Source organism: Oryx dammah, unplaced genomic scaffold (assembly GCF_014754425.2).
Source record: "Oryx dammah isolate SB20612 unplaced genomic scaffold, SCBI_Odam_1.1 HiC_scaffold_22, whole genome shotgun sequence".
NCBI classification, from domain to species: Eukaryota; Metazoa; Chordata; class Mammalia; order Artiodactyla; family Bovidae; genus Oryx; species Oryx dammah.
This window is the reverse complement of record NW_024070206.1, coordinates 31,090,301-31,378,658: the sequence shown is the minus strand read 5'-3', so window position 1 is coordinate 31,378,658 and position 288,358 is coordinate 31,090,301. Positions and strand designations below refer to the sequence as shown.

The 288,358-nt window shown below is 41.2% G+C and overlaps 3 protein-coding genes, 1 long non-coding RNA gene, 1 other non-coding gene and 1 pseudogene across 9 annotated transcripts in view; 2 read left to right on the top strand and 4 right to left on the bottom strand.

The window, feature by feature from the left end:
- Positions 1–48,397, top strand: part of KCTD1 (potassium channel tetramerization domain containing 1) — a 207,589-nt gene extending 159,192 nt beyond the window's left edge. For 3 of the 4 annotated variants that reach the window (XM_040264773.1, XM_040264774.1, XM_040264772.1), the window contains exons 3-5: positions 25,087–25,231; positions 42,805–43,110; positions 47,477–48,385. In XM_040264773.1, coding sequence (XP_040120707.1) covers positions 25,087–25,231; positions 42,805–43,110; positions 47,477–47,635 — 610 coding nt within the window. In that variant the 3' untranslated portion in view covers positions 47,636–48,385. Of the gene's footprint in view, positions 1–25,086; positions 25,232–42,804; positions 43,111–47,476 lie in introns of all 4 variants that reach the window. The other variant, XM_040264771.1, reaches the window with a different exon arrangement.
- Positions 48,398–65,527: 17,130 nt separating this feature from the next.
- Positions 65,528–65,646, bottom strand: LOC120881220 (annotated as a pseudogene).
- Positions 65,647–112,797: 47,151 nt separating this feature from the next.
- On the bottom strand, positions 112,798–215,424 carry TAF4B (TATA-box binding protein associated factor 4b). The gene is made up of 15 exons (XM_040264770.1): positions 214,634–215,424; positions 205,421–205,566; positions 195,371–195,478; positions 188,973–189,134; positions 188,748–188,870; positions 186,749–186,838; positions 183,641–184,282; positions 176,944–177,079; positions 176,131–176,233; positions 163,072–163,241; positions 158,437–158,567; positions 154,006–154,131; positions 149,171–149,227; positions 136,953–137,063; positions 112,798–114,638 (listed from the first exon to the last, which is right to left on the bottom strand). Exons 1-15 carry the CDS (start codon positions 214,974–214,976, stop codon positions 114,471–114,473), a joined length of 2,616 nt encoding a protein of 871 aa, XP_040120704.1. The 5' UTR covers positions 214,977–215,424; the 3' UTR covers positions 112,798–114,470.
- LOC120881221 lies at positions 162,202–162,365 on the bottom strand. The gene has a single exon (XR_005725254.1). It is a non-coding gene; the product is annotated as a U1 spliceosomal RNA (small nuclear RNA).
- Positions 215,425–215,593: 169 nt separating the features above from the next.
- LOC120881158 lies at positions 215,594–240,644 on the top strand. The gene is made up of 2 exons (XR_005725232.1): positions 215,594–215,807; positions 239,818–240,644. It is a non-coding gene; the product is annotated as an uncharacterized LOC120881158 (long non-coding RNA).
- Positions 240,645–248,640: 7,996 nt separating this feature from the next.
- On the bottom strand, positions 248,641–272,089 carry PSMA8 (proteasome 20S subunit alpha 8). Of its 2 annotated transcripts, none has more exons than XM_040264769.1 (7): positions 271,934–272,089; positions 262,454–262,580; positions 260,777–260,934; positions 257,843–257,965; positions 251,120–251,239; positions 250,944–251,006; positions 248,641–249,244 (listed from the first exon to the last, which is right to left on the bottom strand). In XM_040264769.1, exons 1-7 carry the CDS (start codon positions 272,033–272,035, stop codon positions 249,152–249,154), a joined length of 786 nt encoding a protein of 261 aa, XP_040120703.1. In that variant the 5' UTR covers positions 272,036–272,089; the 3' UTR covers positions 248,641–249,151. The 2 variants fall into 2 exon arrangements, with proteins under 2 accessions (XP_040120703.1, XP_040120702.1); XM_040264768.1 differs by having other exon boundaries at positions 260,777–260,901; positions 271,934–272,083.
- Positions 272,090–288,358: the final 16,269 nt, after the last annotated feature.

The window sequence follows — 288,358 nt, the reverse complement described above, 5'->3', positions numbered from 1 at the left end:
CACAAAACCACAAGTTTTAGTAGCCAAAGATATAGGGAAGAAATAGTTCTTCATGCTTTTTTCCATAGAGGTCAGATGTTCCTTCCAAATTCTAGGAAAATCTCATCTGTATCATCAATGTTTTGGGGATACATTTTAGGATATTAGGTTGGTCGTGGCCATGCAATGACAAATAATAATTCCAAGCAAGTTCTCTAGATTCTAGGGTGTCTTGAACCCTTCTCAGCCTGTGGGACCTTTCCCAGTCCCCTGGTTCCTCTCTTACCCATCTTTTCCTTGGTGTAGCCCAGAGGGGAAGGGGTTTTTCCTTAGTTTTCTTTTCAAGGATTTCAGGAGGAGACCTGTAGTATAAAAGTACAAAGCTGTTTGTAACAAGTGATCTTAAAAGATGTGATGTCTTTCTATAAATTCAAAGGTCCTGCAAGAGTTTTTACTTCATTTTGAAATATTGTAGGTGATTTTTTATTCTATTTCTATTTACTGTCTTCTAGACTAAAGATTACCATTAGAACAGTGGTCCCCAACCTTTTTGGCACCAAGGACAGGTATCATGGAAAATAATTTTAACACAGACCAGGATGGGGAGGCTTTGGGGTGATTAAAGCACATTACATTTATTCTGCACTTTATTATTATTGCATCTGCTCTACCTCAGATCATTGGGCATTAGATTCCAGAGGTTGGGGACCCCTGCTTTAGAATATTGTCCCCAGGAAGTGGTAAATTGGACACAGGTAAACATTAGAAGCACCTGGGAAGCATTAAAAGACCATGCGAGACCCCAGACCAATGAAACAAGAACCTCTGCAATTTTCCTAAGAGATCCTGATTTTCACCATATGGCTCTATATGGTCCCTCCAAGTGAATATAGGTCTTTTACTCAATGAATATTTTGATATTTTGTGCTATATCATTATGGCCATTCCACCATTGAAAATACATCTTCATCTTCATTTCTTTAAGGTTCCCTGGTTCTGCGGTATGCACCCATGTGCCCTATTTTTTTTTTTTTTGGTTTACAAACCCTAAGTAAGGATTCAGTAAGCGAGTTGACTTTTACATTTTACAACAAGGTTAATTACTCACATTGTTATTCACTTTTATTATCAGGTGGTTTTCAGCTAACAGGACTGGACATAAGGGTTCAAATTAACTATAGTACTGCATATATCTGTGATGTGGTCTGTCTTTACTAGTGTTTCATGTAAGATGCAAAACAGGTCTTTGGAGGTGTTTATGAGACAGAGGCTGATCCATACCACCTCAGTGATTAACACTGTTCCCTTTCAGGGGAACCTTGCATGTGTCGTTTCTGACTCTATTGTATCTGACTCTTTGTGACCCGATGGACTGTAGCCCACCAGGCTCCTCTGTCCATGGGATTCTCCAGGCAAGAATACTGGCATGGGTTGCCTATGCCTTCCTCCAGGGATCTTCCCACCCCAGGGATCAAACCTGAATCTCCTGTGATTCGTGCACTGCAGGTGGCTTCTTTATTGTCTGAGCCACCTGGGAAGCCCTCAGGGGAGCCTACAAGTCTCCAGTTCTGGCTGCTTTTTGGAATTGGAAGGAATCACCAGGAAAACCACCCAGTTCGGATCTGTAATAATTTTACATCAAATAAGTGAAACCAAAAATTAAAAAGACTCAAGAAAAAATATTATCAGCATTAAAATACTTTAAATAGATATACAAAGGAGATAGAACACATTTAACAGTTCGTTAGCTTGATTTCTAAGTTGTAAATATTTAGACAAATGGGAGGTGGACCTCACTTATAATCTTGCCTTGTGCCCTGCACAGTTGAAGAACAGACCTGATTATATCTAACTCAAAAATCCAAGGTCCCCACTGACATCATTGGTAACAAAAATCTAGGTATCTAATTTGTCCTAAGTAAGTAATATTGGTAACAAATTACATGGCCTTTTTAAAACCTCCTAATGCACTCATCCGGAGAAGGCAATGGCACCCCACTCCAGTACTCTTGCTTGGAAAATCCCATGGACGGAGGAGCCTGGTGGGCTGCAGTATGGGATCACAAGAGTCAGACACGACTGAACGACTTCCCTTTCACTTTTCACTCTCATGCATTGGAGAAGGAAATGGCAACCCACTCCAGTGTTCTTGCCTGGAGAATCCCAGGGACAGAAGAGCCTAGTAGGCTGCCGTCTCTGGGGTCGCACAGAGTCGGACATGATTGAAGCGACTTAGCAGCAGCAGCAGCAATGCACTCATCTCACACGTTAGTAAAGTGACGCTCAAAATTCTCCAAGCCAGGCTTCAGCAATACATGAACCGTGAACTTCCAGATGTTCAAGCTGGTTTTAGAAAAGGCAGAGGAACCAGAGATCAAATTGCCAACATCAGCTGGATCATCGAAAAAGCAAGAGAGTTCCAGAAAAACATCTATTTCTGCTTATGCCAATGACTTTGACTGTGTGGATCACAATAAACTGTGGAAAATTCTGAAAGAGACAAGAGTACCAGATCACCTGACCTGCCTCTTGAGAAACCTGTATGCAGGTCAGGAAGCAACAGTTAGAATTGGACATGGAACAACAGACTGGTTCCAAATAGGAAAAGGACTATGTCAAGGCTGTATATTGTTACTCTGCTTATTTAACTTTTATGCAGAGTACATCATGAGAAACGCTGGGCTGGAAGAAGCACAAGCTGGAATCAAGATTGCTGGGAGAAATATCAGTAACCTCAGATATGCAGATAACACTACCCTTATGGCAGAAAGTGAAGAGGAACTAAAAAGCCTCTTGATGAAAGTGAAAGAGAAGAGTGAAAAAGTTGGCTTAAAGCTCAACATTCAGAAAACGAGGATCATGGCATCTGGTCCCATCACTTAATGGGAAATAGATGGGGAAACAGTGTCAGACTTTATTTTGGGGGGCTCCAAAATCACTGCAGATGGTGACTGCAGCCATGAAATTAAAAGACGCTTACTCCTTGGAGGGAAAGTTATGACCAACCTAGATAGTATATTCAGAAGCAGAAAGATTACTTTGCCAACAAAGGTCTGTCTAGTCAAGGCTATGGTTTTTCCAGTGGTCATGTATGGATGTGAGAGTTGGACTGTGAAGAAAGCTAAGCACCGAGGAATTGATGCTTTTGAACTGTGGTGTTGGAGAAGACTCTTGAGAGTCCCTTGGACTGCAAGGAGATCCAACCAGTCCCTCCTAAAGGAGATCAGTCCTGGGTGTTCATTGGAAGGACTGATGCTGGGAGGGATTGGGGGCAGGAGGAAAGGGGGATGACTGAGGATGAGATAGCTGGATGGCATCACCGACTTGATGCACATGAGTTTGGGTGAACTCCGGGAGTTGGTGATGGACAGGGAGGCTTGGCCTGCTGCTGTTCATGGAGTCGCAAAGAGTCGGACACAACTGAGCAACTGAACTGAACTGAATGTTGGCACTGAAATATCTACCTAGCCACACATGTCTGTGATACTAAATAAATGTTCTAGGCAAGAATACTGGAGTGGGTTGCCATTTCCTTTCCCAGGGGATCTTCCTGGCCCAGGGATCAAACCCAGCTCTCCTGCATTGCAGGCAGATTCTTTACCATCTGAGCCACCAGGGAAGCCCATGCTTTGAAACCGTGGTCCTCAATCTTTTTATCACCAAGGACCAGTTTTATGGAAGAAAATTTTTCCATGAACCGGGCTGGGGATGGGGGACGATGGTTTCAAGATGATTCAAACACATTACATTTATTGTGTACTTTATTTCTATTATTACATCAGCTCCATCTCAGATCATCAGGCATTATTAGATCCTGGAGGCTGGAGATCCCTGCTTTAAAAGAAAACATAAATCTGAGTTCAGAGTTAGGTCTATTTCAGCCTAATGGTCACCTCGATCAAAAATAATATTAACGGCAGTTGTTATATGATGGCTATTCTGATGTGGACTTCTTAAAACCAGGAAGTGAGCTGATACAACTGATTAACCAAACCTGTCAGGTGGCAGTGAGGCAAGGCCTAGCCAAAAGAGCTGCTAACCTCGAAGTGAAAGACAAGATCTCATGTTACAGTCCCCTGAGCCATCCTATCTGTGTGCTTCACAGAGCTTTTGTATCTTTTAAACCGAGTATATGAGTTAACTCCCACATAAGGAGATTATGCTGCGTTGGTCTCTTCTAAATAGCAGCAGAGTTACTAAGCACACTGGCACATGTAGCTAATTGCAAAACCCAAGAGACTCAGCTTTCAGCCTTGCGGTCGACACCCATGGCCACCCAAGGGGTGTGTGTGTGTCTGGTGCTTTAGGATGGCAGTGCCAGGCATGTGTGCCTTGCCAGCAGGGAGCTGGCTCTGGCAGGCTTCACCCCCAATGTGCTGGCCATTCCACAGCGCTTCACCTGGAGCTGCACTGGAGGGAGGGCCTCCTGGTAAGTTGCATTCAGTCCCTTGGTCGGGCAGGTCCCCTGGAGAAGCAAATGGTGACCCACTCCAGTATTCTTGCCTGGAGAATCCCATGGACAGAGGAGCCTGGTGGGCTACGCTACGGTCCATGGGGTGGCTAAGGGTCGGACACACTGAGAGACTAAACCAACAGCAGCACTGCAGGGAAGGTTGGGCACATGCAACAGGAAGAGGTTGGTTTGCAGTTTCAGGACAATTGAATTCTCATGTGTGGATTTCCGAGTAACTTCTGTGTGCCAGCCTCGGGAGTTTTCTGTAATCCTATGTCAGGGCTGGGAGTTCTGTGCTCTGACTGTGACGTCAGCAGTTCCAGTTCACACTGCGGTCCCTAGACACACACAGTGGGTCCCCAGGTGTCATCTCACAGGCTCACACTCTAGGATCTCAACAAAAATGCCCCCAAATTAATGTACCCTGTTTCTCAAACTGTTCCCTAAACATTCATTTGGAATTACTGCATGGCACTGAATATAACTCAGCTGGTTAAGAATCTGCCTGCAATGTGGGAGACCCAGATTCGATCCCTGGGTGGGGAAGATCCCCTGGAAAAGGGAAAGGCTACCCACTCCAGTATTCTGGCCTGGAGAATTCCACAGACTATATAGTCCGTGGGGTCGCAAAGAGTCAGACACGACTGAGTGACTCTCACTTCACTTCACTTCAAATGGAAAGAGACAGCTGCTGGGGAAATGCCTGTGGACCTTCACACAGTGAGGACAGTCTAATGGTGAGCAGTTCTGATTGGCAAGATTGGTTGATCTTTTAAAAGAAGGGACTTCCCCAGTGGTCCCCATTCCAATGAGAATCCTCCTTGCAATGCAGAAGACTTGGGTCTGATCCTTGGTCAGGGAACTAGGATCCTGCCTGCCTTGGAGAAAAAACCTTCATACTTAGGCAACTGCTGAAACCATGTGCAGCAGCTAAGACCTGATACTGTAAAAAATAAATAAATATACTTAAAACAAAAGAAAAAGAAATTAGTTTATGGGGTGACTCAAAAGGAGGAAAAGCACCTGGTCAATGAACAGTGGAAAGTCTCTCCAGGATAATAAGGGAAATTTTTCCTCTTCTCTGCTTCTTCTTTTCATCTTACAATATTGCTTTTCCAAAACTGCTCCTCAGTTATATAGGCAAAGAGTAAATAAAACCAGCTTCAAAAGACTGTTTGTTTTTTGTTTGTTTTTCAAAAGCGATGAAGCTGGATTTTCTGTTTAGGGCTGAAAACCCAGCTTCAGTATCTTAGACTAGCAGATTCAGCCAAGTTGCTTTGCCACTGGGAGCAACATAGGCCTGAGTTTTAAGTAATCTAGCTCATCAAGTCTTACCTTAGAGCATTATTCAAAGAAAAGTGCAGCCAAATTACAGGCACTGGCCTGTAGTTTTCGCTGTCATATTCTTTTATTCATTCCACAGATGTAGTCTGTGTTCTCTGTTAACTGTGGCATACACTAGGCAACAAAAACTCCTTGCTCTCTTGTCGTTTACATGGGAGTGGGGTGGAAGACAGACAGTAAACAAGTACACAATCAAATAATATTTGAGGTGGTAGTAAGTGAAGTAGGAAGAAAAATAAAACAGGGTAAATGGCCTTGGGATATAGTTTGCTTCCTATGCTAAGTCTGCAGATAATTTTATTCTGTGGTCTCTTTCTTCAGGATACATCTTTATTTGTTCATCTACGTTTTTCAAGACAAAATCTAGGTTACATTTCAGGGTCGATGCAGAAGCAGATTGTTGTGACTTTGGTATCACAGATCACCTTTGATCTGTGATCAACAGCCTGTCCTTTTTTTTTTTTTTAAGTTTAAGTAATTCTATTTTTTATTTATTAATTTCTTTGACTACACTAAGTCTTCATTGTTTCACACAGGCTTTCTCTAGTGCAGCGAGCAGGGCCACGCTCTAGTTGTGGTGCACGGGCGTCTGATTGTGGTGTCTTCTCTTGCTGTGAAGCACCGGCTCTAGGGATCCAGGCCTCCAGGAATTCAGTAGTTGTGGCAGTCGGACTTAGCTGCCCTGTGGCATGTGGCATCTCCCTGGACCAGGGATCAAAGCCCTGTCCCCTGCATTGGCAGGCGGATCCTTTACCACTGGACCACCGGGGAGGTCCCAGTGGCCTGTTCTGCGTTCTGTGATTCACCTCCTGTTACCTAATGTGTGGCAGATAAGCACGTTCACCCTTCATCTCAGCGGGGGAAGTTCAGGGTCATGTCTGTTGTCTGGGCCGTGCCGTGGGTACGGAACAGCTCCAGCCCCTTCCATCATGTCCTGATTACCTCGCTAGTTATGTTAACCATAATGCTGTTTCTGGTACATTTTCTATATTTTTGCATCTGGTGGTGATTGAAGTTTTATTTGGTGTTAAACGAAGTAGAGAGTTAAAAGATGGTCAAAACAAACGTGGGCAGAAGGCCCTTGCAGGCAAATAATAACAAGGCTGGGATCCCTTAGCCCAATCCTTAGACACAGAAGAAGCACTGGAGCCTTTGATGGCAGAGCAGTGACAGTGGGCAGAGAGTAACACCGGGTGTTTATAGAGTGAAACAACTCGGGTCAGGGCTGTAAGCCCCATCTCAATTTTTAATAACTTCTCACTTGCCAAGCACTCAGCCTCGACTTAGATGGAAACCTCCTCAGAAAGCTCCTTCTAACTTAGTTCTCACGCTTGAATCCTTGGTACCTAGTATCAGGTGAGCCACAGTGGACATTCAAGAGTTTGCTTAATATGTGAATTAATTATTGGGTAAAATACTGTACCCAGAGGCCAGAGCTTCAAAACAATGAAGGTCAAATAATCAAGTGAAGCTTTTCAAAATAGAAAATTACATTTAAAGCTGGCCTGGGTTCATTACCTCCACCATTCCATATGCTGTCTTAACATTATAGGAGGGCCTGTTATTGACCTCATTCAAGAGATAAGAACACACAGCTCCACAAGGCTCAGCAGTGCATTCACCCTTATTCAGCAAATGGGGGAAGGACCAGGATTCCAGCTCCCTCTGGCTCCAGGACCTTGGTTTTTTATTCTTTTATTTATTTATTTATTTACTTTTGCTGACAAAGCAAGGAAAAGGCACCCGGGCGGAGAGCAGGAGGTTAAGGGAACCCAGAAGAACAGCTCTGTCACATGGCTTGCAGTCTCGGGTTTTATGGTGATAGGATTAGTTTCCAGGTTGTCTTTTATTCTTTTAAAGTCATGGCTGAAGAATTGATGATTTTGGATAGCTGTGCTGGAGAAGACTCTTGAGAGTCCCTTGGACTGCAAGGAGTTCAAACCAGATAATCCTAAAGGAAATCTACCCTGAATGTTCATTGGAAGGACTGATGCTGGAGCTCCAATACTTTGGCTACCTGTTGCAAAGAGCTGACTCACTGGAAAAGACCCAAGACCCAGGCTGAAAAAAGCCTGGCGTGCTGTAGTCCATGGGGTCACAAAGAGTTGGACATGACTTAGCAACTGAATAACAATAACAACACAACAGAGCCATGCTTCTCAACCTTAGTGGCATGTTAGAATCAGCTGAGACTTGCAAAAGAAAACCTGGTCCTGCCCACAAAGGTTCTGATTGCATTGGCCTTGAGCAGGGCCTGGGCGTAGGATTTGCTAATGCTTCCCACCTTTAGCCATGCAGTCCATCTTTCCACCTTCTGGAACTGTGTTCTAAAGGTGGGCTTTGGCCAAGGGGACAGGTCACCTACAATATCTCAAGCTCCTTTATTCTCAAGTGGCCTTCACCCGGCATTAGCTGGGCATGTGGGACCCCTGGGTGCTGGAGCTCCCATGAGGGTCTCCTGCTGTGAGCATGTGGCCCAGGATTGTCCAAATACCATGCCATCCATTTCTGTGTGTCATGACTTGAAGAAGCCTGAAAAGCACCACCTTAGATGGGATAGTGGGATAAACGAGTCTTGTTCTTCTTTGCTGCTGGGTTTCAGGAGGCTCTTTTTTCCATGCCCTATGTCCAGCATACACACCCTTCCCACAGCAAGGGGCAAAGTTGGCCTTGGACCAGTGACGTTGCCACCTGCTGATGGCTGCTGGGTTGTCCCTGTGAAGAGAAATCCATTAGGAAAACTTTCAGGGACCAGCTTTGGCCCTGGCATGCTGTGCCAAGGGGGAGAAATGGTCTAGGGGATGCCAGGACAGGTAAGGCTGCTCATCAGGTTAGGGGTCTCTAAGCCCACTGATGCATTACTCACCACCTCTGCTGGGCTCCTTCTTGTCTGTTAAAGCAGTGAACCTGAGTACAAGATGCTATAGACTATCTCACATTCACACCCCTATGCAAAACACGTGTGTGCACCCATCAGAAACATCATTTTAAAGATTTTTAAAATGTGTTCCTAAAACATGCCCCCTAAGCTTACCCTTCAGGTTTTAAGTAAAATAATAGGTCTACCAGTAGTCTTCAGCTACTTGCACTGTGCCTGGCAATGCTGGGTAAATATTTGTTGAATGAGTTTTGCTTTGTTGAGTGGCATGAGTTTTGCTCTGAGCTGGAGCAGCTTAACCACCTCAGGGCTGCTTCAGCTCAACCACATTTTGAATCATCAGATGCTACAGTGATGTCAGATCTTAACAGCAGGCCTAGTCCAATCTGGGCAGCAAAGATTAACATCCCATTCTCTTCAAAGCAGAGCCTAGAAAGGGATTTTCTAGTCTAATTACCCTGAATCGAAAAAGTAAGAAGAAGGAGAAGGGAATCCATCAGTCTGGTCATAACCCAGACACCCATGAACCAGATGAACAGAAGGGTAACCCCTGCCTTCAGAATGTGTTCCTCCCACTGATAACTTCCTCCCTGAACCTCTCAGATCAGGGTCATCTCCAGATGCTTGGGGAAAAAATGGTACAGGTTCCTCTGCTCCGCCCATGTGTATCCCAGGATGTGAGGGAAATGAGCAGTTTCCACTGACATCCGGGTGATCCACCTACATCTCAGAGTGTGGGCCCCAGATCTGCAGAGGATTGTAAAACATGAACGCATCCACCTGCAGCCTGGTGGACATGGCGGTGGCAGGGCCAGGGACACGTTGTTAGCACGATGCTTTTCTTATTGAGTCTTTCTTGATTCTCAGCACTTGGGACTATAATACGGACTGTGCTCGTTTTCATCTGTCACAATGAATAATGTCCTTGAGCAACACCAATGTCGATTTTGCTCTGTGTTTATAATCATATTTTCCTATTTCCTGAAGAAAGTACTTTTATAATGAACTATATATTCTATTTACTTACTTGAAAAAGTTAATTTGTAGGTATTTCACAGGAGATTCCTGTCATCTCATCCAAGGTTAACGTGACAAATATGCTCCGCTTTACTGTGTTGTTGAGAACAATTCCATTAAAAGGGCTTAAAATTATCAACATTATTTTACACAACCCAGCTCACAAATCTCCCACGACTTTGGTTCCCCAAACCCTTTAGTTTCTGTTGGTTACATAATTCTGATTCTGGTTGAGTGCTTCGAGAGCTTTTTCATGGCAAAGGAGAACCAACATTAATTTTAGGTGAATTTCCAAAAGACAGACTACATTTTGGCTCCATAGGGAGCTTTGTCAGTAGAATATTACACCCCACTGCTTGTGTCTACCATATTGGTCTTGATACCATCTTCCGAAATTGCTGTGGTCTACAGAGAAACTCTCTGTATCTCCCTGTATCAGAACACAGCAAGGTGTATATGCTATATGTATTCTTGGCTGGAATAAGCAATGTATAAGTCATTCTAAAGTTGAAGGATCCTTTTTTATGAAGCCAATGCAGAAACTAAACTTTTCTCCCCTTCCAAAGAGAAGCATTTATTCAAAACAAAAGCACATGGTGTTACAATTTGCATGTAAATTCTGAGGACTTAAAAACAAAAAAAAATTTGAAAGTCACAGTGAAGGATCCTTTATGGGTCCACTGGACACCCACATGTCCTCGGCCGAAGCCTGAGCTGTGGTGCGAGATGTGTCCGTTTCCATGTCTGGCAGTTCTTTCTATTATTGATATATAAATAACTGATATTAAAATGCCATTTCTTTTCATTAGAAATGCAGGATTCATTGTCTCAAATCGATGAATTATTAATATTCTGCTTCCAAATGGTAACTCTCAAGGTGCCTGGAGATAGAAAGTTGTGACAATCTGTCTGCAAAGCAGCAAGCTGAAGTGGGTACATAAGGCTTTACATGTGGCTTCCCATTGTGCCCAGGGTGGTCCTGGTGGGAGGATGAAGGGTGTGAGAGGTGGCGAGGGATGAGAAGTCAGCTGTGCCCTTACGGGCATATGCTTTTCCTGTAGGCTTATTCCCAAGGCAGACACCTAGGAGTTCCAACTGGGTGGCAATTCCGTTTGCCAGAAAAACATTAAAAAAAAAAAAAAAATTGGTCCCACAGATGTAACAGGGTTTCGCTGGACTGTCTGAATCTAATCAAGACAGAGTCAGTAGAAATGATACCATCACTTGGATAACGTTCTGCTGCCACATAGACACCGTGTGTCGGTTTGCTTAGTAATGACCTCACTGTGTATCTTTTTTGGTGGTAATGATTATTTTCACTCCTGCGCAACTTCTCTTACTGTGTCCCATATTCAGAAGATAAATGACCACTGTGCACATCAGCTAACCGCCACTTTCAAACAGTGGCCTTCCTCACCCGACTCACAGGGCTTCATAACTAGAGGTAAATCTCAACTTGCCCAAACTTGTTTCAATGATTGGAACCAAACGTGCTTCAGAGCTCCCACCTGGCCTTGTGAGGGCTTAGGCCCCGGCCACCTCTCCAAAAACTGACTTTAAAAAAACACAGCTTAGGAGGCCCTGAGGGCTTCAGACCTTACCTCAGAAATGAAACTTCTAGTCTTGAAGCGGTGCAGAACAGTCAGCGTCAAAGAAAAAAAGAAGGATTTTTTTCCCCTTCTATTCACTGTGAAATAATACTTATTCATTTAGCCTAGTGACAGTAAAAGATTTCAAAGGCAAATACAGACTACTTAAAGGTAAAGAAATTTTATAATCTCTTATAAAAAGCAGATTACTAATACAACATTGTAAATCAACTATACTTCAATAAAAAGGGGAAAAAATCAGATCAATAGTCCAAGAAAACTTTGTCCTCTTGACAGAAAACCAAATTCTAACTTTGTACCACTTTACATATTAAAATGTGTTCCAATCTTAACCAGTTCTGACAACATATAAAGCTCCTTTATCAAGGTTTTTTTTTTTTCCATAAAACTTCTACAGATTCTCTTCACCTTCAGATTTCTTCCTTTTCTCATTTTTTCTTTTTTTAATCCGGGGAAAGAAAAAAGGAAGGATATACATTTAAGTGTATCTGGCTAACCCATAATCTTAGGGACGCTGAGGAAGGTACTTCCTCACAACATAATCATTTTGATGATACATTGCAAAAGGAATAAGGTGGCATGAAGGATGGAATTCGGAGAAGATTGCTGGACACGTTAAGTGAAAGTGTTAGTCGCTCAGTCATATCTGACTCTTTGAGATCCCATGGACTGTAGCCGCCAGGCTCCTCTATCCATGGACTTTCCCAGGCAAGAATATTGGAATGGATAGCCGTTTCCTTCTCCAGGGGATCTTCCCAACTCGGGGATGGAACCCAGGTCTCCTGCATTACAGGCAGATTCTTTACTGTCTAATCCATGTTAAAATGAACTAGAACAAGGTTATAACAGCCTAATGAACTTAGGGAGCTGTGAGCAGTGCAATTGAAGTTGGTCTCCATTCTAGCAAACAATCTGTGATGCTTACAAAAACCCAACAGTCATGATACAGTTTGTATTTCCAAGTACATATCCTGCCAGGCGCTTAAAGAACACGTTTGTAATACTTCACGTAGATTTTTTAAACTTTGAGAAAGTAGTTATTTGTAAAAAGCAGCTTTGGTTTTAGCGCACTTTCCCTCAAGACTCGAAAGTAAAAAGTTATGGGAGCAACAGATATGGGAAACAGTGGTATCAAGTGACTTCTGCAGTTTGTTCCATTTATATGATCACAGTAAGGAAGAGGAAACATGAGAAAATCTTGTCATTAGCAGAGAGACTTTTTTTTTCTTTAAATGTGTTGTAGGTCAGGACTTGGTTGTGGTTTGTGTTGGAAGGGATGAGGAGAAACATTGGTAGATACACCTACCTCCCAGTGAGTCTATGGACCGGCTTGGTGCCTTTGGGTAAATTCTTAAACTGTGATAAACCAAGCCTGAGTCCCAGAAGGGCGTAGCCAGTTGCACAAGACACACACACCTATGACGACGCATTGTTGACCCTGGTGCAGCCAAAGGCAGGTGCCGTCAGTAAGCACCCTCCTGATTTCTCAATTCCCCACACCCGAGAATGTTGTCTTTGAATCATGAGCTGATAAAAACTTCATATTTTTCACATGTCACTTTTGATTTAGTGACTGTGTAAATAATCTTACAACATAAATTCAAAATCTTAAGCCTCTCAGAGTACAAAGCTAACCAGGCACCTCATCCTTCATGATTTGAAGAGATAATTGAACGGTGTTTTCAACAAAGGGTGGTATGGATATTTTATATATTCTTTAAAAGGTTTAGATGCTTTTGAAGCTGTGTAAATATGGCTCTTGTCCGGTTAGCAGCTTTCTTTCCTTCTTAGCTTCTGAGGTGGCATAACTCACAGTCCTGGGGCTAAATCTCCTCCCTTTTGGCTTTATCATCTCAAAGCCTAGTTTGTGAAAGTGTTTTTAAGCCTCCTAGTCACTCTGAAGTCATACAGTGACAGAATAATTCATTTTCATTCATCTAACCACCTTTCAGTCCTCCTGAGTTTTTGAATGATGCTGTTATAAGACCTTTGAACACTGTCAGGAATGGCTCTCTGTGTGTGTGGAGGGGGTGTATGTGTGTTTGTGTGTGTGTGTAGGAGCAGGAAAGGGGTACAGAGGAGTCAGTATAGATTCACTTACTTTCTTCCGTACATCTCTTTTTAAGTTTTCACAAAGCATTTACATAGAAAATTGTATTTTTCATCTTTATTTTCTGTTTTATCCAGCACTGTGTGAAGCCTCTGGTTTTTCCACATTTAGGTACTATGCAAAATATGTAAATGCTTTGTTGTAAACTGCCGTTTTGCTGGCCCCATTACAAGTAGGAAAACACTGTTAAATTGAATTAAAAAAAAAAAAAAAACAGCTGGCTTCACCATAGCCCTCTCATAGTATCATATAATTAATAAGAGGCTTTTATTTGAAAGGATTGCTGTGATATACTATGAGCCAGTTCCAACAGGCTGGGGTAGTAAGACAGCAGAGGAAATGGGAAGAGGCTCCAGTCCACATCCTGTTGCTGATAGTCTCCAAGTATGCTGGAGAGAATGGGGGGCCACTGGGGGGCCACAGTCACAGGGGGCTGGGCTGAGTCCCTTCCCCATATGAGGGAGACTGATGACACAGATGGAGGAGTCAGTCACAGAGGAAGGCACTCCAGTAGTTGGGGCTGCTGATACTCAGAATCCTGGGAAATAAGATCACTCAAAAAAATGTTAAGAATTTCCATGATGGTCCGGTGGTTAAGACTCCACGCTTCCATTGCACAGTGTATGGGTGGGATCCCTGGTTGGGGAACTAAGATCCTGCATGCTGTATGGCACAGCCAAAAATTATTATTATTATTTAAAAATAAATGTTAAAACAGTAGGTTAAGTTCAGCAGGAACATATGCCAGGGTTTGCTTATGTTACGAGAAACCAGAAAGGAGAAAACGAGTGGAGCAAGATGCAGACCGGTTGGCAGAAGGTGCCGGAGCTGGAGTTCTGGAACAGACGAACACTGAGAGTTGGGGATGGCAATGAGAGTGGGCAGGCCCTCACTCTTCCAGGATGGGAGGCTGCACAGTTCAGCCACCCTCAGCTAGCGATCTGGTGGCTCCACGCCTCAGCATCTCCACTACTCACATCACAATATCACCTGTACATACTCTCGAGTTGTGGTGAGGATTAAATCAGCTAATCCACAGAGTTTTTAGCAGCATTCCTAACATAAACTTGGGCTTCCCTGGTGGCTCAGATGGTAAAGAATCTGCCTGCAATGCAGGAGCCCAGATTTGATCTCTGGGTCAGGAAGATCCCCCTGGAGAAGGGAATGGCAAACCCCCTCCAGTATTCTTGCCTGGAGAATTCCATGGACAGAGGAGCCTGGTGGGCTACGGTCTGGTCCATAGGATTGCAAAGAGTCAGACACAAGCGACTGACATTTTCACACTTAACAGAAACTCAAATAATGTTAGCTATTATAACCTTTTTTTCTCTGAATAGTAATTATATTTTAAACTGAAAAACATATTCTAGAGTCTTAAATCAAGAGAAAACAGGAGTGTGTCACAAATATCTCTAAATATAGAACAGCCAGTGGGGAGGAGGGTGAGGGTGGGCTGGGGAGAGACCTCTGCACACGTGCAGGCTTGCCTGCCCCCAGAGAAAGCAAGGGGAAGGTGAAGCAGAAACCACTAGAGCCGAAAATACCAAAGTGGGCTCCCATGAGACACAGTGATGCTCTAATCCAGGCCTGGTCTTAAAAAGTAGTGGTAAACCCCAGAAACCATTTGAAAACAGACACTTGTTCAAACCAAAGAGCAAGTGATCTAAAACATTGTCTTCCAAATCAAGGTGCTCAACAGGATTTTCTGTGCAGTTGGATTCTGTTTTGGCATTGCACATCTTGTCCAAGGTATGAAAATCTGTCAGCACTGACTGAGCCCAGGCTTGACCGAGAAGCAGAAGAATCACTGGGCAGGAAGAGAGCCGCTCCGAGCGGCCCTGCTGCCTCCACACTGGTTAACTGACTGCAGGGTCCTCACTTGTAAGATGCCAAGTGATGGTATCTACCTAGCAGAGCTGGCGCCCTGCAGGTAGTGGACACTCAGTAAATGTAGCTCATGTCAGACATCCATTTTTTCCTCATAAAAATCCTTTGGATGGGCTATTATTCCCTTCCTCAGATGAAGAAATCGAAACTCAAACCAATTTGGTCTTGAAGATGGTAAAGCCAGGATTCCAGCAGGTCTGTTGAGTCAGAGCTGAACTTCCAGGGGCTCCTGAGAGATGACTGAAAGCACGGCACCCAAGCTGTTGTGCCATCACTTGCTCCACTCAGGCCAACGCTTTGAGAGAGGCGCTCTTCACGCTGTTTCTCTCCTGAAATCCCTCCTCCAAGCCCTTGTGCCCTTCTCTCTATGCCTGGCGGTCCTGAAGACCCAGTACCAGCCTTGCTTCCTACAGGAAGCCCTCCCTGCCTGTCCCAGGCTGGCTAGACCCTGTCCTTTGTCCTTCTGTAGCACCCAGCTGGCCCGAATCATGCTCATCTGAGTAGGCTCTAGGACTTTCCTGGTGGTCCAGGAGTAAATTCACCTTCCAATGAAAGGGGTGTAGGTTCTATCCCTGGTCAGGGAGCTAAGATCCTGAATGCCTAGGGGCCAAAAAACGAAACACAAAACAAAAGCAGCCTTATAACAAATTCAATAAAGACTTTAAAAGGGTTCCACATCAAAAAAAATCAAATCTTTATTTTTTTTTTTTTAATTTATTTATTTATTTCTAATTTTTACTTTACAATTCTGTATTGGTTTTGGCATAGATTGACATGAATCCACCACAGGTGTACATGCGTTCCAAAAAAAATCAAATCTTTAAAAAAATTAAATTAAAAAATAAGAGATTCAGCAGAGTACCCAGGAACATGACAAGCATTCAATAAATGTAGGAATAGAAAGCCTACTTTGGTAAATTCCAGTGGTGTTTTTTCAAAACAATCAAGTTAATTATAATACATTTTTTATAGTAAGCAAATAAAGTAACTCTCTAATTTAAAAAATTTTCCCTGTGCGTCATGAGAAGGACTAGCTCCCCCTCCCCCACAGTGGCCCTGGGCTCCCCCGGAAGCCATCGGTATTGCTGTCAACTAGCAATTCTCCAAAACGCTGAGTGCCAGAATTGCTGGTGCGCTCATATTTTTTTTTTTACATTTTAAACTTGCCTTTCTTTTCTCCCCTGCTTTCTTCAGCTCTGTGAATCATTTAAGAAAATGATGCTGCCACAGGGAACAGGTACTGGAAACATTACTTCCTCATAAGTAGATATAATTTGTTTTGTTTGCCTTTCCTTAGAAGGTATTTTCTCTCTTCTTTTAAATTACTTCTGTCCATTTCTGTAACAAGCTCTGAATTCATTTTTATCTGTGTTCCTGAAATATCGATGAAACTTCCCAAGTGTGGAAACTCTACACAACTATTTTTCAAATTTTGTAAACAATTATATGCAAATTAAATGCTGTTCAATAAGTAAGGATTCTCTAACAGTGAGTTGACTGGTGTTTTTCATTTTTTGGGATTTTTTACATTATAATAATACCCAGCATAGCATCGCCTCTCCCCATTTTAAGAAAAACTTTTTATTATGGATATTATTCTTTTTTTTGGCCATATGACTTGTGGGACTTTAATTCACCAACCAAGGATTGAATCGAGGTCCTTGGTAGTGAGACAGCAGAGTCCACTGGATTGCCAGGAAATTCCCTATTATGGACATTTTAAAATATATGCAAAGCAACTATACTATAATAAAAACTAATTTTAAAAATATGCAAAAATAGAATATGAAATGAAGACCCCTGCATTTCAAAAGGTTTCTGGTATCAACCCAGCATTTCTCTTCCCTTCTACCTGTTCTGTTTCCCTACTCTCCCATCCCAGCAGAAAGGAGGGAAGGGGATCCTTTGGTTGCAGGGCTGATTTTTCTTTAAAAAAAAAAAACAAAAACCACAAAACTTTTAAAATTTATTTGGCTCTGCAGGGTCTTAAGTTTTGGCACGCAGGATCTTTAGTATTTGTTGTGGAATGGGAACTCTTAGTTGCTACATGTGGGATCTAGTTCCCTGACCAGGGATCGAACCTGGGCCCCCTGCACTGGGAGCTCAGAGACTTAGCCACTGGCCCACCAGGGAAGTCCCAGTGCTGATTTTTCTCTACTTTTCTTTCCTTCCCTGCTGTTCCAAGTCTAGGTTCCACTGCAGGGACAGCTTCCTATACACCTCTCATTCATGTACCCACACCTACAAATACAGACACTCACTCCCACCCACACACTTACACATCTGCACAAACACACATCTTCCCCCAGCCCTCTATCTCATCTGCTGTCTTCCTTAGGTATCAAATATTAGGACAGAAGCTTGGTTGAACCCAGGTCTCCTGTATTGCAGGCGGATTCTTTACCAGATGAGCCACAAGGGAAACCCAAGAATACTGGAGTGGGTAGTCTATCCCTTCTCCAGCGGATCTTCCCGAGCCAGGTATCGAAACATGGTCTCCTGTGTTGCAGGTGGATTCTTTACCAAATGAGCTATCAGGGAACTTGGGTTAGTAGGCTCAAAAAAGTATGAAGCCACAGTGCTTCTGAAAACAAAATTATTCAATAGAAAAAGGCTGTAAATCAGGTTTTTTTAAAAAGTAATATCCTACTGATTGGTGGACTCGTCACAGATTGCTTTTCTATTTTGCTGCTTCTTCATCCTCTGTGCTTTTCTAGTTTTTAACAATGAGTAGTTATTGCTTTTATAATTTAAAAATGCCCACCAAAGGTAATGCTCAAGAGGTCACTTGGATATTGCCTCTGAAACGGTTCACCAGCAAAATAAATCTGGACTGAAAACTAAAGGAAACCTTTTCCTAAAGTTCAAACCATATATTCCATGGCTTGGAAGCCCAGAGGTGGAGAAGAAAAGGCTTTTCTTGGCAAAGGAGAGCTGAGTGGGTGAAAGGTTCCACAACCCGTGTCCTGCCTTTTCTCACCATCTTTATCCCTCAGTGTGTCTTTGGCACTTAGCTCTCAACCCCACCCCTGGGCAGGGTCTTCTCCACCCTCCCTGAGCAAGTTAATCCTACCATGGGCACTGCCCACAGGCCCCTGTCCTCCCTCCTCCCTCCCCTGTAATTACCATGTGTCCACCAGCTCCTCTGAAGAGCTGAAAGGATTAACCTGCTTGCCTCTGGTAAAGTAGGGCCAGGTGCTCTGTTGCCTGCCATGGTGCTTCATGTGGCGTGGGGTTCACCAGACAGCACAAGGACCACTGGGTGGATGGAGCTCAGAAGAGTTGGAAGCATCTCCAAGCTCAATTTCTTTAGCTGTAAAGTGACTGTTCCCACAGAGGGGTTGGCAGAATTAAATGTAGGGGCACCGCACGTAATGGGACGCAAGAACTCAAGGTAAATGGAGTTGAAATACGCCATTTCAGGTATACGCCTTAACCCAGAAGTTTTCGTTGTCCTAAGAATCTTGACTTTCCCATCTATTCTTATGCCCCTATTATGTCATAGTTGTACCAACAGTTTGAAAGTAACCTCTGAAGTCTTGGGGTGTTTTGGTTCGGTTTGGTTTGGTTTGGTTCAATTTCCCTGAGCTTCAACTTTTTCTCAGCTGTTAAGTAAATGATAACTTCCCCACAAAGCTGGTAATAATCAAGCTTTCTTGAGATAACATGCAGCACTAGCAGAGTCTTATTGAATTATATAAAAACTGCATTTCCCATTGGATGTTGTTCATTTGTTGTCTTCTTGCTTGTTTTAGGGTTTTGTTTTGTTTTATTAGAAATGAAAAGGAGAACACAGGCTTTAGAATGAGACCTAGGTTGGAGCCTGAGCCAAGTGATGGCCATTGTGGGCTCAGTGTTTTCATCTGTGAAATGGGAATAATATGGTCACCTTACAGGATCATTGTAAGAATGAAATGAAATGAAGCCCATAAAGCAGGCAGCTCCTTCTTTGGCATATAGTAATATTCAATTGATAGTAACTAGCATTAGAGCAGGTATCCTCATAGACTTGAATGTGACCATCCTCTGTCCATCCCCCTCCTCCAGGGGCAGGGCAGTATGGTGGGTCTGCCAACTCTGTCTAGCCAGCTGTGCATTCTTGAGTCATTTCTCCATATGTAAAATGGGAGGTTGATCTAGGTCATGCTGGTGATCCTTAACCTCTAAAAATGTGGCTGGCTAATTAAGAAAACATGCTGTGACAGTTCAGGGTGACAGAATGACCAACTTGAGATTATTTCAGATTGACAACATTGACTAGCTCTTCTTTATTCTCTCTGCTCATCTGCCTTTGCACTGGTTCCCAACTCAGCAGTTCATTAAACTTCCTCGGGGAGCGTTTTAAGAGATGCAGATGCTTGGGGTCTAAACCCTGAGCAATAGTTACATCAGAATATCCGGCACTGGGCATCTGTATTTTTTAAAAGGTCCCTAGGTAATTCTACTGTGCAACCAGGGTTAAGAAGCACTGCTCTATACAAATGACGTAGTCAGAAACAAGGGAAAGGAGACAGGACTTGGATAAACTGCAAGCTGCCTTTGTGGGGAGATGTGATCTCAGAGATAGTGTTTTGATTTTCTCACTTCTAAATTTGCTCTTTTCCTAAACATTGCTGAGAGCATAGCCGGACATCAGTCCCCATCGCCCTCCAAACCAAACCCAAACTCCTTGACCTGGTAACACAGCTCTTCATGGTCTGATTTCTGCTGCCCGTCTCATTTTTCAGTTGGCCCGTCTCTGTGCCCTAGTGGAGAGTAATCATATGGCAGTGTTTTTTTCCACCTTCAAGCCTTTGAGTCTTCCCTACACCTGTCTTTTCTTATCTAACCTTAGCTCCCACCTCTGTACCAGCTTCTGCTGATCATTCAGGCTCTCCTGTGAACTTTCTTTTTCTTCCCTGAGTACTCCCACAGCCCACTCTGCATACCCACTGCACACTCAGTCACACCACTTGATCTGCATTCCCAGCCCCACAGACTGTTAAATTCCATGAAAGTCAAGAGTGTGGTTTATTCACCGCTGCATTCCCTGTATTTCACATGATCAGGTTGAGTGAGTATTGGTGGAAAGAATGAACAAATAACTGAGTGACTATACAATTAAAAAAAAAGAGAGAGAAATTCTTTTTTTTTTTTTGGACCATGCAGCATGGCATGTGGGATGTATAGTTTCTTAACCAAGGACTGAACCCATGCTGCCTGCAGTGGAAGTGGGAAGTCTTAACTTACTGGACCGCCAGGGAATTCCCAGGAAAGCAAAATTCTTAAGGAACTGAGTCACAGTTACATTAAAGAACTTAAGTCCTATAAATGATTGAATACACAAGAAAAAATAAATTCTTAGTGACTAATATTCACACTAAGCTAGGTCTCTTTCATTTAAGACCACTCTTTAATGCTGGAGAGAAGGGAAGCCACAGTGAGAAAGCAGACTAACTTTTCACCAAAAGGAACTTAATTTCCTTGGTGGTTGGGCTGCATTATTTGCAGCATAATCAACAGACATCTAACTCTAAAAAGCAAGAAAGAGGAGCACATTTGAATGTCTATTAATGTGTATTTTAAGTGAACCTTTATAATCCTCTACTCTTTGTGACCTGTAACCTCTGTTCATGGAATTCTCCAGACAAGTATACTAGAGTGGGTTGCCATTTCCTCCTCCAGGGACTCTTCCTGACCCAGGAATTGAACCTGGGCCTCCTGCATTGCAGGCAGATTCTTTATCATCTGAGCCACCAGGGAAGCCCAATCCCCTAGTTAATGAATTATTTGCACATAAAAATGATAGGATCCTTACAATTTACTTTAAAAATCCCAGAGCGGGGAGAGGGATCCAGAGAGGTACAGGTGAAATAAGACTGAACGAGAATTGATAGCTTTAGAAGCTGGATGGACACATGGGAGTTCATTATCCTATTTTCCCTGCTTTGGCATACAGGGAAACTGTCCAAAATAGAATGTTAAAAAATAAATGTCAAAAGAATAAAACTGTGGGAGGAAGTTTTTCTCAGTACTGCCACTTGGTTCAGTGAGTGGTTTTTTTTTTTTTTTAAAAAGGCAGTCATACATCATCTGGAGCCAGCCTGGTCTTGGTCAGTTGAAAAACAGGAATGTTCTCCAAGGTTAGTAAACTGTAATCAGGTCCACAGAGTTTTCAGGCACCAGTTTACAAGTCACAACAGTTGATTTGTAACTCCATTCATGTGTCCACAAGAAATATAGCCTGTGTCGATGTTCCTCTCTATTTGCTTAGCCAAACAATGCTTTTCCCCAGCACATTCAACCTTGAAACCGACCCAGGACCCCAGTTTACGATCGCTGGCACCACCCTGCCCTTCCGCTTTGTTTTCACAAATTTAAAACCTTCCTCCTATTAAAGGTAGCAAAAATCAGCCCAGTGTCTCCTTTTTTTACTTGTAACATTTGTTGACTCAAACGCAGGGACTCTCTTTTCTGAGGAGCCTTTCACTGCAGCCAGGAATGTGCATGCATTGACTCGGCCACGAGCTTTTCCTTCCGAGACTGCCCTCCCCCGCCTCTCGGCTCCCGCTCAACCATGCTGCTTCCACCTTTGGTACAGGAGGCACCAAAGGCGGGGAGGGTTTTCCCACCAATTTCAGGCCACGCCCTCCCCGCCTTCGGCTCCGCAGAGTGCGCCCTCGCTTGCCTGGAGCAAGCTGGAAGCGAAGGTTCCGGGCCATGCAGCTTCCGGGCCTTGCTGACCCGCACTCCAGACAGCTCCGTGGAGGGGTTTCTAATTTGTCAAGTAGCATCCTGTTCTTCCTCCCAGCTTCTCTTCTCCCACTGCCTCGCCCAAGGGCCACAGCCACCTTCCTGTCCCCTTGCTGAGTCTCCTTTCAGACTTCCCCTCTTCTTGCCTTTGCATCTTTTGCTATTTCAGCTAAATCAGATGTAAAGGCGCTTCTTAACTGCAGCTGTGCAGTTTCTTGTTATCTGCTGGTGGTGGGGTTTTTGTTTTGATAGTATCCTAAAAACCACTTCAGTTCAGCTCAGTCGCTCAGTCGTGTCCGACTCTTTGCGATCCCGTGAACAAGCAGCACGCCAGCCCTCCCTGTCCAGCACCAACTCCCGGAGTTCACTCAAACTCACGTCCATCGAGTTGGTGATGCCATCCAGCCATCTCATCCTCTGTCGTCCCCTTCTCCTGCCCCCAATCCCTCCCAGCATCAGAGTCTTTTCCAATGAGTCAACTCTTCGCATGAGGTGGCCAGAGTACTGAAGTTTCAGCTTTAGCATCAGTCCTTCCAAAGAACACCCAGGACTGATCTCCTTTAGAATGGACTGGCTGGATCTCCTTGCCACTTAACATGACACTTTTCTCCTATCTTGGAAAGGTCTGTAACAATACACTTCAGCCATGATTGTTCCTTTTACTCCTTTAAACCCTGTACCCTAAACTGCCCTCAGGCTTCAAAGAGCTGTTTTCCTAGAAATTTTTATTTGCTATTTTGGGGTACCTTCTTTTGCTGTCTTTTTGAGCATGCCATGACCCCTTTTGATTTTTCATCAACCCCGAGAAAAGGGGTAATTTTATAAAAGAATAGAGATGTAGAGTTGATTCGCTCAGATTACAGCTAGTAACTGGCCAAGCCTCATTCCTCTCCTCTTTCAGTCACTCCTTTACTCATTCACTCCGTGAAGATTTATTTGATCGCTTTCTGTGCTGGCTCACTTCCAAGCCTAGATTTTGAAAATGAGCTGTTAAAAATTAAAAGCCTGGGATTTATTTAAGAATAAAATATTTACTTTTCATCTCATTAGTAAAGTGACTTGTAATCATTGATATTAATTTATCTCAGGCCACAAAAATAATCAGTGTACACATTTGGATTTCATTATAAAACTCTTGACAAACAAATCTAAGACAGACATGAAATCTCTAGACCTAAAGTGTTCATTCAGTAGTGGTAATTCTTTTCATTCCAGTCATTGTGGGGAGGCCCCTTTAAGATCAAACAGACTGTACCCGACTCCCCCAGGTGCTACTTAACTAGTTGGGCAAGTTACTCATCATTTTGAGCCTATTTCTTCATCTTTAAAAGGAGGATAATGGATTTGTTACATAAAGTGCTTAGATGAGGGCAAGGTATATAGAAAGCAGTTAATAAATATAGCTCCCTTTTCTTCCACTGTCAACTGTAAATTTATCATTAACAGTGAAGAGTAAAATGTTTTAATAACAGGCAAACAAGTCTCATTCTTTACCATCCTGCACCAAACTGTCCTGGAAACACTACAAATAAGTGACTGAGGGTGTTTTAGTTTTACTGCCTCTTCGTTGCCTAGTCTACCATTTGATTGATGTGTTTATAAGAAATGAATGACAAGGTAGCATGCAAGGTAGAATCCTTGGATGATTGTAATCTACACCCTACATGATCACCCTCAATTCATGGAAAGTTGGATGAAAACAGTAGTTGAGAAAAATATATTGGGTTTTAAGGATATGATCTGACTAACTAGTTGCTTTCTTCTTTGCACCTACTACCTTCAGGTAGGACAGGAGTTTTCTAATTATCCTTAAAAGATTGTTATTGAAGCACATTCACAAGTCATTCTTTCTTGGGAAAGAGGGGAGCAGCTTTCCTATTTGTTGGTTTGTTTGGTGTATTTTATTAAGAGGGATGGAATTATCAATTTAGCATTATATCTGTCCCATTTCAAAAATAAGACTAGGAAATGAATGATTTCAAAATCATCATCAGAGCAATAAAATCGTGTTCCAAATCAGAGAGAGACTTGTTATGAGTTCCACAAAAATCTTTTCTTTAAAAATGGAACCATTTTCCTGCCTACACTTTTAATGAAAGTCAAATGTACCTCTTGGCAAAGGAAGAGATTTCAAGTGTGTAAATTCTATTTTCTGATACAGGATATTTATGTTTCACTAGCCAACCCTCTAGTTGTTCATAGTATAGATGTGACCACTTTCTATTAACTGAGTGTATACTAAAGTGTATAGGTTCAGCCTGCCTTAAAGAGATGAATGATATTGGATACAAAATGCTTTAACTATAGCACACTTTTCAAATGTTAACTGTAAACAGGAAACACATATTATGGATTCCTGTTTTTAAAAATTACCCATTGCCACTTATGTTCCAGAACTAGGTCATATTTTTTGGGTGGTCAAATGATTATATTTTATAATGATTCCTGGCTGTTACAAATGATTTTTGCTGAGACCTAGGAAACTAGACTGCATATTGTTAATGAAAAACATATACTCTTAAATGAGTGATAGTCTCAGTGATTCATTTTTATAATTAAATGTAGATGTTAGCATATAGACATTGCTTTACTTTTAGAAAATATGGGACTTATGGGTAGGGAAATCTCAGAAAACAGATTTCTTAAAAACAAAAATGCACTTTTTTTTTTTGTAGACTCTGTTTAAAAGACACTTGGGAGCAATCACACTTTTTTTTTTTAATGGCAGAGAAGGTTGTTTTAAGTAACACAGAGGGAAAGACATGATCTTCCATTAAAGTGACAGCACTTAGCCATAATCACCATGTCAGGAACATCTTCTTTACAGGTAAAAGACACTGAATAATAGAATTTACTTGAGAAAGCCTGCGACTCTTTTGAATTGTCTGGTCTTGAGATATTTATCAAGCAGGGGCCAGCACTTCTCAGGGAACCATAACTATGTAGTGGGTGATTTTCCCTGACTGCCATCTTCAAAAGTGCTGCCTTTGACAGTGACACAAAACAGTAGCTTTCAGTCTTAGTGGCCGAACGATTGATTCTAATTGTCTTCACTGTTCCCTCTTTCCTATCACAGAATCGGAAGACTTTTTGATGGTACAGAGCCCATTGTTTTGGACAGTCTCAAACAGCACTATTTCATTGACAGAGATGGACAGATGTTCAGATATATCTTGAATTTTCTACGAACATCAAAACTCCTCATTCCTGATGATTTCAAGGTGAGGGATTCATATTAAATTAACAACAGCCTAAATATGTGCTTTTTTTTTTTAATGTGCTCCCCAAAATATTTCTAGCTCTACATTTTTAACATACACCAACTTTAATGGCATCAGAGGTTTCTGATGGTTACACCATCTATGTGGAATAAAGTATATGGTCATTGATGTTTACAGCCAAAAGAGGGTGGCTTTTATGTGAAGAATAGAATTACAGTCTATTTTAATACATTGAAAATGAATTGATTATATTCAAAGGTTATCTCTGATAAGTCTTAGGTAGAGAATAAAAGGAAACCTCTTTAGCTTAATAAAGACTTTTTCTCCCAGAAATTTAAAGCAAGCATTATGCTTACCAGTAAAATTTTAGAGTTGTTCCCTTTCAAAATTACTAACAAGTGTTAGACTTAGTCCTACAAGGTGCTGGAAACTCTAAGCAGTGAAATTAGACAACAAAAAGAAATAGAAAGGGTTAATATTAGAAGGGAATATATAAAAATGTTATCTTTGCAGCTCCTTAATACTTCTCTGAATAGAAGATTCTAAAGAATCAACTAAATATGATTAAAACGAATAAAGAACTCATTAAAGCATCCATATTCAAGGTCCCAGTATACTGCAGTTAATAGCTTACTACCAAAGCCAATCATAAAATGTAATGGGAAAATATACCACTTACAGTAGCAACAAAAATTATAACACCCAGGAATAAACTTAAGAAATATGCAAAGTCTGATTAAGAAAACTGTAAATCACTACATGCAGGTTTAAAACAAGAATAAATGAAGGGACATTCGTGTTCTTGGATGAGAAGCCTCAATATTGCTGAGCTGTCAGCTATGCTCAGACTATCTTATACATTCAGTGCAAACCCACTTAAGTCATAGATTTTTTTCAATGAAATTTGACCCATTTATAAAATTTATATAGAAGAAAAAGGCTTAAGAATAGCTTAAAAAGTGATATTGTACATCAGAAACCAACACAACATTTTAAAGCAGTTATCCTCCAATTTTAAAAAAAGAATAGCTAAAAAATATTTGGTGGTGATAGAAATGGTGGACAATGGTGGATGTTTCATATCAGACATCACAACATACTACAGTGATACAGTGATAAGAAATTGTGATCCTAATAGATGCTAAAATACACATGTAGATCAATGGGAAAAACCAGGATTGGGAGAGAGATATGTGTGTATGTTGGAATTTGATATATTATCAATGTGGTATTTCAAATTGGTGGGAAATGAAAAGAATAGTCAGTAATTGGCACTGAGACAGCTGAAACCAAGACCTTTGGAAAAAATGTAAAGCCAGAGCCCTGTCTGTATCATAAGTTAGTAGAAATTCCAGGGATAAACATAAAAAGTAAAGCTATAGAAGTATTAGCAGAAAATAAAAATTCCACAAAAGTATAATTGTTAGGCAGAGAAGACCTACTTGAGCAAAACTTAACTACCCAGAAGGCATCCTTAAAAAAAGAAAAAAACTTGCTGATTTAAAGACACTATATACAAATAAAACACAAGTGTCAGATGAGAAATATTTACAGTGAAAAATTAATATCCATCATAAAAGAGCTCCTAAACATCTACAATATTCTGGCCACCTGATGTGAAGAACTGACTCTATGGAAAAGACCCTGTTGCTAGGAAAGACTGAAGGCAGGAGAAGGGGACGACAGAGGATGGGATGGTTGGATGGCATCACCGACTCAAAAGACATGAGTTTGAGCCAACTCTAGGAGTTGATGATGGACAGGGAGGCCTGGAATCCATGGGGTCGCAAAGAGTCAGACACGACTGAGCAAGTGAACTGAACTGAAACATCTACAAGAAACATGGAAACAACCCAATGGAAAACATTTAAAAATATACACAAGTTTCTCAAAAGAATAGAAATTGCCACTAAATGTTTGAAAATATATTCAATCTCTTTAGTATCAAAGAAGCAGAACTTAAATATATATCAGATTGGCCAATCTGGCAAAACTTTATATCAGGTTGGCAAAAATTTAAAACATTGGTAATACATAGTATTGAGGAACAGTGTGGTTGGGAGTGAAAACTATTAAATGTTTTTGGAAGACAATTTAGTGGTAGTGCTGTGTGCTTATTCACTCAGTCGTATCCGACTCATTGCAACCCCATGGACTAAAGCCTGCCAAGCTCCTCTGTTTATGGTGATTCTCCAGGCAAGAGTACTGGAGTGGGTTGCCATGCCCTCCTCCAGGGGAATGTTACCAATGCAAGGGTCAAACTCAGGTCTGTCTCATTGCAGGTGGAATCCAGGGAAGCCCAAGATATCGTATTGAGGAACAGTGTGGTTGGGAGTGAAAACTATTAAATACTTTTGGAGGACAATTTAGTGGTAGTTTCAAAATTTTTAAATTATAGCAATTTCATGTCTATTCATTTCTAGAAGTAACACATAAATATTCAGATGTATGTACTTGGAATGTTTAACAATTCCATGTCTTTTCATTTATTTCTAGAAATAACATAAATATTCAAAGATACATGTACACAGAACATTTACTATAGTTATATTTGTTATAGCAAAACTGGACACAATTAAAAATGCTTAACAATGGCAGATGGTTACAAAATATTATAGAATATTCATACTATGGATTAGTTGATGTGTGGGGAAAAAAACCAAGGTTTTATTCAATGAAAATATTAAGTTGTAGAATACGTATAGTATGTTTCTATTCATGTAAAAATTATGCATGCTGCTGCTGCTGCTAAGTCACTTCAGTCGTGTCTGACTCTGTGCGACCCCATAGACGGCAACCCACCAGGCTCCCCCGTCCCTGGGATTCTCCAGGCAAGAACACTGGAGTGGGTTGCCATTTCCTTCTCCAATGCATGGAAGTGAAAAGTGAAAGTGAAGTCGCTCAGTCGTGTCTGACTCTTCGAGACCCCATGGACTGCAGCCCACCAGGCTCCTCCATCCATGGGATTTTCCAGGCAAGAGTACTGGAGTGGGGTGCCAAAATTATGCATATATGTGTATAAATAGATAGAAAATGATCTAGAAGTGCCAAGTCATGTCCAACTCTGTGCAACCCCACGGACTGTAGCCCACCAGGCTCCTCTGTCCATGGGATTCTTCAGGCAAGAATACTGGAGTGGGTTGCCATTTCCTCCTCAGGGGATCTTTCTGATCCAGGGATCAAACCCGGATCTCTTTCATCTCCTGCACTGGCAGGTGGGTTCTTTAGCACTGCACCAAGAGAAGACTAGATCTTACAATTAACAGGGATCTGAAGGGCCTCTCATCCACCCTCTCCTTCAGGACTTTGAACAGCGGGGCCTGTGCCAGGCATGATTAGCCATATGGAAAAGAGTATAGAAGAGTCGTGTCATGCACACGTCGCTTCCACGAGAACAATACACGCTTGGCAGAAAACGAAGAGTAATAACTGCAGTGAGCGTGTGGAGCTCCCTGCAGCCCTGGAAGGAGTTGGAGGAATTCTCCTGGCCCTGCTGCTTCCCAGTCAGTGGCAGTTCCTGGGAACCTTCCAGAGCCGGCCTCTCTTGGTGTTGAGCCCAGTTCCAGCGTTTACAGATGTGGGAAGTTGGTTTGTGCAACGTGGCTCCTAAGTGAAAGTTGGCAGCTTTATCAGTGATGGTCTCTTCCAACTCGGAAAGGAAACTGTCTCGCGGGTCTGTAATATGGCGCCTTACTAGGCGGTTTTCAAGGGTGCTCTTCACTGTATACATGCTTCTCTCCGCGTGCCCTTTCCTGCCAGCCCGTGAGTCTTTTTTCTTGGCGGGGGCCAGGGGATAGTTGGCCATGAGTCATGCAGGATCTTACCTCCCTAACCAGAGATTGAACCCACAGCCCCTGCATTGGAATGTGAAGTCTTAACCACTGGACCACCAGGGAGGTCTCCAGAGGGCAAGTCTTCTGTCTCCAGCCCTGTGCCTAGAGCTGGGGACACACCTGCTCAGCCAAGCAGAGCCAGCCAATAGATGGTAGACAGCAGGCCTCGTGTTTCCGGGCCCACCGGCTGCAGAGTTGAGCATCTCCACCCGCTTCCCACACCAGCTGCCATGGAAGAAGGTGAAAGAAAGAGGAAGACGGTGAGGGCTGCTGCTAGAAAGCAGGCAGAGGCCCCCGTGGAGACGCACAGAAGTGGAGGGAGGAGTGGGGGGGGGGGGCTGCTCGAGGGGGGGGGGGCTTTGGGGGCGGCCTCAGCCTCTGCAGACCCAGAGCCCCAGGTGGCAGGCCTTAGGGCTGGTAGAACAAGTCGGGCCAGTAGAGAAAGGACGCCAAGTGTGATACCCAGGCAGCCACCGGACCAAAGGTGCTTACTCTCTGATGTTTTCCTAGAAGGAAGGCACCGGGACTTGGGAAGGGGGTAGAGCAGAAATGTCACCTTTATTTCTCTTTTTCAGAACCTTTACCTAGATCGTTCATGGCCTCTTTAACCTGAGCTGCCCACCCAGGAGCTGGCCAGGCCCGCCTCCTCATCCCCACTACCAAACCAGGTCCTCCTTGTGTCCTATCTCAGGAAAATGCCAGAATCTGCCTTTCTGCTCCAGTCCCTCCCCTCCCACATCCATCCGTCCATCGGCCCATGGAACGCTCCAGATACTTCTGGAATCAATCCACACCTCTTATCCCGCTCCCTGGTCCAAGGTCCAGCAACTCAGATGACTCATCACTGGTCTCCTCTCTTCCACCCTTACTCCTTCTCCTCCACTCTCCATGTTGAAACCAGGAGACACTTCTTTTCATTAAACTTTCTGGGATCATTATGGATCCTCATGAAGTTGTCAGAAACAGTAGAGGGATCCCAGTTCCCCCTGGTGTAACTTCTTGCTGAATCTTACCGCAGCCTCGCAGCGGGATGTCGACCCTGATGCGGTCAAGGTCAAAACACTTCCATCATGGCCAGGCCCCTTCCTGTTGCCCTTCTATGGCCATGCCTTTGTCCCTGTTCCCTCCCTATATCTCCCACCCCATCTCTCACCTAGAGACATTTATAAAAAACAAACTGTATTGTGACTTGCTCCTGCTTCAGACTCACTCTGCATGGGCTTCCCGTTCATTGTTCATGGAGCAAAGCAGCACAGCCCTGTCAGAGCCCCCGAGACCCCTGCCCATTTGGCTCTTACACCCGTGCCCCACCATCTTCTTGTCCCCCTTCAGAGCAGACTGCTCCGTCTGTCTGATGCTCTTTCCCTGACCTTGATTTATCACTTCTGGTTGTTTAGTCCCTAAGTCCTGTCTGACTCTTTTGCGACTCCATGGACAGCAGCCCGCCAGGCTCCTCTGCCCATGAGATTTCCCAGGCAAGAATACTGGAGTGGGTTGACATTTCCTTCTCCAGGGGATTTTCCCGATCCAGGGATCAAACCTACATCTCTTGCTTGGCAGGTGGACTCTTTATCACTGAACCACCTAGGAAGCCCTGTTTATCACTTGCTGCTGCTGCTGCTAAGTCGCTTCAGTCGTGTCCGACTCTGTGCGACCCCATAGACGGCAGCCCACCAGGCTCCACCGTCCCTGGGATTCTCCAGGCAAGAACACTGGGGTGGATTGCCATTTCCTTCTCCAATGCATGAAAGTGAAAAGTGAAAGTGAAGTCGCTCAGTCGTGTCTGACTCTTCGAGACCCCATGGACTGCAGCCCACCAGGCTCCTCCATCCATGGGATTTTCCAGGCAAGAGTACTGGAGTGGGGTGCCATCGCCTTCTCCGAGCCCCTACTCATCTGCAATTAGTGAATCTAGCACAGGGATCGTCATATTCATCACTAAGCCATCCTGTGCCTAGTCTAGCTTAGATTTGCCTGTATCCCCGATTTTCCATGGTCACACACAGTGTATTTGTAATTACTTTTCTCTCTTGTTTATCACTATGTACCCAGCTATATGGGCTTCCCAGGTGGTGCTGCTGCTGCTGCTAAGTCGCTTCAGTCGTGTCCGACTCTGTGCGACCCCATAGACGGCAGCCCACCAGGCTCCCCCGTCCCTGGGATTCTCCGGGCAAGAACACTGGAGTGGGTTGCCATTTCCTTCTCCAGGTGGTGCTAGTGGTAAAGAACTCACCTGCCAATGCGGGAGACTTAAGAGATGTGAGTGCTATGACAGTCACCTTGTGACCCTGAGGTGACAAGCATGAGGCCAGAACGTCAACACTGAAGATGACAAAACAAAAAGACAGCGTCCTGTCCTTGATAACATCACTGGGCAGATACCACTGCCAACAGCCAGGGACCTCTGACTTCTCATGTGAGAAAAACAAGTCTCCCTTAGTTTAAGGTGCTGTTGACTGGCTATTTCAACGCTTGTGGCTGATATTTAATATCACAGTTGTGTGCACGCGCATGTGCTCAGTCACTTCAGTTGTGTTCGACTCTTTGTGACCCAATGAGCTGCAGCCTACCAGGCTCCTCTGTCCATGGGATTTCCCAGGCAAGCCAATGTGCCTCAGGTTGGCTAGGCCCTCATGCCACAACTGCCAAGCCCAGTCACCTCAACCAGAGATCCTGTGTGCCACAACTAAGACCCAATGCAGCCAAAAATAAAATAAATAAAAGTATTTTAAAACCTTACAGGACTAAATGGAAAATATAAAGCCTGTACGTATGTAACATCATCCTAAGCTACTTGTGTGGCTAACATATTAATTTATAATTTCCATTATTAAAAGAAATACAGATGCCAGGGAATATAAAGCAATTTATGGTGAATCACAGTGAGAACCTGGTAATAGCCATGAGTTTCTAGTTGCAATCTGTTCCAAAAACAGAGCTAGGCATTTTAAACACATTTAAATGTCGCAGGCATTATTTTTCCTCCAAGAACATTCAAGTTAGACCTTCAGAAAGACTGCATGGGAGTTAAGCTGTGACCTCTTCCAGAGGACAGTTCCTTGAGGACTCAACCTGTCACCCCCCTGGTGAGGATGGGATGGGTGCTTCTCTGCACCGTGGTGCTCCCTTGGGATTCCAGAGCCCTGGAAGACCTGTCGTTCATCAAGGCTAAGCACAGAACACACCCTTTAATTGCCTATGGATTCAACTGTAGCCCACGCTTGGGGGAAGACAAAAAGTACTTCAGATGAACCTCACGTGTCCCAGAGTTCTGAAATGTTTCCTGCGGAACCTCTGGGTGACAGGCTGTAAAATACAGGGAGTCGGGAACCTGGTGGAGCAGAAGGAGAACAGGAGCTGTCCTGGCTGATGATGGGAGCGCGTGTACCGCAGATCCTGTGAATCACAAGCGCGGGCACACACAGACGGCTCGTCCTGCCCCTTCCTGAGCAGTACAATAGTGCTTTCTTCCTCGGCAGAGTTTATTTCCTGACCCTGGGAAAGGGACACAGCATCCATCTCTCTTCCTGGTTTTGCGGGGAATACATTCCTTGATTACCTGCCCCCATACCCCCTCAACCCCCCACCCCACCACCCCACCCCACCACCCCCCCGTCTCCAGCTGTTTGATGCTGGCTTGAGCACATTCCTGCGATCTCGAAATCACAGCATCCTCAGCCCCTGAAAATCTCATTCTGCAAATGTGCTGTCTGAGCCAGATACCCATTTAACAATTTAGATAATTTCATACTTCAGAACACCACTTAAGTGGCAGCTGCTTGTGCCTTGCTCCCAGTGAAAGATGTTGGAATCTCTTCTCTAGATAAGTGATTGTACAACTCTCTGCTGGGTTTTATTGTGAAGACTGTCTGTCTTCCCTTCATTTCCCGCCCCCCACCTCCATTCCACTGACTCATTCATCATTGTTCTCTTTTCTGCTCACACCCACGCATGCATAGGTGTGTGTGGGTACACACATGCAAATACACACATGCATGCATGTACATAAGCACACACTTGTGATCCTGCTTCATCAGGAGTCCAGAGCTTTAGTTCCTTTTTTTAATGGGGAACCACAAAATTATCCCTCTCTAGGCTTCTATCTTGAACATCTTTGGTAAGTGTCCACCATGTTGCTGACATCTCTTTTGGTATGTGATGAATGTCTAGCCTTCTTAGATAAAGAAAAATTTGCCAGCTTAAATCCCCAACTTACCTCTTCCTGGCTTAAGTTCAAAAGTCTATTAGTTGTTTCTAATAGCTATTGAATATTGTAGAAAAAGCATATGTACATTGTAGACAATTTGAAAATATAGATAAGCAAAAAAAAAAAAAGTTTAAACAGTATATCCCACTCAGAGATTGCTGATGTTACTGATAAAACCTGAGTGCATAGACTTCTGGGTCTTTTTCTATGCTTATTTCAGATAATATCTCTATCTTTTCATTTTAATAAATTTTATTTCCTCTAATTTTGCAACCATATTCACATTTCCATGGTTGACCCCAAAAATGTGCTTTCTATTTGGTTTTCCTGAGTTGATATCTCAGCCAAGACTTCACTGAATCTAGTTATGTCCGTACCTTTTTATTATCTCGTATAATACCATTTTGGGGGCTTCGCTGGTGGCTCAGCAGTAAAGAATCCACCTCCCAAGCAGGAGACACGGATTCAATCCCTAGGTCAGGAAGATCCCCTGAGGAGGAAATGGCAACCCACTCCAGTATTCTTGCCTGGAGAATCCCATGGACAGAGGAGCCTGGTGGGCTACAGTCTACGGGTTGCAAAAAGTTGGACACAACTAAGCGATTGAGCATGCACGCACATAGTTCCGTTTTTATATGATGCTGACTTGCTAAAGAGACTGGCCAGTTGCCCTATGGAATGTCCCACCATCTGAATTTGCCTGGTTGCCTGATTATGGGAGCTCATTACTCTAGCTTCTCATTTCTCATAAACTGCAACGTGTATCTAAAGATTTGATAGGTTTAAGTGTACACTTTAGGCTTCCTTTTGGAAAGTTAGAGAGTTGAGAGTGGAGATAGTGGCAGGGAGAGAAGGGACTTCGCCACCGCCTGTGTTTCCTTTACTGGCCATCGTTTAAATCACAGGCTGGGCATCCTTGCCCCAGGAAAACAAGAGTGGTCAGAAGGAGCCAGAAGCCAATGGCACTGAACAGGGAGGAAGCCTCCTGGCAAGAAGTCCCAAGTGGTAGCAAGGGAAATGGAGTAAGTGGACCAGTCCTTCCAGGCTTTGAGGAAAAGAAAGGCGTATGGGGGTGGGGACGGGAATAGGCGAGGCACAGAGGGGTTTTTAGGGCAGTGAAACCGCCTTGTATGATATTATAATGGTGGATACATGTCATCAGACATTTGTTTAAACTCACACAATGGCCAACAGCAAGAGTGAACCCTAATGAGGACTTTGAGTGGGTATGTGGGTCAGTGTAGCTCCATAGATTGTGACACATGGTCCCCTCATGAGGGATGTCGAAGTTGGGGGAGGCTGTTCATGTGTAGGGTTAAGGGGACACACGGGAAATCTCTATACTTTGTGCTCAATTTTGCCCTGAACAAAACTGCTCTAAAAAATCAATATGGGGAGGGAGGGTTGCAGAGCCAGGGAAATTAAGAATTTTAGAAGTCCCAAACCTCCAACACTGAAAAAACTGTGGTGGCCCACACTCTCAAAAAAAATATTTTTAAGGAAAGTTTTATGGGGATCTGTTTTTTGTTTATGATAACTACTGCATGAATGCTCTTGATGAAATGTAATATAAAAAATACTTTCATTTCCCCTCATTTTCTTGGCACCTCCTCTCGGCAAGTGCCCTGATACATACATGCCCTGCCATCTTGGGAAGCAAGCCAAGGGATCCCATGGCCCAGGAACAGGATCCCATGGCCCAGGAACAGGATCCCATGGCCCAGGGCAAGATTTCATGTCCCGAGCATGGGTAGGAGGAGGGCTTCTAGATCTCTGTGGGGGGAGCTGGGCACATTTCCCACCAAAAAGCCTTCTCAATGCCCACAGTGCCTAGCTTGGCAGCTGCACATAGACAAGTCTTAAAATGCATGAATGAGTGGCTGAGTTGCCTTTTGAGTGGAAGGACCCATAAAACTTCAGGTGCCTTAGGAGTGAAATAAGCCTTTGAACTTTTTTCTGGAACTGGAAGCTGCGTGTTGAGGCTGAGTAATGGCCCCCAAAGGTGTCTGCATTCTAATCCCCAGAACCTGTGAGTGTCACCTTACCTGGCATAAAGAGACCATGCAGATGGGATTAAGTTTAAGAGCCAGTGAGCTGGGGAGATTATCCATGATAATCCAGGCGGGCCCAGTGGAACCACAGGAGTTTTCAGAAGGGAAAGAGGAAGGCAGGAGGTCAGAGTCAGAGAAGATGTGAGGAAGGAAGTGGTGTGATGGCTGGACAGGAGCCAGGGGGACAGGGCTGCCTCTGGAAGCTGGAAAATATTTTCCCCTCGCCTCCGGAAGGAAAGTGGCCCTGCCAACACCCCGACTTTAGCCCCGGGAGACCCATTTCAGACTTGTGACCTCCAGAACTCTTAAGAGAATAAATCTGTGCTGTTTCCAACCAGCAAATTTGTGGTAATCTCTGACGGCAGCGGTAGGAAAGCAGTGCACTGCGTATATCACTTTCCTCCCTGTAGGAAAAATGTCTTCTGAATTCAAATATTTAATCAAGGAATAAACTTTTGAAACATGGCCCATATGCCTCTTAGAGTCTGCTCACATTTACTTTCCTGTTCTGTGTACCTCTCTCCAGGGTCTCAGGGAAGCTCAGTGGAGTCACCTGTAAAATGAGATCTTGATCTTTCTGCTTCTCAAAACTATTGCAAATCTCAGAAAATTTTTTTAATTTAAAAAATGTGTGTTCTAGGACTTTAAAATTATTTCAGCATGAAAAGGTCTGTGAATAACCTCTCTTTTACTGAGAGATATGAGAGATACTGAGAGGCTGAGAGATATGGTTGATGCTGTCTTAATGAGAAAAGGTAACATCGGCCTGGGAGTGGAGAAGGTGATGGCATCTAGAACATTCTGGACTCAGTTTGCTGAAAGCAGAGGCGATGCTTTGGATTCGCTTCCTTCATAAGAAGAACTGGGACCAAACCTGCTGTGGTTCCGTAAACACCTGCCCGTCTCCAGGAGGCTGAGTTGTCCAGAGTTTGCAAGAGTTGACAAAAGGAAGGCAGACATCAGATAGGAACTGAGGCTTCAGGGAAAATGACTTCAAAAGAGATTGAGAGACCAAAGAGATAACCACAAGGCCAGAAAGCCTAAAAGGAAACAGGATAATCTCTAAAAAATGTGAAATTGAGACAGTATAATTGTGTGATTGCTATTGAGGAAAGAAAGGAGAGTGGCGGTGGAGGCGGGCTGTTCTGCAGGGAGTTCTCTGATGAGATGGGAGGCAGCGTTAGGAAGCAAGGAGAAGTGAAAGTCGCTCAGTTGTGTCTGACTCTTTGCAACCCCATGGACTGTAGCGTTCATGGAATTCTCCAGGCCAGAATACTGGAATGGGTAGCCTTTCCCTTCTCCAGGGGATCTTTCGAACCCAGGTCTCCCGCATTGCAGGCAGATTCTTTACCAGCTGAGCCACAAGGGAACCCAGGAAGCAGAGAAGGACTGATACAAAGGAGCCTGCCTAGAAACAGATGGCAAGCGTGAGCTTAGCCATGCAGGAGATGGTAACAACAGAAGCGACCTTTTTGCTTCTAGGGCTGACTGAGGACCATGCCGGAAGGCAAGCTGGCCTGGGGAGCAGATAGCTGCACCAAGCGCATGTGCTCAGCCTTTCTGCAGCCTTCGCTCCCCCAGCACGAAAGGTGGCTCCGCCCTGCAGATCAGTGGAAAAGGAAGAAGTGGAGCCAAGGTAGTCTAGAGAGACTAAAAGAACACCAGGCGGCTTGAGGTGGTTCAAGGCTAGGTCCGTGAGATGACATCCCGTCTGCCGGTTGACCTTCAGAGGAACCCTTTTAATCCTTCACTTGAATGACCCCTAGCAGGATCCTTGAGACATCACTGAGCAGGGCCAAAAACCTGATAAGGGCCAGTGTTTCCCTAATTTTCCCAGAGCAGATAATGATAACTGTGAGCAATGGCACCCCACTCCAGTACTCTTGCCTGGAAAATCCCATGGACAGAGAAGCCTGGTAAGCTGCAATCCATGGAGTCGCTACAAGTCGGACACAACTGAGCGACTTCACTTTCACTTTTCACTTTCATGCATTGGAGCAAGAAATGGCAACCCACTCCAGCATTCTTGCCTGGAGAATCCCAGGGCCGAGGGAGCCTGGTGGGCTGCCATCTATGGGGTCACACAGAATTGGACACGACTGAAGCGACTCAGCAGCAGTGAGCAACTTAGGTAGAAAGGGGCTGTCAGTCCTTGGGCAGATTTCAGAATGGATTATTACACCCCTGGCTTGTGAACTCAGAGATAAAAAAAGAGGCAGTCCAAGTCAGTGTAGGGGACTTGTAACCCAAGTCCTTTAGTCTCATTACTTTGGGGTTATGGTAGACAAACTTGCAGGTCTGGGCTTTGTCATGGACACAGACTCATAGTTTAGCAGGGTCGGAAGCAACTTGAATGCAATTGATCCCCCTCATTTGACAGATAAGTAGCCTGGAGCCCTAAACAGTTACAGGGAGTCTCTGGCAATATGGCAGCTTGGAGCCCCTTGCATACCTCCAGCCTTCCCCATGAATTCCCACCCAAATGCACAGTATTTCCAAAAGGTGTCTAATAGATGCCACAGTTATGAGCTGGATTATAGGTTGTATAACCACTTGGCATTCTGAATCCAGACACTAAATTTATGACCTAAGAGTCAGCCTGAACAAAGGCCTGTAGGTAGCCCTGTCCTCTCTGTACTTTAAAAAATGATTCACACATAGAAACAGAACACCCAGTTCAAAATGACACCAAAAAATGAGAGGGAGACCAAGAACGTTGGGTAAAAGAATCTGAATTTTCTCGTTACACTGGAACAAGTCCAGAATCTCCAGTATGTAACTTAAAGAGGGATAAGTAATAGAGGATTTAAAATTGTTCACAAATGCTGAATAAGGGAGATCTAACTGTGCAAAAAAAGGTGTAGGAATTGCACTCTGAGGGAATGTGAATAGAGTAATGGGACTTTGGGGCAGCCAAGAAAACTAATAGGACCTTATGCTGTGTGGAGGGCAGAATAAGGCCTCCCAAAGGCATCCATGGGGACCTCCCAGTGGTCCAGTCTTAACAACTTCGCCTTCCAAAGCAGGGGGTATGGGTTCCATACTGGTTGGGAAGCTAAGATTGGTCAGGAAGCTAAGATTCCACATGCCCTGGGGCCAAGAAACCAAAACATAAAACTGAAGCAGTATTGTAACAAATTCAGTAAAGACTTTTAAAATGGCCCACATCAAAAAATCTTTTAAAAAGATTTTTTTTTTAAAAAGATATCCATGTCCTCATTCCTGGAAGCGATGAGGATGTCACCTCACATGGTAATAGGTCCTTTGCAGGTGTGACTAGATTAAGGATCTTGAGATGGGAATATTATCTTGGATAATCCAGGTGAAGCCAACATATTCAAAGGTCCTTACAAGTGAAAGAAGGAGGTGAAGGGTCAGAGTAAGAGGAGATGGGACAATGGAAGCAGAGCGGGGCATGGTGCTGGACCGGAAGCCGGGGGTTGCAGGCCGCCTCTGGAAGCCGGAAAAGCCAAGGAAACGGATTCTCCCATAGAGCCTCCAGGATAAACACAGCTGTGATGACCCAACTTGGACTTCTGACTTCCGGAACAGGAGAATAAACAAGTGCTGCTTTAAACTACTAAACAGGTGCTAATTGTTACCACAGCAACTGAGAACTAACGCAGACTGAATTCACAGCGGCTTCAGTGTCCAGCCAGGTTGTACGAAGGTTGATGATGCGCTCATTAGAGCATGTCTGAAATGTTAGGTTCTGTTCTGGTCTGGGTTTTAGGAAGGCTGTTGACAAGTTCAAGTACAATTGAGCCTTGAACAATGTGAGGATTAGGAGCGCCAACCCTGCATGCAGCTGGCCCCCTGTGTCTGTAGTTTCACATCCGCAGATTCAACCAAACTGCAGATCATGTAGCATCATGGTACATAGTTAGTGGGAGAATCCCATCTATAAGTGGGCCCCATGTAGTTCAAAGCTGTATTAAGGGCCAGCTGTAGCTACCAGACGTTGAAGAACTTTGAAGTCCTAACAAATGATTAGGAGCTGAAACAATTGGGTATTTTCAGCCTGAATAATATTAGGACATAACAGTTACCTTCAAATGTTTGAAGGGTTAACTTGTCAAAGATTAAGATGGCTGAAACTCCAGAGGGTGGAATTAAGAACAAGTAAGTTGAAGTTAACAGGAAATTCAGGTCATTCTAACGAAGACATTTACAGCAATCAGAGCTGCAAACAAAGTAAATACTGTGCCTTATTAGGTGATAAGCATCAAATATTCCGTCAGGGGTTGAGTGGTCATGACTCAGTGATATCAGAAAGGATTCCTGTGCAGGGTCAAGGCTGGTCAAGAAGACTGCTGTGAGCACCTTTAAGATCTGAGGACTTGGCCTTTCCTGGTGGCTCTGTGGTAAAGAATCCGCCTTCCAGTGCAGGAGACACGGGTTCGATCCCTGATCCGGGAAGATCCCACTTGCCACAGAGCAACAAGCCCTGTGCACCACAGCTATTGAGTCTGTGCTCTAGAGTCTGGGAACCACAACTACTGAGCCCACGCACAACTGCTGAAGCCTTTGTACCCTAGAGCCCATGCTCTGCAAGAAGAGAAGCCACTGCAATGCGAAGCCCCTGCACCGCAACTAGAGAGTAGGGCCCCCTGCTCACCACAACTACAGAAATGCCCACACAGCAGTGAAGACTCACAGCCAAAAATAAATAAAAGTATTTAAATGAAAAAAAAGATTTAAAGACTTCATGGCATCCTTTCAGAAGTCCAGATTCTTTCTTGTGTTAAAACTTGTAATTAAATCTCACAGGGAAATAAAAAGCAGTAGCAGAAGTTCTCACTTCTATCGCTTGTGTAACTAACTCTCAATAATGTTCTTAAATTTCCTTGAGGGCCGTCATCTTGATGAGTAAGTAGAGTACTAAGGTTGGTATCTTGCAGTTGGTGGCCTTCAAAGACGGCCAGGGCATGGTAGTGGAGACCCCGGGTGGACTCGGAGGAACCTGCAGACCCCACTCCTACCCTCAGGCTGGGCTGGGCTGAGGGGCTCAGCTCTGCCCTAAGAGCGGCCACGCCTCAGCTTGGTTCTCAACACCAAACTAAACAGCAGCTCCTGTGAGTCAGGAGGCAGAGCAGGTGAAATGAGATGATGGGAGAAAAGGGTGGCTCCCCTAGTGATGGGGTTGCTAGGAGACGACAGTGGAGCAGCAGCCCCTTCTGCTGACCTGCGTCCGCGGTCGCAGTTTCTACCCGGCCCGAGTTTCTCTCTTCTGAAGGCAGTGATCCAGCAGGAGCTCACTTGTTCTTTCCCTGCTCCAAACTGTTTTCTCTGGAAGGCTTGAATAATGTCACTGCTGCTATTTGCAAAAAAGAGCAAAGTGCCAAATAAAGCAGTCCCCTGTGGCTACCCTCCCTCCTGCCCCGCCCCGTCCCGAGGCCTCTGGTGGCACTCCATGCAAGGCCCCAGGCACTGCCTGCCAGCTCCAGCCTGTTGGAAGGAAGGCAGCATGCCTGTCAGTGATTAAAATGTTCTCAGCTAGCATGTCTGGACAAGCATCCACGTATCTTACAGCCAGAGATGATTGTGGCCATAGTTACGTTTAGACATAATATTGACCTGCTTGATAACATTGTTCCTAAGCTTCTGCCTCCCGCTCGGCCTCTCTTGTCCTCCCGTTCCATGGCTTGTATGTATTTTAATAGAGTTTTTAAGACAAGAGAAAAAGAAACCACTCCCGAAGACTGGGTGCCTGTGCTTTCAGAAGTAGGTTAGTTTCCTTTCCTGCACTGCTGTCTTTTTTCTTTTTTTTAACTTTTTATTTTATTCTGGAGTATAGCCTATTAACAGCACTGTGATAGTTTCAGGTGGACAGCAAAAGGATTCAGCCGTACATAGACATGTATCCGTTCTTCCCCAAGGGCTTCCCAGATGGCCTTAGTGGTAAAGAATCCACTCGCCAGTGTAGGAGACTTAAGAGACTCACGTTCGATCGCTGGGTCAGGAAGATCCCCTGGAGAAGGGAATGGCAACCCACTCCAGTATTCTTGCCTGGTGACTCCCATAGAGAAGAGCCTGGTGGGCTACAGACAATGGGGTTGCAAAGAGTTGCACATGACTGAGCGTGCCCATTCTCCCCTAAACACTCCTCCCATCCAGGCTGCAACATAACATTAAGCAGAGTTCCTGTGGTATACAGTTGGTCCTTTTTATTTATCTATTTTAAATATAGCAGTGTGTACGTGTCCATCCCAAACTCCCTAACTATTCCTGCACCCCATTTTTTCCCCCAGCAACTGTAAGTTCATTCTCTTAAGTCTGTGAGTCTGTTTCTGTTTTGTAAATAAGTTCATTTGTGCCATTTCTTTTTTAGATTTCCTCATATAAGGGATGTCAGTTGATATTTCTCCTCTGTCTGACTTCACTTCACTCAGTATGACAATCTCTGGGTCTCTCCACGTTGCTGCAGATGGCATTATTTCATGCTTTTTAATGGCTGAGTAATGCTCCATTGAATATATGTGCCACACCTTCTTTATCCATTCCTCTGTCGATGGATGTTGAGGTTGCTTCCATGTCTCGGCACTGGGGCCTGCACCACCGTCTTGCAGGAGTCCAGGCCGGAGGTTGTTTGCCTCTCTCACTTTGTGATGGGGGCACGGAGAGCTGGCAGAGGTCAGTGCATCATCCACCAGCCTCTCTCAAACCCTCACCCATCCATAAGGAGAAGCAGGCACCCATTCCCTAGCTCTCCACCCCTACTTGTGCTGTGGCCCTGCCCTCTCCCTCCTCGAGAAGTTCTAGAGCTGCCACTGCAGGTGACGAGGAGCGTAGACTCTGGGTGAACAGGGCACGGCTATGCCTCTGTCCCCCCAACACATACGCATGCCCCATCCAGAGGCTATAACGTGGGTTCTCAACAACACAGTCAAACTCTAAATGCTCAAAGGCATTTTCCTACAAAAAGACAAAAGTCTTGGTGAATCCTTTCACACACTAGTTTTCTCATCGGCAAAATGGGAATAAAAATGATTCCCAAATCACTGGGTAGCTATGGGGATGGTAGAACTTAACTCATGGGAAGTGTCCCACCTAGCCCGTATTACCCTTGTGTGGTGTCCCTCAGTCGTGTCCAGCTCTTTGTGACCCCATGGACTGTGGCCCGCCAGGCTCCTCTGTCCATGGGATTCTCCTGTCATGATTACTGGAGTGGGTTGCTATTCCCTCCTCCAGGGGATCTTCCCAACACAGGGATCGAACCCTCGTCTCTTACGTCTCCTGCATTGGCAGGTGGGTTCTTTACCACTAGTTTCACCTGGGAAGCCCAGTTATTACTCTTAACTCCTGTTATAATCACTGAATTAATGAGTGGATGCAAATTGTCTCTACAAAGAAAAAATTCACACCCAGATTTGAATATCAAAATAACCGAGGTAAGAAATTCACCCCCCTATATGCGGACATCCTCAGTACCTTAGGTTTGCATTTTTAAGTATGAGACACCTTTTTTTTTTTTCTTTTAAGGACTACACTTTGTTATATGAAGAGGCAAAATATTTTCAGCTTCAGCCCATGCTGTTGGAGATGGAAAGATGGAAGCAGGACAGAGAAAGCGGTCGCTTTTCAAGGCCCTGCGAGTGCCTCGTGGTGCGTGTGGCCCCAGACCTCGGAGAGAGGATCACGCTCAGCGGAGACAAATGCTTGATCGAAGAGGTGTTCCCGGAGGTCGGCGACGTGATGTGCAACTCCGTCAACGCGGGCTGGAACCACGACTCGACGCACGTCATCAGGTTCCCGCTGAACGGCTACTGCCCCCTCAACTCGGTCCAGGTACCGTGCCGTCGCGCGCCGGCGGCTGCCGGGGCCCCTCTCGGTGCTGCTTCCGCACCCTCGTCTGCATGGCGTGCGTTTCCTCCAAGGTGCTGGAGACCCCTCCCGTGGTAACACTCCTGCCGGGCCGGTAAACTCTTCACCCCTCTACAGCAGGGGTCCCCAACCTCCAGGATGTGAGGTGGAGCAGATGTAATAATAGGAGAAATAAAGTGCCCAGTAAGCGTCATGCGCTTGAATCCTCCTGAAACTGTCTGCTCCCCCAGTGAGGGGAAAACCTCTCTTCCACAAAAGCAGTCCGTGGTGCCGAAAAGGTCAGGGACTGCTGCTCTGTGGCCTTCACTCAGTCATGCCACAAACATTTACCGAGCGCCTGCTGTGTGCCGGGTGCTGGTATGAGCACTGGAGATGCAGAGGGAAGAAAACAGGCCACAGCTGTCTTTTCACGGTGGCCGGGCAAACAGTCACCCTCCTAAGTGTTGAGCAGGTAGTGAGAAGAGGATGCCTGGGGCTGAGTATCCTGGAAGGGTAGGGGGCATCTAGTCCTGAGGCTCCCCAGGTAGGGGCACGTGCTTGATGTTTTGAGGAACATCGGGAAAACCAGTGAGGCTTGAAGGCAGTGGAGGTGGGGTGGGGAGTGCCGAGACCCCCAGTACAGACAGTGGAGGGCCTCACAGAAGGTGGGAAGCACTCTGGATTCTTCGTGTTGGTTGTTTGGGGGCTTGATTCCCTCGCTTGTGTGAGTCAAACGGAAAGTCATTTGAGGATTTGAGCAAGTCGACATGTTGTAACTCGTATTTGAAAATGAATACTCCAGCGGCAGGTAGAAACCAGGGCGAGCAGGGGGACCAGTTAGAAAGTGGGTCCAAGCAATAACTGAGAAGTGTCCGACTCTGAATGTCTTTTTTCCTTTTAGCTGTGCCATGCAGGTGTTCCAATGCGCGTTCCCAATCTAGTCCACTCTTTAGCAAAATCAAGCAGGCACACACTTGCCATACCACATACCTGTTCACGAGTGCCATTATGGCTTGATGAACAGAATACTGAATGATGTCTTAAAATTGTTGTGTGGGGGGCGCTTCCCTGGTGGGCCAGCATTTAGGAATTTGCCCTGCATTGTGGGGGACTCAGGTTTGATCTCTGGTCAGGAAACGAAGATCCCGCATGTGGTAGGGCAACTAAGACGAGATGCAGCCAAATCAATAAATAAGTCTTTTTTTAAAAATTATCCCATGGCCTTGAACAAATTTCAGCTTATGTTTTCATTTTTATTTTTAAAATGTTTTTGGCCTTGCTGCAGGCTTGTGGGATCTCAGTGTCCCAACCTGGGACTTCCCCATTCAGTGGAAGTGCAGAGTCTTAACCACTGGACTGACAGGGAATTCCCAAAGTAATTTTTGTTTGTTTGTTTGTTTTGTTTGAGGGGCAGTCCTCCCACAGCTTAGGGGAATCTTAGTTCCCTGACTAGGACTTGAACCCAAGCCCTCAGCACTGAGAGAGCGCAGTCCTGACCACTGGACCACCCTGAATATCTTGAACGTAGAGCTGGCAAGGTTTTCTGATAATGGCTGCGAGCTACAGGCTAGAAGCCAAGGATGACTGTGATTTTTGATGGAGAAAGGGGATGAATGGAATTAGCATCTTTTGAGGTAAAGATGTTTATGGGAGGCGAAGATGACTTAAGGGCAGAATTCAGAAGCTGGGTTTACACAGTGTGAGGGGCCACGTGCCTTAGACGCTGGTGGGTGTGATCACCGTCGTAACTGATGTGTGCCAGCCCTGGGCCAAATGCTTTGTCTTTTTACACCAACCCTAACAGGTTGGCACTATTAATTCCATGTCTTGCTGATGAGAAAACAAAGCACACCTGGGCCTTGACTCCAGGTCTGTGTAACTCAGTGGAAATCTATGGAGTGATTTCATTGGAGTGGACCCATGACTTTATTCAGTATTGAGCCAACAAAAACTCCCCCCCAGACTCCAAGACTAGAAGCACCCAATACCATTCTGCCTCTTGAGGATGGTTTCCCAGCTATTTATAGTTTTTGAATTTTGTGAATAGATGGCTGCGAGCAGAGCAGCAGGAGACTGGCCGACCCTGAGCGCTGGGCGTGCAGGAGGAAGGTACACACCCTAGACGGGCAGCCCTGGGCTGCACAGGTGCAAAGGTGAGGCCGAGCCACCCGGTGCCGCTCCTGAGCGGGGCCTCCAGAGCCTGAAATCTCTCCCACCCGTGCCCTGCCCCCGGCCCTCTCTAGGCAGCATTTCATCACTTCTCCAGGGCCCCGCCCCTGAATAACTATCAGACATTCACAAGCCTGACATGTTGCCCCATCATTCGAGTCTGATCAGAGGTGGGTTTTCATGTGGGTTAACATCATCATACGACATGGCCATACTAGCTCCTGCCCCATCTAGGGATCAGGCCCAGTCCTCTAGGTGTTCAGAGGCTTCGGGCTAACGCACAGGAGCAATGTATTTACTGGAGTGACTTCAATATTCCCAGATGATCACTGACTCTAAGGAATTTTGCTGTTAACAAGTTGACACTTAAAGAAGAATGGCCAAGAAGCATAAGCTGTCTGCATTACATGGGAATAAGTTTTACCACCTCCAAGGTAACCTTGGATCGATCATATGGAATAATTATCATATTATGCATATTAGATCCTCTGGGGAGGCAGCTTAGGAATGTCCTTCTAAGAGCAATCCAACAACCTAACAACACTGAGAGACAGATGATATCCGAGATAAGTTCTTTATTGCTCAGCTTCCTCTACCTTCCTAATTCCTCTCCTTATCAAGGTGAATCCTTTCCAGGGTGGTGGTTTGGCCGAGCAAACTAGTGTGTTTCTTGCTGACAAGCTACATTCCTGCCTTTACTGGGGCGATCTTAGAGTGAGCTGTTCTTCACCTTTTTATTCACCTGCCACCAAAACACATCTTTATGTGCTTACTTTTAAACTTAGAGATTGTTTTCTTTATCGTGTCCTTTTGCTGCCTGGTGTGCATATGCATTGTAAATTTATGTACAGAAGTAGATGCTGCAGGAAAGAGTGTTCATTTTGTTCTCATAAGGATTTGCTTGGGTTTTTTTTAATTTGCCAGCATTTGAAGTTTTAATTTTTAGAAAGTATATTCTTGCTTTCCAATCTCATCTAATTAGCTGTTTTGCAAAATAGCAGATTATATTCCATGTAAAAGTAGGCACCCCAAAAAATAATAGTTAAAAAAAAGACATAGTAAGGGATCCACGGTATATCACATTTTGAAAGTTATTTGATAGTATTTCACTTAACTCCAAAAATAAAAAATTTGAACCAGGCATTTTTTTAAAGTTATGATTGAATCATCTTGCCTTTAGAGTGGTGTAGAAATAATTTAACTATATCCAGAATTCTGGCAGGGAACATTTGCAAGTCTAATATTTGTTAGATTCCTAAAGAAACATACTGCTGTAGATCAGTTTCCTGTATTTTTGTGTATGTAAGAGTTGCAAGAACTCTTCCCTGCATTCAAGAGTGTCAGACAAGTAATGACAAACCCAGGGATCTTTCTGGCATTAGGTATTTGGTTTCAAAATTAGATTCTATTATAAATATCTATTGATTATATGAGAAATTTTTAGATGTTTTCTAATATAGGACATATATAAATAACCATTGCATTTATTCTTGCCTCTCTGGATGCACATTAGGCAATAAATCTGTTTCAAATGCCACAACTTGAAAAGCTGTAGATAAACCTTGACTGTCTATAATAGTCCATTTCTTCTGCGGTTGAAATTGTATCGGTCGTCCAGGCTGAACTCAGTATCAGGCAATTAGAACAGTGGCTGAATCAAGAGTGGATGAGTTGAGGCTGAATCACTGATGAAGTAAATTCAGATAATATCACTGTCTCTCCATAGTCTTTATCATCTCATCAAATATGTTAGTGGTAAATGAGCTTTGAAATGTGAACCCTCTCTTTCTGCAGACAAGATGGGACTGCAAAAAACATGGGATTTGAGGCCAAAGAGACCTGAGTTGGAAACCCAGTTCCATCACTTACTAGGTGCAAGCCTCAGTTTTCTCATCTGTCAAGTGGACCAACTCCACCCGTTAGGTCAGGTGGTTGTAATGAGTGAATAACTTGGCACGTGTGGAGCTAGCTTATGAAGGCACATTGTAGGTATTAGAAACGTTTGCTCACTCCCTCCTGCCTTTGAATCCAGAGTCTTTGAAAACAGAAACTCCGAGAGACTTAGGGCTTGGATAAGATGGATTCAAGCTGCACATGATGTTGTGGGACAGTCTTTGGGCTGTTTACGTGGCCAAAGGACCTAACTGGCCCCTAACCAGATGCTTGTCTCGACCCCTCACAGGTCCTCGAGAGGTTGCAGCAAAGAGGATTTGAAGTCGTGGGCTCCTGTGGGGGAGGCGTGGACTCATCTCAGTTCAGCGAATACGTCCTGCGGCGGGAACTGAGGCGGACGCCCCGTGGACCCTCTGTCATCCGGATAAAGCAAGAGCCTCTGGACTAGATGGACATATTTCTTCTGCCAAAAGGAGAAAAACATACACCACAAATAACGCAAACACAAAAAGGGACATTCATGTGCAGTTGGGACAGCAAACCGAGTCTTGGACCTAAAGTTGAATAAAAGACACATTTATATCCAGTAGAGACCACACCTGTATTCATATGGGAACAATTGGAATAGTGATATCCTCAAGGTGTAAAAAATATATAAATATATATATATATGTCAAAAGGTAGGAAATGCAAAAAGAAAAAAGGTGGTAGCCACAGTTGGTGCTGTGATGGCCGTGAAGTGTCCTGGGCCTCCCGAGGCCTCTGACCAATTAACAAGCCATGAGCAATGAGGACGAATCTCCCTACGGTTTCCATTGCCAACAGCCATCCATTGTTTCTTTTTCCTTTGTCTGTCTTTTTCCTTTGAAAACAAAAACACCTAGAATCGAATTTCTTTGCATATGGAAGTTTCATGTCTCTCTTTAGATGGGGGACGGAGCAGAACTTCAAAAAAAAAAAACAAAACTCTCATGAGCACACTGCATTGGAAAGACGCGAGACATGAAATTTTAAATGTAGTTTGTACAGAAGTCACGCTTTTTTGTCCGCCTCACCGATGTGAACATTACTTTGTTTTTAAACTGATCAGTTTTGCAAAGGGGCCAGAATTATTCCTTGTTAGAGTTGCTCCAGTTTGAGTCTGCTGCTTTCCTACAATTTTTCAAATTTTATAATGTATTAAATACAATAAACTCTGTTTAAAAAATAAGGTCTGTGTGAGACACACGTGTCGGGGTGAGGCTGTAATCAAATGAAATTTTTCTATTTTAAAATTTTCTGTGTGGAATGTCAAAAAGAGACCTAAAAGCTGAAGCCCATGTCGAGATCAAAACCCACTCGAGAATAAGGATGTTGACCCTTGTTCTGAATGGTTCTGTTCCCATGAGTAAGGTTTGGGTCCCATGCTTCTGCATTGGTGAGCAAGATAAACCTTTCTTGTGAGTTTACCAATTCCAGTCAACTCCCAGAGCAAACTGCACCCAAACATAGCAGCCGACAGCACCGTTTTATTCTCTCTCCAGATTCTGGGCTCCTCTTGTGTGGACTGGCCTGGCCTGGGCTTCTTGGGCTGCACACGATGTCATCTGGGGCATGGATAGCTATGATGGCCACCCTTGGGGCTGCCAATCCCTGCTGGCTGGCCATGGGCCTCCCTGAGTGGCTTGGGCCCCAGCCAGCCTGGGAGCTGGGTTCTAAGAGGAGGGAAGGAAGCCATGGTCCCTTGGAAGGCCAGGCCTGCAGCTGCTCGATGCACTTCTGCAGGGATGTGTTAATTTAGCAGATACGGAGCCAGCCCCAATTCAAGGAAGGGAGGGGAATGAAACCCACCCTTGGTCACTGGGGAGGCAACCAAGAATTTGTAGCCAACTAAATCTACCATAACACCTGTCCAAAAAAATCCTCAAAGTAGGGCATTAATGGCTTTGGAAGAAGTAGGGAAAATCTCAGGTTCAGAATGATCAGTTTCTTATCAGCCAGGGAGGTGAGAAACCCGAGATGTCGATACCACTTCGGAATTGAGCCCTCAGCTTTTCCAACGTAGTAGTGATTCTGGAGGCTCCTCTGTCAGCCCTGCCATCACCTTTCTTCCCCACTTCCTCCTCCTCATTCCAGACCCTCAAAAATAAACCTGGCATGATGGATGATAAGATTGACAGGTAAACTATAATGTGTTTCTGCTGCAGAGATGTTCCTGTGGTGATGGACTATTTCCATCCTGAACTTTCCTTCTTTTTTTTAAATTAAAAAGTCTATGCCTGAGGACACTAGTAATGAAAATATCTGTGGCTTCTGAAACTAAAAGTAAGCTGTTAATGGCTCCAATCACCAACCCCCACCCCGCCCCAAAACACAGAGGCAGCCCAAACCTGGAATTACTCTAATGACTGCCAGCCAGGCTTTCACATGGTTGTTTCATTTCTTCTTATTTGAGACTAATACACCACTGTCTCAGATGGAGACAGCCAGGGTTGCTCCCACTGGCTGCTTGGTCATCCACGTCTGCTGAAAGGAGAATGAAATTGCTCTATGATTTTTACTGGTAATCCACTCTCCATGGGTAAAATTTCCTAAAAGCAATAAAGCAAAGGCTCCGCTTTGGGACTTTCTGCTGGTTATTGTCATCACTTAACATTTACCCAGCACTCTCTCCGGGCAGTTAGTATTGTCCTAACCAAACCCTGCATGCAATTCTGTGCCCTTTGTTCTTTTCTGAGCTCTTAGGCCCATTTATACAACTCCAACCCAATTGCACATTTTTTTCTACAGAAACTCTGATCCATTTCAACAGAGCAAACACATCACATGTTATGTTCACAATTTTTGGTCTTACAGTGAAATAGAGTCCTGGATACCAAAGTACTTCAGCAGAGAGCTGGTCAATCAAAATGTAATGGTGTTACAATCTTATTTTTTCCCTGCATTTAATTATACAATGTATGTAGTTATCCATATTTCACCTGTTGTCCCAATAAGGACTTTATGGTGGTGGTGTTTAGTCACTCAGTCGTGTCTGACTCTTTTGCAACCCCTTGGACTGTAGCCTGCCAGGCTCCTCTGTCCATGGGATTTCTCAGGCAAGAATACTGAAGTGAGCGGCCATTCCCTTTTCCAGGGGATCTTCCTAACCCAGGAATCTGCATCTCCTGCATTGGCAGGCGGATTCTTTCCCACTGGGGGCAGGGTGGGGGGTGGTTAAGCAAGGGTCTATATAGCTATGTTTGTTTTCTCCATAGAGGGTGAGATCAAGGCTCAGTACTGCTTTGATTACTAATGTCTTGTAGACTCTAATTTAGAAAGGTTTCCCCATCTTTTCTTTCCTTCTTTTCCTGTGTTCCATGAGATTGATTTTGAAGAGAGTAAGTCAGTTGTTCTGGAGTTAGTTGCATAATCTGGATTTGTCTGCTTGGTTCTTCACTGGTAGAGTCAGATTAATTTTTTGCAAGAAGACTACGTAGCTGATGTTACTTCCTCAATATATCACATCACAAGAGTCTGTCTGGCCCATGATGGTGATGATAATTTTATTTCCATTTTTTGTTTTTATTTTTTGCTATTATAGATCTTACTGCATGTCAGTTGTGGTTTCCCTTTGTTGGTGGTAATTCTGAACACTCAGTTGAGGTCACAGTCACCAGATTTCTCCAATGTAAAAGCGTCTCTTCCCTGTGTAATCGACAACTAGTCTATGGGATGAAACTGTGAGATTGGAAATGCCCTGTACTTCATTCACACTTTCACATAATGGTTTTAACATTCATTGGTAATCTTTTCCTGAATCAGTCATTACCTTGGTGATTATAAAAGTGTACTTCTCAAAAAGCTACTAGCCAGGCAAAGAGCTGAGTCCAAGGATGTACAAGAAAATAAGACATCACTTTGGGTGTCAGGGTGACAAACTCAGATGCCTACAAGGGCCAAGTGAGTCACAGGAATCAGGAGGCAGACAGGCACCAGCATGTGTGACCGATTCAAAGGGACAGCCCCTCCTCCACTCCAGCAGGTTCTCCAGCAGAACAAGAGGCTTGTATCCTTAAACCTCTCATTTTCCTGGAAAAACCTGGAAATCTAGATTTTTATGTGCAATCTCTAAATGTATATGTTAGAACGAACTGATTTTTCCCCCCAAAATGTACAGACCATGCAAGACATCTGTGCAGTTTGTCACTCTGAATATTATGAAAATAAGGAAACGGTTTGAGATATTCTAGAAAAATTCCATTTAGGTTGTTTCATAAGTGATGGCACCAAAACTAAATTGTGTGAGAACATGACTTTTATAAAATCTGGATGTTTAAGGCAAGCTTTTAGTCATAATATCATTTGACCATAAAGATTTAAATCCTGATGTGTAAATGACAATTGTGATTAAATCTACCTCCATTCCAGCCTACTATATGCCAGGCACTGTGCTCAGGGTTTTATAGATGTTCTTCAGTCCTTGTAGAAACTCAGTAAAGTCAGCATTATTATCCCAGTTTTACAGATAAGAACATTGATATGTTAAATGCCATAAGACACTTGTAACAACACGAACACACACACACACACGCATTTGATGAGTACCTTAGACTCAACTCTTTCTGGTTTTCTAATTTATGCCAAAAAATTACTTTGGGGCTACCCTGGTGGTTCAGTGGTTAAGAATCTGCCTGCAATGCAGGGGCATGGGTTCGATCCCTGGTCCAGGCACTAAGATCCCACGTGCCTTGGGGCAGCTCAGCCCGTGTACTACAACTTCAGAAGCCCACACACCCTAGAGCCTATGGTCTGCAACAGGAGAGGCCACTGTAATAAGAAGCCAGTGTCTTGCAACTAGAGAGTAGCCCCCACTCACCACAATTAGAGAAAGCCTGTGCACGCAGCAACAAAGAGCCTGTGTGTCACAACAAAGAGCCAGTGACAATTAGTTGACTAATTAATTCAATTAATTGATTAAAAAACCTTTGCTCTTTCATTGGCAACTTCAGTAAGTTCATTATAAAGGCACTAGACAAAAATATGGCTGCAGTAACTTACTATGTGTGCCGTTCAGTCGTGTCTGACTCTTTGGGACCCCATGGGCTATAGCCTGCCAGGCTCTTCTGTCCATGGGATTCTCCAAGCAAGAATAGTGGAATGGGTTGCTTTGCCCTCCTCCACGGAATCTTCCCAACCCAGGGACTGAACCCATATCTCTTCTGTTTCCTGCATCGCAGGCTGATTGATTCTTTACCACTGAGCCCCTGGGGAAGCCCTATTTACTGGCTATAGGGTAGAAATTACTAAGCCCCGGGAAGATGCTGTTTCTGACTCTGTAACCATCAGGGAACAGTTCTCAGAAGTTTACATTGGTTTCAGGTACCCCAAACTTGCCCATTCTTAAGACACAAGAAAAGGCATTTATTAAAGCTACTATATCCAGTCCCCCGCCCCCAGCAGTCCCCGACTCCCTTTCTGCTCACCAATGTCCTGAATCTCAGTCTCTAAATGATGAGCCTGCCAATCCGTATTTTAACAATGCCCATCACAGGCGACTCTCCAATCAGCAAGTTTGGAAAATACTGAGTGAAATTACTGTGTCTGTCAACTTAGACTGAGAATAGTAGAGGAGAACCTTCTGGGGGAACTTTTTGACTTGCCTTTTTATGGCTTCATTGATGTTGATTAAACAATAGTTGGCTTCTCCTGTTTGCCTGAAGGGCCAGATTGAATACTCCCAATAGAGTTACTGGGGGGTGGGGAAGTACTTAACTGAAATTTAACCAGAGGGCCCTCATCCTTTCCGAATTTGGGAGAGAACTGCCTAATCCTGTGGAATTAGTCTAGCAGCTACAGAATCCTTTCACTGCCTCTTAACAAGTTATCAGAAACTTGAATGAACCTTACAGCAGAGAATTACTGTAGCATCTGCCACTTGTAACAGTAGCTGATGACAGGTGTGCAGGAATCCAACATTTCCCATCTATTTTAATTTGTGTGAGTTTCTTTGAAATGTAAATGAAGCTTTGACCTTCAGAATCTGAAGAAGTATGTACATCTATAACTCTAACCATTTTAACACAAAACTCCTTGGCATATGCTTTAAAAATGCCAGATTCAGAGAGCTCAGTCTGACTCTGTTCCACATGACTTCAGGTTCATTCTCTCTCTCCCTCCCCCACTCCCCGTTCCCCTTTCTCCCTCACTCTCAGTGTGAAGCACAGTATTTCACTCTTCCCAATCTGTCGATCAGATCCTGCTTGTCAGAATTAGGAACAGACAGTACAGGTATTAAATTATACTGTTGGCTAATAGGACTAGGCTTCCCAGATGGCTCAGCGGTAAAGAATCCAGCTGCCAAGGCAAGAGACACAAGAGACGTGGGTTCAATCCTTGGGTCAGGAAAATCACCTGGAGTAGGAAATGCAACCCGCTCCAGTATTCTTGCTTGGAGAATTCCATGGACAAACGGGCCTAGAGGACGACAGTCCATGGGGAGACTCTACAGTCCACAGGGAGTCAGACACGACTGAGTGAGCACACACACAAAAGGACGTAAAAGCCAGAGGAAACCTTACTGTGCATTCCACTCTGGAACTTGACTCAGAAAGCCTGTTCTGGAAGCTGAAGACCAAATCTTTGTCAGGAAGCCTCACCTTAGTTGGAAAAGAAGCAAGATCAGCAGAGACAGTTTATTACATCAAATGAGAATATTCAAAAGGATCATTTGAAGATCTGCAGATTAAACCATCTATTTGATGGCACTGGTTTTTTGGGGGCCACACTGCATGGTTTGCAGGATTTCAGTTCCCCAACCAAGGATTGAACCTTGGGCCCTCGGCAGTGAAAGAGCAGAGTCCTAACCACTGGACTGCCAGGGAATTTTCTCCACTGGTTTTCCTATTAGGCAGCAGTAATGGACAGCTGGATTGGCAACAGGAAATGGTAGGAGATGGATTGCCTATGGGCCATAACATTTAAGTTTTGCATCCATTGAAAGTGAAAATGAAAGTCGCTCAGTCGTGTCCGACTCTGCGACCCCACGGACTATACAGTCTATGGAATTCTTCAGGCCACAATACTGGAGCCTTTCCTTTTCCAAGTGATCTTCCCAACCCAGGGATTGAACCCAGGTCTCCTGCCTTGCAGGTGGATTCTTTACCAGCTGAGCCACAAGGGAAGCCCAAGAATACTGGAATCGGTAGACTATCCCTTTTCCAGCAGATCTTCCTGACCCAGAAATCGAACTGGGATCTCCCGCATTGCAGGTGGATTCTTTACCAACTGAGCTATCAGGGAAGCCATATATTTGAAATGGTATTATATGATTTAAAATATTGTTCTATAGTCATATTCTCAAATATGTGGTCTCTTAATATACATAAATGGGCTTCCCAGGTGGCACGAGTGGCAAAGAACACCCCCTGCCAGTGCAGAAGACATAAGAGATGTGGGTTCGACCCCTGGGTCAGGAAGATCCCCTGGAGGAAGGCATGGCAACCCACAAGTATTCTTGCCTGGAGAATCCCATGGAAAGAGGAGCCTGGAGGACTATAGTTCATAGGGTCACAAAGAATTGGACATGACTAAAGTGACTTAGGACACAGTATATATAAATACCAGAAAATTTGGAATTTTGTTCAGTAAGTTGTGTATTCACAAAAATAATTCAGTTATAGGTCTTACTTTAAGCCTAGTAGATGTATTTCTACAACAGAACATTGACCTAGATAGTCTTTTCCTTACTACCATCATAAGTGCAAAGCCAGAGCTAGTTCCTACAGCTCCGGAGTTGGGGGAACTACATACACACACCCCAAATCCTTCCTTCCCGTAGCTTTTTGCCTCTCTCCAGTCTGCATTAACTATCTCCACCCCCAAGCCTGCTCCTTGGATCTTTTCACTGAAGCAAAGATAGTCAAGTGAAAGATCAAAATACTTCTATACAATCACTAGAAGCTTTTGTATTAATCTACAAAGAAAATGACTTACTTAAACCAAAAACACTGACAAAGCAGCTGGTATTTCTTGGGGTCCATGGGAAAGTTCCGTGGCAGTGCGAAGCCAGGTCACTCATTTCTCAGTTTCTCACCCCAAGGTGTGAACATCTTTTTAGGGGGTGTCATTGCTCCTCTTGGCCTCCTCTTTCTCCCTGGATGATCTCAGCCATAGATGGGTTCCCCATCACCTGTGCTTCAGGCTCAACTTATCCCAGAGCTTCAGGCAGGGTAGCCAGCTGTGAGGATACAGTGACAAGTAAGATATGGTCCTGCCATTCGACTTCAGTTAGGCAAGTGAATAGCATGTAATCAGATCACTTTAATGTATTCTGTGATAAGCTGTGACAAATGTAGGGTCTGTACAATGTTTCCGTTTTATGATCTAGAACTGATCTTGTTTTTAGCCATAGCCCTGTCCTTTCTTCCGTTAAATTTCTTATCTCAATTTAGATGCTCTCTTCCATCCAAACCAGGGATCAATTTCCTGTCCTCCCCATATTAGCTGGTCACCAAGTTCTACAGAAAGTATCTCCTAAGCATTTCTCAAATCAGTCTCTTCCTCTCCATCCCTTTTACTACTTCTCAGTGTTATATTATCAACTCCTCTTGTTGGGCCTGTGCTTAGGCACTCAGTCATGTCTGAATCTGCAACCCCATGGACTGTAGCCCTCCAGGCACCTCAGTCCATGGGGATTCTCCAGGCAAGAATACTGAGGTGGGTAGCCTTTCCCTTCTCCAGGGGATCTTCCCAACCCAGGGATCAAACCGAGGTCTCCCGCATTGCAGGCATATTCTTTACCAGCTGAGCCACAAGGGAAGTCAAAGAATACTGGAGTAGGTACCCTAACCCTTCTCCAGCAGATCTTCCCGACCCAGATATTGAACTGAGGTTTCCTGAATTGCAGGCAGATTCTTCACTGTCTGAGCCACCAGAGAAGCATCAACTCCTCTTATGTGGACAATTTCCATAAGGTCTTTTTTTTTTTTTTTTTTTAGAATTTTTTTGATGTGGACCATTTTCAAAGTCTTTATTGAATTTGTTACAATATTGCTTCTCTTGTTTATGTCCTGGGTTTTTTTGGCCACAATACATTTGGGAGCTTAGCTCCCCAGCCAGGGATCGAACCCCTACCCCCTGCATTGGAAGGTCAAGTCCTAACCACTGGACTGCCAGGGAAGTGCCTCAATAAGATCTTAATAGGTTTTTTTGGCCAGGAATTGGGTGTGTCATTCCTAAAATGCTTCTTCCACATTGCAGCTTCTCACTCCCCTGAAAAAAGCTTGAACATAGCTTCCTCATTGCTTTCAGAGTCCTCTTGTTTCCTTAGCATGGTATCCAAGGCTCTCCTCCATCTAACTCTCAGCCTTATCTCCTACAGAAGTATGGGAGATTTTAGCTCTCCCCTGTGTCATATTGGATGGGTTTCCCAGGTGGTGCTAGTGGTAAAGAACGCATCTGTCAATGCAGGAGAGGTAAGAGATGCGGGTTCGATCCCTGGGTTAGGAAGATCCCCTGGAGGAAGGCATGGCAACTCACTCCAGTATTCTTGCCTGGAAAATCCCATGGACAGAAGAGTTTGGCAGGCTATAGTCCATAGGGTCACACAGATTTGGACACAACTGAAGCAACTTAGCACATCTCCCTGCTTTGGAATACATATATCCTCTTACCTGCTTAATCACTTTCCTCTCATCCTTGAAGATTCCCTTTACACATTCCCATATGTCCCTCAGCTGGGCAACCCCTCTAAAGCATCCTATTTGTATTTTATTATGACACTTATATCACATAAAATTGAAGTATTTATTTATATGTCTATATCTAATGGCCAAACTTAAGGTCATCAATGGGAGAAATCTGACTTATTTATATTTATGTCACACCTAGTGGGTGCTAAAGAAATTATTTGTTGATGACAGATGAAATAAGTGATGTCTATTATGCCTAGAAAAGGCAGAGTCTGTGTCTCATATTACTAACTGCATCACTTGGAGAGATTGTTAATCCTCATAAACACTAGATTAAATGAAAAGTAGATGTAAAGGAATGGACATACAATAGGGAATCCATTATTAGTAATATTAAATTCTTCAAGCACTGTAGATTTTTTAAAAAATATTTATTTATTTGGCTGTGTTGGGTCTTAGTTGAGGAACGTGGGCTCTTTGTTGTGGTACGCGATCTTCTCTCTAGTTGCAGTGCTCAGGTTTATTTGCCCCACGGCATGTGAAATCTTAGTGCCCCACCCAGGAATCAAACCCAAATCCCCTGCATTGGAAAGGGGATTCTTAACCAGTGGACCACCAGGGAAGTCCTCCCACTGCTGCTGCTGCTGCTGCTGAGTCGCTTTAGTCATGTCCGACTCTGTGCGACCCCATAGACGGCAGCCCACCAGGCTCCCCCGTCCCTGAGATTCTCCAGGCAAGAACACTGGTGTGGGTTGCCATTTCCTTCTCCAATGCATGAAAGTGAGAAGTGAAAGGGAAGTTGCTCAGTCGTGTCCGACTCTTAGTGGCCCCATGGACTGAAGCCTACCAGGCTCCTCCGCCCATGGAATTTTCCTATTGGTGTTTAAATGTGTACTTTGGATTTTGCCCAATTAAAAGGCTTGGAGGACTTCCACATTTGACCAAGATGGAGTAACAAATTTACTCTCCCACCTGAAACAACTGAAAAGTCAAACCAAATACACAAAACAGAGGTTTTCAAGACACTAGATATCAGGCAATAGAGGACAATGATGGCTGAGAGGTGGAAAACAAACAAGATGAGCCCTTCAGTCACCCAGGCTAACCAACACGCATAGTACAGGGAAAGGTAGCCCAGGCAGAAGCCAGTGGTCTCCTTGAGTTGAGAGCTGGAAGCCAAGAAATCTAGAATTTATAGAGCAGAGTAATGGAAAGCAGAGAGCTACACACAGAGAGAGAAAACCAAAGAACTGAAAAGGGTCTTCAGCTGAGTACTGATGAGTGCATGTGGCTGAGGAAACTGCCCGAGGCTAAGCAAAGACCATGTAGAAGGATTAGAAAGGCTATTGCAGACGCAGAGCCAACCAAAGTTCCTATTCCCACCAGTCAGTGTGGAAAACCTCATAATTAATGGCGTATTGGCTAGAATATTAGAATGCCTTAGTGGTAGGAAAAAAATCAGCCATAAACTAAACATAGCTCTGATCTCACCTAGCAAATCTTAAAACCAGATCCCAAAGGGATCAAACTATTTTCGAGTAACTCAACCTCAATGCTAAAACAAGTTCAAGAATATTTATAGGAATACAAATATATCCAGCACCCAACAAGGTAAAATTCACAATGTCTGGCATCTAATAAAAAATTACCAGGCATGCAAAGAAGCAAGAAAATTCAACTCATAGTAAGAAGAAAAATCAATCTATCTAAACCAACCAAGAAATGATAAAGATGATAGAATTAGTTGACAAAGACATTGTTGTTTGGTCACTAAGTTGTGTCTGACTTTTTTTGACCCCATGAACTGTAGCCTGCCAGATTCCTCTGTCCATGGGATTTCCCAGGCAAGAATACTGAAGTAGATTGCTATTTCCTTCTCTGACAAGGGCATTAAACTATATTCCATATGTCCAAGAAACTAAAGTAAAAACGGAACATGTTAACTGGTGACATGGGAAACAGAGAAAAGAACAAAGTCAAATTTCCAGAAATAACTGTTATCATGCCTGAAAAACAGACCTGATAGAATTAATAGCAGATTACACACTAGAGAAGAGAAAATTAGTGAACTTGAAGATAGAGCAATAGAAGCTATCTAAAATGAAGCATGGTTTTCTTAAAGAAAGTGAAGTCGCTCAGTCGTGTCCAACTCTTTGCGACCCCGTGGACTGCGGCCACCAGGCTCCTCTGTCCATGGGATTCTCCAGGCAAGAATACTGGAGTGAGTTGCCATTTCCTTCTCCAGGGGATCTTCCTGACCCAGGGATCAAACCCAGGTCTCCCACATTGCAGGCAGGCGCTTTAACCTCTGAGCCACCAGGGAAGCCCCAACAGGGCATTGCTGAGCTGTGGGGCAACTTCAGTCAGCCTACTAGAAATGCAATTGGAGTCTCTATTAAGGAGTATGGGGAGAGAAACAGAAAAATATTTGAAGTAACAATGGTTAAATATTTTCCAAGTCTGAAGATGACTGTCAACGCACAGACCTAAGAAGCTCGGCGAACTCCGAGGAAAAGTCAAGCCAGATAGTCGGTACCAGGGATGAGCCGGAGTAAATGGATGAAGGAAGGAGCCCACATTCCAGCCAGGTCTGGCCACCCATCACACCCAGGTTCCACAGACTCTATGGGGTTCTGGGAGGCTCACCAGATTGACAAACAGGTTGGACGAGGCTTGTGTGAAAATGTCCTGGGCCCCTGAAAGTATCTCTAACAGGTTGAATTACCCTCCAAATTACACGTTTGCAACCCAAACACTTCTCAGCAGTACTTTTAGGTTAAAAAGTAAATTATATTTTGTTCCTCTCTAAGTGAATTATAATAAATATTTTAAAAAACACTCCTTTTTTGACACCATCTGACTTTCAAAATTAACTTTTTAAAATAGATTGTTAAATTCTGTATTTCTTTTAAACTAGGAGCATTTGCCAGAAAGTTAAAAATAATTAGGGCTTGTATTTCAAAGATGCTTTATGTGTGGCAACATGCGGGAACACTGGCTGTATTAGCTTGAGGTCGGGCTGCTTTCTCTTAAGTATCAAGAAGTAACTATAGGGTTAAACAGAGCGATGCAATAGGGGTGGAGGAAAGAGACTAAACAGTCTGATCTTTCCCTCTGCCTCTCCAGTCTGAATGCACTGATAAATGAGTTCAGCTACCACACAAAATAGCCTTTGTTTTATTCGGTAGCTTACTGGCTTTCCACGGCTAAAGGGAGAGGTAATAATGGTTTGCCTTAACTTGCCTACTCACCACTGGAGCTTTTCATTTTCAGGCTTATAATACAGCAAAAACAGTTCTTGAAATTAGCCAAATTAGCCTTTATTTCAGTGTTAACCCACCCTTGCCTCAGCTTTCATCTGAAAATATTCAAACCTACAGAAAAGTTGAAGCAATAGTACACATAATACCCACACTCTTCAGTTAGATTCATCAGTTGTTAACACCATATCTGCCCTTCCCACTTGTCTCACTGTGTGTGTGGTTTCTGATGAACCATTTGAAGATAAATTGCGACCTTCGGGACAATTCACCCCTAAGTACTTCAGCATGGTATCTCCTAAGAAAAAGAACATACTCCTACATAGCTCTCAAGAAATGTAACACTGATGCGATATCTCACATGCAGAAACAGATACCCACTCCCATCTTGACCTCCAACAGGAGGGGAATCCTGTAACCAAATGAAGAAATTGCCATTAGTCCCAGTGAAACTGCATGGGATTGGTGTCTCTCCTTCATCCCCACCCCACGGGTGCCTTGGCAATCCTTTGTCTGTCTCCAGGAAGCTCTTTGCCCTCTTTCCAGCCTTAGTTGTGAGAATTCTGTAAGTGTGGCTATTGCCAAAATCATGACTCTCCATCTACTGATGCCCACCCAACGGAAGTATGGACACAGAGTTTGTTTTTTTGTCAGGCAAAAGGGAAACGCAGCAGGCTAGCACCTCAAGAACTGTGCCCCACTTTCTCAGGAATAGGGGCGGGGGTTTATATCCTCTTGAAGGTCTTGCTTTTTTGTTTTTCTCCTGCCAGTTTTCAAAACAGCGACAGCTGGCTCAGGCAACTCAGCAATCGGGTCTGGTGTCCCTGAAGTTATCGGCTCATGACCTTCTTTCTGAAATGCAGGATGCTACAAGAGAGTGTAGGGGGAGAAGAAGGCCAGGTGCTGAGTATAATCTATATGGAGTCAGAGAGTAATTAGCCTGGTGAAGGATAAGTCCAGCTCCAAGTGTATGTTAGTGCGTGCATGCGTGTTTGGTTGCTCAGTCGTGTCTGACTCTGCGATCCCATGGACTGCAGCCCACCAAGCTCCACTGTCCATGGGGATTCTCCAGGCAAGAACACTGGAGTGGTTTGCCGTGCCCTCCTCCAGGGGATCTTCCCCACCCAGGGATAGAACTGGGGTCTCCTGCATGGCAGCTGGATTTTTTACCATCTGAGCTACCAGGGAAGCCCGTTTGTTTGTGAGTAGTAACAGCTAAAGAATAACCAAGATTGTTTAACTCTTGAAAGCCTGTTTGGCTGATATGTGCCAAAGGCTGTTCACTCATTTCTGTTTGGCTGTGACATGGCCTGTTCGTTTTCCTTCAAGTCACAAATGTCCTTGTCCCACTGAAGCACCATCTAAGTTTTCTCTCCAGGAGGACGCCCATCTACTAAGCGGTGTTCTGTGGATCAGCTATCTTTCCCTAGACGTCACCCTAGACGTCACCGAGCGGGACACAGACCCCACTGCTGCTCCTGCTTTCCCCAGGCCACAGAAAGCAATGCCCTGTTGGCCACAGAAATAAATGTTACCTCCCAGGAACCGTGGAAGCTGCCTCAGCGGGGCTTTTCAGACAGTTAAGGTGGTTCTTACCAGTGAAATCGTGGGGGAGGGGGAGTGCCTCACAATATCCAGGTCCAACAACCTTGGTGGGCGGCAGACTTGAGAAGCCTTACGTGGGAGGTTCTGCCGTCTTTTTCCTGTTGCTCCTCCTCGATCTCTCCTTAATTTTCTGCTGCTGAAAGAAAAGTAAGAAGTGAAATAAAATGTAGCAAAACGGACTGGGAGAAACTGGGAGTCCTAACCAGAGCAACACTTACAGACTCACTGGGCTTTTTCTAACTATTAGCACTGCCGATGGCATCATTTGACAAGCAGTGCTTGAAATATTCTTATATTTAAGAATAAGTTAAGGAGGAGGAGGAAGGGAGGTTCCTTCTCTTACTTGATGGACACCAAGTCAGAACAGGGGCTGCTGTGCCAGGCACGGGGAGAGGCACCAAGGACGCAGGCAGGAGACAGTGTCCTGCCTTTCAGGAGATGCGCCCAGCAAGACAGGCAGGAGGCTGATCATACAGCAGCAGAGTTGAATAGATGCCCTGATGAGGGCACGTGCAGACTGCCCTGGGGGACACAGAGGAAGGGACAACTCATTCACCCCAGGGAAGCCTGAGAAGACTTTGCGGCAGCTTGGCAATCCCACCAGGAAGACGGGGGCGCGGGAGTGGGAAGCAGAGAGTCTTCCAGGCAGTGACAGAGTCTGCAAAGCACAGAGGCTTGAACAAGCAAGATGCCAGTGTACTAAGAATAGCATTTCCTGGGGGGCAGAAGCAGGGGCAGGAAAGAGAGCTTCTAGAGCGGCCTGGGGAAGCTAGGATCAGAGCACATTTTACTGCAGATAGCCAAGCCCCACCTAATGACTCAGAATTCCTGGGGTGGGGCCCCAGGAATCTACCTCCAGGTGACCTTGAGGCCTGGTGCCCTGTGTGGGAACCAGCCATAGGCAACAAGGAATCAGTGACATTTTAAATCCTAAGAGTGATGCAACTAGACTTGTTTTTAAGAAGTACTTTTTTTTTTTTCTTTTGGTGGCAGAATGGAGAAGGAAGTAGATCAGGCAGAGACTGAGAAATAAATCAGGAGATTATTCCAACTGTCTCGTGGAGCTCTGATAAATGAAAGCAATTGGAAGGTAGAACAGGGGGTAAATTCAGGAGATATTAACAAGGCAGAACCAACAGAACTTGATGAGCAATTAGATGTGGGTGGTGAAGGAGAGAAAAGAATCAAGGATAATTCCCAAGTTTCTAACTCGGGTTCTTAAGGGTTGGGGAGCCCTGAAGAGAAAAATGGAATGGAGGCCAAGCAGAAGCTTGTATTCGTAGGGCAGGTAAAGGGGACTCTAAACAGGCTTTGGTTTTGAGCATGTGATGGGGCGGTGCCTGTGGGCAACCGGAGGTCCAGACTCGGGGTAGGGGGAGTCAGTCCTGGGGGGAGGAGCTGAGCTTAAACCCGTGGCTTTGGAGGGGTGCCTCACAAGAAACTGCTCACGAAGCCCAGGTAGGGCCTGTAGATGGGATGTGGTCACCACATTATAGAGAGGCGACCAACATTTAGGGGTATTTGGAGACTCAGAAGGAAAGCCGAAGATTCCTGTGGACACAATGAGGGAAGGAGAGGGCGGGATGAATTGAGGGAATCGCATTCACGTGTATACCGCACCATGTGTAAGATAGAAAGCTAGCGGGAAGCTGTTATAGAGTGCAGGGAACTCAACTCAGTGTTGTGTGATGACCTAGAGGGGTGAGATGGGGGGTGGGGCGGGAAGAAGGCTCAAGAGATAGGGGATATTTGTACACATGCGGCTGATTCACACTGTTGTAGAGCAGAAACCAACACAACGTTGTAAAGCAATTCTCCTCCAATTAAAAAAAATTAGAAAAAAGAAACAGCCAAGAGGGAGAATGAGAAACAGTGTGAGATGGGGTGGGAAATTGGGGTGAAGAAAGAGTTTCAAAGAAAAGAATGAATGTGTCCAGTGTCGGAGCAAGGGCCAGCAGGTACGGTAACTGCAAGACCACGGCTGACCCTAGAGAAATGCATCGTGAAGTTCTGGGCCCTGAAACTAGACCACAGCAGGCTGAGAAAGGACTCAGAGGCAAGGAGGGAAAGACAGTGATTGTCCATTATTCTTTTTAAGAACCTGTGAAGGAAAAGAGAGCCCAGGGAGCAACCAGAAGGAAATGGCAGAGTGATACCCAGAGATCTTTTTCTTTTTGGAACTTTTTACTGTATTAACATGGCATGCCAGAACGTGAACCATTTGATATAGTTATTGTTTTCTACATTCTGTAGACCAAGAATTACAAGAAATATTTTCTATCCCAGCAATTCCTAAGGTACTGACTGACAGGCTCAGCGAGTTAGAGTGATGCTATTTTTTCAGTTGGAATACTTGAGAACTGTATCTATTCATATCACTTCATATTCTCGCAGTGAAAAAAAATTAATACCAGGGTTACAAGTGAGCTTACTTAGGAAAAGGGATGTAACTGATAAAGATGAGGCTCAAAATCCATGTTCTTTGCATAAATCTTGCATCACAAATGTGTTGTTCTAAGCAGAATATGACCCATTTAATCCTCACACCAGTTAAATAATAATGTAAATAACAGCAAACACTTATACAGTGTTTATTGCATTCCAGGCAATATCCTAAGTGCCTCAATATATAAACCTAATCATTGTAACTTGGGTATATATTCATATGAATATATGAAATATATTTTCCTTGTTTTTGCTGTTTTGGTAATATGAACTGAAAGAAGAAATATTAACACCACAAAGGAAGACCCCCTAACCGATGAAATCTGAAATATAAAGTAAGTGCTTTTCCCTCCTTTCTTCTTCATCTTAGATGCTGGTACTAAACTTCCCAGCGTCATGACTGTAATAAACTTTATGCCCTTCTTATTTGTTTCTAGGATGAGGGGAGGATAACATCTTTTCCTTTCTTATGTGACTTTCTTTGAAAATATGCACATGAAGTTCCTCAAAGTAAAAATTATACCCTTGAAAGAAAAAAAAAATCATGTCTGACTCTTTGCAACCCTATGGACTGTAGCCTGCCAGGCTCCCCTGTCCATGGGATTCTCCAGGCAAGAATACTGGAGTGGGTTGCCATTCCTTTTCCAGGGAATCTTCCTGACCAAGGGATAGAACCTGGGTTTCCTGAATTGCAGGCAGATTTTTTTTTTTTTTTTTTTTTGCAGGCAGATTCTTTACCATCTGAGCCACCTGAGAAGCCCTATGAAAAAAATACTATTGCCCAAAACAATACCTGAAAAAATATTTTTTAAAGATACTATTATTATCTCATTTTATACTTAAGGAAACTATAGCTAAGAGAACCTAAGAAACTCACTCAAGTTCACAAGGTTAGTTAGTGATGGTGAACTTTTTTTAATGATTTTATCATATTGAGAAATTAAGGGAAACTGCTAAACATGAAAGTTAAAAACAGAAAAGGGCCAGGGCCAGAAACAATGCAAATGTCTTCTAATGAGAAAGTTGGTAAACAAATTTTAGCTCATTCAAACAACAAAATACAGTAATCAGAAAGAACGAGCAACAGGTACATGCAAGAGCACAAACGGATCGCAAAAGAGTTACGTTGAGTGAAAAACTGAGCTACCAAAGGAATCCGTGCTGTATGGATCCATGTATGTGAAGCCCCAAAACTGGCTAAACTAGTTTCCAGTGATAGAAGTTAGAATAGTAATGACTCTAGCTAGGGTGGAGGCAAGGGGATGGGGGCTCAAAGAACTTTCTGGGGTAATGAAAATGTTTCCGTTGAAGGTGGTCATCCCAAATGTAGTCATATATAAATAAATTTTACTTTATTATCATTTTTATTATTTTTAAGCCTAAGTACAGCACCTGATAGTCCCAGGTGATCTCCCATCCAAGTTCTAACCAGGCCCGACCCTGCTTAGCTTCTGAGATCAGACTAGATCAGGTGCATAAGGGGTGGTAAGGCCAATAGGAAAATGTCCAGAGCTAATTGATGAACCAGAGCCAGGGAGCAGGCTGAAGGGCTTGGTTTGAAACCAGAGATGCAGGCTTAGCTCCAGACAAGCCTCTAAGTCTTGAGAAGGAGGACCAGTGGGCTCAAGGCCTGGGCAAGGGCCAGCTGCGGGGCTGGCATCCAAGGCTCATGTGTCATTTCAGCTGGAGGGTTGAGCAGGGGAGAATTCTTTTCCAAGCTCAGAGGTTCCTGGGCTTAAGAATCCCCTCTTTATAGATAAGGACTCTGTGAGTTTTATTCATGGTTCCACAGCTGATTATCCACACAGCTGGGATTAGCACTTAGTACTTTCAGCATCAATAGGATAAGGCAACTGGAGGAGTATTGTCGATCTCGTCTCCGTGGCTAATGAGGGCTCTGACCCTGGCTTACACGAAGCGAGGATTTCTGATCGTTTCCTTCATTTAATAGACATTAATTAATCACCTCCCATTGACCAAGTGCTTTTAGGTGCTGAAGATCCAAAAATAAAAAGCCACTGCCCCATCCTCAGGTAACACAAGGTTTGGAGGCCCACGGGAATAGACAACACACAATAGTGTGAAAAGCATTAAGAGGAGAGAGGGGATAAGAGTGACTAGTCGAAAAATTCTGCTGAAGTTCTGGGTTGCAAAGTCTTCACGTGTGCTCCGTCGCTCAGTCGGGTGCAGCTCTTTGCAACTCCGTGGACTGTTGCCCACCAGGCTCCTCTGTCCAAGGGGATTTCCCAGGCAAGAATACTGGCGTGGGCTGCCGTTTCTTTAAGCTTCTGAGAGGATGGGGCAGGCTGAGGATAGGGAAACTGAGGGAGGAGTTTAAGAATAAAATGATGGGCCTTCCCTAGTGGTCCAGTGGTTAAGAATCCATCTTGCAATGCAGAGGATGCCAGTTTGATCCCTGGTGGAGGAACTAAGATCCCACTTCTCACAGGGCTACTAAGCCCCCACGTCTGGAACCCATGCAACACAACTGGAGAGCCCTGGTACCACCACCAAAAAGCCTGCATGATGCAATTAAGACATGATACAGACAAATAAATAAATATTTAAAAAAATTAAAGCTGCCTATCACTATTTTTTTAAAAAGAATAAAATCAGGGAAGCCCATGTGCAAAGACCTGAGACCCTTGAGACCCCTGCCCCCTCTTCCTCCCCACCCAAGAGTCCAGGCCCCAAAGGCAGCCCTTAGCCAAATGCACCAGCCAAATGGACCCATCACATCCATTAATGCCAAAAGTACCCACCAAGAGACTGATTTATATACACCCCACCCCCCAAAGAAATACAACAGAAGTGGGACCTTATTCTACAGTTAGCATGTCCACGATGGAGTTAAGACTGAGTTTTGGTGAGTGGAAACCTGCTATTTTTAAGCACGTTGCAACCAGCAAAATGGTCTTAGAACAGTCACCTAAACCAGTTCCACAGGCAGCAATCCTGGCAGGAAACTGCAGGTTTTATCAACCACTATCTCCTGAATCCAAGAAACATGCACACTGGCTGAAAGGCAGGCTACGGCTCCACCAGTGATGGATAGCAAAGCGAAGCCAGCGCTAATGAAAAATTAATGAAAGCAGTTACTTCCATAAGAAAAATGATCTGTTCTCTTCCACCTTTTGTATTGATTTTTGACCAGTCCTGTAATTGGAACTGTATAATTTTATCCTAAGGTAAAGGCAGGCAGAAGGGCAGAGCGTGGGAGGCTTTCAGCCACCTGGCCAAGCTTCACCCTGGGAGAACAGTCCACGTGCGAATTCCCATCTCTGTAATGGGAACCTGATCCTCCCCAGCCCTGGCTAAGTTGCCTTAGCCCCAAGTCATTTGAAGGTTACTGACAATAAATGACACACTAATGTCCCCATGTCCACCAGCCTTCTGGGATCGCCTTTTCTATGTCATTCGATTAAAATAAATACAGCCTCAACCTACATAATGCAGGAAGCCCCACCTCTCTCTCAGTTTTTTAGGAATTCCTTGAGAAGGTATTTTTCCTTTATCAGATGGTCACCAGTCACATCTCACTCAATTCTATCATCACCTCTCCCACCTCTTCTGAGCTCACCTGCCCTACCACTCTAGGCCACATACGTGGATACACCCACTCCTTGCCACACCAAAGACACTGACCAAAGGCAGTACCAGGTTAGATTAGTTAAAGAAGACTTTACTGGGGGTTAGAGGGTGGAAACCTGGTTTGCTTTGCTCACCACTGACTCCTAGATGCCAAATCACCCCCCTGAGTCATCATAGGAGCTAAAAATAATTATTGACCTTTGGTAGTCAATTCATGGAGGCAGAAAGTAGAATGGTGGGTACCCTGGGGGATGGGAAGTTACTGTTTAATGGGTACGGAGTTTCACTTTGGGGGGATGAGAATGTTCTAGAGATAGATGGGGGTAACGGTTGCACAATAGGGTGAATGTGCTTAATGCTACCAAACTGTACACTTAAAAATGGTTAAGATGGTAAATTTTATGTTATATATATTTTGCCACAGCTTTTTAAAAAGTTGAATGGAGTACTGATATTATGAGAGAGGGCTGCAACTCAGGATAAAAAAATACCTAAAACAACATTTGACCTCAGAATGCCGAACTTTCCCAGCTTGTAGGGTGGCTGGTCCAGAATTCTCCAATGAGTGCTTCGAGTCTATTTCTAATACAATCCAACTGGAAAGAGGCCCCAAAATATTAGAACTTCTGTGTTTATATTTGAATTCATTCTTTAAATTTTTCTATTTGGTGGTAGATTTACATATACATGGGGCTTCCCTGTGGCTCAGGTGGTAAAGCGTCTGTCTGCAATGTGGGACACCCGAGTTTGATCCCTGGGTTGGGAAGATCCCCTGGAGAAGGAAATGGCAACCCACTCCAGTATTCCTGCCTGGAAAATCCCATGGATAGAGGAGCCTGGTGGGCTACAGTCCATAGGGTTGCAAAGAGTTGGACACGACTGAGGGACTTCACTTTCTTAAATATACATAATATAGAATAGCATAGCTAAGTTGGTTCAGTTATATCCGACTCTTTGCGACCCTATGGACTGTAGCCCACCAGGCTCCTCTGTCCAGGGGATTCTCCAGGCAAGAATACTGCAGAGGTTGCCATGCCCTCCTCCAGAGGATCCACATGTGTGGCCCAGGGTGGTAGGGGTCAAATCCTCATCTCTTATGTCTCCTGCATTGTTGGGTGGGTTCTTAAGCTCTAGGGACACCTGGGAAGCCCATAGACTAGTGTCGAAGCACGTGTATACAATTTATAAATAAATATAATTATAGTGAAGGAACCGTATCAAAGGCTTTGTACGCCCGGGTTGTTCAACAAACTCTGAAGACCACCATTAGGATGACTTTGTAGTGTCTGGCTCACCCACTGGGCTGTGAGCTCCAGGATGTCTGGCTCACCCACTGGTCTGTGAGCTCCAGGAGAGCAGAGGTCTTTGTTTCATTCGGGTGTGTGTCCTGTACCCCGTGCCAGGCACATGGTAAGTTCCCATTCAGTAGCTGGATGAGCCATGGCTGCTGTTACTGACCCACTCCTTATGTGCAGGTGCTTTTAGCCTGTATTGCTGGGGGCTCCAGTTTCCCTGGACCATCTTCTCTTCTGCTCCTCCTCCTCTTCCTTCGTTGCCACTCCATCTCCCAGGTTTTTAAAAACTATTCATTTTTTGTATTATGTGTGTGTGTATTTATTTGGCTGCCCTGGGTCTTTGTTGCTATGTGTGGGCTTTCTCTAGTTGCGGCCAGTGGGGGCTACTCTCTAGATGCGGTGCACAGGCTTCTCATTGGAATGGCTTCTCTTGTTGCAGAGCATGGACTCGGGGGTATGGGCTTTAGTAGTTGTGGTAAACCAGCTTAGCTGCCCCTCAGCTTGTGGGATCTTCCCTGAGTTGGGGTGGAAACTGTGTCCCTTGCATTGGCAAGAGGATTCTGAACCACTGGGCCCACAGGGAAGTACCCATTTCCCAGTTTTTAAATCTGTAAAATGAGGACATCAGAGCAGAGTCTTCCAGAGTTCTTAACCTTCTATAATGCCTAGTTCCTTGCACAAATGCCAACTGCCAGACAGAAGTCATTCTAAGTGACAATGTGCTTCTGTGTCAGGGATGGAGGCACCTCACCCTCTGCTGCCCCAGCTTCAAGGTGACTTTTGGAACTTGGTCTGACTTTCATCTCAGCCACTGACAAACTGCCAACACCTCCCCTAGAACACCGAATGCCACATACCCTATCTAAGGTCACTGGTCAGTGCATTTCCAGTGTTCAAAGTAGGTATTATGAAGGCTGGCCCTTTTGGGGCTTTACGTCAAGTCTCCTTTAAGGTCTTATTCCTCTAGAGTCTGGGTCTAGTGAGAAATCTGTGTTTTTGAGGACTTGGCCCAATGTTGGCTTTGCAGTGAGACAGTCCTGGACAGAAGTCCCTTGTCCTCCACATGTTTTCTAGGCAGCTCCAAGCAAGCTGCCTGTCTAACTGTCCTGGGTCTCAGCTTCCTTTTCTATAAAATGGGGCCTGTCACGTGGGACCATTGGGAGAATAAAAAGATGAGTACACAATAATATATAAATAAAATTAAATATAAGCACAATTACCACTGTTATATTCAGTTTCCCCTGTAAGTGAAATGAGAAATTAAATCAGTTTTCAGAGGAATTGAAGAATTTTGAAGGGCTACCAGAACTATTCAAGGATGGAGCTCGAGGTAACTCACTCTCCAAGATGTTTCTGTTTTTTAAATATTTATTTATTTTATTATTATTATTTATTTGGCTGTATCAAGTCTTAGATGTGGGCTGGGAACTCTTGGTTGCTACATGTGGGATCTAGTTCCCCACCCAGGATCGAACCTGGGCCTCCTGCATTGGCAGCGAGGAGTCTTCACCACTGGACCCCCAGGGAAGTTCCCAAGGTGGTCCTTTTTTCCAGCTCTGCTTTTCTTGGATGTATGAATTCTTATTTATTTGGAGGAAAAAGAATTCTAAAGCTTTTTTTTTTTTTTAAGCGCTTTAAAAATTCTGGACTAATCAGATAATTTTTAATCTTATAAATCTAATTAAAAGACAGTAAGACATGGGAGCTCCAATCAGACATAAGGTGAGGGATCTTGCCTGGCAGGGAGAGTGTGACAGCCTGACCCCAGAATTCCAGAGCCCCACGTTTCTGTAAAGACTGTGCTGTGCTGTGCTTAGTTGCTCACACGTGTCCAACTCTTTGTGACCCTATGGACTGTAGCCCGCCAGGCTCCTCTGTCCATGGGGATTGTCCAGGCAAGAATACTGGAGTGGGTTGCTATGCCCTCCTTCAGGGGATCTTCCCAACCCAGGGATCGAATCCAGGTCTCCCGCATTGCAGGCAGATTCTTTACTGTCTGAACCCCCAGGGAAGCCCCTGTAAAGGGCTAGTTTTTGGTTAATCTCCAGGCCAGTTGCTCCTCTGCTGGACAAGTGGTGGTTAAACCCCCTCCTTGGTGAAATACCTTACATTGTCATCTCTGCCTGTGACCACTAACTTCACAAACTCTCACATTCATGAAATGGGGGAGGGGAGAATTAGTTATTAGGAAATACTTCTGAGTACACTTAGGACTGCTGTGTGCTGTTTCTTGTCTTTTCAATCTAATTTCAGCCCTGGGCATGGATTTAAAATGAAATTCTTCTGGAGGTGGTCTTCAGATGCTTGGTGATTAACGTTCATGCTGTCCTTTGATGCCATGGGCCACCTTGCAAGCTGCTGCTAATCTGGGCTCAGAGTGTGGTAGAAATAGCCTGGCCCAGAAGTCTGGAGCAGATTCAGCTCTTTCATTTGTTGGCATTAAAAACCACCTGGGCAAATAATGAGCATTCTTATGCCTTGGTTTCCACATCTTCCACAAAAACAAAGCTCAATAATATCTGCTTTGCCCACCTCACAAAACCTTTCTAAAGATCTCATGAAAGAATGGATACAAGGGACTTCCCTGGCGGTCCAGTGATTAAGAATCCACCTTCCCATACAGGCGACACAGGTTCAATCCCCGGTCTGGGAAGATTCCACAAGTGGTGGTGGTTGTTCAGTCATGTTCAACTCTTTGCGACCCCAGGGACCGCAGCATTCCAGGCTTCCCTGTCCTTCATCTCCCAGAGCTTGTTCAAACTCATGTCCATTGAGTCGGTGATGGCATCCAACCATCTCATCCTCTTTCGTCCCCTTCTCCTCCTGCCTTCAATCTTTCCCAGCATCAGAGTCTTTTCTAATGTCAGCTCTTCACATCAGGTGGCCGAAGTAGTGGAGCTTCAGCATCAGTCCTTCCAGTGAATATTCAGGATTGATTTCCTTTATATGTGAAGGAGCAACTAAGCCTCTGCACCACAACTGTTTGGAGCCTCGGCTCCTAGAGCTTGTGTTCCACAAGAGATGCCCCTGCCCACAACTGGAGAGCAGCTCCTGTTTGCCACAAGAGGAAGCCCTTAGGCGGCAGTAAGGAACCAGTTTGGCCAGAAATAAATAAATAAATAATAAAAAAGAATGGATGCAAAAACTTTTAGAACAATACAGAAGGAGGTCCCAAGGTTACAGAGACCCTCTGAGTGCGCCCCTCAATGAAAAGGGTCAGCTTGGCGGGGAGAGTCCTCGACTTAGACACACCTGGGGAGTTCTTGGTCCTGGGGCGTTCTGGAGACGGCCAGCCCACAGGGACTGCAGATCAGCACACAACTCTTCATGTCTGACCGGAGCCGCTCACGTTCACAGCTTGCCCAATGTTGGGCAGTTTAGGATCAAAGTGTCCTGGCTGGGGTTCCATCCAGATACCGCTGGTTCCTCCATGATTAAACAGATAGTGGCTCTGACACCCACAGCTTCCCCTAAGGCAAAGCTGGCCTTTGGCTCAGTGGGGCTCAAGGCAAGAATGGGAGGAGGGTGGGGCCCCTCCTTCACTCCTCTGCCCGGCCTCCCACCCGGGAGAGGTACGGGCGAGGGATCTGCAGGAGTAGCCACTTATTTGGGGGACCATCCAGGATGTGGGAAGCCAGAGAAATCAAGAGAAGAGGGCTCATGACATGGGCCAGGAAACATGTGTGTCTGAGCTGACTCGGGAAGTAAATGACATAGAGAAGCGAAACAAAATGAATGCCAAGTTCAGTGCAAAGTACATTTGGAGGTTTACCCTGTACTCCTGGACTCAGGCTCCAGAAACCTGGCTTGGCTCCTTATTCCCAGGTTCTTGGGCAAGTCGTGTCTCCTCCTCAGGCTCTATAAATCTGGAAACTGACAGGGTTGGACCAGAATCCCACTTCTCGAATGGGTACATTCAACCATGGCCTACTCAATAGTGAAAAGCTACAAGCTACTTATCCTCCTGGAATGCCAACTTTACATGAAGTTTGGGAGGGACTATTTTTTATTTTTAAGCAGTCTTATGAGATATAGGGGCGTCCCAAGTGGCGCTAGTGGTAAAGAACCTGCCTGCCAATGCAGCAGATATAAGAGACGCGGGTTGGATCCCTGGGTTGGGAAGATTCTCTGAAGATTCCACAGCAACCCGTTCCAGTATTCTTACCTCCTCTTGCATGGAGAGAGGAGCCTTTGCAACAGTCCATAGTGTCACAAAGAATGGGACACGACTGAAGCGACTGAGCACACACACAAGTGATATAATTCATATCACATACAATCCACCCATTTAAAGCATACAATTCAATGATTTTAATATATTCCTGGGTTGTGCGACCATCACACAATCAATTTTAGATCATTTCCATCACCGGAAAAAGAAACCCTGTACCCTTCAGCCATCTCCTCCATGTCCTCCAGCTCTGGGAGCTCTGGGCAACCACTAATTTACTTTCTGTCTGCACAGATTTACCTATTCTGGGCATTCCTTGTAAGTGGAATTAATATATGGTCTTGGGAGGATAATTTTTATATGAAAACAAAACAGCTATGTTATAAAAAGCAAGCAAAAAATTACATTAATGTTTAAGTTGCAGAAGATAATTCAAAACAATTTCCCTTCTATCTGGCGGTTTCACGGTAAATCTGTCTCCTTCATGGACAGTGATTCATGGTGCTCTGCCCCTAGGGCCACTTGGTGGAAATTCTGGGGAGCACTGGACAAAATGATCATTTATTCCCATCTTTGCTCCAATGTTTAGAAGATAGCAAGGCCCAGCCTGATAAACCTACGAGAATTTTTTTCCAGGAGAAACTGTTAGGAACTATTACCAGTTCCTCTTTCATCTCTTTATCGGTCCATCTTCTCTCTACCCAGAAGTCTGCATTTAGAATAACTGAAAAGAATAATAAGTTATACCAATGTGGCAGATTTCTGTATGAAAGAATGATGGAGTGGCCTGCCCACTCACCCCATGCATTCCCCCAGCTCTTGGAAAGGAGCTTCTTCTTTTTTTAAAATTAAAAATATATATTTCAATGTTTATTTGGTGGCACTGGGTCTTAGTTGCATCCCATGGGATCTTTCATTGTGGCACATGGACTCTCTAGTTGTGGAATACAGGCTTAGTTGCTCCACAGGATGAAGGATGTGGGATCATAGTTCCCTGACCAGGAATTGAACTTAGATCCCCTGCATTGCAAGGCAGATTTTTAACCACTGGATCACCAGGGAAGTCCTAGGGAGGAGCTTTTTGATCTGTTTTATTCACAGACACCTTTCCAGTGTCCGGGGTAGTGACTTAAGATATTGTAGGAGATCAATAAATATTTGCTATAAGAAATAAATGAGAGAAAGGAGGAAGGAATTAAAGGAGAGAAGGAAGAAAGAAAAGGAGGGAAGGAAGGAAGAAAAAGAGGGAAGGAAGAAAAAGAGGGAAGGAAGGTGGGAGGCAGGGTGGGACTTGGTTAGTCTGGTTAATCAGCTCAGTTGCTCAGTCATGTCCGACTCCTTGCAACCACATGGACTGCAGCACACCAGGCTTCCCTGTCCTTCACATTTACTGGAGCTTGCTCAAACTCGTGTCCATGAGTTGGCAATGCCATTCAACCATCTTATCCTCTGTTATCCCCTTCTCCTCTTCCCCTCAGTCTTTCCCAGCATCAGAGTCTTTTCCAATGAGTCAGTTCTTCACATCAGGTGGCCAAACTATTGAAGTCTCAGCTTCAGCATCAGTCCTTCCAAAGAATATTCAGGACTGATTTCCTTTAGGATTGACTGGTTGGATCTCCTTGCAGTCCAAGAGACTCTCAAGAGTCTTCTCCAACACCACAGTTCAAAAGCATCAGTTCTTCAGTGTTCAACTTTCTTTATAGTCCAACTCTCACATCCATACATGACTACTGGAAAAACCATAGCTTTGACTAGATGGACCTTTGTTGGCAAAGTAATGTCTCTGCTTTTTAATATGCTGTTTAGGTTGGTCACAACTTTCCTTCCAAGCAGCAAGCATCTTTTAATTTCATAGCTGCAGTCACTACCTGTAGTGATTTTGCAGTGAGAGATAAAGTCTCTCACTGTTTCCTTTGTTTCCCCATCTATTTGCCATGAAGTGATGAGACTGGATGCCATGATCTTAGTTTTCTGAATGTTGAGTTTTAAGCCAACTTTTTCACTCTCCTCTTCCACTTTCATCAAGAGGCTCTTTAGTTCTTCTTCACTTTCTGCCATAAGGGTGGTGTCATCTGCATATCTGAGGTTATTGATATTTCTCCCAGCAATCTTGATTCCAGCTTGTGCTTCATCCAGCCTGGCATTATGCATGATGCACTCTGCATATAAGTTAAATAAGCAGGGTGACAATATACAGCCTTGATGTACTCCTTTTCCTATTTGGAACCAGTCTGTTGTTCCATGTTCAGTTCTAACTGTTGCTTCTTGACCTGCGTACAGATTTCTCAAGAGGCAGGTCAGGTGGTCTGGTATTCCCATCTCTTTCAAATTTTCCACAGTTTATTGTTATCCACACAGTCAAATGCTTTGGCATAGTCAAGAAAGCAGAAATAGATGTTTTTCTGGAACTCTCTTGCTTTTTCCATGATCCAGCGGATGTTGGCAATTTGATCTCTGGTTCCTCTGCCTTTTCTAAAACCAGCTTGAACATCTGGAACTTCATGGTTCACATACTGTTGAAGCCTGGCTTGGAGAATTTTGAGCATTACTTTGCTAGAATGTGAGATGAGTGCAATTGTGTGGTAGTTTGAACATTCTTTCACATTGCCTTTCTTTGGGATTGGAATGAAAACTGACCTTTTCCAGTCCTGTGGACACTGCTGAGTTTTCCAAATTTGCTGGCGTATTGAGTGCAGCACTTTCACAGCATCATCTTTTAGGATTTGAAATAACTCAACTGGAATTCCATCATCTCCACTAGCTTTGTTCATAGTGATGCTTCCTAAGGCCCACTTGACTTCACATTCCAGGATGTCTGGCTCTAGGTGAGTGATCACACCATCATGGTTATCTGGGTCATGAAAATCTTTTTTGTACGGTTCTTCTGTGTATTCTTGCCACCTCTTCGTAATATCTTCTGCTTCTGTCAGGTCCATATAATTTCTGTCCTTTATTGTGCCCATCTTTGCATGAAATATTTCCTTGGTATCTCTAATTCTCTTGAAGAGATCTCTAGTCTTTCCCATTCTATTGTTCTCCTCTATTTCTTTGCACTGATCACTGAAGAAGGCTTTCTTATCTCTCCTTGCTATCCTTTGGAACTCTGCATTCAAATGGTATATCTTTTCTTTCCTCCTTTGCCTTTAGCTTCTCTTCTTTTCTCAGCTATTTGTAAGGCCTCCTCTGATAGTCATTTTGCCTTTTTTCATTTCTTTTACTTGGGAATGGTCTTGATCACTGCCTCCTGTACAATGTCACAAACCTCCATCCATAGTTCTTCAGGCACTCTATCAGACCTAATCCCTTGAATCTATTTGTCACTTCTGCTGTATAATTGTAAGGGATTTGATTTCGGTCATACCTGAATGGTCTAGTGGTTTTCCCTATTTTCTTCAACTCAAGTTTGAACTTAGCAATAAGGAGTTCATGATCGGAGCCACAGTCAGCTCCCAGTCTTGTTTTTGCTGACTGTATACAGCTTCTCCTTCTTTGGCTGCAAAGAATATAATCAATCTGACTTTGGTATTGACCATCAGGTGATGTCCATGTGTAGAGTCTTCTCTTGTGTTGTTGGAAGAGGATGTTTGCTATGACCAGTGCGTTCTCTTGGCAAAACTCTATTGGCCTTTGCCCTGCTTCGTTTTGTACTCCAAGGCCAAATTTGCCTGTTACTCCAGGTACCACTTGATTTCCTACTTTTGCGTTCCAGTCCCCTATAATGAAAATGACTTCTTTTTTGGGTGTTAGTTCTAGAAGGTCTTGTAGGTCTTCATAGAACCGTTCAACTTCAGCTTCTTCAGCATCACTGGTTGGGCATAAACTTGGATTACTGTGATACTGAATGGTTTGCCTTGGAAACAGACAGATATCATTCTGTCATTTTTGAGATTGCATCCAAGTACTACATTTCAGACTCGTGTTGACTATGAGGGCTACTCCATTTCTTCTAAGGGATTCTTGCCCACAGTAGTAGATATAATGGTCATCTGAGTTAAATTTACCCATTCCAATCTATTTTAGCGCACCAATTCCTAACATGTCGATGTTCATTCTTGTCATCTCCTGTTTGACCACTTCCAATTTACCTTGAATCATGGACCTAACATTCCAGGTTCCTATGCAATATTGTTCTTTAGAGCATTGGATTTTACTTCACCTCTAGTCACATCCACAACTGGGTGTTGTTTTTGCTTTGGCTCCATCCCTTCATTCTTCCTGGAGTTATTTCTCCACTCTCCTCCAGTAGCAATATTTGGCACCTACCAACCTGGGGTTAATATTAACATGCTTAATACATGAAGTTGTCTCAGACAGTAAAGAATCTGCATTGCACGCAGGTTCGACCCCTGGGTCAGGAAGATTCCCTGGAGAAGGGAATGGCAACCGACTCCAGTATTCTTGTCTGGAGAATCCCATGGACTGAGGAGCCTGGAGGGCTATAGTCCATGGGGTCGAAAAGAGTCAGACACGACTGAGTGACTACTACTACATGAAGTTAGGCTGTGAGAGGCAGTCAGGATCAGCCCAACGAAAGTTTGTCTGTCTTCCAGACCTGACACTCGAAAGGAATTGGCTGTGTCCCTTCAGTTCCATCCAATGGGAAAGAAAAAAAAATTAACCATGTGTAAACAGTGGTTGTTCAGTCACTAAGTCATGTCTGACTCTTTGCAACCACACGGACCACAGCATGCCAGGCTTCCCTGTCCTTCACTATGTCCCAGAGTTTGCTCAAACTCATGTCAGTTGAGTCCATGTTGCCATCCAGCCATCTCATCCTCTATCACTCTCTTCTCCTCCTGCCCTCAATCTTTTCCAACATCAGGGTCTTTTCCAACAAGTCGGCTCTTCACATTAGGTGGTCAAGGTATTGTAGCTTCAGCTTCAGCATCAGTCCTGCAATGAATATTCAGGGTTGATTTCCTTTAGGATTGCCTAGTTTGGTCTCCTTGCAGTGCAAGGGACTCTCAAGAGTCTTCTCCAACACCACAGTTTGAAAGAACCAATTCTTTGGTGCTCAGCCTTCTTCATGGTCCAACTCTCACGTTTGTTCAATATGATTACTGGAAAACCCATAATAATAATAATAATAATATGTAAGTTGCTCAGTCGTGTCCGACCCTTTGCGACCCTGTAGACTGTAGGCTACTAGGCTCCTGCATCCATGGGATTTCCCAGGCAAGAATACTGGAGTGGGTTGCCATTTCCTTCTCCAGGGGATCTTCCTGACCCAGGGATCGAACCCGGGTTTCCCACATTGCAGGCAGACGCTTTAACCTCTGAGCCACCAAGGACTATATGGACAGAAGAAAAAGGAAGATGAAACAGAGAAGTGACTTGGGGTTTCCTCAGGGGTGGACTCTGAGAGGGGCTCAGGAAAGCAGCCAGGCAGATGAATCTGCACCCAGGTCAATATGGTCTAATAAGGAGTTTCTTTCCAAAGTTAAGTCCTGATTCAACTCATGAAGGACAAATAACCCCAGGATCCTGCCTGACAGATATGGTCAGGGAAGAAGTTCAGGGTGATTTCAACACAAAGAACCAACCACTCATCAGAAATAGTGACAAACATTGAAGCCTGGGACACTAGGGCCACCAAGGCCATAGAGAGGTGGGCAGTGGGCTTCTGTGCACTTGACTTGTCCTGGTTTCCTGGATCCCTGGCTACTTAGACCTCAAGGCTCTAAAGACAAGAAATGAATGAAGTAAGTTTTAAAGCAACATAAAATCTATTAATTTAGTCACAAGTATTACTGTTCTTATCACCAAACTGATGAAGCAAAGAAACGGAAGACCATTCTTTCCTTTTGTATCACTCAGCTTTTGCTAGGTTAGGCTGCATAACAAATGTCTTCCCAAATCTGAGTCTTACACAACAGGTTCATTTTTTGCTCCCATTTCACATCTCCTATGAGTCAGTCACATGTTTTCTTCCATTTCAGAACCTAGGCTGAAGGTATTTCCCTCTCTGGGACAAGCTGGTCTTGTGGTAGAGAAAAAAGAACCATAGGACCTGCAGACATGCAATGACTCACAAGCAGCAAATGCCACTTTCACTTCCATCTCGCTGGCCAGTGGAAGTCATCTGCCCAAGCCAATGTCAATGGGGCAGAGGAAAACAATCCTCTCCCAAGAAGGTGCATGCATGCTCAGTCGTGTCTGATTCTTTGTGACCCCATGGACTGTTGCCCACCAGGTTCCTCTGTCCTTGAAATTTTCCAGGCCAGACTACTGGAGCGGGTTGCCATTTCCTTCTGCAGGAGATCTTCCTGACCCAGGGATCGAACTCACATGTCTTATGTCTGCTGCTTTAGCAGGCATATTCTTCAGCACCAAGCCATGGCAGCAAATAATCGCAAACAACAGTATGGTCTACCACAGCCCAAGTTTTGCCAGAAAGACTAGGCTAAACCTCTTGCAGCAGAACCTCTTGAAGGCCAGAATTAAGACTTTTTTCCCCTGCCCCAGTGTCTAGCAGAGTCTGGTTATAGTAGAGTGTTAAAGAATGAAAGGATGGTGCCAGTGTTGAAAGATGGAAAATAAGGACAGGACATTGCCATGACAAGAGATCAGACATTCTGATATCAGTCTTTTATCTTTTTTTTCTTGCCCACACCAAACAGCATACAGGATCTTAGTTCCCCAACTAGGGATAGAACCCATGACTCCTGAAGTACGAGGATGGAGTCTTAATCATTGGACCACCAGGGAAGTCCCAGCCTTTTATCTTTCCATTATTGCATCATTCTAAAACGCAGCTGCCTAAAAAACTTTAATCTTGCACATAGCAGTAACTTTGCTTTTCAGAAATCATTCTTGCCTCATATCAAAACAACAAAACCAACTCTTGACTAAGGAATTTGAAGATGGAGAGGGGTGAGTGAGCTTGCAGAGGGCGGTGATGGTGGTATTAAACCAGGAACCACAGTGCTTTTGACTTATAATGTGCTTTTGTATACATTAACTCATTTGAGCTTCCCAGAACCTGGTGAGGAAGCAAGTCTATTTAGGCTATTTTACCATGGACAGAGGAGCCTGGTGGGCTGCAGTCCATGGGGTCGCTAAGAGTCAGACACGACTGAGAGACTTCACTTTCACTTTTCTCTTTCATGCATTGGAGAAGGAAATGGCAACCCACTCCAGTGTTCTTGCCTGGAGAATCCCAGGGACAGGGGAGCCTGGTGCGCTGCCGTCTATGGGGTCGCACAGAGTCAGACACGACTGAAGCAACTTAGCATCAGAAGCAGCAGCAGCATGATGAAGAAACAGGCTTCCCAGGTGGCACTCAGTTCAGTTCAGTCGCTCCATTATGTCCGACTCTTTGCGACCCCATGAATCGAGGCACGCCAGGCCTCCCTGTCTATCACCAACTCCCGGAGTAAATTCAGACTCACGTCCATTGAGTCGGTGATGCTATCCAGCCATCTCATCCTCTGTCGTCCCCTTCTCCTCCTGCCCCCAATCCCTCCCAGCATCAGAGTCTTTTCCAATGAGTCAGCTCTTCACATGAGGTGGCCAAAGTACTGGAGTTTCAGCTTTAGCATCATTCCTTCCAAAGAAAGCCCAGGGCTGATCTCCTTCAGAATGGATTGGTTGGATCTCCTTGCAGTCCAAGGGACTCTTAACAGTCTTCTCCAACACCACAGTTCAAAAGCATCAATGCTTCAGCGCTCAGCCGTCTTCACAGTCCAACTCTCACATCCATACATGACCACAGGGAAAACCATAGCCTTGACTAGACAGACCTTAGTTGGCAAAGTAATGTCTGCTTTTGAATATGCTATCTAGGTTGGTCATAACTTTTCTTCCAAGGAGTAAGCGTCTTTTAATTTCATGGCTGCTGTCACCATCTGCAGTGATTTTGGAGCCCAAAAAGATAAAGTCTGATACTGTTTTCACTGTTTCCCCATCTATTTCCCATGAAGTGATGGGACCAGATGCCATGATCTTTGTTTTATGAATGGTGAGCTTTAAGCCAACCTTTTCACTCTCCTCTTTCACTTTTATCAAGAGGCTTTTTAGTTCCTCTTCACTTTTTGCCATAAGGGTGGTGTCATCTGCATATCTGAGGTTATTGATATTTCTCCTGGCAATCTTGATTCCAGGTTGTGTTTCTTCCAGTCCAGCGTTTCTCATGATGTACTCTGCATAGAAGTTAAATAAGCAGGGTGACAATATACAGCCTTGATGTACTCCTTTTCCTAGTAGGAACCAGTCTGTTGTTCCATGTCCAGTTCAAACTGTTGCTTCCTGACCTGCATACAGATTTCTCAGGAGGCCGGTCAGGTGGTCTGGTATTCCCATCTCTCTCAGAATTTTCCACAGTTTATTGTGATCCACACAGTCAAAGGCTTTGGCATAGTCAATAAAGCAGAAATAGGTGTTTTTCTGGAACTCTCTTGCTTTTTCCATGATCCAGTGGATGTTGGCAATTTGATCTCTGGTTCCTCTGCCTTTTCTAAAACCAGCTTGAACATCAGGAAGTTCTCGGTTCATGTATTGCTGAAGCCTGGCTTGGAGAATTTTAAGCATTACTTTACTAGAGTGTGAAATGAGTGAAATTGTGTGGTAGTTTGAGCATTCTTTGGCATTGCCTTTCTTTGGGATCGGAATGAAAACTGACCTTTTCCAGTCCTGTGGCCACTGCTGAGTTTTCCAAATTTGCTGGCATATTGAGTGCAGCACTTTCACAGCATCATCTTTCAGGATTTGAAATAGCTCAACTGGAATGCCATCATCTCCACTAGCTTTGTTTGTAGTGATGCTTTCCAAGGCCCACTTGACTTCACATTCCAGGATGTCTGGCTCTAGATGAGTGATCACACTATCATGATTATCCAGGTCATGAAGATCTTTTTTGTACAGTTTTTCTGTGTTTTCTTGCCACCTCTTCTTAATATCTTCTGCTTCTGTTAGGTCCAGACCATTTCTGTCCTTTATCGAGCCCATCTTTGCATGAAATGTTCCCTTGGTATCTCTAATTTTCTTGAAGAGATCTCTAGTCTTTCCCATTCTGTTCTTTTCCTCTATTTCTTTGCATTGATCACTGAAGAAGGCTTTCTTATCTCTTCTTGCTATTCTCTGGAACTCTGCATTCAGATGCTGATATCTTTCCTTTTCTCCTTTGCTTTTCACTTCTCTTCTTTTCACAGCTATTTGTAAGGCCTCCCCAGACAGCCATTTTGCTTTTTTGCATTTCTGTTCCATGGGGATGGTCTTGATCCCTGTCTCCTGTACAATGTCACGAACCTCATTCCATAGTTCATCAGGCACTCTATCTATCAGATCTAGGCCCTTAAAACTATTTCTCACTTCCACTGTATAATCATAAGGGATTTGATTTAGGTCATACCTGAATGGTCTAGCGGTTTTCCCTACTTTCTTCAATTTGAGTCTGAATTTGGTAATAAGGAGTTCATGATCTGAGCCACAGTCAGCTCCTGGTCTTGTTTTTGCTGACTGTATAGAGCTTCTCCATCTTTGGCTGCAAAGAATATAATCAATCTGATTTCAGTGTTGACCATCTGGTGATGTCCATGTGTAGAGTCTTCTCTTGTATTGTTGGAAGAGGGTGTTTGCTATGAGCAGTGCATTTTCTTGGCAAAACATTAGTCTTTGCCCTGCTTCATTCCGCACTCCAAGGCCAAATTTGCCTGTTACTCCAGGTGTTTCTTGACTTCTTACTTTTGCATTCCAGTGCCCTGTAATGAAAAGGACATCTTTTTTGGGTGTTAGTTCTAAAAGGTCTTGTAGGTCTTCATAAAACCGTTCAACTTCAGCTTCCTCAGCGTTACTGGTTGGGGCATAGACTTGGATTACCATGATATTGAATAGTTTGCCTTGGAAATGAACAGAGATCATTCTGTCGTTTTTGAGACTGCATCCAAGTACTGCATTTCGGACTCTTTGGTTGACCATGATGACTACTCCATTTCTTCTGAGGGATTCCTGCCCACAGTAGTAGATATAATGGTCATCTGAGTTAAATTCACCCATTCCAGTCCATTTTAGTTCGCTGATTCCTAGAATGTCGAAGTTCACTCTTGCCATCTCTTGTTTGACCACTTCCAATTTGCCTTGATTCATGGACCTGACATTCCAGGTTCCTATGCAATATTGCTCTTTATAGCATTGGACCTTGCTTCTATCACCAGTCACATCCACAGCTGGGTATTGTTTTTGCTTTGGCTCCATCCCTTCATTCTTTCTGGAGTTATTTCTCCACTGATCTCCAGTAGCATATTAGGCACCTACTAACCTGGGGAGTTCCTCTTTCAGTATCCTATCATTTTGCCTTTTCATACTGTTCATGAGGTTCTCAAGGCAAGAATACTGAAGTGGCTTGCCATTCCCTTCTCCAGTGGACCACATTCTCTCAGACCTCTCCACCATGACCCGCCTGTCTTGGGTTGCCCCGCGGGCATGGCTTAGTTTCATTGAGTTAGACAAGGCTGTGGTCCTAGTGTGATTAGATTGACTAGTTTTCTGTGAGTATGGTTTCAGTGTGTCTTCCCTCTGATGCCCTCTTGCAACACCTACCATCTTACTTGGGTTTCTCTTACCTTGGGCGTGGGGTATCTCTCCACGGCTACTCCAGAAAAGCGCAGCCACTGCTCCTTACCTTGGAAGAAGGGTATCTCCTCACCACGCCCTTCCTGACCTTCAACGTGGGATAGCTCCTCTAGGCCCTCCTGTGCCCGCAGCGGCTGCCCCTGACCTCGGATGTGGGGTGGTTCCTCTCGGAGGTTCCTGCGCCGTCGCAGCCTGGCACTCTCGGCCACTGCCCCTGACCTCGGACGTGGGGTAACTCCTCTTGGCTGCTGCCCTTCGGGCATGGGGTCCTCCCAGCTTCTGCCTCTGACGTCGGACGTGGAGTAGCTCTTCTCGGCCGCGCTTAGTGCGCGGTTCGCAGCCGCCTGCGCTTAGTACATGGGTCGTAGCTGAGGTCACAGCACGAGGCCCCGGGTTCAATCCCCGGCACCTGCGGTTAGGACTTGGCTTCTTGTGTAGCAGTTCTTCAGGTGGCGCTAGTGGTGAACAAAAACCAACCTGCCAATGCAAGAGGCATACAAGACCTCTAGGCCAGGAAGATCCCCTGGAGGAGGACATGGCAATCTACTCCAGTATTGCCTGGAGAATCCCGTGGGCAGAGGACACTGGCAGGCTGCAGTCCATAGGGTCGCTTGACCTCAGTTACGCTAATGGACACAGGTAACTGTCCTGGCCGTTGGGGCACAGGCACACAGGGACACACGGGGTGAGGAACAACCTGAGTGCTTGTTCTCACGGCATTAGCAACATGTCTGTGCTCCACGAGAGAACTCTCTCTTTCTACTGGCCACAAAAGCAGCCTTGGAGGGTGAGGGATAAATCGTGCTGGGGTACTCAGAGGTCGAGGAGGTGCTGGGAGCAAGTCAAGACTGCTCCCACCTTGGTCCCAGAGACCCCACTGCCAGGCAACTTAAAGGCCATCCATTGAACAATTCATCTCACATTACATTTGACATGTGGCATGCGGGTGGCTGGGCACAGTGTCCACCCAGAGGGGCTCACGGGGTGGAGGGGACCAACACGCAGAATGTGAGTGTAATGGGATGGGTGTGGTGGGTGAGTGCATAGAAATGCGAGCGCTCGAGCTGGACCAGTGGCAGGGAGGAGGGATGCTCGAGGAGGGAGGAGGCAGAAGTAGATACCTGAGGAGCAGGGAGAGGCCTCCCCAGCCAGAGTCAGCTCAGCAAAGTCAGAGGCAAGAGCATGTGTGGGGAGTGTTGAGCCTGGGACGAGCCACTCTGAGCCCCTGCAGAGAGCAGATAAGGAGTCCAGGAGGGGTGCAGGGCTGGGCCTGGGGAGTTTACAGGAGCAGTCTTCATTCTGCCGGTATGGGGAACAAGTGAGGCAGGCCCGGCCACATAGTTAGGGGCCCAGCACAAAATGAAGACATGAGGCCGCTTGTTTACGGGGTGTCGGGAATTTCAAGACAGCAGCAAGGGTGTGTTACTCCGAGTCCACGGTCCTGTGTGTGAAAGCCCTGGGTGACCGCCCAGGCTGCAGCCCTGGCCAGCTGGCTGGGGGTGTGGCGTTCCGCCCCACCAGCTGACACTTCCCAGCCTTGACTAGGAAAAGCCTTGTGCTTGCATGTCTTTGTATTATTGCTACTTTATAGGCACACCTTCATTTTATTAGGTTTCATTTTATTTTGCTTCCCAGATAATGTGTTTTTTTTTTTTTTCTGCTAATTGAAAGCTTGTGGCAACCCTGTGTTGTCACGTGATAGTCAGCATTTTTGAGTAAGAAAGGAATTTGTAATTAAGATATGCACACTCTTTTTTAGACATAACACTATTGCACACTTAATAGACTACAGTGTAGTGTGTTAACTTTATATGCACTGGGAGACCAGAAAGATTGTATGACTTGCTTTATTGCAATAGTCACTTTATTGTGGTGGTCTGGAACCAAATTTACGAGATCTCCAAGGTGTGCCTATAGTTTTTCTTCAAGTATAACATTTTAAAATATAGTTTTTAATCTTTATGAGATGTTGACAATGTTTAAAATGTTATATGCCATTAAATACACAAATTATTCAACTAATAGAAACATTTCAGAGACAACTTTTCCAGAATCTCCCTTCTCCAGATAGGAACAGCTGTGGAGAAAACCATCTGGGGTCCCCCTGCGGGCAGCAGGCAACTCACTGCTGGGGTCAGAAAACAGGCCAGCGACACGTAAGGCTTGAGTTCTGACCACAGTGGCCTCCTTCCATGTGTTTTTCATCAAAGTCGGTCAAATTTAACTCTGAAACTCCCTAAGAACTTCTCTCACTATATCCCTAGGAGAGGGCAGAGTTAGAGAGAAGAAAAGAAATTGTATTTTAAAAGGATCAGTGAGTGACTTCCCTGATGGTCTAGTGGTTAAGATTCTGCACTTTCCACTGCACGGGGCACGGGTTCGATCCCTGTTGGGGAACTTAAGTGCCTGTGTGCTGAACCAGTTTGCCACTCGGAAGCCCTGCCCTGGAGTTTATCTGTGACCTTTGACTTTTGATAATGACCATGGGTGGGACTCCCAGTGATGCTCTTGAGCTTAGCCCCTCCCCACTGCACACCAGCCAATGGCTTTAGTTGCTGTAACGATGCAACCTGCTCCCCCTAACACAGCTTCAAGCTTTTCCATCCCTAAACCATACTTTACTTTTAAACTAGCCACAGAGTGTCCCACAGCACAGACAAGTGGATTTCCTCCTTTGATTAGAGGGAAGAGTGAATGAGGAAGCAAATTATGTAAAGGGAACAACCAGGAGCTCCTGGTTGTGAGCAGGTTGGAAGGAGACCCTGACCTCTCTTCCGCAGTGCGCCCCTGCCAGGGAGTGAGTGCCACAAACCACAGACACGGTGGAAATGGTGAGAGTCTCTGAAACTCCTCCAGAGCAGGATATGGGCCCTAGGAAAACCCCAGAACATCCTGAGAACTGTCACCTGGGCCCTGAAGGTTACTCACTAACGAAGAGGCTTAACTCCAACTGAAGGTAGTCACTAAACCTGCAGAAGGAGAGAATAACATGAAGCTTTTCCAAAACAGAATTCACCACAAAATGCTTTTATTCAAGGACTTCTAAGGGAGTAACTACTGGCTTCCAAGTTGGTGCTAGTGGTAAAGAACCTGCCTGCCAATGCAGGAGACGTGAGAGATGCAGGTTGATCCCTGGGTGGGGAAGATTCCCCGGAGGAGGGCGTGGCAACCCACTCCAGTATTCTTGCCTGGAGAATCCATGGACAGAGGAGCCTGGCAGGCCACAGTCCATGGGGTTGTGAAGAGTCTGACATGACTGAAGAGACTTAAGCACTCACAGCATGCACCCAGGAGTGGCTCCCTCAAGCCATTGCTCTAGGGATGTGAGCAAATGGAAAAGGCACAGCTCCCAGACTTAGGAGGGACAAATCGAGACCATGCTGCGCCATGTTGAAGAAGCCAGACACACAACCCCAGGCAGTCAAGCCAAGGGAGGTGGCGGGAGGTGCCTTCCCCTTCCTTCGCTCCCCCTTTCTGAGTACATGCTCCTGGGTCTTTTCCTGGCTTTACCACAGCATCGGTCACAGAGGCCTGGGTTGGGGGAGGCCCCAGCCCCTCACATGGCCCAGACGCCTGACCCCATTCCCAGCCAGGCCTGAGACCAGAAGGAGGGATCCTGGGTTTTGTTTTTGTTTTTCTTGTAACTGTACTTTCCATCATCAAATGAAATTTTTCAAAGCGGTCATTCTCATTGTTTTAAAGGATGAAATTTATGGTTTGAAAGTAATGGCTGCCAACCTCATAAAATGAGCTTTAATATCACCACAGACATTCTCACAATTGGCCAAATCCCCAAGACCCCTATGAAGAGTGAATTGCCCTAGGCAGAAAAGGATTAAATTCACTGAACATCATAATCATACACAATGAGCTCCACATCCTTTCTCACTGTCCAGCGACAGTCGTGCCGGGCAGGCGTCCTTTGGTCCCGAGCTCGTGTCCCCTCACCTCCCAGTGTCCGTGTGCTGGCCTCCACACTGACCTTATGACCTTGTCTTCCATCCCTGCTCTCGGCCCCTGACATCAATGTGGACCGGCTCCAGCCCTACACAGTCAGTGTGCTTTCTTGGATTCCGAAAAACCAGATGAATCCAGAATTTGTTTCTAGACCTTAGGCATATGGACTCAGTAACACAGGCCAATTAAAGGCTTATGCTCACCTTGATCGGTGAGATATGTGAAAAATCTCTTTATAGACTATATTCTGCTTTATAGACTGTATTTCTGTGACCTTGGGAAAGTTATTTAACAGCTCTGAAACTTCTTATGCATCTGTTGATTTTTTTAAATATGGTGGGTAACTTTATTATATCCTCTCACTTAATACTCACCAAAGTCCAACTCTCATAGCATCTGAAGAAACTGGCACTCCCCAGTCACTAACAGTGGATTTGGGGTTCAGATTCTGGTTTGTCTGATTCCAAAATCCACACTCTTTTTTTGAGAGCCCTCCATCATATCCTGGGATGGGAGGATTTGTAGAAGACTAGGCAACATGGCTAAGGCAGGAAAGAGGCTAAAGCAGAGCCTGACACAGCTAAACCAGAGTCATGGCAACCATGGCAACCAGAAGGGATAGAGATACTGTGATGGCTGAACCAACTTGATGGGAGGTGAGAGAGAGGGCAGAGAGGAATAAGAAAGTGGGAGGTACGAAGCTAAATTGAAATTTTCATGAACCTAAATGACCTGGAAGATGATGTAAGATATGAATGTTAAAAATTCAGAAGAGAGAGCCATCTTGAGCACTGGAACGAAATGTCTGGAAGTTAGGGATGTGAATCAAAATGTGAAAAGCAGACACATTAATTAAGTTTAAAGTCCCAAAGGCGGGGGAACCCCAGGACAGGGAGGGAAGCTGTGGGCTGAGAAGAGGCTTGAGTGGAACAGTCGCAGGGCAGGGAGAGCACCGGGGATTGTAGGGCCACCAGGGCAGAGGATACTTACCAGCAGGCGAGCTCAGAATCAATCGTTACAGGGAGCTGAGGGGAGGGTGTGCCAGTGACAGAAGGCAAACTTTCATTTTTAAGATTGTGATCTTAATAGAGAGATGAGGGTGGAGGTCAGATTACAGATGGTTAAAGACTCAGGGCAAAGAAAGAAGACAGAAATCATAGACGGTGTGTTCAAGATATTTAGAAGAGAAAAGATAAAGAGGGGAACACAGGACCAAGGCAAGAGATTTTTCTTTCCCTTCCAAGTCTTGAGTGTGTCAGACTAGAGAAGGGAAAGATCTAGAGAAGATGGAGAGTAAGGAAGAGAGCTCACTGGAAAAGCTGATTTCTACAAAAGGCAAGCAGGGACTTATCAGTTCAGAGACAAGGAGCCAATATCTATCTGCAAAGTGTTGTGCTCAGCACAATAAGCATAATAAGGATAAAATGAAAAGCAGTACTTTCTCTAAGAAACCCACCACTGAGTAGGAGAGGTGACAGTTACCCAAGTAGTAATGTTGCATGGCAGTTTGAGCCCTGTATTCATTTAGCAGTAAAGTGCTGTTGGGGATCAGAGAGGAAATTTGGGATGAAAAGGAAAGGGACACCTCAGAAGGCATCACAGAAGAGAAAGTACCATATTCAGCCTGAGAATATGTGCAATAATATGACTGCCGAAGATACAAAGGAAGCGTGTGAGAAAGAGCGATTCCTGCTACAAAGACAGCATGCAAGGATGGAGGAGCTGGCCTTAATGGAAGAATAAACAGGGAGGAATTGGAGGGACTTCCTGGTGGTCCAGTGGTTAAGAATCTGCTTTTGAATGCAGGGGACAAGGGTTCGATCCCTGGTCAGGGAACTAAGATCCCACATGCTGAGGGGCAGCTAAGCCTGCATGCCCCATCTAGAAAGAAGCCTGAGTGCCAAAACTCACTCGCTGCAATGAAATATCCCATGTGCCACAACTAAGGCCTAATGCAGCCAAAAAAAAAAAAAAAAAGGTATTGGAAAGCAGAAAGGAGGGAGTACAAGAGAAATCATACCTGGTGGGTCTCACTGTATTTTGTAACGTAGGAAACAGAGGAGCCTCTGAAAGCGGAGGGTTGGGGATCAAGGTCAAGAGGAAAAGAACCACTAAAAGAGATGGAGACACAGACTGCGAAGCACCCAGGTAGGCTTGCTCAACTGAAATCAGAAAGTCTGAAAACTTTGACAAAAATCAACACTCTGGGAAGAGGAACTGGAGTAGTGGCTCTTGGGAGGACCTCTGCTTCTGGAAAAGACACACTGGCCTACACTCCTATGGGAAACGATGAACAATGCTGATCGATAACAAGCACTGCTGAGTTTGGCCAGAAAAATGGCAGGAGACTGAAAATTAATTGACAGTGAAAAACCAGAGACATGAATGGAATTCCAAAGCCAGCTTTCTCCTTGCTGACATTTGCTGCAACCGTGAACTTGAATATTGGTGTTCACAGCTTTGTTGCGTGAAGGAAACAGGGCTCAATCAAGAAGGGAAGTCTAATAGAAAAACCCCTACATAAAGTTAGAACCCCAGTGGGGTTCTCTATCTTCCATGTAAGTGTGAACTGAGAAATAGATTCATCTATTCCCTCCTCCAAGGGGATACAAGAGATTTACCTCTGTGAACACAGAATGGAGGAGGAAGGAAAAACTTCAAGTTGAATATTTAGTGTAAAGATGTCTATGACAGGAGGTGCCCCAGATGCCTGAAAGAGGCAAATACAGATCTTCCCAAGAGAAATTCGTCAACGAAGCCTCAAATCATTCCCGCAGGTATCAGCTCGAAGTCAAGAATCACAGAATACATAAGGAAACGAAGCGTGAGGGAGTACAAGCGGGAGGAAAGAACACATACACACAGCAGAATCAAACCCGTGGAATGATCAGACACAGAAGATGTGTTTTAAAAGATAAAATAAGGAATTTAAGATACGAGTAAAGGGACGGAAAGCTTGTTTTAAAAATATACCTGACAGTAGTATCGAAATCTTTTCATCAATAGATCCCAGTTTTTCCCAAATTCATCTACCAAGTTCAGATCCAGTCAAACACAGGAGGATTTTTGTGGAACTTGATGAACTGATTCTAAAATTTATATGGAAGTGTAAAGAGATGAGAACAGTCTAGAAGCCAAGACACTATTGAAAAAGAATGGGGGAGGAGTGCGGAACTGGCCTTCTTAGGTATTGATATTTCTTTTAATCCATAATAAATAAAACAGTGCAGAGAAAGAGAAATTGACAACAAGAACTGAGAGCCTCAAAGAGACTAATATTGATATGAAATTGGCAGCATTACAGATCAATGGAAAGGAAGGACTATTAATAAATTGGTGGAATAATGGCTTATCCATATGGATGGAAATTTTTAATTGGACCCTGAACTTATACCATTAAAAAACAATTTCAAGTGGGTTAAAGCACTAAATACAAAAATAAGACCACAAAGCTTTTAAAAGACAGCTTAGGAGACTATGAAATTGTATGCAGTAGAAAAGGGTTCCTGAAACCAGACACACTTATACAAAGGGAAAGATTATTATTTATATTAAAGACTATAATTATTCTAAAGGGAGAGCTTAAAGAACTTCATGTTAAAATTAACAACCTCTATTCATCAAAACTCCACAAAGAGAGTGAAATAAGTCAAAACTGAGCATATAAATTTGTTACACACATAACTAAGGATTAATATCCAAAATATATGAAAAATATCTATAAACCCATTAAAAAAACAGGCAAAATATTTGAATAGGTGCTTCACACTGGCTAATTGGCAAAATTAAAAGATATCCATCATCATTAACCAATGGGGATTTCAAATTGAAACCACACTGAGCCATCATTTTCTGCTCACTGGATTGGCAAAGATAAAAAACATCAAGGTTGTAAGGAAACAAATGGTACACTTACTACACTGCAGCAGAGTGGAAACTGAACTAGCCACTTTGGAAAACTGAAGATGTACACTGTCTAGAACCAGTCTTTTTACTTCCAGAGCAAGTGCTGAGTAAGGAGACATATCTACAATATAGCAGAGCAGGAAAGTCTGAAATAGTGAAAAAAAAAAAAAAACAGTGAAAACAACCTCAATGGCTATTGGACTCAGCATCAACATACGATGGGACTCATTGCAGCAGCGACGCTGGACAACTCACAGCTGCAGCCAAAGCGATGCTTCTCGGGAGCCTGATGTTGCCAGAAATAAAGTCACAGAAGAAGGGTATTTCATCATATGTAAAGTCCAGAAACATGCCGACTGAAGATTCTGGTTAGAGATATTCAATATACATGAAAACATAAAGAAAAGCAAGGGAATTGTGAACACACAGTTCAGGATGACCGATCATTTCTGAGGGGAGAGAAAAGGAGCTAGACCAAAGAGGACACACAGGGGGACCCCCTGGGGTAAGAGCAGCAGCCTTGCTCTTACCCCAGCAAAGTAAAATTTGTCCTTATTTGTATTGGAAAACTAGCCCTCTAACGTAGAGTCATAGGTTTTTTTTTTTTTTGGCTTTGCTTTTTGTTCACTCTTACTCTTAGGGTTGCTTCAATAAAATTTATATAGATGAATTACAATATAATTGTAATAATCTACATCAGTGGTTTAAACTGACTTATTTTCTCCGGTTTGTCATTAAATCGTGTACTTTTGTAGACTCTCTACATCTTGTCTTTGTGTTTTATGAAATGACACTATCATTTAATAGAGTAAATCCTCCTCCTTGACTCTAAAATATTAACCACGAATAAATTATCCATGATAATTAACTGCAGAGCATTATAACATATTAAAAGAAAACAACTAGAGTGATATCAAAACAAAAACTAAGAATAGAGTGAGTGCTGGGCACGTGAGTGTTCCCTGAACCATGAGTTTTTATTCCACCTCATTACAGGAGGGTCAGCAGGATTGGCGAATGGTGGCTGAGACACCCCTACACGATAGGGATTCCTGTTCAGCCCCCACTTCCTGGGGGTGGGGCTTGAGATAAATGTGTTGTCCTTCTCTTCAGTAACCCCCTCAGGAATAAGAAAACACCTTTTAAACAAACAAACAAACAAACCAGAACAGGCTTTTTCCGCCTGAACTAGATTCAGGGAGGGGCTTCCCTGATGGTTCAGCAGTAGAGAAGCCACCTGGCAATGCAGGAGACTCAAGTTCGATCCCTGGGTGGGGAAGATGCCCTGGAGGAGGGCATGGTAACCCACTCTTCTTGCCTGGAGAATCCCCAGGGACAGAGGAGCCTGGTGGGCTACAGTCCATGGGGTTGCAAATAGTTGGACATGACTGAAGCGACTTATAGCACGCACGCAGGCAGGCAGAATCAGGGAACTTGGCTGACTCTGATGTGTTAAGGATTCTGCATGTGTGTCTGCGTAGGTGGCCAGGGGAGGGGCTGAAGAAGGGTGAGGGGAAGTGAGAGAAGGGAAGAGAGTGGGGTGGTGTGGGTTCCGGCCCCAAACCAATGGGAGAGGTTATGGGAAAGCTCCTTGTGGCACCCAGGGAAAGTGAGAATTAACTCTGAATGCACCAGTTAACGCAGGTAGCATCAACACTCGGGAGTCTGACGAAACCAGTTTGACTCTGGCCAACAGCCGAGGGAAAAAAACCCACTGGATCTGATTTCACACCAGTTAACAGTGCCCTTGAGGATGTATTCAGCAAATGGGCACCTTGGAAGGAGGAAGAAAGGGTTGTGTTAGTTCCTGCCAACTTCTTATGCTTGCAAGTTTCTAGCATCAATTAAAAATGCCTTTGTCCTGTTGGACCTGCCTGCCAGGGCACAGGGTGAGATACACTGGCCTTGCTTAATGCCTAGGATTGCTCTGCCTTCGTTTTTCCCGAAGCAAAACTTGGCACTGGCCTCCAGCGTGGCAGAAAGACAAGCCTGTCCCTCCCAGGCCATTCATTCCTGGCCTGGACTTGGGGCGGGAAGATCGGTGATGCATGAAGTGCCTCTGGGAAGGGGCCGTGGTGCTGGCCTGGCTTCCCGGGTGCGGGGTTTGAATCAAAGGGCGGAGGGTGAGCTGCTGGCTCCACTTGGGCTGTCCTCAGAGCTCCAGCTGCTAGGTCTTTGGTTTTTATTACATTAGTCTTTAAAAAAAAAAGTTTTTAATCAGCAAGAATCAGTGAAGCAGGCTTTATGGTGCAATAATTCTGCATGTTTTGTTATAAATATCCCCAGGCAAAGGGAAGGTTATTTCATACGACTATCAAAGTAACACGCCCGCTTGGGTTGCAACAAGGAATCTGTGAGGACTAGCAAGCAGGAAGCGTATCATCTGCATTTAAGAGGCTTTTGTTTTAATAAAACAGGCACATATTTATCTATAAAAGAGATTGACCGGCTGGGCAAAGCCAGCACCCATGAGAAGTAAAGATACAGGGAAGCCATGTTATTTGCTGAAATAAAAAGAATCACCCATCCACTCACTTTCCAGTAACAGCACTCAGTTGTGGGTTTTGGCCACACTGGTGTTTATAGTCAACTCTCAGTGCTGAAAGCCTCCAGGTCCAGAGGCCTCAGATCTCCAGAAGATGCTGAGTATTTCTGACTTTTTTTTTTTTTTTTATTAAGAGTTCAGACCCTCCTCCACCCCTCCCCTGAAAAAACATCAGAAGAAAGTTTGAAATTGTTCAATCCAGGATGAAAAGATACTCCCATGATTCTGCTTCATATAGCACACTTGATCTTGTTTACTTAGACCCTGAAGCGGCTTGGTGGTGTACACAGGGGGCTTGCAGAGGGCCAGCACAGAGGCAACAAGCCCCAGACTCTAACATTTTCCGGCGCACACTTCTGGATCGAGGTGCAAAGACAGCTTTCCAAAGTCCACGCTTCCTGCCGGAGAAGATTTCACAAATTCTTTTCCATCAAACTTTCCTCCAGCTGTGATTCTTGAGGCTGAGGTTGCCCTGGGTCGGAAGGAAATATGTATGGGATGTCAGATTGAGTAGGAAGTCTGTTTGTTCACTTATGGGTTATGACGTCTCACACGTCCCAGGCTGGCCCTGGGCATCTGCATATTGAGACATCCAGTGATCCTGCAAAAGGTAGGCACCTCCTGCCCCATCCCTGCATGGATGGACCCACAAAGGCTAGAGAGGAAAGCTGGAGAGGGGTACAGGCTGCTTGGTCACTGAGGGTTTAGGGGGCCAGGGCCGCCTGCCGCCTTAGTCTTACGCTCCCCATGATTCTCTCGGCTCTCCTCCCTCTGGCCTCTCTGCCATCCAGGTGGGTGAGTTTGAGAAACATGGGCAGCCAGGAAATGCAGCATGAACTTGACCTGGATCAGGCTCTCATACTCTAGATAGCAGCCCGGTCCTCCGTGTCAAACCACTGGTCCTGATTTTAAGTAGGAGACACGGCACTGTGGGACCTCAGTGACCTTGCCTCTGCCCATCTGAATGGATGCTCTACTTGGAGACCTTCCTGGGAGTACTTCCTGTCCCACACTGAGGCGCAGAACCACTGCCTTTACCCTCCTGTCCTCTGTGTGTAGCCTCTGACATGTGTGGTCTGTGAGTCCTTCCACCAGCATCAGTCCTCCCCACCTCCCCCTGCCCCCACCACAACCTCCTGGCCCTCTTTGTAATTCAGGGCTTCCCTTCCAGCCTGGATGGTGTCGGCACCACCAGCAGGGCTGCCTGGATCTCAGGGTACTCATCTCCCTCGCCCCTGGCACCCATAAATGCACATCTGATCCCACATAACCCTCCTGGGGCTCAGTCAGCAGCCTACTGTGGTATCTGGGAGGGATTTCTTCTCTCAAAGCCTCCACAGTGGACAGACTAGGCTTCTAGGCCATGAGTGAGTCCTCCCGCCCCACTCCTTCCAAAAGAGTGACCAGGAGCCTGGGCGGGTTAACGGGCCTCTAGTGGGAGCCCAGAGTCTCCAGTTATGGATCGAAGGGTCTAGAAGTAAGACAGGTTCTCCCATCGTGATTGTGCAGCTGGAGGTGTCGCTCCCAGGACAACAGGGCGCTGAGAGGGGAAAACACAGAGCTTCCCTCCTCGGTTCTTCATGCTGAGAGGCAACGCCCAACCCCGTGAGGGAGAAATGGCTGGGACCCCACACGACCCCCGACGGGAGGAGGGGAAGGGGCGGTGAGAGAAGAGCCAGGCTTCTGTCACAGAACCCGCCTGGAGGTGCTCAACCAGAGTCCCTGGCCTAAATGGCACAAGCGACCTGCTGGTGGCGGCTTCGAGGAAGTGACGTAAGAGGGTTCTGAACTCAGAGGACCCACCTAAGCCCGCGCAGGAAGAGCCCGGAACCGTGCCGTGACTCAGAGGTGGCGAGGGCTGCTGCCAACAGTCAGGAGAACCGCCCCCCCGGCCCCGCCCAGCCAGTTTGCTCCCGCTGATTTCCAGAAATTCCATTCCAGGGGAGCTAAAAAAAAAAAATCAAGTCCCTAATGACAGCGTCTGTAGGCACTTCCTCCTCCAGGCTCGGGCTACTGGGCAGGCAGCTAGGAAGCTCCCCAGATCCCAGTGCCTGGCGAGGGGACCCCTGCTCTTGCTGAGCCCCACCCCCTCAGTCCCACCAGGGCTGACAAGCCCTGCCTTGAGCTTCACACCTCTAAAACCAGACCTGGGCGCCCCCCACCAAGCGAGGCCGCAGCAAAGGTGCCCCTTGCTTGCTTGTTCCCATGGCACAAGCCACGTGGGGCCCCCATGGCCCCACCACACGTGAGGCCGTGTGCAGACAGCCCGGAGCTGTGTCCTCATCCATCCCCCCGGTACCGCCACGGAGGAGGAGGGTGGGCGTGGGGCAGAGGAGCCCTTGGAAGCAGGCTCCAGGGTCTGACGTGGCAACGGCTTGGCAGGTGGGCGGTGACTCACCCCCTGGCTGCTCTCTTGGTGGTGGTGCCAGGCAGGCAGGCGGACAGGGCGGCCGGGAGGTGCTTTATCCTTAGTCCCGCCACATGTGAAAGACCAAAACTCATGGATGGCCGTGACTGCTGTGTGGGTGTGAATGGTGGGCAAAGGCGGAGACTGTGTGAAAGCTGAGTCTCTCTCATGCTTAAATTGCAGCAGGCCTTACCTCTCAGAAAGCCTGCGTAGGTACCATCAATGTATCATCAAGGGCGTATATCGTGTATATCATTTACAGAGGCAAGGGCGTCTGGGATGCGTGCCCTGTGCAACCACCAGAGGGTTGATCCCATACTCCTCAGATGGCTTACGAAATCTGTCCGTCTGCACTTTCTCCTGATGTGCTCCAGCCTCAAGAATTGAATAAGTCCTCAAATAAAGATAAGTCATGGACCTTTGCCTTTTGCCTGGACAACCTTCCTTCTTCTAGGAGTCTAGGTAAAGTGAAAGTGAGAGTGTTAGTCACCCAGTTGTGTCTGACTCTTTGTGACCCCATGACCTATGGTCTGCCAGGCTCCTCTGTCCTTGGGATTCTCTAGGCAAGAATACTGGAGTGGGTTGCCATTTTCTCCTCCCGGGGATCTTCCCAACCCAGGGGTCAAACCCGGATCTCCTGCATTGCAGGCAGATTCTTTACCATCTGAGCCAGTAGGGAACTCCTTGGTAGCTCCTAAATTTCCCAAGTCTCTTCCGAGCAGGCCCCCTCCCTGTGCACCCGACAGGGCCTTGCATGCCTCCCGTCCCAGTACTGAGCACACCCCATGCAGCTATTTGATGACAAGTTTGTCACCTGTCAAGGATATAGTTCACCTCTGTGTACCCATCACCTTGCTTGGGGACAAGGCCATATGATAAAATAAAACCAGATATTACTATTCCTGGGTTGGGAAGATTCCCTAGAGAAGGAAATGGCAACCCACTTCAGTATTCTTGCCTAGAGAATTCCATGGACAGAGGAGCCTGGAGGGCTACAGTCCATGGGGTCATGAAGAGTTGGACACAACTGAGCAACTAAACTGGAGAAGGTAATGGCACCCCACTCCAGTACTCTTGCCTGGAAAATCCCATGGACAGAGGAGCTTGGTAGGCTGTGGTCCATGGGGTAGCAAAGAGTCAGACACGATTGAGCGACTTCCCTTTCACTTTTCACTTTCATGCATTGGAGAAGGAAGTGGCAACCCACTCCAGTGTTCTTGCCTGGAGAATCCCAGGGACGGGGGAGCCTGGTGGGCTGCCGTCTATGGGGTCACACAGAGTTGGACACGACTGAAGTGACTTAGCAGAGCAACTAAACAATAAAAACAATAAATTACTATCCTTGAACTATTTGATATTTATTTGTTTTCAAGAAGGAAAAGAAAGTGAAAGAAAAGACAGAAAGTGAAAGAAGTAGAGTTGATACAAACAAGGATGAAAGCCCTCCCACTGCACTGGGTTCACCCTGGGCCCTGTCCACACTGTGTTCCAGCCACGTGCCTCCCATATGTCTCATCTACACAGGGCGCTCCAGGGGCAGAGCATGTGTCTCCTTCATCCTAGAATCCTACTGTATGAGATGTAGTGCCTGGTACACAGTAGGCACCAAATAAATGTCTGCTGGATGTTTGGCAAAACCAGTGAATGCAAGAAATCCACAGACAGGAGCAGCAACTACATGTTGAGGGGGAATGGTGGAGTGCATTGGGGTATATCCAGCCAACAACCAAGACACCTGTACACTTGGAAGCAAGAGCCACAGGTAAGACTGTTGCTGGGGATTGGGGTTAAGTATTTTGCCAGGCAGCTCAAGCAAATGCCCATGATGTCAGGCTCTCAGGCTCCCAAGGCCAAGTTCATGGCCAAAGGGGACACCCTACTAACTTGATAAATGATTCAAACCTCTGTCCCCCTGGGCACCAGTTGTCTGTTTTGCTACTGACCATTTGTCAGCATTATTCTTATCTGTAAAAAGAGGTGCCTGTTCTAGGCTCTCAAACATCCCTTAGCCTACTCCTGTGTATAATTCCACCCCCTCAAAAGCTCTGCAAAGGGGATATTCTGTAGCTAAATTTATTTATTTATGGCCGCGCTGAGTCTTCATTGCTGTGTGTGGGCTACTCTCTAGTTGCGGTACATGAGCTTCTCATTGCAGGGGCTTCTCTTGTTGCTGAGCAACAGGCTCTAGGGTGTGTGGGCTTCAGTAGTTGTGGTACACGGGCTTAGTTGCAGCAAAGCATGTGGGATCTTCCTGGGCCTGGTATCGAACCCATGCCTCAGATTGGCAGGCAGATTCTTAACCACTGGGCCACCAGGGAAGTCTTCCATAGCTAAATACTGAATGAACAGTGACCACTACAAAACCTTAGAAAAGTATTTTAGACCATAAGATCTATTTATGAGTGGAAAATTCATCAGGGAAAACAGGATTGCAATGGTACTTTTTTTTTAGAGTCATACTATCAGAGCAACAGACATAGTTCATTCATATAGTAGATCTGAAACGCTGTACTATTATTGCTACCAATGCCACTACTACAAATGCTTTTATTATCAAGGTGTCCATTTAGATCAAAGGCATTCTGATGCAAATCAAAATGGAAATCTAAAATATAAAAGAGGTGGGAAAATTTGCTTAGAAATGGGATAGATGTTAATAATCTCTCCTGAGAGGGTAAGACCAGATAGTGTGACTCTCCAAGCCAAGTGTTGGCCCCTGTAACTGGAAGCAGGGTGATGTTTCTCTTTGGCAGACAATCCTTCCAACTTCTCTCCAATCCTCCACGGCACTCACCCCTCTGAACGCAGTTCCTGTATGCAGTCAGGTAATTTGTCCATTGCTTTAATAAGTTTAGGCCCGGTTCTCACGTTCATCTGGATCTGAAACTGACTCAGTTATTGCTAGGTGCGTAAGAAGATAATTTTTAAAAATACTACCCGTGTTTCTAGACAATTGTGCATCATTAAGTTCATTCTAGTACTGTGCCCTCAGGCAAACTAATCTCTAAAGGGTTTCAGTTGATCATCCTGAAATCTAACTGAATGGCTAAGGCTCAGTACATCTTTAAAATCCTAAGCTTGGATCTTATCTGACCCACAGGGGTGTGCAGTTTTAAGCAAACCTGCATGCATGCGTGCTAAGTTCTTTCGTTGTGTCCAATTCTTCATGACCCCGTGGACTGTAACCAATCAGGCTCCTCTGTCCATCTCCAGGCAAGAACACTGGAGTAGGTTGCCATGCCCTTCTCCAGGGGATCTTCCTGACCCAGGGATTGAAACTGTGTCCTGCACTGGCAAGCAGGTTCTCTACCACGAGTGCCACCTTAATATGAGTTTGCACCTTAAGTGCAAACTTAATATTCAGAAAAATCCAAATTTACCAAAGATCAATGAAGGCAGTGATAGGTAGAGCAGTGCTTCTGAAACTTAGTTCAGTTCAGTTCAGTCCAGTCACTCAGTTGTGTCCGACTCTTTGCGACCCCATGAATCGCAGCACACCAGGCCTCCCTGTCCATCACCAATTCCCGGAGTTCACTCAAACTCACATCCATCGAGTCGGTGATGCCATCCAGCCATCTCATCCTGGGTCGTCCCCTTCTTCTCCTGCCCCCAGTCCCTCCCAGCATCAGAGTCTTTTCCAATGAGTCAACTCTTCACATGAGGTGGCCAAAGTACTGAAGTTTCAGCTTTAGCATCATTCCTTCCAAAGAAATCCCAGGGCTGATCTCCTTTAGAATGGACTAGTTGGATCTCCTTGCAGTCCAAGGGACTCTCAAGAGTCTTCTCCAACACCACAGTTCAAAAGCATCAATTCTTTGGCGCTCAGCCTTCTTCACAGTCCAACTCTCACATCCATACATGACCACAGGAAAAACCATAGCCTTGACTTGACGGACTTTTGTTGGCAAAGTAATGTCTCTGCTTTTCAATATACTATCTAGGTTGGTCATAACTTTCCTTCCAAGGAGTAAGTGACTTTTAATTTCATGGCTGCAGTCACCATCTGCAGTGATTTTGGAGCCCAAAAAGATAAAGTCTGACACTGTTTCCACTGTTTCCCCAACTATTTCCCATGAAGTGATGGGACCAGATGCCATGATCTTCGTTTTCTGAATGTTGAGCTTTAAGCCAACTTTTTCACTCTCCTATTTCACTTTCATCAAGAGGCATTTTAGTTCCTCTTCACTTTCTGCCATAAGGGTGGTGTCATCTGCATATCTGAGGTTACTGAAATTTCTCCCGGCAATCTTGATTCCAGCTTGTGCTTCCTCCAGCCTAGTGTTTTTCATGATGTACTCTGCATGGAAGTTAAATAAGCAGGGTGACAATATACAGCCTTGATGTACTCCTTTTCCTATTTGGAACTAGTCTGTTGTTCCATGTCCAGTTCAAACTGTTGCTTCCTGACCTGCATATAGGTTTCTCAAGAGGCAGGTCAGGTGATCTGGTATTCCCATCTCTTTCAGAATTTTCCACAGTTTATTGTGATCCACACAGTCAAAGGCTTTGGCATAGTCAATAAAGCAGAAATAGATGGTTTTCTGGATCTCTCTTGCTTTTTCAATGATCCAGCGGATGTTGGCAATTTGATCTCTGGTTCCTCTGCCAGAGAGGAAAATCCCCTGGGCATCTTGTTAAAATGCAGATTCTGACTGAGCAGCTCAGGGGTGGGGCTAAGGTCCTGTATTTAACAAGCTCCTGGTGAGGCCTGTGCTGCAGGTCCCAGGACCACAGCTTGAGTGGCAAGGGTATAGCATGTCTGCTATGCTAAAGCCTTCCTGTAAACAACACTGCAATTGGCACTTCCTCACGCTCTTGTCTTGCGTTATACCTGTGACCCAGTTTTCTGACCCAGGGACCAGCCCTGACCCCAGAGCAACCATCTATAGGCTGGCCAGTCACCTGTGGGTTAGTTTAGCACAAAATCGTTATCCAAAAGGTGTGAATGTCCAAAAGGAAGAGCATTTATTTAATCCACTCACATGCTGCTTCTGTCTTGGGTGGTTTGAATGTGACACCCAGATGCACATGGGTGCAGGGAGGACACATTTGCAGGGAACAGAGAGCAAGACAGCAGCAGAAAGGCAGCAGGAGAGGCAGGGACTGGGCTTCCAGAGGAAGGGGCTGAAGTCGAGGGAACAGGACGACAGGACTGCTAGAGGCTGTGTGGTATGGTGAGGACTTTTCATTCTCCCAGAAGCCTGGCCACAGGTGTGGGGTATTCTGGAGTTTCCCACAAGCTTTGATTAAAGCCCATGAACGCACACGCCTTGAACATTTCTCTGTACCTTGTGACCCTAGAAGTGATCCTGCCCTTTGAATCAATCCTTTACTTCATCTAGGTCCTTACTGGAATAAAGAGCCCTGAGGCATTTTAGTAAGGATCACACAAACAGAAAGGTACCACTTCAGATCATCTCACGGGAGCCAGATGACCACTTCTACCACAAAGCCACGGCAGGGGCTTCCCTGGCGGTCCAGTGGTTAAGCATCTGATTGCAGTGTAGGGGAACATCCTGGTAAGATCTGGTAAGCTTTTACATGCCACAGGGCAACCAAGCCTGCGAGCCACAACAACTGACTCCATACACCCTAGAACCCATGCTTGACACCAAGAGAAGCCACTGCAATGAGATGCTTGCACATTGAAACTAGACAGTAACTTCCACTTGCTGCGACTGGAGAAAGCCTGTACAGCAATGAGGACCTAGCACAGCCAAAAAAATAAAAATAAAGAATATAGACTGATGCTTGAGGGCGGCAACAAATTTCATGGTCTCAAAGCCAGCCCTGTCTTGTTCAACACACTTCTGGACAGATAGAATGAACACAGAAGGCAGGCTGATGCAACGTGTAGGTGACACAAGGCTGAACAGGATAATGGGTCGCACAGTGGATTGAGTCACTTGAACTCAAATGTCCTCACTGAGTGACAATCAAAATCTAATGATCAGGACCTGCTAGAACAGGCCCAAACTAACAACACAAGGCAAGCAGTGCATAGTAAGGTTCTTTTCAGGTTGATAGAGGCAACTGACAGCCAAGTGCTTCTCCAACTGCAGTGAGGACGGGACACACCTGGGGTTCTCTCTAAAAGGCAGGTTCTGACTCAGCAGGTGTGCAGTGTGGGCTTGAAAGCCTGCTTTTCTGAAAAGTTGCTGGGTGAAGAGGGTGCTGCTGGAGCACTGGCTACTCTCTGAGTGCTAAGTCACTGAGTCGTGTCCGACTCTTTGTGACCTCATGGACTGTAGCCCACCAGGCTCCTCTGTCCATGGGATTCTCCAGGTAAGAATACTGGAGCGGGGATGCCCTTCTTTCCGACCTGGGAATGAATAGCGAGGCTGAGAAAGCCCTGAGCGGTTTGTCAACCATATGCTCACATGACCACCATTAGATTTCACATGAATGAATGGCCCTACTATCCTCTGATGCCCCAGCCCCTTCTGCTGTATTGCATTTAGGACAGAAAACCACGTTTTAATGTGGCCTTTAGTGGAGTAGAATGTGACCAAGAGAACAAATACAATTCTGAGACATCTAGAATCTACGTGGTGAGAATGGGAAGAACTGGGACGCTTCAGCCGACAGAAGGGAACACCATGTGCAGGATATGATATAGTTGCTATCGCTAGATATTTAAAATGCTGTGAAGAGCTCCAGAGCATTAGAAAAACAGACTGAAACGTGATACAACAACCAGGCTCCTCCGTCCATGGGATTCTCCAGGCAAGAATACTGGAGTGGGTTGCCATGCCCTCCTCCAGGGGATCTTCCCCATCCAGGGGCTGAATCTGTGTCTCTTAAGTCTCCTGCCTTGACAGGCTGGTTCTTTACCACTAGCTCCACCTGGGAAAGCCCATATTACATATATAGTTATTAGCAATTAACTGCTATGATAGTTACATCGTGTTAGTGATTTGCACATTATATGTTTATTTCTCAGTTGTGACTAGTCTAAAATGGATGTTCTTGGGACTTCCTTAGTGGTCCAGTGGTTAAGACTCTGAGCTTCCAATATAGGGGGCAGGGGTTCAATCCCTGGTCAGGAAACTAAGATCCAACATTCCACATGGTGCGGCCAAGTAAATAAATAAATAAAATAGGTATCTTTGATTAGCAGTTAGCTTTGCTCCAACTGGCCACAATTCAGTGACCACTGCTCCTTCCGTGTGGTGGCTCTGCCAACGTCATGAACCTTGCAGGGTCTTGATAGAAAGGAAAAGAGCAAGCAGGTCACACACAGCATGTTGTCAGGAGCCAGCTCTCACAGGTGACACATCACTTCTGCCTGCACGTGACTGGCCAGACCTCAGAAACAAGGTCACATTCAGTGACAGGGAGACTCAGAAACGTGGTTAAGCCCAGAAAGAAACAGACGTGGTGAACAGCCAGGTACTCCCAGCTGCTTTCTCTCCTAAGGCTGCTCTGAGGGTGATGCTTTAGACAGCACAGAGAGAATGCTGAATTTGGCTTAGTCCCTGTTACAGTCGTCGCTCAACAAACTGCTGTTATCATTTAACTTTGGAGAACAAATGTAGTCCCCAGATATTAAATTACAGGGAGATAGATTTCAGATCGAACCAAGACAAAACAAAGACATAATAGTTCAATTATGGATTCTGTGATGACAGTAAGGTTCCCATCACTGGAGCTATTCATGTAGAGGACCTTGGCTTCAGGGAGGTCAAATGGAGTTTCTTTATTCATTGAATATTGGACCAGCTAACCTTTGAATAGCCTCAGAAATATCAAGAACCTTGGGCTGCAAATAAGTGGTTTGATTCTAAGCGGATTTGCACACAAATGTGGTAGATGGGACCACATCAAAATCCTTGTTTTATGGACTCTCATCTTTGGAACCTAGCCTGCACCTCAGCAATGGATGTCACTCAGTAGCCTTGAAACAAATGAAACCAGATAAGAGGATGCAACACCCTACCTGCCGGGGTCCAGCCCCGGTGGATCCAGGGAATTCAAAGGGGAGACGGCGTGGCGAGGAAAAACTTATTTATTTAGAAATATAAAAGAAATTAGGAAAGAATAGTATAGTAGGAAAATTTAGTGGAGAAAAGAGGCTGAATAACTTGGTTTACGTGGAAAGCCAATAAAGTTCCAGACAAGGAACTTGCACTGTCTACGTTAGGCCACCGGCATCCTCTTGAATAGTGGGGGGTGCCCCACCTTGGGCTCCCTCTCGCATGGATCTTAAAAGCCGGGGCAAGTAAGTAGACATGGTGAGCCTCCACGCCCCAGATGGGAATTCAGCCATAAAAGGAGAGGGGGAGAGAGAGAGAGCCGACACAGGGGAAACCAGTCCAGTGACTGGCCCATCCTCTATTGTTGTAAAGGCTTTTTATACCTTTTTTTGTACATAGAGATCAATGGATAATATAAAATTATGCAGCATCAGCAGCCCTGACTCTTATCGAGACCAGGCTTTCTCTCTGCATACCTAGTTGTATACATAAGTCTTAGGTGATTTACATCATGTTCTGGCCAGAAGGCCAATTAACATTTTACGGCCCTTTTCTGATAAGGGTTTGTCAACCAGAAGACTTATTTGTGTTGTTCTTCCCAAAGTCTGGTGCCACTTTCAGAAAGCACTAAATAAAGTTACATTCTTACACAGCAAAGATGCAACAATTTATAACAATGAAAGAAGTACAGGGATTTATAACAAAGAGAAAAGTAATTAACTCAAATGTCTAGTGTTGCTAACATCAAAAACTACTATATTCCTATTTCTATATCCCAATTACATTGATTAATATCCTCCAGGTGCCTAAAAGATAAAGAATATGGAGGCCTGGCAGCAGTCATTGACTCAACAGTGAAACCCATCACCAGTATAATTTTTAGCTGTTTAGAAAAGGCTCTATATCTTTAAGATGCTTTAAGCTTAGTTCCTCTCGCGGTTAGGGGGCTGTAAACAATTCACAAGTTGTAAAAGTCCCCAACTGTTAGGCAAGTTAGAGAGCCATCAAAGTGGTTTGAGCTGAAACATACTTTTCATATGCAGGAGACTGTTAACTGAAGCCCTGAGTTAACTTTTTCCAGAGAAAAGGTGGTAATGTCAGAAGAGTGTAGTATAGCAGAGAGTAAACAGACAGATTTTGATTTCAGGGTAGATGTTCAGACAGAGGACCCCTCGAGACCTGACTCACCTTGCCCATCAGGCCTCTCCGCACGACCTTGTCATGGGTGTGATCTCCCGTGCTGGCTCCTGGCACCTACAGTTTTGCTTGACTTGGTATCTTCTTCTCCTTATCTCATGCCTATGTCTGCATCTATTAAAAAGATGGATTAAAATTTCATCCTTGGAACCTGAGATTTGAATCCTCCCTTGAGATAACTGCAGACTATGTCATGAAAACAAGTTTGAGAATCTGCTAGATGACTGATCCTACATTAACATTTCAGGCAGATCCTGCTGGTTTCTGACCTTTACAGATTACACTTGATAAATTTTTCTGTGGGGTTCTACCTAGAATATATGCAGACTTCTTCTAAGGGCCTTTCCCCCAAAACCCTAGCAACTGTTTTGCCTAGTTATTTAGTAAGTCCATAAGAAGTAGACAGAAGCTGGCCTTTGAAAGCTGCAGTAGGCAAAGCACATTCTTTAACAAGTTAAACAAGGCATGCCTGTAATCTCTTGAAGTTCTTGCAGAGGGGGCCTGAGTTCACATTTATATAAAAAAAAATGTCTAACACTTGACACCTGTTAGAATCTGCACTTCCACATGAAATAAACTTATGATTTGCTCACAGTATGGAGAATTTACATAACAGTCAACATGTACATAACATGCAAAACGTCAAAAGGCTTCAGAAGACAGTCACTTGAAGATACTTCTGTGAACAGCAGGATGGCAGTCTACACCACATCAAAGACATGTTGCTCAGAACAGAGTCACCTACTAGAAACTTCTGAGCCTAAAGAGGAGAGACGTGGGGAGAAGGGGAAGACAAGGGTCTTGACAGACCACCAGACTCTAAGTTACCTGTTCCAGGAGACACAGAATCAACCAACCCCTTTTCATTTTAACAACCATGACATTTTTTCATTACTCTTCAAGTCAGAGGCAGAAAATAAAGTATTAGGAATATAAATCATATACAGTATTCATCCTACATCCTGTAGTAGGGTGAATAGTGTCTCCCCTCCCAAATTCATGTCTGCTTGGAACCTCGGAATGGGACCTGATCTAGAAATAGGGTTTTTGTCTACTGTGGAGCATATGTTATGTGGCAGCCTGGATGGGAGGAGAGTCTGGAGGAGAATGGAATCATGTGTATGTATGGCCGAGTCCCTTTGCTGTTCACCTGAAACTATCACATTGTTAATTGGCTATAGCCCAATACAAAATAAAAAGTTAAAAAATTTAAAAAAAAAAAAGAAGAAAAAGAAAAAAACAGAAATAGGGTCTTTGCAGATGTTAGCTAAGGGTCAAGATGGGATCAGACCAGACTACAGTGGGCTCTGAATTCCATGCCTGGTGTCCTTATAAGAAGAGGCGAGGACACAGAGACCTGGTGAAGACAGAAGCAGACTCTGGAGTTCTGCTGCCATAGCCAAGGCCAGCAGAAACCACCAGAGGTCAGAAGGGCAAAGGTTCCTCAAGAGCCTCTGGAGGGAGTGTGGGACTGCCGTGGGACTTTGATTTCAGACTTCTGACCCCCAGAACTGTGAGAGAATTTCAGTTTTTAGCCACCCAGTTGTGGCAATTTGTTATGGCAGCCGTGGGAACCTCATCCAGCTCAGGAGAGATGAAGAAGGGCACTTGAATGGTTCTTTGGTCTGTCCAGCACCACGCGCAACTTACACTTCTTGATAACGGCAGAAGACACGGAGAAGACAAGATGCACCATTTACTCAATTGTTCTCCTCGGCATTAACAGCAACCACTGTCTACTCTGACAGGAATTAACACTCCCAGGAAGCATCCTGTGAGATACTCATATCTCCATCTGAAAGTTAAAAGGTTCCTTGGAGACTGCCTGGCACAACTTCACACCTCTATTTGGGGAAATGAAAACCTAAGACAGGCTTCCCAGGTGGTGTAGTGGTAAAGAATCTGTCTGCCAAGGCAGGAGAGGCAAGGGTCGTGGGTTTGATCCCTGGGTCAGAAAGATCCCCTGGAGAAGGAAACGGGAACCTACTCCAGTATTCTTGCCTGGAGAATTCCATGGACAGAGGAGTCTGGCGGGCTACATACAGTCCATGGGGTTACAAAGAATCAGACACGACTGAACATGCATGCACACGTGTAAACCTAAGTCAGGAGATTTCAAGAAATCAACCAGCAAATCTTCACCTTCCTCTCATCTTCAGGTAAAGCTTCCATTAAAATTACAAACCATAAAGTTATGAGTTCTACGGTCTAAATCTCATAGGTAACATTTCCACACTAGCTTTGATTCTGCTCAGTAGTTTGTATATAGAATTTGGCAATTCTTCTCCTACATTACTTTCTCACATAGAGGCCCAATATAAATAATGAGACACCTCTCTTCAGGGAATATATGGCTACTTCACATTATTAGTGTGTTTATGTATCTTGAGTCCGTATCTCTGACTAGAGAACCCCTCGAGGACATGGACTCTGTCTTATGCATCTTTGTTCCCATGCTTAGTCCCTCAGTCGTGTCTGACTCTTTGCGACCCCATGGACTCTAGCCTGCCAGCCTCCACTGTCTGAGAGGATTCTCCAGGCAAGAATACTGAAGTAGGTTGCCATGCCTCCTCCAGGGGATCTTCCCAACCCATGGATCGAACCCAGGTCTCCCACACTGCAGGCAGACTCTTAACTGTCTGAGCCACCAGGCAAGCCCTTGTTCCCCATAGCGCAGAATATTTTTACAAGTTTGCCAAGTGAATATTTCGGGATCAAGCATTCCTTCAGGGATCACTCCCAGGAACCCAAGTTTAGATCATCCCTATTAAGATCTCCCAGGTTGGATCCCTGAGTTGGGAAGATCCCCTGGAGAAGGAAATAGCAATCCACTCCAGGACTGTTACCTGGAAAATCCCACGGACAGAGGAGCCTGGTAGGCTACAGTCCATGGGGTCGCAAAGAGTTGGACACGACTGAGCGACTTTACTTTCTTTCTTTCACTATTTATTAAGATCTACTTATTACCTTTAAATGAAGAATGTCAATCTTACAAAAAAAGAGGCTGGAGTGACCCTCAAGTCAGGTTAACTTGCAATCCTAGTGTTTATGGTGGGAGGGTCCTGTCAGTGAAACTTTGTAACTGGTACACTCAGTTCTTAGCTTAAGTGATTTTCCCCTTTCCTTCTCCCTACCTCCTACCAGAGAAAACCTCTACTCCCCTTGCTGATTTTTTTCATGATGCCTGTTTGGTAAGGAACATTATTGACACACTCAGATATGACTGGATTCTTCCAGTGAGAAAAGAAAATTTACTAAACAGTAAGAAAATCTAAGACTAAAATCCCTCAAGGAGAATTTAAGTGTAGTTTTCCCAAAGATTTGCATCAAGATTTTTCTAGGATTCCTGGCCTGGGACACAGTATAAACTGAGTAAGAATAATGAGATTGTGAAAATGGCAACAGATAGATCAGTATGCTCCCACACACAAATAAAGGAAGAATCCACAACTACATGCTTATGTGTATACAGACTATGTCTGGTGAGAGAGATATGAAACTGGAAAAAATGGGTGAACCGAGGGAGGGGAGCACAGAACCTCTGCAGTCTGTTAGTAGAATTACTTTGGCATGCTCTGATATATGGTTTGATTGTTCACAATATCTATAATAGTTTCAATGAAAAATTTTGCAATAACAGGACAGCTTCATTACTACTTCCAACCCTACAAGAAACTTAATAGGCAATGCCATGGACATAAGAATTACTCTGCTTATTAGATGTAAACTGTGCTTAAATGTTTAAAAAGAAGAAAAGCTGTTTCAGTGCAGCAAGGCATATGAAAATATCTGAAAAGCTAATGACATTAAAAAAAAATTGGATACCAGGTCATATATAAACATAGGCTATATTATACTTTTATTTCCTGTAGAATCACTGACTCCTGCTAACATTAAAGTTTCACAAACACTTGGTTCATTGTACAAGTAGGTATGAAGTCCAACTCAATCATCCTGAGATCCTGGTTCCTTATTTTTCTAAAGAATATGCCCTAATATTGCTTGTGGGTTTTTGTTTTTTTGCTGCAACTATGACATAACTAGTATAAATGCTTTTAATTCTAAATAAAGTTCTGCCAAAATTCTAATGAAACAAAACTTACCTCAAAGCAGATTTCAAGAAATACAGGCTTTAATTTTTATTCAACATATTTTTGGAAATTCTAGCCACAGAATCATAAAAGAAAAAGAAATAAAAGGAATCTAGACTAAAAAGGAAAAAGTAAAACTGTCACTGTTTGTAGATGACATGTTACAAAAAAGATGCTATCAGAAAACTAGAGCTAACCAATGAATTTGATAAATTTGCAGGATGCAAAATTAATATACAGAAATCTGTTGCATTTCTATACACTTCTATACACTAACAATGAACTATCAGAAATTAAGGAACAAGCTCATTGACCACTGTATAAAAAACAATAAAACACCTACGAATAAACCTACCTAAGAAGTAAAAGATCTGTACTTGGGAAACTATAAGACACTGATGAAAGAAACTGAAGATGACACCAACAAATGGAAAGATATACTATATTCTTGAATTGGAAGAATTAATGTTGTTTAAATGACCATACTATTCAAGTCACTGAATCTACAGATTCAATGCAATCCCTATCAAAATACCTATGGCATTTTTTACAACTGCAAATAATCTTAAAATTTGTAAGGGAACACAAAAAATCCCAAATAGCTACAACAATCTTGAGAAAAAATAACAAGAGCTGGACGAATCATACTCCTTGACTTCAGACTATACTACAAAGCTAAAATAATCAAAACAGTATGGTACCGGCACAAAAACAGACACACAGATCAATAGAACAGGAAATAAACACATACACGATGGTCAATTAATTTATGAAAAAGGCTGCAAGAATACACAATGGAGAAAAGACAGTCTCTTTAATAAATGGTGTTGGGAAAACCAGACAGCTACTTGTAAAAGAATGAAATTAGAAATTCTCTAACACCATTTACAAAGATAAATTTCAAAATGGATTAAAGACCTAAATGTAAGACTGAATACTATAAAACTCCTAGAGGAAAACACAGGCAGAATACCCTTTGACATAAATTGCAGCAATATTTTTTGGATCTGTCTCCTAAACCAAAGGAAACAAAAGAAAAAATAAACAAATGGAACCTGATTAAATTTAAAAGCTTTTGCCCAGCAAAGGAAACCATCAATAAAATAAAAGGGATCTGCTGAATGGGAGAAAATACTTGCAAATGATATGACCAATAAGGGGTTAATATCCAACATATAGGAACAACTCATATAACTCAACATCAAAAAACAACAGAAACAACAAAAAACCCCATTAAAAAGTGGGCAGAAGAACATTTTTCCAAAGAGGAAATGCAGATGGCCAACAGGCATATGAAAATATGTTCAACATCACTAGTCAGCAGGGAAATACAAACTAAAACCACAATGAGATGTCACTTCACACCTGTCAGAATGGGTATCACCCAAAAAAACAAACCAACCAACCAACCCACAAGTAACAAATGTTGGTGAGGATATGGAGAAAAGGGAACCCTCATACACTGTTGGTGGGAATGTAAATTGGTGCAGCCAACTGTGGAAAAATGAAGGTTTTTCAAAAAGCTAAAATTAGAGCTTACCATATGACCCTGCAATTCCACTCTTGGGTATAGATTAAAAAAACAAACAAACCCAAAATGCTAATTTAAAAAGATACATGCACCCCAATGTTCATAGCAGCATTATTTATAATTGCCAAGGTATGGAGGGAACCAAAACGTCCATCAACAGATGAAAGAATAGAGATGTGGTGTGTATATATACATGTATATACACACAATGGAATACTACTTAGCCATAAAAAGAATGGCTAAGTAGTAGTAACATGGATGGGAGGGCATTAAGCTAAGTGAAATAAGTCAGAGAAAGACAAATACCATATGATATTACTTATGAATGGAAATCTAACTAGTGAATAAAAACAAAAAAAGAAGCAGCCTCATAGACATAGAGAGTAAACTAGTAGTTACCAGTAGAGAGAGGGAAGGGGGCAAAAAAGGAGTAGGGAAAAAAGGGTTATTATAGGATTACATGAAGTCATATGTGTGAAACTTCTGAAAATTGTAAAATACTAAAGCACTATAGAATTGAAACTTTCATTCAATTAAAAAAAGAAAAAGACAAATACAGGCTTTGCAAGAATGTTAAATTCACATTTTTAAAGAGACAAATCTTATAGATATCCGTGAAGAAATAATTTAAAAGGTTCATCAGTCATATTAAAATTAAACGAATAAAATGGTGAATTTTATATGTAAAACATGTCTCAATAAAGTTGCTTAAATACAGTAAATAGATGGAGAATTTCTGGCACTTTGCTCTTTTGGTTTTCATCAGGCAAAGTAAATCTATTATGAAGGCAGAGAGCCTGAAACGCCAGTGCTTAAAGGGATCAGGCAAGGGATTGTGAGCTCGTGCCCTCACATCTGAAGTGGATGGCCAGTGGTTTGACTCCAGAAGGTCGTCACACAAATGGGTACAACGAATGACTCCAGATCATCTAATTTTTCAAAAGAACTGGAAATATACTTTTGTGAAGTAAAATATTGGCAGCAACATGTGAGTCACAGAGAATTCACTTAAGAGATCAAATTGGCCCAAGGGCCACCATTCTGCAAACTGAGTGGAGGAATACCTTGGGTCCACTGTGTTTGTCCTTTTGTGTGTAAGATCTACTCCATGACCCAAAGTTTAAAATGTATAATAAATATTAATTTGGAAAAAGGAATAGCTTTGTAAGAAAACTTTGACGGGTCAAGAAAAGCTTTTGTAATGAATATGCGTAGCTTTCATTGTGAGTCAAACACCATGCAAATTTACAACTATGTCAAAGAAAGTGATACAGGAGCTTGGATCTGAAGTGAGGTTCTAGAATGCTCATTCTCCAGAGTAACAATCCGAGCCAAGAAAGATTCACTGCCCAGCCCCCAGCTTCATGGGCAGACTTCCAGAGGTGTTGCCCAAGTCAGTGATTGTGCAACGTTATTCTTATAATAAAATAATTATTTTAATGAAGTATTTGCAATAATTTTAAACATCTGATCAAGAAGATTATACACAAATATGGGAGTGTGCTGCACTTTACCAAAAAATAAAGCTAAGCATTTAAATATACAAAAACAACTTTAGGTATAGATCTCTTCTTAAAGGACTTTTTTTAAACATATACATAATTTATAGCATTTTTACATAACTTGCTGAAACAGAAAATGTGGCCAATTTAAAACTTACTACAGTACAGAATATGGCCATAACAGTCCCAGAGGGAAGAACAGGATGAAGAATAACATACTTGAGGTTTTTTTTTCCCCCCCTTAACTCTTTTTCTAAGAAGCACAGCTTCCTCCCCCACCCCCTTATTTTTTAAAAACCTTCTTTGGAGGATTTACTCACTCTTTCTGTATGTGATTCTAACTACAGTTATTATTTTTTCACCAGCCACATGCCACAAAAGTCGAATTAAAAAAAAAAATAAAGGGTTTGCTTTGAAAAATGTCAGCCTCCTCTTCAGAGGAGTATACATGTAACATGCTTCTCATAATATATGCAGAGCCAAGATCTCCAGAGTAATATGCTGACATTACCTTTTGTGTACAGAACCCAAAATGGAATCCACTGTTAAAAAATTTCTAATCATCAATTAGGATTTTTTTAGTGCAACAAGATGCTTAAAACTTAGGCTAAAAGCGTTTATAAAACTATCCTTCTTGAGATTTAAAGCAATACACAAAACAAAGAATAACTTCTTTCTTTTGAAATACTGTAATTTGAAAATGTTTGACACATTTTCCTTTTTGGTTGGGCTGTGATTTTTTTTTTTTCCCTGTCAACAAAACACGTACTGGCTGCTTTGGAGTTCCAATTTGATCTGCCTCCTCCTAGGTGTATAAAGCATATTTCCTGTTACGAGTCCATTTTCATTTTCCCTCCATCAGTTTGAAGGCAGTACCCCACCATTCCTTCGTATACTATCTTTTCCATTTTTCAATGAGGTGTACCAGCAGCTTCAATGTATAGCATCCTTCCCTGACAAGGATGTCCCCTTGGTATCAGAAGCAGCACGTAGTGACATGAACCAGGGAACCTCGGGCACAAACTATCACCATTTGTCAATGTTTTGACATCAATGGGTCTCAGCTGACCAAAGTCACCACTGGGCCTTTCCCTGTGGCTTGTCACCTTCAACTGCAGAAGGTGACTGTCATAGTTAGCTTAGCAACTTCTGATTCCAGCCCAGCAAACCTAACGCTTTGAGTCAGGTTCCATGTAGGATGAAATACATACAGTTTTCTGGTAAGTAAAGACTCCTCCTCTTGTCCCCCTGCATCTCAGTGCAGAATGTAATAGGGAGAGACACCTTACCTGTTAACAAGTGAAGCAGGCAGTAACAAACAAAGCCTTGCTGTAATTAAACACATACGAAGGCAGAGGCCTACTATTGTGTAAACCATATGTCACAACCAATTTTCAGGAGACAAAGCTGAATCCTAGTCATTAAGAACCTCATGGGATATATAAGCACGATTTAGTAAAAGTTTGTAACTGTAAACAATGGTCTCCCCTACTGGTGATTATCTTTTAGAAACTGAAATGTGCAACAACGCTCTTGACGTCTTCTTTGGCAGTAAGTAGCAAGGGTCTGGATGACGGGGCTGTGGTCACTTCAGGAGGGCCAGGTACAGAGCTCGGGAATACTTCATATCCCTCTCCTGCTCCATACAGAAGATCAGGTCCCTGAGGCAGATTCTTGTGATTCTTGGACGAACCAGCTGCTTGCTGGCTGCCAGACTGGACGTCCCAGAAGCAAACAGGTTGTCTTTTAAACCCTAAACAAAATAAAGGGAGAAGCAAGTTTAAAGTAAGCCATCTTTCAAAGAGAATCTGTCATTTTAGCAAGAGGCTGCCCTCCTCTGGCTCCTGAGTTGGGTGCTGGAGGTCACATCATGATGGAGCTCAACCCGGTCCTCCAGCAGTGCAGGCTGTCAGGGGAGGCTGTGGCCGGCACACCTGCTTCATGCCCTCACTCTTTTTCTTACCTGGACTGCAGCCGCAGCCTCTTAACTGACTTCTCCACTGCACTCTGTTCTTTGCCCACACAGCAGGGCTGACCGTTCTCTTTCAAGGTCCTACAAAAACTTTTGGGAGTGCTGGATGTGGTCATAACTCGACTGTGGCAATGATGTCACTGGTGTGTATTTGTGGAAGAAACTTTCAAATCACACACTTTAAATGTGTGCCATCTTTTGCATGTCAATTATAAAAGTAGTATATACACGTAGTAGGATATATACTGTGAAAGCTACACTTCTGCACAGGATCTCATCTTTCCAACAATGCTGTGGCAAGTTACATGGGCGCTGTCGCCACTAAGTAAATGAGAAACTTTAGCTTGGATAGGTTGACACAAGCTGTTTAAGGTCAGACAGCAACACTGAGCAGAGACTCAATTTTTAACTTGGTCTAAAGTGAATGCTCTTGGTCTGTTCTATGTTGTGTTGCTTAGTCACTTAGTTGTGTCCAATTCTGCAACCTCATGGACTCTAGTCTCCTAGGCTCTTCTGTCCATGGGACTTCCCAGGCAAGAATATTGGAGTGGGTTGCCAGTTCCTTCTCCAGGGATCTTCCCAGACCAATTATTGAACCTGCATCTCCTGCCTTGGCAGGTAGATTCTTTACCACTGTGTCACCTGGAATACCATATCAGTACAAACTCATTACCTGCTTCCCTTTAGCCTTACTTCTCACTGCCAAGATCAGCAAAAGGCCATTCCAGGCCAATCTACTTGTCCTTTAAGACTCACTTTAAATGGGTCTACTTGCCTTCTCCTTTCCTGCAAGAATTCTCTCTGTGGCAATTGCTTCACAGTGTAATTTGTACATGCCATACCCACTAGATTGTAAGCTTTCTGAGGACAGGGACTATTATTTCTATGTCATCTAGGGCTTAGCCAAGTACACAGGACAACACAAATTATCAGCAATACTTTCTCAATTGAACGTACTGATTTAAAACAGAACAATCTCCAGTGTGAGTTCTAAATGTCATTAAAAATAGAATGAAATCTATAAATTCTCTTATCAGTATGTCTATATATCACTATTTTAAAAAAGACTGGAAGAAGAAATAAAAATATAGAATACTCAGAATAATTTGGCAAAAATAAATCTTTTATTCTCATTCTTTCATTAATTTTTACTATACTTTGTTTCAAAACCATCTCAAGTGGAGTGGCAACTCTCCTTTCCCTACTCAAAAGACTTTCTTCTAAAGGAAAGCTATCTACCTAACATGGGAAGTGAATCTGATGGTTCCATTACTATATTTTTATAACCATCAAATTTTAATAATTCCCTCTGTTTTTTATTTTTTCTTCTTTGTTTTATTTTGATGGAAGGTAAGGAAATTCCCTTGAAGGTCTCCAAAACACTATGGTCAAAGCAAGTCAACTTAATTCAATACATGTTCACAGAATGACCGGGAACATTTTATTTCACAAATAAACTTTCCTTCAAAGATACTATTCCCTTTTGAAGGCATATGATATCACAATCACATTTCTACACTCATTAGGTTAAACTTATTCAGAAGCATTCATGAAACAAGTTTTGGAAAGTCCTGATTTTAAAAAAAGAACAAAAAGACTACTCTTGGCTACACAATTGCCTGGTTACTTCTCCTGGAGACCCTCTATGGTGTAGAGCCTGTTTCTCATCATCTTTGCAGGTGTCTTGGTATAAATTTGTACAAATATGAGTGCCAGCCTCTGTAGCTCTGACTAAGCATGACAGTCAAGCACCAGCACATCACTCTTTCCTGCTTTTAGAGCACTGCTACTTAGAGGCCGTGTAACAAACATGTAATCTTAACTCTTGTAAATTATCACCGTCAAAATATTCTGGTAAGATTTTTACAGAATGGGCCCACCTACTCAGCTTTGAAATGCTGGATAAAAGTTCACATTAGGAAGAAAGTTAATAAAACACATGACTGAGAGGCAATTTTGTTGTATATAGGAGTTATCTGTTTAAAACTACCGCACATTTAAGTAGAGGCATTTTTCATAGCCAAAGATTAGACATGCTGAAGCTGAATCTATATGTTTACAAATGTTTCCTACCAAGAATTCACCAAAAATCATCCATGCTGTGTTTGACGTGAAATTTAAATGGTTAGATGGATACACTAAGTCTTGGCAATTTCATTTCTATGTAAATATCCAGAAATATGTCATGTCTTTTTTATCAAAAGACATGTATGAGAACATCTGCAGTACCATTCATAATGGCCCTAAACTAGAAACAATCCAAATGTCCATGAAGAACAGAATAAACTCAGGACTATGCACATAAATGGAATACTACACAGCAGGAATAAACAGATTAACACGGACAAGTCACAAAGATGTTCAGTGAAAGGTTATAGGTGCAAAGGAATACACATGGTTTGATTCCATTTCTAGATTTAAAAACAGGCAAAGCTGTAGAAGTCAGGGTAACGATTCTCTTTAAGAGAGAAGAATGGTAACCAGAAAAGGGGACAGAAGAGGTTTGCTGGGATTCTGGTGATGCTCTCTTCCTTGACCTGAGGACTGTCTGCATGGGTATGTTCATGCTGTGAAAATTCAGTGAGCTGACTTATCATCTGTGTACTTTTCTGCATTGATGGTATACTTCAATAAAAGAACTTAAATTGCTACCCAAAGTCTTGTGTAAGGAGGAAATAAAAAGGGAAGTGAAGAGGAAAAGGAGGACAGAAAATAAGGCAAAATTATTAAATAGAAAAAAAAATGAAGGAAAACTAATCATCTGGGTAAGGAACAAAGGGGTCGCAGTTCATGTTGATCATGTGAGCAGCCTGAAGGATCCGCGGGAAAGAGCCACATTGCAGCTGCCAGCACAGGGTTGAAAAGGAGGTCATTCCAACAGGATGCCGCAGAAGGCCTGAGGCAATGTTATAAATGAAACAAACCCCAAGGGACATGCAGTAACCCAACAGAAATGTCTTTTATAATTCACAACTTTACAAAGGTGACAGCGTTCTCTTCTCCCAAACCAGTGGCTGGCTTGGAAAGCCAGTCTTTCTTGAACTTAGATACAAATATATAGCAATTTTATTCCTAGGCTGATGATGTGGGAAAATCCACAGTCTGACTTGTCAGGTTCCCACTGACCTGGCCAGAACAGTCAGCTACCTCTTAATTATCCACGGTAAGGAGGTTGGAACCCAGAGCTGTAAAAACTCAAAATCTGCCCTCACCATCAGTTTTCATTTTCTTCTTTCTCACCAAGTCTTTTTGCCCAAAGTTGTCTAGGACTGATTTCTGGTTATGCTATTCAGTCAGTGCCAAAGAACACAAATGTAGTTAGGAGACGAGAAGTTTTAAGAAGGAAAAACAAAAAACAAAAAACCTCTTGGGACAATGTACTATTTGTTTCTGAAATAGAAGGTTTTCCTGATCGACTTTCTACATGAAGATACTCCTTAATTTGTATTCTTCATTTAGATGAAAAGAGGGGGAAAGAGAAGATGAAATTCAATGAAGATGAAAGAAATAATTCACTTACTAAGTGTACAACAGATGTTTCCAGAAGCATAACCAAACCTAAATGTAAGCATTCTCTAAAACTGCCAGCTCAATTACGTTAGCCTTCAGTTCAGTTCAGTTGCTCAGTCATGTCCGACTCTTTGCGACCCTGTGAATCGCAGCACACCAGGCCTCCCTGTCCATCTCCAACTCCTGGAGTTCACTCAAACTGATGTGCATCGAGTCAGTGATGCCATCCAGCTATCTCATCCTCTGTCGTCCCCTCTCCTCCTGTCCCCAATCCCTCCCAGCATCAGGGTCTTTTCCAATGAGTCAACTCTTTGCATAAGGTGGCCAAAGTATTGGAGTTTCAGCCTTAGCATCAGTCCTTCCAATGAATAGCCTTAAGTTGTTCAATTATATCAGTACACAAAGTTTCATATTTTCAGAGGAACTTTTTTGATCTTTTTTTAATCCTTTTTTGATAAGGAACACTTGAACAGTGTCAGTTATCAATAAGTAATTAAAAATAACCAATTATCCATATTTCTCAATACAGCAGGTAGGTGCTGTGAGGTAAACTTTTAAAAGCGTGTCTACCTATGTTTTCTTAAATTATGTTACTGCTATACTAGTGAATTCATGCTAGCCCATGTACTAATTCAATTCAAGTTATCTGGGGGACTTCCCGGGTGGTCTAGTGGTTAAGAATCCATCTGCCAATGCAGGGGACATGGTTTTGATCCTTGGTCTAGGAAGATTCCACATGCTATGGAGCAACTAAGTCTACATGCCACAACTATTGAGCCTATGCATCCCTAGGGTCCATGCTCTGCAACAAGAGAAGCCACTGCAATGAGAAGCCTGGACCCTGCAACTATAAAGTAGCCTCTGCTCACCACTAGAGAAAGCCTATATGCAGCAATGAAGCCTCAGCAGAGTAAAAAATAAATTAGTTTAATAAATAAATGAAAAAATTAAAATACAGAGGAGGATTGAATGGTGGTGCATATAGGTTGTCTCCTCCACAGTAACCTCAGAAAAATTACTTAACTTTTCTGTGCTTTAGTTTCCTAATCTGCAAAACACGAATAGTAACTGAGATTATAAGATTGGCCTAAGGACTAAATAGGAACAATGCCTGGCATACAGTACATTCTCTGTAAATGTCATTTGTCAGATAGGAGGCACTGTAGGTTTGTAAATCAGAAACAGTATAACCCTAGTTCCAAGATCTTTCTTGCAGCCCCTAGTTAAATCTAATTAAACGTTCCTGCCTAAGTCCTATTCTGCTAAGTCCTGGTTAGTTTAAAGAAATATCGATAATTTGTCCTGCCACCCTAACCATGTCCCTCTGTGAAAATTTTAAATTTAAGTTAAGCTTTGAATGCTTAAAGCTACAAAGGAAACTAATGGGTATTACAGACATACAGCAAGTGGATGAAGGATGTGTCCTGGGACAGGAAGCTTTTCACGAGCTCCTCCAATCAAACAGTGGAGGAGTGGCAGTGCTGCCTTACAGAACCAACCAGGCGTATCAGCACTATCTCCGTGAGCTAATGTCCATTCCTTCCATTCTAGTCTCTGAATCATAAGACCAAGAAAAACACAAACATGTCCTTGAATCTTAACAGTTAACCAGGAACAAAAGCTGGACATTTGTACCTCTAGAAGGCAAAGAGCCATTACATTTCTGACTCTCTTCATCTTATTCTAACCCCATGTCACCATGGCAGCTCTTAAGGGATGTACTCTAGTCTTAAACTTTAAGGAAAAATAACCAGACAGAGGGAACAGTGAGTGGAAAGCAGATCTGGCTCCAGAACAAAACCCAAATATCTTCTAAGTCTTGGAAGCAAGGATAGATAAAAGTGTCCTGGATGCCTGGCCTTCGTGTAACAAGAACACCGAAAGTCTATACTAGAAGGCTTGAGCTTCCAGGCCTGAAGGGCAACACAAAGCATAAGTTAGGGATACTGAGCCGCGTTGTTGCCTGCCCTCTGCTGGTGAACAGGCAGAACTCTTGAAGTAATAGATCCTTCACCTCTATCACCTTTATTTCAGAATACAGACAACTCTGCATGTTAATTTCCACCCTAGAATTTTGTCATCTCTAGCTTTCTGTGTTTCAGCAGTCTTTTACAGAAGTAATATGTCTAAATGGACTGATGTGACACGTAATCCTGGGTTCTGAATTCTAACTCTGGGCTTCCATTGTGGCTCAGCTGGTAAAGCTGAATTCTAATTCTAGTTGTGCAATTATGAGAGCTATAAAGACAATACTGGTTGCCTTGTGCTAATAACCACTCTCATCTTTATCTCCGAAAGAACATCTTCTTCAGTTCTAGACCTCATTGTGCAACTTCCTAATAAAGAATGCGGCAAGTCATTTTTGTTGTTGTTTAGTCACTCAGTTGTGTCAGACTCCTTTGCAAGTGGCCTGCCAGGCTCCTCTGTCCATGGGATTTCCCAGGCAAGAATACTGGAGTATGTTGCCATTTCCTTCTCGAGCGGATTTTCCCAACCCAGGGATCAAACCTGTTTCCTGCATTAGCAGGTGGATTCTTTACCAGAGGCTGGGGAAGACAGCTGTAAGTCATTACTTCTGTTTTCCTCTTCTCTTTCTCACATAAAGGAATGGTAAAACCATTCACCTCCAATGCCTAAGCCAGAAAACTGGGTGTCACCCTCAAACCTACCTTCTATATCCTAACTATCATTTATTAGTTCTATCTCCTTAATAGTTTCCATATAATCCACATCTTTCTACATTTTCACTTCCATGCCTGAGATTACTTCATCAGCCTTCTAAGAAATCTTCCTATTTTCAGTATTAATAGTGTTCACACTGCAGTGAGAATGATCTTTTTCAAATAAATAATCTGGTAATACCATTTTCCTATTTAAAACACTCCAGTGGCTAAAAATCTTCTCCAGGACCAAGTCCAAGTATCTAACCACGACACAGTCAACCATGAGCATGCCAAAGCTTCTCTCCACATTTTCATCTCTCATTTCCTTCTTACTACTCAAACTATTGATCATGCCATAGAATGTGTTTTCCAGTTTGTTCAAGAGAGTTACTTCTCTCCTCCTGGGATTTCTTCTCCAGTCTCTGTCCTACCCTTGTATCACAGCACCTGACTAAGTTCTTCAAGACTCAACGCAGGTAACGTGTTTTTCCAATGTTACAAACACGCTTAGCCCTGGCTGAGAGGAGGGGCATCTCCCGGGGACTTCAGTGCTCTCTACTGTACCATTACATGTGTTCAGTGCAACACACCACCTAATAACTTGCCCACTCACTGGAAGGGAAGGATTTTGGACTTGTGAATATTGCATATATATGGCACTTAGCTGCTATCCAATCAACATGTTGTACACTTTTGCACAAAGTATGACTCAATAATATCAGTTATGTGAATGACCAAAACAGTGAAAATGAGCCATACTACGGGCTTTTAAATCAACATCCTGCTGCTATTCTTACCTTTTAGCCAAATAAATCTGGGAGAAGACCTGAAAGGTAAAGTCTTTTGATGACTTGTTCTTCTACATTATTCATCCCCACAAAGCTGCCACCAGACGGTATTTACTCAAAAGGCTATTTCTGTCACTTTCTCCAGTCAGCAAGTCTTCAACCCACCAACTAATACAACACACAAGAACAGCAAGCAACCAAATAAATGTCAATTCTGAAAAGCAGTAACTTACTGCAAGCTGAAAAGCCTGTATCAGTAGGATTTTCCTCTTCATACTCTGGTTATTTTCTTTAACCTTTAATTAAGACACTTACAAAGTCCTCCAAAAACTCAAGTAAACTATGTCTAGAAACAAGTTTTATCTATTATTCTATGAGAATTTCTTTAAAGGATTGCCAGTAAAAGATTTTTCTTTCAGAGCCAGCTTTAATTTTATCCTTTCAGGATTGTAAATGTTTAAAAAAAAAAAAAAAACAGCTACAGTATCTGTAAGGATTGCTGTGCCTCACAAGCAAAGGTAGGTTTACCAGTATATTTAAAGGTATTAATAGTAGCTTTGTTTAATTGAAACTCTGGTAATTCTAGGGTTGACTAATTGCATATAGACTGATGGAAAATGATACTAGAAAGAAATGAACTTACAGGGAAAATGAAAGAGCACTAGAAATGATAGATGTTAAAAAGCTGTTTTTATTTTCGTAAGTTCTTTAAGCGATATATGACCAAGTAATAACAATGTACTATGGAAGTTAAAACATACAGAAGTAAAACAGGTGAAGACAAATAACACAAAGGATGGGAGGGATTTATATAATGGAATTCTGCAGTTAAAAGGTTTTTACATGGTATGTGAAGTGGCATTAACTCAAGATTGAGTGTAAGCAGTTAACAATACATACTGTACCTTTAGATAGATCTGTATAGCAACCATTAAAAAAAAATAAAAGAGGTATAGTTAAAAAGTTAAAAGAGGATATAGAATGATATACTAAAACACTACTTGATTAACTCAAACGATGAAAAGAAAGGAGAAACAATAACAGCAACAAAAATAAGGACAAACAAATTAGCAATATGGTAGACTCAAATCCAATCACATAATAACTTCATTAAATGTAAATGAACTCAATTGTCCAAATAAATTTCCATACTGGATACAAATCCAAAACTCAATTACTTGCTACTTTAGGCGGCACTAGTGGTAAAGAACCCTGCTGCCAATGCAGGAGACGAAGAGATGCAGGTTTGATCCCTGCGAAGATCCCCTGGAGGAGGGCACAGCAGCCCACTCTAGCATTCTTGCCTGGAGAACCCCACGGACAGAGGACATGACTGAAAGGTCTATAGGGAGGCAAAGAGTCCATGACTGAAGTGACTTAGCCCTAGCCATAAGAAACCAGCTTTAAATAAAGACACAGATAGGTTGGAAGTAAAAGAACGGAGAAACGATAAATCATGCAAATACTAAACATAAGAAGTGCTGGTGTGGTATATGAATTTATCTCAACTAAAAATACAAACAACTGGCACAGTCTAATAAGTCAAATAAACAAGTTGTAGTAAACATTTCAATAACAACTTTTATTTACTGTTTTCAAAACTGTCTACAGTTCTTAGTAAAAATTGCATAAATAGGAATTCAAGAACATACTCTAACTAGGTACTGCTGCAGTACTTAAGGCAGATACACTGTTTTCCATGAAAACTTGGGTTTTAACTGACAACATTAACTGAAAATCTGAGCATTTTATTTAGGAATATTTCACAGAGAAATTTAGGGTTATTTTAACTAAGTAAATACTTGTATTACCGTTTTCTCTTTTCTTTATTCTTGTGTTTTTATGTCATTTTCTCTCCTTTACTATCACTTAAAGGGGATTTGAGAAGGATGAAAGATAAACCCATAATGTGCAATTCAACTTATTTCACAGGCAATCCCTGAAGATAGCTGACAAAGAATCAGCCTTTAAATTTCTGGAAAATTTTAAAGATCCAACTAAAATTCAGATTTATGTTTAAGTCATTTATGAAAAAGAGGCAGATTTGTTAATGAAAGTGTGAACAAAATTAAATGTGAAAAAATATACCTCAAAACATAAAAAGCTTCTTTATCTAAAATGATACATGCTCTCAATTCTAAAGTATCTACATGATATTTATAGAAACAAATCTGCTGAAATATCTAATTCTGTTTGTCCCCTAGTAGATTTTAAACTGCTGTGTTCCCCGAATCATTTCATGCTTAATATTTCAATTATAATCTACTTATACCCTCAAATCATGAAAACTAGTAAATATGGTAAACAAAATAACATCTATGTTAAGATTGTGGAGAAGGCAATGGCAACCCACTCCAGTACTCTTGCCTGGAAAATCCCATGGATGGAGGAGCCTGGTAGGCTGCAGTCCATGGGGTCGAGAAGAGTCGGACACGACTAAGCGACTTCACTTTCACGCATTGGAGAAGGAAATGGCAACCCACTCCAGTACTCTTGCCTGGAGAATCCCAGGGACGGAGGGCCTGGTGGGCTGCCACCTATGGGGTCGCACAAAGTCAGACACAACTAAAGCAACTTAGCAGCTGCAGCAGCAGCATGTAAGATAGATCATTCAAATACCCTTAAGAATTCAACTCGGTTGTCTGTTTCAAAATACACCCATTTCTAAGGTATGAAAAAAATTGTCCATAAATAATTTTTAATGCTTAAATAAAATTTTAAAAACCCAAGTATTCTCCTTATAGGCTATCTTAAGAGGTTGACACACTCCTGCACCATGTTCCATACATAAACAGAACCTCAACCTTTGAAGAGGGCAGAGAGAAGTGGTATAGATACAATAAATGAAAAGTTGTAGAAACTGGAACATTTTGAAATGTCTGATCACATCTGTTACTAATAAAGGAATGGGAAAATAGGCATTCACGCAGTGGTGGAAACTGGCATAAACTTCTTGGAAAGTAACATGGAAATACCTATTAAAATTTAAGATTTGAATATCCTTTGACCCAGAAGTCCCACTTCTAGAAATCAAGTCTGCAAAATAAATGGGTACATGATGACAGAGAATGATAACTATTTATAATAAACAAATGAAAATATTTTAAAGGTCTATCAGTGGATAACAGAATTATGGCACAGAAGTATGTAACCAGCACAGGAAAATGTCCATATACACTGTTTCACAAGTTGTAAAATAGTACTTTTAGGATGATCCCGTTATAGTGGTTAAGAGTACAGAGAAACATCAAATATTTTGATATGTAACTGGGGTTCTCCACTTACTAACTGCGGAACTCTGGAAAAGTCATCTTCCTTATACCTGAATTTTTTCATTTAGAGAAAATAATAGTAGAGGAGTTAACAAAAAGATAATACATTCTAAGTGCTTGATAAAGGTAAACTATAGTTATTAATATGCAATTGTGTGTGTGTATATATATATATATATTTGATCGTAGGTATGGAATTGCCAATACCTGTTAGATTTTCAACTATGAAAATGGCAAGTTGATAGGGTTTAACCTAATATAGGCATGGATATTTCTAGAAAGGGTAACCCAGGAAACATAAAAGAGTTGTTTTTAATACTTTTATATCATTTTGACATTTTTCAACGTGATCAGAGTTAACATTCCTTCTCCCAAATAAAAAGCTATTTACTCTAGCAGACACAGGAGACCTCTTTCTTACCCCCTCAATCAATAATCTACCTTTTGATTATACTCTTCTAGAAATTGTGTCCTCTTCATTTCATAAGAAACTTGTAGGTACTGGAAAGGATCTTAAGAGATTACATATGTAAGTAAACTCATACTAGTTTAAACAATGGAAGAAAGTTACCACTGAAATCTAATATTATATTCCAAAGAGCTTTCGTTTTAATAATTCTATATAACTATCCTTATATAAAGGTGGGTGGAAATTGAGAAGAAAAGTTAAGAAATGAAAACAAAATAACATTTTCTGACAGGTACAAAGAAATCTGTGGGGCACTCTTGTGTTCGAGATCACAGGCCTAGTGCTTTGAAAGCCCTAGCCTGCTCTGTGTTGAAATGATTCTTTTATTTTAAATTTATTTATTTATTTGGCTATGCCAGGTCTTAGTTGTGGCATGTGGGATTTAGTTCCCTGACCAGAGATTGAACCCAAGCCCCCTGCACTGGAAGCTTGGAATCTTAGCTACCGGACTACCAAGGAAATCCCTGAAATGATTCTTGGAAAAGTAATAATTAGGAGAATTAGGAATAAAATCCAGAAATTCTCTAACCATCTTCTCTGAAGAAGACAAAGAATGGAACCCATCTCACTCTGCCTCCTGATGTTTCCCCTTATCTGACAGACACACAAAACCACCATAGTTCCATTTGTTCTTAGACAGAACACTTTCTGGTACCATCATTACCTTTCCAGGATGTCCCACCTTTCCCAGACCTCATTTGTGGCTATGAGCAGGAAGGTGCTGCTGAGTGCTTGTTTTAAAAAACAGGTACATCATTAGCTGGCACTTAACTGGCTAATTTCCACTTCCTTGAAGGGGCATACCAGCAAGGAACAGAAATAATGGGAGGGGGACAGAAAATACTGTTGTTAGGATTAGCATGGAGGGAAAAAAATGGCTACCCACCACACAGATTTCTTCAGAAACTCGGAGATAGTTCCTGGACTCCACTAAGCTATTCTTTTATTGAATAGGTGCAGGCATCCTAAGACACTGAGGTGTTGTTATTTAGTGTTGCTAAGTCATGTTACTCCTTCCAATCCCATGGACTGTAGCCCACCAGGCTCCTCTGTCTATGGGATTGTCCAGGCAAGAATACCGGAGTGGGTTGCTATTTCTTTCTCCAGGGGATCTTCCCAATCCAGGGATCGAACCTGCCTCTCCTACATTGGCAGGTGGATTCTATACCATTGAGCCATGTGGGAAGCTCAAGACACTGAGGATTTAATATCAAATCACAAGGAAAGGCAAATGTTTGTGCCACTATGGTAAATTGTTTCTCAGGTATATTCAAATAAGTATAATGTTCAAGTGATTTCAGGATATCTATGAAGTGACTATAATATTTTTTATTTTTCATAAGAATGAAAATTTCAAAATAGTAAGCACTTAATATAAATTTATGAAATTAATGCAAATTATTTCTTCTGAGTTATCTCAAACCTTGTCACATACTTATTATGTAACAGCTCTAGAACATTCTTTTCAAAACAAGGCATTTATTACTTGTTACATTGCTTCAACCCTGCTTCATAGTACACTGTGATTTTTCTTCAAACAATTTCAGTTTCTTTTAAAAAAGCTTTATTTCCCACTTGATTTTTAAAATTTTATACCAGGTGCCCAAAAAATAAACAGGTGAATTTTCAAGCCTTAAGATATCTTTACTTAAAACAGCTCGGGCCCTAATAATGTACGTTGCCCTTCAGAGGACTAGGCTTCTAGCAGAGTAGGGCCACTCTATGTTAAGGGCAACCAGATACAGGCTAAAATAAAAGAAAACATACAGGAAAGATTCTTAAAGCGCTTTTGTTTCCTTTATACCATCATTATTTATTTCTTTACCCTGAGTTTTTTCATTGCTGTTTGCCCATAGTCTTCTGAAAATCCCCTTCCCTCTCCATACCCTGTTCCCCCTCAAATCAAAGTTCTCTAATATTTAAACATCAAATTGGAGCTAAAGAGAAAGGCAGGTTGCTACAATAGATACTATCACAAGACTCTCAAGTTCTGTACAGAAAAGTTCTAATAATATCTACAGCAAACTGTTACAAAACACTATTTGAGGTATAGGATTTTTTTCAAAAGTTCATCTCTAAGTACACACAAAAATTAATACAACTTTCTCAGAAATCACACTTCTATAAGCTATGGCATGAAATATTCTTGCCAATGGAATTCAGTACCCTATTTCTCTTTCCCTTTTAACTTTTTTACTTACTGTCATATTCCTAATGCTTAGAACAATTCCTGGCATATAAGCAGGCAAATATAGACTCCAATATTTCTTTTTTAAAAAATTTATTTATTTTTAATTGAAGCATAATTGCTTTATGGTATTGTCAACATACTATTCTAAACTGGTCCTTTCTCACCTTTTTTCCCCTATACATCTACTCACAAAATACTGTAATGTGATGATTTCTATTATTAATGTTACAGAGAGGCCATTAACCAATAAATGGTTAAGCATATAGATTTACACTTCTGCTGTAGAATCATTTTATAGGTTCTGTCCAAATAAAATTTGCTTGGCTAATAATATTTAAAGAATCCTTGGTTTAATAATAGTTACAAGTCTGCTTAAATGATATGCCTTATTTTGAAGGTATACACACTTAAAAAGTGCAATAAAGAAGAAATGAATTTTAGGGATGTACCTTTAATAGCTGGGAGAAATAGCAAAACTGTTATCATTCTCTGACATTCATTTCTGAATTAGAATTCAACTGTGAAAAAAATATATTTGTCTAAAAGCAATTCTGATTCAATAAAATTTGTATTTATTACTAAGTAAAGTCTCAAAAAAGTCCCTTTTCTTCCCCTAAAATCTTCACAATTTTACAGGGCAGTAGTCTAACCAGTTTCTAGACAGAAAGAGTATACACTTATCTATGTGGCAATAATCTCTTTGCTTTGTTTAGCAAACAAACACTCTTTAAAGAGACACATACTAGGCATATAAATACTATAAGCACCATGTAGTTGATCTGACACTGTAACCACTTAATCTTAAAAGGAATACCAGCATTTTCAAGCCAATGTGTTATAAGGTCAAACAAAACCTATCTTTATTTTCAACAAAATAAATACTGTTATGATGGCTGGATCATTAGTAAGTTAGGTAAACTATTTGAAAGTATTGCTAATCGACAAATCAAGGAAGAAGTCAAAAAGGAAATCAAAGTATGCATAGAAACAAATGAAAATGAAAACACAACAACCCAAAACCTATGGGATGCAGTAAAAGCAGTGCGAAGGGGAAGGTTCATAGCAATACAAGCTTACCTCAAGAAACAAGAGAAAAATCAAATAAATAACCTAACTTTACACTTAAAGTAACTAGGAAAAGAAGAAACAAAGAACCCCAGCGTTAGCAGAAGGAAAGAAATCATAAAAATTAGAGCAGAAATAAATGAAAAAGAAACAAAGGAGACTAAAGCAAAAATTGATGAAACTGAAAACTGGTTCTTTGAGAAGATAAATAAAATACACAAACCACTAGCCATACTCATCAAGAAAAAAAGGGAGAAGAATAAAATCAACAGAATTAGAAATGAAAATGGAGAAATCACAACCGACAACACAGAAACACAAAGGATCATAAGCAACTATATGCCACTAGAACGGACAATTTGGAAGAAATGGATGAATTCTTAGAAAAGTATAACCTTCCAAAACTGAACCAGAAAGAAATAGAAAATCTTAACAGACCTAACACAAGCATGGAAATTCAAACTGTAATCAAAAATCTTTCAACAAACAAAAGCCCAGGACCAGACAGCTTCACAGGTAAATTAGACCAGAAGTTTAAAGAGCTAACACCTATCCTACTCAAACTCTTTGAGAACATTGCAGAGGAAGATAAACGCCCAAACTCATTCTATGAAGCCACCATCACTCTAATACCAAAACCAGACAAAGATGCCACAAAAAAAGAAAACTACAGGCCAATATCACTGATGAACACAGATGCAAAAATCCTCAACAAAATTTTAGCAAACAGAATCTAACAACACATTAAAAAGATCATACATCATGACCAAGTGGGCGTAATCCCAGGGATGCAAGGATTCTTCAAGATTTGCAAAGCAATCAATGTGATATATACACTATCTTAACAAATTGAAAGATAAAAACCATATGAATACTTCAATAGATGCAGAGAAAGCCTTTGACAAAATTCAACATCCATTTATGATAAAAACTCTCCAGAAAGCAGGCATAGAAGGAACATACTTCAACATAATAAAAGCCATATATGATAAATCCACAGCAAACATTACCCTCAATGGTGAAAATTTGAAAGCATTCCCCTAAAATCAGGAACAAGACAAGGGTGCCCACTCTCACCACTACTATTCAACACAGTTTTGGTAGTTTTAGCCATAGCAATCAGAGAAGAAAAAGAAATAAAAGGAATCCAGATTGGAAAAGAAGTAAAACTCTCATTGTTTGCAGATGACATGATCCTTTACATACAAAACCCTAAAGACAACACCAGAAAATTACTAGAGCTAATCAATGAATATAGTAAAGTTGCAGGATATAAAATTAATACAAAGAAATGCCTTGCATTCCTATAAACTAACAATGAGAAACCAGAAAGCAAAATTAAGGAAGCAATCCCATTCACCATTGAGATGAAAAGAATAAAATACTTAGGAATAAATCTACTGAAAGAAACAAAAGACCTATATATAGAAAACTATAGACTACTGATGAAAGAAATCAAAGATGACACAAATTGATGGAGAAATATACCATGTTCACGGATCAGAAGAATCAATTTAGTGAAAATGAGTATACTACCCAAAGCAATCTACAGATTCAATGCAATCCCTATCAAGCTCCCAACGGTATTTTTCAGAGAACTAGAACAAATAATTTCACAATTTGTATGGAAATACAAAAAACCCCGAATAGCCAAAGCAACCTTGAGAAGGTGAAGGTAAGGTGAAGTCGCTCAGTCATGTCTGACTCTTTGCGACCACATGGACTGTAACCTACTAGGCTTCTCCGTCCATGGGATTCTCCAGGCAAGAATTCTGGAGTGGATTGCCATTTCAATGGAAGTAGAGGAATTAGCCTGCCTGACTTCAGGCTCTACTACAAAGCTATGATCATCAAGACAGTATGGTTCTGGCACAAAGAAAGAAATACAAATCAATGGAACAAAACAGAAAGCCCAGAGATAAATCCACGCACCTATGGACACCTTAACTTTGACAAAGGAGGCAAGAATATACAATGGAGAAAAGACAATCTCTTTAGCAAGTGGTGCTGGGAAAACTGGTCAATCACCTGTAAAAGAATGAAACTAGAACACTTTCTAACACCATACACAAAAATAAACTCAAAATAGATTAAAGATCGAAACCTAAGACCAGAAACTATAAAACTCCTAGAGGAAAACATAGGCAAAACACTTTCTGACATAAATTACAGCAAGTACCTCTATGACCCACCTCCCAGAGTAATGGAAATAAAAGCAAAAATAAACAAATGGGACCGAATTAAACCTAAAAGCTTTTGCACAACAAAGGAAACTATAAGCAAGGCGAAAAGACAGCCTTCAGAATGGGAGAAAATAATAGCAAATGAAGCAACTGACAAATAATTAATCTCAAAAATATATGAGCAGCTCGTTCAGCTCAATACCAGAAAAATAAACGACTCAGTCAAAAAATGGGCCAAAGAACTAAACAGACATTTCTTCAAAGAAGATATACAGATGGCTAACAAACATATGAAAAGCTACTCAACATCACTCATTATCAGAGAAATGCAAATCAAAACCATAATGAGGAACCATCTCATGCTGGTCAGAACAGCTGCTATCAAAAGTCTACAAACAATAAATGCTGGAGAGGGTGTGGAGAGAAGGGAACCCTCTTATACTGTTGGTGGGAATGCAAACTAGTACAGCCACTACGGAGAACAGTGTGGAGATTCCTTAAAAAACTGGAAATAGAACTGCCATACAACCCAGCAATCCCACTGCTGGGCATACACACCAAGGAAACCAGAATTGAAAGAGACACGTGTACCCCAATGTTCATCACAGCACTGTTTATAATAGCTAGGACATGGAAGCAACCTAGATGTTCATTAGCAGACGAATGGATAAGAAAGCTGTGGTATATATACACAATGGAATATTAGTCAGCTATTAAAAAGAAAGCATTTGAATCAGTTCTAATGAGGTAGATGAAACTGGAGCCTATTAAACAGAGTGAAGTAGTCAGCAAGAAAAACACCAATACAGAATATTGACACCTATATATGGAATTTAGAAAGATGACAATGATGACCCTATACATGGGACAGCAAAAGAGACAGTGATATAAAGAACAGACTTTTGGACTCTGTTTGGAGAAAGCAAGGGTGAGATGATTTGAGAGAATAGCACTGAAACATTTATATTACCATATGTGAAATAGATGATCAGTCCAAGTTTGATGCATGAAACAGGGCACTCAAAGCCGGTGCACTGGAACAACCCAGAGTGATGGGATGGGGAGGGAGGTGGAAGGGGGGTTTGGGATGGGGGACACATGTACACCCATGGCTGCTTCATGTCAATGTATGGCAAAAACCACCACAATACTGTAAAGTAATTAGCCTCCAATTAATATAAATAAATATTTTTTTTTAAGTATTGCTAATCCAAAAAAGAGATTCTTTCTAATCCAAGGACCTAAAATTAATGGAGGAAGTAAAGTTATTCATGACTTAACATTCCAAAGACATCACCTAAGCAATATACATACAAAACACACACATGCAAACATTCTAAATCTTTAAGTAGGTTCTAGATTACTGCATAGGTATCCATACAATCTATATTAATCTAAGAACTAATTTCATACACTTATATTCTTATATATAACTTCAATGCACAGAAGTAAATTAAGGAGAAATTAAATACTCCAAAGTAGCAAATTTTAACAGTTCCCCTCCCTTAGACACAACAGGCTTATGGAATAGTTGGTTCTAAATGATAATTGGTACTTGTTGCTTTTTGCCAGAGTAACACCTGGAGACAGTGGCTGATGCTGTTCAACTCTAGCAAGACTTCTGAGAATATTAAATGTAAATCTACATAGAGGATAGTTATATAAATTGTACAATTAGAAAGATTTTTTGAAGGATAAGAGGGAGTTTGCATAACAGAAAAAAATTCTAAAGGAAGAAGGTCTAAAACAAATTTCTCCAAATTTATTTTTGTTCATTTGTTATTAGCAAAAATGATAAGCTATGAATGCTGAATGTTCTAAGTTTAATTCTCTGAAATTTATAGTTTTAAAAATTGCCACCACCTTATGCAGTGTTCCAAACTGAAAGCTCTCCTCTTTGGTACTAGAAAAACCTGCATTTGAACCAAGGATTTACTCCTCAAAGAGCAAGACTCCACCTCACTCCCCTCTGGGATTTTATGCTTATTCCAGCAAATTCAGACCAAACAGGTAACATTTCAGGTTTCCATCTATAAAGAAAGAGGCAGACAATAAGTAGACCCTCAATTTTTAGGTACAGAATAATAAAAATATAAATGGTTTAAAATATCAATTTTGTGTTATTTGTGAGAATAAAAAATTCAAATTGTTAAAGGGTTTTTAACAATCCTGATTCATGCAATTTAAGTGACTGGAGGGGCAAATCAATCAGCAATTTATGTAAACACTGAAAGAGCATATAGGAGGGTTCTCCCCAGTTTCCCATTTTTCAAAGAAAATTGCCTTTAAAGTTAAAACACCATGAATACAAATCAACACAAAAAAAGAGGTTTACAGCTAATTTCAAAATAAAGATTGTACTAAAATGTCACCAGCTCATTAAAGAAATGGACATTTTCAATTCAGGTTGGATTACTTAAAGTACTGGCTGTTTATAGTTCAGAAAAAGTCTGACAATGATCTAAGTTAAAATACAGGAATAAAGGGGGAAATATATATGCCTAAATTCTCAAAACTGAAGAAGCACCAAGCAAACAAATACTTCAATATATTTATAGCCAAGTTAGAACATATATCTGTTCTGAAATTTAAAAATTAAATTAAAAATTTAAATTTAATTTAAATTTCCATTAAATAAAAATTAAATAAATTTCCATTTTAATACTGATATAAATTGATTTTTTAAAAAATCACCATTTTGAATATCAATAGTACATTTTATTTCTGCCCCCTGTAACCTACAGACTTTCTCAGATTCAAACATACAATAAATGAAAAGTAGTTTATAATCTTTGATTATTAGAAACCAGGGAACCTTTAAAGTTTCTGAGACTTGTGACAAACTCAAATGACACATAAAAATGAAGCTTTGAAAAAATTAATCAAAAAGTAGGGCAGGAACTTAGACATTCCTGTATCTTTCTCAAAGGAGTTATAATATTATAAAGAATAACTATGTGGATGAAGAAATTTACAAATAACTGTTCCTGCCAAAAAGAAAAAAGTATGCTAACAAGGCCATATTTATAGGAATGTGCTTAATGATGAAATAGCATGCCCCACTTTTAATAAAATATTTACACACATTTATATACAAATAGATCAATAATAAAGGACAGTGGGTCATCCTGTGGTAGAGAAGTAGGAACATAAAAATTTCTACTGGACTAGTTTTACCATATTTTAAAAATATACTAGTATTTGGAACCTTGAGGTCACAAAAAGACAAATACTGTATGATTCATTCCACTTACATGAGGAATCTAAGTAGTCAAATTCACAGAATCAAAGCAGAGTATTGCTTACCAGGGTCTGGGAAAGGGGAAGATGGGGAGTTGTTTAATGGGTATTGAGTTTCAGTTTTGCGAGATGAAAAAGTTCTGGGGGTGTGGGGCCCAGCAACGTGAATATGCTTAACATCACCAATCTGTGCACTTAAAAATGGTTGAGATGGTTAAGAAAAAAGATTCGGCAGCAATACATAAATAATCATAAACAGATATAAATAATCTATAAACAGTAGACTGGTCCCATGCACTTATATGCAGCTACTAGTCACATATGCCTATTAAAATTTACATTAACTTTTTAAAGTTAATATTTCATTTCCTCAATCACAGTAGCCACAGCCCAACTGCTAAACAGCTGTTAGGTAGCTGTTGAGGGCAGCTCAGATTCCGTAAGTGTTCATCACAGGAAGTTCTATTAGATAGCACTGGGTCAGACTCAAATACATACGGGAATTTGTATTTGACACAAAACTGTCTGTGATAAAGGTGGCACAACAAACTGGTGGGGAAAGAATTATTGAGGAAGCAGTTGGGACAGTCTGCTCGTCTGGACAATGAGGAGGGAGAAAGGGAGTAAAGCTAACAGCAGATCTCACCTATTATTCTGAGCAAATTCTGAATGAGTCAGAGATTTATACTTTAAAGCTGAAATGATAAAGAGGACTAACTTGTAAGTCTAATTATTAAGAAAGGGCTTTCCAAACACAATGGAATTCGAGAAGGACAAAAGAAAATGACCGATTTTTTTTTTAATTTAACAAAATACAAACTTTCATATAAATAAAGCCCAGACAAACTGAAAGAAAAGTGAAGAGGGGTGTGGAGTGTTCCATTTAAAAAAATCTATTAAAAAATATAAGAGGGGGGTAGAAAATAAATTGAAAGGGTCAATATACCCATGAAAAAACTGCTCAGTTTCACTTGGAATTTAAACACTATTAAAAATTGCACTTCCAATCATCGGATGGAAAAGACAATCCCCAGGGTTAATGACTGTGTGGAAAAACAGGCATGAATGGATGCAAAACCTCATACACATCATTCAGGGGGCAATTTAAAAATATTTCTCAAAAATGAAAAGCAACAAATAATTTATGAGTAAAATGATATTGAATCTAGGATTGTGTTGAAAATAACCAGAGGAATAAAAAACTTACCTTCTTGGTGCAGATATAAATAAAACAAAATTTGGCATAAAATGATAGTAGTTGCATGGGGATGGTAAGTATGTAGGGGATTCACTATACTACTCTATCTTTGAATACGTCTGAAGTTTTCCAAAGTTGTTCCTTTCATGCACTCTTTAACCCAGGAATTTCATTTTTAGGAATTCAGCTTATAGATACACTGAACAAGCACAACAGTGGAAGTACAAGGACACTCTCTGAGGTAATAGAAGCATCCAGAAACAACATAAATTTCCATTAGAGAATTGGCTGAATAAATTGTTTATCTAAACATGGTGATATAACATACCTTTAAAAAATATGGAGGTAAATTATATGAGAGAGATTATGGAAAAGGGGAAAAGTATCAAGAGCAGAACAATAGATACAATTTAATTGCATTTGGTAAAAACAAAATCAAATGTGAATCTGTGAAGGCACATGAGATACACGTCCATATGCACAATAAATTCTGTAAGGATATGTGAGAATCTGAAAGGTGGGTACATCTGGTTGGGCAGGGGATAAGGGACTAGAAATCTGGGAGGAGGAAACTCTTTCAAACATTTTTATACTATGAATTTTTTTGCATGTGAATGTATTATTCCATTACCTTTTTATTAATAAAAAGAACTAGACTTTTAAAATCTTTCCTCTATAGAGATGACTATCATTCATCAGGAACTGTTAATGTTTTGGGTCAGCTGGGAAGAGCTTGTCCCAGATCACATTTAAGTTTTATAGAGCAGAACAGAGGAGCCACAGTTTCTCTATTACTGACCCAACTCAGGGCTCTTTCTCACTCTTGTATCTTAGCCCCAATGACCAATCTGAAAATCTACCATTATAGATTAATTAATCTAGAATAATTGCTCTAATTATTGTAAGTAAGATCCTTCCTTGGTGTTAATCAAACAATTAATGATATTTATTGAATATATATTAATATGTACCTGGTCCTGTGGAAGATTCAAAGGAAAAGGATTACAGTCTTGCTCAAGAAGTTCATAATCTCTCATAATAAACCAAAGAGAAAATACTCATGTGAGGAGCAGAGAATGGTTAATGCCATGCAAACACATTACATGCAGGGAAAAAGAGAAGTTAGTGTGGGTATGCAGAATCAGGGTCATGGTAGAAAAGAGGGCAGACTTGATCTTAACAGATGAGCTGGATTTAGACACCCAGAGAGGAGAAAATTATACAAAACTGCCTGGAAGAATGTACAGGAAAAAACCGAGATAGTGAAACTCAGTATGACCAGTGGCGGGGGACGGGAAGAAGTATAAAACAAGTAGTAATTTGGAGGAAAGTTCAAGGTGATACATACTTTTAAGAACAAGCAAAAATTAAGATTTTATAAAATAGGCAAAGGAGAGCTTTAACAAGCATTTGGCAGCAACAGTGTGCACGGTAGAGTAAATTATCTGCATTCTTTGCTTCCTTTAGGCCTGCTTTTTTGACACGACAAATAAAAGGACAAACATTGTTTCCATACCTCACTTCCAGACCCGGACTCTAGTGGTCTCTTCTTCCTTGGTCCAATAGCTGCAAGAGCTGTGAGATTAGCATCTCTCTGCTGTATCTGTGCGAGCTCCAACTGTTGTAACTGGAAGACAGAATTAAAAAAAAAAAAAAATCGGTGTTTACACACAGCCATGCTCAGGGACGGGGGAGCCTGTTGGGCTGCCGTCTATGGGGTCGCGCGGAGTCGGACACGACTGAAGCGACTTGGCAGCAGCAGCAGCATGCTCAGTGAGGGGAAAGAAACTGACCACTAAGCCCACTTCTCTGTTCTTTCCCAAATACGTGGCAGTGCAAAATAAATATCAGATCAAAATAAATAACAGATTTCCCTAACAGCCAAGTGTATATCATATTCTGATTCCTTTCCTCTGATAAACTCCTTAGTCCTGAATCTCTAAACAGAAGAGGCAGAATTTAGGTAAGGAAGAAGTATAGAATAGAACAGAAGAAAGACATCTTAGAGCGTAATCTCTCCTTAAGTTTAAGCACAGATAAGAAATGCGTATAGAGCAAGTTAAACCGTAAATTGGACTGAAAGTGGCCAAACTACAGTCAAACTTTTCAGATTAAAAGTGAATTACAGTTGACCCTTGAACAATGAATGTGGAGTTAGAGGTGCTGACTACCTATGCAGTAGAAAATTTACATATAACTTACAGTTGGCGTTCCATATACCTTATAACTAACATATAACTAAATTAAGGAATCTGCGTGCAAGCAGGAGACGGGGTTCTAACTCTGGGTCAGGAAGACACCCTGGAGAAGGGAATGGCTCCCCACTCCAGTATTCTTGCCTGGAGAATTCCATGGACAGAGGAGTCTGGCAGGATACAGGCTATGGGGTCGCAAAGAATTGGACATGACTGAGCAACTAATACACAACACATAATTAAATTTACATACAACTTATAGAGGTTTCTGCATATCTACGTGTCCATTAACTCAATGAACTGCAAGTCATGTAGTTCTAGGTAGTCAGTGAAAAAAATATACATTTAAGCACAGTTCAAATCTGTGTTGTTCAAAGGTCAACTGTACTTAAAAACGGTTTTATGTATTATAGGAAATAGTTTGTAAATATACGATTTACAAAGCACTTCCTTAAAATTAATTCATTTAACCCTTACAATCACACTGAAAGGTATATATTGTTATAACAACATGAAAAATATACATGTACTTTTTTTTAAACTAAAGGAGACAGTGAGGCTTTAAAGAGGTTGGGAAAACATCATAAAGGTCACACAAATAATAAGTGATTAAAAACAGAACTCAGAGCCATAAAAACTGTTTCAATATATCACATTTTTTATGGATTTACTCTATATATATCTTCACGTGAAAAATTGAAAGTGAGTCAGTACTGTTTTGATGTACTGCTATCACTATGGTTAAACCAGAATGATGAAATCTACAAGGTATAATTTTTTGATATTTGGGCACTAAGCTGTACCTATCAAAGATGTCCTATTAAGGTAAATAACTTTAATATACTAAAATTGAGAATTAAATGCATGAAACACTGCATCATTTCACCAAGGCAAGTGTTAAACGGTATTCTTTTTTTAAAAAAAAAAAGGTGAAGAAGTCAAAATAAAATATCACTACACAGATCCTTGGGCTTTTCCAGAAGAGAAATAATGTTCAATTCCTACCAAAAATCTTGTTACTGTGGAGAAAAAGGGAGAAAGAACTAGGTAGTGATTGCTAGATAAATATTCAAACAAGATCAGACTCCAAGATAGTCAACTGAAGTAACCTACTGAGGAACCATAAATATATCCTGAGAATATTCTTCTAAAAGAGAACTAACCAAATTTTTAACACTAAAAAAAAAAAAATAAGACCACATGAAAGCAGGAAAAGTTTGGGATGAAGTAGGCCATCTCAGAGAAAGCACTTCAGATTACTTTATAATATCAAAGGAAAGACAAAGAATAAGCCAGGAAGCTATAGGTAACTGAGTCTAACAAAGCACAAAAGTTTGACTTAACTGAAGAAAGTGAACTAGGAACCACTTCCCTTTTACTCCACAAATTACAGGGCAGAAATCCGTCCTTTAAACTATGTATATACGTATATATAAACTGTTAGAAAACTATTTTGGGGAGTTGTAAACTATCTTTTGTTGAGGCTGGTCTTTTAAATAAAATATACAGTTTTAGAGTCTGAGGCTGTCGCAATATAAAACTTCAGGGTGACAAAATACAATTTTAGCGAATCTACCCTGCAGCACAAATCAAACAACCAGCTATATTTTAAAGTCTTTCCCTGTAGAGAAATGGTATCTGCAAGACAGTGACATCAGTTTTAAAATTGACCCCTGTCATCATATTCCTCTCCCTATAAAGTAAAATATTTTCTCTCTGCAAATTATACTTTGGTTTTCAGAAATCTCACACACAATGTTTTAGAAAATTTTGCAAAACTCTTTAACAAAAATAGAAACTGACCATAGTTTGGTGGGTCCTGTATTTACAATAAACTTTCTTAAACTCAATATATCGTGGCCAGCACAATACACTGTGGATGAAGACATGTAAACTTTCTGTGTGATAAAAGCAGTCACTGAATTAGAGGTTTCCTAGTGGAAACAAGACTGCAAGTGACATGATTATTTACACAGAAAATTTCAAGGTAGTTATAAAAAACAAAATTAAAGAACTTCCTAGGACTAATAATGACTTTAAGCAAGGCTATAAGATGCAAGTCAATACACACAATAATCACATTTCTAAATACCATTAAGGTAAAGTCAGAAACTTAAATTTTTAAAAATGCCACTTAAAATAACTTTTCCCCGAATGAAATAAGTGTAAATCTAATACATACAGATACTTGTATGCTGTAAACCACAAGATGCAGATGAAAGAAATAAAAGAAAAAAACAGATAAATGGAGAGATACAGTGTGTTCATGGACTGTAAGATTTAACAATCCATGGATTGTAAGAAACAGTAAAGGTTCAATTCTCTCCAAACTGACCTTCAGACAACATAATTCCAATAAAAATTTTTTTTGTCAATATATATAAGTTGATAGTAAAATTTATATGGAAAGTGAAACCAGAAGCTAAATCAATTTTTAGGGGGGAAAAAAGGGAACAAAATTGGAAGAATTACACCATGCAATTTTAAGAATTACTTATATAAGGCTATAGTAACCAAAATAATGTGGCATTGACAAAGGAATGGGCACAGATTAATGAGACAGGATAGGGAATGGAGAAACAGGTTCACATAAACATGGCCAGTTTATTTTTGACTAAGGTGAAAAACAACTCAATTGAGAAAGCAGTTATTTCAACAAAATGAGCAACTGACCATTCATAGGCAAAAAAAAAAAAAAAAAAAGAATCTTGAACCTCACACACTATACAAAAATTAACCTCAAAATGTTAAGCTCTAAATTTTTAACAAAAAGCAGAAGGAAATGCTTTCATGACTTATGGCCCAGCAAAGAATTTGCGGCCATTGACAGCCAAAGCAGGTCTATTTTTTTTTTTTTTAACATATTTGACTTCATAAAAATTAAAAACTTTTGCTTTGTAAAAGACAGTTAATAGAATGAAAGGACACACTATTTTTCTCTTCAATCTATATGCTTTTTCTTTTTTTGCCTTATTATACTAGCAATATAATGTTTCCTAATCTTTAGAAGATAGCATTCAGACGTTTGATCATTAAGAATGGCATTAGTGGGAGGGTTTTAACAGAGGTCCTATATCAGACTGAGGAAGTCCCTTCTATTTCTAAATTGCTTAGAGTTTTATTAATAATGCATGGTGAAATCTGCAAACATAGATCTGCCTCAGTTGATATGGTCACATGGTTTTTCATTCTTAGACAATTACTATGTTCAGTTCAGTTGCTCAGTCATGTCCGACTCTTTGCGACCCCATGAACTGCAGCATGCCAGGCCTCCTTGTCCATCACCAACTCCCAGAGTCCACCCAAACCCATGTTCATCGAGTTGGTGATGCCATCCAACCATCTCATTCTCTGTTGTCCCCTTCTCCTCCTGCCCTCAATCTTTCCCAGCATCAGGGTCTTTTCCAATGAGTCAACTCTTCGCATGAGGTGGCCAAACTATTGGAATTGCAGCTTCAACATCAGTTCTTCCAATGAACACCCAGGACTGATCTCCTTTAGAATGGACTGGTTGGATCTCCTTGCAGTCCAAGGGACTCTCAAGAGTCTTCTCCAACACCTCAGTTCAAAAGCATCAATTCTTTGGCGCTCAGCTTTCTTCACAGTCCAACTCTCACATCCATACATGACCACAGGAAAAACCATAGCCTTGACTAGATGGACCTTTGTTGGCAAAGTAAGGTCTCTGCTTTTTAATATGCTGTCTAGGTTGGTCATAACTTTTCTGCCAAGGAGTAAGCGTCTTTTAATTTCATGGCTGCAATCACCATCTGTAGTGATTTTGGAGCCCAGAAAAATAAAGTCTGACACTCTTTCCACTGTTTCCTCATCTATTTCCTATGAAGTGATGGGACCAGATGCCATGATCTTCATTTTCTGAATGTTGAGCTTTAAGCCAACTTTTTCACTCTCATCTTTCACTTTCATCAAGAAGCTGTTTAGTTCTTCTTCACTTTCTGCCATAAGGGTAGTGTCATCTGCATATCTGAGGTTATTGATATTTCTCCCAGCAATCTTGATCTAGCTTGTGCTTCCTCCAGACCAGCGTTTCTCATGATGTACTCTGCATTTAAGTTAAATAAGCAAGGTGACAATATATAGCCTTGATGTACTCCTTTTCCTATTTGGAACCAGTCTGTTGTTCCATGTCCAGTTCTAACTGTTGCTTCCTGACCTGCATACAGGTTTCTCAAGAGGCAGGTCAGGTGGTCTGGTATTCCCATCTCTTTCAGAATTTTCCACAGTTTATTGTGATCCACACAGTCAAAGCCTTTGGCATACTAATTTTTGAATACTGAACCAGCTTTGCCTTCCTGGGATAACTCTTCTTGGTTAAGATATATTATTTTTAGGTATCACTGGATTTGACTTGCTAATATTTTGGTGAAGATGTTTACACTTATGTTCATGAGGCATACTGATCTATACTCTTGGCTGGTATGCAGATTAGGTCAGGGTCACATATGACAAGCGTGTAGCTCGAGTGGGAACAAGAAATAAACAGAAGAATATGGGGTTGCTTTCCTGAGCTCCTCCCTTTCTACCTCTTCTTCCCAGTAATTCTTGGTTCCTTGGGGCTCACTCCTCTTTTTGTCTCTCTGGCTATAAGGCTGGGGCTTTAGTTACTCCTCTTGGCCATGTAGTTCTGTGACTGTGTCCATGTCTAGGATCAAGCAGCAAGCATGAAAACTGAAACTGAATTAGAATTAGAGGAGCTATCTTGCTAGTTAGCCTTTATAATTCAACCTCACTCTTCAGGAAAATAGTATATTCCACATAATCTCAACTGGAGACTTCCCCCCTTACACTCAAACACAGTTCTTTATATATTGTTGAAAAGAAATATAATGTACTATATTGATATGGACTTACAGAACTTTTTTCCCAGTTCTTATATTCTTTTTTTATTCTCAACTTCTGGAAGGAAACCACTCCCACAACACACACATACAAAATTGGTATGTTCGTTTTTGGAAACAGACATATCCATGGTCAATCTAAGGCTTATATTTAAAAGCCTGATGGCATCTTTCTTAAAGGTCTCCATAGCTAATGTTTTTAAGCTACTGGTTTTCCCTCTAATACCTCACCTTTCCCTAAATTATGACAGTTCTGTAATACCAGCAGAGTATGTATTGTTATACTCATTTTAAATACAAGAAAATGGGTAAGTTCAAAGAGGTCAAGTGATTTTCCCACAGTGAAATCGAGACAGTGGTAGACTGAATCTAGCATCCAAGACTCCTGACTCCTACCTCAATGCTCCCTCCGCTATAATACACACATTTTCCCACAAAAGGAAAACATGTCTCTCAAGACACACAGATCCCAAATGCAAAATTAAAGATGTATACTCCCTTCTGAAGAAGCTCTAAATAAAAAATATCTTTTTTTTACGTACACCAATCCAGAGATACCACCAATAATGGTCTCTTGTGAAAATATCCATTAAAAAACCTACTGTAGCTTTCCTGTGTCCAAAAAGAACTAAGTGAATGGTAACTGGATGGGGACTGAACGATGCCAATTCAAGATGCCAACTCTCAGATTCCCCAAATCATAGTATTTACTTTAACCTTCTGTAACTACATAGTCAATGGAAAAAGAAAAGTGATAGATTTTAAAGGTCACCTTCTTTCTCCTCCTGGACCAAGGATTATAAGTGTGGTCTCCAGAGCAGCAGCAGCAATTGCAAAATCAGTGGAAATTGGTCAGAAATGTGAATTCTCAGGCCTCACCCAGGCCTGCTGTATCATAGGTGCCTGGGACCCAGCAATCTGTGTTTTAACGAGTCCTCCAGATAATTCTTACGTACACCTAAGTTTGAGAACCACTTAGACTACCAATGCTTTGAAACATGGCAATTCTGTTTCTCTACTATGTATATAAGTTCTCTATAACTTGTCATTTTAAGAACACCTTCTCCATACTGCATTAATTTGATTGCTAGAATGTACTTTTTTTAAAATTAATTAATTAATATTTTATTTTACAATTCTGTATTGGTTTTGCCATACATTGACATGAATCCATCACGGGTGTACATGTGTTCCCAAACATGAACCCCCCTCCGACCCCCCTCCCCACAACATCTCTCTGGGTCATCCCCGTGTACCAGCCCCAAGCGTGCCGTATCCTGCTTCGGACATGGACGGGCAATTTGATTCTTACATGATATTATACATGTTTCAATGCCTTTCTCCCAAATCATCTCACCCTCTCCCTCTGAGTCCAAAAGTCTGCTATACACATCTGTGTCTTTTTTGCTGTCCTGCATACAGGGTCATCATTGCCATCTTTCTAAATTCCATATATATGTGTTAGTATACTGTATTGGTGTTTTTCTTTCTGGCTTACTTCACTCTGTATAATCGGCTCCAGTTTCATCCATCTCATCAGAACTGATTCAAATGTATTCTTTTTAACGGCTGAGTAATACTCCATTGTGTATATGTACCACAGCTTTCTTATCCATTCATCTGCTGATGGACATCTAGGTTGTTTCCATGTCCTGGCTATTATAAACAGTGCTGTGATGAACACTGGGGTACATGTGTCTCTTTCAATTCTGGTTTCCTCAGTGTGTATGCCCAGCAGTGGGATTGCTGGGTCATAAGGCAGTTCTATTTGCAATTTTTTAAGGAATCTCCACACTGTTCTCCATAGTGGCTGTACTAGTTTGCATTCCCACCAACAGTGTAGGAGGGTTCCCTTCTCTCCACACCCTCTCCAGCATGTATTGCTTGCAGATTTTTGGATCGCAGACATTCTGACTGGTGTGAAGTGGTACCTCATTGTGGTTTTGATTTGCATTTCTCTAATAATGAGTGATGTTGAGCATCTTTTCATGTGTTTGTTAGCCATCCATATGTCTTCTTTGGAGAAATGTCTATTTAGTTCTTTGGCCCATTTTTTGATTGAGTCGTTTATTTTTCTGGAATTGAGTGGCAGGAGTTGCTTGTATATTTTTGAGATTAGTTGTTTGTCAGTTGCTTCATTTGCTATTATTTTCTCCCATTCGGAAGGCTGTCTTTTCACTTTACTTATATTTTCCTTTGTTGTGCAGAAGAGTGTACTTTTAATGACAAATTTCATTTTGCCCTGTTCAGCATTGCATGAATTTTTACTCCTGTACAACTAGCATAAAGTTTAAACACAAGTTGCTAAAATTTAACAGTTAGCCTTTACCATCACATTTCATTGACTCCATATCTTTTAAAATTTCATTATAAAAAAGTCCCTTACCCTTCTTGTATCTAAATAATATATTTTCTAATCAGTAATGAGTCTTATGAGTCACTATTCTATTTATTATACAATAATGTTTTATGGAGAATTGTATTTCTTACAGTTCTTATATCCTATACAAACAAAAATCCCAAGTACTTCAGGGTACTGTTACGCATTTTAATCATTTAATACTTATTTTTGTAGTTTCTAGAGGTAGTACTGTGAAACTAATGTGCCAGTAGCTACATGTCTTGCATTCCTTTTTCTTTCTTCTATTGTCTGATAACAAATGAAAATGGGAATGCTAGGAATTGTTATAAAGAAAATGAGTTCTTTGTCTCACTCTGCACAGATGTACTGAATTCACATTCCCACAAGAGAAAGAAGATATTTAAAAGGAAATAAGGGTCACAATATATATAACAAATGTTTAAGGAGTCAGGGTGTTTGAACTCCAAGGTCAGATGGCATGTTCCATAGAATTCTGGATGATATGGTAAGAAAGGAAAACACTGAAGGCTAGATGGTAATCTAGGACACACAGCACACATTTCAGACAAGTCTGCAGATGCACTGAACAAAAATGCCCCTGCTTGTTTGAAGTCACAATCTGGCAATTAGTAATCTATTTAAAACCTTTCACAAATGGACAGTGAAATGGAAGAATGTCAGTACTTACATTTTAGTAAAAGTATCTAAGGGAATAAAAAAGCCATCACAATTTAAAAGTGACCATATTTAAAATATAAAGTTGCAGTAAAGACAGAGGACATGTATAATGATGTTTTTCTAGGAAAAAATAGAAGACAGGAAAAAGATGGCCCCAAAGTTGGAATCAGAATTCAAGAGGGAAGGGATATAGGGATATATGTATTCTTATGGCTGATTTGCGTCGTTGTATGGCAGACACCCACACAACACTGTAAAGCAACTATCCTCCAATAAAAATAAATTTAAAAAAAGTTTGATATCCACAGACATTTTAGCCAGACAACAAGGTTTTCAGATAGGCAGATAACCTGTCAGGGCAATAAGAACAGAATGTATCAGGAGCTACTTCACTGGATTGAGATTAAGCTGAAGGCAAACCCAAAGGCAGCCTACTTTATTTTTATTTGGCTGTACTGGATCTTACTTGGGGCATATGAGATCTAGTTTCCCCAACCAGGGATTGATCCCAGGCCCCTGGCAATGGGAGCGCAGGGTCTTTGCTACTGGACCACCAGGGAAGTACCCAGTTTACTTTTTTTTAATGTGCTGAATGAGAATGATAAAATTGGAAGAAGTCAACAGGAAGGAGGAAAAGAAATTAGACACCTTTATAAAAACCTGCTCAAATGAACACAGTTTGTCAAGAAGGAATGCATAGATTCTAAAACAGTATTAGAGACAAGAAAACCAAGGGGAGAAATGACCAAGATCACAAGTCTAGCCCTTAACAACTAAAAGCAATCATGAAGTATAAGCCTATGTACAAAGGGGACTCAAGCTGTGATTTAATATTTATATGACAGACATCATTGCTGAAACATTTCTCAGGATCAATAAAGCCTACAGCTTCTTTAAATAGTTCTTTGGAATTCTACATTTGTAAGATACGGTCATTAATCTATTTCCTGTGCCCAGCTTGGGAGGTAGGTAATTACCTGGAAAAGGAGAGCAAAGCAGTTTTAACTGAGAAACTGGAAGGCATCTGTACTAATTTTCGTGACTGGACAGTGAAAACTTCCTAAACAGCCAAATACCAAAACATTACAAACCAAAGCTTTATAGTTGATACCAGTGTGATAACAATTAGCATATTCCAAATGATAACCTTACAAATTACCATATAACAATTCAACTCTATAAGACAGGGTCAATGATTATTGCAACCAAACAAAATATGGTGTTTTTCTATATTTAAAATGGATAAACAACAAGGACCTAGTGAAGAGCACATGGAACTTTGTTATGTGGCAGCCTGGATGCAAGGGGAGTTGGGGGAAAATGGATACATGTTTATGTATAGCTGAGTCCCTCTGCTGTCCACTGAAACTATCACAACATTGTTAACTGGTTATATCACCAATACAAAATAAAAGTTTTTTCTTAAAAAAATATGGTATATTTGATTCTAAACTAGAGGCCCTAAGAATATTAGTTATCAAGAGCTCTAGGGGGCAAAGGGATGACAAAAATGACAATATTTTACTTTTATTAAACATTTGCAATGAATACAGGGTGGCCCTGTTCTTGGAACTAGGCCAATGTATTTGATTCTTTTTTTAATCAAAGAGGATTTAGAATAGGAAGCAACCAGAAAACTTTCCAAATATTTTGGAAAGAAAATATATGGTCTTTTAAATCTTGCTAGGAAAAACAAATAAATGGAGCTGCAAAAAGAGTGGGGAGAAAAAAGAACAGGTTTGCCACCACCTGCTCTCATGGAGAACTTTTTTCCCCTTCATATTTGCTCTTAGACTTTTTTTTGAAAAATCCTATCCAATTATTCATCCCTCAGGGAATTTAAAACACACACACACACACAAAATTAAAAGAAAAACCAACCAACCAATCAAAACCATTCCATATAAACCTGAAGGAAAATTTAATCTAATCATCCAGATGTTTGAAGGTTTATGAAGGAAGAACAGACAGGATAAGGCCTTTAATGATAGAAGGGTAAGATTTCTGATACATATTTTCCAAAAGTGGCTGGAATTGGAAGCAAGATAAGCATCTAATCAGTCCTAATGAAAACAAAGAGGACCACTCATGATTCAAAGCAACCACAGAGTGCCCATCCCCACACAATCCACCATCAAGCCAGGCTTGCTGAAAGGGTATAGGTATAGTTCTTGTGGTTCCTTTTTTCAGGTGATATTTTTCGGTTAATTTTCCACTGGAAAGAAATGAGTACCAGAAATCTTTTTGTTGTTGAAATAAAATGATTCTGGTTTCAAATCATTTTTAATGTTCTCCTTTCATAGTTCTCTTCACCCCAACCCAGAAACTCCTCCATCCAGAGTTCAGGTTTTCTTCCTTTTCTGTTTTAGTGAAAACACACCACATTGATTGTAAGGATCTTACTAGATTTCCATTTGTTTTGCCTCAGCTCCTACATTAATCCAAACAATAAGGGCCCTTAAAACATTCATAAATAACCTGCTGCTGCTGGCACCTAGGAGCCGAGTGCAGCAATGTTAAGCAACAACAAATTTCATAGTTCAAGAGGCACAGTTAAGGAAAAAGGTTGCTCAGGAAATCACTCTTATTTAGCACAAAGATCCTTAAAAATTGCATGAAATCAGTCAAGTAACTATAGAAACCAATTTCTTCAGCTCCATATCACACGTCTCACACCTCAATTGTCTTTATTATCGTCTGCTGTCAGATCCTTAATCAGAAATGTGAACAGGCTTGATGATTTATTCAGCAGGGAAAAGAATCTGTAGGTCAAGTGAAAAATTTCACACACACACACACACACACACACACACACACACACGCACCCATCCACACACACCCCATCTTCAACCTTAGGTACTTTCATTTCCTTCTGTTCTCAGCAGCTCTGGGGGCAACTCCAGTGAGATCCAATATTAAGGCTCAATTAAAATAAGCTCCAATTAGTGGAGCTTTTTTCTCTGGGGCTAGAAAAGTCAGGAAATGGATATTGGGAAATGTAAAAAGTCAGCTACTGAGAGGAGGCTGCAGACATAAATGAACTTATTTGTTGATTTCTACAGTTGCTATGCAGAGGCCTCTGGGAGTAAAAGCTTAACCAGTCTAAGCTATAAACTAAAACCCCTGCAGCTAAACATGAACTGTGTGAAACAAGGGCTCCATTCCAGAACAGAAAACTGCTGGGCCCAGAAAATTAAAAGCCAGAGGCGTTTTCCATTTAAAACTAAATCCCAGTACCACCTCCCAGCCAAAGAATTATAAGCAGTATCAGATTTACAAAACGAACAATTACCCTGGAAAAATGTAGCCTATTGTACAGTCCCAGATGCTAAATCTCAGAAGTTTCTTTTTTTCTTTCTTTTTTTTTAATCCCACATTATATTCCTCCAACTGGGCTGCTGGAGTTTACAAAGAGCCATTTCTAGACAGGCCTAAGCCTTGAAAATAAATTTTAAAAAGAGAGCACATAACTCATTGACCTCATTTGAAGCACTGCCCTTGCCTTCAGCAGTTCCTGTCCTTCCCCAAGGCTTCGGCAAATGGTATGCAACAGCAAAATAAACCCTGACCTAATTGCCAGGAGAGAGCTGCCAACCTTCCCTCCAACACAAAGACAAGCATGGTAACTTGAAAGTCCTACCTCTTTGGCTTTCTGCTTTAATCTCAGCTGTTCTGGATCTTCTTTATTGGAACGACTCTATCAAAGGAAAAGAAAAATTTAATAGAAATTACTAGCATCTAAACACCATAGTTGCTGTTAAATATTTAATAAATGACAATTTTCTCTTGTGATTGAAAACCTTAGCTCTGGGGGAAAATGCCTCAATCCAGTCCCGTGCTCCCCCTACCTCCTCCCACCTCATCATCTGGGCTGGCTGCTGCAGTTCTAGCCTGGAGGAAGTTTATACAGAAAATGATGCTAACAATGTCGGTCAGGTCCAGTTGAGGCATGACGTTGTTCTTGTTGGAACACTAAAAACTGAAAAATGGATGGTACAGAGGAAGGAAAGCAAAGGAGGATAACTGTTGGCTTAAATGGATAAAAACAATCAACACTGGCTAATCCTCAGGTGAAGCCATTTTGGTAAAACATATGGTATTTCAAAGACTATTAAAATAAAAAAACTGACAGATTTTGAACTGAATTTCTCTCTCTTCAAAAGTGTAATTTTTAAGAATTAAGGAAGAAATACATCCCAGTGTTTTCACTAGAGTATGTTATCTTCTTTGGATTCTCTGTTGCACTTAGTTGAATGCTGTGCCCAAGTAAAAGTTCAAAAACTGTTTATTGAATGTTTCTTTCCATGCTAATTCAGTTCAATGCTCCAAAAATGAGTAATTTTGGAAGACTGCTATAAGAAGAGAGCTACCTTCTACATGTAATGCTATGATGGATCAAAAGGTAAGGAAGGAATTTTTTTTGACACCATGGACATTTGTCTACTGAAAAAGATGCTATGGACAGGTGTATCCTTTTTCTCATTCTAACAAAATTACCTAATTCCTTATAAATCTGAATATTCTATAAAATGAAACATTAAGTAACTAAAGGTAGGCTAACAAAATAAAAGCTAAATGTATTTTCCTAATTTAATAGAATTTTGTTAAAGGAAAAGACTAGAAACTGTTCAGATTTGACTGCCTTCCAATTTTAAACACCTTAATACTTACATAAGATTCTATTCAAAGTAATTTTTTCTTCATTTTGTGTCCAGTCTAATAGAACAACTTCACTCCAACTGAAACTAAGAAAACTCCTTTATTGTTATATTTACATTAGGAGAGAACGAGTGTGTGTATGTATGTATTCACACAGAAATGTGTGTACATGTGTGCGTGTACATGTTTGTGTATGTAATGCTTTGCCTCAGTATAAAACAGGCACATCTTGTTACCAAGTCTTTGTCAGCCAACCAACATTTACTGACTACCCATAGTATGAATCCGACTTGACTTGCCACTGTTCTAGGCCTTGGAGATACAGAAATGAGATGACAAGACAAAGTCCCTGCCTAAGAAGAGAAAAATAATAAAATTTACAGAAATTAAACACAGCTGTGAAACATAAAAATATTTATGATGGGGAAAAATAAAAAATGACAGAATGGTAAGTGCTCTAAAGAAGACAGGATCATGTGACTGAAGCGGGGGAGTACTTCTACAGCTAGAAAGGGATGGAATCCATTGCTAAGGAGTGGAGAGATCTGAATGACAGGCAGGAGGCAGCCACACAAAGATCTGAGGGAAAACCCCCCAAGCAGAAGGCAGAAGTCACTGCAGAAGCCAAAAAATGGGAATGTGGTTGGCATACTTGAGGAAAACAGGAGGCTGCTGTGGCTGGATACCAGGGGCCGCCTTGCAGGCCACGGGAAGGAGTTGGGGTTTGATTCTTGTTATAAGAAAAAGCAACTGGAAGATCTGACGCACAGGTGTGAGATGCCACCGACAAGACACTTTTGAAAGGCTCCTGGAGGCCGTGTACAGGGTGCACTGAAGGGACCCAAGACTGGAGGCACAGGAACACAGAGCAATTAGGAGGCTGTTCTAAGACAACTGTTGTGAATACAAGACCGGGACAGAGATGAGGATGATTTGAGCCGGCATCAGAGCAGGGAAGGTGACAATAAATAATTAGATTGAAACATATGTTGGGGGCAGAGCCAACCACATTTACAGGACTGGCCACAGGGTGTGAAGTAAAGAGAGGAGTCAGGGATAACGCCTAGGACTGAGGTCTAAGTAACTGGAAGGATAATCGTTCCAACTTTCCGAGGAGGTCAAAACTGCACTAGATCTGAGGAAGGGAACTCAGCGATCAGTTTTGGATGCCTCATCAGTAGTCTAGGATACAAACTTGGAGCACAATGAAAGGTCACTGTGACAGCAGCTGAACGAGCCAAGAAGGGAAAATCACGAGGCAACATCGGAGAGGGAGGTGGGTGCCTCTTAAAATTTGGTGTAAGAAGTTTGGATTTTAATTTAAGTGCAAGGGGAAGCCACTGAAGGAATTTTATGCAACAGAGACACACACATGATTTGTTATGAAAACATTATCCTGACAACAGTATGAAAAATGGATTGTAGAAAGAAAAGGATGTTAGTTAGAAGATATTATAAGTGTTCAAGGGCAAGATGACTTAGAGTGGTGACAACAGTGATGAAGAGAGGGTGATGGATACATTTTGGGAACTGAATAGGAAGTGACTGGATGCAGGACAAGAAGAGAGGAAAGGAGTTAATGATGACATCCTAGGTTTCTTGGCTTGAACAGCTGAGTGAGTAACAATGTTGTTTACTGGGTAAGAAAACCTGCAAGACTACAAGGTGAAAAGAAGGGAAAGTGAGAGGAAATATAATATACTACATCCAATAAGAACTAAACAAGTATTTAATAGTTTATAACCTTGTTTACAGCATAGTAATTGGAAATAAAATCCCAATAAACCACTTCATTACAGAGGCTGCATGTTTGCTTATAATACTCACGGGCTCAGGAAAGAGCATCTGCCTGTCCCAGCTGCCTTTCCCAGTGCAAGAGGGGTCAAAATGGGGACTGAGACTGTGGGCAGTGAGAAGCTGCTCAGTCACACGGCTCTGGTGCACCCTGACACATGAAGGTGTAGACCAGAGGCCAAGAAAGAAGGAGATGAAGGGCTGCAGAGGCTCGCCAAGGCATGGGCCAGCAGGCATGGCGGCCAATTACATGGGCCATGAAATGAGGGTAGGGATAACAGTGGTAGCAGACAGAAGAGTCAGTCAACATGGCTGCTTGAAAGATTAGTTACATCGATCAAATAAGTAAATAGCAAATATAAGTAAATATATCAAGGAAGATGAGAGCCAAGTTTCTGACTACAGAGTAAATACTTATAAACATGGAAAGGTTAAGGCTAGGAAGAATCCTAAGATATAAAATAGAGTCAAAGGTATTCATATAAAAAATTATAGTTTTATAATATAAATTTATGGTTTTATAACATACACAGAAAAATATTTATTGATCTATGTGTGTTTATATGCATATGTACACATATATACATACCATACATATACTTCCTATCTCTGTCTATTTGACAAAGTCTACATGTAATAATACCCTCTGAGCAAGGAGCACACGGTAGGCTCTAATCTTGTTTCTGGGTATCATCCTCGACCAAAAAAATACAGGGTTCCTGGGAGAAGTGACTGATTCTATGGCTGGGGAGGATGAATAAAAGCTGGGCCTGGAGTATCTTGTGCCTGAAAGTAAGGATATGTTCAGTGAAGGATGTTAATAAGACAAAAGCAGGTGCCAGCTGCAAGGGTCTCCCACTCAAGAGATCTCAGCATCAGAATAAATCATGACAGTACTAGGTTATAACCTATTGAACCAAACAGAAATCTGAGAGGCCATACTGTTAAAAATGAGTGAATGAATGAGAGAGAGAAAAGCTCTTCCATAGAAGACAGTACTAACAAATGTGGAAGAGGTGACAAGAATAAAGAATCACCATTTGGCAGCCATCGTAGATGTAGCTGATTCATAGGTATCATCTATAGATGCTAAAGTTGCTAAGTGGAGTTTGATAAGGTATAGGATTATTGGTACAATCCTATAATACCTTTCTACAAAAAACTAATTGATTACAAAGGGGAAAAGGGCAAGTTTAAAAGAGAGAGAACTGATCAAGTTTGCCTTTTGAAAGAATCAGCTGAGAAGAATGCAGCATCATTTCTATGTATGTATAACCACCAAGAATGCATGACCTAAATCAAATCGCGAGGAAACACAAGATGAACTTCGGTTCAGAGTCACCTACAGAAGGAAAGGCCTGTACTCTTTAAACCTGTCAAAGACATGAAAGGAAAAGGGTGAGGAGAAGAAGGAGTCTGAAAAGAGATGACAACTGAACAGACACATATAACTGAACGGGAAAACGGACCTTGAAGGAAAAAGATTTGAGACAGCTTGGTGAAATCTGGCTGGGGTCTAAGGATTTAGAAGGTCGTGTCATAGTCATATCCTGACATGGAAGGTTATACAGGAGAATGTCCCTGATTTTCCAAACACACGCTAGAATGTTCAGGAGTGATGATGAGATGTCATGTCTAAAGCTTGCTTTCAAAGGTTCAGAGAAAGACTAGAGAAAACAGTATGAGAAACCTCTGAATTGAAAGAGAAAAAGAACAGAAGAAAAGAATAATGATGATAGGAGTGTACCTGTTTCCAGAAACAGTGGAGATGGAGTAAGTACACTGAAATCTTAAAAATGGGAACCTCAATGGAAAAGGAGATGTGTTGTTCTGGCAACCTTTCTATAAGCATGGGATGTTATAAACATTCAAAATAAATAAACTTTTTAAAACTATTCCATTTTAAGAAATCCTTCAGAGACAGCTAATGGCCTAACAAAACGAAGACAGTCAACCAATGATAAAGCTGATTCTGACCTCCTTGCCAAGCCATGTTCACTCATACATCACACAGGATCTTACCTTGGCTGCTTTAAGTAACATTTCTCTTTCTTCTAAATCCTTTCTCTGCTTCTCCAGTTGATCTAGCTTTTCAAGAAATTTGAGCTGTGATCTGGTGTCATTAGACAGGATGTAATTTTCACTTGCCTGGGGGAAAAAAAAAGTCTTCTGATGATCCAAGGCAACACATTCTACCTTAGGTCTTGTTATAAATCAACTAAAGACAGTTACACCAAGATACATAGGGAGGTAAATTTTCAGGAGGTAATATGTTATTTCTGCTAAACAAAGCAAGTATGTTAATCATTCTTAAAATCTGAGAGGCAATTTAAAAAGAAGTTTGAAAGTCCCTCAGTCATGTCCAACTCTTTGCAATCCCACGGACTGTAGCCCTCCAGGCTCCTCTGTCTATGGAAGTCTCCAGGCAAGAATACTGGGGTGGGTTGCCATTCCCTCCCGCAGTGGATCTTCCTGACGCAGGGATGGAATCTGGGTCTCCTGAATTGCAGGCAGATTCTTTACTGTCTGAACCACCAGGGAAGCCCTCATTCTTAAAATGTGAGAGGCAATTAAGCAAAAATTTCAAAGAGCTTTCCTAGTAAGCTTCATCCAGAGGGGAGGAAAAAGGAATTAGCCCAGCAGATCCTGATAATAGGAATAGAAAGCAAAACAGTGTATTGTTTACCTATCATTTAAATCTTTTTAGTTAAACTACTGTCAATCTCAGACTTTAATGATTAATTAAATCTTAGGCCCATAAAAGATAAAAATAAATAATCACTTCCCTGAAAAATATACCAAAGATGAAAGTTATTACCTCTGCTTCTATTGCTGAATTGGTCTAACTTTGACAAGCAAATGCGACTTCTATCAAAAGACAACATAAGATCAAATGGCAAACATTAAAATCCTAAACACTGTTGTGAGGATTTCCTTAAGCTATGGACTTGGGCAGAAACTTGCATAAATCAGAGTCATAACAAGAAGTGTAATTATTCATCTTCAATGTTCCATAAAAGGATAAAGTTTACAGTTTCATTTATTCTGATATGCTAAACTATAAAACAGTGCTTTACAATCTAAATACTTTGTTATTTTCTTCATCTGATATGACCACCCGTCTCTCTGAATATTAATACATATATGCTTGTGGGGGTGGGGAGTGACTTCCTGGCATCTATTCATCTCAGTAATTCAGACATCTAAGCTATAGGAGGGAGACTGTATAACAGGAAAACTGAATGTTTTTAAACATTTAGTCCAACAGTCAGTGCCTGGCTTGGAAATCTGGTTACAGTACCATTCCCATCTTTGTTTTATCCCATGCTCATGGATGATTCAATTAACTGGGACTGAGAGATTTCATATGCCCAAGATTCTTTTTAAATTAAATTTTTATTGTTGGTATTTAACCGGATCAAAGGAGTATTACATAGTATAACGAACAAGGATGTATTAGTGCTACTTATTTTACTTTGTGTTTAATACAAAGAAGAATTCTCAAATGTTTTTTAAAGTTAAATAAAATACAAGATAGAATATGGAATACATTATGGGCCAACCATACAGGCATAAACAAAATAACCAGTGGTTTCTTAAATACTTCATTTTTACCATTTTTGTGTTCATACACTCTGGAGATAGTTTACTGAGAGGATTTAATATAAAAGGACAACAAATGCTAAATTAAAAAGGGGCACAGACTTTCTAAATTTGAACCCAATCTCATTTCCATGCTAAGATTCCTTCTCTCTCTCTCTCTTCCAGGTCAGCGAAACTACCTCTTGCTTAATGCATCCTTCCTTTACTCTTCCAGATCCTAAACAAATCAGTGTCTTCCCTATTTCTACTGAGTCTCTAACTTTATCTAAATAACAGTAACCCCAATGTTATCATGATCTCTCCTGTCTATCCAGCTGGTCTAACTGAAGTCTTCTTGGATCACAGAGGAGGGTGGTTTAGTAATGAAAATACAAGGATTCAGACCAAATGATAACATCATCAAGTGAATTCCATCTAAAGAAAGCACTACAGCCCTTTCAGCTGGAAAACACTGAAGCTTTTCCACAGCCACTGGCACTAGAAGACTCTAATATGTCTTCAGTGGGGAAAAACCTGGCAGCAGGATCAGAAGCTTTGCATCACACGTGTTTTACTTTCCACTTCTTTATTTAAATTTCAACTTATGACTATGATTAATCAGAGAATTATATCTAACCAGGTGAAAGATTATCAAAAGTAGATGGATTTCAAATCGAAAGAGATGGCGGGATTTTGCTTTTAATAAAAATAGCTCATTGTTATGAAATTCATGGAGTAAATTTTCCCACACAGATAAAAACAAATCCTATCAGGATGAACTGAAATATAAGGACAAGGCTCAATCTGTGACACAAAAGTTATTATAATCAGAGTCCACAAAATAAGTATAATTTTGAATTAGATCCAAAAATAATTAAATGATTATCATTTGCATTTAAAGAAGGATGATCATGTAGCTGCCTTTCTGTATGCATGAACTCACACAGTGGCATTAGGTATCTTAAAGAGTAAGTGTGGAGAAAGGCAGAAGAGAGAAAAATCAATCAGGATAGACAATATTAAGGCCGAAAGTTAAGGAGGTATTAGCTTAAAGCTAAGTTACTGAGTTTCTAAGTGGAGTAGATACTATCCATTTTGCCTGGGGCAACTAAATCCTTGGAATATGTGCTGCTGACATACCTTACAAGAACTACTCCATCTGAAGGTTATATATAATAAAGCTTTGGATGGTATTTGGGATAGTAAACATTACACTGGAAATAAATGGAAACCATTCCATTACAATCAATCATTGGAAAAATTCTATCCCATACTAAATGTACATGCTACATTTTGTACAGAAACTGTCTGCTGTAAATGAAAGTACACTCATGTATCTCTGAAACAACAGAGTGAGGAAAAGGGGAGAATTCAGACAGAGACAGTTTTACAACAGTAGTTGAAGTCTTTAATACCTTACTTTCAATACTGGATTGAATAGTTAGACAGAATATCAATATGAAAACAGAGGACTAACACTATAAACCAACTAGATCTAGCAGACATACTGAACACTCCTCCCCAACAGCAGCAGAATATACATTCTTCTCAAGTGCGCATGGAATAGCCTCTAAGAAAGATCATATGTTAGGCCACAAAACAAGCCTCACTACATTTAAAATGACTGAATTGTGCTAAGAATATGACAACAATGGGATGAAGCTAGAAATCAACAGAAAGAACACTGGAAATTTCACAAATACGTGGAAATTAAACAACATACTTTTAAATAACCAACAGATAAAAGAAGTCTCAAGGGAAATTAGAAAATAACTAAGAGATAAATGAAAACAAAAACACAATGTATCAAAACTTACTGAATGCAGCAAAAGCAGTGTTTAGAGGGAATTTTATAGCAATAAAGAAATGCCTACATTAAAAGAGGAGATTGTAAATAAGTAACCAACCTTATACCTTCAGGAAACAAAATGAGAAAAGAAAGTAGGAACATTATCACTGACCTTACAAAAATAAAAAGGATTACCAGAGAATATTATGAACAATGGTGTGCCAATAAATTAAAGAACCCAAAAGAAATGGACAAATTCCAGAAGTACACAGAAATAAATACTGACATTAGGGGTCTTTTTTTTCATTTTTTTTCTGAAGCAGAAAGGGAGGAAAATAGAATGATTTCCTCCAGGAAATTTACCATAAGCATAGCTGATACCTCCCTAGATTCCTTTTAACCTATGTCTAGGACATCATGACAATGACCATTCTTGCAAACTCAAAACCTTATAAGGTTACCCATGTACCATGTTGTATAAAATCTAGCTGTGAACACTTCTTGATATGAGGGGAAAGGTTATCTTTTTCTTTTTTAACCCTCATCAACCAATATATTTGTTCTCCATCGAAACCATAATACAAATAAATCTAGTGCTTTCATCCTGATGATGGCAAGTGATTTGGTTCATACCACTAGGAATAAGACAAGGCTATTTGTGCATGTAATTTTTAAAATAAAAGTCCTCAATGCAATCACTTAACTCACTGAAAGAAAATGGGAGTTGCCAGCAGAGTACGGATCACTGAAGAGAACACAGCTACCCAATATTTCCTTCTAACACATCCTCCCCTTTCCAGTCAAGAGCTTTAGGAAGAGAAGCCTCAGGCATAACAGATGCGTCTTTCAGTCTACACTAACACAGAAGCTTTGGATACTACTGAAACTCTATTTATTTGTCATGTAAACATATCTAAATAAGGCACATTAGGAATGAGATTTTGATTTTCTACCAATATGAATTATGTCTCAACCATTGCCTTGAAAAATGTACCTAGAATATGAATCCACATCAAAAAGCTACCTTTAACAGAACAAAAAGGAGAGAGAAGAGTTTGGTCTTCTCTAATGATTTTCTTTACCTTGTAAGTTGTCATTCGATGCTGAGCAATTGTAGTCAGTTTTTCTAGAAGGCCTCGTAATCGCTCCTGTGTTGCATGGGAGATCAAGTTCACAGCATCAGAATTAAGTTCCGTAATGTCATGCTTTTTACCTGTGGAAGCAGGGAAAATCCATTACGTGTTTTAGTAGAGGCTGATAATTGAAATAATTAGCACAGCAGGTATTCTGTTCCCCCTGGAAGTCATACCCATTATGAATAAAGGTTTGGAGATTATGATTTTCCTGGTAAAGTCACAACTTCAAAGATCTTAGACATTACATTAATAAAACCTAGCCTGGAGCCTCAGAAAATATAGACATTGTTTCACTTAGCCTCTAGAATCATTCTCCTTGCAAGGTCATTTATAGAACAAAGTTAATAAGAACACAAATCAAGTCTAGTGTTCAGGGAGGAAAATGGTTACTGCAGAAATTAGTGCTGTATTCTGCTAATTTTAGTAATTAAAAAAATAGAAAATTACATTTTGCCCTGTTTGACACTGTTAGCAATTTACAACATTTATTTCCATGAATTCAGATTGTGAGTCTCTGTTAATAACTTGTCTACACAACACACCTATACTTTTTGTCCAATACCAATCATGCTTACTTTGCACTAACTCATGTTCTATAAATTGACTTGATAATTAGTTTACAAGTTGAAATGAATTCAAAGCCTCATCATTTTACTCATTAATTTTAAAAACTTCTCTTTTACTATATCTTTTTCTATAAATAAACCAAACTTCTATTCTTCCTTCTGCTAACTAGGAAGAAAGTTTCAGGAAAACAATTTAGACTACATAGCCCAAAGCAGAAGCTCATTTATAAAACAACCTCATCAGTATTTAAATAGCAGTTCTCCAGCTCAGTGAAACCACCTGTATCATCAGAGATGATAACCCCAAAGATACATGCAATTACGTAATCTCATCTAAATGAGTTTTCTAAGTGCTATTGTGTTTGTTTTTAACATATGCATTTACACAAATTTAAAATATATAATATTTAATTTGCAATCTATCTGAAATACATTCTTATATACTCAAAGTGTGAATAAGGATTGCAAAAAAAATAAACTTTAATTTAAAAAGCCAACAAATCTTAAATATATTGTTTGATCATAAGAAATGCTGCCATAAGAAATGTTGAACTTTAGTTCAAAACATGGGCTATGTTAAACCAGACAGAAAAAGAATATAAAACAGTTCAGCTTCATCTGTACCAAACCTTCAAAATGTAGTTCATTACTTCGTAGCAAAACTGAATTCATCACCAATATATGATTCAAGGAAGGGGAAAAAACTGGAAAGTCAAATCCACTTTACTAAAACGTCAGCATAAATAAATAGTGGAGCCTTGTATAGCAGCAATAATACAATTTCAAAACAATCCAGTGATTAAAATTATAAGTAAACATGGGTATGTAGAGATGATATGCCAGTTGATACTTTAAGAAAAATGAACATTTAATAATATAGTGTCTGGGAAAAAACTTTGAAGATAACTTCATATGTATAAAACAGAAGCCTAAGTTAAAGGAATAATCCATATTTCTAAAATACTACAAATAAACAAGTGTTCAGAGTTGCAAACAATTTCAGGGCTTAGTGAACAATCAAATTTTCTAATATCCTCACTAAACTGATGATAAAACATGACAGAATTACAAAGTTAAAGTCTCACTTTAAAATAAAACACTCTCTTTGGTAAAGTCATCATTAACTGATTAAGGAGATCAAGTTGGTGTTCAAAAGCTTACAATGTGATTTTACAGAAAGTCTGTGTAATTTAACTTCGGTAATTGGCAAAAAGAACACTGGCATGTTTACTCCCCTACCATATTTAAGTAAGAAAATCTTCCTCTCCAAATTCTTTGGGTTAATTTATAACTCCTGTTATTAAAAAATGATCTTGGTTCTGACCTGTTCTGTGAACATGGAATTTTATTATAAATGAAGAACATTCCTAGAAATATATAACTCCATTCACTCTATGTTTTTTGTTTTAAAAGCTTAGGTAATTAAAGGGAAGAAGTTTTGCAATTTTCCATCATATTAAATGACAAGTTTGTGTTTTATCACTAAGAACTGAAAATACAAAGACTTATCCCCAGAATTCTCCTTGAAAGCAGAGGTTAGCAAACTAAATCTGGTCTGTCTTTATAGATACAGGTTGATGGGAATACAGTCTTTCCTATTTGTTCATATATTGTCTACAGCTTCTTTTGTAATATAACAGTAGAGGTGAGCAGTTGCTACACAGACTATATTTGCCCACAAAGTAGCAAACATTTACTATCTGGTCCTTTGCAGGGGAAAAAAAAAAAAAACCTGTCAATCTCTGTCCTAAAAGATCAAAAATGTTCTTTCAATACTAAAAGTTCTCCCATCACACAGTCAAGGTCTAAATCAAGCTAGAAATAAAATTTAGAAGGGGGCAGGGTACTGATAAAATTAAGTACGAATCTACTTGTGCTCCACCAGAGTTCTAAATAATTATGTGGCTAAAGGCTGTTAAAACACCAGCCAATTTCCCAAGCCATCACAGAAAGGTATGTGCTTAGGCTTAATCCCAAATTAAGAAACCGTCTCACAGAATGCAATGAAGAAAACAAAAGAGGAAGAAAGAGATGGGGAGAAGAAAGAGGGAGAGGAAGGGCTGGAGAGGAGAGCAGTCAAAACACAAGCAAACTGCAAACAAACATTTTACAATTAGCTTTTCTGAATTCCAATCCTTCTGAACTAATGTAAATTCTGCAAGTGAAAGAGGAGAGTGAAAAATTGTTGGCTTAAAGCTCAACATTCAGAAAACTAAGATCATGGCATCTGGTCCCATCACTTCATGGCAAATAGATGGGGAAACAGTGGAAACAGTGGCTGACTTTGTTTTTCTGGGCTCCAAAATCACTGCAGGTGGTGACTGCAGCCATGAAATTAAAAGACACTTACTCCTTGGAAGGAAAGTTATGACCAACCTAGATAGCATATTAAAAAGAAGAGACATTACTTTGCCAACAAAGGTCCATCTAGTCAAGGCTATGGTTTTTCCAGTGGTCATGTATGGATGTGAGAGTTGGACTATAAAGAAAGCTGAGAGCTGAAGAATCGATGCTTTTGAACTGTGGTGTTGGAGAAGACTCTTCTTGAGAGTCCCTTGGACTGCAAGGAGATCCAACCAGTCCATCCTAAAGGAGATGAGTCCTGGGTGTTCACTGGAAGGACTGATGCTGAAGCTAAAACTCCAATACTTTGGCCACCTCATGCGAAGAGCTGACTCACTGGAAAAGACCCTGATGCTGGGAAAGATTGAGGGCAGGAGGAGAAGGGGACAACAGAGGGTGAGATGGGTGGATGGCATTACCGACTCGATGGACATGGGTTTGGGTGGACATGGGTTGGTGATGGACAGGGAGGCCTGGCGTGCTGGATTCATGGGATCGCAAAGAGTCAGACACGACTGAGCGACTGAACTGAACTGAAATTCTACTTTTTCAAAATAAAAGGATAACATATACTGAGGTGAAACAAGTGATAATTTGTACAGCATACAGTAGGAGCTCAAATATTTACTGAGTAATTTTTAAGTAGACTTAGAATATGTAACAGCAATGCATTTTATAGTCCTTAAATATACCATGGATGTAGCAAACATCTGAAACTTTCACAGTTTTGTGTGAAGCCTTCAACACAGAATGCAAAGGTTCTTTTTTTTTTTTTTTTTTTTTTTTTTTTTTTTTAACAGTACAGGGGAAAGCGCGAACGCAGTCCCCCACTACCACAAATTATGCAGTCGAGTTTCCCACATTTGGGGAAATCGCAGGGGTCAGCACATCCGGAGTGCAATGGATAAGCCTCGCCCTGGGAAAACCACCTTCGTGATCATGGTATCTCCCCTGCCAGGTAAGTATCAAAGGTTCTTACTCAAGCATACTAAAAGGTCACTGGTGCTGGCCCCTCAAGTTGGACATGGGTGAAGCAGGAGCATTAGTCTCTGGCAAGCCCCTGGGTCAGGACACAAGAAACAAGAAGACACACACACAACAGTCTCTCTTGGATTTGTCTCTTTTCTCAGTTACCACTGTGAGTTTGCTATTAACAACAAAAATGTTTGGCTCCCGAATAAAACAGGTATGTTCTCTACCATTTCCCTTCACATACTTCAGGCCATCTAACAACTACTGGCCAGAGAGAACCCTGATATTCTAGTTTCGCTCGTTTACCGTAAGGATGGGTTTGAGTTTCAGGGTGGAGATGAGGAAAGAGGGACTTAATCTCATTGGCTAGTTCTTTGTTTCATAAACACAAATTTGTAACATAAATTACATGCCTAAATGCCAACCAAGGAAGAACAGCACAGAAAAAAAAATATCATAAGTATATCTATATACTTATGATATTAACTACTACCTATACCAGAAACCACAGGTTATATGATTTGTTACTTTAATAATTTTTAAAATAAAATACTTCTTCTGTAACACCCATGAAATCTTGATTACTTCCAGAGCTTTTGTTAAGCTTCAGAGTTTCCAGAAAAACCAACCTAGGCTATCTAACTCTTGGTAACATTTTCCTTGGATCAGACAGTCTTATCAGGTCAATAATCATACTTACCAATGTCTAAAATTCGCTTTTGTAGAGCTCCAATGAAAAGGAACGGTTCATCTTTACAGGACTGAACGAGTGTGCCAACCAATTCAGAGTTTGTTGCTAAGATGCAGGCGTTTTCTTCACTGAGGTTGACCCCTGCCATGGAAGTCACATCATTGATGTCATCTTCATCTCTAATAGAAAAAAAAAGGAAAGCTTTTTGGTGGTGGTGGTGGTGGTATGTGAACGAGTGATTTCAAAGAGCAAGGAAGTGTTGATCTCTCCTTGTAACTAAAGACATTATATTACTTAATTTATCCAAGCCAGAGAAGAATTGAGGCATGGCTATCCCTCTCCGTCAGTCTTTAAAATTAATTGGTATCTCTAACCACTAGTACATTTAATATCGAAAAGATGGATCACAGACACCTGTCTCCTGGTGCCCATTGCTCCCTCTTGTAGTTTAGTAAATAGGGTGCACTAAGAGGGATTTGGTCCAGTGCTCTGTGACAAACTAGAGGGGTGGGAGAGAGGCTTGCGGCAGGGACAGGATACCCATGGCCAATTCACATTGATGTATGGCAGATGTCAATGCAATATTGTGGAAAAACTGTCCTCCAATTAAAATAAATAATTTTTTTTCAAAAAACAGGGATTTGGAAGTTAGTCTAAGTTACCCACAAACTGCCTCCAATGAAAGACAATGAAATAAAAACAGGCTTCTATTTTTTTCATCCAAGATGATTAAAAACCCCTGAAATACCCCCGTGTCCTCTACTAGTCCACTGAGGAGGAGGAGAAACCCTTTGATCCTGAAAGGTCCATACCCATTAAAAGGCCCTTGAGAAGAATCTCTCTAGACTAGCTATTCTGAAACTGTATGGTTAAAACTAGCTTTGTTTTTCTGCTTCAGACTTTTGGTGTGCTCCATCTGTACCAAATGAATTCATTAAACCACCTCCTGAAGCAAATGGCTGCAAAGGGCTAATATTTAAGATATGAAATTATACACACATATGTAAAAGACATACATATAAAAACACAAAATACGTTTGTGCTCCTTGCATTGTGCCAGCAAAATTAAATAGTTGTTTTTATCTAATAGAATTGCTACATGGTTACGGTATACTAAGATGAGTATATTATGTTTAAGGAGAGAGAAGAGAAAGACCAAAGAAATACTAAAATTCTAATGGCATCCTTAACACCATACATAATAAGAGGCATGTCACTGACCATAACTCAGGTACCAATGTATAACAATTTACACAAACATGATTCTATAAAAAAGATATTGTTTCCATTTATTGCATGGGCCAAATGATCTGTCGTGTGGTTTCATATCAATAGATTTGATCCTCCTTGTAGTAATGCATTTGTGTACAAAAGAGGGAAATAAACTATACCAATTAAGTGTTTAAGATATGAAAGCCTCTGGTGTTCAACTTTAAAAAGCAGCATGTTAAGGGTAAGAGAGGGAAAGAGACCCCACTCACATAGGTATAAGAGATTCAAACTAAATGAAAGAAAATTAAGTGCCAGACACAGCAGTTTCAAGTGAAGAGAAAGAAATGTGGTTCCACAACCTGAACAGTATATTTAAAAGCCTAACCTTTAAAACTGTGTCTCTGTAATAAGGAAAAGAAAACTTTTAAAATTAGTATCTAAAATCAACCGAACAAAATATAAAGAAACTGTGTAAAAATGGTTGGTCTCCACCTTATCATATGTCACACAGGTACTGTCAGAGGTATGGGATGCTGAGACTGGTTCTAAGAACTAATTTACCACCTATGTAAACAAAGAAGTATTCCAGAAACATCTGAACACTTAAAGCTTAAATGTAAGTACAATAGAAACTGTAAACCTAAAGATGGACCAAGATCTGAGTTAAAAAAAAAATATTTTAAAAGGTCTGAGTAAAAAATACTTTTTAAAGTATCAAGAAAATGAAAAAACAAGCCATAGACTGGGAGAAAATATTGGCAAAACACATATCTGATTAAGGACCGTTATCCAAAATATATAGAGAACTCTTAGAACACAACAATAAGAATACAAACAGATTAAAAAATGGGCCAAAGACCTAAAAGACAATTTACCAAAAAGATGGCAAGCATATGAAAAGATGCTCCACATCCTATGTTATCAAGGAGATGCAAATTAAAACAATGAGATACCACTACACACCTATCAGAATGGCCAAAGCCCTAAACACCAAATGCTGATGTGGGTGTAGAGAAACAGGAACTCTCATTCAGTGCTGGTGGGAGTGCGAAATGGTATAGCTACCATGAAAGACAGTTTGGCAGTTTACTGCAAAACTAAACATACTCTTACCATGCTGCCGCTGCTGCTGCTCAGTCACTTTAGTTGTGTCCGACTCTGTGCGACCCCATAGACAGCAGCCCACCAGGCTCCACTGTCCCTGGGATTCTCCAGGCAAGAACACTGGAGTGGGTTGCCACTTCCTTCTCCAATGCATGAAAGTGAAAAGTGAAAGTGAAGTTGCTCAGTTGTGTCTGACTCTTCACGATCTCATGGACTGCAGCCCACCAGGCTCCTCGTCCATGGGATTTTCCAGGCAAGAGTACCGGAGTGGGGTGCATTGCCTTCTCTGTGCTCTTACCATATGATCCAGCAACTATACTCCTCCATACTAACCCAAAGGAACTGAAAATTCACATCTGTACAAAAACCTGTACATGGATGTTTCTTGCAGATTTACTTCTAATTGTGAAAACCTGGAAACAACCAAGATGTCCTTCAGCGGGTGATTGGGCAAACTGTAGTAAATCCAGAAGTGGAATGTTGTTGAGGACTAAAAAGAAATGGTACCATACCATGAAAAGATGTGGAGGAAACTTAAACGCATGTTACTAAGTGAAGAAGCCAAACTGAAAAAGCTATATACTGATGATTCCAACTATATGATATCTTGGCAAATGCAAATTATGGAGATAATAAGATGACCTGTAGTTGCCAAAGGTTAGCAGAAAGGGATGACTAGGCAGAAAACAGAGGACTTTTTAGGACAGTGAAATATATAGTATCTGTATGACACTATCATGGGGGATATATGTCATCACATGAAAATGTAAAAACCCACAGAATGCACCACACAACAAGAGTGAATTGTAAGGTAAATGATGACCTTTGGTTGATAATGAGTCTCAATGCAGCTTCATCAATCATAACAAATAGACCACTCTGGTGGGGGATGTTGGTAATGACTGAGGCTGTGCATGTATTAGAATTTTCTACAACATATCAATCAATTTTCCTGTGAACCTAAAACTGCACTAAAAAACCATCTATTAAAAAAGAAAAAAGAGGCCAAGTACATTCAATTAAAAACTCTGTTCACTCCTAAACAGAATCTGTTCACTCTGAAATAGAATCCCAACCAGTTACTTAACACCTTTAGGACAAAATTTTCTTCCTCTAAACAATGAATAACTTTGATTAGGGTACTTTCTAATGTCACTCTCAGCCACTTAGAAGAATAAGGGAGCTCTCTTTGGCCAGATAGAGAACAAATGCCAAGGTGTATTATGAAATGGGAAAAACTAAACAAAACAAGGTATAGAACAGACTGTACCCTGGGAAAAAAAATACACACTTACATGGGCATAACTTCTATGGGCATATCTCTGGATACACAAGAAATTCATCTCTGGAGGGGGAAATTGGGAAGCATGAGTAGGAAGAAGACATTTTATATCGAATCAAACTCTTTTTCTAGGGGATTTCCAGGTGACACTAGTGGTAAAGAAACTGCCTGCCAATGCACAAGACATTAAGAGATACGGGTTTGATCCCTGGGTCAGAAAGATCCCCTGGAGCAGGACATGGCAACCCACTCCAGTATTCTTGCCTGGAGAATCCCATGGACAGAGGAGCCTGGCGGGCTACAGTCCGTGGGGTCGCAAAGAGTCGGACACAACTGAAGTGACTTAGCATGCAAACACATAATCTTTTCTACCCTTTGAATGTTGTACCATATACATGAATTACTCAATCAAATGGTTGCTGCTGCTGCTAAGTCACTTCAGTCATGTCCGACTCTGTGCAACCCCATAGAAAGCAGCCAACCAGGCTCCCCCATCCCTGGGATTCTCCAGGCATGAACACTGGAGTGGGTTGCCATTTCCTTCTCCAATGCATGAGAGTGAAAAGTGAAAGTGAAGTCGCTCAGTCGTGTCCGACTCTTAGCGACCCCATGGATGCAGCCCACCAGGCTCCTCCATCCATGGGATTTTCCAGGCAAGAGTACTGGAGTGGGGTGCCATTGCCTTCTCCAATCAAATGGTTAGTGATATTTGAAAAATAATATGTAAATAAACAGAGAAAGAAAACTGAAGACAGAGAAATATAATGAAGTTCAGAACATGGCCTCATCCTTCCCTTAACAAAACCCCCAGACTTCAACATGGCACGGTCACAATGTTAGCTGTGTGCCAGGTACACCGGCCCTGTACACTGCACCTTGTTTCCACACTTAAGTGTTCCCACTGAGCCCCTGCTGAAGTCTCACATTACGACTGGAGAGACCATACCAGGCCTCCTATTACTAGCAGTCCCATGCACAGTACTAGTGGAGAAGGCAATGGCACCCCACTCCAGTACTCTTGCCTGGAGAATCCCATGGACGGAGGAGCCTGGTGGGCTGCAGTCCATGGGGTCATGAAGAGTTGGACACGACTGAGAGACTTCACTTTCACTTTTCACTTTCATGCACTGGAGAAGGAAATGGCAACCCACTCCAGTGTTCTTGCCTGGAGAATCCCAGGGATGGGGGAGCCTGGTGGGCTGCTGTCTATGGGGTCGCACAGAGTTGGACACGACTAAAGTGACTTAGTAGCAGCAGCAAAGTACTAGAACTGAATGTAATCCATCAATGAAGAGACTGTCCCACGTCTTTCAGAATATTCTTGCAGCCCTTCTCTGAAATCAGCAGGGAGCTAACCACCCAATAAGATTTGTTCCTGCCTACCCATCTCTGCCCCCTCTATTTGGCCCCAAGCTGAACACAGCTCCCTCTAGTTCAGCTATCAGCTGCTATGGTTACGGAGGGCAGCATGAAGAGAGGGAGACCCTAAGGAGGGAAGAGGAAAGGGTACCACGATCAACAGTACCTGAACCATTTAAAACTTCCACTAAGAGAGGAGGCAGGCTAAAGGAAAGCAAAGACAACACAATGTCATAGCAGCATTGTTGGTAAGGCTAAAAAAGATAGGCCAAGACAGTAACAAAGGCTTTGCTGCTGAGGTATATTTGTGATTCTGGGTTGGTTTAATTTTAGAGGCAAAGAAAGTGAGAATCTTTGAATCATGTCTTCAAGACCTCTGGTCTGATGCAGTATATTTTTTAATGAAGGTGTTGTGAAAGGTATAAGCCTGTTTCATTCTAAAAGATATACAAGAAGGAAATTTAACAGTGAAAGGCTTCCAACTGAAGATTCTGTCGGGGCACTAGGTTACTATGCAAAAGTTAAAGAAGTATTACCCAATCACCTGGCTTGCATTCTGGCTTCTGAAACATCTAATTCTTCAGCTTTTTAATAAAGTTAACCACCGCTTGTGCCTACCTTTTAAAATCTCTTCTACTCTCTTAAGATCTATAATAGCATCAGACTAATTCTTCTCTAGTAGAAAAAAATCACATTACTTTCCTGTTACAAAACATTTCATGATCCCACGAACTCAACTTGATATTCAAGGCCTTCCAGGTAATGACCTTAACTTAGCACACTCTTCCCTCCCATTTCTCACCATCAAATAGCTCCTACCAACCCTGGCCTTTCTCAGGCTATTCTCTCTTTCTTGTTCTAGTCTTCAGCTCCTTTTGCTTTATTATCTTTCAGCTGTCGATGCCCAATCCATATTCCAGATTGACTTCAATTGCCTACTTTGGAAATGTTAGTTTATTTTCATACTTTTAAAGTGTCTGTCCAATTGCTACAACTTTTGAACTTCCGAGGGTACATTTCTTTTTATTTTAAAAAGATCAAGTTCTTCCTTTAGGTTACTAATCCTGGTAAAATAAGTTTACCTTCAATATTCTTGTTTCATCACCTTTGAGCATAATCTCTGCATTACCTACTATAGCCAGTATATAAATTCACACGACATCCTGCTTACTCTCCTTTTATGCTTTTTTAAAGGTATTTTTCCCCATGGGAAATCTTTTTTCTTCTTTTTAAAAAACACAGCATAGGATATTGCAGTATTTCTCAAACTTTAGTGACTTTAGGAACTACTTCAGAGTATATTCCTTCCCAGTTCATTCTGCATGTAAGCATAAAGATAATTTTTCCTAAATAGCACTTTACTGTAATAAAATCTGGCTAATAATTTTGAAAGCTTTCACAATCACATCTCTAAGTCTTCATTCATATAATTTCGCTCTGAGGAATATTTAAGAACTTAATGTCTAACAAGATTTAGCATAAACGCAACTAGGCCAAGACTTTTTTGTCGAATTTAACCCTAGATTTAATCTGCACAGCTCAGAAGGGTGTTTCTTCCTTCTCCTGTCCTTCTAAGATTTTATTACCAGAGACAGTTTTCTAAGTCCTTCCTTGGAATGATTAACCATCTGTTATTATATATAAATACATAATAAAACAATTAATTAATATGAATCAAGATAGAGCACATGTTTAATCTACACTAGAGAATCTGATTCCTGCAATAAGAAGAAAATGGGACATTAAGGTTGATGGAGTAATATCTGTACAAACAGTATGTAACTTTGTCCTATGTTATTTTCTAAGTATCTTTTAAGGCAAATTTAAAAGAAACCACTTAACCTCTAGCTGTTATAAAGCCTCCTAAGTTATACGTGTATACATAAATATCTGCATATATATAGTATGCATCCACAAATATTTTATTACCTCTCTAAAATATAAGGATTCTAAAGAAAAACTTTAATCATAAGACAGTATCACCTCTTCAAAAAAATCAACAATAATTCCTTATGATCATCAAATTTCCAGTTTCCAGTTTAAATAAAGTTAACTACACAAACATGCAGAGGTACTGTAATATTTGTCACCTCTGATTCTGAAATATAAAGAATAAAACACGAATCTCTGGCACCCTCTGGTGTTTAAACACTATATAGCTTTCCTTATTTATCCCAGATGTACCAACAAACACAATAGAAAATAAGATTTACACAGGGAAAAAGTCACAAAAATGTTCTTTTCACTTAAGCAAGTAGTTTTGAAAATACAGGTGGATATCACTCTGCTATTAAACTCATCCAGTAAAGTCAAGACAAGATCAAATGCCATACACTATTATCTCCTCTTACCCAAATAGAGTCACTTACCTAAACAGTAAATGAAGTGATATTAATACTAAGTATCTGAGAAAGCAAACTTATCAAAAAGACATCACTATAAAAAGATATGCATAAAGTCACATATGACCCAAATAACTAGAACATATTGTACAAAAATGAAAAGTGCATATTAGAACTAAAATAAAACTTATCTTAAAAATAGATTATATCTAATATTATAGATATTCCTGTTCTTTTTTGAAATTAATTATTCCAACAAATTTTTGAATGCTTACTATGAACAAGGCACTGTTCTACACATTAAGCACACAAACGAACTCGCAGAGAGATTGGGGAGTATAAAGAAGGGTCAACAAATAAATAGAGTAACTTCAGCCAAGTGCTTCAAGACAGCAGATGTGACTGAAAAAGCTACTTTACAGGGTTGGCCAAGCAAAGACTCTTGAGTCAGATTACTTTTAAGCTGAAATATTAATAATAACTGTATTTAAAGAAACTTTTAAACTGGATTAGTCCATATGAAGATGGGGAAAGAAAATGCAGGAAATAACCACATCTAAAAACTGTACAGTGGGGCCTGGCTAGTGTGTATGAGGAACCGAAAGGAAGAGAGCAAAACTCCTGGGTCCCTAACACCAAGAGAAAGCCATGTCTGTAACGGTCTGCCCACTTCTAGTTTTCCTAAATGTGGGAAAGAATCTTATCTTGCTTATGCCACTATTCTTCAGTTTTTCTGTCAGCTTCAACCTTACTGAACTCTAACAAAGAGAACTATGGTTCAAGGTAATCTCAATAAAAAATTTTAAAACAACTGCCCTGCTGATTTTGAAATTTATGTGTAAAATAAGAACAAGTCAAGACATTTTTGATAAGAAAGGAATAGAGAATTTATCCAGATATAAAAATAATGAAAGATAACTGAAAATGCAAAAATATTAACACAAATAAAACAAAAACAACAGTAAAATGAAATTCTAGAAATATATCCTTGAACAACTGGGGATTTACTGAAAGGTAAAGTAGCATTTCAAATCAGAAAAGTAAAGATGATGAAATCTTCAGTAACTTGTTGACATAAGCAACCCAGCCAGGAAAAGGTTATTTCTGCTTCAGCTATTTATAAAGATAGAATCAAGCACTACTGATGATTTTGTGAAGGTCTACTGCATATAAGGGGTGTGTATAGATATTTTGGAAGAAAACACAGAGGCTCCTCATTATGAGCTCAGGATAGGAAAAGATTTCTTGGAATAATGCAAAATTCAAATGTTATAAAGGAGGAGACTGATAAAGCTAGTTTTCTGATTTAAAATCTGCTATTGGTGACACTTTTCCATCAGGCATTAAGTGGACTAGATGTACCCATGAGAAATTATATGGCATTCTAATTTAGACAGGTTTAAGACTTTTTATTCCAATGATGGGTGCAGAGAAGTTGTCAAAAAGTATCAGTAAAACTAAGCACCGAGCACACTCTAAAGGTAGAACTGCCTCAAGGGCAAATGCCTGAGGCTGACACTAGTTTTCTGGCCTCTGTTAGAGTGAAGAAACCAAGTCAGGTTCACCAGAGCATGTGCTAGTTCAGTTCAATTCAGTCGCTCAGGCGTGTCCGACTCTGTGACCCCATGAACCGCAGCACACCAGGCCTCCCTGTCCATCACCAACTCCCGGAGTTCACTCAAACTCATGTCCATCGAGTCGGTGATGCCTTCCAGCCATCTCATACTCTGTCGTCCCCTTCTCCTCCTGCCCCCAGTCCCTCCCAGCACCAGAGTCTTTTCCAATGAGTCAACTCTTTGCATGAGGTGGCCAAACTATTGGAGTTTCAGCTTTAGCATCAGTCCTTCCAAAGAACACCCAGGACTGATCTCCTTCAGAATGGACTGGTTGGATCTCCTTGCAGTCCAAGGGACTCTCAAGAGTCTTCTCCAACACCACAGTTCAAAAGCATCAATTCTTGGGTGTTCAGCCTTCTTCACAGTCCAACTCTCACACCCATACATGACCACTAGAAAAACCATAGCCTTGACTAGACGGACCTCTGTTGGCAAAGTAATGTCTCTGCTTTTGAATATGCTATCTAGATTGGTTATAACTTTTCTGCCAAGGAGTAAGCGTCTTTTAATTTCATGGCTGCAGTCACCATCTGCAGTGATTTTGGAGCCCCAAAAATAAAATCTGACACTGTTTCCACTGTTTCCCCATCTATTTCCCATGAAGTGATGGGACTAGATGCCATGATCTTCGTTTTATGAATGCTGAGCTTTAAGCCAACTTTTTCATTCTCCTCTTTCACTTTCATCAAGAGGCTTTTTAGTTCCTCTTCACTTTCTGCCAAAAGGGTGGTATCATCTGTATATCTGAGGTTATTGATATTTCTCCCAGCAATCTTGATTCCAGCTTGTGCTTCTTCCAGCCCAGCATTTCTCATGATGTACTCTGCATAGAAGTTAAATAAGCAGGGTGACAATATACAGCCTTGACGTACTCCTTTTTCTATTTGAAACCAGTCTGTTGTTCCATGTTCAGTTCTAACTGTTGCTTCCTGACCTGCATACAGGTTTCTCAAGAGGCAGGTCAGGTGGTCTGGTATTCCCATCTCTTTCAGAATTTTCCACAGTTTATTGTGATCCACACAGTCAAAGGCTTTGGCATAGTCAATAAAGCAGAAATAGATGTTTTTCTAGAACTCTCTTCCTTTTTCCATGATCCAGCGGATGTTGGCAATTTGATCTCTGGTTCCTCTGCCTTTTCTAAAACCAGCTTGAACATCTGAAAGTTCACGGTTCACGTATTGCTGAAGCCTGGCTTGGAGAATTTTAAGCATTACTTCACTAGTGTGTGAGGTGTGTGCAATTGTGCAGTAGTTTGAGCATTCTTTGGCATTGCCTTTCTTTCGGATTGGAATGAAAACTGACCTTTTCCAGTCCTGTGGACACTGCTAAGTTTTCCAAATTTGCTGGCATATTGAGTGCAGCACTTTCACAGCATCATCTTTCAGGATTTGAAATAGCACAACTGGAATTCCATCATCTCCACTAGCTTTGTTCGTAGTGATGCTTGACTTCACATTTCAGGATGTCTGGCTCTAGGTGAGTGATCACACCATTGTGATTATCTTGGTTGTGAAGCTCTTTTTTGTACAGTTCTTCCGTGTATTCTTGCCACCTCTTCTTAATATCTTCTGCTTCTGTTAGGTCCATACCATTTCTGTCCTTTATCGAGCCCATCTTTGCATGAAATGTTCCCTTGGTATCTCTAATTTTCTTGAAAAGATCTCTAGTCTTTCCCATTTTGTTGCTTTCCTCTATTTCTTTCCGCTGATCGCTGAAGAAGGCTTTCTTATCTCTCCTTGCTATTCTTTGGAACTCTGCATTCAGATGCTCGTATCTTTCCTTTTCTCCTTTGCTTTTCACTTCTCTTCTTTTCACAGCTATTTGTCAGGCCTCCCCAGACAGCCATTTTGCTTTTTTGCATTTCTGTTCCATGGGGATGGTCTTGATCCCTGTCTCCTATACAATGTCACGAACCTCCATCCATAGTTCATCAGGCACTCTGTCTATCAGATCTAGTACCTTAAATCTATTTCTAACTTCCACTGTATAATCATAAGGAATTTGATTTAGGTCATACCTGAATGGTCTAGTGGTTTTCCCTGCTTTCTTCAATTTAAGTCTGAATTTGGCAATAAAGAGTTCATGATCTGAGCCACAGTCAGCTCCTGGTCTTGTTTTTGCTAATGTAGTGCCAAATCCTCCCTAGTTCCTATGAGACACAGTCACAGATCTTTTCTGGAGTAAAGCAAACTCAGCTGGCCATCAGGTTTAACCTGATTTACCTAACCACTGAGCAAGGATGCAGAACAACTAGAATAAATTCTTATACTTTGTGGTAGGACTGTAGATGGTACAACCACATAGGAAAACAGATTGGCAGCTTCTTATAAAGTTAAACATACACCTACTAAATGATTCAGCAACTTTGCTCATATATTTACACAAGGGAAAACGTATGTCCATACAAAGACTTGGATACAGATGTTTCTAACAGCTTTACTCACAATAGCCAAAAACTCGAAACAACCTGAATATCCATCAGTGGCTAAAGAGATAAACAATTCAGTGCAAACAACCACAGTGCACCATACAGTGGAATACTACTCAGCAATGAAAGGCAACAAATCACTAATACATGCAACAACACTGGATGTATATCAAACACTTATGTGGAGCAAAGGAAACCAAGCGAAGAATACAAATTATACAATTCTACTTATTTAAAACCCTAGGAAAGAAAAATCAACAACAATAAGAAGCCAGTCAGTGGTTGCCTAAGGTAGAATGAGGGGACTGGCTGGGAAGTATCACAAAGGAGGCTTTCAGGGTGTTGAAAATATTCTATGTATCTTGACTGAGCTACTTGGTACATGAATTTAGTCTTTTGTCAAAACTCACTGCATTAGAAGACAATGATGACTGCCTAGGTCACCATCTTCCAGCATTTACTTCCCCCAAGCAATACAGAACAACCAACACTACAGCCTCAGCACAACCTGAAGACAAAGAATATCCAAACTTCAAAACAAGAATAAATGAAAAAGCAAAACAACAATTTCCAGTGCACATTTTCTTGCCCAGTGGCAACTGATTCCTCAACTCACTCACCCTATCTCAAAAGGTTTTGGACAAAATCAGACTGAATAAAAATTGTAGGAGAGAGACTAGAGAACTAGTGGCAGAATAAAGGATGAAATATACCACTGGCAGGAAGACTAAGTACAACCCAAGTCAAAAAATACTAAAGAGGTGTCCTGGTAGATCAAAGCATGGACCACATTCAATTAATTTCATCCAAACAAGAGATGACTGAGAAAACTCCAGAGAACAGACTGAAGGTGAGCATTTTAATATAAAAGTAGAACTACAACTAAAGTATTGGTGGGGATAAGGAGGGGGGATTAATGTACACTTACATACTGTGACAAATAGTGCAACTAAAAATGGGAGCATATAAAGAAGAAAACAGAATATCCACACACAGATTTTTAAGTAAGCAACTGGTGAATTTTAAAAGTATCAATTCAAGAAGGACAAACATAAAACTGTAAAACCTCTAAAACAAAGAACAGGAGAAAATTTCTATAACCTGTGGTTATATAAGCATTTCTTATATAAAACATGAGAAGCATAATCTGCAAGAGAAAAAATTAATGAACTGGGCTTCAGGAAAATTAACTGGGAACAACTCAATGTCCATCAACAGGAAAACAAACAACCAAATTTACATTCAGATAATGAGTACTGTTCACTAGAACAAAAGAGCAATCTTCTAATCATCAAAATGATGGAGATGAATATCAAACACATGTTGAGTGAAAAAAAATCAAATGCAGAAGAGTAGATAATGTAATTTTCCATTTATGTAAAGTTCAAGAATGGACAGAAATGATCTATGGTGATGGACATAGTGGCTGCCAGAGGCAAGGGTCGGAAGTAACTGATGTGAAAGGAGCTTGAAGATGATGGATATGTTTAGCATCGTGGTCTGAATTAACATTACACAGGTATACGTTTGTCAAAATTCATTGAGCCCTACACTTTTCTGTGCACTTTACTACTTATAAATTATATTCAATAAAGCTTTGTTAGCTTTCTCAAAAGGCATCATTAAATTTATTTTATGTAAGTATTATTTTGTCATCTTTTATGTTTTTAAAAAGAATATTAATTTCTTAAATCAGACAAAATTTTGATCATTTAATTTCTTTACCTGAAGGATATTGTTCCATTCTCTTTTATTTTGTTTTTCTGAACAGATGATTGAAGTGACAGAATTTTATTTCCTGGAAGGGTAATTTGTTTTAGAATGGAAGCTATAAAAACAAAAGAAGAAAGAAAAAGTAAAATGAAAAATAGCAATCACACCACACTAGGAAAAAATTCAGGACAATAGCTATTTTCAATGCATATACAATAATCAAAGAAAATTTCAAAGCTTTCTAGAACTATATTTAAATTCAAACATTACAATTAAATTTATTCCCTGCAAAAGAAATCACAAAATCAAGACCTCTCCATTTCTTTTCATATGTTCCCCAAATTGTCTAGCGAATTACCAGCATTACAAAAATACTATGAAGAAAAGGTGTTACTATGAAGAATACTATGAAGAAAAGAAACATGTTAATACTATATCTTTTGTATTGGCAGATTTTAAAAATACATAAAGACTCTTATAATTTGTAAGACTGACTTCCAAATGTAGAGAAAAAAGCACATTTTAATAAAATAAATAAGGCAATAGCAAAATTGATGTTAAAAAAAGTACTGTATTTACTAGTAGATTGTTTTATCAAGTTACAAAATACCATGAATGGTGTTGATTTAATCTAAAACAACATACATCCCTAAAAAGTGGCTATGTACAAAGAATACAATAAAGCTATTTTTCAGTCTTCTCTCATAGGTCTCAACTTAAAAGAAATCTCTCTCCTCTGAATATAATGGTGAAAAAAAAAAAAAGTACAGAAACCCATCATGTTCCAAACCCAACATGACGGGGCAGAGATTAGTTATTATCTACCTTGAGAAAACTGACTGGTAGGTATTGTAGTGCTCACTGTCACCTTCTTCTGTCCAGATTTCTGGATGGTCAATGCTGGGGAATGAGTAAGAGTGGTCACTTGTTTTGCAAGGCCTCCTGAAGGCTGCTGGACTACCTGAAACAAGGAGAACTATTAATACAGTCCTTCAACTAGACCTGCTTTAGAAAAGAACAAACTTTCAACTGTAACAAGAGAACAAATGATTGTCCTCACTTAACTATACATACCTTTACCTTAGCATCACAAGAAAGCCTACTTAAAGTTTAAATTTGTATGTGGTAAATTTATCTAGCTCAAAAGTGAAAACCATGATGATCTCACACTGTAATTTTCAGAGTGGAATTCAAACTTATATACGGCTCAATTTAAATCTCCAAATAGATCTTATTTTCATGCTTTTAATTTACCATGGAAAATTTCAAATACAAAAGCAGAGGGAACAACAACAACAAAAAAGAAAACACCTATACCATTATTATAGCTTCAGCAATGATTAATTCTTGACCAATTTTATTTCATCTCTATCCCTACCCACTTCTCCCCATTCTCAATTATTTTAAAGCAAATCTCAGGTACATCTTTTAATCCATAAATATTTCAAAATATACCTCTAAAAGATAATGACTTTCAATCAGTTGTTTTTTATAAGTATCTGAAAGACAGCAATGCTAAAGGTATTCTCCAAGATAACAGTTCAAGAAATCCACAGGGTGAGGGTTGGGGATAGAAGGAGAGAAATTAAAGTAATAGCAGAGCCTTATTTTTAGCTTCAAAGAAGAAAAAAAGAACACAACAGGAGAGTTTCATTCTTTCACTTCAAAGAAAAAAAAAGTCACTATGTATTTGAGCCAGCTATGATAGTGAACTATTTCTAAGTCCTCAAACTCATATGTGGCTAATATAAGTGATCTAGTATCATAACAATTCTGGAGGTATTTAATTTATACTATATGCTGGGCTTAATTGCTCAGTTGTGTCTGACTCTTGTGCAATCCCATGGACTGCAGCCCACCAGGCTCTTCTGTCTGTGGGAACTCTCCAAGCAAGAATACTGGAATGGGTTGCCATGCCCTCCTCCAGGGGATCTTCCCAACCTGGGGATTGAACCTAGGTCTCCTGCATAGAAGGCGGAATCTTTACCGTCTGAGTCACCGGAGAAGCCCATAATTTATTCTATATTCTTTTACAAATAAAATTAAATCTAGTGCATATTACTAAACAAAAGTAACTTACAAGAAACCCAAAATGTCCCAGTAAATAATCATATAGGAACTAATGCCCCTAGAGGAGAAATACAAGTTGGAATAATTCAATCACCGTGACTCTATGAGAACTGACTCTTGAAAGAGAGAAAGAATTCTTGAAAACAAAGATGTATTTCAGTTGATATCATACTTCTGTATCCTCAAGTTCTAGGAATCAGATTTAAATTCTACAAAGTAATATACATTCAGAGTCCCACTTATGCATTCAGATGAAAACTCAAAACAAATACTCCTAACAACTCTGACTTATCTCCCTATTGTTTATTTTCTTCCCTGCTATCTTTTATTTGTTATTCTTTTCATATTTTGATTATGAAAGTGAGGTGAAGTCGCTCAGTCGTGTCCGACTCTTTGCAACCCCATGGACAGTAGCCTACCAGGCTCTGCTGTCCACGGGATTTTCCAGGCAAGAATACTAGAGTGGGCTGCCATTTCCTTCTCCAGGGGATCTTCCCAACCCAGGGATTGAACCAAGGTCTCCTGCATTGTAGACAGAGAAAAGTAGCAATAAAATGTTATTAGAAATTTGAGTTAGTCTTCAAACCACTTTTGATACTTTTTCTCTCTCTCTCTCTCTCTCTATATATATATATATAATGATAATTACATCATAGAGGCTGGCCCCTAAGGTGAATGGAGGCTCCAGGCCTCTAGGGGACCAGCCAGGAGGCATGGGGTAGGAAGGCCAAAGGAACCCAGCATCAGCATGTGACCCTGGCACAGAATAAGTGGGGAGGTGAGCCTTCACATGGGCTCCAAGACCAGGGCTGTGCATGGCCCAAGGTAGGCCCAATCCAGTGCAAGTTCATGTACATGGCAGGAGGCAAATGCACCGACTGATTTAACAATCCTGGATCCCCATCATTCCTTGTCCCAATGACTGTAACACCTGGGAGCATATGTGCAGCATACTCCTGCACACTTGCTGAACAAAATAAAATACCACAAGTGAGAAAATATAAAACAATTCAGCAGTGTTCTTTCAAAGAAAGTACAGTTTTAGACTCTAATATAAGGCATATAACAGAGACTGATATTAAGAGAGATGGAAATTGGTCCAAGGATGATAGATCTGCTCCTACTTGGCAAGTAAAACAAAGAGCTATTATTAGAAGAGTCAGTGGTTCTGGAGGTATGCAGGTAGAGACAGACTGGGAAGGGAGAGAAGGAAACTTCAAGGTGATGGTAACACTCTATATCTTGAAAAGCAGATTTGAGTTACAGAGGTAAGCATCGTCAAGGGGATTCCCTTGTGGCTCCGACGGTAAAGAATCTGCCTACAATATGGGAGACCTAGGTATGATCCCTGGGTCAGGAAGATCCCCTGGAGAAGGGAATGGCAACCCACCCCAGTATTCTTGTCTGGAGAATGCCATGGACAGAGGAGCCTGGAGGGCTACAGTTCATGGACTCTTAAAGAGTCAGACATGAACTAAGCCACTAGACTAACACTTTCACTTTCTTTTAAGCACTGTCAGAATTTATCCAATGATAGATTTAAATTTGTGCATGTCACAGTATATACATTTTAGCTAAAAACAAGAGTAAAGAAATATTGATTGGCAGTTAATGATATGCACATTAATATTAAAATATTTTAGGAAGAAGCCTTTGAAATGTATCAAAAATTAAGATAATTGATGAATGGATAAATCAAGTAGAGCAACTGTAAAACAGCAGAATCTAGGTGGCTGGTATACAGTGTTCACGATAAACTTCAACTTTGCTATGTTTGGAAATTTTCATAATAAAACATTTTCTTGAATAAGGCAAAAATAAGACAACATATACACTGTAAATATAGTTTCAATAGTTTATTTTCTATGAATTCTGATGCCCCTGTATCAAATAAAACCTAAAAATATATATATTCAAGTAAATTAAAATGAGCTGGCATTAATCAGTCTATGTTAAGACTATTGTTATGTAAACTCTGACTTAATTATAGCCCATGAAGATTTTTCTATGCAATTTCTAATTATAATGGCAAATAAAAGACAGTAGGCCTTACTTGTACTCAGTCTCTTCACCCAAGCTTTCATTAGTCCTATCTTAATGGGATTACAGTCAACAACTGAATTCTACCTCTCCTCTCACTCTTTTAACAGCATGCAAAAAAATGGGAGGAAAAAAAAAACAAACCCACAAACTGATTACTCAAGCCTAGATTTAGGTCAGTCCAATAAGAAACTGAGAGTGAACCACTTGACTCAATAAAACAATAATCCTTGTTTTGTTTCCTACACATTATGGTTCTCCTTCAAAATAATTAGTTAGCTATGAGACAAAAATACTATTCAACAACAACACATCTTTCCTAATATTCTGGGTTCATTTATTTTAGGAGGTCAGTTCCACTTCAGTATAATAAAACTGAAAATTACCACATTAATAATATACTAATTAGTTGTTTTTCTCTTATATCCACAAACCAACAGTAGTTGGACAATGATTTATTGAATGTACTTGGCCACTTGTTTATCAAATGTCTACATTTTGGTAAGAAAGAAATGCAAGTAATACAGTCACCTGGGGAAATAACATCTGAAATAAGGGAAATATCTATGATAAAACTAAATCCTGCAATGGTAGGTTAAGAAGCTTCTTGTAACTTAGAAGTGTGACATTTAAAACATCTTATTAAGAAGGAAGAAAACCTATAGAATTCTTCAGAAAAATCTGTACAAGCTAGAAAAGGATAAAGTACTAATGGGAATTTTTAAATTCATGATTATTAAAGGAAATAAATCACAGAAGCTTTTATACCTGACACTGAACATTCAGACCATCACTGGAGACTGCACCCTGAGTTTTACGGACCACAGATTTGATCCAGCGTGGCACTCTCACACTTTAAATAATTATTCACCATGTTTCTTATAAGCTGCATTGATTACCATCTTGTTTCTAGCACCCTGAATGTTTTCCTCCTTGCTTCAACCTAGGATTAAATTGGACTATGGTTTGTAATGAATTCACTGATGATATTCTTAAACTACCTGAGTAATACTATTTCAAACCTAAGTAATACTAATTTTCTAAATTAGTTGATTTGAAAGAACATTCAAGTTCAATCCTCTCTGTGGCATTACCATATAGAACAGCTTATGCTGTTTTGTGCCCCAGGTAAAAATCTGCTGTAAAACAGATTACAATGCATCTTCAGAGTCTAGCTGCTCTGGTTTTTGCTGTTTTAAACAGGAAGGTAGGAATACTGACATTAAATCTGTTGACTAAAATTGAAACAAAGGCCAAACAAGAAAGCAGAATTCATAAGAAAACTAAATCATTCCCATTCTTTTAAGAATGAAATTAGAAGTTTAAAAATCCCTAAAATTTACCAATGGATTTTGTTACATTTTTCTTGATTGAAATAGTTTCTAGTGTATAACAAGTCAAGCTTATAAAGTGTAAATGCTGTCAAGATATTATTGTTGCTTAGTTGCTAAGTCATGTCCAACTCTTTGTGACCCCATGGACTGTAGCCTGCCAGACTCCTCTGTCCATGGGATTTCCCAGGCAAGAATACTGGAGTGAGCTGTCATTTCCTTCTCGAGGAGGAGATCTTCCTGACCCAGGGATGGAACCTGTGCCTCCAGCATGGCAGGTGGATTCTTTCCCACTGAGTCACCCTGCAGGCCACAAGATATTATTACCTGACAGTTTTCTGTTTCAAGACATTCTAGAAACCTAGAAGTTCTTGCCATGAGCACCATAATCTAATGGGAAAGACAATGGATTCTACTTTGAGATCTATTGCTTGTTGAGTGCCAGTAGATTGTTCCCTTAAATTTCTGGGATTCTTAGTTTTCTCCCTGTCTTACCTTCATCAAAATTATTTCAAAATCCATACTACATACAAGATATGTTTTTAAAACTCTATGTAGCTATGAAGTGTTATTTCACTTAGGGGTGGATATGCTATAGATTTTCAATAAAGATGAACAGTGATTCAAGAATCAGCTATGACACATAGAGAGGGTCTCCGTTCTCTCCAGTGTTACCAAAAGTGACCCTCCACTGGGCATTTAGGGTCTCCATTCTCTCCAGTGTTACCAAAAGCAACCTTCCACTGGGGCATTTACGGTTCTAGCACCTCCCAAACCTGGCTGTTCAGACAGAGGTTTAAGAATCACTGCTTCTAAAGAAGCTTTTATCTCTTAGATTAAATTCAGACACCCAAGAGAAACATAATGAGGCAGGTACATTTTTCCACTTGAAAATCAGAGCCAGAGTAGGAAGGGATAAAAAAAAAAAAGTCTGACTACTGTCCAAACTGATCTTTCCTCTTTCATTCTACACCTTCATTCTACACCCAAGGTTTGCCCTCTGCCTCAAAGACCATCACCCACAGATACTAATGTTCTGTCTTGATCACATAAACAAGGCTGCGAAGTTTACTTAGATTTTACTACTCCAAAAAAGCAGAAAACACTAAAACAAAGAGACTCAAAACACAGCTGTTAACATGGAGGTTTATAAAGAACAAGTGCAATCACCAAAAATCAAAAAAGAACAGTTAGTTCTGTTATAGGACAAGGTAGGTGAGAACTTTATTTAAAAAACATAATTTTCAATTAATTCACCATGTACTGTCTCCCACAGCTTAACAGTACTTTCAGTCTTCTGATAAAACTTGTCTTGAGTAAGGTTTATCTAAACACGAATAGATAAACAGCACAGATTTTCACCCAAGTTCTTTTACCCAAGAACTTCCCAACTTACAGAGTTCAGGAGAAAACACCACTGCTTACTCATCTCCCTTCATTGTCACCTTCTCTCCTTAGCAATATTTAAAAGAAATGTTACCATAACATCACCTATGTATGAATAACAAGCCTACCAAAAATATTTAATCTGAATCTAATCTTGAGGAAATGATTACACAAAAGGATATTTCGAAGTAGCCCCAAGCACTTAAAATTATTACAACACAATGAACAACCACAAAAGGCTGAGAACTGTTCTAGATTAAGGGAGTCTGAAAAAAAAAAATGACAAATAAGGGTAATATGCAATTCTTTACTAGAAACAACATCAGAAAGCAAACTAGCTAGAAAGGAACTTGTTGGGACAACAAAGGAAATATTGAGCCTGTATTAACTTCCCATGTGTGATAAAATGCAGTTAATGCAAAGGAAAAGAAACCCTTTTCCTTAAGAGATACATGGTATTTAATGGGGCAAAGTCACAAATTCTGCAAACAACTCTTAAATGGTTCAGGAAAAAAATTGTGTGTGTGTTTGCACCTGTGAATAAAGGGGAAAGAGACAAAGCCAACATGTTCCGTCACAAACTGATCAACCACGGTCAAGGGTACACAGGGGTTGATTTTACTAGTCTTGTCAGTATTCTGAATGTTGGCCTTTTTCTAAAGAAGAAACTGCGGAAGAAATGAAAAGTTACTCACTAGTTGTTTGACTTTAACTGCCTGTGGGATACCGGCTGGCTGTGCAAGCACGGGGCCCGGCTGCGCGAGTTTGATTTGGAGTGGAGGGCCAAGGGTGGGCTTGTCGGACGTGGTCCCAGCGGAAGTAAGAATGGGTTTCACAGACGGAATGCAAACAGCTGCTGCTGAGGTTTTTCCAAAAGGTACCGAGGGGAGCGCCAGCGTCACTGCTGTCCCGGAGACAACCGGCTTTTCAGGCTGCAGAGAGACTGCTGTCACCGTGTTCTGCAGGGCTGTCACCGTGTTCTGCAGGGATGTCACCAGAGGTTTTGGAGTCTGCAGCACGACAGCTCCAGCTGTTGTCCCTCCAGGCACAGCAGCCGGACCCACAGAGTGAAGAGTCACGACTCCAGTTTTTGCTCCCCCTGGACCAGCAAGTGGTTTCAGAGTTTGTACGGACACAACTCCAGGCACCGCTGCTTCCGAACCACCACCAACAGGTTTCTCAGCCTGGATGGAGGAAGCTGCCATTGTTACCACGGGAGAAGGCGTTGATGTTGCGGTACAGGTAGTAGTGACCACCTCGCTAGAAGTCTGCTGAACGCACTGCTGAATAAAGCTCTGGGCGTTGGGCATCAGTTGTCGTAAGGCAATCACACTTTTCTAGAAACAGGAAAGGAAAAAAAAACAACACTGATAACTGAGTAAGTGAGCTCTAGTAAAACAGAACTACTTGTGTGTCATATCTCGACAACATAAAAAGTATATCACTGTTTCAGCTGAGGAAATCTGTTATCAATCATTTACCTTCTGTCAATATCCAGGATATAAATAAAGCTCCAAAGTGCTGCGTTTTTCAATTCATAAATATTATGTCTCAGTATTAAGCTTATAGACCGTAGTATCAATTTGGTATCAAATATTAGTATGGTAAAATAAAATACTTTATTCTACTTATTTGTATTTATCTAAACCCCATTAATAGATCACCCATAACTTCAGTATCTACAAGTTTGTTTACAGGACAGCATCTTAAAAAAGTTTTTGTTAAATAACTTTCAAACTTTGAAAAGAAACAGTCTTTACATGAAAATAAAACAGAAACAAGGTCAATTTTCTTAATTGAGCTAGAGTATTTTCTAACTGGACTTAAAGTTGGGGTCTCTTTGTATCTTGCTTAAAAAAATGAGAACAGCTTAAACTAAAAAGTAGAAGGTTCTCCCTTTTTCATCCCTGGGATTTTTATTTGCTTTTAAGTTAGAAAAAAAGATTAGAAAGGAGAAGGCGAGTAGACTATCTTTTGGTGAATTCTTGAGCTGTTTTGGAAGATTTCCATGATTTGGTACTTAAATTCAGTCAGACCACCTTTACTTAGGAAGCAAATGAGAACTATGGCTCCTCTTCCCTTCTTTTCCTTTTTTTATTTAAAAAGATTGAAAAAATTTTAAACTGAAGATTTTCAATTATATATCTATAAATAGTATCAAAGGAAAGAAAGTCTCTCAATGTTATATTCCCAAACTTTAAAAATGGTAGAAAATAAGCTGCTTTGAAAATACATGAACATATGAAGTGATGTGATTAGTTAAATTTAAGTAAGAAATCAAAGATGGAGGAGACCTGGGAAAAACACAATTGGAAAGACATGTTAAAGTAATATGACTTAAAGAGATAGCAATAAAAATATGTATGTTAAATAAATACAATATGTATGCTAAATTATCTCTTGATTATCTGGCCAGAGTTAAGCTTAAATGCCAAATCCCTCATCCCAGTGCACCATCCAACCGCCAGAGTGCTGAAGGATATGAAAAAAAAAAAAAAAGGCTTTGTTACAGTCCTTAGAAAACTATGCAAAGTGCAAATACTTAATGGTAATATTTGATAACTTCAAGGTAGTATTTCATAGGCCATACAGTCAGGCTAAATTCTAGGCCTGTGTGTTTAATCAAAAGTTAACTTGAACAATTTTCTCACCTCCAAAATGGAAAATTAAATCCAAACAAAGCAAATTAAAAAAAAAAAAAAAAACAGAAGTAGCTAGCAAAGCACAGAACACATAGTAGGTACTTACTTACCCCTGTCTTCTCCCTTACAGTGTCTCCAGTGAGTATGAAACATAGATTCATATTACACAGAGTGGTCAGTGTCACACAGAGCACCTAGAGTCACAGGCCATTGGCACTGAAAGCACCTAAGGAAGAACTGCTGCCAACTTCTCAATCATGAGGGCCACCTGGAAATGTTATCTGATGTTCAGCACTGTGCTGACTCTTTAATCTTCCCTTCCCAGACCAAGACTGCCCTGGCTAAAACACTTTCAGTTCAGATCAGATATCTGGCACCCTGCTAATTAACATGGTCGGCCTCCTGGTGACAATTTCCACTGTCTTAACAGCCTTCAGACAGCCTGGTGCCCCAACCCCTTTCCCACTCTTCCTTCATCTCCACGAAGGCTCACTCCTCTCCCCTAGAAAACCATGCCAAATTTTTCTAAAGGCAACTCTTCATTCTGTTATTTCCAAATGTATGGGAGGACTCTTGGTTTACTATAATCCCAGGTCTTTAAGAAATTTATAACTTTCAAGTCAACTCTTTTCCAGCTACTAAATATACAAAAGGAACATAATTTTTCAGTCTGCCAAACAAAGCTCTTGTTATCAAAGATACTGTTCTCCATCAAAATCTATTTAATTCAATAAATCTTAGAGAAGAGAATGTCTAACATTATAAATTAATTTTTAAAGATAATAGCTTTCCCTAACCCAAAATATAACAGTTTTCCCACTAAATTTGGCACCACGAGGTTGAGTATTTCTGACACTAAGAAACAATGGGACAAAGAAGAGACCCTACATTTTTTAAGCTAAGAATCTTTCAGGATACAAGCATTAAATAATATAATCATTAAGTTATATTGATGAAGATGTTACTTTTGTTTTCTCAGCATGTTCCAATCCAAAGAATATGGATTATAAATGTGCTTTACAGATTGCAACAGCCTTAAGAGGTTTCTCCTACTGTTACTATCTTCATATTAAGTTGCTGTCATATTGAAATATTCAGATTTTAAATTACTTTTAAGTAATCCAATCCAAACAATTTCTTCAAAGTAACACATAACTTTACCTTAAGGAAAGGAACTAGGTGAGGCTGAGGTGAAGACTTGAGTTCAACATACAGTTGTCTAGTAAACTCTTCTGCTTCAATTTTTGCATCCTGAAGAATAGGAAAAACACTTTTAGGTTTACAAATATTTTACAAGAGGAAAAGTGTGTAATTCATGACTGGAAATATAGCAAGCTTCCAACAGTGATAAAGTCAAAGTCTATCATTAAATACAGGTGGGTTTTTTTTATGTCCCCTACAAAGTGAATAAACAGATGCTTTTTTAATATAGAATACAATGAAGCAATTATTATTATTTTTTAAGATCTCAGTAAGCAAAGTGAAAGTGAGATGAGAGCTGGCTAAATGGCAAGGTGACAGTATTAAGACCACAGTCTGTTAAGAACAAACTAAGAAGTAAAAACACAGGAGGCCTACATTACTTAGGGCAGAAAACTGAAAAGTTTCCTGGTGTGGGGGCTTGGGATTTTGTTTTGTTTTGCCTTTCCAATTTTTAAATTACTTTAACTGTGACTAGACTGTTTTTAGAATGCTATTACAAGGCCACAATAATATACATGCTGTTGTTTCAAAGGGCTTAGGGACCCTTCCATGCCACTTTGGACTCTAAACACTGCAGGGGTCTATGAGGTCTAAATTATTCTCACATTAATAACTAATCATTTTGGGGCCTTTTTCACTGTGCTGAGATTTGCACCAATGGTACAAAAGCAACACTGAATAAAACTGCTGGCAGTTTTAAATAGCTATCATATTCTACATTGCAAAGCAAGTATAGTAAAAAAACAAAAAGCAGAACCAGTTCCACTCCAAAATGTCTTTGACCAAACAGTAAAATTTAATTTTACCAAATCTCAACACTTTAGTAACCATCTTTTTAAAATACTGCGTGTAACCTACTGGGAACCACACACAGAGCAGGCCAAAGTAAGATACTCAAGGAAAAGCATTTTTCCAATGAGCTGCTAGCTGAATTAGCTGTGTTTTGTTTTTTTTTTTTTTTCTTTTGGTTTACCGGAAAGAATATCAAACCAGCCGTGGTTATTCACACTGGGGTATTTTGAGAGACATTCTCTCAAAAGGAAAAAAAAAAAAAAAACGAACCAAACCTGTCACTGTAAGGAAAACAACTGTCAAGTTTTTGCTGCTAATGATAAAAATCAGAGCTCTCAAGCCAAAATTAAAATTTTGGAAAATGTGCAACCATAACCCTGAGTTTGATAGCTTCTTTGTACTGAAAAAATTTTCTGATGTGATTGTTAGATTACAAGTATGATTTTTTGATACTTTAAAAAACAGATCTGTCAACATTTGGAAGATCTATTCAACCCACTGAACCAGTTATTTTCCAGATGACCAAATGTGAGCTGTTACAAAAATCATACATGGGTGAAAAATCCATTCAAGGTACAAGATAAACCAGTGGACTATAAAAAATACCTATAATGATCTGGAGAAAATTTCTCAAAGTACTTTCTCAACCACCTCTTCCCATGAGGCCAAATATTCCCCAAATAAGTTTATCTGACCAAAAAACAAGAGTCAACCTTCTCTCCAAAGCTGTCTTTAGACTAAGAAGCAAGACTAGCAAACAAAAAGTAATACACACTCTGCCCTCTGGATCCCCGCGTTCCGTGTGCGCAGAATCGCATCCAGATTCAACCAGTTAAGGATGGGATACTACAAGATTTACAACTCGTGACTGGCCGAATGCACAGACGCGGAGCCCACAGGCAGGGAGGGTCAACTATGGGACTTGAGCATCCGGGGATTTTGGTATTTATAGTGGCTCCTAAAACCAACCCCCATCGATACAGGGCAATGACCCGATAGACAAGATTTACGACTCTAAGGTTTATATCATTACAGAGCTTTCAAGAAGCAAACGTAATTTATCCAAAAATCCATTTAAGATAAACTTCATTTAAAAATATTTATTTATTCCCCACTTAAAACCAGTTGTATGGATTCTTACAGAGCTTTTATAGTCCGAACTTACCAAAAGTTGCTCTACCAACTTCTTCACATTCTGCCCCATCTCCGGGGACTGGGATCCACTACACGCTAGTTTTATTAACATTGCGAGGAAGTTCTTACATTTCTTCACATTTTCTAGCATCGTCTAAATACAGAAATACAAACACTCACAAATGTTGGCTAGAAAACAGGACTCAAAAAAACGTGTAGAGCGCTTGATTTATGTAAGGTGCAAGTGAGAGCTTACCGGAGAAAGGTTAGCCTGAGCAGAGGCCGAGTTCTCTGTTTTGAGATTGAGCTCATTTGAAGGGGCAGATGCTGTTCCCACACTTGAAGGCTTCAGGGTTGTTACAGTATTCATGGGCTTTACAGGAGTAACTGTGACCACGTTGGTTGGCACAGCCACAGACTGAAATTAAAAGCAGCAGACACTGAGATACGCGTTACTATGCTATGTATCACGTGGGTGCCTCATTTCACACTCAAGACTACAGATGCATCCACTTGACTGCCTTGCTAGTCTAAGGCATGGAGAAGGAAATGGTAACCCACTCCAGTGTTCTTGCCTGGAGAATCCCAGGGACGGAGGAGCCTGGTGGGCTGCCGTCTATGGGGTCGCACAGAGTCGGACACGACTGAAGTGACTTAGCAGCAGCAGTCTAAGGCAATGTAAAATCATTTACCAGATCTGGACTCTAGTACCTCTGGGTTTCATTCTCACCTGTTTTTAGGTTTCTTTTCTGGGTTTCATTAACTACCTATTTTTCACTGACACCCAAGCCTCCACTTCAGGTAAGTTGCTTAATCCTGCTAACCTTCTTGATTCCTGTCTGTAGGAAAACAAGGATAGCAACGGTACCTACTATCTTGGGATTGTTTTTAAAAAACAGTGCCAAGCGCACAGTCCTTAAACATATTAATATGTCTCCAAAAATGATCTGAAATAGTAAGTTTTTATATGAAAATACAGAATTTCCTATTCTGCAATATTCTGCTTTTTAATAAGTACAAAGCTGTGAGATCTACTGATCATCTTATATTCAGATAAGCCATTTTTATGCAGACTTAATACAGAAGTAATAATTTTGAAATTTGTAATAACAAATATTATGTGATTGTGTTATTTTCACATGGAAAAGAATCTCAGTTGTTTCTTCTAGCCTCTATTAAATGAAGAGGCGTGATTACAGCACCACCTGCAGGATAAAAAGTTAAATACAAGAAATCACAAATTGGATAATAAATATTTGAGACAACCATATTGAGATAAAGTACTATGCAGTTTCCTCTGAATCCTTTTGGAGATTTTCTAATAAACTTTTTTAGGTTTACAGACAGTAAATACATACTCCTTCTTCAGTGAATGTTTTGTATTCTGCCATTAATTCTCTGTACTACTATATTTAAGAAAGTGATGTTGAACTTCAGCTTTAGGACTGATGAGAGAAGTTCGTCGGGGTACTACTGTCCCTTTTCCTTATGAAGCAAAATAAGGAAAATCTCAGGAAGAGTCCTATTTTTTGTTGAGTAGAAGCATTTATAGCGTTTCTACTTTCCTTGTCAATATTTTATCCTGTCTCCAGCACAAAATCTGTCCTTTGTAACTCTTTCTAATATAGCTGCTACCTGTACCTCACCTGATACTTGCACCTCTTAAGAGGCATGGAGTTACACGATCCCAGCCTTACGCTATGTGTAATCACACTGCTCTAATGGATGAACTGTGTTAATCATTAACTTTGCATATGCTAGACCAGGCGGGAGAAGGCAATGGCACCCCACTCCAGTACTCTTGCCTGGAAAATCCCATGGACGGAGGAGCCTGGTAGGCTCCAATCCATGGGGTTGCTAAGAGTCGGACATGACTGGGCCACTTCACTTTCACTTTTCACTTTCATGCATTGGAGAAAGAAATGGCAACCCACTCCAGTGTTCTTGCCTGGAGAATCCCAGGGATGGGGGAGCCTGGTGGGCTGCCGTCTATGGTGTCGCAGAGTCGGACACGACTGAAGAGACTTGGCAGCAGCAGCAGCAGACCAGGCTATGCTATTGCCATGCTTTTCAAGACCACACTGGCACTGACAGGCATGTCTAGGGGACAGGAGAGAAAAAAGCTTGGGTATATGTAAAATAAATTGTGAAAAATCAGTTATACATAGTCAGTGAGATGAATTGTATGCAAATTTAACAGACTACAGAGAGTCATCTGGGTTCTAGACCCTCATTTCTAAAAAATTGCCTAAAACTGGGATCATAATAAACTGTGGAAAATTCTGAAAGAGATGGGTACCAGACCACCTGACCTGCCTCTTGAGAAATCTGTATGCAGGTCAGGAAGCAACAGTTAGAACTGGACATGGAACAACAGACTGGTTCCAAATTGGGAAAGGAGTATGTCAAGGCTTTATATTGTCACCCTGCTTATTTACTTATATGCAGAGTACATTATGAGAATCGCTAGGTTGGAAGAAGCACAAGCTGGAATCAAGATTGCTGGGAGAAATATCAATAACCTCAGATATGCAGATGATACCACCCTTATGGCAGAAAGTGAAGAGGAACTAAAAAGCCTCTTGATGAAAGTGAAAGAAGAGAGTGAAAAAGTTTGTTTAAAGCTCAACATTCAGAAAACTAAGAACATGGCATCCGGTCTCGTCACTTCATGGCAAATAGATGGGGAAATGGGAAACAGTGGCTGACTATTTTTTTGGGCTCCAAAATCACTGCAGCTGGTGACTGCAGCCATGAAATTAAAAGACACTTACTCCTTGGAAGGAAAGTTATGACCAACCTACACAGCATATTAAAAAGCAGAGACATTACTTTGTCAACAAAGGTCCGTCTAGTCAAGGCTATGGTTTTGCCAGTAGTCATGTATGGATGTGAGAGTTGGACTATAAAGAAAGCTGAGCGCCGAAGAATTGATGCTTTTGAATTATGGTGTTGGAGAAGACTCTTGAGAGTCCCTTGGACTGCAAGGAGATCCAACCAGTCCATCCTAAAGGAGATGAGTCCTGGGTGTTCACTGGAAGGACTGATGTTGAAGCTGAAACTCCAATACTTTGGCCACCTGATGCGAAGAGCTGACTCATTTGAAAAGACCCTGATGCTGGGAAAGATTGAGGGCAGGAGCAGAAGAGGACAACAGTGGATGAGATGGCTGGATGGCATCACCGACTCAATGGACACGAGTTTGGGTAAACTCTGGGAGTTGGTGATGGACAGGGAGGCCTGGCGTGCTGTGGTTCATGGGGTCGCAAAGAGTCGGACACGACTGAATGACTGAACTGACTGACCTCTCAAAGTGGACACAGATATTATTCACTAATTCACTGATACTTCTACTGCTTTAGCCTACCACTAAGCAGTGACTCAGCTTAAAATATGCAGTCTAAATTAAGAAAAGTTATGCACACACTACATGGAAAGAGCAATGGTAGAAAAGAATGAAACAACACATATATATATATCATTTTGGAACAACTACATGTACTAAATCTTTAAGAAATAGATACAATTTAAAAAACTGATAGGTGGTGCAGTGGATAAGAATCCACCTGCTAATGCAAGGGACACAGGTTTGACTCCTGGTCCAGGAAGAATCCACCTGCTGTAGAGCAACTAAGGCCACATGCTGCAACTGCTGAGCCCATGTGCCAAAACTGCTAAAGCCTGTGCTCCTAGGGCCGGTGGTCCACAACAAGAGAAGCCTGCACACAGCAATGAAGAGTAGCTGCTTGCCGCAACTAGAGAAAAGCCCACGCAGCAACGAAGACACACCCAGCATGTCCAAAATAAATAGATGAATATTTTTCAAAAAGATAAAAGAAATGATATACTCAAGTACTGCAGAAGAGAAAATCTTTCATAAAATAATCTTATAAATTCTTCAATTTCATATTTTCCTGATGCCTCAACATCCCACAAACAGGCTGTGAACACCTTGCCCAGGTGACCAGGTGACCCAGTGTGATAAGGCTGGTTCCTCCTACAAATTCTCTTTCTGCCCTCCTGACTGTGACCTAGTGCCATTCAAACACACCAGTGAAATTCAATCCATAGGAACTCTCAACAAAGCCACTTGCCCCCCAGGTCCTCATTCTCTCTCAGGATACCACCTGTTTGGTCGAGCCTGCCCCAGGCCTCCTCCCACACGGCCCCCTGCATGGCGTGCCATGCCCCCTCTTCTAAGACCTGTCAGTATAGTAAATCTCTTTCACTTTCACATACCTCCCTGTGGTGGTATTTGGTGTCCACATCTGACTGATCATCAAAACAAAATCCCCTTTTAAGAAACATAATTACTTCTTACAATACAGAGCAGACATCAATAGGCCTAAATTCATGCTCTTTGCCCCAATGATCTCCTTAGAATAAATAACCTAAGATTGGGGGGAACCTAGAGTTTGGGACAATCAGCACAGAGGTAATAAAGAACAGTTTCCAGAGTCAGACAGAGACCTTGACTCAAATGGCCCTCTGCTACATATTAGCAGAAATCATGCAAATTTCCTAACTTCTCTAAACCTATTTTCACACACATAAAATGGAGATGATACTTCCTCATAGAGTTGTCACAGGACGAAATGAAGTGAGGAGAAGGATGTAAAACACTTACACTGGTCAACATATTAAGTGCTCAGTAAATGGTTGCCATTATTGGGTAAAAGAAAAACTATGTTTAAAATCAGATTCACTGCTCATCATCTCTAATGTTAGAGGAACTAATATGGTTAAACAATTTTGAAACCTTAAACACCATATTTGATCTACAGCATGGGATTTCACATAACATGTTCCAGGAAGATGTACCTTCTATACAGCAAAGGAAGGACAACAGTGGTCCCATGACCATGGGATCCACTGACTGTGTCATATCTGGCAGGATCCAGAAGCTGCCTGCTTAGTTTAGAAAAGCCTGCAGAAACCAGGTGACATGCGAACTCAAAGATAATACTCTATGAAGACAGACTTTCATCCTCCATCTTCTAAGACTTAGGTGTACTCACTGAATAAAAAAAATTTTATATGGACAAAAACATGAAAAACCAAAAAATCAAAGAGTAGAAGGATGAATGGATCTACTTACTATTACTCCCCAAACCCACTGGGGGTCTCTGTGCCTTCCATTCCTGCCCACAGTGTGCACACTTTCACCAAGGAATGCAACAGGAGTCCCTAGGAAGTAGACACTATGGCTGCCTCATGGGGCTTCAAGGTCGCATCATCTACCAACCAGCAGCAAAGAAAAGAGTCGTTACCATGACAAGGTAACAGACCTGACATCTGGAATAGGGAGGGCTCCTTTTATACAGTGAAGGTCAAGGAGTTTATGCAGTGAGTCCAGGTGATTCACTTACCGGCTCTTGGTTACTTCCTTGTCCAGTTATGGCGATAAAAGGACAAGTGCCACAAATCTTGCCTAAAAAGACTGGTGGGGCTTCCCTGGCGGCTCAGTGGTAAAGAATCCACCTGCCAAGGCGGGTTTGATTCCTGATCCAGGAAGATCCCACATGCTGTGGAACAACTAAGCCCGTGCACCACAACTACTGAGCTTGTGCTCTAGAGCCCAGGGATCCCATCTACTGAGCCCACGTGCCACGATTATTGAAGCCTATGCACCCTAGAGCCTGTGCTCCACAACAAGAGAAGCCACCACAGTGAGAAGCCTGTGCATTGCAACTAGAGAAAAGCCCACACACAGCAATGAAGACCCAGCACAACCATAAAGAAATAAATAAACTTATTAAAAAAAAAAAAAAAGACTGCAATTTGGACCTCAGATCCCTCAGGGATAAAAGTCTGATCACACTACCAGTTAAGACCCAACAGAATTGGTAGTTAAGAGTGGGAGAAATCCAGAATGGATGGTGGAGGGAAATGATGATGTCAGCTGCAGCGGTGGGGACTTTAGTCCACCCTACTAACTTCCTCTTCTCTCCTTCTCCAAGGAAGAAATCTATTAGAATCCAAGAAGAGTTGGTTTCCAACATGTATGAGGACATAGGTCCCAGTGCTTCAAGGAGGAGACTGCGATATACCATCACAAAGAAAGATGTGTGTTATCCTAGCTGCTGGGGATGCTATTTAGAGAGATGACAGTTGTCAGTTCCTTCAGAATCTGTCTCAGCTACAGAGCATTACCTTGCCATGAACACAGCTCTCCCTGGAGAGTCCACATCCAGTGACTGATCACAGAGGGGGAATTGTGGTTCACTCAACCAAGGTAGCACTCAGTGAGACAACTCTTGACAGGCCACACGTGTTCCAGAGTTCCCCATCAGGGTGGCCAAGGTATTATTGGGCCTGCATTTAGTTCAAACTCCTATTCTCCTTCCCTTCCACAGCTATGAATCCTTTATAAACATCCCAGACACCAAAATTCTGTCCCAGCACCTGCTTATAGACCCTGGGACACATAAACATTAGACACACCTTGTATTAATTTAATACATTCAAATAAACATGATATTCCAAAAATATATACCATGTTCATCTTGTGTTTCCCATACTTCCAACAGTTCCCAGTTTAGTAAGTGTCCTCATATCTCAGTGGATTGTTCTCTTCAGGAAATAGCTAACAATACATAATAACAAAATATGAGAATATAACCAGGGTTCACATGACCACACGTCCCAACTTACTTGCACTGGGGAAGGCTTTGGAACAGAGGCCACCACAGAAGTTCCTCCTTGTGCCAACTGTTTAACAGGTGCCACTGCCACTTTCTTGATTAACTGTGAACTAGAATTCTTGGGGGAAGGGCGAGATGACAGAGAGTCATCAATATTAGTAATTTAAAATCAATCAGTATTATAGCAAACATCCAAACACTTTACCACAACAAACTTCTTTGTTATAACTTGCTTTATAACCTTATGAACTTTATGCATATTTTCTACTATTAACCTAACTAGTAAATTGTTACTAGGGCTTCCTGATGGCTCAGCAGGTAAAGAGTTGACTTAAGATTCCTAAATATCACAGTATTTCAGCATTAAAATCTTGAATTTTACTCTTTGATTCTCACAGAAAACATAGATTCTTTTTTTCTGTCATTTCCATTGCTGATATCCTTTCAGTCTTTAAAAAAATATTGCTAATTAAAATTTTTTAATTGTGATATAACAGAAATATAACATTGTATAAGTTTAAAGTGTGTGATATGTTGATTTGATACATTTATATAATGCAATATGATTCCCTAACATGAATGGGAATTTATATAATGCAATGATTCTGTAACATTCACTAACATCTACATCATATCACATAATTATCATTCCTTTTTTATTGAAGTATAGTTGAGGTACAATATTGTACCTCAATACAATATTGTAAGTCTTAGGCTTACAATATATTGACTCCCAACTTTTAAATGTTAAATTCCATTAATAACTATTTTTAAATATTGTCTATACTCCCTGTGTTGTACAATATACCCATGTAGCTTACTTACTTTATACATGGTAGTTTGTATCTCTTAAGTCTTCTACCACTATCCATGCCTCTACCCTTTAGATTCTTATTTAATATGTGAATATAAACAAAAGTCTGCTAACCTATCTTCTCAACCCATAGCAAACAAGACAAGGAAGGAGTAGCTATCACTAATTCAGAAATAGAGAAAATGACTGATTGAGCACCTAGAATCAAATGTATTAATGTGCTCCCTGGGGAGCACAGAACACAGCGGGTTGGGACAGACTGGCAGAGATGATATTACCACAGACTACAATGAACCTTTTTATCAGGATGAGCCTGATTCATGAAGAAATTACTATACTACATTCGTATTTTCTGTTTAACCAAAGAAAGATGCCCATAAAATTTTTTTTATTAACTCTGACACACACAGGATAAGCGTTAGATACCTAGAAAGATAATCGTGTATGTAAAATAAATCACCTTTTAACAATGCCAAGTTAGGGGGCAGTCCTAAGATGGTGGAGGAATAGGATGGGGAGACCACTTTCTCCCCCACAAATTCATCGAAAGAACATTTGAACACTGAGTAAATTCCAGAAAACAACTTCTGAATGCCGGCAGAGGACATCAGGCACTAGGAAAGGCAGCCCATTGTCTTCAAAAGGAGGTAGGGGAAAAAAATATAAAAGATAAAAAGAGAGACAAATGAGGGAGGGACGGAGACCCATCCCAGGAAGGGAGTCTTAAAAAAGAGAGAAGTTTCCAAACACCAGGAAACACTCTCATTGGCAAATCTGTGGCGAGCCTTGGAACTTCAGAGGGCAACATAACCGGGAGGAAAAATAAATAAATAATTAAAACCCACAGATTACGTGCCTAAGGCAACCCCCAACGGAGAAGCGGCGCAGATGCCTGCATCTGCCACTAGCAAGCGGGGGCTGGGCAGGGAGGCGCAGGCTGCATTGCTCAGAGTAAGGATAGGGTCCAAATGGCCAGAGGGCAACCTGAGGGAACTAACTTGAGATAGTAAACCAGACTGTGGGGTAGCTATCCCTCAAAAAGCCCTAACCTAAAACAATGCCAGGCCCGGTCACAGAACAAAGGACTGAGCAGAGCTAGCTGGCTGCAGACCAACACACACCCCGCCCCCCGCCCCGCCCCGCCCCGCCCCAGACAGGCAGGTGAGGGCAGCCAGAGCTGGAAGGGGGCAATTACAGCCCCAGAGAGGCATCATCTACCAAACTGCAAGCAGGCTTCGTTGCTAACCAAGACTCCTTGGGATTCTGGAAGGTCGACATCTGTCGGGAGGGTCGCAGCCAATCAGCTCCCCAGAGGAGACATAGGGCACACCTGAGAAGGCGTGCCTGTTGTATACCCAGAAAACTGAGCAGCTGGGACAGGGAGGCGGTAAGTCGCAGCTCACCAAGCACCTGGTCACCTGAGCTGCACGGACCAGGGAAGGGCACAAAACACAGGCCTAAACAAGTCTGTGCCTTTGTGGAGTATCCGAGAACCTTAACCTGAGCGGCTTTGACCTCGGAGGTGCACTCAACCCAGGACTGGCCTGAGACAGTTCCTGGCAGAGCACCTAGAACCTGAGCAGTGTAGACTGGGAAAGCACTCATGCTGTGAGTGGGGCAAACCAGTGTGGCCAAGACACTGGGAGCACTCCCCACAGAAACCAGTGATATTTGTTTGCAGTGCTCCTCCCTCCCCACAGCACGACTGAACAAGTGAGCCTAAAAAAAGGGACCACTAACGCCCCCTTGTGTCGGGGTGGAAATTAGACCCTGAAGAGGCCAGCAAACAGAAGCTAAAATGAACAGAGGGAACTGCTTTGGAAGTGACAGTTGTAATAGATTAAAACCCTGCAGTTAGCACCGACTACATAGGAATGGGCATATAAAAGCCGGATCAAGGAACTATCTAAAAATGAACTGACCCTACACAGTCCACAACAACACCAGAGAAAGTCCTAGATATATTTTTACTATTATCATTTTTTAACTAAAAAAATTAAAAAAAATTTTAAGTCCTCTATTATACCTTTAATTTTCATTTTTATAACCTACTATTACTTTGCAAAAAAAAAAAAGACCCTATTTTTAAAGCAAACTTCATATATATATTTTATAATTTTGTGACTCTGTTCTTTTCTTTAATATTGTATTTTTGAGAATCTAACCTCTACTCTAGATTTTTAATCTTTGCTTTTTGGTATTTGTTATCAATTTTGTACCTTTAAGAACCCAATCTTCAGTACTCATTTTTACTTGGGAGCGAGATTACTGGCTGGATTGCTCTCTCCCTCTTTGGACTCTCCTTTTTCTCCACCAGGTTGCCTCTATCTCCTCCCTCCCCCTTCTCTTCTCTACCCAACTCTGTGAATCTCTTCGTATGTTCCAGACCTTGGAGAACACTTAGGGAACTGATTACTGGCTGGATCTATCTCTCTCCGTTTGATTCCCCCCTTTATCCTCCTGGCCTCCTCTGTCTCCTTCCTCCCTCTTCTCTTCTCTGTGTAACTATGTGAACATCTCTGAGGGATCTAGACTGTGGAGAGCACATAGGGAAGTGATTACTGGCTAGCTTGCTCTCTCCCCTTTTGATTCCTCCTCTCCTCCTCCTGGTCACCTCTATCTCTCTCCTCCCTCTTCTCTTCTCCATGTAACTCTGTGAACCTCTCTGGGTGTCCCTCACTGTGGAGAAACTTTACATCATTAACCTAGATGTTTTATCATTGGTGCTGGATAGATGGAGAAGTCTTGAGGCTACTGTAAGAATACGACTGAGAACCAGAGGCAGGAGACTTAAGTCCAAATCCTGAGAACACCAGGGAACTCCTGACTCCAGGGAACATTAATCAACAGGAGCTCATCAAACGCCTCCATACCTACACTGAAACCAAGCACCACCCAAGGGCCAACAAGTTCCAGAGCAAGACATACCATGCAAATTCTCCAGCAAACCAGGAACATAGCCTTGAGCTTCAATATACAGGCTGCTCAAAGTCACTCCAAACCCACTGACATCTCATAACTCATTACTGGACACTTCATTGCACTCCAGAGAGAAGAATCCAGCTCCACCCACCAGAACACCGACACAAGCTTCCCTAACCAGGAAACCTGGACAAGCCACCCATACAACCCCATCCACAGTGAGGAAACTCCACAATAAAAAGAACTCCACAATCTGCCAGAATACAGAAAGGCCACCCCAAACACGGCAATATAAACAGGATGAAGAGACAGAGGAATACCCAGCAGGTAAAGGAACAGGATAAATGCCCATCAAACCAAACAAAAGAGGAAGAGATAGGGAATCTACCTGATAAAGAATTCCAAATAATGATAGTGAAAATGACCCAAAATCTTGAAAACAAAATGGAGTTACAGATAAATAGCCAGGAGACAAAGATCAAGAAGATGCAAGAAATGTTTAACAAGGACCTAGAAGAAATAAAAAAGAGTCAATATATAATGAATGATGCAATAAATGAGATAAAAAACACTCTGGAGGGAACCAACAGTAGAATAACGGAGACAGAAGATAGGATTAGTGAGGTAGAAGATAGAATGGTAGAAATAAATGAAACAGAGAGGAAAAAAGAAAAAAGAATTAAAAGAATGACAGCCTCAGAGACCTGTGGGACAATGTTAAACACCCCAACATTAGAATCATAGGAGTCCCAGAAGACGACGACAAAAAGAAAAGGCCATAAGAAAATACTTGAGGAGATAATAGTTGAAAACATCCCTAAAATGTGGAAGGAAATAGTCACCCAAGTCCAAGAAACCAAGAGAGTCCCAAAAAGGATAAACCCAAGGTGAAACAGCCCAAGACACATATTAATAAAATTAACAAAGATCAAACACAAACAACAAATATTAAAAGCAGCAAGGGAAAAACAACAAATAACACACAAGGGGATTCCCATAAGGATAACAGCTGATCTTTCAATAGAAACGCTTCAGGCCAGAAGGGAATGGTAAGACATACTTAAAGTGATGAAAGAAAATAACCGAAAGCCCAGATTACTGTACCCAGCAAGGATCTCATTCAAATATGATGGAGAAATCAAAAGCTTTACAAGCAAAAGCTGAGAGAATTCAGCACCACCAAACCAGCTCTCCAACAAATGCTAAAGGACCTTCTCTAGACAGGAAACACAGAAAGGGTGTATAAACTTGAACCCAAAACAAGTAAATGGCAACCGGATCATACTTACCTTAAATGTAAATGGCTTGAATGCCCCAACCAAAAGACAAAGACTGGCTGAACGGATAAAAAAACAAGACCCCTATACATGTTGTCTACAAGAGACCCACCTCAAAACAAGGGACACATACAGACTGAAAGTGAAGGGCTGGAAAAAGATATTCCAAGCAAATAGAGACCAAAAGAAAGCAGGGGTAGCAATACTCATATCAGATAAAATAGACTTTAAAATAAAGGCTGTGCTGATGAGATGGATGAAACTGGAGCCAATTATACAGAGTGAAGTGAGCCAGAAAGAAAAACACCAATACAGTATACTAACACATATATATGGAATTTAGGAAGATGGCAATGATGACCTTGTATGCAGGACAGCAAAAAAGACACAGATGTGTATAGCGGACTTTTGGATTCAGAGGGAGAGGGAGAGGGTGTGCTGATTTGAGAGAATGGCATTGAAACATGTATAATAACATGTAAGAATCGAAATGCCAGTCTATGTCTGATGCAGGATATGACACGCTTGGGGCAGACGCGCGGGGATGACCCAGAGAGATGTTGTGGGGAGGGGGGTGGGAGGGGGGTTCATGTTTGGGAACGCATGTACACCTGTGGTGGATTCATGTCAATCTATGCCAAAACCAATACAGAATTGTAAAGTAAAAATTAAAAATAAATAAATAAATTAAAAAAAATAAAAAAAAAAACATATTCTGAAAGAAAAAAAAAATTTAGTCATTCTAAAAAAAAAAATAAATAAATAAAGGCTGTGAAAGGAGGCAAAGAAGGACACCACATAATGATCAAAGGATCAATCCAAGAAGAAGATATAACGATTATAAATATATATGCACCCAACATAGGAGCACCGCAATATGTAAGACAAATGCTAGTAAGTATGAAAGGGTAAATTAACAATAACACAATAATATTGGGAGACTTTAATACCTCACTCACACCTATCAACTAAACAGAAAATTAACAAGGAAACACAAACTTTAAATGATACAATAGACCAGTTAGATCTAATGGATATCTATAGGACATTTCACCCAAAACAATCAATTTCACCTTTTTCTCAAGTGCACATGGAACCTTCTCCAGGATAGATCACATCCTGGGCCATACATCTAGCCTTGGTAAATGCAAAAAAACTGAAATCATTCCAAGCATCTTTTTCTGACCACAATGCAGAAAGATTAGATCTCAATTACAGGAGAAAAACTATTAAAAATCCCAACATATGGAGGCTGAACAACACGCTGTTGAATAACCAACAAATCACAGAAGAAATCAAAAAAGAAATCAAATATGCATAGAAATGAATGAAAATGAAAATACAATAACCCAAAACCTGTGGGACACTGTAAAAGCAGTGCTAAGGGGAAGGTTCATAGCAATACAGGTATACCTCAAGAAACAAGGAAAAAGTCAAATAAATAACCTAACTATACACCTAAAGCAACTAGAAAAGGAAGAAATGAAGAATCCCAGGGTTAGTAGAAGGAAAGAAATCTTAAAAATTAGGGCAGAAATAAATGCAAAAGAAACAAAAGAGACCATAGCAAAAATCAACAAAGCCAAAAGCTGGTTTTTTGAGAAGCTGAATAAAATTGACAAACTATTAGCTAGACTCATCAAGAAACAAAGGGAGAAAAATCAAATCAACAAAATTAGAAATTAAAATGGAGAGATCACAACAGACAACACAGAAATACAAAGGATCATAAGAGACTGCCATCAGTAACTATATGCCAATAAAATGGACAACTTGGAAGAAATGGACAAATTCTTAGCAAAGTACAACTTTCCAAAACTGAACCAGGAAGAGATGGAAAATCTTAACAGACCCATCACAAGCATGGAAATTCAAACTGTAATCAGAAATCTTCCAGCAAACAAAAGCCCAGGACCAGATGGCTTCATAGCTGAATTCTACCAAAAATTTACAGAAGAGCTAATATCTAACCTACTCAAACTCTTCCAGAAAATTGCAGAGGAAGTAAACTTCCAAACTCATTCTATGAGGCCAACATCACCCTAATACCAAAACTTGACAAAGATGCCACAGAAAAAGAAAACTACAGGCCAATATCACTGATGAACATAGATGCAAAAAGCCTTAACAAAATTCTAGCAATCAGAATCCAACAACACATTCAAAAGATCATACATCATGACCAAGTGGGCTTTATCCCAGGGATGCAAGGATTCTTCAATATACACAAATCAATCAATGTAATACACCACATTAACAAATTGAAAAAATAAGAGCCATATGATTATCTCAATAGATGTAGAGAAAGCCTTTGACAAAATTAAACATCCATTTATGATAAAAAACCCTCCAGAAAGCAGGAATAAAAGGAACATACCTCAACATAATAAAAGCTATATATAACAAACCCACAGCAAACCTTATCCTCAATGGTGAAAAACTGAAAGCATTTCCCCTAAAGTCAGTAAGAAGACAAGGGTGCCCACTCTCACCACTACAATTCAACATAGTTTTGGAAGTTTTGGCCACAGCAATCAGAGCAGAAAAAGAAATAAGAGGAATTCAGATTGGAAAAGAAGTAAAATTCTCACTGTTTGCAGATGACATGATCCTCTACATAGAAAATCCTAAAGACTCCACCAGAAAATTACTAGACCTAATTAATGAATATAGTAATGTTGCAAGATATAAAATTAACATACAGAAATCCCTTGCATTTCTATACACTAACAATGAGAAAACAGAAAGAGAAATTAAGGAAACAATTCCATTCACCTTTGCAACGAAAATAATAAAATACCTAGCAATATATCTACCTAAAGAAACTAAAGACCTATATATAGAAAACTATAAAACACTGGTGAAAGAAATCAAAGAGGACACTAATAGACGGAGAAATATACCGTGTTCATAGATCGGAAGAGTCAATATAGTGAAAACGAGTATACCACCGAAAGCAATCTATAGATTCAATGCAATCCCTATCAAGCTACCAACGGTATTTTTCACAGAGCTAGAACAAATAATTTCACAATTTGTATATAAATACAAAAAACCTCGAATAGCCAAAGCAATCTTGAGAAAGAAGAATGGAACTGGAGGAATCAACCTGCCTGACTTCAAGCTCTACTACAAAGCCACAGTCATCAAGAAAGTATGGTACTGGCACAAAGAAAGAAATACAGATCAATGGAACAAAATAGAAAGCCCAGAGATAAATCCATGCACCTATGGACACCTTATCTTTGACAAAGGAGGCAAGAATATACAATGGAGAAAAGACAATCTCTTTAACAAGTGGTGCTGGGAAAACTGGTCAATCACTCGTAAAAAAAATGAAACTAGAACACTTTCTAACACCATACACAAAAATAAACTCAAAATGGATTAAAGATCTAAACGTAAGACCAGAAACTATAAAACTCCTAGACGAGAACATAAGCAAAACACTCTCCGACATAAATCATCGCAGGATCCTCTATGACCCACCTCCCAGAATATTGGAAATAAAAGCAAAAATAAACAAATGGGACCTAGTTAAAATTAAAAGCTTCTGCACAACAAAGTAAACTATAAGCAAGGTGAAAAGACAGCCTTCAGAATGGGAGAAAATAATAGCAAATGAAGCAACTGACAAAGAATTAATCTCAAAAATATACAAGCAACTCCTGCAGCTCAATTCCAGGAAAATAAATGACCCAATCAAAAAATGGGCCAAAGAACTAACAGACATTTCTCCAAAGAAGACATACAGATGGCTAACGAACACATGAAAAGATGCTCAGCATCACTCATTATCAGAGAAATGCAAATCAAAACCACAATGAAGTACCATTTCATGCCAGTCAGAATGGCTGCGATCCAAAAGTCTACAAGCAATAAATGCTGAAGAGAATGTGGAGAAAAGGGAACCCTCTTACATTGTTGGTGGGAATGCAAACTAGTACAGCCACTATGGAGAACAGTGTGGAGATTCCTTAAAAACTGGAAATAGACTGCCATATGACCCAGCGATCCTACTGCTGGGCATACACACCGAGGAAACCAGAATTGAAAGAGACACGTGTACCCCAATGTTCATTGCAGCACTATTTATAATAGCCAGGACATGGAAGCAACCTAGATGTCCATCAGCAGATGAATGAATAAGAAAGCTGTGGTACATATACACAATGGAGTATTACTCAGCCGTTAAAAAGAATACATTTGAATCAGTTCTAATGAGGTAGATGAAACTGGAGCCTATTATACAGAGGGAAGTAAGCCAGAAAGAAAAACACCAATACAGTATACTAACACATATATATGGAATTTAGAAAGATGGTAATGATAACCCTGTATGAGAGACAGCAAAAGAGACAGATGTATAGAACAGTCTTTTGGATTCTGTGGGAGAAGGGGAGGGTGGGATGGTTTGGGAGAATGGCATTGAAATATGTATAATATCATATGTGAAATGGATCGCGAGTCCAGGTTCAATGTATGATACAGGGTGCTTGGGGCTGGTGCACTGGGATGACCCGGAGGGATGGGATGGGGAGGGAGGTAGGAGTGGGGTTCAGGATGGGGAACACATGCACACCCGTGGTGGATTGAGGTCAATGTATGGCAAAACCAATACAATATTGTAAAGTAAAAAAAAAAAAAAATCCATGTTAATGAAATATTACAGTAGATTTCTAATTTTTTAAAGATAACTCCTGTATGATATAGATAAAAATGAATACTGTAAACTGTAGTGTTAATGTCTTACCACAAATTAAAATTGAAGCAGAATGGTTATTTTCTTCCCATTTAGAGGGCAAATAGCCCTTTGAACATTCCCTTGAGGACAACAAAATCTGAGTATGAAGATTAAATTTTTAATTTTACTAAATGACAAAACCAAACATCTTGATAAAATTAACATATTCAAGGAAAGTAGCTTAATTCAAAAAGTTGAGCAGAATCATCTTTTCTATTATATTTACTGGCAAATACATACACACTTATATGAAGATAATTGCTAGAAAACTAAGGAGGATGAGAAAACATTAATGTATACTACCGGCATGGTACAGATTTTGACGGTTTGCGTATTTGCTGGTACAGCTGGCCTTGAAGTTATGTTACTTGTGGTCTCAGTTCTTGTTACAGCTTGCTGAGGAGATACCAACATCAGCTGACCACTGTTACTTTTGATCAAAACGGTTCCTACAGGTAACAGAAAACAAAATGTCAGCTAATAAATGAAGCATAATCTTTATATATTGTGTTCTCCCATTTCTTTCAACGCTGTAAAATGCTCTGATGAAGTGAATAGTTAGTACATACTGAATTCCATGTCTACTAATTACAATATATAATACAGAAAAATGTTGTTACTCAAAGCTATATATTAAAAGTCTAAACGTATGGATGAGATACTCCTAAAAAAGGCGAAACACTTTTCCTCATGACATCAAACTATTTATAAAGCTACAGTTAAGACAGTATGGTAACAACACAAGACTATGCAAACTGACCAATGGGATAGAAAATCCCAAATAGCCTCCATATATGCCATATGAAATTTTTCTAACAGTACTACAGATCAGTGAGAAAAAGAGCTACTATATAATTAGTTACTTATATGGAAAAGATGAAATGTTCCACACCATGCACAAAAACCCAAGGACATCAAGGATACAAGAATAAAAACTTTTAACCTCTTAAATAATGCAGAAAACTGTCATTCTGAACTTGGAACAGGGAAGAATTTCTTAACTAAATAAAGCTTGATACATGCCACTATATTTTTAAAACTTTTGCTTAGCCAAAGATACCATGAGGTAAAAAGACAAAGCACAAAATTGGAAAAAAAATTTTAGTTCACATATATTCGAAGAATGAACATCCAAAATGCACAAAAGAAACACAGATACCAATGACAGGGAAAGGTAAATTAAGACCACAGTGAGATGTTAAAGCATCTGCCTGCAACGTGGGAGACCTGGGTTCGATCACTGGGTCAGGAAGATCCCCTGGAGAAGGAAATGGCAATCCACTCCAGTATTCTTGCCTGGAGAATCCCATGGACAGAGGAGCCTGGTGGGCTACAGTGCACGGGGTCGCAAAGAGTCAGACACGACTGAGCGACTTCACTTCACTTCAGACAGACAAAAATTAAGAAGTCCATTGACAATATTAAGTGTTGCAGAGATGTGTAGCAACAAAAACTCTTAAAATCTTGAAGCTGATAGTATAGTTTGGTACAACTGCTTCATTTAACTCTACATGACTGTGCCAAACTGGTTCCCATTTGCATACCCTCTAACCCAGTATTTCTATTGTAGAGAAATTCTTGTCCATGTAAGTAGTAGGTACAAGCAAGAATAGTCATAGCTGGAGTTCCATTCCTGGAATGGCAGCATGAAGAGCTCCATAAAGCCATTCCCCAGCAAAACAAGCATAACTGGTAAAAATTACTTTTAAAAACAACTATTTAAAGTCTTCAAAAATTGCCCAAAGGCATACAGAAAATAACTAGACAATTTATTAAAGAGAATCTACTAAAACTCAGTAAGAACAACAAGAATCTGTGGCATCTGAACCATGACCCACCCCTCTCTCTTCTCCGTTTAGGCAATGTGGCCAATGTAGGGTGTCCCTCTCTCCCAAGCTTCCAGTGGAGGGCTATGTTACTTTTCAGGGACAGTATCTTGCACCTCTGCCACCTCAAGCTGAATACAGAAGAGAATAAATTGGAGACAAGTGCATCCAAGGGTTTCCAGGCTTCTTGTTTTACTCATCCCTTCATAAAGGGAAGGCTCGACTTAGAATACTTGGGCCCCCATCACCCTCACCCTAGCTCTTTCATGGGGTGGGAGTTCAATGATGGAAGAGACTAGAGGTCACTACCCAAGCCCAGTACCCCACTTCTAAAGCAGAGACATCACTTAAAGAAGCATGCCACTGTCCTGAGGACCGGCTCCAAATGTCTCCCAAGAGAAACTGACTTTATTTCACAGTGTGGAAAAGGTCAAACTAAGGGCATTCTCAAATACAACGAACAATTAAAAGAAAGGGTTCTGGTATCTTCCTAACAGATGCAAGCTACACTAAGTCACAGGTCTATCTCTGGTCTACAACAGAAAGCAAGATAAAGAAACAACTAAGAAGGGCCCTACTGGGGTCAGAACCTCAAGTAATGACCTCAAACACTACTTCCTTCAGATGAGTCCAGGTTCACTTGAATTAGACTGTGAAGCTAGTCAGGCCTTCAGGTGCTGCTGAAAACAAGAAGGTACTGGCAGTGAGTGGAGTCTAGGCATGATACCAGCAGAGGCAGAAAGCTTAACAGAGCTATCAGAGAAAGAAACAGTCAAAAAGAGCCCTGCTGAAACCTCTGTCATCCCAGGGAGGCTGTGCTTATGCCTAAAGCTGTGTCCTCTGAGGGAAACAGATTTCATTAAAATAGTTCAGCCAGACACTTAAAAAACAAACAATAATCCACTCAAGGGAGTAAAGACCAATACCTCAAGTCACTCTGTTAATTTTTTAAAAATATTTATTTATTTGCCTGTGCTGAGTCTTAGTTGTGGCATGTGGAATCTAGTTCCCTGATCAGAGATTGAACTCAGGCCCCCTGCATTGGAAGCATGGAGCTTTAGCCGCTGGAAGTTTCAATATATTAGTTTTAATTTAAAAATTATAGGACATGCAAAGAAAAAAGAATGGCACACAGAGAAAGGCAGGCAACAGAAACCACCTATGAGTGAAACCAGATGTTAGATTTAACAAAGACTTCAAAGTAACTGTTATAAATATGTCAAAAGACTAAGGGAAATCATGCTTAGAGAAGTAAAGGAAGATACGATGATGATTCTTTCATTAAGTAGAGAATACCATTAGAGAAACAGATATTACAAAAAAAAAAAAAAGAAATTCTGTAATTATAAGGTACAAAAATCAAAGAAAAATTTCACTAGAGAGGATCAACAGCAAACTTGAATGAGCAGAAGATAAGTCAGTGAACTTGAAGACAGTTCAATAGAGATTACGCAGTCCAAAGAATGAAGAGAAAAAAGAATGAAGAAAAATGGACAGAGCCTCACGGAAACCTGGCACAGTGACAGGCACATCAACACAGGCCTACTGTGAATACCAGAAGGAGAGGAGGGACAGAAGCAGGGAGGGAGAAAGGGAGAGAAAGGAGCCGAAAAACATCCAAAGAGATAATGGCCAAAAACGTCCCAAATCTGGTGAAAAATAATCTAAACATCAAAGTAGCTCAACAAACTCTTAAGTCTTGAATTGGCCAAATGGTTCATTTGAGTTTTCATAAGATGGAAAAACCTGAACAAACTTCTCGGTCAACCCAATAAGATAAATGCAAAGACACATCATGATAAAAATATACAAAGACGAAACCTTGAGAACAGTAAGAGAAAAATATACAAGAGAATTGCGTTAACAGGATTAACAGCTAACTTCTCATCAGAAACAATGGAGGCCAGACATTAGGAGTATGACATATTTCACTTGCTGGGGAAAAAGAAAAACAAAAACAATTATCAACCAACAGTCAGATATTCATTGAACGTATCTTTCAAAAAAAGGAGACAAAGACATCCTGGATTGGAACTGACATATACACACTACTATATATAAAATAGATAACTAATGAGGACCTACTGTGTAGCACAAGGAACTCTACTCAATACTTTGTAATGGCCTATATGGGAAAAGAATCTAGAAAAGGGTGGACATATGTGTATGTATAACAGATTTACTCTGCTGTACACCTGAAACTTACACAACATTGCAAATCAACTATACCCCAATAAAAAGTTAAAAAAAAAAAAAAAAGACATTCTCAGATAAAAACATAGAGGACTGGGTGCTAGCATCAGACAGAAAATACTAAATTAAGTTCTTCAGGCTGAAAACAGACTACAAAAAGTAAATCCCTGTATTTTAAGAGAAGGATAATTTAAAGTAATAGCTTTATAACCTTCTATCTTAAGACACTGGGAAAAAACTAAACAAAAATTACAGTAAGCAGATGAAAGAAAATTAAATAAAGATTAGAGCAGGGTCAGGAGAACTGAGAATAGAGAAACAATTGAGGGGAAAAAAATCAAAAGTTGGTTCTTTGAATAGATCAAAAAAACTGACAAATCTTGACCTAGATTAACCAAGAAAAAAAGGAGAAAAGGCTCAAATTGCTAAAATTAGGAATGAAAGAGGGGGTATTACCACTAATCTTACAGAAAGAAGGATTCTAGTTGAATGGTATGACCAATTATGAACCAATAAATTAGATAAATTATATGAAATGGACAAATTCCTAGAAACATGATAAACTACTAAAACTAACTTAAGAGAATGGGCAACCTGAATAGACCTCTAACAAACAGATTGAATGAATCATCTAATATAGTATCCACAAGATAAGCTCAGTTCCCCATGGCTTCACTGATGAATTCTATCAAATATCTAAGGAAAAATAAATGCTAGGTCTTCATAAATTCTTCTAAAAACAGAATAGAAAACATGTGTCAATTCATTCTGTAAGGTCTGTATTACCCTCATATGTATACCAATGCAAAAATTCTCAACAAAGTACTAGCAAGCTAAATTCAGCAACATACAAAAAGTGTTATACCCCATGATCAAGTGATACTTATCTCAATATGCAAGGTTGGTTTAAAACTCATAGCTAGCATCATACTTAACAGTGAAAGACTAAATTCTTTTACCCTAAGATCAGGATTCCTGAGATGAGGAACGCGACAAGGATGCCTACAATCAGTACCACTTAACATTACACTGAGAATTCTAACCAGGGCAATGATACAAGAAAATAAAAGGCATCCAAAAGAGACAGTAAAACTATCTACTCACATATATCATGATCTTGTATATAAAAATCCAAACATCTATGAAAAAAACTATTAAAACTAATAAATGAGTTCAGCTAGGAAGCAGGATACAAGATCAATAAACAAGAATCAACTGTATTTCTATACATTTTCAATGAATAATTGTAAACAGAATTAAGAAAAAATTCCACCTACAATAAGATAAAAAATAATACACTTTAGGAATAAATTTAACCAAAAAAGTACAAAAGCAATATCTGGAAACTATAAAATGTCATTTAAAGAAATTAAAGATCTAAAATAAATGGAACGACATCTCATGTTTGTGGACTGAGAGACATAACTACTTTGCAAGATTGTTAAAGAGATCAAATGAGACAATACTTCTGAGCAAATTTATGAATTTTAAAGTTGTCCGTAGTAGTTGTTATTAATGCTGTAAGGGTAAATGTGAGTCAAAGTGACTTCACAGCCCTTGAAATCCAAACCATGGCTGGTACATATGGTGAGCGCCAAAGGTGAAAGTTGCTCAGTTGTGTCAGATTCTTTGCAACCCAATGAACTATACAGTCCATGGAATTCTCCAGGCCAGAATACTGGAGTGGGTAGCCATTCCCTTCTCCAGGGGATCTTCCCAACCCAGGGATCGAACCCAGGTCTCCCACAGCGTGGGCAGATTCTTTACCAGCTGAGCCACCGGGGCACTGGTGACCACTGAAGACAACTGCCAGCTCTTTCCATGGTGTCCAGGAGTACTGAGACAACCACGGGTGCAGATGGTCATGTAATATCCCTCTGATAAAGCTGGGGTGAAAACAAGAGCCACAAGTTTATCCAGGTACTGATTCAGAATTCGAGAAAGAAGCAAAACCTACACCATGTCTCACATGAAGGAGTTGATATAAAAGGACCTGATCCATTTCACCAGCAACTTTCACAAACTTCTGTACAGTAAGACTATGGAAGCAGAATTTATGAAGCACAGTTCATAAAAGAACTGTGACATAAAAGAAGCAATCAAGTCCTTCCTCATCACTCTCAAACACATGATAGAAGAGGCACAGGATACCAAAAACGCAAACAGCCACAGTCTGGTCTGAATCCCACAAATTCATAAAAGAGAAAAGACTGAACAGATTACCAAAAATATTCCACAGAATAATCTTCAGGGCTTTGCTACAGTTTCTTTCATTTCCTCACAATGCCCCTCTTTTTGTTTCCAGCTCCTGCTCCCAAGAAAAACCTGTGGTACATATGTACATTTTAAAAAAATAGTTCAGTTCACAGAGGACATTTTCAAGTACAGAGAAAGCAAACAAAGAATTCATTACCTTGGAAAAATCAGAGCTGACTCCTATGTAATTTAAGTATCTCTGAATAATCCTCTGCTAATCCTTGGCCTATAAAAGAACTAGTACAAGACTGATAAACTCTTTAAAACATTAATCAGTGTCCAAATGTTATTTTAATCAGTGTTTCTATGTCCTATGAGAGTGCAAACCTGAGTATGCTATACTTGAGCAGAAATTCCAAAAGCTGCCCCTCAAAGTACCATCCTATCTCCTCTCTAAATAACTCCTAAAGACAATTTATCTCCTCTCTTTTGTGGATGTTTCTCCCACAGCATGGGCTTCCCTGGTGGCTCAGCAGGTAAAGAATCCGCCTGCAATGTGGGAGATCTGGGTTCGATCCCTGGGTTGGGAAGATCCCCTGGAGGATGGCATGGCAACCCACTCCAGTATTCTTGTCTGGAGGCTCCCATGAACAGAGGAGCCTGGCAGGCTGCAGTCCATGGATTCGCTAAGAGCTGGACACGACTGAGTGACTAAGCACAGCACTCCCACGGCAAAACAAGTGTTAGCATGGTGCATACTTAAGCTGTGGTCTTGGCTTGCTGCTCTTTTGCTCTAGCAAGTTTCAGTTTTGGTTTCTCTGTGTAATAAAAAGATTAGGCTCTAAAATTCTATGCTGCTGCTACTGCTGCTAAGTCGCTTCAGTCGTGTCCCACTCTGTGCGACCCCATAGACAGCAGCCAACCAGGCTCCCCCGTCCCTGGGATTCTCCAGGCAAGAACACTGGAGTGGGTTGCCATTTCCTTCTCCAATGCATGAAAGTGAAAAGTGAAACTCAAGTCACTCAGTCGTGTCCGACTCTTCGCGACCCCATGGACCGCAGCCTACCAGGCTCCTCCGCCCATGGGATTTTCCAGGCAAGAGTTCTGGAGTGGGGTGCCATTGCCTTCTCCGCTAAAATTCTATAAATCATCTTTTAACATTGCTACTCAGGAGGCATATCATACATGCACATCAAATGGTAAGCACCGTGCTGTGGAAAGAGTCAAACAAAGCTGGATTCAATTTCCCTCTGATATCTATGAGTTGTCTGGCACTGGACAAATTATTTACACTTAAAGAACTTTTTCCTTATTTGCTATCTATTTTGACCAACAAACAAAATAACATAAACGTATAAAAAGAGGCCAGCAATATAATATTGTATGTCAACTTTACCTCAATTTTCATAGCACACAGTATGTTCTCAATAAGTGATCGGGTCCCTCTCACCAGCAAGTTCCCACTTTTGAAAGTTTTCCTCTCAATACTTTTTGATTATTTCTAAACAAACTTTGGTGACTAGATAGGAATTTCATTTTTAACAAATCAGGAGTACTTCATCTAAACAAATTCATAGCTACTTTATAAGAGGGTATGTAGGGTGATAATTTAGAACCAGCAGAAAATATATTGAGTGGAACTGCTTGACTGAAATGTACAGGAGCTGCCAGGACATCCTGGCACAGCAGAAAGCCACATCAAGTCCGTGAGTCCCAGCATTCAGAGGGCCAGTACTGTCTTCCAGAGATGACTCCTAAGCCACAGAGGTAGGCTTATTTTCTTTATTTTAAACCTCCAAGCAGACACAGTCCTAGGAACCAGTATGGATGAGGTGGATCGCACAGCCATAGAGTATGTGACTGGAAACCTAACTTACTGTGTGATATTGACCAAAGTATTAATGTATATTTTAGTGTTCCTCTTGTAAGATTTTGTTTATTTTACCAATTGAGGGGAGACCTCGAAACTATATGTGAGTAGCAAAGTTGACTAAGAGCACTTTGTGAGCACGCTTGGGTTTACTTTTTGTTGGAATTTGTAGACAGTGGGAAACTGACATCAGCTTTTGAGAAAGATAATTTTTCCAACTGCACAGTAATGAAGTTAAGAAAGAAAAAAAGCAAGCCCTGCAGGGACTGGTTAGCAGGAAGCAATGTCCTGCAAAAGACTATAGTCTCTGTCCACCTAGCTCCTGTGTTCTGTATAGGGTTAATTTATGATGATTATCTTAATAGATGATGTCCTTCCAAAACATTAAAAAAAAAAAATGTATCCAGTGGAGCACACAGTCTTAAGTGTAAGTACCTCCTGTACCATACAGAACTAAAACACAAGTTCATCAGAAGTTAAGAACTAATCTTTCCACAATGTTCCTGACCAAACAGAACATTAGTTAGAAAAGAGGCCTCCTCATTCTGCTTAGGGGAAACTGACATCCTGTGAACCAAAAGGTTTCCATTTCTTTACCACCTCTGCTGGTCAGAGCTCCCACTGCTGCTAAGCAAAACACATAGAACACAATAAAATTACTAGCAGAATTTTTTCCCAAAGAGAAAATGTGCCTTTTCCTTCCACAGAAATTCCAAGTGACTTTCACTGGAGGCAAGAAAACAAGATAAAATACTTACACACCTTCCAGCATATTTACAATACGTAAGTCATCACAAAGCAAAAACTTTGCCTCAGTCAAGAAAAACAGCCCTACAGAGTAAACTTTAGTATAAAAAGTAGTCACAGGCTCATTAACTGCAGAATTCACACATTGCTTCACAAATAACCTTCTGGCTCTGACCTGTCAACTCTGGCAGGTTACAATCATCACACCTCTTTCTAGTAAACGTATTCAGGCTTGCTTCAGTTTAAAATTCTCTTTCGGTCTTAACACACAAGAGCCTTTTAAAAACACTTCTTTTTTTTTTAAACACAGTAATCTAAGTGTGTGGATTTAAAAACTGATCTTTTCTCCATACGAAATAAAACTTGAACGAATCTCTATCTTCCCGAATCTAAGAGCCAGTGAGTGCCTCAAAGGCCCTCTCGAACATGCTGCTCCAGCTTTTACTGTGGCCCCTTAGGTGAAAAATGCTTTCCTTAGATATGAAAAGAAAAACTATGCAGTAAGAACTCAAAGAGGTTATCTCCACTGTCAAGCCAAATCACTGCCCCGCAAAGTCGAGACGTTGAAAGGTTCTCTGGGCTGAGTGTTTTGGAACTCCCAGCGACAAGCTGCGATCGGGGGCTGCGACGTTTCCCCTGTCACAGCCGGCTGGCCCGCTAAAGCTATCAAGGTGAGCCACGTACCTGGAGGAAGCTGCAGATTAGCAGGCAATTGGATTGTGGTGGTGTTGGGGGCTTTCACGGCGACGATCTGAGGAGATGGTAGACGAGGGCCGTTGCTGAGTTTAGGAAGGGCACTGACAGGGGCCACTTTGGTCACCAGGGTCCCCACGGGGGACCGCAGCGGCTGGGACACCGAGGACTCTACGCAGACACTGACAGGAGCCTTAGTCACGGCGCCCAGGGCCACCGGAGTGCTCTCCACCCGGACGGGCAGAGCCGCGGCGGGGGCCATGGTCACGGTCCCGGAGGCGCCCACACCGGCGGGGGGAGCGGCGCCGGCCGGCTCCGTGAGGCCCGCGGGCATCCCCCTAGGTGGATCAGCGGCAGCCGCGGCGCTGCCGTTCCGGGAGCAGAGGCGAGGGGAGGCTTGACAAGCGGCCGCCGACTTCGGTGCAGTTCCAGCTCCACAGCATCGCTAGGGAGAGGCGCCGGGGCCACGACACAGGAGTCAGTGACCGACGCCGCGCTGGACAGCGGGACCCCGGCGTCCTGGACCTTCCTCCCTTCCGCACGGCCCCGCCGGCTGCCACACCTGCTCGGCCGCTTCCTCGGCGGCGCTCACACGTGCGCCGGCTCAACCCGGCGCCTCAGCCCCGGGACCAGATGCAGCGGAGTCCGGCTGCGCGGCTCCCGGAAGGGCGTCACGTCGGCTCCCACCTCCCACCGAAACGGCGCGGCGGATCCCCCGCCAGAAATTTCAAACCTACGAAGCCAGAGCGCCCCAAAGCCCCCTACGTGCGCTCCGCACGGCCCCGCCGCGCGGCCACGCCAGCCATGTTTATATAGCCACGCGGAGACCTCGCGCACGCGCACAGGCCGCCGCCGCCGCCCCGGGCTTCCCCCGGAATCTGGCCGCGTGATTGGCTGCAGACTGGAATCGCGCTCGTGACGTCACTAGGGACGGCTCCAGAGGGCGTTAGACACTTCCCCGGAATCCGGAGGAAGGTGGGGCGAGTTGCCAAAAATCCACCACGTGGGAAGGGCCGACCGCACTTGGAAAACTGCGGCATCCGCGTTCTGCTTTCTCCTTGGAGTCTCCAGTTGCGTGTTCCTTGAGGAACGAAGACTGTGTTTCCCACAAGCTTCTACTTTTTAAGGAAACGATGTGGAGGACCGATGTCAGAGAGCAGTAACAGTAAGAACTCAGTCACTCTTCCTCAGTGTTTTTCTGCGGCTTTAGCTCCAAAAGCATCGCTAGAATGAGCTTTACGTTTGACACTTCGGGGGTGGGGGGAAACTTAATGTCGCTTTCTTTTTTTTTAATGTTTAAGCGTGGCGTATAATTTTACAGTTGGTAAAATGTGTTTATTTTCATATAATTAAAGTTGAACTGACCCAAGAAAAAAATATTTTTCTTCTCGGAGCTGCTCTACCTGACTCTTTATCACCTCTGTTGCTGCTAAGTCGCTTCAGTCGTGTCCGACTCTGCGACCCCATAGACAGCAGCCAACCAGACTCCCCCGTCCCTGGGATTCTCCAGGCAAGAACACCAGAGTGGGTTGCCATTTCCTTCTCCAGTGCATGAAAGTGAAAGTGAAGTCGCTCAGTCGTGTCCGACTCTTATCAACCCCATGGACTGCAGCCCACCAGGCTCCTCCGTCCATGGGATTTTCCAGGCAAGAGTACTGGAGTGGGGTGCCATTGCCTTCTCCGCTTTATCACCTCTAAACATATTTAAATTGTTTATGTGTCTGTCTGCTTCAAAACTGGGACAGTGTCTTTTGATTCCTACATCGTCACATTCCAGTGTTTAGATTTTAAGTGCTGTGTTATTCTTTTTCCAAAGTGTGTGATGAACGAATCAATAATACAATCAAATACGGAAAAACGTTCCCCTTAGATCTAATCAGAGAAGATGCCTTGATTTCACGATACTGTCCTCATAATTTTGTGTTTTTAGGAACCTGTTCTATACTGAATGAGATTATAAAAGGCATCCTGACTTTTGCAGCTTCCAGTTCTCACCCTCCTAGTCTGTTCCAGAGAACAGGATCTACTTCCAGTGCAAACACATCAATCGCGGAGTTTGTCTTCTCCCGTTATCTCAATCAGTCCAAATCAAGAACCCTTCTTAAGACCCAAGTCAATTACACCCTTCCCCATTTTATGAAGGCTTACTTGATCACTTACCTTATAGAAAACTCCTCCAAGTGGAGTTGAAGAGAGGAAAACCGGATTTATTGAGCACTTCTTGTGTCCTGGTCACAAATATTTACATTTCCTTCTTGCTTTCTTCCTTTCCTCTTCCTTTAAAAAAAAAGCAAAAAACTTCATTTTACTGGCTTAAAAACTGGAAAGGAGTAATTTATCCATGAAGCTGAGAATCTAACCAGTCTGTTTGATCCCAAAGCACATCTCTTCCCACTACTCCACTACTGATTCTTGTATCCCACACACACAACTCTTGGCAAAATACGTTACACTAAAAAGGTATTTAATAAATATTTGCTAAGTAAATTATGTAAATGGAGCCATGCAACATTTTCTGGAAAAGGAAGTGGCAACCTACTTCACTATTCTTGCCTGGGGACATGACTAAGTCACTAAGAGGGGGTTGGAAGAGTCGGACACGACTTAGTGACTAAACAACAACAATGCAACATTTACAGGGAAGCAAAACCACCTAGTGGATATGAATCTTAGACCTGCTCTTTCCACGCTGGACAAATTGTTCAGCTGAAGAAAGAAAGGGTCAGAAGTTTACTCTGAGAACTACCCTTTTCTAAAACTCCATTCCCCACTCCCAACTCACATACTGTGTTTAGGTATGTAAATAACTTCTATCCAGTTACAAAGAGACCTGACTGAGGAAGTATACTTTCTCTTTAAGGTGACCTTGGACATTTCTTTTTTAACTGTTTACATTTGCTTGGTAATTTGCTGTGCTAATGGGAACTTTAATTTTCTACTTAAAAATTTACTGCTCTTTACCCAGTTCTAGTAACTACAATACTTGTCCTGAATTTGGAGTTTAGCAATAATTGTGTTTATTATATTTCCTTTCTATAGAAATTTATCATAATAAAACAGTACATATAGGGAGGCAAAATGCATTCTATGTAAGAAAAGAAAAATGTAGGGGGAAGATTATATCGATTTTATTAGATACGACTGAGTGACTAACACTTTAGTAGATTTAGCTGTTAAAATATTTGTGAAATTAAAGATGTTCAAATTCGAATTAAAGATGAACAAATCCTTGTTCATTTACCTTAATCCAGTGTACTAATCCCATTCATGAGGGTTCCACCTTCATGATTTAACACCTCCCCAAAGCCCCACCTTACTAATACCATCACCTTTGGGCATTAGGATTTCAAGGTATGAGTTTTGGGGAGATACAAACATTCAGATCATGTGTGTATGTGCTCACTCAGTTCTATCCAACTCTTTACCACCCTGTGGACTATAGCTTGCCGGACTCCTCTGTCCGTGGAATTCTCAGGGCAAGAATACTGGAGTGGGTTGCCGTTTCCTTCTCCAGGTGATCTTTCCAACCGAGGGATCAAACCCATGTCTCTTCTGTCTCTTGATTTTGCAAGTGGATTGTTTACCAGTGAGCCACCTGGGAAGCCCTTGAGTGTGAGTAAATGTTTAGTCACTCAGTCATGTCTGACTCTGCAACCCAGGGACTGCAGCCCACCAGGCTCTTCTGTCCATGGAATTCTCCAGGTAAGCATACTGGAGTGGGTTGCCCTTTCTTCTCCAGGGGAACTTCCCAACCCATGAATCGAACCCAGGTCTCCTGCATTGCAGGCAGATTCTTTACCTGCTGAGCCATCAGGAAAGCTCTTAGCACCTTCTAAATGAGGGATTAAGTCATTTATTGTCCAGATATTCTGCGTATTAACTCAGGTGATAAAAGTGAACAAATATAAAATCTATGTTTTGAATATTTTACTATTTTACATACCGCATGCATGCATGTCGAACCTTTTGTGATACTATAGACTGTAGCCTGCCAGGCTCCTCTGTTCATGGGATTTTCCAGGCAAAAGTACTGGAGTGGGTTGCCATTTCCTCCTCCAGAGGATCTTCCTAACCCAGAGATCATACCCGTGTCTCCTTCATTGGCAGCCATATTTTTTACCACTGAGCCGTCTAGGAAGCCCTTTTTGACACACAGACACAAACAATTTAACTAGGTATAGTTATCCCCTGGAGTAGCAAATGGCTACCCAGTCCAGTATTCTTGCCTGGAAAATTCCATGGACAGAGTAGCTTGGCAGGCTACAAGTTCATGGGGTCACAAAGAGTCAGACATGACTGTGCGCACATGCACACATACACACACACACACAGTTACGAGTAGAAGGTGTCAATTATTCTTATTGGCTATAGGATTTTCCAAGTACCTACAGTCTCCACAAAATGAGTAGAAATTTACTACTCTTTAGGATTTAAGTAGGAAACCTTCTTTATTTGTGAAATGAGATCAGCTGAAAAATCTGCCTAAGAAAACATAACTATTTGACTAAAATGGCTATGGCCTCACCTTCAAAGTGTGCCAGAAATGACTGTGTGCCTCAAGTTCTGTACCTTGAGCCTAGTCCAGTATCTGTGTTTTGCATCAGATCATTTAAATACTTTCTGCAACAGAACACCACTGTGTCATTCCTTTCCTCTAAAAGGAATGTGGGTCACGCTCTTTCTGTTTTGGTCTTGCCATATGGCTTGCGGGATCCTGCCCCCCACCCCACCACTCCAAGACCTAACCACTGGACCACAAGGGAATTCCTGCTCAAACTGTTCAAGAGTTTTGACTTCATGAATGATTTCAATTTTGGGTGGCTTCATAAAAGGTTAATGAAGTCTGAGCCACTTTTTAAAATTTTTAGTATTTGAAAGTCAAGCTCCTCGAAAAATTGGATACAGCTGAATGATCCTAACATAAGAAATCTATTCACACTATGGAATATTAATCAGCATTAAGATATATACTTTAGAGGTGCATTTATGAGAAAAATGATCATGGCATGTAGTTAAATGAAAAAGAGGTTAGTATACAAAGTATGACTCAATTTTTTTGTAAATTAAAAAATATTTGTAACTAATAAACAGATATATGCTCAGAAGAAAAATCTAGATTATACACCAAGCTTGTTAACAGAGGACATCTCTATTTAGGGATAGCCCAAGTGATCTTTTTTAAAGAAATTTCTCTTGTATGCTCTAATTTTTTTAAACAATGAATGAATAATACTTACATAATCAAAAATTAACAAAAACTTTATCTTAAAATATGTATTCTTAGTAACACTTGAAATCTGTAAACACAGTTAAGTTCTCCCTCATCTCCTGTCCGTAATATCCAGGAAACTTCACTGAATTCCCAAAGCTGGGCACCTTCCACTGGCCCCATATACAACTACAGGAGCTTCCCAGATGTCCTAAACTTTCTCTCAGCCTTTCTGTCATACCTCATTGGTATGAAAACCAATGCCTTTTCATACACTGGTTCACTTCCCTTTAAAAGCCTTCCCCGTCTGCAACATACTCTACCTGGTCAATTCCAGTATACCCTTTAACATGCTGCAACCTACACTGGATGAATTCAGTGCCTCTTCTTTGCCACAGGACCTTACGGTCATACGTACTCCGTTCTTGTATCCGAGTTGTTTTTTCTATGTTCTCTCTCTAGATTGTGAACTTCCTGGTAGTTGAGACTCTTTCATGTTCATTTCAGAACTAGAAGAGAGTATCGACAGAGATTACTTCTCCCACTCCTATCCCTAGACTGGCTTCTAGGGGCAGAAATTCCATCTTGTCTGTGTCTTCCTGGTGTCTAATCAGGTAATACTTCAGCTCTCTGTACTCAGGCTATACCATCTTTGCATGCACATGTGCTAAGTTGCTTCATTCGTATCTGACTCTTTGCAACTCTTATGGACTGTAGACTCCCAGGCTCCTCTGTCCATGGGATTCTCCAGGCAAGAATAGTGGAGTGGGTTGCCGTGCCCTTCTCCAGGGGATCTTTCCAACCCAAGGATCAAACTTACGTCTCTTTTGTCTCCTGCATTGGCAGGCAGGTTCTTTACTACTAGCGTCCCTTGGGAAGCCCATACTTTCCTTGGCCTAATTTCTGTCTTTATATGACTTCCAGATCTATCTATCTTTGGCCCAGTTTCTCCCTTTTCCAGACTTGTGTAGGCAGCTGCCTACTGTCTTCACCTGGATGTCCCACAGGTTCAAAATAAATTTATTATGCCATCCTCAAACCTGCCTTTTCTCCTATGATCCCTATTGCAGTGAACCAGTGAATTGCTTTCCAGTTCTCTAAGGTTTAAAATTAGGAACTGACCTTGAGTTTTCCCTTTTTTTTCACCCTGTTCAATTAGTCTTAGATCTTGTCAATCCTGGCATATCTGTAATATCTCTGTAATCCATTGACTTCTCTCTTTCATACCATCACTCTTTTAGTTCAAACCCAAGTGTGTTCATTTAAATTATGCTAACTGGGCTCGCTCCATGCCTCCAACCTTGGCTTTCTATTCTATTCTCTGGTCTGTAGTAAGAGATATTTTTTTCAAACTATTCCTGACATTGTAGTTATTATCATCATCCTTTGATTTAGAACTATTTTTCTTTCTTACAAAAAGGAACCAAAAAGAAAACAATATCTATTTTTAATTGCTTATAATTCCATCATTCTAGGTAAATTCTCATTTTTGCATATTACTTTCTAATCCTTATCCATTGTATGCTTGCTCCTATGTGATGGACAAGTATGATTTTTATACATGATTTAGAACTTATCTTTGCCTCAATAATTTTCCATGCCTAAACATTTAAATCAAGTCACTTGCATAATTCCATACTTGTAAAATGTCTTAATAATGATTGTTTTACACATAATATTTATTAAACAAGAACACATCATTGTAAGTAAAAGTACAAATTATGATAAAGGCTGTGGAAAAAAAAGAACAAGGTGCTTCAAAAGAGGATTAATGGACAGGATCTAATTTAGCTCAGGAGTTAGAGAAAGAAGCACTCCAGGAATTAAAGAATGCCTATGAGACTGAACTGGACTTCGCTGATGGCTCAGATGGTAAAGCATCTGTCTACAATGTGGGAGACCCAGATTCGATCCCTGGGTCGGGAAGATCCATGGAAAAGGAAATGGCAACCCACTCCAGTACTATTGCCTGGAAAATCCCATAGATGGAGGAGCCTGGTGGGCTACAGTCCACAGGGTCGCAAAGAGTCGGACACGACTGAGTGACTTCACTTTACTTCATGAGACTGCAACTAGAGAAATAGTGGCCTAGATGACCTTTGGATAGGCCAAAAGAGGCTTTAAGCAAAGGAGTAAAATTAATTAATTTACATTTGAAAAATTTTTATTTGGCAGTAATTTCAAATTTAGAGAAGAGTTGTAAGAAACAGTATTTGCAACTCTCATATCCTCTCCATATGGAGATTCACCAGTTTTAATATTTTGATTTGTTTACCATTTGTTCAATCTCATTATGTATAAGTGTGTGTGTGTATACATATATAGTAAACATACACACTCAATCCTCATTACTCACACATTCTGTATTTGCAAATTCACTTCCTTGCTACAATTTATTTGTACCCCCATGGTACTTTCGAGGCCTACTGAAGACATTTGCAGACCAGGGAAAGTTTTAGTTGCCAAATGGGCACATTCCCAGTTGAGCTCAAACACGGTGGTGCTCTGCCTTCTTGTTTTAGCACTCATACTGTAAGCAAGTATCCTTTTTGCAGTCTGTTTAGTGCCATGTTTTTCATATTTTTGTCCTTTCTGTTGATGATGTCACTGTTTAAAATGCCCAGGCACAGTACTAAACTGCTGCCTAGTGTCCCTGAGCACGGGAAGGCTGTGAGATGCCTTTCAGAGAGAATTTATGTATGTGTTAGAGATGCTTCATTCAGGCATGAGTAATAGTGCTGTTCGTTATGAGTTCAGTGTTAATGAATCAACAATATATATTAAATATATATTAAATAAGGTATCTTTAAATAGAAACATGGGCTTCCCTTGTGCTTCAGATGGTAAAGAATCCACCTGCAGTGTGGGAGACCTGAGTTCGATCCCTGGGTTGGGAAGATCCCCTGGAGAAGGGAAAGGCTACCCATTCCAGTATTCTGGCTTGGAGAATTCCGTGGACTATATAGTCCATGAGGTCGCAAAAAGACACAACTGAGCACTGTTGGTTTTGAGTTCAGTGTTAATGAGTCAACAGTATATATTAAATAAGGTATCTTTAAATATGGGCTTCCTAGGTGGCACTAGTGGTAAAGAACCTACCAGCCAGTGCAGGAGATGCAAGAGAGGCGGATTCATTCTCTCAGTTGGGAAGATCCCCTGAAGAAGGGCATGGCAACCCACTCCAGTATTCTTGCCTGGAGAATCCCATGGACAGAGGAGCCTGGGAGTCTACAGTCCATAGGGTCACAGTCAGACGTGACTGAATACACATAAAACAAGTGTATTTATACAAGTGTCATTAAATACAAGCATATTAAACGAGTGTCAATAAAACATATTGACAGGTGGAAAAAAAAAAAAAACATAACTAGAGTCTTACAGGAACTTAACTCTGTGTTTCCCCAAGACACAATTTTTTGAGTATTTGCTAATTCAGTGCTCTGCAACTTAACAGAACATAATCACCACAAATAATGAAAATCATCTCTATATATACTTTTCCCTGGAACTACTTGAAATTAAGTTGAAGATGCCCCATTACCCCCAAAACACTTCAATTTATAGTTCCTAAAAACAAGGATTTATATATCCACAGTACAATTAACAAAATTAGGAAATTTAACATGGATACAACTATTTAGTCAGTAGATCTTAAATCAACAGATCTTTTTCAATTTTTGCCAATTTCCCAATATTGTTCTTTTATAGCAAGTTTTTTTCTAACCCAGGATTCAATCCAGAATCATTGACTGTGGACAGTTTTATGTCTCTTTAGTCGCCTTCAATCTAGAGCAGTTCTTTCGCCTTTCTTTTTCATGACTTTGCCATTTTTTAAGAGAACAGGCCATTTATTTTGTAGAGTGCCCTCAGTTGGGTTGTTTGTTGTTTTCTCATAAGCAGATTCAGGTTAGCATTTTGTCTGAAATACTGCAAAAGTGATGTTATACCCTCTGTGTCATATTAGGAGACATGTTATGTTAGTTTGTAACAATATGATAACAATTACTCTGCATATGAAGCACAAGCTGGAATCAAGACCGCCAGAAGAAATATCAATAACCTCAGATATGCAGATGACACCACTCTTATGGCAGAAAGTTAAGAACTTAAAAGCCTCTTGATGAAAGTAAAAGAGGAGAGTGAAAAAGTTGGCTTAAAGTTCAACATTCAGAAAACTTAGATCATGGCATCCAGTCTCATCACTTCATGGCAAATAGATGGGGAAACAGTGGAAACAGTGGCAGATTTTATGTTTTTGGGCTCCAGGATCACTATAGATGGTGACTGCAGCCATGAAATTAAAAGATTCTTACTCCTTGGAAGAAAAGTTATGACCAACCTAGACAGCATATTAAAAAGCAGAGATATTACTCTGCCATCAAAGGTCCATCTAGTCAAAGCTATGGTTTTTCCAGTGGTCATGTATGGATGTGAGAGTTGGTCTATAAAGAAAGCTGAGTGCTGAAGAATTGATACTTTTGAACTGTGGTGTTGGAGAAGACTCTTGAGAGTCCCTTGGACTGCAAGGAGATCCAACCAGTCCATCCTAAAGGAGATGAGTCCTGGGTATTCATTGGAAGAACTGATGTTGCAGCTGAAACTCCAATACTTTGGCCACCTGATGCAAAGAGCTGATTCATCTGAAAAGACCCTGACGCTGGGAAAGATTAAGGGCAGGAGGAGAAGGGGACGACAGAGGATGAGATGGTTGGATGGCACCACCAACTCAATGGACATATGTTTGGGCAAACTCCGGGAGTTGGTGATGGACAGGGAGAACTGGCGTGTTGCAGTCCATGGGGTTGCAGAGTCAGACACTGAGCAACTGAACTGAACTGAATAATAATTACAGTTTACCTTAAATTTGATCACTTGCTTAAATTGGTATATGCCAAGTTTCTCACTGTAAAGTTGACTGTTTTTCCTCTTTGTAATTAGTAAGCAGTGTAGTGGCACAAATTTAGAGGCTGTATGGGCTTGATAAAGGACAGAAATGGTCTGGACCTAACAGAAGCAGAAGATATGAAAAATAGGTGGCAAGAATACACAGAAGAACTGTACAAAAGAGATCTTCATGACCCAGATAATCATGGTGTGATCACTAATCTAGAGCCAGACATCCTGGAATGTGAAGTCAAGTGGGCCTTAGAAAGCATCACTACGAACAAAGCTAGTGGAGGTGATGGAATTCCAGTGCAGCTGTTTAAATCCTGAAAGATGATGCTGTGAAAATGCTGCACTCAATATGCCAGCAAATTTGGAAAACTGAGCAGTGGCCACAGGACTGGAAAAGGTCAGTTTTCATTCCAATTCCAAAGAAAGGCAATGCCAAAGAATGCTCAAACTACCACACAATTGCACTCATCTCACATGCTAGTAAAGTAATGCTCAAAATTCTCCAAGCCAGGCTTTAGCAATACGTGAACTGTGAACTTCCTGATGTTCAAGCTGGTTTTAGAAAAGGCAGAGGAACCAGAGATCAAATTGCCAACATCCGCTGGATCATGGAAAAAGCAAGAGAGTTCCAGAAAAACATCTATTTCTGCTTTTTTGACTATGCCAAAGCATTTGACTGTGTGGATAACAGTAAACTGTGGAAAATTCTTCAAGAGATGGGAATACCAGACCACCTGACCTGCCTCTTGAGAAGTCTGTATGCAGGTCAGGAAGCAACAGTTAGAACTGGACATGGAAAAACAGACTGGTTCCAAATAGGAAAAGGAGTACGTCAAGGCTGTATACTGTCACTCTGCTTATTTAACTTATATGCAGAGTACATCATGAGAAACGCTGGGCTGGAAGAAAGACAAGCTGCAATAAGGATTGCCGGGAGAAATAGCAATCACCTCAGATATGCAGATGACATCACCCTTATGGGAGAAAGTGAAGGGGAACTAAAAAGCCTCTTGATGAAAGTGAAAATGGAGAGTGAAAAAATTGGCTTAAAGCTCAACATTCAGAAAATGAAGATCATGGCATCCGGTCCCATCACTTCATGGGAAATAGATGGGGAAACAGTGGAAACAATGTCAGACTTTATTTTTCTGGGCTCCAAAATCACTGCAGATGGTGATTGCAGCCATGAAATTAAAAGATGCTTACTCCTTGGAAGAAAAGTTATGAGCAACCTAGATAGTATACTTAAAAGCAGAGACATTACTTTGCCGACTAAGGCCCGTCTAGTCAAGGCTATGGTTTTTCCTGTGGTCATGTATGGATGTGAGAGTTGGACTGTGAAGAAGGCTGAGCACCGAAGAATTGATGCTTTTGAACTGTGGTGTTGGAGAAGACTCTTGAGAGTCCCTTGGATTGCAAGGAGATCCAACCAGTCCATTCTTAAGGAGATCATCCCTGGGATTTCTTTGGAAGGAATGATGCTAAAGCTGAAACTCCAGTACTTGGCCACCTCATGTGAAGAGTTGACTCATTGGAAAAGACTCTGATGCTGGGAGGGATTGGGGGCAGGAGGAGAAGGGGACGACCGAGGATGAGATGGCTGGATGGCATCACTGACTCGATGGACGTGAGTCTGAGTGAACTCCAGGAGTTGGTGATGGACAGGGAGGCCTGGTGCACTGCAGTTTCTGGGGTCGCAAAGAGTCGGACATGACTGAGTGACTGAACTAACTAAAATATCTTATTTTTCATCAAGCTTTGCCTTGTTAATTTTAGCATCCATTAATGACTCTTGGCTGAATCAGTTATTACTGTGATGGCCAGAGAACTTGTTGTTTGTTGTTGTTCAGTGACCAAGCTGTGCCAGACTCATCAAGACCCGCCAGGCTTCCCTGTCCTTCACCATCTCTGGGAGTTTTCCCAAGTTCATGTTCATATCCATTGCATAGGTGATGCCATTCAGCTATCTCATCCTCTGTTGCCTTCTTCTCCTCTGCCTTCAGTCTTCCCTAGCGTTTCGCATCAGGTGGCCAAAGTATCAGAGCTTCAGCATCAGTCCTTCCAATGAATAGTCAGGACTGATTTCCTTTAGGATTGACTGGTTTGATCTCCTTGCAGTTCAAGGGACTCTGTAGAGTCTTCTCCAGCTCCACAGTTCAGAAGCACCAATTCTTAAGCACTCTGCCTTCTTTACGGTCCAGCTGTCACAATCACACGTGACTACTGAAAAGACCATAGCCTTGATTATATGGACCTTTGTTGGCAAAGTGTTGTCTCTGCTTTTTAACACACTGTCTAGGTTTGTCATAGCTTTCCTGTCAAGAAGCAGTCATCTTCTAATTTCATGGCTGCAGTCACCATCCTCAGTGATTTTAGAGCCCAAGAAGAGGAAATCTGTCATTACTTATACTTTTCCCCCCTCTGTTTGTCATGAAGTGATGGGGCCAGATGCCATGATCTTAGTTTTTTTTTTTAATACTTAATTTTAAGCTGGCTTTTTCACTCTCTTCCTCCACCCTCATTGAGAGGTTCTTTAGTTCCTCTTAGCTTTCTGCCATTAGAGTGGTATCATCGATAGTGATTTTTTAAAACTCACTTCTTCTACATTATTGTTTGACATTCTGTTGAAAAAAGTAGTTTTTCTATTTCACTTAAGTATGTATCAGCATGGATTTATGCATTCCTTTTTAGTCAGTGGGCTGTGATCTGTGTCATGACTTTCTTTGATTCTCAAATTGTCCCAGATTTGGACAGTAAGAACTCCTTTTTAAGGTGATTCCTGTATCCTTTTGAGGTATCTCCATCATTTTCTGAGTAATGTACATTCCTAAAAGACCAGTGAAGTTCTTGTGTGGAAATGAACTTAGAAAAGTCAAACAAGGCAACAGAGAAACTAGTTGAGTGGCTCTTGCAGGTGAGAGTTGATGGTGGCTTGAAATAGGGTAGTAGCAGTGGGCAGACTTGAAATATATGTTGATGGTAAAAATCTGTGGGTGTTAGTGGCAAATTGAGCCAAGTAGCTTAGGGAGTGAAAAGTGTAAAGAGTGACTCTCACGTTTATAGCTTGAGATCCTGGGTGGATAGTGATTGCATTCACAATAATGGGGAAGATTGGAGATGGCAAAGATCAAGAGTTCAAGAAAGATTGACTAGAACTTGAAACTGAAGCAAAAACTAGGTTTTATAATACCTTTCTACCTGCACTTCATAACACAGTATAGGACTGGGTGTTAGCATGGAAGGAAAGCAAGTATGGTAAAGAGAGAAGAGCCCATATCAAACATCAGCATTTCATGGTAGCACAGGGAAAAAAAGGCCAATAAAGTGGAACTGGGGAAGGAGGAGAGAGGCTGGAGAGAGAGGGGGAAAAAAACAAAAAGTGTGAAGTCAGGATGCCAAGAGGGGGAAAAAAAGAAAAGAGGTGAAGTCGAGAACCAAGGGTTGAACTACGTGAAACGCTGAGAGGTCAGATTTCAGTTTGGCTCTTCTAGAATGAGGCTTGATGAAATCGAGGCTCTTTTGTTGTTGTTCACTGCTTTATCCTTAAATATGGGCCAATGCCTGACCATAGTAGGTGTTTCATAAATATTTTCAACTGAATGAATGGGTTTGTAGATCATGTGTTTTGTGGTCTTATTGCATTGGTTAGATATGACCTGCAAGGGAGTGTTGAATAATAACAGTGATATCCTTCCTAGTCTTGTTCTCGATGTAGTATTTCCTCATGTGGTTTGTTTGATATTTGCCTCTACAAAACAAAAATTTGTGGTTTCCTGCATACTTAAAAATGTTCCATGCCCTCCTCCCACCCACCACATGCCCCTCCTCTCCCTCGGTGTCCCCAGAATTAAACATAGACATGAACTAGAAGTTCCATCGTGATGTGACCACTGGTTGGCGTCAGTTCTGGCTACCACCTTCCTTTTCCCACACCTGACTTCTTGTGATGCCAGGCAAAGAGGTGGGGGAAGAACTTTCCCAAAGAAGTCTTTTATGACCCTCTCCCCAACAAATATCCCCACATCCTCTTGGTTGATCCTCCTGCTAGATTCTCCTGGTATCTTCCTTACTTCCCAGTCTCCCCTGTGGACTCTAAGTTTCTTTCAGAAACTTTACCGTTCAACCTGCAGTTTAACCTGCAGTTTCTGACATAGTATCATGAGATTTTTGTTGTAGGAAGGAAGGAAGTCAGGATCTCAGGCAAAACTGAGCTTTCACCCACCACCTCTCAGTTTGTTTCCAGGTATCCTTCCCAGAGAGTCTTCTCTGCTTTCTGCTGCTGCTGCTGCTGCTGCTGCTGCTAAGTCGCTTCAGTCATGTCCACCAGCCCACCAGGCTCCACTGTCCCTGGGATTCTCCAGGCAAGAACACTGGAGTGGGTTCTCTGCCTTCTGAGTTTCACCAAATCCTTCCTTATAGCTTCCTTATCCTGTCAAGTAATCCCAGCTGATGTATTTCATTTTAATTACATTTTTAACTGGGCTTCCCAGGAGACTCAGGGGTACAGAATCTAGCTGCCAAGCAGGAGGTGAGGGTTTTGATCCCTGGGCAGGGAAGATTCCTTGGAGAAGGGAATGGCAACCCACTCCGGTATTTTTGCCTGGAAAATCCCATGGACAGAGAAGCCTGGCAGGCTACAGTCCATGGGGTTGCAACGAATTGGACACGGCTGAGCGACTAAACTACCACTGCCACATTGTTAACTGTTAAGGAGTGATCTCTTTTTTAAAATTTTTTAAAGAAAGTTCTGAATGAGAAAAAAAGGTTTCAAGTTTTCAAGACTTAAAAATTTTGTCAGCCTCACCTATAGCTTTATATACATTAGATCTGGGTTTAAATTCAGATATGCAATGTGCATTAGTATGGCAAAGCATCATGTTTCAGGATTTGAAACAGCTCAACTGGAATTCCATCACCTCCACTAGCTTTGTTCATAGTGATGCTTTCTAAAGCCCACTTGACTTCACATTCCAAGATGTCTGGATCTAGATTAGTGATCACATCATCATGATTATCTGGGTCATGAAGATCTTTTTTGTACAGTTCTTCCGTGTATTCTTGCCACCTCTTCTTAATATCTTCTGCTTCTGTTAGGTCCAGACCATGTCTGTCCTTTATCGAGCCCATCTTTGCATGAAATGTTCCCTTGGTATCTCTAATTTTCTTGAAGAGATCTCTAGTCTTTCCTATTCTGTTCTTTTCCTCTATTTCTTTGCATTGATCACTGAAGAAGGCTTTCTTATCTCTTCTTGCTATTCTCTGGAACTCTGCATTCAGATGCTGATATCTTTCCTTTTCTCCTTTGCTTTTCACTTCTCTTCTTTTCACAGCTATTTGTAAGGCCTCCCCAGACAGCCATTTTGCTTTTTTGCATTTCTTTTCCATGGGGATGGTCTTGATCCCTGTCTCCTGTACAATGTCACGAACCTCATTCCATAGTTCATCAGGCACTCTCTCTATCAGATCTAGACCCTTAAATCTATTTCTCACTTCCACTGTATAATCATAAGGAATTTGATTTAGGTCATACCTGAATGGTCTAGTGATTTTCCCTACTTTCTTCAATTTAAGTCTGAATTTGGCAATAAGGAGTTCATGATCTGAGCCACAGTCAGCTCCTGGTCTTGTTTTTGTTGATTGTATAGAGCTTCTCCATCTTTGGCTGCAAAGAATATAATCAATCTGATTTTGGTGTTGACCATCTGGTGATGTCCATGTGTAGAGTCTTCTCTTGTGTTGTTGGAAGAGGGTGTTTGCTATGACCAGTGCATTTTCTTGGCAAAACTCTATTAGTCTTTGCCCTGCTTCATTCCGCATTCCAAGGCCAAATTTGCCTGTTACTCCAGGTGTTTCTTGACTTCCTACTTTTGCATTCCAGTCCCCGATAATGAAAAGGACATCTTTTTTGGGTGTTAGTTCTAAAAGATCTTGTAGGTCTTCATAACACCGTTCAACTTCATGACCCAGATAATCATGATGATGTGATCACTAATTTAGAGCCAGACATCTTGGAATGTGAAGTCAAGTGAGCCTTAGAAAGCATCACTATGAACAAAGCTAGTGGAGGTGATGGAATTCCAGTTGAGCTGTTTCAAATCCTGAAAGATGATGCTGTGAAAGTGCTACACTCAATATGCCAGCATATTTGGAAAACTCAGCAGTGGCCACAGGACTGGCAAAGGTCAGTTTTCATTCCAATTCCAAAGAAAGGCAATGCCAAAGAATGCTCAAACTACCACACAATTGCACTCATCTCACATGCTAGTAAAGTAATGCTCAAAATTCTCCAAGCCAGACTTAAGCAATATGTGAACCGTGAACTCCCTGATGTTCAAGCTGGTTTTAGAAAAGGCAGAGGAACCAGAGATCAAATTGCCAACATCCGCTGGATCATGGAAAAAGCAAGAGAGTTCCAGAAAAACATCTATTTCTGCTTTATTGACTATACCAAAGCCTTTGACTGTGTGGATTACAATAAACTGTGGAAGATTCTTCAAGAGATGGGAATACCAGACCACCTGACCTGCCTCTTGAGAAATCTGTATGCAGGTCAGGAAGCAACAGTTAGAACTGGACATGGAACAACAGACTGGTTCCAAATAGGAAAAGGGGTACGTCAAGGCTGTATATTGTCACTCTGCTTATTTAACTTATATGCAGAGTACATCATGAGAAACGCTGGGCTGGAAGAAAGACAAGCTGCAATAAGGATTGCCAGGAGAAATATCAATAATCTCAGATATGCAGATGACACTACCCTTATGGCAGAAAGTGAAGAGGAACTAAAAGGCCTCTTGATGAAAGTGAAAGTGGAGAGTGAAAAAGTTGGCCTAAAGCTCAACATTCAGAAAACGACGATCATGGCATCTGGTCCCATCACTCCAAGGGACATAGATGGGGAAACAGTGGAAACAGTGTCAGACTTTATTTTGGGGGGCTCCAAAATCACTGCAGATGGTGACTGCAGCCATGAAATTAAAAGATGCTTACTCCTTGGAAGAAAAGTTATGAGCAACCTAGATAGTATATTCAAAAGCAGAGACATTACTTTGCCGACTAGTCCGTCTAGTCAAGGGTATGGTTCTTCCTGTGGTCATGTATGGATGTGAGAGTTGGACTGTGAAGAAGGCTGAGCACCGAAGAATTGATGCTTTTGAAGTGTGGTGTTGGAGAAGACTCTTGAGAGTCCCTTGGACTGCAAAGAGATCCAATCAGTCCATTCTGAAGGAGATCAGCCCTGGGATTTCTTTGGAAGGAATGATGCTAAAGCTGAAGCTCCGGTACTTTGGATACCTCATGTGAAAGTTGACTCACTGGAAAAGACTCTGATGCTGGGAGGGATTGGGGGCAGGAGGAGAAGGGGACAACCCAGGATGAGATGGCTGAATGGCATCACGGACTTGATGGACGTGAGTCTGGGTGAACTCTGGGAGATGGTGATGGACAGGGAGGCCTGGCGTGCTGCAATTCATGGGGTCGCAAAGAGTTGGACATGACTGAGCAACTGAACTGACTGAACTGATGGCAAAACACTGAGAAGGGACTTCCCTGGTGGTCCAGTGGTTAAGAATCCACCTGCCAATGCACGGGACATGGGTTTGACCCCTCGTCAGGGAAGATTCCACATGCTGCGGTGCAACTAAACCCGTGCACCACAACTACTAAAGCCCATGGGCCCTGGAGCCTAGGCTCCCCAACAAGAAAATTCACCACAATGAGAAACCCACTCATCACAACTAGAGAGTAGCTGCAAAGACTGAGGAGAGCCATTTAAAAAAATAAATATTGAGAAAAAAACCCCAAAACACTGAGAAGACTTGAAATAAAGCAGCTGTTTTCAAACATTTTTATCTCAGGAAACATTTATACTATTAAAACTTTTTGAGGACCCCCTAAAACCTTTTCTCTGTATGGATTATCTCTGTCAATATTTACCATGTCAGAAATTAAAATGGAGAAAATTATGTTATTTATTTATGGGTCTACTTAAAACCACCATAAAAGCCTCATTACATGTTATGTTAGCCAGGGTCCATTCAGAGGACAGCTATTACACAGCTAGTTGAAGAAGGAGAATGTAATGTATAGAATTTTTAGCTTCTGGAAGGTGGTTTACTACTGAAAGAAGCAGAACTTTAAGCAGTGATTCCCTAACCTTTTTGGCACCAGGGACCAGATTCGTGGAAGACAGTTTTTCCATGGACTAGGGGTAAGAGGGATGCTTTCAAGATGATTCAGGGCATTATATTTATTAATAGTGCCCTTTGTTATTATTACATCAGCTCCATCTCAGATCATTAGGCATTAGGTTCCTAGAGGTTGGGGACCTGTGCTCTAAGGCATCCTTAAAGTAACAGGTGCAAAAAAAGCATCTACTTCTTCCAGCTAGCGCAGAGTGGACATTGAAAGACCCAGAGATTACCAGAGGAAACTCCCCATGGCTGAGATTCAGAACTCCTCAGAGAGGGCATGGAGCATCCTGGCAGTGATGAAGCAGCTTGCCAGAGGAGAGGGCTGCTGTTGATCTGTGTGTACGTGCTCAGTCATGTCTGACTCTTTGCCACCCCACGGACTGTAGCCCACCAGGCTCCTATGTCCATGGGATTCTCCAGGCTAGAACACTGAAGTGAGTTGCCGGTTCCTCCTCCAGGGGATCTTCCCGACCCAGGGATCAAACCTGCGTCTCCTGCATTGGCAGGTGGATTCTTTACCACCTGGGAAGCCCTCCAGAATCCTCAAGCCTTTTGCTGTGGCTCTGCTGTGTGTCTTCTGCGCCCTCTATTGGCGAAGTTTGGCATTTCATAGCTGGCAAAGGAGAGATGTTTCCAGGGACCAGCTCTACTATCATGAAAAGGAGCAAAGAAAGGTGGATCTGTAAGAGGCAAGAAATTGATTATTTTTTTTTTTTTTTCTGATGGAGGAAAGAATGGTGCAGCAGAAGAAATTGATTATTATCACCAATTACCATAAATATTTGATATTTCATAAATATTTTAAATGAAAAACAAGTATAGTTTTCTTAGCCAGAGATGCTCACACTAAAGTGGAAGGTACAACTATGAAACACTTGTTAGACAGTATGAGATAGGTCCCAACAAAAAGCTTCTCACAGAGGTCGGGCTTCTAACCAGCCTGAGGAAAGGCTTCTTGGACGGGGTGAGTCATAAGAAATTTCCAGAGTCAGCTCCATCAGTGAAAAGGAAAAGGAAAAAAGTTTTGAGGAAGCATGTGGGTACTCCCCCACCTCAGTCAGACATGCAGCCCCTCAAAAGAGAACTGCTTTACTGATACAAAGGTCATCATAGGGTGGAACCACTTGTCCCCACTGGAACCACTGGCCACTCCTGACTGGACAAGCAGCAGGAAGCTGGCCCAAAGGCAGCCATCCTACTCAAGCCAGATGCAAAAATATCAGCTGGTGCAAACCCATTTACTCATGCAGAATTGCTGCTGGGAGCCTGAAAAGAGAAGAAAAGTTAACTATGGGAGCTGAAACTACACGATCATAATGGAAAGAGAGGCGAGACGGGCCATAATGCATATGTATAAGCCAGAAGGTTATAAAGGAAAAGAAGCCATGAGTTAGCATAAGCAGTGCGTTAAAGAAAGAAAACGAGGCTGAGAAAGTCAGACAGCAAAGAGAAGAACAGATGTGCTGAAAGGAACTGATCATATTCCTGCTTCAACATTAGAATTAAGATCCAAAAGCTCCTGACGCTGAGATTTCTAGCACTGCCATCCCTACGAGGCAAAATGGTGCTCTTGTTCCCAGTTTTATACTTCCCAGCAAGAGCCTTTTTTCCCTTGAATCCTTGCTGGAGTCAATCCTTGTTTCTTTTAGCCAAGAGATCTTAACTGAAGTGGGCATACAGAACATGTGGCACAGTCAGCAGATTCCAAATACCATGTCTGGAGAAAAGGGGGCCCTCAATTGTCCTTGAATTCCTAGTGGAGGTGGGCTAGCCTCAAATATGTAATCCACTGACATGCTGTATGCATTTCAAAGACAGAATGATAACTCACCAAACACATCATTTGGAGAACTTTTCAAAGCTTCTTCTCTATAACTTTATCCCATTATCGACAAATACAATATTATACTAAAATAAGTAAAAAACAATCTAATCTTAGCCAGCAATTTTAAACGTGGAGATAACCGGTATCTGATTTTGGATTTTTAAGTTGTAATATAACTAAATGGCTATCTAATATTCACTCAAATTAGCATGTGTTAACTACCTACTATAAGCTCAGACTGTTCTTGGCACTGGCCATACACTAATGAATAAAATAGACATGGAACTTAAAATTTGAATGGGGGACAGTCAGTAAACACAAACATATTTCAGGTGTTAGGTCTGGGGGTAGTGGGAGTCCTGTTTTATAAATGATGGTCAGAGAAAACCTGCCCATACAGTGACATTTGTGCAGCAAATGGAAGTATAGGTGCAAGGTGGGCTTCCCCACTGGCTCAGTGGTAAAGAATCTGCCTACAGTGTAGTAGTCAGGAGACACAGGTTCGATCCCTGGGTCAGAAGGTCCCCTGGAGAAGGGAATGACAACCCACTCCAGTATTCTTGCCTGGAGAATCCCATGAACAGAGGAGCCTGGCGGGCTACAGTCCATGGGGTCTGAAACAGTCGGACATGACTGAAGTGACTTAGCATGCACGCCCCGGAGCAAGCCTTGCCCACAGAGCATGTGGGGAGAGTGCTCCAGGCTGAGGATGGTCAGCTCCAAAGCTCTGAGACAGGAATGTGCTTCTTGTTTACAAGGAACAGCAGGGAGGCCAGTGTGGCTTGAGGTGAGTGAGGGATGGCAGGAATGGCAAGAGATGGAGCAAAGAGGTATGGGGAGGGTGAGGGGAGGCAGGTCTCATAGACCAGAGTAGGGCTCCATCTAGGTAGATGGCTCCTAAATCCTGAGCTAATCAGGCATAGTAAGTACTTAGGTGATGCCAGTGCGTCTCGGCATCATATGGGGACTTCACAGAAAAGACCTATTGGCTCTACCTCAGACCGATTGAGTCAGAACCTGTGTTTTAACAAGATCCTAAATTTATAAATTCATTAAAGTATGAGAAATACTAGTTGGATTATGTTAGTTAACAAAGACTCTTTGCAGCCCCGAGGACCATGGTCTGCCAGGCTCCTCTGTCTATGAGATTCTCTAGGCAAGAATACTGGAGTGGGTTGCTGTTCCCTTCTTCAGGGGATCTTCCCAATCCAGGGATCGAACCTGCATCTGCTCCTTGGCAGGTGGGTTCTTTACCTCTGAGCCACCTGGGGAGTCTTTCATGAAAACATAGGAAACCATGATTAGCGCTTGAATTTTCAGTGTAGGGTGATTTTTCTACTTCTGCAAAAAAACATCACCGGGATTTGGATAGAGATTGCATTGCCTCTGTAGATGGCTTTGCGTACTATTGATATCTTAACAATATTAAGTCTTCCAGTCTATGAACACATTCTTTTTGATGCTATTGTAAATGGATCTTCTTAATTTTCTTCTTGAATTGTTCATTGTCAGTGTATAAAATGTATCTAACTCGGGACTTTCCCTCGTGGTCCAGTGGAAGACTTCGCCTTCCAATGCAGGGAGTGCGGGTTCAATCTCTAGTCAGCGAGCCAAGATCCCACATACTTGGAAGCCAAAACATAAAACAGAAGCCATATTGTAACAGATTTGATAAAAACTTTAGAAATGGTCCACATCCAAAAAAAAAATTTTTTTTAAGAAAATGCATCTAACTTTTGGGTTGATTTTTCTTTTTTTTAATCCTGTGTCTTTCTTTTCCACTCCAAAGATTCCATTTGAAAAATGTTAGAACTAATAAGCATCTGTCAACAAAATTGATATTACATCTTCTTTTCCAATGTGGATATCTTTTAATTCTTTTTCTTGCCCAGTTCTGACTAGAACGTCCTATAGAAGTGAATAGATTGTTTCCATGTCCTGGCTATTAATAGCAAATGAAGCAACTGACAAACAACTAATCTCAAAAATATACAAGCAACTTATGCAGCTCAATTCCAGAAAAATAAACGACCCAATCAAAAAATGGGCCAAAGAACTAAATAGACATTTCTCCAAAGAAGACATACGGATGGCTAACAAACACATGAAAAGATGCTCAACATCACTCATTATTAGAGAAATGCAAATCAAAACCACAATGAGGTACCACTTCACACCAGTCAGAATGTCTGCGATCCAAAAATCTGCAAGCAATACATGCTGGAGAGGGTGTGGAGAGAAGGGAACCCTCCTACACTGTTGGTGGGAATGCAAACTAGTACAGCCACTATGGAGAACAGTGTGGAGATTCCTTAAAATTTTGCAAATAGAACTGCCTTATGACCCAGCAATCCCACTGCTGGGCATACACACTGAGGAAACCAGAATTGAAAGAGACACATGTACCGTACACAGGGATGACCCAGAGAGATGTTGTGGGGAGAGGGGGTGGGAGGGGGGGTCCATGTTTGGGAACGCATGTACACCTGTGGTGGATTCATGTCAATGTATGGCAAAACCAATACAGAATTGTAAAGTAAAAAAAAAAAAAAAGAGATGGTTACTGAAAAAAAAAAAAAAAAGTGAATTGAAGTGGTGAAAATGGGCAGCCTTGTCTGATTCCTGATCTTAGAGGAAAAGCTTTCGGTCTTTGGCCATTGAGTATGATGTTAGCTTTGGGTCCTTTAAAAACGCCCTTTATCATGTGGAAGAAGTTCTCTTCTGTTTCTTGTATACCAAGTTTTTTTTTATTTTATTACAATTAATATTCCAAATTCTTTCCCCATTTGCTAGCTTAAATCTAGATGGACACAAAAGTCTTGGGAGTATTTGAAAATGGCATGTTGAATATGCCAGAGCCACAAAATGGGAGGAATCTTGGTTCCTAGATTTTTGCTTGGAGGATTGCAAGCAGCAATGGGATTTGTTATTGAGAAACTTCTGTGTGTGGTCATCTACTGTAGCAACTAGCATTGCTTTAACATATAAGCAAAACGTAATTTCCCAAATATAGTAAAAGCTCATACAAATTGATGTGGAAAAAGCCAAAAGCTATTAGAAAAATTAGGCAAAGGATATGAAGGGTCAATGAGAGGAAAATTCAAAGGCTTTTTTGCTGTTTAGTCGCTAAGTTGTGTTTGACTCTATTGTGACCCCATGGACTGTAGCCCACAGGCTCCTTTGTCCATGGGATTTCCCAGGCAAGAGTACTGGAGGGGGCTGCCATTTCCTTCTCCAGGGGAGATTCCCGATCCAGGGATCCAACCTACAGTCTCCTGCATTGTGGTATGATTCTTTACTGCAGAGCCACCAGGGGAAGCCCTCAAAAGAGATTTAGACAAACATAAAGATGTTCAAGCTGGTTTTAGAAAAGGCAGAGGAACCAGAGATCAAATTGCCAACATCCACTGGATCATGGAAAAAGCAAGAGAGTTCCAGAAAAACATCTATTTCTGCTTTCTTGACTATGCCAAAGCCTTTGACTGTTTGGATCACAATAAACTGTGGAAAATTCTGAAAGAGATGGGAATACCAGACCACCTGACCTGCCTCTTGAGAAACCTATATGCAGGTCGGAAGCAACAGTTAGAACTGGACATGGAACAACACACTGGTTCCAAATAGGAAAAGGAGTACATCAAGGCTGTATATTGTCACCCTGCTTATTTAACTTCTATGTAGAGTACATCATGAGAAATGCTGGGCTGGAAGAAGCACAAGCTGGAATCAAGATTGCCGGGAGAAATATCAATCACCTCAGATATGCAGATGATACCACCCTTATGGCAGAAAGTGAAGAGGAACTAAAAAGCCTCTTGATGAAAGTGAAAGTGGAGAGTGAAAAAGTTGGCTTAAAGCTCAACATTCAGAAAACGAAGATCATGGTATCTGGTCCCATCACTTAATGGGAAATAGATGGGTAAACAGTGGAAACAGTGTCAGACTTTATTTTCTTGGGCTCCAAAATCACTGCAGATGGTGACTGCAGCCTTGAAATTAAAAGACGCTTACTCCTTGGCAGAAAAGTTATGACCAACCTAGACAGCATATTTAAAAGCAGACACATTACTTTGCCAACAAAGGTCCATCTAGTCAAAGCTATGGTTTTTCCAGTGGTCATGTATGGATGTGAGAGTTGGACTGTGAAGAAGGCTGAGCACCGAAGAATTGATGCTTTTGAACTGTGGTGTTGGAGAAGACTCTTGAAAGTCTGTTGGACTGCAAGGAGATCCAACCAGTCCATTCTGAAGGAGATCAACCCTGGGATTTCTTTGGAAGGAATGATGCTAAAGCTGAAACTCCAGTACTTTGGCCACCTCATGCGAAGAGTTGACTCATTGGAAAAGACTCTGATGCTGGGAGGGATTGGGGGCAGGAGGAGAAGGGGAGGACAGAGGATGAGATGGCTGGATGGCATCACTGACTCGATGGACGTGAGTCTGAGTGAACTCCAGGAGTTGGTGATGGACAGGGAGGCCTGGTGTGCTGTGATTCATGGGGTCGCAAAGAGTCGGACACAACTGAACGACTGAACTCAACTGAAAGGTGTTCTCCCTGGAGGAGGAAATGGAAACCCACTCCAGGACTCTTGCCTGGAGAATTCCAAGGACCGAGGAGCCTGGCAAACTACAGTCCATGGGATCACAGAGTAGGACACAACTGTGCAACTAACTTTCAACTTTTCAAAGATGTTCTACATCATTCATAAGAGAAATGTGAATCAAAATTATTTGGGGAAATTTTTAAAAATAAAAAGTAAATAGACATTGAGATTCACCTATTTCTTACCAAAAAGTTTGAAGCACCATTATTATCAGTTTGAGTTCAGTTAGAGAAGCAAAGTCACTGTGATAACGAATAAGCAATTTTCTAGAGGAAGTAGACCTCACACGACTGTGGGAGTTGAGGGAGAGGTCTGTGCAAAGCTGCTGCCTCTGCAGTCAGCTCATTCTGGAAGTCAGGAAGATAAGCTGGATGTGAAATGGGGAGGATGAGAACAAGCTGTAACCCATGAGTACAAGAAGTGCCCTCGTGTATCTTTCACCCTCTGCAGGCTTGATGCTGCTGGTGACCTGCAGGAAAAGCTGGGGTCCTTTGCCATCAAGCTGCAAGCAAAGAATCTGTGAGCGAAGAATGTGAAGGAGGAGATTTGGCAGCATCTGGAGGAGCTAAGGTAGCTATGAGCCTGGATGCCTCCCTGCACCAGTAAGGTGAGCCAGCAAACCAGCATGCCTTGCGAGCTGCCCTAGTACCAGTGCGCGACCCTGAGCTCCTTCTCTTCTGCCTTCAAATACTGTGCAAATTTCCCTACAGGAAAGAAAAATTTGGGAAGTCATTCCAAGGTTGACTGAGTTGACAGGATACAAAGCCAGTGCAACTAACAATGGGAAAGGTATAGTGAAGGGATCCTCACTCACTGTTAGGAGAAACACACATTTGTATAACTGTGTAAAACACTTTTAACCCTGCAATTCTAATTCTAGTGATTTACCCTGAAAATATACGTCTAACATGGGGAATGACAAACCAAAGTTCATTCTTTGCAACATTATTTGCAGTAGCAGCACCATGAACAGTAAAGGTTCATCAGTAGAAGATTGGTTAAGAATCTTAACTTTACATCTGTACATTGGAAAGAACGTTCTTCTCATGGGAAGACATTAAAGACATATAAGTGAAAAAAGTCAAAATACAGAACAGTATATACAGTGTGATACCATTTTCATTGAAAGAGGTATTCATGTTTGTATATGTATGGAATATCAATAGAAGTATACTGAAACTATCAGTGGGAACACACTGATAACATGGTTTGCCTCCAAGAAGAGAAAATTTGTAACTGGGGGACAAAAATTGGATAGAGTATTTGACTATACAATTTTTAAAAAAATTATGTATCATGTGAAAGTGAAAGTCGCTCAGTCGTGTCTGACCCTTTGCAACCCCATGTGGAATTCTCCAGGCCAGAATATTGGAATGGGTAGCCTTTTCCTTCTCCAGGGGATCTTCCCAACCCAGGGATCGATCCCAGGTCTCCCGCATTGCAGGTGGATTCTTTACCAGCTGAGCCACAAATATATTATTATTAAAACTAAGAGTTAATAGATAAACATTTTCACTCAATGAGACTATTACATGAATTTCTTATGTTGTCTATTTCTGATATATGCCTCTTGAAAGAAAATCTTGTTATCTCTTTTCTCTACTTTATGTAAAGCACAATGTACATTTAAAACTGTCCATTAAAAATACAGTGAAAAGCCTTCTTTTAATTTTTAATTAGATGAGACATTTTTATGACCTGGTCAATAACCACTGAAGATGTACGTGGAGTCATGATAAATTGTTTGTCTAAAGGAATCTTAATATATAATTTATATATATATTTCATTAAATTACATACAGCAGGGGAATACTTGGAATGAAGGAAATATGAAATATGAGGGTTTTTTTCAAACTTAAGAGAGTATTTATTTCAATCACATCCTTTTTCAAAGATTGAGTAGAAATTTACTAGGGGCTTCCCTGGTGGCTCAGATGGTAAAGAATCTGACTGCAATGCAGGAGAACTGGGGTTTGATCCCTGGGTTGGGAAGATCCCCTGAAGGAGGGCATGGCTACCCACTCCAGGATTCTTGCCTGGAAAAACCCAAGGACAGAGGAGCCTGGAGGGTTACAGTTCATGGGGTTGCAAAGAGTTAGACATGGCTGAGCAACTAACACGTTCAAATGTCTTTTGAAGCTTACTGTGCAAACTGAGGATCTGCTCATAAGAGAATTAATCATGATTTCACTTCAGATGATGGTGACATTGTCATGTCTTTGATTACTTCACTCTCTTGATCATCTTCCTCAAGATAACCAGGAATGAGGGGGAATGAAATTTTTAGAAAAGATTAAGTGCTAACCTTAGTAAAGAAGCAAAGTTGTCTCTGGAATATTGTAATCAACTCTTATTCCATCCACTATTCAAGAAATAAAGAAATATGATGTATCAAATACAGTTGAAGCCCTTTGTGTTCCCTTCTCGTCCAACCTTCTTGATTTTGCTTTTTATTTTTACTACATATGGATACACAGACAACATAATATGTTATAGTTATGCATGCTTTCCATTTTTTCTTAAACAGTGTGTTTCTGTTTTAAGTATGTGTGTTTAAAGGCTAGGTATGCATGTTTAAACTTCCTTAAACTTTTTCTGCATTGAATGTTCTTTCGATTTACAATTGTGAGACACATAATAAGTATAGATAGTTGACATGTACAGTTCAGAGAATAATGAAGTGAACACACGCATGCTCTCTACCAAGCTTTGCAAAAGACTCACCGTTCTTGTGTATTCCTCTCCCAGGATCCCAACAGAAGGACTCACTGTCTTGTCTTTTGCAACAACTCTTCCTTTGCTTTTCAGTTTTATCTCATTGTGTCTGTTAAACACTATCTTTAGTTTTGTAGCTCCTTAAGCTTTCTATAAACATTCCATTCTGTGTACTCTGTCACAACTGGCTTTAGTTTTTACTCAGTGTTTTAGAGACATGTCTTTGTTAATACATGTAACGGTAATGGCTTCTTTCTCTGCTGTTTGGTATGCTCCTGTATGAATAAATCATGATTTATTCAGTCATTCTCCTGTTGATAAGTATTCGGTTATTTCTAATTCTTTTTCTGTCACAAGCAATGCCTTTGTTGGTGATTGTCTTTATGCACTTAGAGTGGAGTTTTCTATAGGCTGCATATTTCAGAGTGGAATTACTGGCTGAAGGACACATGCCTCTTTGACTTTCTAGATCTCACTACCTTGCTACCCAGAGCTGGTGTAGTAGTCCAAAGTCCAATAGCGGTATACTGGAGTTTCTTGGGCTCTAAATGGTCACTGACATTTTATACAGTGTTCGTTTTTGCCAACTTGATGATGGCTGTGAAAGTGTCTCATCACAGTTACAATATGTATTTCCTGGATTAGGGTAGAGCTTCATTTACTAAGCTCCTCATGAAGAGAAAATCGTTCAGGTGTCCTCTTCTGGGAAACGTCTGTTTAAATGGTCCATCCATTTTTCTGTTGCATGGTGTTCTTTATTCCTTTGAAACAGTCCTGTATAAACTCTAGATACACACCTCTTATCAGTTACATGTTATGAACATCCTGCCCCATCTTCCCCCATGGGGCCAGTCTTTTCACATTTTTTTTTTTAATTTACTTTTTAATTGAAGGATAATTGCTTTACAGACTTCTTGCTTTCTGTCAAACCTCAACATGAATCAGTAATAGTTATACATATATCCTCTCCCTTTTGAGCCTCCATCTCATGTCCCTCCCCATCCCACCTCTCTAGGTTGATACAGAGCCCCCGTTTGAGTTTCCTGAGCCATATAGCAAATTCCCATTAGCTATCTATTTTACATGTGGTAATATAAGTTTCCATGTTACTCTCTCCATACATCTCACCCTCTCCTCCCCTTTCCCCATGTCCATAAGTCTATTCTTTATGTCTGTTTTGCCATTGCTGCCCTGTAAATAAGTTTCAGTACAATTTTTCTAGATTCCATGTATATGCATTAGAATGATATTTATCTTTCTCTTTCTGACTTACTTTACTCTGTATATATACTAGGCTCTAGGTTCATCCACCTCATTAGAACTGACTCAAATGTGTTCCTTTTTATGGGTGAGTAATATTCCAGTGTGTATATGTACCATAACTTCTTTATCCATTCATCTGTCGGTGGATATCTAGGTTGCTTCCATGTTCTAGCTATTGTAAGTAGTGCTGCAGTGAACGATGGGATACATGTGTCTTTTTCAGTTTTGGTTTCCTCAGGGTATATGCCTAGGAGTGAGATTACTGGGTCATATGGTGGCTTTATGCCTAGTATTTTAAGGTTTTTATCTTATTTTATATATTTTTATTTTTTTATATTTATTTATTTTATTCCTAGTTTTCCACATTCTTTATGGTATCTTTTGATGTAGAGAAGCTTACATTTTCAGGTAGTTGAATTATCCATCTCTTCCCTAAGTGTTAGCACTTTTTGTATCTTGTTTAGAAACAAGGTCTCATCTTTTCCTGGATTCTAAAAGTTTTATGTGTAGGTCTTTAATTCATCTGACACTGATTTGTTTCAACTGTGTCAAGTAGAGATTCCACTGTCTTTCTCTTCAAATGGCTGACCGATTATCCTGTCACCGTTTATTGAAGGGCTTATTCTGTGCCCACTGAGATGCAGTGCTTACTGCCATAACCCAAGTAACCCAGTGAGGGTGGGTGTGTTTTTAAGTCTTTTTTGGGGGGCGTCTCATCCTTAGTTTGCTCATTACCTGTACCAGTCCAGCTTTCTCCTGGGCAGCACTGACATCTGCTCAGATGCTTCTCTGATTCTCAAACCCTTTCTGGTTTTGGCCTCAGGGATTTCCCTTTCTTCCTGTGAGTTCAGTTCTGCATTTAAAGGGCATATACTTAGATTTGTTAGATTTTATCCAGTGTTTGTTTCTTTGCCTGTAGTGAGTTTTTTCAGACTGTCTAGTTGATGATAACCTAACGATGGAAAGAGAAGTTGTCTACCTGATCCCCAGAACCAAATGTTTGTGATCATCTCAGTTTGAGGATAGAAGGGAGAAAAAGCACAAAGTGCTTGCATATTGCATTTTTCCAACAAAAGAAAACTGACATTTTAAATAGCAATAATGTTTGAGTATATTTTGGTTAAGGTTAATCACTCAGTCATGTCCCTTTGCAACTCCCTGGACTGTAGCCCACCAGGCTCTTCTGTCCATAGGGTTCTCCAGGCAAGAACACTGGAGTGATTTGCCATTTCCTCCTCCAGGGGATCTTCCCAACCCAGGGCTCGAATCTGGGTCTCCTGTGTCTCCTGTACTGCAAGATTTTTTACCCACTGAGCCAGGGAGAAGCCCTATATCTTGGTTAAAACGTCACATTAAAAAAAAATAGATATATGTATAAATCAGCAAAACCTAACCAAAACAATACTTAGATTTTCAAAGTAAAACAAAGCAATCGAGTCAAAAACAATCTGATGCTCATGCCAGTTACAGGCGGGATAAAGCCAATGAGATATAAAAGCTTTCACCTCTTATGATACAGCCTTGTGAGGAAGACTGGGCAGAAATGTGTCTATTTTGATGGACAGCAGTGATGCAAAGCACTATAAGCATCAGCACTTTGGGCATAAACCATACAACGTGTCTCATTAAAGGTAAGAGAATTCACTGAATTAATATTTGCAAGGAACTCAAGACAATGTCAGAGAAGGCAATGGCACCCCACTCCTGTACTCTTTTCTGGAAAATCCCATGGACGGAGGAGCTTGGTAGGCTGCAGTCCATGGGGTCGCTAACGGACACAACTGAGCGACTTCACTTTGACTTTTCACTTTCATGCATTGGAGAAGGGAATGGTAACCCACTCCAGTATTCTTGCCTGGAGAATCCCAGGAATGGGGGAGCCTGGTGGGCTGCCGTCTATGGGGTCGCACAGAGTCGGACACGACTGAAGCGACTTAGCAGCAGCAGCAGCAGCAGCAGCAGCAGCAGCAAGACAATGTCTGGCATGTAGTAAGCAGTGTGTGTGAGTGGTGGTTTAGTAAAAGTAAGGGGTGGAATTACAACTGAGTCATTAGGATGATGTGTCCCGGTCCTCCCCTCACCCCACATCTAGGAAACATGGGACCCACACAGCTGAGGTATGGTTCAGAAGAGAGTAATTAACATTGTATCCATGTATAGCCAAACCCATCCAGAGGTAGAAAAGGCCCTGTCCTCAGATTAGAGGTGGAAATTGGGAGAGAAAGGTATCATCCCCTTTTTGTTTATTAACAAAAAATACGTCTCATTTCCTTTAAGGTCTAGTGTTGTGTGTTTTACTAGGGACGATTTAAATGTTATTCCAGAAACTACTAGCAACATACCCCATACTCCATATTAAATCCACAGATTTAAGGGAAAAAACACTCAAATTTAAGGGAAATACACTTTTCATTATTCATATAACTCATAAGAATGGGCTTGATTATTTGGTACTGTGACCTCTTCAAGACAAGGACCATATCTTTTTAATTCCTGATAGCTCAGCTGGTAAAGAATCTGCCTGCAATGCAAGAGAACTGCGTTTGATCCCTGGGTCGGGAAGATCCACTGGAAAAGGGATAGGCTACCCACTCCAGTGTTCCTGGGCTTCCCTTGTGGCTCAGCTGGTAAAGAATCTGCCTGCAATACAGGAAACGTGTTCAATCCCTGAGTTGGGAAGATCCCCTGAGAAGAGAACTGGCCTAGAGAATTTCATGGACTGTACAGTCCACGGGGTCACAAAGAGTCGGACATGACTGAGCAACTTTGACTTTCACTTAGCACAAAGAGAATGTTTGGTGAAGATGAGCAGTAGGCGAATGCACTTTCATGAGACGGCTTCCCATGGCCATGTGTGGGCTAGCAACCCATCCTTCTCTTCCTGGAGGTCCCCCCATTTTGATTTAACCAGGGTCTGAATCCACTTTCAGGGACTATGCATGCAATATATTGACATATTCAACAATTATGTGGTACCTTCCCGTCACTCTATGTTCAAGAGGGGCGAAAGACATTAGGGAAGACATACAGATGACCAAGCACATGAAAAGATGCTCAAAATCACTAATTACCTGTGCTATGCTAAGTCACTCAGTTGTGTCTGACTCTTTGTGACCCCATGGACTGTAGCCCACCAAGCTCCCTTGTCCATGGGATTCTCCAGGCAAGAACACTGGAGTGGGTTGCCATTCCCTTCTCCAGGGGATCTTCCTGACCAAGGGATTGAACCTGCGTCTCTTTTTGTCTCCTGCACTGGTAGGTGGGTTCTTTACCCCTAGTGCACCTGGGAAGCACTAATCATCACAAAAATGCAAATCAAAACAAGATACCACCTCACACCTGTCAGAATGGCAGTTATGCGAAAGAAAACAAATAACAAGTATTGATGAGAATGTGGAGAAAAGGGAACCCTGTATACTGATGGTAGGAATGTGAATTGGTGCAGCCCCTATGGAAAACAGTGGGGATTCCTCAAAAAAATTTAGAAGTACCATACGATTAAGCAGTTCCACTCCTGGGTATTTATCCTAAGAAAGCAAAACACATACACATACACACACACACACACACACTAATTAGAAAAGATATATGCACTCCTATGCTAACTGCTGTATTATTTACAATAGCCATGATATGGAAGCAACCAAAGTACCCATCAATGGATGAATGGATAAAGAAATCATGCATATACCCACACACAATGGAATATTACTCAGCCATAAAAAAGAAATCCTGCCATTGTGACAACATGGATGGACCTAGAGGGTATTAGGCTAAGTGAAATAAGTCAGACAGAGAAAGACAGGTACTGCATTTTAATTATACATGCAATCTACAAAACAAATGAACAAAAAACAAGGAAAGAGAAACAGTTATAGATACAGAGAATAAACAGGTGGGTTGTCAGAGAGGAGGGAGGTAAAGGGAGGAAAGAAATAGAGGAAGGAGATTAAGAAGTACAAACTTCCAATTGCAAAGTAAATGAGTCATTATGAAACATACACAGTGTGGAGAATATAAGCAACAACTATGTAATATCTTTGTGTGGTGACATATTGTAAGCAGACTTAGGGTGATCAGTTTGAAATGGTAAAAATATCAAATCACTATGTTGTGTAGCAAGAAATAGCATACTGTTGTAGTTCAATTATACTTCTAAAACAAACTCACTTCATTCACTCATGAAAAAAGATCAGATTTGTGTTTATCAGAAGCAGGGATTGGAGGAAGGGGCAACTGGATCAAGGCAGTCAAAAAGGCACAAATTCCAGTTATAAGATACATAAATACTATGTCTATAATGTACAATGTGATAAATATATAATTCATACTGCAGTTATTTGTGAAAGTTCTGAAGAGTAAATCGTGAGTTCTCTACAAGAAAAAGGTATTTTTTTGCTTCTTTCATTTTTTATCTATGTGAGATGATGTTCACTAAACCTGGAAGTCCACTGAAACTTAATGTGACAATCACTTCTTAATGTATATAAATCAAATCATTATGTTGTATGCCTTAAAACTTATACCATGTTGCATAGCAATCCAGCTGCATGCTTCAGTTGTGTCCGACTCTGTGACTCCACGGACTGTAGCCCGCCAGGCTCCTCTGTCCATGGGATTCTCTAGGCAAGAATACTGGAGGGGGTTGCCATTTCCTTCTCCAGGGCATCTTCCAGACCCAGAGACTGAACCCACGTCTCTTCCATCTCCTGCACTGGCAGGCAGGTTCTTTATCACTAGCACCACCTGGGAAGCCCAAAATACATAATCAGAATCTCTATTTTTACATGTAGTGTCCGACTCTTTGCGACCCCATGGACTATACAGTCCATGGAATTTTCCAGGCCAAAATATTAGAGTGGGTTGCCGTTCTCTTCCCCAGGGGATCTTCCCAACCCAAGGATCAAACCCAGGTTTCCCACATTGCAGGTGGATTCTTTACCAGCAGAGCCACCTGGGAATCCCTTATCAATTATATCTCAATAAAATTGGAAGAAATAATAAAGTATACAAGAGGATGTGTGTAGGCTCATGCAGATACTCCACCATTTTGTTGTACAAGTGTCTTGAGCACCGGCAGGTTTTGGTGTTCACAAGGGGCCGACACCAAAGGATGACTGTACTGCAACTTGTAAGATAAATATGACAACACGTGCTAATTTGCCTCAGTTCTGTCCAGCTTTGCAACCCCATGGACTGTGGCCTGCCAGGCTCCTCTGTCCATGGGATTCTCCAGGCAAGAATACTGGAGTGGGTTGCCGTGCCCTCCTCCAGGGGATCTTCCCTACCCAGGGACTGAACCCAGGTCTCTTACGTTTCCTGCATTCACAGGCAGGTTCTTTACCACTGCCTGGGAAGCTCACTTAAAGGCCCTGACAAAATTTTGGCATATCACCAACACAACGATGTTTTTATCTAGAAATGCAACTCAGTATTATATTCCATTTATTTTGGAATAGGTATCGCTACCTGACAGTCAATGCTCGAATAGCACCAAATTATTTTTTTAATTAAAAAATTTTTAATTGAATTTGCATATATGAAAAAAGTAACATCCTGAGAAAGTTATAAAATACAGTCTCAGGCTTATGTAAAGTCATGACTGCTTTCAACAATTACTGAACTCTTTTAAAAAAAAACTTCATAATTATGTATGTTTGTGATAGATGAATGCCACAAGTATGACATTCTCAACACATGTAACTACTAAATGTAATGTTGCATATTAACTTATTTCCTTTAAAATTTCACTAAGCATTTCTGAGTACAAGGAAATAGTAAAATATCCCAGTGTTTCTCCTAAGAATTAGGTGGTCTTCTTTGATTTTTTCTTCTCTGCTTCTTCTTTTTCCTTTTCTATTTCATTTACTTGTAATTCAATTTCTTTGGCACTAAACATCTGAAGAGAGAAAAAAATTTAAAAAGCAAATTTCAATTATAGCAACAATTTCTAACTATAATGTTGATGAACCCAATTATATTTTATAATTTTATTTTTTATAACTTTATATAACTTCAAGTACATGATGAAATATTTCAGAAGTAGCTTAATTATAATAATTATGGACAAAATCAGAACTCTACAACATTTCCACTATCATTGTGCTAAAATAAAAAGCCAGGAAATGCAATATTGGGTTCCATATCTTATATATGGATATAATTCTGAACACATTTGAATGCAAAGCTTATTCTATTCATGAATAACTGATTACTGAACTCCCACCCCATCCCACTGTGATTTTCATTAGGGTTTGTTTATTTTATCAGCTCCTGAACTAGCCAAAGAGGTAGGAAAATGATGATTTTCATGGTGCTTTGTTTATAACTCCCAAACTAAGTAGAGAACATAAGAACATACATACATATGTATGTCGTGGGGCTGGAGAGCTGACTCTGGACTCAGTGGTTCTGTGTCCCTGTGGTGTTGGCACAGCTGTCCCTGAGTCCTGGAAGCAGAGGTGACAACCTGCCCCATACCATCTCCATACTCTGCTTGGCACCCTGGTTGTTTATGTGGAGCCCTACAGAGGCAGCCCCAGCCCTCGTGTCCCCACTTCTCTTATTCACTGAAACTTGCTCCTGCCCTGTCCTTGCATCCCTACCCACTGGTGTCAAAATAACAACAAAACTCCGAAAACCAAAACCACTGCTCCACACAGCACTCACTTTAACACTATTTCCCCCTGAAGTAGTTTCCTTAACACAAAAGAAAGGGTATACATAAAATACTGCTTTAGGGCTCATTTTTCATATAGTTATGCAAGTGCTTTTGTACACTTTCAGCTAAAGACCTAGCTGGCACACAGTGTGAAGCTCTACCTAATCAACAGTCAGTCACATTTCAAATCCTCTTTACCAGTGAGTTCTCTATCACAGTGTTTGGAGCAATTTATTGCTGTGTTCTGGACAATTTACTTTGTGGTCCAGCAGTTTTAACACACAGTGGCTGACTAAAGGTGTACAACTAATAATGCTAGACTTGATATAAAGAAATATGGAAAGATGATCACAATTAGATATTAAAATGCAAGTCTTACAGAAGCTTAAGGCACCCAGAAGTGAAAAGTAGAGAAATCAGATAAAAACCAGTAGGCAATCAAGAAAGGGTGGTTTTTTTAACATAATGAAGGATAACATTATGTTAGAAGCCTAGAGGGCCAACAGTTACATAAATGGCAGCTGAATAACACTGGAAGCTAATCTTGATTTCAGATCTAAAAAGACAGCAAGAGGGACTGTTGCTGTATGGTGCCAGGAATGAATCTCCACAGGGAATACAGTACGCTGACCCTATATGGGACGGACTCAGTAGGGATTCCTACTTATAAGAACATGTACTAAGTGGGGTAGGCCTATACCTAGATCTCAGCACCCCTAGGACTTCACAGAGGGCTAGGGAGAGATAACTGCTTGTGTAGTAAGCATGTACAGATTAGTGACAGTTAGCCCACAGAAACAAAACAGAATTCATCATATGGATGCTAAGGGAGGTTTCAGGCTTGTAATAAAGATTCACAGGTGTCAGCAACATACTAAATGTTTTTGTTAAAATGCCTTATACTACAGGTCTTTTTCCTCTTTGGTAAATGACTTACCTTCAAAGGTTGGTTTCTTCTTATTATAGCAAGTTCGATGTTTTTTCCACCAGACTGGACAACCTAATGTAAAACAAGTGCAATTTTAGAATTACTTCCGGAAAGTCTGTGTTTTAATAAGCAACTGAATGAGGGGGAAAAAAACCATGATTTTCTGTATATGCTTTATCACTTACTTCCAGCAAAGCTCTTATTGCTAATTTGATAGCTTCATTGTCATTTGCTATGGCATCTTCTGTGTAATTCTTTTCCAGAAATTCTCGGACAGTTTTGGCACTTCGACCTATTGCATTTGCCTTGAAAGATAGAAGAAGATTATTAATACCACTGCAATATGAATGAACTTATGGTTACTAAGTGAAGTTTGGGAGTTTAGAGTTTATTCCACTATTACTTAGCATAATTACTAAATGAAAATTGTAGTTCGAAGATTTAGCAAACATTTCAACAGCTCATTTGATTTACTATATGAATAATCTGAGATGATGGCATGACTTATTTTCAGATACACCAATGCCTTGTTCTGGCCAGTGCTTTCTATTTTGTTAATGATTCCCAAGTCCTTCGTAGTTAAAAAAGATTGAAAGAGTTGAAACTCAAAAAGATGTAAAGAGGAAAGGAGATATAACTGCAATATGATGCAAAAAGAAAAATAAAAGGACATCAATGTGAAGAAGAAAGGTGTTTCTTTGAACAGGACTATGCATCATTTTATTTCCTCTGACTATAAGCAAGAAGGGCTGCTTCTGTTCCATTCCCCATTTTTCTTTGTTCTTCAGAAATTTTCAGCAGATGAAAGGAAGAGGCAAAAGCATCTCCCTGGCTGCATGGCTACCAGTAATATATAGCCTGTTCTTTCCATTCAGTGTAAATATCCAGATGAGTACTAGCGATGATAATGATAACAACAGTAATTTTTATTAACAGAACACTCAGTATGCCAGGCACTATGTTAAGCATTTTAAACAGATTATCTCATCTTAACCATCACAAAAACAATTTAAAAAGGTACTATTACTAATTCTAACTCATGGAGGATGAAATGAAGGGTTGAAAAGGTTAAAAGAGCCGACAGTTTGGACTGGCTAACTTTGCTGGGTGGGGGCTGTTCTGTGCATTGCAGGGTGTTTCACAGTCTCTATCCACTAGTTCAGTTCAGTCGCTCAGTCGTGTCCCACTCTTTGCAACTCCATGGATTGCAGTACGCTGGGCTTCCCTGTCCATCACCAACACCTGGAGCTTGCTCAGACTCATGCCCGTTGAGTTGGTGATGCTATCCAACCATCTCATCCTCTGTCAACCTTCTCCTCTTTCCTTCAATCTTTCCCAGCATCAGGGTCTTTTCCAGTGAGTCGGTTCTTCCCGTCAGGTGGCCAAAGTATTAGAGCTTCAGCTCCAGCATCGTCCTTCCAGTGAATATTCAGGACTGATTTCCATGAGGATTGACTGGTTTCGTCTCCTGGCAGTCCAAGGGACTCTCAAGAGTCTTCAACAGCACAGTTCAGAAGAATCGTTTCTTCAGTGCTTAGCTTTCTATTCACTAGATGCCAGTTGTATCCCCTACCTCAATGATGACAACCAGATGTGCCTTGAGATATTGCCAAATGTCCCTATGCTGGGACAAAATCACCCCTATTTGTGAACCGCTGGCTTAGGTAATCTTGCCCAAGATCATATAGTGGGTAAGCAGAAGATATGAGCTTTGAAACCAAGTAGACCCAAATCATCAATCCGAGCCTTGAGCTCTATACACTGTGCTGCCACATGCCCTTCTGCTGTGATGGCTCCAGAGAGTGAAAAGAACCAGCAGAAAGGCCCATCCTTTCACTGAAGGATTCTGGCTGCAAATGGGAATGTCCCAGTTCTAACTGGTATGTACTATGGTTACTGGAAAGAGATTGCAAAGGAGATTTTTAGGACGTGAGTATGAAAACATACCTTTTGTACTACATGAACATATAGTTATGCAGGAAATCAGTCCTGAATATTCATTCAAAGGACTGATGCTGAAGCTGAAACTCCAATAGTTTGGCCACAAAATGCGAAGAACTGACTCTGATTCTGGGAAAGATTGAAAGAGGAGGAGTAGGGGACAAAAGAGGATGAGATGGTTGGATGGCATCACCAACTCAATGGACATGAGTTTGAGTAAATTCAGAGAGTTGGTGATGGACAGGGAGGCCTGGTGTGCTGCAGTCCATGCGGTCACAAAGAGTCGGACATGACTGAGCAACTGAACTGAACTTCGCAGAACTTTTACCATACCTTTATATTTCAGAAGATTAAAATAAATAGCTATGAAATTTTAAATCGGAGTTTGTAGCCCTGAAATTTCATTAAGATCAAAGGTAAACCCTTCGGCCTGGTGTGACTTCAGAGTTTATTAGCTTCAAGTTTGTTTTGGTCAACTAACTGGCTGCTGCCTGGAGAGGAAGTACATAAGGTAGTGGTTTATCAAAAAATCTCACTGAACCTTTAAAAGTCACCTTGTAAATCCCTGGTGACTTTCCTGTCCACTGCTTCCAATTGCTGATGTCAAAATTCTTTACCCCCTAACCTATTTGACTGGTTTCCTAAAATCTAGCTGCTTCTTACCACACTTATAATCCCACCCTCCCTCCAACCCCATTACCCACTTGAGCTCATTTCAACAGACTCTTGATGGTTTTGCAATGTTTTTCCTGCCTGCCTGTCCAGATTAATGATGATTTTCTGTGGCAAAGAATATTAGCTGCCAACTCCAGTATTCATTCTTCCTCTGTGACAGAACTCCAGGCAATGTGCCTGCTGAAAAATGTCATGTCCTACCCTCTGTTACCAAAAGGAATATACAAGTGGAAGTAACTGGATGAACCTTCTAGGAATCTCTGCTGCCTATAATGCAGACATGTTGGCTGGAGGTCTAGTAACTACCTTGGGAGCATGAAAAAAGACTAAGATAATAAAAGAGACAAACACCAGTAACTGCCTACTTCAACCTTCTCATTATGCAGGAAAGATAAATCCTTACCTGTTAAGGATCATCACATCCCAGGAGCTGAGAACAGTAATTCACAAATAGAGCTCTGAGTGGATCCTGGGATGTGCTGCCCCACTCCCCTTCAGAAATGAAAGCCTTATTCCTCCAGCTGCTGGCAGTGCCAAGGGCACATGGCCCTCACCTCTTAACCTTCTTTGAGAGGTGCCTTTGTTAACAAGAGCTATCTCGCTTAAGGTCTTGTACTGTCCAGAGTTGGCCCAAATCCAACGACTGACTGATGAAGAGCTATTAATACCCAGTTCCCCCATCCCAACTTGAAACAACTCTGAAGAGCTACCCCTGACCCAGGGCTCCCACAGGGTGATGAGGCCTTTACAGAGATTCCACTGCAGCCCCACTTTTCCCTCAGCCTCATCTTGTTCCCTTCCCTTCAACAAATTCTGGTCCCCAAAGCACTTACTAAAAATGATGGTTAAATGGCCTTTAATAATGGTTAAATGTTATTTTCCAAAGAATACCAGTGTGGAGAAAGGATCTATGATAAAAGGATTCCAAAGTAAAGTAATCTTGGGGACTACTTAAACTGTTTCTAGAATATTTACAATGCCTTTTAGAACATGCAGAACTTAAGAAAATTTATTAAATTTCTTTAGAAAAACATCTCCCCACATTAATTAGCCTTAAACAGCTTAACTGACATATATTAACATCCAAATAAAACACTTTGAAAAACACTGTTCTGAAGTATACAACATACTAACTTTGTTCCTGTTTAAAGTATTACCAACATAGCAAAAACTTGGCCTTATAAGCTTATCACCATCACTCTATCCAGGCTGTTCTTGCCAAGGTCACCAATGACTTGCATGTTGCCAAATTCAATCATAGCACAGCTGTTTTCTTACTTGATTTATCAGTGGTGCTCACCTGGCTGATCAACTCTTCTTGGAATCCTGTTTTCACTCGGGATCCAGGATCTTACTCTCTGGGTTCTCCTCCTTTACAGAATAGGCTGGATCTATCCCTACCTTTCACTGGCCAACGCCCCTGATCTAAATCTGATTTCACTTATTATTAAGAGTCCCCTAAATCGTGGCTCAGTAGGTAAAGAGTCCACCTGCAATGTAGGAGATGCAGGTAGATGCGAGTTTGATTCCTGGGTAGGAAAGATTCCCCTGGAGGAGGGCATGGCAACAACCCACTCCAGTGTTCTTGCCTGGAGAATCCCATGGACAGAGGAGCCTGGTGGGCTGCAGTCCATGGGGTTGCAAAGAGGTGGACAGGACTGAGTGACTGAGCATGCATGCAACTTGTTTGCTTGCTTCTGCCCTACAATCTATTCTCAATGAGAGATACTTTTAAAATATAAATCAGCTCATGTTACTCTAATGTGCAAAAATCTCTACTATCTATTTCACATGTCCTCTAACTGCACCTTGTAAGACTATAACCTAGCACTGCCAAGTGTTGTCATTACGCGGTGATGACACACCCGTGTTCTCAGCAGTCCACAGTACCATCTTACCAGGATGCGTGGTATACTAGGTCAGAGTAAAAAAACAACAAAACACAGAAACAAACAAAAAAGAAACAAGACAGAGAAACGTGACCTTATGTTTAACAAAGTGCCAGAGGGCACACCCCTAAATAAATATAAAACCACAAGACTTTACTCCACATTGAAAGGCTGGATATCAGAATTTATATACTATAGAGAGAGAATCATTTGGCTTGAGGGAAGTAGCATGAAGCAGAGGACAGAACCCTGGACTAAGAAGCAGGAGACCCTGAGTTCTAATTCCAGTCTTGCTATTAACTAGTGGTGAAAAGTTAAAAAAAAAAAAAAAAAGTCACTTAACTCCTGAGTAATACTTCAAAAGCGTAGAATAAAAAAGTTTCCAAGAATTTTTGTTACAGATGATTTTTTTGTGTGTGTGTGTAATAAAGTTTTATTAAATCCTTGTAAAGAGCAGGTCTACTCCCATAATTTACGGAATTAGCCAGAAGGTTTAATCCAGAGACTGTCCTCAGGCAGAATACATTATTGTTATATAATCCTAAGCAATGTCGAGAAGAAAAAAAAGTTTGTCCTTTCTTCTCCCTTGAGAATTCCAGACCCCTCTCTCCTTGGGGACCCCTAGACTTCTTATCAACTTGCCTAAGAAATGACTCTCATTCCCCCCTTTTTCTTTTAGGAGAATTATGTTGCCTAGGGAAAAGGGGCGTTGTTCTCATTCCATAACTGCTTCTGTGCTGACAAGGGGCATTGTCTCTAAATTGGTGAGGCAACATATTCTCCTAATCCTCGTATTGAGGATATCTGATCCAGGGGCCCCAAATAGTAGTTGGAGAAAGTTGCAGCAGTAACAGGAGTTTGAGCAACCATTTGTAACTTAAAAGCTTTCATGCGGCTAGAAAAAAATCCAGTTATGCAATTACAGATACAGGGAGCAAACAGCAAAAACAAGTGAAAATCAAAATTAAAAGTCATATTATGTCCATAGTTAAAGTACAAAGTGTTGCACTAGTCCATTTTAGGGTTGGTAGATGTCATCAGATGAAGAAGAGGCATCGCATGTAATTGTTGTCTAAGGTCTTCACAGACTTGGAGAAAGTCCTTTCCTTGAAGTGGAGGTGTCCACCACGGGAAGCCTTCCACTGATGAAGAGAATCTTTATAACCTCCTTAGCCTGTTCACTACGACAGAGAAAAGCCTCAATCCATCCAGTAAAAGTATCTACCCAAACTTGTAAGCAAGAATACCCATTACCTTTTGGCATATGAGTAAAATCAATTTCCCAGTCCTCTCCAGGATACTTCCCACTTCGTTGTAATCCAGATTTTGCTAGCTTTTCAGTCTTTGGGTTATTTTTCTGACAAATCTCACACCTTTTGATAATATTCTTTAAAGTTTTCTTTACATTCTTACCTTCAAACAAACGAGAAGCCATTTGGTAAGTACTCTCTGCAACCAAATGAAAACTCTGATGTAAACCCTTAAGAATTTTCCATTGAGCATTTTCAGGAATTATTAATCGTCCATCCTCAGACTGTAACCATCCTTTATCAGTAACCTTTGCTCCTCTTTTCTCATATCTTTCTAATTCTTCCTCAGTATATTGCAGTTTTTCCTGTTCCACAGGACCTTGGCCATGCAGTATCACTTAGGAAGACCAGGTGTGTCTTTAAGCCCTGGGGATCAAATCTATCCCAGTTTTTCAGGATACAGTTCAAAGGAGTGAGGCTAGAATTGTTAGCTCCCATCTTGTCCTGAAGGATCCCAGACGAGCCCCCAAGATGAAAGATTGTTGTTGACAGGGGGATTCTTGGCCCCCGGAGGAGAAGAATTCAATCCGGGGCCAGAGACGAGGCTTGATTGCTCAGAGCTTTTGTGTAATAAAGTTTTATTAAAGTATAAAGGAGATAGAGAAAGCTTCTGTCATAGGCATCAGAAGGGGGCAGAAAGAATACCCCAGATGATTTTTTTTTAAGTTGCATAATGCTTCCTTCAACCAAAATCTTATAAGAAAGTGCAATACATAAAATCAGTAAAATGATGATGACACGGTGTACATGTGTGCGTGCACATGCTCGTGCTGTTTACACCCTCCCACCTCCACCACCTGGCCTTACAACACCACAGCAAAGCAGTTTCAGACCCAGACGATAAATAAACTTGCCAACAATTAAGCAATCTCCATTATTTTCCTAACTGACTTTGAAATAAAAATTCTTCTTGGCAGTTGTTCAGTCGCTAAGTTGTGTCCAACTCTTTTCGACCTGGACTGCAGCATGCCAGGCCTCCCTGTCCTTCACTGTCTCCCAGAGTTGGCTCAAACTCATGTCCATTGAGCCAGTGATGCTATCCAACAAGTATAATCCTCAAATTCTAAAAGACATGAACAAATTCCTGACTCACCTTCCAAGCATGGTAAGTACCAGAGGGATCAGTCTGATATAATCTTGGGATACCATCATCATCAAAACCTACAATCAAGGCAGATATACCAAAAGGCCTTCGTCCATTGCTCTGAGTATATTTCTGAAAAATAAAATGTTTTGACTACTCTCTGTATGAGGCCAAAGAAAGGACAACACTATTACTTACCAAATAATAATTTATAATATAAATAAAGTATTCCTGATAAAATGATCTTTATTAATTTCTATTTTCTTCAAGATCCTCTTGCCGAATTTTTCTGTAGTAACCTCAATCCATGATGAAAAATTTTAAAAGTAAATACTGACAGTCTTGTAAAATGAAATCATAAGTTTCTTATGCATGGTCTCAAATTTGTTTTCCTGTTGCCTTATATAAGTTTGGTAGCATAACTAGACTATAACCATTTTCCTATTGCAGAGAACTGTGCTTGTCGTATCATTTTGGTTCTCAACAAAGTTGATTTCAGTGAGCTGTGCGAAGCACGGCCTTGGTTTCATTGTGAGGGACACTGTTGTTATTATCAAGTATTCTTACTTGATACTATTATTATCAAGTATATTCTGTTCAGTATGCTCTTATCTCTGCATAAAAATCCAACTAAGACATTTCTTTCAGTCTCAAAACAAGAAACTTTTGTTTCTCTTGAATAAAAAGCATGTTTTTTCCTCACTGACAATGGGGCACTGGAAACCAGTTTTATCTTTCTACTTTGGTGCTAGGAACTTTCTGAATTTGTGTCCTAGGGAGTGGAATTCACACAAATTCTGAGACTGGCATCTACAGAAGTTGTGCAGAGAGGCAGCCATGGTAGAAAACTCAGGACCACATTTGTAGGCAACTGTATGAAGTCTGGCCTGTATTTAGACTAGCTTTCTTCTTGGACTTGTCTACATAATTTTAAAAAAAATTTTAATGTTATTATATTTATATATTTACAAGCCACTTTAAATTGGGGTTTTTGTGTTTGATTTTTCTTCAGCCATGCCACACAACTTGTGGGATCTTAGCTCAGAATGCCCGCACCCCCAGCAGTGGAAGCCCGAGTTGTAATCACTGGATTGCCAGGGAATTTCCAAAGCCACTTTAGATTTTGAATGCAAATAGTGAGTTACAACATAAACTCTGTCTTTTTTCTCTGTTATTCCCTAATGTTCCTAGTTCACACGTAAGTATGAAGTAGATGTTTTGTAAAGATCCCTTAAAGGAAAGAAACTTTTACTTTGTTTGCTTAAGCAACCACTTTTTTGTTTTGTTTTGGGCATGCCAAGAGGCATGTGAGATCTTAGTTCCCCCACCAGGGATGGAAGCTGCATCCGCAGCATGAGGAAGAAACACGAGCACAAGGTTAAAATCATTTACAAGAACAAAAGCTGTACATGAGGATAACTTTTGTTCCAGAGCCTCAGGCTTCTCCTCGGTAGCAACGCCACTGTTACAGATTCACAATGCATGTTTCTATAAATGTTCCATGCATAATAGTTTTTATATTTCCAAAAGAGAATCTAAAAACCTTAACTGGGAACCTTGTGTACACAATCTTCTGTTACCTTGGCTTTTGGTGAGTACCTTTTAACTTGGGAAAATCAAAGCAATGAAGAAAGAAAAGAACAATATAAAAATGTTGAACTTTGTTGAAATGAATTAAATTCTAAAAAAACAAAATAGGGCCATTTCTTGTAAGTATGAAATTTAAAAATGTAATATCTAGAATATATAGAACCTATTTTAAAAAATCTCTATGTAAAAACAAATAGTAAAATTCATCCCAGGAAGTATTCTAAATTCTTTAAGTGTACTATATATTGCAACTCAACAAACATTATTGTAATGTTAATTTTATAAATAAGGAAATTGAGGCAAAACAGGCTAAATGATTTGCCCAGGGCATTAACTAGGAAGTAGCAAAGCCAGGACTTAAACCCCAAATTTCTTGCTCCTGGGAGCAAATTCTTAACTGCCAGAGTGCCTGTCAAAAGAAAAGACAGTTTACACTAGGAGAAATGAAAATAGCAAACAAACATGTGGGGAAAAAATTGACCTCACTACTAATTATAAAATACAAATTAAAACAACTATTACAATGCTATGCTATACTTATTTGCAAAATAAAAGAAAAATGAAAAACCCAGTGCTGATGATTCTTTAGGGATATATTTATGTACTGCTAGTTGTACAATAAAAATTTGTTCAATCTTTTTAGAAAGCAATTTAGCTACATATAACAAGAGTCTTAAAACTAATTACAACCTTTCATCTAGGAATCCCAGACTGAAAATTAATTTAACAATATAACTCAAAAAAGAAAAAACTGTGACCAAGATAGAATAATGTTATTAAAGGAGCAGATTGAAAGAGAGAGGCAGAAAGAGGGAGTGGGGGAGGGAAGGAGAAAAGGAAAGAAGAGCCTGGAGCAACCTAAATCATTAGGAGACAGCAGTTAGAAACAGTACTATATAGTTAGGATGGTGAGTGTAAGAACTATGTTGCTTTGGATAAATAACAAAGAAAATGATAATAAATGAAGCAATATTTGTATGCATCACGATTACACTAAAGGTCAAATCATGTATCTACACATGGATTCAGAAGACATAGTATCTAAACCTGATCAGTGTGGAAAACTTTAAAAATGGTGTCTTACTGCTACATCTCTGAACTACAGAAATCTCCTTAAAAGGTCACTCATTTTTTTTTTAAGTTTTAATTCTCAGAATTGATACTGATTGAGATTTCTAGTGATCAAATCAATCCACTCCACTGGAATAAGAATCTGAATGTGAAATGAGAAATAATAAGGAATTTAGTACATTTTAACAGACTGAATGGTTGGAGTGACTAGTATTCCCATGATAGGATCCATCATGGTGGAAAAAAGAACACTTGAAGAAATCTATTGGAATACTGACTTACCTGCTTTAAGGTTGCTATGAAGCGAGTTATATATTCTACAGTGACTGGGTCCTCAACTGTAAGCTTATGACTTTGGCATTCCACACGAGCTTTGTTTATTACTACTCTTGCATCAGCAGTCAGTCCTACAAAAACAGTCAAAGAATAATGAAGTCTTCCTCATTAAAAGTGTTTTGGCCACCATGATATTTTTCCTGTAACATTCTTTGTTTTTCCCAATATATGTCCATAATAAAGAATTTATGAAGTAGAGTATCACTCATCCTAAGTTGCTTTGTTTCCTTCATTTGATCCATTGTTATTTACTTTTTAAAGAAAATTGTTTTAAATAATATTGAAACAGGAATGTGAAGTAACCTATTTCCCAAAGATCAAGATAAGATGGTTTAATTTACAGTAGCTGGTTTGATTATTAGGTTTTATTAAATTAAAAAAAAAAACTCTGTAGTCACATTTTAAAAGCTTTTTTGAGACAGTATCAGTGGCAGGTTTGTTCAAAAGCTGACCATCTATCCTGATTCCAGAACCAAGCTACTTATTACCTAAACCATAAAGTAAGCTGGATTTCTTATGAAAACAACGAAACTTCATTATCAAACACGAACTCAATCTGCTTTCAGCATAACCGTGACATGCCGCTTGTCAGCTTTTTGTCTAAGATTAGGAGTTTGAAAATCAAGAACATTAAAACAGAAAAAGAAGGGCATTTACTGGCAGTCGAATGGTGAGGACTCTGGCATGTGCTTTGCTGAGGGCCTGGGTTCGATTCCTGGTCAAGGAACTAGGATGCCACAAGGTGTACAGCCAAAAAACAAGAAAGAAGGAAAGAAAAAACTTCATCTTGCTTTTATCATACCAAAACATCATGTGATGAATTCTTAACACTTGTAAGAAGAGATAGATGTTTCTATCAAAATGATCAAAAACTTAAAGGGATTCAAATGATTACAAACATTTCTATTGAAGACTTTTTGGCATTTGACCTTTTCATCACCATTTACTTTCTTTCTCCACTCTCTTAATATCATATTGCTCAAAAAACTCATTCACAAAATCTCTGAAACAGCCATTTCTCACATAACCAATCAGTCTTCTGCAGTCACAAACTCTTGTTTCCCTTCCATGCCATTTCAAAATGTGTTTCTACAAACCTGGAAGAATGGTTAGTTCCTGAAGGTAGTTAACAGTAACCAACAAAGAAGCTGTCAGAACATGCCACTGTTGAGAACCACGCTAACACACTCAGGAGTAGGGTAGGAATTACAATCAGACATACCGTTAAAGAGAAGAAATTGATTCTTTTCTCTTTGCAACGGTTATCTGAGAGAAAGAAATGGTGATAGATTGACTTAGCCTACCCTATAGGCTAAAAGCTTCACTCCATTAAAAAATATGATAAGAAAGGAGATATTGAAGTACAGTATTTCCTTACATTGTAAATATTGATATGACCCAAAACTACAGAAAAATAAAAGTATCATATGTAGAAAACTCATTATCAGAAATCTTGGTTTATAGAGTTGTGATTTCCCTCCAAAATATAAGACATACTATTTATGTTTAATGAGAAATGGAATACAGTATATTTATCATGTATGTACATTATGTAACAGCTACAGTGGGGCCAGCTGTGTTACATCAACATACTCTGCATCATTACTGTAGGCCCACAAGTACCTGCAAAAGCCATGCAGACATGGTCATCAAGGGCACAGATCTTCCTCACAGTTCTTTCATCTTGAAGCTTGGCAACGGATTTTTTTTCAACCCCGAGCACAACTATATTAGTACCTCGAATTCCAACCTGTTGAGTCATTATAAAAAAGAATGAGCTGACTATTTTAAAACCTAAAATCAAATTATTCTAACAAATGACTTACAGGAAAAGGCTTTTCCTTAAACCTTCAGTATAAAAGAGAAAAACAGATGTCTAAGAAAAATAAAGACACACAAGTATAGGCTTACAGGAAGTCCATTTCCCAAACTCAAAGCAAAGACAGATAGGTATAAACTAGAAGAATACACCACCAGTGCTGAAACTACACGACTGTCCTAATCTCAGACACCCAAGGGAGTACTATCTAAAAACAGGACAATGTTCACCCAGATGAAAGAAGATGCTGGGAATACATGTGCATTTCTTATAGAATGGGCAGTACCAGTACTGGTGGAGTAGAAGCAGTATAGAATGTCAAGTAGATAAAATCCTGAAAGCTCTTCCATATATCTCACAGTTAGGAGGGATAAGGATTAGGGCCCAGAGCAGACAATTTGGCAACTTTTTATAAAACAGGCAATTAACATACAACCTAGTAATTGTACATTTGGGAGATTTTATCAGGGAAATAAAAGCATGTTCACACAAAAGCCAACTATGAATGTACCTTTATTCATAAAAACTCCAAACTGGAAACAAATGTTCTCCAATACATGAACAGTTAATTAAACACTATGGTACATCCATACCATGGAACACTACTTGCAATAAAACACTGATACATGCAACATTGGATGAAACTCAAGGGAAGAAAGCAAATCCCCAAAAGTTTCTTACTGTATGATGTCATTTAAATAACATTTTGAAGTTACAAAATTTTACACATGAAGGATAGATAAATGCTGCCAGGGATTAGGGTTATGGATAGGTCAGTTTGGTAGGGAAGGTAAATAAAAGAGTTCAGTTCAGTTCAGTCGCTCAGTCGTGTCCGACTTTTTGCGACCCCATGAACCGCAGAATGCCAGGCCTCCCTGTCCATCACCAACTCCTGGAGTTCACTCAGACTGACGTCCATCGAGTCAGTGATGCCATCCAGCCATCTCATCCTCTGTCCTCCCCTTCTCCTCCTGCCCCCAATCCCTCCCAGCATCAGAGTCTTTTCCAATGAGTCAACTCTTCGCATGAGGTGGCCAAAGTACTGGAGTTTCAGCTTTAGCATCATTCCTTCCAAAGAAATCCCAGGGTTGATCTCCTTCAGAATGGACTGGTTGGATCTCCTTGCAGACCAAGGGACCCTCAAGAGTCTTCTCCAACACCACAGTTCAAAAGCATCAATTCTTCGGTTGCTCAGCCTTCTTCACAGTCCAACTCTCACATCCATACATGACCACAGGAGAGCTGGCAAAGTAATGTCTCTGCTTTTGAATATACTATCTAGATTGGTCATAACTTTTCTTTCAAGGAGTAAGTGTCTTAATTTCATGGCTGCAACCACCATCTGCAGTGATTTTGGAGGCTCCCAAAATGAAGTCTGACACTGTTTCCACTGTTTCCCCATCTATGTCCCATGAAGTGATAGGACCGGATGCCATGATCTTCGTTTTCTGAATGTTGAACTTTAAGCCAACTTTTTCGCTCTCCTCTTTCACTTTCATCAAGAGGCGTTTTAGTTCCTCTTCATTTTCTGCCATAAGGGTGGTGTCATCTGCATATCTGAGGTGATTGATATTTCTCCCGGCAATCTTGATTCCAGCTTGTGTTTCTTCCAGTCCAGCATTTCTCATGATGTACTCTGCATAGAAGTTAAATAAGCAGGGTGACAATATACATCCTTGGGTGTGGTTAAATAAGAGCAACATATGGAATTGTGGAGCTGGAACTGGTTAGTATCTTGACTGTGGATACAGGAATGTACACAGGCAAATGAGTCCAAGTCAAATTGGAGAATTCTGAATAAAATATCAACATCGATATCCTGGTTGTGACACTGTACCAGTTTACAAAATGTTAGTATTGGCAGAAAATGCAGAAAGTATACTAGGAACCCCTATGTTTTATTTCTTCCAACTGCATGTGAATCTACAATGATCTCAATAGAAATTTCATTTAAAATTACTCCACTGGAGACAGGAAAAAGTCAGGAAAGATTAAACAGACTGGTAAAATATTGATAATTACTGGTGCTGTGTAATGGGTATACAGAAGTTAATTATACCATTCCCCCTATATCTCTGTAAATGTAAAATATTCCATAATAAAAAGTTTAAAATAAATAAAGCTAAAAACAAATAAACCTCAGCTTTCTCTCCAGGGTTTTTCTCACCAACATCTGAAGTGAGTGAAGTCGCTCAGTTGTGTCTCTGCAATCCCATGGACTGGGGCCTTCCGGGCTCCTCTGTCCATGGGATTTTCAGGCAAGAATACTGGAGTGGGTTGCCATTTCCTTCTCCAGGAGATCTTCCCAACCCAGGGATCGAACCCAGGTCTCCCACATTGTAGGCAGACACTTTACCATCTCAGCCACCAGGGAAGTCTGTTGTGGCTTTCCTTGTGGGCTTGTAGGCTTCCCTAGTGGCTCAGCTGGTAAAGAATCTGCCTGCAATGAGGGAGACCTGGGTTCGACTCCTGGTTTGGGAAGATCCCCTGGAGAAGGGAAACGCTGCCCACTCCAGTTTTCTGGCCTGGAGAATTCCATGGATTGTATAGTTCATGGGGTTGCAAAGAGTCGGACAAGACTGAGCAACTTTCACCAACATTTGAACACATGGCTAAGTCTCTCTTATTTTAAACAAAATATTAAAGACCACTTTATTTCAATTCTGCCTCTCTTAACCCTTTCAAGGCCAAATACTGTCATCAAGTCTTAGTTTGTACAGCAACCTGCTTTCTACCCCACTCCTCCCAGTGTTTAGCCAAGGAGGACTACACATAGGTCATTAAGGTCCCTTATGGCTTTAGTCTACCCTCTACACAGTCTGTAGTCTGTATTTTGTTTTCTTGAGTGAAGAAGGGTACTTAAGGAAACTCATTTGCTTGACTTTCAACATAGGTTTTAAGCTGGGCAGAGAAAGGATACACTTTAAAATTAGTATTTCCGAGCCTAGATCAGTCTCTTGATTTCCAAACATGTATATTCAGCTGTAGGTCAGAAATCTGGACAGTTTAGCTAAGTTCAGTCTCTCACAAGGCTGCAACCAAGCTGTCACCCAAGGCTGCACTCATCTCCTGGCTCACGGAGGAGAATCTTTACAAGCTCACTCACAAGTTTGTTAACAAGATTTAGTTCCTTGTGGATTGCTGGACTAAGGACCTCAGTTCCACATTGGGTTTTGCTCCATACCGGGTTTTTAACAGAAACGTTTCCCTCAGTTCCTTGCTATACAGAACCCTCCATATGACAAATCACAACACGCCAACTGGGCTTCACCAGGGTTAGCAAGCAAGAGGCTGAAGTAAGTGACCATCTGAAACCTAACATGTGAAGTGACGTTCCATCACTTTTCCCAGGCCTTTCCTTAGAAGCCATTCACTAGGTTCAGCTCACATACAGGGAGAGGGTTACTGCAGGGAATGAACATCAGAAGGTGGGGATCATTAAAGGCCATTTTGGAGGCTGCTTACTACAGATCCTACAAGCATGTCAATTACTGCTTCAGAATGCCTTAAAAAAAATGGCAGTGCCATATACCAAGAGACTAAATCCAGAAACAGGCACCTTCTCTGACTCCTCCCTCTTCAATACCTTTTCTCCTTCCTCAACCCCCAAAACCATCCAAATAATCATCCAATGTATTAACAATACCACGGCATTTTCTCCATTTTTGCCCCAACCCTAGTAACACCTCCTATCATCTTTCATCTGGGCTACTTCCATAGACTCCTATGTGGTTTCCCCACTTCTTTAATTTCATCTAATCCACTGACCATGATGCAGTCTGAGAAATCTTTGAAAAATAAAAATATGAAGAAAAAATAAAAGAAAATCGGAATGTTGCGCTCCCCCACTTAAAACTTGTATTAGTAGGGAACATTTCTCACTAGGCAAACAAAGATAACACAGAAGTAGACTCGGGATAAAAGGATCTAGGGACTATATTTACTTCTGTATTATCAGCTTTGTGCCCTCTTAATGCAGACATGTTTTATTTGTACAGGAAAAAAAAATGGGGACCCTGGACTCATATCCCAATAGCTCTCCCAGAGGAAAAAAGCTACCAGTACCTCTAGCTAGAAAAGTCCTGCTCTATGGACTTATACTGGCTAGATTTCTGTCCCTTGCTTATTGCAGGAGGACAGAAACTATGAATGACATTTCTTGGGTCATGTGAGTACCTCTTTGGTGGGACAACTGGAGTCTATTATTAAAAAGGCAGAACAATAATAGCCACATCAAAACCCTTCAGGCCTTCTTATTCCCTTAAAAGCATTCCACAGTCAGGCTCCTGTTTCTGGCTTCACCTGGAAGCCATTTTTCCATTGCTTCAGCAATCCTGAATGCCTTTCAGTTTATGAACCACAGTTGTATTTTCCTACTTGGTCTTATCACGTTAGTTCTTTTTGTTTGTAATACGCCTCTCTTTCCCCTTCCACTTTTTCATCTGGCCAACTTCATCTTTCAGGTGTCTACATAAATATTACATACTTCCTCATGGGGACCACGGACCTAGGACCTAATACCTAGAGTTCCCACAATGCCTCATAATCTCCCATTATAATACATAGACAGGCCTTGTTAGGACTATAGACTCATAGTCATCCAACATCCCTGCTAGACAGCAAGCTCTCAGGCCAAAGACTGAGTCTCTTTTGTCCACTGTGAAACCAGTGGCCCTCGCACCACATTTGGCAGGTGTAAGTGTTAAACAAAAATGTCTTTCAATAGTAAATGGAAGTGCTGGAAGAACTACAGACAAAATTGAAGGAAAACGAGAAAACAAAGGGATAGTAAAGAACAATAGCTACCATTTACTAAGTACTTGCTGTGAACCAGACACTGCGAGATGGTGAACACATATTATTGCCTCAATTCAATTCTCAAATCAACTCTATGAAGCAGGCACTATTTTGATGCCTATTTTACTATTTAAAAAACTGAAGCTTAGAGAAGTTAATTGCTTTATATGATACATATCTAGCTTCCACATTTAAGATGTTGACAGATAATTAATATACAAACATTTATGGAATAAATTACATGGTGTGGGGCCCTACGTGGGAAACCTTAAAAAAAGGGCTAGCTTTTGCGGTGGGAAACTAAGATGGCATCCGGGGGAAGAGATAGGGGCGTGGTCTATGTTAAAGTTTTTGATTGGCTCTCTTGATTTCCGTGCACGTGGACAGTGCGTGATCACCATAGACTCCTGTTACAATGAAGTGCATGATGACTTGACCTTTAACGTGATTGGTGCAACTATGGCATATTACAATTTGACCTTTAACGTGATTGGTGCAACTATAGAAAGTCCCTCGCAAAACCCCCTTGCTTGCCTATATAAACCAGGAGTTTGTGGCAATAAAGCAGAACTGCTCAGTCGGAATCCCTGTCACGTCTGATTGTCTCTCGCTCGCTGAGGGGCTGGGTTGGCGGACAGCAGGCTCACCTCTCCTCAGGACCCCTAGGCTTTGCTGAGGGAAGTTCCACTGCCTCTCTCTTTCTGTGGAGTGCCCCCCACAACATGGTGCAAAACAAAGTGCAGAGGCTTTGGAACCAGAAAAACTAAAGTGAGAATGTGGACTCTGACTTTCTGGCTGGGTACCCTTACCAAGTTATGAAAGCTTCTGAATCATAGCTTCTACACACATTAAAAGGGGGATTAAACACTGTTCTTAATGGTGACTCAGTGGTAAAGAACCCACCTGCCAACACAGAGCACGCAGGAGACCTAGGTTCTCTCCCAGGGTTGCGAAGACCCCTAGAGTAGGAAATGGCAACCCATTCCAATATTCTTGCTTGAAAAATTCCATGGACAGAGGATGCTGGTGGGTTACAGTCCATGAGGTAGCAAAGAGGTGGACATGACTGATCAACTGAGCATGCAGTGTAAGACAATGTACATGAAATATGTGGGGAAATGAGTATTACTTAAAATGGTAATTTACTTCTTTCTCAGTTCCTCCACTGTATATCCTGCAGTAGAAATACAAAAGGCATTACACCATTTAGATTCTCCAAAGTGAAAGTTGCTCAGTTGTGTCCAACTCTTTGCGACCTCATGGACTATACAATCCATGGAATTCTCCAGGCCAGAATACTGTAGTGAGGAGCCTTTCCTTTCTCCAGGGGGTCTTCCCAACTCAGGGATCGAATCCAGGTCTCCCACATTGCAGGCGGATTCTTTACCAGCTGAGCCACAAGGGAAGCCCAAGCATACTGGAGTGGGTAGCCTATCTTTTCTCCAGCAGATCTTCCCGACCCAGGAATCAAACCAGGGTCTCCTGCATTGCAGGTGGATTCTTTACCAAGACCTTACTATCCAGTTGAAGTGAGAAGACTATTAAGAATATCTGACATTAAAGGGAATATGAGGCCAAATGTGCTGTGCTTAGCGGTTCAGTTGTGTTCAACTCTTTACGACCCCATGGACTGTAGCCCACTAGGCTCACCTGTTCATGGGGATTCTCCAGGCAAGAAAACAGGAGTGGGTTGCCATGCCCTCCTCCAGGGAATCTTCCCATCTCAGGGGTTGAACCCAGGTCTTCCACACTGCAGGAAAATTCTTCACCAATTGAGCCACCAGGGAAGCCCATGAGGCCAAATAATAAATACTATACACTATTCTGTGGCACAGATGATAAATTCAGAGAACCAAGAGATACATGATGACTGGAGTGGATCAGAGATGGCTCCACACAGGAGGGAAATGTGCAGAGATTCTTAGAGAATACGTAAGATGGAGAGTGACAGAGGTGTTTTCTGCTCTCCCCACCTACAAGGGCAGAAGCATATATTGGTAAAACCACAAAGCTGCACCCTTAATTAAAGTGGATCATGGAAGACTTTGATGGCCAGACTGTGGATCTGGGGTTTGATAAAGTAGGAAATACGGAGTTAATAGCAGTTTGGGGTCAGGGAAAGGACAGAATGAAGAATGATAATAAATCTTATCATTTCCATGGGAATACTGTGAGGGGTTCATTTTTTTTCTTTCCTAAAAAGAAAGGTATTACCTCTCTAAAATGTTATTCAAACATATTTTTCATTTATATAAAAAGGGAACTAAGGAAAAGAAAACAGGCCTCTTGCCTCACTTCATTCTGTAAGATAATCATCAAGAAGGCAGAACCCAGGGTCTCTAGTTGCAGCCCATATAACTTTTGTATTACTAAATAATATTACATCTTCATGTTGGTCAAAACTGGCCAACCTTGGCTTATTTAAAACTCATCATATCAACTGTTATTTACAGACAGAATCTTCTATGACATATCTTAATAAAAAGTGCCATTATAAACTTTACACCCACGTGACAGGTCATAGCACCCTAAAGGAAACACAGTGAATAACTCCATACAAAGATGCAAATTATAATCCAGAATCCTGAGACAAAACTGTCTCCTCCTTGCAATGTATCTTTAAAAATGCCCACTATAGGTATTTTTATATCCTTACCCTTTTACAGCTCATTACAAAGGAACTATCAATCAGTTCTATAGCATTCTTAAAACATTTTAAATAGCCAATGCGGTTTCTTATTACACCTCAGTCTTCTCCCATTACTCCCTTTATTTTAGGCTCTAAAACTGGGGCATTATTTTCTAACCATATGCTTCACGCCATGCTGGGGATTATATAACTTCTTGTTTTTATCAAAATGGTACCCCTTTGGTTTAAGCTACATTAGGCTTTTCTTAAATTTACAATTCTAAAAGAATTACTTACAAAACAGAAGTAAAACTAGAGGGCCCAATTAAATAGAAAAATACTTTTAAAATGATGATAAGATTCCTTCTAGTGTTATTTTTTTTACCACTTCACATTTGATAGATTTATAATAAAAGTGAATTATTTCCTTCCATAACTAGGTTGGTATGGAAAGCGAGAGAAAATATAGACATTGCTAGACTTAGAAATGCACTGTGTATTCTCATAGCTGGTGTCTCCTTTTCCAAGATACACAACAAACATGCTCACGAAATTCTAAAGATTTTAAAACATCAAATCTTCCTAAACCCAATGGCTAGGATTTGGAAGATTTGGGGTAACAGATTTTTGGTCACCAGGCCATTTTTGTCCTTTTTAATTTTGATAAATCACTAAGATTATTAAATATAATTAAACCTTGGCAGGAGTACTACTGCTACCCTGAGTATTTGAAAGTTTTTCAGAAACGTGGATATATCAATTTAAAAGAGGGTATACTCTCCTTTATAACAACCAGACCAAAAGTGGGAAATGGCCAAAGACTGGAGATTCTTGGGAGCTTAAAAATCTCTAGAAGGCCGCTAAATATTCATGAGTAAATTTTTGGACAAACATTTTTAACAGGTGAAAATGTTTGAGTAGGTTAGCCATTTCAACTGTTTTTCTCCACAAAGATTTAATTTCACATCGATTTAGGCCACATTTCATTGACAGACATCTTCAATTTTTGATTTTTACTGTAATTGTTACTTTTCCACGTGTCTGCCAAATCCTGAGGAAGTGGGTAGTGTGCGTTCAGGTAGTATGCTACAGGTTGAAAGAAGTCTTTTCTTTCCTGTCAGACACAGCATTAATCTCTCTTCCACAAGACAGGCAGGCACAGAAGGAGAAATATGGTATGACATCCCTTATATGTGGAATCTAAAAAGAAATGATACACATGAACTTACAGAACAGAAAGATACAGACTTAAGGAACAAATTTATGTTTGGCGGGGGAGGGAAGGGATAGTCAGGGAGTTTGGGAAGGTCACTGTACACACTGCTATTTGCAAAACGGATAACCAACAAGGACCTATTATACACCACATGGAACTCTACTCAATGTTATGTGCCAGCTTCCATGGATGGTGGCGGGGGAGTGGTTTAGGTGAGAACGGATGCATGTATACACATGGCTGAGTCCCTCTGCTGTCCACCCGAAGACACCACAATATTGTTAATCCGCTATACCTCAATACAAAATAAAAAGCTTGAAGTTTGGGGGGAAAAAGTCTCTTCTACAGTCAAGGCTAAAAACACCCCCCACCACACCCCTCTTCGCCCCAGGTACATATCTATTGCGACTGTTAATGGCAGTTGCAACAACGGGAACCTATGAAATCTACCGACTTTTAACTCCGCTGTTTCCAACCCGAATTTCAGAAACAACACCTCCCTCGATAAAGAAAGGAGGCAATTTTCACACGAAGGAGACTTTTTTCCAGTCTCCTCATATCCAGCAATGGGCTGGGACGGTGGAGTAATAAAGGCCTGACACAAGGCAGGGGCCGATGGCTAAGAAAAGTTGGCTCGCTCACCGCGGTGGAGCCTTTCTTTACTGCTTCCTGGGCATATTCCACTTGAAATAGGTGTCCGTCTGGGGAGAAGACAGTGATCGCCCGGTCATACCGAGACGCCATTACGCACCACTAGCCCTATTCCAGCTGAGCTCCCCACGCGATCGTAGCCGAGGAGTGAAGAGAAGCCGGCCCTGCGGCCACGTGCTATCCGGAAGTGTTTGCGTGCCCCTCAAGACGCCCCCGGAAGTGTTTGCAACGGCGGGTGGAGGGGTGATAAGTGCCAATCGGCTGTGATCCTGTTCCAGTGCTACCCTTAGTTCCTGGTTCCTGAGTCCCAGTTTTCCCACCCTGGTATTGCTCCAGGATAGGGTTGTAAAAACTATCTCAAGTTCAGTTCAGTTCAGTCGCTCAGTCGTGTCCGACTCTTTGCGACGCCATGAATCGCAGCACGCCAGGCCTCCTTGTCCATCACCAACTCCCGGAGTTCACTCAGACTCACGTCCATCAAGTCCGTGATGCCATCCAGCCATCTCATCCTCGGTCGTCCCCTTCTCCTCCTGCCCCCAATCCCTCCCAGCATCAGAGTCTTTTCCAATGAGTCAACTCTTCACATGAGGTGGCCAAAGTACTGGAGTTTCAGCTTTAGCATCATTCCTTCCAAAGAAATCCCAGGGTTGATCTCCTTCAGAATGGACTGGTTGGATCTCCTTGCAGTCCAAGGGACTCTCAAGAATCTTCTCCTACACCACAGTTCAAAAGCATCAATTCTTTAGCGCTCAGCTTTCTTCACAGTCCAACTCTCACATCCATACATGACCACTGGAAAAACCATAACCTTGACTAGACGGACCTTAGTCGGCAAAGTAATGTCTCTGCTTTTGAATATACTATCTAGGTTGCTCATAACTTTTCTTCCAAGGAGTAAGCATCTTTTAATTTCATGGCTGCAGTCACCATCTGCAGTGATTTTGGAGCCCCCCAAAAATAAAGTCTGACACTGTTTCCACTGTTTCCTCATCTATGTCCCATGGAGTGATGGGACCAGATGCCATAATCGTCGTTTTCTGAATGTTGAGCTTTAGGCCAACTTTTTCACTCTCCACTTTCACTTTCATCAAGAGGCCTTTTAGTTCCTCTTCACTTTCTGCCATAAGGGTGGTATCATCTGCATATCTGAGGTTATTGATATTTCCCCTGGCAATCTTGATTCCAGCTTGTGTTTCTTCCAGTCCAGCGTTTCTCATGATGTACTCTGCATAGAAGTTAAATAAGCAGGGTGACAATATACAGCCTTGACGTACTCCTTTTCCTAGTAGGAACCAGTCTGTTGTTCCATGTCCAGTTCTAACTGTTGCTTCCTGACCTGCATACAGATTTCTCAAGAGGCAGGTCAGGTGGTCTGGTATTCCCATCTCTTTCAAATTTTCCACAGTTTATTGTGATCCACACAGTCAAAGGCTTTGGCATAGTCAATAAAGCAGAAATAGATGTTTTTCTGGAACTCTCTTGCTTTTTCCATGATCCAGTGGATGTTGGCAATTTGATCTCTGGTTCCTCTGCCTTTTCTAAAACTAGCTTGAACATCAGGAATTTCACAGGTTACGTATTGCTGAAGCCTGGCTTGGAGAATTTTGAGCATTACTTTGCTAGCATGTGAGATGAGTGCAATTGTGCGGTAGTTTGAGCATTCTTTGGCATTGCCTTTCTTTGGAATTGGAATGAAAACTGACCTTTGCCAGTCCTGTGGCCACTGCTCAGTTTTCCAAATTTGCTGGCATATTGAGTGCAGCACTTTCACAGCATCATCTTTCAGGATTTGAAACAGCTCAACTGGAATTCCATCACCTCCACTAGCTTTGTTCATAGCGATGCTTTCTAAGGCCTACTTGACTTCACATTCCAGGATGTCTGGCTCTAGATTAGTGATCACACCATCATGATTATCTGGGTCATGAAGATCTTTTTTGCACAGTTCTTCTGTGTATTCTTGCCACCTTTTCTTAATATCTTCTGCTTCTGTTAGGTCCAGACCATTTCTGTCCTTTATCGAGCCCATCTTTGCATGAAATGTTCCCTTTGTATCTCTAATTTTCTTGAAGAGATCTCTAGTCTTTCCCATTCTGTTCTTTTCCTCTATTTCTTTCCATTGATTGCTGAAGAAGGCTTTCTTATCTCTCCTTGCTATTCTTTGGAACTCTGCATTCAGATGCTTATATATTTCCTTTTCTCCTTTGCTTTTTGCCTCTCTTCTTTTCACAGCTATTTGTCAGGCCTCCCCAGACAGCCATTTTGCTTTTTTGCATTTCTTTTCCATGGGGATGGTCTTGATCCCTGTCTCCTGTACAATGTCACGAACCTCAGTCCATAGTTCATCAAGCACTCTATCTATCAGATATAGACCCTTAAATCTATTTCTCACTTCCACTGTATAATCATAAGGGATTTGATTTAGGTCATACCTGAATGGTCTAGCGGTTTTCCCTTCTTTCTTCAATTTGAGTCTGAATTTGGTAATAAGGAGTTATGATCTGAGCCACAGTCAGCTCCTTGTCTTGTTTTTGTTGACTGTATAGAGCTTCTCCATCTTTGGCTGCAAAGAATATAATCCATCTGATTTTGGTGTTGACCATCTGGTGATGTTCATGTGTAGAGTCTTCTCTTGTGTTGTTGGAAGAGGGTGTTTGCTATGACCAGTGCATTTTCTTGGCAAAACTCTATTAGTCTTTGTCCTGCTTCATTCCGCATTCCAAGGCCAAATTTGCCTGTTACTGCAGGTGATCCTTGACTTCCTACTTTTGCATTCCAGTCCCCTGTAATGAAAAGGACATCTTTTTTGGGTGTTTGTTCTAAAAGGTCTTGTAGGTCTTCATAAAACCATTCAACTTCAGTTTCTTCAGCGTTACTGGTTGGGGCATAGACTTGGATAACTGTGATATTGAATGGTTTGCCTTGGAGATGAACAGAAATCATTCTGTCATTTTTGAGATTGCATCCAAGTACTGCATTTCGGACTCTTTTGTTGACCATGATGGCTAATCCATTTCTTCTGAGAGATTCCTGCCCACAGTAGTAGATATAATGGTCATCTGAGTTAAATTCACCCATTCCAGTCCATTTTAGTTTGCTGATTCCTAGAATATCGAAGTTCACTCTTGCCATCTCTTGTTTGACCACTTCTAATTTGCCTTGATTCATGGACCTGACATTCCAGGTTCCTATGCAATACTGCTCTTTACAGCATGGGACCTTGCTTCTATCACCAGTCACATCCACAGCTGGGTATTGTTTTTGCTTTGGCTCCGTCCTTTCATTCTTTCTGGAGTTATTTCTCCACTGATCTCCAGCAGCATATTGGGCACCTACTGACCTGGGGAGTTCCTCTTTCAGTATCCTATCATTTTGCCTTTTCATACAGTTCATGGGGTTCTCAAGGCAAGAATACTGAAGTGGTTTGCCGTTCCCTTCTCCAGTGGACCACATTCTGTCAGACCTCTCCACCATGACCCGCCCGTCTTGGGTTGCCCTGCAGGTATGGCTTGGTTTCATTGAGTTAGACAAGGCTGTGGTCCTAGTGTGGTTAGATTGAGTAGTTTTCTGTGAGTATGGTTTCAGTGAGTCTGCCCTCTGATGCCCTCTTGCAACACCTACCATCTTACTTCGGTTTCTCTTTCCTTGGGCGTGGGGTATCTCTTCATGGCTGCTCCAGCAAAGCACAGCCGCTGCTCCTTACCTTGGACAAGGGGTATCTCCTTACCACCACCCTTCCTGACCTTCAAGGTGGGATAGCTCCTCTAGGCCCTCCTATGCCCGTGCAGCCACTGCTCCTTGGGTTGCTCCTCCTGGCCACCGCCCCTGGCCTCGGGCAGCGCCCCTGGCCTCCAGCGCAGGGTGGCTCCTCCCGGCCGCCGCCCCTGGCCTCTGCCTTGAGGTGGCTCCTCCCAGCTGCCCCTGACCTCGGACACGGGGTGTCTCCTCCCGGCTGCCACTGACCTCGGATGCGGGGTAGCTCATCTCAGCCGCCGCCCCTGGCCTTGGACGAGGGGTAGCTCCTCCCAGCCGCCTCCCCTGACTTCGGACTTGGGTAGTTCCTCTTGGCCGTTCCTGCGCCATCGCAGCCTGGCACTCTCAGCCGCTGCCCCTGACCTCGGACGTGGGATAACTCCTCTCACCCGTGCTTAGTGCGCCGGAATGGTGAGAATAGGTCTTTCTCAAGTGGTGCACTGGTAAAGAATCCTCCTCACAAAGCAGAAGACACAGGTTACACGGGTTCAATCCTTGGGATGGGAAGATTTCCCTGGAGAAGGAAATTGCAACCCACTCCAGTTTTCTTGCCTGGGAAATCCCATGGACAGAGGGGCATGGTGGACTACAGTCCATTGGGGTTGCAAAGACTCAGACATGACTGAGCGCGCGCATGCGCACATACATACACACACACACACACACACACACACACACACACAGAATTTAGAAGATTGGTTATTTTTATTTTTCACAAACCTGTTAGAAAACCAGTGGTAAGTTAATTTTCAATCTCTTCTGTTTGGTTTCATATTCTAAAATTTCCTTCTCTCGCTTCCCCTTCCTCCCTCGTTATATTATACAGTATGTAACTTTTTAAAAATTTTAAGACAGTTATAGATTCACAGTAAGTTACAATGATTAAAGAGAGTGGGCTCTTGTACTCTTCATCTCCTTTGCCCAATATGTTACATCATACTAACGATAGTACAATATCAGAACCAGGAAATTGACATTGGTATAAAATAATTACATAGCTCTGACTGAAAGACACTTTGAAAGTGTTACAGTGTGTTATAGCATATATTTAATAAATATAGCATTAAAATGTTAACAAGGATTAATTGACACATTCAGGGATTCACATTGACATTGCAACCAACAGGGTGGCTTTGGGCAAGTATATTTCTCGTCATTAAAATAGTCTTTTAGTGATGGTGAAAAATAGTTTTCTGATCTGTAAAACTCAGATAACAATAATTATTTCATAAGGTTGTTGTGAAGAGAAAATGAAATAATGTGTTACTGCCTGTAGGGCAGTGCCTAACACAGATAGTTCAGTTCAGTTCAGTTGCTCAGCTGTGTCCGACTCTTTGCGACCCCATGGAATGCAGCACACTGGGCTTCCCTGTCCATCACCAACTCCTGGAGCTTGCTCGAACTCACGTCCACCAAGTCGGTGATGCCATCCAACCATCTCATCCTCTGTCCTCACCTTCTCCTCCCACCTTCAATTTTTCCCAGCATCAGGGTCTTTTCCAGTCAGTCAGTTCGCATCATGTGGTCAGAGTATTGGAGTTTCAGCTTCAGCATCAGTCCTTCCAGTGAATATTCAGGACTGATTTCCTTTAGCATGGACTGGTTGGATCTCCTTGTAGTCCAAGTGACTTTCAAGAGTCTTCTCCAACACCACAGTTCAAAAGCAGCAGTTCTTCAGCACTCAGCTTACTTTATAATCCAACTCTCACATCCATACATGACTACTGGAAAAACCATAGGTTTGACTAGACGGAATTTGTTGGCAAAGTAATGTATCTGCTTTTTAATATGCTGTCTAGGATGGTCATAGATTTTCTTCCAAGGAGTAAGCGTCTTTTAATTTCATGGCTGCAGTCACCAGCTGCAGTGATTTTGGAGCCCCCCAAAATAAAGTCTGTCACTGTTTCCATTGTTTCCCCATCTATTTGCCATGAGGTGATAGCACCGGATGCTGTGATCTTCGTTTTCTGAATGTTGTTTTAAGCCAATGTTTTCACTCTCCTCTTCCACTTTCATCAAGAAGCTCTTTAGTTCTTCTTCACTTTCTGCCATAAGGGTGGTGTCATCTGCATATCTGAGGTTATTGATATTTCTCCCAGCAATCTTGATTCCAGCTTGTGCTTCATCCAGCCTGGCATTTCGTATGATGTACTTTTCATATAAGTTAAATAAGCAGGGTGACAATATACAGCCTTGACGTACTTCTTTCCTGATTTGGAACCAGTCTGTTCCTCCATATCCAGTTCTAATTGTTGCTTCTTGACCTGCATACAGATTTCTCAGGATGCAGGTAAGGTGGTCTGGTATTCCCATCTCTTTAAGAATTTTCCACAGTTAGCAAAAACAAGTCATCAAAAACAAGACCAGGAGCTGACTGTGGCTCAGATCATGAACACCTTATTGCCGAATTCAGACTTAAATTGAAGAAAGTAGGGAAAACCATTAGACCATTCAGGTATGATCTAAATCAAATCCCTTACAGTGGAAGTGACAAATAAATTCAATGGTTTAGGTCTGATAGAGTGCCTGAAGAACTATGGATGGAAGTCCGTGACACTGTACAGGAGGCAGTGATCAAGACCATCCCCAAGAAAAAGAAATGCAAAAAGGCAAAATTGTTGTCCGAGGAGGCTTTACAAATGGCTGAGAAAAGAAGAGAAGCTAAAGGCAAAGGAGAAAAGGAAAGATATACCCATTTGAATGCAGAGTTCCAAAGAATAGCAAGGAGAGATAAGAAATCCTTCCTCGGTGATCAATGCAAAGCAATCGAGGAAAACAACAGAATGGGAAACACTAGAGATCTCTTCAAGAAAATTAGAGATACCATTTTATGCAAAGATGGGCTTGCTAAAGGACAGAAATGGTATGGACCTAGCAGAAGCAGAAGATATTAAGAAGAGGTGGCAAGAATACACAGAAGAACTATACAAAAAAGATCTTCATGACCCAGATAACCATGATGGTGTGATCACTCACCTAGAGCTAGACATCCTGGAATGTGAAGTCAAGTAGGCCTTAGGAAGCATCACTATGAACAAAGCTAGTGAGGTGATGGAATTCTAGTTGAGCTATTTCAGATCCTAAAAGATGGTGCTGTGAAAGTGCTGCACTCAATATGCCAGCAAATTTGGAAAACTGAGCAGTGGCCACAGGACTGGAAAAGGTCAGTTTTCATTCCAATCCCAAAGAACGGTGATGCAAAGAATGTTCAAACTACCTCACAATTGCACTCATATCACATGCTAGCAAAGTAATGCTCAAAATCTTCCAGGCTAGGCTTCAACAGTATGTGAACCATGAACTTCAAGCTGGTTTTAGAAAAGGCAGAGGAACCAGAGTTCAAATTGCCAACATCCACTGGATCATCCAAAAAACAAGAGAGTTCCAGAAAAAAAAAAAAAATCTACTTCTGCTTTATTGACTACACCAAAACCTTTGACTGTGTGGATCACAACAAACTGTGGAAAATTCTTAAAGAGATGGGAATACCAGACCACCTTACCTAACACAGATAAGCACTTGAAAAATGATAACCATTGTTATTAATCATTGAGTTAAGTAAAAAGTTAAGATTATTCTGTCAGAGAAAAATTAAGAAGGGTAAAAATGTAGCATGAACTCATTTATATATTTTTAAAATGTACATGTGTATACATATGTATTTCTAAATCTGCAGAAAAAAGAGTGAAAGAACATACACCATGTCAATCAAATGGTTTTCTTTGCAAAAGGCCAAGGATTGGAAGGAGAATGGGGAGACATGGTAAGAAAAGAGAAGATATTGTTCCAAACTTTATATGTATGTATGTATTATTTAAAATTTTTTTTTTAAATTTTTTACAGCAAACATAAAGTGAAAGTGAAGTCGCTCAGTCGTGTCCAACTCTTTGCAACCCCATGGACTGTAGCCCACCACGCTTCTCTGTCCATGGGATTTTCCAGGCAAGAGTACTGGAGTGGGGTGCCATTTCCTTCTCCAGAGGATCTTCCTGACCTAGGGATCGAACCCAGGTCTTCTGCATTGTAAGCAAGATTCTTTACCCTCTGAGCCACTAGGGAAGTGGCTCAGCCACAGCAAACATAATTTATACCTAAACAATAAAAGCAACATTAAACTTCAATGCCTAGAGGATTCCAACAATGACATCTTGATGGTTTGAGCCAAATATCTTACTGAACAATCAGAAATATTGGACAAAATATTAAAAAATATATGCATGCTTGCTAACTCCACCTAGGGTTTGTGGTGCCAGGATTCAGAAGAGAAGGAAAACTCATAGAGAGTAAGCCTAGCATCTTCTTCTTAAGGTATCTGCCTATTCCTAGATTAGAAGCAAAGGAGACCTTTGATAAACAAAAAATGGAGTTCAAAGCCGTTCAGAGTACAGAGGTCATGAAAAACATCTAGGCTTTTGTTGGGATTCAGAGGGCCACAACCCAAAGTAAGAGTGAAACAAAAATCGACCTATTCTCACAGGAACTAATACCAAGCTTTGAATCATCTTGGTCCTCCTGGAATAAAGCAATGTTTCTCAAGCTGGAGTTCAGAGATCTTGAAGGTACCCTAAAACCTTTCAAGGGATTCACAATGTCAAGTCTGTAGTGATGACACTGAAACAGTGTTTGTCCCACAACATTGTAAATCAATTATACTCAAATAAAAATTTAAAAAAATTTATTTGCCCTTTCACCATATGGATATTTACATTGACAGTACAAAGAAATGGGTAAAACTGCTAGAGTTTTAGAATAAATCAAGGCAGTAGTACAAAATTGTACTAGTAAACATTATATTCTTTACCACTAAGCACCTGTGGGAAGAAATGCCAAATTCATTTTAGAATGTTATTGAATAAGCACTTAATTAGGAATTTTATTAAATCTCTCTTGAGTGCCTGTCATTTTAATATTCAGAATGACATCAGGGCAGTACACATAAAACACCTCTTCTGCCTTCAAATTAAGATGTTAGCTTGAGAAAAAGCATTTTTTAAAATATTTGAGTAGTTTGCTGAACCACCCCCTTTCATATGGAACATCATTTGTTCTTGAAAGAATGATTGACATACTGTGGTTTTTCAGAGTTAGATATTTGGGCAAACATTTCTTGAATGACATTAACCTGTCATTTCAAAAGAACAACATATAGGGAATTACCTGGTGGTCCTGTGGTTAGAGGGCTTCCCAGGTGGCTCAGTGATAAAGAATCCACCTGCCAGTGCAGGAGATGAAGGAAACTCAGGTTCATCCTTGAGTCGGCAAGGAAATGGCAACCCGCTCCAGTATCCTTGCTTGGAAAATCCCATGGACAGTGGAGCCTGTGGGCTACAGTCCCTGGGGTAGCAAAGAATCAAACACGGCTGAGCAACTGAGCAGGTGCGCATGCCAGTGGTTAGGACTCTGTGCTTTCACCGCTTAGGGCAGGTTCAGTCCCTGGTTGGGGAACTCAGATCCTACAACCCCCACTGCAAGGCCAAAACAACCCCCCCAAAACCAGAGAGTGTGTGTTTCAAAAGATAAAATTCAAGCATTTAAGCAAAAATTAGAATTTTTGGAAGACTTGCATTACATCACCATGAACTGGACAACTTCCCCATAAATTAAAACTTTGCTCTGTATTCTATAATAACCCATTTAGGAAAAAAATTGAAGAAGAATAGAAAAATGTATATGCAAAATATTTTTAAATTAAAATCTTAAATGGCAAAAAATATAAACTTTTACTGATGAGACTAGAGGCAATGAAAAAGTCTAATTTTTTATGTAGTACTGCATTTGGAATTTATACATAATTCAGTGAACCAGTATTTTCCAATGACCAAAGCAAGATACACAATTATGTATAAATAAAAGACTACATGCTGCTGCTGCTGCTGCTGCTGCTGCTAAGTCGCTTCAGTCGTGTCCGACTCTGTGCGACTCCATAGACGGCAGCCCACCAGGCTCCCCCATCCCTGGGATTTTCCAGGCAAGAACAGTGGAGTGGGTTGCCATTTCCTTCTCCAATGCGTGAAAGTGAAGTCACTCAGTTGTGTCTGACCCTCAGCGACCCCATGGACTGTAGCCTTCCAGGCTCCTCCGTCCATGGGATTTTCCAGGCAAGAGTACTGGAGTGGGGTGCCATTGCCTTCTCCGAAAGACTACATAGACCAACAGATTTTAAGGTAATAGAGTTGGAGTAATAACAAACTTGCCTTCAAAATCACTGCAGACCGTGACTGCAGCCATGAAATAAAAAAACACTTGCTTGGAAGAAACGCATGACCAACTTAGTGTATTAAAAAGCAGAGACATTACTTTGCCGACGAAGGTCTGTACAGTCAAAGCTACAGTTTTTCCAGTAGTCATGTATGGATGTGAGAGTTGGACCATAAAGAAGGCTGATTGCAGAACTGATGCTTTCTAACCGTGGTGCTAGAGAATCCTTGAGAGTCCCTTGGTCTGCAAGGAGATCAAACCAGTCAATCCTAAAGGAAATCAACCCTGAATATTCATTGGAGGGACTGATGCTGAAGCTGCAATACTTTGGTCACCTGATGCAAAGAACTGACTCATTGGAAAAGACCCTGATGCTGAGAAAGATTGAAGGCAGGAGGAGAAGGGGACAACAGAGGGCGAGATGGTTGGATGGAGAGCATCACAGACTCAAGGGACATAAGTTTGAGCAAGCTCTGGGAGAAGGTGGAAGACAGGGAAGCCTGGTGTGCTGCAGTCTGTGGGGTCACTAACAAGCATCAGACATGACTGAGTGACTGAACAACAACAACAACAAGAGTAATAAAAATTCATTGGTAAGAATCTGTAAGTTTCAACAAACTTTAAGAAACTATCACAGTAAATCTGCATTATGTATTCGCTGCTCCTACAAAATTGTTGTAAGTATCTTTAAATCTTTTGTCCATTTTTGCTAAGAGTTGCTTGTGTTTTTACTGAGCTGTAAGGGTTCTTTAAATATTCTAGATAAAAGTTCTCTGTTTTCATACATTTTCACCTGGAGTATAGCTTGCATTTTTAGTTTCTTATAATCCTTTGAAGAGGATTGAAGAGACTTTTAAATTTAATTGAAATCCACTTTAGCAATCGTTCTTGTATGCTTCTTGATAGTTGTTATATCTAAGAAATATTTCGGAGGAGGCAATGGCAACCCACTCCAGTACTTTTGCCTGGAGAATCCCGTGGATGGAGGAGCCTGGTAGGCTGCAGTCCATGAGGTCGCTAAGAGTCGGACACGACTGAGTGACTTCACTTTCACTTTTCACTTTCATGCATTGGAGAAGGAAATGGCAACCCACTCCAGTATTCTTGCCTGGAGAATCCCAGGGACAGAGGAGCCTGTTGGGCTGCCACCTGTGGGGTCGCACAGAGTCGGACACGACTGATTCGACTTAGAAGCAGCAGCAGCAAGAAATATTTAACTCAAGGTCATGAAGATTTTCTCTAATTTTTTGTTTCAGAATTTTATAGGTTTACTTTCTACATTAGGTCTATAGTATATTTCAAGTTGATTTTTGTGCCTATGTGAGGAAAGGGTCAAAATTCATTTTTTAAAACATGAATTGTTGCAAAACAGTCTTTCCTCCACTGAATTAGCTTGGCATCTGTATTAGTTTTCCTATGGCTGCTGTAATAAATTACCACAAATCTGGCGGCTTAAAATAACAGAAATTTATTCTCTCACAATTTTGGAGGCCAGAAGGCTGAAACTACAGTGTCTATCAGTTCAGTTCAGTTCAGTCGCTCAGTCGTGTCCAACTTTTTGCGACCCCATGAATTGCAGCACACCAGGCCTCCCTGTCCATCACCAACTCCCGGAGTTCACTCAGACTCACATCCATCGAGTCAGTGATGCCATCCAGCCATCTCATCCTCTGTCATCCCCTTCTCCTCCTGCCCCCAACCCTTCCCAGCATCAGAGTCTTTTCCAATGAGTCAGCTCTTCACATGAGGTGGCCAAAGTACTGGAGTTTCAGCTTTAGCATCATTCCTTCCAAAGAAATCCCAGGGCTGATCTCCTTTAGAATGGACTGGTTGGATCTCCTTGCAGTCCAAGGGACTCTCAAGAGTCTTCTCCAACACCACACTTCAAAAGCATCAATTCTTCAGGGCTCAGCCTTCTTGACAGTCCAACTCTCACATCCATACATGACTACTGGAAAAACCATAGCCTTGACTAGACGGACTTTAGTTGGCAAAGTAATATCTCTGCTTTTGAATATGCTATCTAGGTTGGCCATAACTTTTCTTCCAAGGAGTAAGCGTCTTTTAATTTCATGGCTGCAGTCACCATCTGCAGTGATTTTGGAGCCCAAGAAAATAAAGTCTGACACTGTTTCCACTGTTTCCCCATCTATTTGCCATGAAGTGATGGGACCGGATGCCATGATCTTCATTTTCTGAATGTTGAGCTTTAAGCCAACTTTTTCACTCTCCACTTTCACTTTCATCAAGAGGCTTTTTAGTTCCTCTTCGCTTTCTGCCATAAGGGTGGTGTCATCTGCATATCTGAGGTGATTGATATTTCTCCCGGCAATCTTGATTCCAGCTTGTGTTTCTTCCAGTCCAGCGTTTCTTATGATGTACTCTGCATATAAGTTAAATAAGCAGGGTGATAATATACAGCCTTGACATACTCCTTTCCCTATTGGAAACCAGTCTGTTGTTCCATGTCCAGTTCTAACTGTTGCTTCCTGACCTGCATACAGATTTCTCAAGAGGCAGGTCAGGTGGTCTGGTGTTCCCATCTCTCTCAGAATTTTCCATAGTTTATTGTGATCCACACAGTCAAAGGCTTTGGCATAGTCAATAAAGCAGAAATAGATGTTTTTCTGGAACTCTCTTGCTTTTTCCATGATCCAGCGGATGTTGGCAATTTGATCTCTGGTTCCTCTGCCTTTTCTACAACTAGCTTGAACATCAGGAAGTTCATGGTTCATGTATTGCTGAAGCCTGGCTTGGAGAATTTTGAGCGTTACTTTACTAGAGTGTGAGATGAGTGCAATTGTGCGGTAGTTTGAGCATTCTTTGGCTCAAACAGTGTCTATAGGACTGCACTATAATATTTTCTTCAAAAGAAAATACAATAAATGTCATTAGTTTAGCTTAGTATATAATTAAGACAGTAGTTTGTAACATATTGAATAACATCCATATTTTAGTGTACATTGCATAATTCAACCATAAATGTTAGATAGGGAAATTTCCTATAGGTGCATGAACAAATTATCCCCAACTTAATAGCTTAAAACAACACACATTTATTACTTTACAGTTTTAGAGGTCAGATACCCAAAATGGGCCTCAGTGGGCTATAATTAAGTGTTAGTATGGTTTTATTTCTTCTGGAAGCTCTTGGCGAGAATCTCCTTCCTTGCTTTTTCAGCATCTGGAGGCCACCCACATTCCTTGGCTCATGAACAACTTCTCTCTTTAAAGCCAGCAATGACAAGTCTTCCTCAAGTTGCCATCTCTCTGATTATGACTTTTCAACCTCACTGTTCTCCATTTGGGGATATTTGTGATTACAGTGGGCTCACTCAAATAAGGGTGTCCCTGGTGGCTCAGCTGGTAAAGAATCTGCTTGCAGTGCAGGAGGTCTGGGTTCGATTCCTGGGTTGAGAAGATCCCCTGGGGAAGGGAAAGGCTACCCACTCCAGTATTCTGGCCTGGAGAATTCCATTAACTGTATAGTCCATGGGGTTGCAAAGAGTTGGACAGACAGAGCAACTTTAACTTTCACCCAAATAATCCAGGTTCATCTTTGTATTTTAAACTCAACTGATTAACCACCTCAATCCCAATTGGAACCTTAATATCATGTTTTCATGTAAGTTATCATATTCACAGATTGGGAAGTAGTCATCTTTGTGAAGATGAAATTACAGTGCCTATTGCATCCATTCATAGGGAACTTAGTTAACAATTCATAGGGAAATTAGGATGTCATCATCCTCTCTATAAATTGTGGAGTAGTTCAAGGGCAGTTATTATATTCTTTTACTAAAGGTAAAGTAACTGCATATCATTTTCAAGGTCAGGAAACATGTTCAACAGGAAAAAAAATATGATCTCCAAGTTATAAAATATCTTAAGAGTAGGCTGCACTGTCAAGTATTTTGGACCATTTCTAGTCTTGAAGTATATATTTCTCTCCTTATTAGATTATTAAGTACAAATCTTATCCTTATTTAGTAATTACAATATCACATTTTGTTGCATATTTTACCAGTTAAGATTGATGACATCCTAAAGAATCACTCAGCACGGTGGCTGTGCATAATAAATACTAACTAAATAATTAAACATCTTATTATTCCTCATAGTCTTTTAGATAGGGTGGCAAAAGGTGAATGAGATAAAGAGTGTCCTGTCCAGTATCATGGCATAGGTGGAAGAACTGGAACTCCAAACTTGTGCATTCATCACAGTGAGTTAGTTACAGTTGCACAGAGAAACTAGTTTTTTGAAGCAATGCTTTCTAATAACATTAAACCCCCAAATATAATTGATTCAGCTCCTCCTTAATTCATTCAATATTTGATAGTATTAGAAGAAATGGAAATGTGCCAGAGAGGTTAAGTTATAGTCTACTTTGAATGAAATCTTCTGGAGTATTGAAAATAAAGTCTTTTATGAAGGATTAGGAAAGCTGATTTGTTCTTGCCTAGAATAATGATTTTATATATAGATGTCTGCTGTTCTCCTTATAGTCTTGAAATCTGTGGAAGCCACAACTCAAAATGACTCATCAAATGCCATGGTGACAGTGAACAGAAATATTTTGAAAGATGTTACCTGAGGGGTTTTGCTCTGAGCCCAATTATAAGCAGACAGCCTTGGTCTGTGTGTTCCGAATGTATTATATGAATTGATGGCAGCAGAGGGGCATAAAATACCAGCTACTTTGGTAGTACAGATAGTCTACTAATTATAAAACAGTAGGTACTAAAGAAATACTTGTATGAAAGTAAAGTTATCTCAATTATCTGAAAATTCATGATGTATTTTGTGTGGATTAAGATAATTTTAATGCCATGATTTTATAGTTTTATTAAATATTGAACATATTCCTATAGCACTTGATTCAGTCAGTTCAGTTAAATACATTTAAGGAATACAAATTCATGTTAAACAAATAGAGAATTTAAGCATATTTGAAAATCAAGCACAGATAATTTCCTCATTACTATTTTTGAAATGTGTATCTACATTCAAATGTGTGAATAATCAGGACCAATTGTTCATGTGGATAATTTTACTTATTCCGAGCTATTGTATATTTGCAAAAACCTTTCACCTCTTTGTTATAGGACTGAATTCCTTTTTCAGATGTCTCAGTCCAAGAGCAGTTTAAATGATGGGACGGAGTTTTCTAGTTGGGGAGACGGCTGCCTGCTTAGCTCATTTTTAAGTTCCGAGTCATTTCTCAAACTTGGGCCAGCTACCCATATTCATTGTTTTCTCCTTATCTAAATTCTGGGGACTTTTTATTCTTTTTCCTTCCAGTCCTGCTATCACTCTAGTTACCTTGGGATTCCTCTCTCTTAACTAATGGTGAAATGAGACTAGATGCTTCTATCTTTTCCCTAATTCAGGAATCTTATAGGTACAAAGACTCCAAAATTCCCAGAGTTCCTCCAGGCTACAGTCTTCCTTACCACTTGCTGAATTTTCTACTTGTCCAGGTCAAGCTGATTGATTGGATTTACAATGAAAGCTTAAAGGTAAGATTGTTGTTGGTATCTGTTTGCTAAGTTGTGTCCCACTCTTGCAACCCTGTGGACTGTAGCCTTGCTCCTCTGTCCACGGGATTTCCCAGGCAAGAATACTGGAGTGGGTTGTCATTTCCTTCTCCAGGGGATCTTCCCAACCCAGGGATAGAACTGGCGTTTCTTACGACTAACTTGCATCCCCTGGCAGATTCTTTACCACTAGCACCACCTGGGAAGCCCAGGAGTAAGATAGGGCCCCTTTAAAATTGTGAATTCTTCAGGGAGATCATTTGTATCTTTGGATGAACCATTACACCAGTGCTTGCCCTTTGATTTCATGGGATGGACACACAGAAAATACTGGTATCTTTTTGGCATATATGTGTGTATGCTCAGTGGCATCCAAGTTTGCAACCCCTGGGACAACAGGCCACCAGGCTCCTCTGTCCATGGAATTTTGCAGGTAAGAATACTGGAGTGGGTAGCCATTTCCTACTCCAGGAGATCTTCTTGACCCAGGGATTGAACCCATGTCTCTGGTGTCTCTTGCATTGGCAGGCAGATTCTTTTCCACTGCACCACCTGGGAAGCCCTTGGTATCAGAGAAAACTATGTTTGTCCATGTCTAGAGGTAGTGGGTGCCATAGGCCCTGCCCTGCTACTTTGAAGGAATAAACAACTTGAGCAGAGCTGTTATCTCTTTCCTTACCTACTGTTGGGAAGCTGTAATTTAGACAAAAGAGTTACCTATCTCTGGGTACTACCTTGACACTTTTTTTTTCCCTCCCCTGGGCTATAGGAATTCAGTGTTGCTACTGGTTCATGTCATTCTTTTACAATTTCCATGCTATCTCCCTAGCAGATGGAAGTGGAGCAGTAAAAGTTTCATTTCTCCTACTGAGATATTCTCAACTACTAAGGCACATTTGTGTAAACATCAACACACCACCATGGA

Coding starts and splice junctions, on each gene's coding strand:
- TAF4B (XM_040264770.1), bottom strand. CDS start 214,976: ATGCCCGCGGGCCTCACGGAGCCGGCCGGCGCCGCTCCCCCCGCCGGT. Junction 177,080..183,640: donor CAGTTAAAGTCAAACAACTA/GTGAGTAACTTT, acceptor TCCTTGTTTCAG/GTAGTCCAGCAGCCTTCAGG. Junction 137,064..149,170: donor TAAAGCAGAAAGCCAAAGAG/GTAGGACTTTCA, acceptor TCTGTCTTCCAG/TTACAACAGTTGGAGCTCGC.
- PSMA8 (XM_040264769.1), bottom strand. CDS start 272,035: ATGGCGTCTCGGTATGACCGGGCGATCACTGTCTTCTCCCCAGACGGA. Junction 257,966..260,776: donor TCATAGCAACCTTAAAGCAG/GTAAGTCAGTAT, acceptor TTTATTTTTCAG/AAATATACTCAGAGCAATGG. Junction 251,240..257,842: donor GTACTTACCATGCTTGGAAG/GTGAGTCAGGAA, acceptor CTATCTTTCAAG/GCAAATGCAATAGGTCGAAG.